The sequence below is a fragment of the Haliotis rufescens genome, unplaced genomic scaffold, assembly GCF_023055435.1.
Source record: "Haliotis rufescens isolate VD_foot unplaced genomic scaffold, xgHalRufe1.0.p SCAF_16, whole genome shotgun sequence".
Classification (NCBI taxonomy): Eukaryota; Metazoa; Mollusca; class Gastropoda; order Lepetellida; family Haliotidae; genus Haliotis; species Haliotis rufescens.
Window position 1 is genome coordinate 32,988,502 of NW_025963846.1, and position 245,008 is coordinate 33,233,509.

The following is a 245,008-nucleotide window of genomic DNA, read 5'->3' on the forward strand; positions in this document are numbered from 1 at the left end:
TTGGTACATTTCAGAGTGTTCTGACAACCTCATGGAAATGTCTAATTGTATTGTCAGTTATAGGCTAACACTGCTTTGTCTTGGTACATTTCAGAGTGTTCTGACAACCTCATGGAAATGTCTAATTGTATTGTCAGTTATAGGATAACACTGCTTTGTCTTGGTACATTTCAGAGTGTTCTGACAACCTCATGCAAATGTCTAATTGTATTGTCAGTTATAGGATAACACTGCTTTGTCTTGGTACATTTCAGAGTGTTCTGACAACCTCATACCGGAGGAAGCCAGACGTGTGTCAGGCCCCCCAAGCTGGTTTCATGTGAGGGACAATCAACCACAAGGCCCCCCGGGCTTGTTCCATGCGAGGGACATTCAACCACAAGGCCCCCCGGGCAGATACCATGCAAGAGACATTCAACCACAAGGCCCCCCGGACAGATACCATGCTGAAGACATTCAACCACAACGCCCTCCGGGCAGATACCATGCTGGAGACATTCAACCACAAGGCCCTCCGGGCAGATACCATGCTGGAGACATTCAACCACAAGGCCCTCCGGGCAGATACCATGCTGGAGACATTCAACCACAAGGCCCTCCAAACTGGTTTCATGCGACGGACAATCAACCACAAGGCCCCCCGGGCTGGTTCCATGCAAGGGACATTCAACCACAAGGCCCCCCGGGCAGATACAATGCTAAAGACATTCAACCACAAGGCCCTCCGGGCAGATACCATGCAAGAGACATTCAAACACAAGGCCCCCCGGGCAGATACCATGCAAGAGACATTCAACCACAAGGCCCCCGGGCAGATACCATGCAAGAGACATTCAAACACAAGGTCTCCCGGGCAGATACCATGCAAGAGACATTCAAACACAAGGCCCTCCAAGCTGGTTCCATGCAAGGGACATTCAACCACAAGGCCCCCCGGGCAGATACCATGCTGGAGACATTCAACCACAAGGCTCCCCAGGCAGATACCATGCAAGAGACATTCAACCACAAGGCCCCCCAGGCAGGTACCACGCTAGAGACATTCAACCACAAGGCCCCCCGGGCAGGTACCACGCTAGAGACATTCAACCACAAGGCCCCCCATGCAGGTACAATGGTCGAGAAAACTAACCACAGTATCGTCAAGTTCAGATGAAGTGTGGAGGCAGCCAGCAACACGGCCCTCCTTGTTTGGTTCCATCGTAGAGAAAACCAATCACAGCACCCGTCCCCTAATTTCGGCCCCGCAGTAGAGTCAATTAGGAGATAAACCTACAATGTTTCGAAACTTGAAGTAGTCCAATAGCAGAGTAGCTACCTCTTGTTTTAATTTGGGACCGAGGCTTCAAATATATCAATAGGTAGGCATCTACACGCTAGGGACTGCATGTTTGTTCAGTGTTTCAATTTCAGTGTTCGTACACACTGATTCGTATTGCATGTAGATATGCCACAACATTTCTTCTCCCGTTTGACACAGACTTTAAAAGAAGATTTAAGAGCAAAATATCTAAATAACTATTTCTACCGCAACCCAAACGGTAACAAATTTTGTAAATTAATGACTTGTGATTGTACAGAAACTATTAGAAATCTATCAATGATCATTTATCATGCCATGAAACTAAGAAAATGTATGAATTTGTAACACGCCCCAGACAGTGTACTATAGGCCTTTGGCCTCATAAGTACCATGAATAAAGATTGATTGATTGATTCGTATTGATTCACACCTATAACTCTCAATGTACAGGTGTTGAGTGTTCTTCTTCGAATTCTGCTGTTTGATCCCGTTATGTCGCACAAAACATATATACCCGATTCACGCCTTCACAACAGATTACGTGTGCAATAACTGCATCTATTGCCTCTCTGGTATAGACTTCTCCACACTGGATATTGTTGTCCTTTTCATGTTACATGTGCGGTAGCATTAAATAGCAGTACACACTGCACACGTAGTTGTATATACTATAGATTGTGCTGTTGTATAAACTATACATGGTGCTGTTGTATATACTATAGATTGTGCTGTTGTATATACTAAAGATGGTCCTGTTGTATATACTATAGATTGTGTTGTTGTATAAACTATAGATGGTGCTGTTGTATATACAATAGATGGTGCTGTTGTATATACTATAGATTGTGCTGTTGTATATACTATAGATTGTGCTGTTGTATATACTATAGATTGTGCTGTTGTATATACTATGGATTTTGCTGTTGTATATTTTATAGATGGTGTTGTTGTATATACTGTAGATGGTGCTGTTGTATACACTTTAGATTGTGCTGTTGTATATACTATAGATGGTGTTGTTGTATATACTATATATTGTGTTGTTGTATATACTATAGATTGTGCTGTTGTATATACTATAGATTGTGCTGTTGTATATACTATAGATGGTGCTGTTGTATATACTAAAGATGGTGCTGTTGTATATACTATAAATGGTGCTGTTGTATATACTAAAGATGGTCCTGTTGTATATACTATAGATTGTGCTGTTGTATATACTATAGATTGTGCTGTTGTATATACTATGGATTGTGCTGTTGTATATACTATAGATGGTGATGTTGTATATACTATAGATTGTGCTGTTGTATATACTATAGATTGTGCTATTGTATTAACTATAGATGGTGCTGTTGGAGCACACCCCGTATGTTGTATACACAATACGCCCTATGCTATATATCGTACACACTGTCCTGTACTTTGCACATCGTGTGTTGTATACACAATACACCCTATGCTATATACAGTACACACTGTCCTGTACTTTGCACATCGTGTGTTGTATACACAATACGCCCTATGCTATATATAGTACACACTGTCCTGTACTTTGCACATCGTGTGTTGTATACACAATACGCCCTATGCTATATATAGTACACACTGTCTTGTACTTTGCACATCGTGTGTTGTATACACAATACGCCCTATGCTATATATAGTACACACTGTCTTGTACTTTGCACATCGTGTGTTGTTATCATTATATCATTCAGTTATATACCGCAGGGATGAAGTATCCGCCCAAATGCGGTTTTATTTGTTCCCCGCAAGGGAGTCCGTGTGCATTCCAGTTATCATTCTCAACGCCCTTGGGAGTATACAACCACAGTTGCCAAGGAACGCTAGAAGGTTTTTACATCCACCTCACATATCGGGTACCCATTCCATGCTGGGTGAACAGAGGCACATTTGAACTCACCTGCCCAGGGAGACATCACACGTTTTGACACTTGTGTTTCGGGTGTACATATATATATGTTCGTGTTTCCACCATCTGGGCCATCTGCCATCGGACGTGTTGGGTCTTTTGAGTGCACAGGGTGTATGTACACTAGGGGTAGTGCCGACACTGTAAAGACCTGTAAACACTAGGGGTAGTGACAACACTGTAAACACCTGAAAACATTGTTAGTCCCATTGTTGGTATATTTAGTACACCCTCCGTTGCAGATAACACACTCCCCGCTCCACACAGTACATTCCTGGTTGTAACACAACCATGTTTTGTGTGTAGTACACCCTGTAATTGTGAAGATGGAATAGTGTTGATTCTTTAATCTATTACTTTGTCACTTGTTAACAACTCTGTTTCACAACAAATTTTGATTAAAACTGTAAATCACACACGACGATATGTAAATAAAGATTGCCGTATACTTTATCCGTCATTTATGATGATTATTAAATCACGTGCCATACAATGACATACAAGGATCCACACCATCTGGTACAATGACATACAATGATCCACACCATCTGGCACATTGACATACAATGATCCACACAATCTGGGTACGATGCCAAACAATGATCCACTCCGTCTTGGTACGACGGCATACAATGATCCACGCCATCTGGGTACGATGGCATACAATGATCAAGGCAATATGGATACGATGACATACAATGATCCACATCATCTGGGTACGATGACATACAATGGTCCATGCCAACTGGGTACGACGGCATACAATGATCGACGCCATCTGGGTACGGTGGCATACAATGATCAAGGCAATATGGATACGATGACATACAATGATCCACATCATCTGGGTACGATGGCAAACAATGATCCACGACATCTGGATACGATGACATACAATGATCCACATCATCTGGGTACGATGGCATACAATGATCCACACAATATGGATACGATGACAAACAATGATCCACGACATCTGGTTACGATGACATACAATGATCCACATCATCTGGGTACGATGGCATACAATGATCCACGCAATATGGATACGATGACAAAGAATGATCCACGACATCTGGGTATGATAACATACAATGATCCACATCATCTGGGTACGATGGCATACAATGATCCACGCAATATGGATACGATGACAAACAATGATCCACGACATCTGGGTACGATGACAAACAATGATCCACGACATCTGGGTACAATGACTTACAATGATCCACATCATCTGGGTACGATGGCATACAATGATCCACACAATATGGATACGATGACAAACAATGATCCACGACATCTGGGTACGATGACATACAATGATCCACATCATCTGGGTACGATGGCATACAATCATCCACGCAATATGGATACGATTACAAACAATGATCCACACAATCTTGGTACGATGACAAACAATGATCAACGACATCTGGGTACGATGACATACAATGATCCACATCATCTGAGTACGATGGCATACAATCATCCACGCAATATGGATACGATGACATACAATGATCCACGACATCTGGGTACGATGACATACAATGATCCACATCATCTGGGTACGATGGCTTACAATGATCCACGCAATATGGATACGATGACATACAATGATCCACGACATGTGGGTACGATGACATACAATGATCCACATCATCTGGGTACGATGGCATACAATGATCCACACAATATGGATACGATGACAAACAATGATCCACGACATCTGGGTACCATGACATACAATGATCCACATCATCTGGGTAGGATGGCATACAATGATCCACACAATATGGATACGATGACAAACAATGATCCACGACATCTGGGTACGATGACAAACAATGATTCACGACATCTGGGTACAATGACTTACAATGATCCACATCATCTGGGTACGATGTCATACAATGATCCACACAATATGGATACGATGACAAACAATGATCCACGACATCTGGGTACGATGACATACAATGATCCACATCATCTGGGTACGATGGCATACAATCATCCACGCAATATGGATACGATGACAAACAATGATCCACACAATCTTGGTACGATGACAAACAATGATCAACGACATCTGGGTACGATGACATACAATGATCAACGACATCTGGGTACGATGACATACAATGATCCACATCATCTGGGTATGATAACATACAATGATCCACATCATCTGGGTACGATGGCATACAATGATCCACGCAATATGGATACGATGACAAACAATGATCCACGACATCTGGGTACGATGACAAACAATGATCCACGACATCTGGGTACGATGACTTACAATGATCCACATCATCTGGGTACGATGGCATACAATGATCCACACAATATGGATACGATGACAAACAATGATCCACGACATCTGGGTACGATGACATACAATGATCCACATCATCTGGGTACGATGGCATACAATCATCCACGCAATATGGATACGATGACAAACAATGATCCACACAATCTTGGTACGATGACAAACAATGATCAACGACATCTGGGTACGATGACATACAATGATCCACATCATCTGGGTACGATGGCTTACAATGATCCACGCAATATGGATACGATGACATACAATGATCCACGACATGTGGGTACCATGACATACAATGATCCACATCATCTGGGTACGATGGCATACAATGATCCACACAATATGGATACGATGACAAACAATGATCCACGACATCTGGGTACCATGACATACAATGATCCACATCATCTGGGTACGATGGCATACAATGATCCACGCAATATGGATACGATGACAAACAATGATCCACGACATCTGGGTACGATGACAAACAATGATCCACGACATCTGGGTACAATGACTTACAATGATCCACATCATCTGGGTACGATGGCATACAATGATCCACACAATATGGATACGATGACAAACAATGATCCACGACATCTGGGTACGATGACATACAATGATCCACATCATCTGGGTACGATGGCATACAATCATCCACGCAATATGGATACGATGACAAACAATGATCCACACAATCTTGGTACGATGACAAACAATGATCAACGACATCTGGGTACGATGACATACAATGATCCACATCATCTGGGTACGATGGCATACAATCATCCACGCAATATGGATACGATGACATACAATGATCCACATCATCTGGGTACGATGGCATACAATCATCCACGCAATATGGATACGATGACAAACAATGATCCACACAATCTTGGTACGATGACAAACAATGATCAACGACATCTGGGTACGATGACATACAATGATCCACATCATCTGGGTACGATGGCATACAATCATCCACGCAATATGGATACGATGACATACAATGATCCACGACATCTGGGTACGATGACATACAATGATCCACATCATCTGGGTACGATGGCTTACAATGATCCACGCAATATGGATACGATGACATACAATGATCCACGACATGTGGGTACCATGACATACAATGATCCACATCATCTGGGTACGATGGCATACAATGATCCACACAATATGGATACGATGACAAACAATGATCCACGACATCTGGGTACCATGACATACAATGATCCACATCATCTGGGTACGATGGCATACAATGATCCACGCAATATGGATACGATGACAAACAATGATCCACGACATCTGGGTACGATGACAAACAATGATCCACGACATCTGGGTACAATGACTTACAATGATCCACATCATCTGGGTACGATGGCATACAATGATCCACACAATATGGATACGATGACAAACAATGATCCACGACATCTGGGTACGATGACATACAATGATCCACATCATCTGGGTACGATGGCATACAATCATCCACGCAATATGGATACGATGACAAACAATGATCCACACAATCTTGGTACGATGACAAACAATGATCAACGACATCTGGGTACGATGACATACAATGATCCACATCATCTGGGTACGATGGCATACAATCATCCACGCAATATGGATACGATGACATACAATGATCCACATCATCTGGGTACGATGGCATACAATCATCCACGCAATATGGATACGATGACAAACAATGATCCACACAATCTTGGTACGATGACAAACAATGATCAACGACATCTGGGTACGATGACATACAATGATCCACATCATCTGGGTACGATGGCATACAATCATCCACGCAATATGGATACGATGACATACAATGACCCACGACATCTGGGTACGATGACATACAATGATCCACATCATCTGGGTACGATGGCTTACAATGATCCACGCAATATGGATACGATGACATACAATGATCCACGACATGTGGGTACGATGACATACAATGATCCACATCATCTGGGTACGATGGCATACAATGATCCACACAATATGGATACGATGACAAACAATGATCCACGACATCTGGGTACCATGACATACAATGATCCACATCATCTGGGTAGGATGGCATACAATGATCCACACAATATGGATACGATGACAAACAATGATCCACGACATCTGGGTACGATGACAAACAATGATTCACGACATCTGGGTACAATGACTTACAATGATCCACATCATCTGGGTACGATGGCATACAATGATCCACACAATATGGATACGATGACAAACAATGATCCACGACATCTGGGTACGATGACATACAATGATCCACATCATCTGGGTACGATGGCATACAATCATCCACGCAATATGGATACGATGACAAACAATGATCCACACAATCTTGGTACGATGACAAACAATGATCAACGACATCTGGGTACGATGACATACAATGATCAACGACATCTGGGTACGATGACATACAATGATCCACATCATCTGGGTATGATAACATACAATGATCCACATCATCTGGGTACGATGGCATACAATGATCCACGCAATATGGATACGATGACAAACAATGATCCACGACATCTGGGTACGATGACAAACAATGATCCACGACATCTGGGTACGATGACTTACAATGATCCACATCATCTGGGTACGATGGCATACAATGATCCACACAATATGGATACGATGACAAACAATGATCCACGACATCTGGGTACGATGACATACAATGATCCACATCATCTGGGTACGATGGCATACAATCATCCACGCAATATGGATACGATGACAAACAATGATCCACACAATCTTGGTACGATGACAAACAATGATCAACGACATCTCGGTACGATGACATACAATGATCCACATCATCTGGGTACGATGGCATACAATCATCCACGCAATATGGATACGATGACATACAATGATCCACGACATCTGGGTACGATGACATACAATGATCCACATCATCTGGGTACGATGGCTTACAATGATCCACGCAATATGGATACGATGACATACAATGATCCACGACATGTGGGTACCATGACATACAATGATCCACATCATCTGGGGACGATGGCATACAATGATCCACACAATATGGATACGATGACAAACAATGATCCACGACATCTGGGTACCATGACATACAATGATCCACATCATCTGGGTAGGATGGCATACAATGATCCACACAATATGGATACGATGACAAACAATGATCCACGACATCTGGGTACGATGACATACAATGATCCACATCATCTGGGTAGGATGGCATACAATGATCCACACAATATGGATACGATGACAAACAATGATCCACGACATCTGGGTACGATGACATACAATGATCCACATCATCTGGGTACTATGACATACAATGATCCACGCAATATGGATACGATGACAAACAATGATCCACGATATCTGGGTACGATGACATACAATGATCCACATCATCTGGGTACGATGGCATACAATGATCCACGCAATATGGATACGATGACAAACAATGATCAACGACATCTGGGTACGATGACATACAATGATCCACATCATCTGGGTACGATGACATACAATGATCCACATCATCTGGGTACGATGACATACAATGTTCCACGCCATCTGGGTACGATGGCATACAATGATCCACATCATCTGGGTACGATGGCATACAATGATTCACATCATTTTGTTACGATGGCATACATTATCCAAACTATCTGGGTACGATGACATACATGTACAATAGTCCACGCCAACTGGGTACGATGGCATACAATGATCCACGCCATCTGGGTACGATGGCATACAATGATCCACGTAATATGGATACGATGACAAACAATGATCCACGACATCTGGGTACGATGACATACAATGATCCACATCATCTGGGTACGATGGCATACAATGATCCACGCAATATGGATACGATGACAAAGAATGATCCACGACATCTGGGTACGATGACATACAATGATCGACACCATCTGGGTACGATGGCATACAATGGTCGACACCGTCTGGGTACGATGGCATACAATGATCAACGCAATATGGATACGATGGCATACAATGATCCACGCCATCTGGGTACGATGGCACAATGACCAACGCGATATGGATACGATGACAAACAATGATTGACACCATCTGGGTACCATGGCATACAATGATCCACACCATCTGGCTACGATGCCAAACAATGATCAACGCCATCTTGGTACGATGACATACAATGATCCACGCCATCTGGGTACGATCCCATACAATGATCCACATCATCTGGGTACGATGGCATACAATGATCCATATCATCTGGGTACGATGGTATACAATGATCCACATCGTTTTGTTACGATGACATACATTATCCACACCATCGGGGGTCCGATGGCATACAATGATCCACACCATCTGGGTACGATGGCATACAATGATCCACGCAATATGGATACGATGACAAACAATGATCCACACAATCTGGGTACGATGACAAACAATGATCCACGACATCTGGGTACGATGACATACAATGATCCACATCATCTGGGTACGATGGCATACAATCATCCACGCAATATGGATACGATGACATACAATGATCCACGACATCTGGGTACGATGACATAAAATGATCCACATCATCTGGGTACGATGGCATACAATGATCCACACAATATGGATACGATGACATACAATGATCCACGACATCTGGGTATGATGACATACAATGATCCACATCATCTGGGTACGATGGCATACAATGATCCACACAATATGGATACGATGACATACAATGATCCACGACATCTGGGTCCGATGACATACAATGATCCACATCATCTGGGTAGGATGGCATACAATGATCCACACAATATGGATACGATGACAAACAATGATCCACGACATCTTGGTACGATGACATACAATGATCCACATCATCTGGGTACGATGGCATACAATGATCCACACAATATGGATACGATGACAAACAATGATCCACGACATCTGGGTACGATGACATACAATGATCCACATCATCTGGGTACGATGACATACAATAATCCACTCAATATGGATACGATGACAAACAATGATCCACGATATCTGGGTACGATGACATACAATGATCCACGACATCTGGGTACGATGACATACAATGATCCACATAATCTGGGTACGATGGCATACAATCATCCACGCAATATGGATACGATGACAAACAATGATCAACGACATCTGGGTACGATGACATACAATGATCCACATCATCTGGGTACGATGACATACAATGATCCACATCATCTGGGTACGATGACATACAATGATCCACGCCATCTGGGTACGATGGCATACAATGATCCACATCATCTGGGTACGATGGCATACATTATCCACACCATCTGGGTACGATGACATACATGTACAATGGTCCACGCCAACTGGGTACGATGGCATACAATGATCCAAGCCATCTGGGTAGGATGGCATACAAAGATCAACGCAATATGGATACGATAACAAACAATGATCCACGACATCTGGGTACGATGACATACAATGATCCACATCATCTAGGTACGATGGCATACAATGATCCACGCAATATGGAAACGATGACAAACAATGATCCACATCATCTGGGTACCATGACATACAATGATCCACATCATCTGGGTACGATGGCATACAATGATCCACGCAATATGGATACGATGACAAACAATGATCCATGACATCTGGGTACGATGACATACAATGATCCACATGATCTGGGTACGATGACATACAATGATCCACGCAATATGGATACGATGACAAACAATGATCCACGACATCTGGATACGATGACAAACAATGATCTACGACATCTGGGTGCGATGACATACAATGATCGACACCATCTGAGTAAGATGGCATACAATGATCCACACCATCTGGCTACGATGGCATACAATGATCAACGCCATCTTGGTACGATGACATACAATGATCCACGCCATCTGGGTACGATGCCATACACTGATCAACGCCATCTAGGTACGATGGCATACAATGATCCACATCATCTGGGTACGATGGCATACAATGATCCACGCAAAATGGATACGATGACAAACAATGATCCACGACATCTGGGTACCATGACATACAATGATCCACATCATCTGGGTACGATGGCATACAATGATCCACGCAATATGGATACGATGACAAACAATGATCCACGACATCTGGGTATGATGACATACAATGATCCACATCATCTGGGTACGATGGCATACAATGATCCACGCAATATGGATACGATGACAAACAATGATCCACACAATCTGGGTACGACGACAAACAATGATCCACGACATCTGGGTACGATGACATACAATGATCCACATCACCTGGGTACGATGGCATACAATCATCCACGCAATATGGATACGATGACATACAATGATCCACGACATCTGGGTACGATGACATACAATGATCCACGCAATATGGATACGATGACAAACAATGATCCACATCATCTGGGTACGATGGCATACAATGATCCACGCAATATGGATACGATGACAAACAATGATCCACGACATGTGGGTATGATGACATACAATGATCCACATCATCTGGGTACGATGGCATACAATGATCCACGCAATACGGATACGATGACAAACAATGATCCACAACATCTGGGTACGATGACATACAATGATCCACATCATCTGGGTAGGATGGCATACAATCATCCACGCAATATGGATTCGATGACATACAATCATCCACGACATCTGGGTACGATGACATACAATGATCCACGCAATATGGATACGATGACATACAATCATCCACATCATCTGGGTACGATGGCATACAATGATCCACGCAATATGGATACGATGACAAACAATGATCCACGACATCTGGGTACGATGACATACAATGATCCACATCATCTTGGTACGATGGCATACAATGATCCACATCATCTGGGTACGATGACAAACAATGATCCACGACATGTGGGTACGATGACATACAATGATCCACATCATCTGAGTAGGATGGCATACAATGATCCACGACAATATGGATACGATGACAAACAATGATCCACATCATCTGGGTACGATGGCATACAATGTTCCACACAATATGGATACGATGACAAACAATGATCCACGACATCTTGGTACGATGACATACAATGATCCACATCATCTGGGCACTATGACATACAATGATCCACACAATATGGATACGATGACAAACAATGATCCACGATATCTGGGTACGATGACATACAATGATCCACATGATCTGGGTACGATGACATACAATGATCCACATCATCTGGGTACTATGGCATACAATGATCCACGCAATATGGATACGATGACAAACAATGATCAACGACATGTGGGTACGATGACATACAATGATCCACATCATCTGGGTAGGATGGCATACAATGATCCACACAATATGGATACGATGACATACAATGATCAACGACATCTGGGTACGATGACATACAATGATCCACATCATCTGGGTACGATGACATACAATGATCCACATCATCTGGGTACAATGACATACAATGATCCACGCCATCTGGGTACGATGGCATACAATGATCCACATCATCTGGGTACGATGGCATACAATGATTCACATCATTTTGTTACGATGACATACATTATCCACACCATCTGGGTACGATGACATACAATGATCCACGCAATATGGATACGATGACAAACAATGATCCACGATATCTGGGTACGATGACATACAATGATCCACATCATCAGGGTACGATGACATACAATGATCCACATCATCTGGGTACGATGGCATACAATGATCCACGCAATATGGATACGATGACAAACAATGATCAACCACATGTGGGTACGATGACATACAATGATCCACATCATCTGGGTAGGATGGTATACAATGATCCACACAATATGGATACGATGACAAACAATGATCAACGACATCTGGGTACGATGACATACAATGATCCACATCATCTGGGTACGATGACATACAATGATCCACATCATCTGGGTACGATGACATACAATGATCCACATCATCTGGGTACGATGACATACAATGATCCACGCCATCTGGGTACGATGGCATACAATGATCCACATCATCTGGGTACGATGGCATACAATGATTCATATCATTTTGTTACGATGGCATACATTATCCACACCATCTGGGTACGATGACATACAATGATCCACGCAATACGGATACGATGACAAACAATGATCCACGATATCTGGATACGATGACAAACAATGATCAACGACATCTGGGTACGATCACATACAATGATCCACATCATCTGGGTACGATGACATACAATGATCCACATCATCTGGGTACGATGGCATACAATGATCCACGCAATATGGATACGATGACAAACAATGATCCACATCATCTGGGTACGATGACATACAATGATCCACGCAATATGGATACGATGACATACAATGATCCACGACATCTCGTACAATGATGTACAATGAATACGATGAACACATTTTTTCTGTTCCATGCATTGAGATACAGTTGTGCCAGAATACACTAGATTATAGTTACAATTCCTTAGGCGTCGAAATATTCAACGAAATATGCAACAGTTTATATTGTTTCTAACAGGTACACTGTGTCCATGATTGATCGCTCAATTCGACCGCGCGACAGTTGTGCAGGGTATGTAACACTGAGCCTGAGTCATGAACGAATAGAGTATCGTTGTGCATGACTTGTTATGCAAACACTTCATGCAGTCGGCGTTATAGGAAGTAGGTAATCAGATCAATATATGGTGGGCGTGTCAAAAACAGTTTCTAAGAAGTCTGTTTCAGGGAATGCGGGAAAAAATCATTAAGGTGACTGCCGGCGTTGTATCTGCATTAGGGTATAAAGTATGCCTGTTCAGCAATACGTTGACAGGAACACAAGTCTACGAAGTATTTCAATGAGTCAACATTATAAGTTGTGCAATGGTAAACGACGTCTAATTCTTGTGACAAGCATGTGATTAACATGACTCATTGACATTTGGGTGGGTGGGTCCCCCAGCGATGCCAGCTGTATATCAACGTTAGTTGGTGCTCGGGTCTGGTGAGTGTGTCTGAAAGGCATGACGCTGTTCTTCCAACTCTCACATGTTTTATTAACTCCATTTTAACATTGACTGTCACAGTAAGAGGAAACAAAAGTTGTAGCAATGTATGCGTAATATCTATTTATATCTGTATGTTTCCACGAACTGTGATGTCAATTCAATGATAAATCAGGGATTCCATTTAACGTGTCAGTCTGGATACAGTATCTCAGCATGAACCGTCAACAGTGAACCACTGGCTATCCTGTCCCTGTAAGTAACAAGCTAGTTTATTGTGTATTGTTATTTAAAATAAGGTATATTGCTTGTTTCTTGGATGAAGACACTGTCGCCATTATGCAAGTTATTATCATAGGGACCTCTATCTATGGTGACAACATTTTATACGTCACACAGTCAGTCACAGTCAGATAGTTGATTATGAATTAACAAATATCCTGGGCCGATTCCCCACCATCATTTTACATTTTGGAATTGATTTCAGCAAAAACTGAATTCAGAAAGAAGTGTAAAACTAAGCAAAATGAGTATAAAATACATATGAGTCAGAAATTAACCGAGGCTACAAATATGAATGATTTTAAAGAGTTCTGGAAGACTTTAAAGCACTATTTGAGAAGTAAAGCACGACAAGGTGATATAACCCCTGACACTTGGTTTAGATATTTTAAAGATTTATTAAATCCAGCTTTTATCAGAGATTCGACCGCGCGACAGTTGTGCAGGGTATGTAACACTGAGCCTGAGTCATGAACGAATATAGTATCGTTGTGAATGATCTGGCAATAGTTCAGACTTGTTATGCAAACACTTCATGCAGTCGGCGTTATAGGAAGTAGGTAATCAGATCAATATATGGTGGGCGTGTCAAAAACAGTTTCTAAGAAGTCTGTTTCAGGGAATGCGGGAAAAAATCATTAAGGTGACTGCCGGCGTTGTATCTGCATTAGGGTATAAAGTATGACTGTTCAGCAATACGTTGACAGGAACACAAGTCTACGAAGTATTTCAATGAGTCAACATTATAAGTTGTGCAATGGTAAACGACGTCTGATTCTTGTGACAAGCATGTGATTAACATGACTCATTGACATTTGGGTGGGTGGGTCCCCCAGCGATGCCAGCTGTATATCAACGTTAGTTGGTGCTCGGGTCTGGTGAGTGTGTCTGAAAGGCATGACGCTGTTCTTCCAACTCTCACATGTTTTATTAACTCCATTTTAACATTGACTGTCACAGTAAGAGGAAACAAAAGTTGTAGCAATGTATGCGTAATATCTATTTATATCTGTATGTTTCCACGAACTGTGATGTCAATTCAATGATAAATCAGGGATTCCATTTAACGTGTCAGTCTGGATACAGTATCTCAGCATGAACCGTCAACAGTAAACCACTGACTATCGTGTCCCTGTAAGTAACAAGCTAGTTTATTGTGTATTGTTATTTAAAATAAGGTATATTGCTTGTTTCTTGGATGAAGACACTGTCGACAGTATGCAAGTTATTATCATAGGGACCTCTATCTATGGTGACAACATTTTATACGTCACACAGTCAGTCAGTCAGATAATTGATTATGAATTAACAAATATCCTGGGCCGATTCCCCACCATCATTTTACATTTTGGAATTGATTTCAGCAAAAACTGAATTCAGAAAGAAGTGTAAAACTAAGCAAAATGAGTATAAAATACATATGAGTCAGAAATTAACCGAGGCTACAAATATGAATGATTTTAAAGAGTTCTGGAAGACTTTAAATTACTATTTGAGAAGTAACGCACGACAAGGTGATATAACCCCTGACACTTGGTTTAGATATTTAAAAGATTTATTAAATCCAGCTTTTATCAGAGATTCGACCGCGCGACAGTTGTGCAGGGTATGTAACACTGAGCCTGAGTCATGAACGAATATAGTATCGTTGTGAATGATCTGGCAATAGTTCAGACTTGTTATGCAAACACTTCATGCAGTCGGCGTTATAGGAAGTAGGTAATCAGATCAATATATGGTGGGCGTGTCAAAAACAGTTTCTAAGAAGTCTGTTTCAGGGAATGCGGGAAAAAATCATTAAGGTGACTGCCGGCGTTGTATCTGCATTAGGGTATAAAGTATGACTGTTCAGCAATACGTTGACAGGAACACAAGTCTACGAAGTATTTCAATGAGTCAACATTATAAGTTGTGCAATGGTAAACGACGTCTGATTCTTGTGACAAGCATGTGATTAACATGACTCATTGACATTTGGGTGGGTGGGTCCCCCAGCGATGCCAGCTGTATATCAACGTTAGTTGGTGCTCGGGTCTGGTGAGTGTGTCTGAAAGGCATGACGCTGTTCTTCCAACTCTCACATGTTTTATTAACTCCATTTTAACATTGACTGTCACAGTAAGAGGAAACAAAAGTTGTAGCAATGTATGCGTAATATCTATTTATATCTGTATGTTTCCACGAACTGTGATGTCAATTCAATGATAAATCAGGGATTCCATTTAACGTGTCAGTCTGGATACAGTATCTCAGCATGAACCGTCAACAGTAAACCACTGACTATCGTGTCCCTGTAAGTAACAAGCTAGTTTATTGTGTATTGTTATTTAAAATAAGGTATATTGCTTGTTTCTTGGATGAAGACACTGTCGACAGTATGCAAGTTATTATCATAGGGACCTCTATCTATGGTGACAACATTTTATACGTCACACAGTCAGTCACAGTCAGATAATTGATTATGAATTAACAAATATCCTGGGCCGATTCCCCACCATCATTTTACATTTTGGAATTGATTTCAGCAAAAACTGAATTCAGAAAGAAGTGTAAAACTAAGCAAAATGAGTATAAAATACATATGAGTCAGAAATTAACCGAGGCTACAAATATGAATGATTTTAAAGAGTTCTGGAAGACTTTAAATTACTATTTGAGAAGTAACGCACGACAAGGTGATATAACCCCTGACACTTGGTTTAGATATTTAAAAGATTTATTAAATCCAGCTTTTATCAGAGATTCGACCGCGCGACAGTTGTGCAGGGTATGTAACACTGAGCCTGAGTCATGAACGAATATAGTATCGTTGTGAATGATCTGGCAATAGTTCAGACTTGTTATGCAAACACTTCATGCAGTCGGCGTTATAGGAAGTAGGTAATCAGATCAATATATGGTGGGCGTGTCAAAAACAGTTTCTAAGAAGTCTGTTTCAGGGAATGCGGGAAAAAATCATTAAGGTGACTGCCGGCGTTGTATCTGCATTAGGGTATAAAGTATGCCTGTTCAGCAATACGTTGACAGGAACACGAGTCTACGAAGTATTTCAATGAGTCAACATTATAAGTTGTGCAATGGTAAACGACGTCTGATTCTTGTGACAAGCATGTGATTAACATGACTCATTGACATTTGGGTGGGTGGGTCCCCCAGCGATGCCAGCTGTATATCAACGTTAGTTGGTGCTCGGGTCTGGTGAGTGTGTCTGAAAGGCATGACGCTGTTCTTCCAACTCTCACATGTTTTATTAACTCCATTTTAACATTGACTGTCACAGTAAGAGGAAACAAAAGTTGTAGCAATGTATGCGTAATATCTATTTATATCTGTATGTTTCCACGAACTGTGATGTCAATTCAATGATAAATCAGGGATTCCATTTAACGTGTCAGTCTGGATACAGTATCTCAGCATGAACCGTCAACAGTAAACCACTGACTATCGTGTCCCTGTAAGTAACAAGCTAGTTTATTGTGTATTGTTATTTAAAATAAGGTATATTGCTTGTTTCTTGGATGAAGACACTGTCGACAGTATGCAAGTTATTATCATAGGGACCTCTATCTATGGTGACAACATTTTATACGTCACACAGTCAGTCACAGTCAGATAATTGATTATGAATTAACAAATATCCTGGGCCGATTCCCCACCATCATTTTACATTTTGGAATTGATTTCAGCAAAAACTGAATTCAGAAAGAAGTGTAAAACTAAGCAAAATGAGTATAAAATACATATGAGTCAGAAATTAACCGAGGCTACAAATATGAATGATTTTAAAGAGTTCTGGAAGACTTTAAATTACTATTTGAGAAGTAACGCACGACAAGGTGATATAACCCCTGACACTTGGTTTAGATATTTAAAAGATTTATTAAATCCAGCTTTTATCAGAGATTCGACCGCGCGAAAGTTGTGCAGGGTATGTAACACTGAGCCTGAGTCATGAACGAATATAGTATCGTTGTGAATGATCTGGCAATAGTTCAGACTTGTTATGCAAACACTTCATGCAGTCGGCGTTATAGGAAGTAGGTAATCAGATCAATATATGGTGGGCGTGTCAAAAACAGTTTCTAAGAAGTCTGTTTCAGGGAATGCGGGAAAAAATCATTAAGGTGACTGCCGGCGTTGTATCTGCATTAGGGTATAAAGTATGCCTGTTCAGCAATACGTTGACAGGAACACAAGTCTACGAAGTATTTCAATGAGTCAACATTATAAGTTGTGCAATGGTAAACGACGTCTGATTCTTGTGACAAGCATGTGATTAACATGACTCATTGACATTTGGGTGGGTGGGTCCCCCAGCGATGCCAGCTGTATATCAACGTTAGTTGGTGCTCGGGTCTGGTGAGTGTGTCTGAAAGGCATGACGCTGTTCTTCCAACTCTCACATGTTTTATTAACTCCATTTTAACATTGACTGTCACAGTAAGAGGAAACAAAAGTTGTAGCAATGTATGCGTAATATCTATTTATATCTGTATGTTTCCACGAACTGTGATGTCAATTCAATGATAAATCAGGGATTCCATTTAACGTGTCAGTCTGGATACAGTATCTCAGCATGAACCGTCAACAGTAAACCACTGACTATCGTGTCCCTGTAAGTAACAAGCTAGTTTATTGTGTATTGTTATTTAAAATAAGGTATATTGCTTGTTTCTTGGATGAAGACACTGTCGACAGTATGCAAGTTATTATCATAGGGACCTCTATCTATGGTGACAACATTTTATACGTCACACAGTCAGTCACAGTCAGATAATTGATTATGAATTAACAAATATCCTGGGCCGATTCCCCACCATCATTTTACATTTTGGAATTGATTTCAGCAAAAACTGAATTCAGAAAGAAGTGTAAAACTAAGCAAAATGAGTATAAAATACATATGAGTCAGAAATTAACCGAGGCTACAAATATGAATGATTTTAAAGAGTTCTGGAAGACTTTAAATTACTATTTGAGAAGTAACGCACGACAAGGTGATATAACCCCTGACACTTGGTTTAGATATTTAAAAGATTTATTAAATCCAGCTTTTATCAGAGATTCGACCGCGCGACAGTTGTGCAGGGTATGTAACACTGAGCCTGAGTCATGAACGAATATAGTATCGTTGTGAATGATCTGGCAATAGTTCAGACTTGTTATGCAAACACTTCATGCAGTCGGCGTTATAGGAAGTAGGTAATCAGATCAATATATGGTGGGCGTGTCAAAAACAGTTTCTAAGAAGTCTGTTTCAGGGAATGCGGGAAAAAATCATTAAGGTGACTGCCGGCGTTGTATCTGCATTAGGGTATAAAGTATGCCTGTTCAGCAATACGTTGACAGGAACACAAGTCTACGAAGTATTTCAATGAGTCAACATTATAAGTTGTGCAATGGTAAACGACGTCTGATTCTTGTGACAAGCATGTGATTAACATGACTCATTGACATTTGGGTGGGTGGGTCCCCCAGCGATGCCAGCTGTATATCAACGTTAGTTGGTGCTCGGGTCTGGTGAGTGTGTCTGAAAGGCATGACGCTGTTCTTCCAACTCTCACATGTTTTATTAACTCCATTTTAACATTGACTGTCACAGTAAGAGGAAACAAAAGTTGTAGCAATGTATGCGTAATATCTATTTATATCTGTATGTTTCCACGAACTGTGATGTCAATTCAATGATAAATCAGGGATTCCATTTAACGTGTCAGTCTGGATACAGTATCTCAGCATGAACCGTCAACAGTAAACCACTGACTATCGTGTCCCTGTAAGTAACAAGCTAGTTTATTGTGTATTGTTATTTAAAATAAGGTATATTGCTTGTTTCTTGGATGAAGACACTGTCGACAGTATGCAAGTTATTATCATAGGGACCTCTATCTATGGTGACAACATTTTATACGTCACACAGTCAGTCACAGTCAGATAATTGATTATGAATTAACAAATATCCTGGGCCGATTCCCCACCATCATTTTACATTTTGGAATTGATTTCAGCAAAAACTGAATTCAGAAAGAAGTGTAAAACTAAGCAAAATGAGTATAAAATACATATGAGTCAGAAATTAACCGAGGCTACAAATATGAATGATTTTAAAGAGTTCTGGAAGACTTTAAATTACTATTTGAGAAGTAACGCACGACAAGGTGATATAACCCCTGACACTTGGTTTAGATATTTAAAAGATTTATTAAATCCAGCTTTTATCAGAGATTCGACCGCGCGACAGTTGTGCAGGGTATGTAACACTGAGCCTGAGTCATGAACGAATATAGTATCGTTGTGAATGATCTGGCAATAGTTCAGACTTGTTATGCAAACACTTCATGCAGTCGGCGTTATAGGAAGTAGGTAATCAGATCAATATATGGTGGGCGTGTCAAAAACAGTTTCTAAGAAGTCTGTTTCAGGGAATGCGGGAAAAAATCATTAAGGTGACTGCCGGCGTTGTATCTGCATTAGGGTATAAAGTATGCCTGTTCAGCAATACGTTGACAGGAACACAAGTCTACGAAGTATTTCAATGAGTCAACATTATAAGTTGTGCAATGGTAAACGACGTCTGATTCTTGTGACAAGCATGTGATTAACATGACTCATTGACATTTGGGTGGGTGGGTCCCCCAGCGATGCCAGCTGTATATCAACGTTAGTTGGTGCTCGGGTCTGGTGAGTGTGTCTGAAAGGCATGACGCTGTTCTTCCAACTCTCACATGTTTTATTAACTCCATTTTAACATTGACTGTCACAGTAAGAGGAAACAAAAGTTGTAGCAATGTATGCGTAATATCTATTTATATCTGTATGTTTCCACGAACTGTGATGTCAATTCAATGATAAATCAGGGATTCCATTTAACGTGTCAGTCTGGATACAGTATCTCAGCATGAACCGTCAACAGTAAACCACTGACTATCGTGTCCCTGTAAGTAACAAGCTAGTTTATTGTGTATTGTTATTTAAAATAAGGTATATTGCTTGTTTCTTGGATGAAGACACTGTCGACAGTATGCAAGTTATTATCATAGGGACCTCTATCTATGGTGACAACATTTTATACGTCACACAGTCAGTCACAGTCAGATAATTGATTATGAATTAACAAATATCCTGGGCCGATTCCCCACCATCATTTTACATTTTGGAATTGATTTCAGCAAAAACTGAATTCAGAAAGAAGTGTAAAACTAAGCAAAATGAGTATAAAATACATATGAGTCAGAAATTAACCGAGGCTACAAATATGAATGATTTTAAAGAGTTCTGGAAGACTTTAAAGCACTATTTGAGAAGTAACGCACGACAAGGTGATATAACCCCTGACACTTGGTTTAGATATTTAAAAGATTTATTAAATCCAGCTTTTATCAGAGATTCGACCGCGCGACAGTTGTGCAGGGTATGTAACACTGAGCCTGAGTCATGAACGAATATAGTATCGTTGTGAATGATCTGGCAATAGTTCAGACTTGTTATGCAAACACTTCATGCAGTCGGCGTTATAGGAAGTAGGTAATCAGATCAATATATGGTGGGCGTGTCAAAAACAGTTTCTAAGAAGTCTGTTTCAGGGAATGCGGGAAAAAATCATTAAGGTGACTGCCGGCGTTGTATCTGCATTAGGGTATAAAGTATGCCTGTTCAGCAATACGTTGACAGGAACACAAGTCTACGAAGTATTTCAATGAGTCAACATTATAAGTTGTGCAATGGTAAACGACGTCTGATTCTTGTGACAAGCATGTGATTAACATGACTCATTGACATTTGGGTGGGTGGGTCCCCCAGCGATGCCAGCTGTATATCAACGTTAGTTGGTGCTCGGGTCTGGTGAGTGTGTCTGAAAGGCATGACGCTGTTCTTCCAACTCTCACATGTTTTATTAACTCCATTTTAACATTGACTGTCACAGTAAGAGGAAACAAAAGTTGTAGCAATGTATGCGTAATATCTATTTATATCTGTATGTTTCCACGAACTGTGATGTCAATTCAATGATAAATCAGGGATTCCATTTAACGTGTCAGTCTGGATACAGTATCTCAGCATGAACCGTCAACAGTAAACCACTGACTATCGTGTCCCTGTAAGTAACAAGCTAGTTTATTGTGTATTGTTATTTAAAATAAGGTATATTGCTTGTTTCTTGGATGAAGACACTGTCGACAGTATGCAAGTTATTATCATAGGGACCTCTATCTATGGTGACAACATTTTATACGTCACACAGTCAGTCACAGTCAGATAATTGATTATGAATTAACAAATATCCTGGGCCGATTCCCCACCATCATTTTACATTTTGGAATTGATTTCAGCAAAAACTGAATTCAGAAAGAAGTGTAAAACTAAGCAAAATGAGTATAAAATACATATGAGTCAGAAATTAACCGAGGCTACAAATATGAATGATTTTAAAGAGTTCTGGAAGACTTTAAAGCACTATTTGAGAAGTAACGCACGACAAGGTGATATAACCCCTGACACTTGGTTTAGATATTTAAAAGATTTATTAAATCCAGCTTTTATCAGAGATTCGACCGCGCGACAGTTGTGCAGGGTATGTAACACTGAGCCTGAGTCATGAACGAATATAGTATCGTTGTGAATGATCTGGCAATAGTTCAGACTTGTTATGCAAACACTTCATGCAGTCGGCGTTATAGGAAGTAGGTAATCAGATCAATATATGGTGGGCGTGTCAAAAACAGTTTCTAAGAAGTCTGTTTCAGGGAATGCGGGAAAAAATCATTAAGGTGACTGCCGGCGTTGTATCTGCATTAGGGTATAAAGTATGCCTGTTCAGCAATACGTTGACAGGAACACAAGTCTACGAAGTATTTCAATGAGTCAACATTATAAGTTGTGCAATGGTAAACGACGTCTGATTCTTGTGACAAGCATGTGATTAACATGACTCATTGACATTTGGGTGGGTGGGTCCCCCAGCGATGCCAGCTGTATATCAACGTTAGTTGGTGCTCGGGTCTGGTGAGTGTGTCTGAAAGGCATGACGCTGTTCTTCCAACTCTCACATGTTTTATTAACTCCATTTTAACATTGACTGTCACAGTAAGAGGAAACAAAAGTTGTAGCAATGTATGCGTAATATCTATTTATATCTGTATGTTTCCACGAACTGTGATGTCAATTCAATGATAAATCAGGGATTCCATTTAACGTGTCAGTCTGGATACAGTATCTCAGCATGAACCGTCAACAGTAAACCACTGACTATCGTGTCCCTGTAAGTAACAAGCTAGTTTATTGTGTATTGTTATTTAAAATAAGGTATATTGCTTGTTTCTTGGATGAAGACACTGTCGACAGTATGCAAGTTATTATCATAGGGACCTCTATCTATGGTGACAACATTTTATACGTCACACAGTCAGTCACAGTCAGATAATTGATTATGAATTAACAAATATCCTGGGCCGATTCCCCACCATCATTTTACATTTTGGAATTGATTTCAGCAAAAACTGAATTCAGAAAGAAGTGTAAAACTAAGCAAAATGAGTATAAAATACATATGAGTCAGAAATTAACCGAGGCTACAAATATGAATGATTTTAAAGAGTTCTGGAAGACTTTAAATTACTATTTGAGAAATAACGCACGACAAGGTGATATAACCCCTGACACTTGGTTCAGATATTTAAAAGATTTATTAAATCCAGCTTTTATCAGAGATTCGACCGCGCGACAGTTGTGCAGGGTATGTAACACTGAGCCTGAGTCATGAACGAATATAGTATCGTTGTGAATGATCTGGCAATAGTTCAGACTTGTTATGCAAACACTTCATGCAGTCGGCGTTATAGGAAGTAGCTAATCAGATCAATATATGGTGGGCGTGTCAAAAACAGTTTCTAAGAAGTCTGTTTCAGGGAATGCGGGAAAAAATCATTAAGGTGACTGCCGGCGTTGTATCTGCATTAGGGTATAAAGTATGCCTGTTCAGCAATACGTTGACAGGAACACAAGTCTACGAAGTATTTCAATGAGTCAACATTATAAGTTGTGCAATGGTAAACGACGTCTGATTCTTGTGACAAGCATGTGATTAACATGACTCATTGACATTTGGGTGGGTGGGTCCCCCAGCGATGCCAGCTGTATATCAACGTTAGTTGGTGCTCGGGTCTGGTGAGTGTGTCTGAAAGGCATGACGCTGTTCTTCCAACTCTCACATGTTTTATTAACTCCATTTTAACATTGACTGTCACAGTAAGAGGAAACAAAAGTTGTAGCAATGTATGCGTAATATCTATTTATATCTGTATGTTTCCACGAACTGTGATGTCAATTCAATGATAAATCAGGGATTCCATTTAACGTGTCAGTCTGGATACAGTATCTCAGCATGAACCGTCAACAGTAAACCACTGACTATCGTGTCCCTGTAAGTAACAAGCTAGTTTATTGTGTATTGTTATTTAAAATAAGGTATATTGCTTGTTTCTTGGATGAAGACACTGTCGACAGTATGCAAGTTATTATCATAGGGACCTCTATCTATGGTGACAACATTTTATACGTCACACAGTCAGTCACAGTCAGATAATTGATTATGAATTAACAAATATCCTGGGCCGATTCCCCACCATCATTTTACATTTTGGAATTGATTTCAGCAAAAACTGAATTCAGAAAGAAGTGTAAAACTAAGCAAAATGAGTATAAAATACATATGAGTCAGAAATTAACCGAGGCTACAAATATGAATGATTTTAAAGAGTTCTGGAAGACTTTAAAGCACTATTTGAGAAGTAACGCACGACAAGGTGATATAACCCCTGACACTTGGTTTAGATATTTAAAAGATTTATTAAATCCAGCTTTTATCAGAGATTCGACCGCGCGACAGTTGTGCAGGGTATGTAACACTGAGCCTGAGTCATGAACGAATATAGTATCGTTGTGAATGATCTGGCAATAGTTCAGACTTGTTATGCAAACACTTCATGCAGTCGGCGTTATAGGAAGTAGGTAATCAGATCAATATATGGTGGGCGTGTCAAAAACAGTTTCTAAGAAGTCTGTTTCAGGGAATGCGGGAAAAAATCATTAAGGTGACTGCCGGCGTTGTATCTGCATTAGGGTATAAAGTATGCCTGTTCAGCAATACGTTGACAGGAACACAAGTCTACGAAGTATTTCAATGAGTCAACATTATAAGTTGTGCAATGGTAAACGACGTCTGATTCTTGTGACAAGCATGTGATTAACATGACTCATTGACATTTGGGTGGGTGGGTCCCCCAGCGATGCCAGCTGTATATCAACGTTAGTTGGTGCTCGGGTCTGGTGAGTGTGTCTGAAAGGCATGACGCTGTTCTTCCAACTCTCACATGTTTTATTAACTCCATTTTAACATTGACTGTCACAGTAAGAGGAAACAAAAGTTGTAGCAATGTATGCGTAATATCTATTTATATCTGTATGTTTCCACGAACTGTGATGTCAATTCAATGATAAATCAGGGATTCCATTTAACGTGTCAGTCTGGATACAGTATCTCAGCATGAACCGTCAACAGTAAACCACTGACTATCGTGTCCCTGTAAGTAACAAGCTAGTTTATTGTGTATTGTTATTTAAAATAAGGTATATTGCTTGTTTCTTGGATGAAGACACTGTCGACAGTATGCAAGTTATTATCATAGGGACCTCTATCTATGGTGACAACATTTTATACGTCACACAGTCAGTCACAGTCAGATAATTGATTATGAATTAACAAATATCCTGGGCCGATTCCCCACCATCATTTTACATTTTGGAATTGATTTCAGCAAAAACTGAATTCAGAAAGAAGTGTAAAACTAAGCAAAATGAGTATAAAATACATATGAGTCAGAAATTAACCGAGGCTACAAATATGAATGATTTTAAAGAGTTCTGGAAGACTTTAAATTACTATTTGAGAAATAACGCACGACAAGGTGATATAACCCCTGACACTTGGTTTAGATATTTAAAAGATTTATTAAATCCAGCTTTTATCAGAGATTCGACCGCGCGACAGTTGTGCAGGGTATGTAACACTGAGCCTGAGTCATGAACGAATATAGTATCGTTGTGAATGATCTGGCAATAGTTCAGACTTGTTATGCAAACACTTCATGCAGTCGGCGTTATAGGAAGTAGCTAATCAGATCAATATATGGTGGGCGTGTCAAAAACAGTTTCTAAGAAGTCTGTTTCAGGGAATGCGGGAAAAAATCATTAAGGTGACTGCCGGCGTTGTATCTGCATTAGGGTATAAAGTATGCCTGTTCAGCAATACGTTGACAGGAACACAAGTCTACGAAGTATTTCAATGAGTCAACATTATAAGTTGTGCAATGGTAAACGACGTCTGATTCTTGTGACAAGCATGTGATTAACATGACTCATTGACATTTGGGTGGGTGGGTCCCCCAGCGATGCCAGCTGTATATCAACGTTAGTTGGTGCTCGGGTCTGGTGAGTGTGTCTGAAAGGCATGACGCTGTTCTTCCAACTCTCACATGTTTTATTAACTCCATTTTAACATTGACTGTCACAGTAAGAGGAAACAAAAGTTGTAGCAATGTATGCGTAATATCTATTTATATCTGTATGTTTCCACGAACTGTGATGTCAATTCAATGATAAATCAGGGATTCCATTTAACGTGTCAGTCTGGATACAGTATCTCAGCATGAACCGTCAACAGTAAACCACTGACTATCGTGTCCCTGTAAGTAACAAGCTAGTTTATTGTGTATTGTTATTTAAAATAAGGTATATTGCTTGTTTCTTGGATGAAGACACTGTCGACAGTATGCAAGTTATTATCATAGGGACCTCTATCTATGGTGACAACATTTTATACGTCACACAGTCAGTCACAGTCAGATAATTGATTATGAATTAACAAATATCCTGGGCCGATTCCCCACCATCATTTTACATTTTGGAATTGATTTCAGCAAAAACTGAATTCAGAAAGAAGTGTAAAACTAAGCAAAATGAGTATAAAATACATATGAGTCAGAAATTAACCGAGGCTACAAATATGAATGATTTTAAAGAGTTCTGGAAGACTTTAAAGCACTATTTGAGAAGTAACGCACGACAAGGTGATATAACCCCTGACACTTGGTTTAGATATTTAAAAGATTTATTAAATCCAGCTTTTATCAGAGATTCGACCGCGCGACAGTTGTGCAGGGTATGTAACACTGAGCCTGAGTCATGAACGAATATAGTATCGTTGTGAATGATCTGGCAATAGTTCAGACTTGTTATGCAAACACTTCATGCAGTCGGCGTTATAGGAAGTAGGTAATCAGATCAATATATGGTGGGCGTGTCAAAAACAGTTTCTAAGAAGTCTGTTTCAGGGAATGCGGGAAAAAATCATTAAGGTGACTGCCGGCGTTGTATCTGCATTAGGGTATAAAGTATGCCTGTTCAGCAATACGTTGACAGGAACACAAGTCTACGAAGTATTTCAATGAGTCAACATTATAAGTTGTGCAATGGTAAACGACGTCTGATTCTTGTGACAAGCATGTGATTAACATGACTCATTGACATTTGGGTGGGTGGGTCCCCCAGCGATGCCAGCTGTATATCAACGTTAGTTGGTGCTCGGGTCTGGTGAGTGTGTCTGAAAGGCATGACGCTGTTCTTCCAACTCTCACATGTTTTATTAACTCCATTTTAACATTGACTGTCACAGTAAGAGGAAACAAAAGTTGTAGCAATGTATGCGTAATATCTATTTATATCTGTATGTTTCCACGAACTGTGATGTCAATTCAATGATAAATCAGGGATTCCATTTAACGTGTCAGTCTGGATACAGTATCTCAGCATGAACCGTCAACAGTAAACCACTGACTATCGTGTCCCTGTAAGTAACAAGCTAGTTTATTGTGTATTGTTATTTAAAATAAGGTATATTGCTTGTTTCTTGGATGAAGACACTGTCGACAGTATGCAAGTTATTATCATAGGGACCTCTATCTATGGTGACAACATTTTATACGTCACACAGTCAGTCACAGTCAGATAATTGATTATGAATTAACAAATATCCTGGGCCGATTCCCCACCATCATTTTACATTTTGGAAATGATTTCAGCAAAAACTGAATTCAGACAGAAGTGTAAAACTAAGCAAAATGAGTATAAAATACATATGAGTCAGAAATTAACCGAGGCTACAAATATGAATGATTTTAAAGAGTTCTGGAAGACTTTAAATTACTATTTGAGAAGTAACGCACGACAAGGTGATATAACCCCTGACACTTGGTTTAGATATTTAAAAGATTTATTAAATCCAGCTTTTATCAGAGATTCGACCGCGCGACAGTTGTGCAGGGTATGTAACACTGAGCCTGAGTCATGAACGAATATAGTATCGTTGTGAATGATCTGGCAATAGTTCAGACTTGTTATGCAAACACTTCATGCAGTCGGCGTTATAGGAAGTAGCTAATCAGATCAATATATGGTGGGCGTGTCAAAAACAGTTTCTAAGAAGTCTGTTTCAGGGAATGCGGGAAAAAATCATTAAGGTGACTGCCGGCGTTGTATCTGCATTAGGGTATAAAGTATGCCTGTTCAGCAATACGTTGACAGGAACACAAGTCTACGAAGTATTTCAATGAGTCAACATTATAAGTTGTGCAATGGTAAACGACGTCTGATTCTTGTGACAAGCATGTGATTAACATGACTCATTGACATTTGGGTGGGTGGGTCCCCCAGCGATGCCAGCTGTATATCAACGTTAGTTGGTGCTCGGGTCTGGTGAGTGTGTCTGAAAGGCATGACGCTGTTCTTCCAACTCTCACATGTTTTATTAACTCCATTTTAACATTGACTGTCACAGTAAGAGGAAACAAAAGTTGTAGCAATGTATGCGTAATATCTATTTATATCTGTATGTTTCCACGAACTGTGATGTCAATTCAATGATAAATCAGGGATTCCATTTAACGTGTCAGTCTGGATACAGTATCTCAGCATGAACCGTCAACAGTGAACCACTGACTATCGTGTCCCTGTAAGTAACAAGCTAGTTTATTGTGTATTGTTATTTAAAATAAGGTATATTGCTTGTTTCTTGGATGAAGACACTGTCGACAGTATGCAAGTTATTATCATAGGGACCTCTATCTATGGTGACAACATTTTATACGTCACACAGTCAGTCACAGTCAGATAATTGATTATGAATTAACAAATATCCTGGGCCGATTCCCCACCATCATTTTACATTTTGGAATTGATTTCTCCAAAAACTGAATTCAGAAAGAAGTGTAAAACTAAGCAAAATGAGTATAAAATACATATGAGTCAGAAATTAACCGAGGCTACAAATATGAATGATTTTAAAGAGTTCTGGAAGACTTTAAAGCACTATTTGAGAAGTAAAGCACGACAAGGTGATATAACCCCTGACACTTGGTTTAGATATTTTAAAGATTTATTAAATCCAGCTTTTATCAGAGATGTGAATGAATTTGATAAATCAGTTCAGGAATTTTTAGATTCCCATTCATGTAATGATGTACCTTTTACTGACTAGCTCTTATCAGGTGAAATTACTGAAAATGAAATTAAACAAGCTTTAAATGATTTAAAAGTGGGTAAAGCAGCCGGTGATCGATGAGGATGGTATACCCCCCAAATATCTGAAAAGTATAAAAACAAATCATAAACCCTTATCTTAAGCAGCTTTTTAATAAAATTCTAGATACTGGTGTTTTTCCAGATTCCTGGAATATTGGAATGATTATTTCCCTACATAAATCTGGAAGCACAGCTGATCCAAGCAACCATTGAGGTATTTCTCTCTTAAATGGCTCTGCAAGCACCTAAAGCCTTGATTCCTGTCTCTAGAGATTTTAAAGAAAACAAACTTATATCTTTCCGAGTTGTTTCGGACATTTTTGACAGAAAAAAGCACCAATTCTTCTGTATGGTCCAAAAATATGGGGATGCCAATATAATGATTCATGCCATGTACTTTAAACGTTTTTTAGATGTCGGTAAATATGCCTCTGACAAAGCCATTCTAGGAGAAACTGGTCGTACCAGTCTTTATGTTTCATCCCAGCTACGGGCAGTTAAATATTGAATAAATCTACTTCGTATGAATTCAAATAGATTTCCTCTTCATTGTTATAATATGTTAAAAGCCTTGGAGGAAAAGGGTAAATATTGTTTATGGGTGTCTGATATCAGGAAGATTCTTTTTATGTCTGGTTTTTCTCTTGCATGGATATCTCAAGATGTTTGAAATGATAAATTATTTATCTTCATGCTTAAGCAAAGATTAATTGATATATCGGCACTGTCAAATATCATCCTCAAGGTTTTTATGCCATTATACAAATATAAAATCATTACTTGTTCCTGAAAAATATATATCTGAACTTCAGGATAGAACTTTGAGAAGATCTTTGTGTAAATTACGTATATCATTACATAATTTTAATGTTAATAATCTCAGAAAGAAAAATGTACAAGATGAAGAAAGTAGTTTATGCCGTTATTGTAATGAAGGCTATGTTAAGGATGAGTTTCATGTACTTCTCATTTGTAAATAATATCAGTTTCTTAGAAATAGATACCTCCCTATGATTTCAACTATGCACAAAGATGAACAACTGATGAAAAATTTGTTGAACTCCCGCAATGCTAATACAATATCATCTCTGTCAATATTCCTGAAGAAGATTTTTGAAATTAGACGTTAATATTTTATGTAAACTTATTATTACCTACACGTGACTGTACAATGTTGATACAAAAAAAACTTCTGTCTGTCCGCTTGTCTGTCTGTTATTACAGCTCAGTTTGAACCCAGAGACTATGTAGAACAAAATGGGTCATTTCAGTTGACTTAAGAAAGCGTTTGCTGAATTTGAAGAACATTGGGAGAATAAGGGAAGGAATGTTGTTCTACGCATCCATCAGCAATTGGCAAGGTCTCTGTGAATGATGAAGTAAATAGTGTGGACCCCGGGATCTCGAAGGGATGCCACTGTAATTTATGGGCAGGCATCAAGGTCTATCCATCATCCAAGTCACGTAAATAAAGCGACAAAACCCTTTCCATATCCAATAGAAATCTGTGCATGAAGCAGAGTGGATTGTCTGATTCCGACTACGTCATGAGCATATGTTTATGAACCACTATCAAATAGAAATGATACCAGGTGTTCACTAGAAGGTGATCGTTACCATCCCCCACCGGTGCCACACGTCACAAACACATGCAAAGGCAATTCAACTGTTCACCTGAAAAAGCACGGGAACATATGGTATAAGATCAAAATAGGGAATTGCATCGGACATCATTTTTGTCAATGATGCGTCAAATTTGAATGTCCTCCATATGCCTGCCATCAAACATTTTTTAAAGCTTTACTGAGGCCTTGAAAGAGTATGCTCGATTGTATCTCAAAAGTTGTGAAATGTAAACACCAAAGGTTGGTACTGATGGAATATATGGAATAAAGTGATACCTTCACATTCATTATTAAGTATGTACTGGCTGTGGGTAGTGGAGGCAGGATGCAATATAGATTTGCGTGTACATGATAATGTATGTGATGATAAAAACCGTTTGGGATGCTCACCATAGCTAAGGTAGCAAAACGCCTTTATCTTGTATTAATCTTTTCAAGTCTAAAAGGGGCGGTATGGTAGCCTAGTGGTTAATGCGTTCGATCGTCACGCCGAATACCCGGGTTCGATTCCCGACAATGGGTACAATGTGTAAAGCCCATATCTGGTGTCCCCCGCCGTGATAATCCTGGAATATTGCTAAAAGCGGCGTAAAACCTCACTCACTTACTTTAAAACTCATTCTGTTCAACTAGCTACAGCCAAGGGGCTCAAAGTGCAACGCCACAACCGGTTTCCTGGAAGCACAAACGTTGCTGATTTCCTGGAACGCTAAAGCAGAACACCACACGCCATTTCATTTATTTACTATGACAGGGACGTCTTTGTGACAGGACTAAATATCGATTCTATTCAAGCTCTATTCATGGGACTGAGAAGGCAAAAAGCCTACAGTACATTGTCTGGGGCGTGTAACAAAATCATACAAATGCTTAGTTTCATGGCATTATAAATGAACATAGATTAATGTCTCATAGTTTCCGTACAATCACATGTCAATAATTTACAAAACAATTGTTACCATTTGGGTTGTGGTAGGTCTAAACTGAATTAAATTTGATTTAAATATCATAGGTTTCAGTATCATAGTAGTCTTAAATGTAATGTAGTAATCTGCGTTTCTAGAACTGGACAAGGAATCATGTCATTTTTGGATGAGCATATCTTTTAAGGCCTGTGTCAAACGGGTGAAGAAATGCTGTGGCATATCTATATATAGCTACATGTTGCTGTAACCAAATATAACCATATCCGTATTGGTATGACAAATTTTTAACTTGGGATGCCCAACTTAGTTTCCCATGTCTGTGACAGTGAAGACCATATGCCCTTGCGTTTTCTGTGCCAGATTTTACACCCAAGAGGTTTTTACATGCATATAAATTTATCAATATCATTCAAATGTTATAGGCCCCAAATTTCTGATCCATACTGTAGCGTGGGTCTTATTTTTGTATCTAATATTTTAAAGTAAACATCATATGTAATATTGTCCCAAAATCTAAAAATAAAAAAACAACCACGAAATATTTCTTGACTTGCAGTGAAATGTTATGTGCATTCTTTGACGTCATCACAATTTTTTAAAACTACAAGTTTGTTTTGATCCAAGTTTACAGTAAGTTGTGACCCGCCACAATCAACTCTCTGATACAAGTATGTCCTTTTGCAAGTCAGTTCTTGTGCTCGAGTAGTAGACTATATCATCAACGAAAAGCAGCAAAAAAATGTAATAGTTTCGGGATGAAGTTGTAATTAGTGCAATTATTTTGGATTTGATATGCTAATTCATTTATGAAAAAAGAAAATATAGAAAGGGATTTAATATACACCCTTTCCTGACATCCATGCTACGTATCCGATATGATACGAACACACAATTGTTCCGAACAAACACTTTCACATTTGCATATAAAGAACACAATAACCCTCAAGTTCTGCTACTTAGCCCATGTTAACCACAAGTTAACCCTTTTCACCAAGTCAAAAGCCTTTGAAAAATCTACAAATAAAGCACATAACTTCCCTCCGTTTACTGATAGATATATCAATCTTTGGTGGAGTATCCCTTTCTAAAACCTGCTTGTGACTCACTTATTTTATTGTAAGAATCCACGAAGAAAACGATTGAGGTAAATATTTGACTTAATGTACTGAGGAGAGTTATGCCTCTATAACTGTTAGCATGGCTGGTTGCGCCCTGTTTGTGACGAGGAACAATAATGTCAACTGTTCAGTTATCTAGAAAATGGAATATCTCAAAAATGATATGAAAAGATAAGTCCCAAATAGGGAATAAAAACATCTGAGGAATGTTTGAAAAACTCTGCTATCATATTATATAATATTGTATATGATTATATCATTTCCAGATGCTTTATTATCTTTAAGGTGAGAAATTCCGTCAAATAAGTTCCGTTCTAGATACTGGACATTCAAGAATATCAGCTGTTGCACTGTCAACTTCATCTTTATGTTATCATCATGGCCTAATGTAACTGAAACCAACTTCTGCTCAAACCAAACGTAATCGTGGAACAAAATGTTTATGATCATTGATCTAGTTTCTGACTCTATTATAGTCCGTCAGTCATACAGTCAGTCCTTATTCTTTCTAAAGTAAAGTAAACGTCAACAATCGTTCCACTTGAAGTACCTGTCATTTGCTATCAAACCAGTGTTGGTCTTATGTACAGCCCTTATAATTTTCTTCATAATAGATGCAGCAATAATAACAGCTTCTGTAATATACCAAATACTTTCTTCAATGTTAACAAATGCTACATCTGCAGCCTTCTCCAGTAAATTATGCGCAGTCTCAGAAGCAAGGTTTGTTCTCAACTGATCATCCTTCTCTTCAACCCAAAGCTATGGCAAACAACTCGAACGAGACAATAACATAATCCACCACACTCGCACCCTGGTTTCCTATAAAAGTAAAATCTCCCATACTGGCGTCTGACCCGCACCTTCTATTCATCATATGTATATTCAGTATTCTACATCTGGAAAGCTCTTACCAAAATTATTCAAAAGTAAATCCACCGAAAATCTTTTTAGGCTGAAATTATCTGACAGAAATCCCCATACACTGTTATCATGTCCTCGAGGTATTCAAGGACATCATCTTCTACTAAATCAGATTCAGAGCTCGTTCTGGCATCCAAATCTCCCTCAATCATCATATAGACATCAACACAATATGTCACTGCAACAAGCAAGTCATTTTGTAACATGCATATGCCACGTCACCATGCCACGCCACGCCACGCCACGCCACGCCACGCCACGCCACGCCACGACACACCACGCTACGCCACGTCACGTCACGCCACGCCACGCCACGCCACAGCACCACGCCACGCCACGCCACGCCACAACACAACACATCATCCCACGCCACGCCACGCCACGCCACGCCACGCCACGCCATGACACGCCACGACACGCCGTCCCACAACACCACGCCTCGCCACGCCACAACAAAACACAACATATCATCCCACGCCACGCCACGCCACGCCATATAAAATAGCTACGCGATAAATCACAAGAACAATACAGAACAAAGTGTGGTTATTTCACGAAGTAGTTCTAGTTCTATCATGACGTCATTTCTGGAATGTCGAACATGCACCCCAAAACAATCACATGAGTTGGCCACTAAAAATTGATTAATGATGACACTGAAAAGGGTAAGCATGTTCTACCCTATCGGTAGCATCCGCCAGTTACACAATGTGCATAAAAAGTTATACGTGTTGGTTGGTCACCTATGGCTGAATGCCATGACATAAGAGTTGGATGTTTTAGAACCCGTTCATACACTACGTCCAACACACTGTTATATAGTTATACAGAAATGTAATTCATTGCTGAATGTTTTGATTGTATTACATTGTTTCTGTTGAGATTCTGTGGACGTTCATAGCATTGTATTTTGACAATGGTTAGTTGTCAGTAATGTAATACTATCTAATGTAAGCAGTGGTGAGGATGTTACTGTCATTAGATGTTTTTGGAGCCAAGTTTAATCTGGTTTCTTCTATAACGGCTGGACTAATTCAGCACTGTACAGAACCTTCTAGAAGGGATTTCCACTATTTAAGGAGTGCCTCATCACCATGCCTCTCTCATCTCACACTACATCAAAATAAGCAATTGTGTGAACATCACTTTTCATCTTGGATATCTAGCAAAGGCCTTTTTAGGAAGCTTGACCACTGTTGCTGCTAGTTGAATGTTATAACCACTGACTTTTTGCTATCACCACTGCTATTGTCTTTTATACTGCCATGGTAATTGTACCAATAATTAAACTAATATAACTCATTTTGAGAAACTTCGCTAAAAGATCAAAGGCGCCGACTGCATTTTATCCTGCGATAAAGTGTATTCTTGAGTTTCGTCACAATGGGCTGACGTCATAGCGCTGAGATCTGAGACTCACTCGGTAAGCACTGTATTTCATGGCTTGCAGGTGTTGCAGTCTGCCATTAGTGGAGAAATCGAAGTTGCAACTGTTAAGACAAAAAACACCTCAACTCACAAAGCCAGCGAACTGTGGCTGTGTTTGCATGGGTCAGCTAGCTCCCACAATGCACTTGTGGGATGTTTCGAGTCACGTGATTAAACTGAAGCAAATTATTATAAAAACTTAAAATTCCATCCTTAAACGGGGTTATGGATAATCACACACTGAACAGGTAATAAAATGTGACTTAGTCAAACCATAAACCATCCATTGGCGTGGTGTTATGTTATGTTTAAAACGTACTTGTATATTTTAACGTAAGGGTACAGGCAATTAAATGTAACAGTCCGTCAATTAGCCCTGCTATAGGATTTTCAATTTGAGGCACCGCTTATTTCAGATTTCATTTTATAACCATATCCAATAAAACACACGGAAAAGTGCATCTATCTCCCATGCTGTTAAAGTTTGCTCTATCCCCAGTGTAGTGTAATAAAGTATTGTTTTGCCGCAACTGTCCTCGTGCTTTAACTATACTAGTTCAGGGCAAAACTGTACTTTATTACACTACACATGAGTGTAGAGCAAACGTTATTGCTTAAATGGCATGGGGGCTTCGATATAACGCCTGACTCAGTAATGCTATAGGTTGTGTTCATGGGATGGGTACATGTACATCTGCAGCGTGCTGGAAACCTACCGTGGAGCAGGACAGCGATGTTCTATGTGTATACAACAAGGAAGGGGGCATGCATAGTTTTCACTTGCAGATAAATGTGCTGTGGACAGAACATACACCTGGGATCAATAGGTGCACAACAAACTTGGCAAGCACTGGTTCGAAACATCGCATTATGTTATTACTGATGTCCATGTCAATATTATCATACAGCGTATGATCCATTCTCCATGGCAACGTGGTCCAGATATTGCCAAACTCGACAACCTGGTCCAGGTGACAATCGGTGGATGCACCACAAACTTGGTAAGATGTGGCTCAGTCCAACACATCTTACCAGTCAATAATGATGACCAAGTAATATTAGTACATGTATATATATTATCATCGACTTATTGATGTTAACAAAACATGGTCCAAGTGGTAACCGTTCTATGCAACAGGTTTTAGCCTTCCGGTGGAACAAAAATGTTATGCTGCTGACGATATAGATGAAACTGACGTTTGTTCATCTTGAGATAAAAGAGGCTGGTCCAGATTAACTGACGTATGTCCATCTGAAGATGTATGGATGGTCCAGATTAACTGGCGTATCTCCATCTGAAGATGTAGGGATAGTCCAGATGAACTGATGTATGTCCATCTGAAGATGTAGGGATGGTCCAGATTAACTAATGTATGTCCATCTGAAGATGTGGGGTTGTCCAGATCAACTGACGTTATGTCCATCTGAAGATGTAGGGTTGGTCCAGATTAACTGACGTATGTCGATCTGAAGATGTAGTGATGGTCCAGATTAACTGATGTATGTCCATCTGAAGATGTAGGGATGGTCCAGAGTAACTTACGTTTGTCCATCTGAAGATGTAGGGATAATCCAGAGTAACTTACGTTTATCCATCTGAAGATGTAGGATGGTCCAGATTAACACACGTTTGTCCACTGAAGATGCAGGGGTGATCCAGAGTAACTGACGTTTGTCCATCTGAAGATGTAGGAATGGTCCCGATTAACTTACGTTTGCCCATCTGAAGATGTAGGGATGGTCCAGAGTAACTTACGTTCGTCCACCTGAAGATGTAAGGATGGTCAAGATTAACTGGCGTATCTCCATCTGAAGATGTAGGGATGGTCCAGATGAACTGATGTATGTCCATCTGAAGATGTAAGGATGTGCCAGATTAACTGACGTATCTCTATCTGAAGATGTAGGGATGTTCCATATTAACTGACGTATGTCCATCTGAAGATGTAGGGATGTTCCATATTAACTGACGTTTGTCCATCTGAAGATGTAAGGTGGTCCATATTAACTGACGTATGTCCATCTGAAGATGCAGGGATGGACCATATTAATTGACGTTTGTCAATCTGAAGATGTAGGGATGGTCCAGAGTAACTTACGTTTGTCCATCTGAAGATGTAGGGATGGTCCAGATTAAATGACGTATGTCCATCTGAAGATGTAGGGTTGTCCAGATTAACTGACGTATGTTCATCTGAAGATGTAGGGTTGGTTCAGATTAACTGACGTATGTCCATCTGAAGATGTAGGGTTATCCAGATTAACTGACGTATGTCCACCTGAAGATGTAGGGCTGGTCCAGATTAACTGACGTATGTCCATCTGAAGATGTAGGGCTGGTCCAGATTAACTGACGTATGTTCATCTGAAGATGTATTAATGTCCAGATTAACTGACGTATCTCCATCTGAAGATGTAGGGTTGGTCCAGATTAACTGACGTATGTCCATCTGAAGATGAAGGGTTAGTCCATTTTGTTTATCAGTAATACTCTGACTACAACTCGGAGAAGTCGAATTATCTTTTCCCGAAATCCACAACGACGACACTATCAAACAGAATACTTACATGTATTTACATTCACTAAACTGTTTTTAATATCAACAGATATGAAATCTCAAGTGAACGAATCTATGTTATTTGCTTCTCATAAGATCTTCACAGCTCAAATATTGCCCTCCTGTTGCGTTCAAGTTTATGACTAAAATCATTTACTCCATTTCCACCAGGTAAATAGTTGTCCTGGAGTGACACGAAGTATAGGATGGCCACGGATACGTAATCTGACAATCTGTTTCTACCGCGACTGCAAAACAACATGTACAAATAGGAGAGTAAACGAATAATAACGGTACAGTGTTTGCAATATATGAGAAGATGAAACAACACCTCCTTAACATTATTGAAGAAAACTGTTCGGGCAGCAGGAAGACAAAGTGTTGCTAAAAAACAGGTCGCATTAAAAAACTGGGATTGGACGCTTATTAAAGGATATACGGTCATAATTCCCCCGCACAGACTATTATGCACCCACTCCTATAAACATACTGTATCCTATGCTGAGACGTATTTTATAAATAATACGAGCGCGAACAACAGAGGCGAGTACAAAGTACAAGACTCGTTATCTACTACAATCTTCACTTCCAGGAAGACAGACTGAAAGTAGGATTTTCTAATTCTATCACGAACATCAATAGACACATTCACTATCACCCTCACCAGGGCTCCCAGTATCTGGACCTGGACACTTCTAGACAGGTATAGCTCACCACATGACTCCCTGTGTCTGAACCTGAACACTTCTAGACAGGTATAGATCACCACATGACTCCCTGTGTCTGGACCTGGACACTTCTAGACAGGTATAGCTCACCAAAAGACTCCCTGTGTCTGAACCTGAACACTTCTAGACAGGTATAGATCACCACATGACTCCCTGTGTCTGGACCTGGACACTTCTAGACAGGTATAGATCACCGCATGACTCCCTGTGTCTGGACCTGGGCACTTCTAGACAGGTATAGATCACCACATGACTCCCTGTGTCTGGACCAGGACACTTCTAGACAGGTATAGATCACCACATGACTCCTTGTGTCTTGACTAAGACACTTCTAGACAGGTATAGATCACCACATGACTCCCTGTGTCTGAACCTGAACACTTCTAGACAGGTATAGATCACCACATGACTCCCTGTGTCTGGACCTGGACACTTCTAGACAGGTATAGCTCACCACATGACTCCCTGTGTCTGAACCTGAACACTTCTAGACAGGTATAGATCACCACATGACTCCTTGTGTCTGGACCTGGACACGTGTAGACAGCTATAGCTCACCACATAACTCCCTGTGTCTGGACTTGGACACTTCTAGGCAGGTATAGATCACAACATGACTCCCTGTGTCTGGACCTGGACACTTCTAGACAGGTATAGATCAACGCATGACTCCCTGTGTCTGGACCTGGGCACTTCTAGGCAGGTATAGATCACCACATGACTCCCTTTGTCTGGACCTGGACACTTCTAGACAGGTATAGATCACCGCATGACTCCCTGTGCCTGGACCTGGGCACTTCTAGACAGGTATAGATCACCACATGACTCCCTGTGTCTGGACCAGGACACTTCTAGACAGGTATAGATCACCACATGACTCCCTGTGTCTGGACCTTGACAATTCTAGACAGGTATAGGTCACCGCATGACTCCCTGTGTGTGGACCTGGACACATCTAGACAGGTATAGATCACCACATGACTCCCTGTGTCTGAACGTGGACACTTCTAGACAGGTATAGATCACCTGCTATCTCCCTGTGTCTGGACTTGGACACTTCTAGACAGGTATAGATAACCACATGACTCCCTGTGCCTGGACCTACACACTTCTAGACAGGTATAGATCACCACATGACTCTCTGTGTCTGGACCTGGACACGTGTAGACAGGTATAGCTCACCACATGACTCCCTGTGTCTGGACTTGGATACTTCTAGACAAGTATAGATCACCAGATGACTCCCTGTGTCTGGACCTGGACACTTCTAGACAGGTATAGATCACCACATGACTCCTTGTGTCTTGACTTAGACACTTCAAGTCAGGTATAGATCACCACTTGACTCCCTGTGCCTGGACTTGGACACTTCTAGACAGGTATAGATCACCTGCTATCTCCCTGTGCCTGGACCTGGACACTTCTACACAGATATAGATCACCTGGTGACTCCCTGTGCCTGGACCTGGAAACGTCATGACGGGTATAGATCACCCCGTGACTCCCCGTGTCTGGACCTGGACACTTCCAGACAGGTATAGATCACCACTAGACTCCCTGTGTCTGGACTTGGACACTTCTAAACAGGTATAGATCACCACATGACTCCCTGTGTCTTGACTTGGACACTTCTAGACAGGTATAGATCACCACATGACTCCCTGTGCCTGGACAGGGACACTTCTAGACAGGTATAGATCACCACATGACTCCCTGTGCCTGAACATGGACACTTCTAGACAGATATAGATCACCACATGACTCCCTGTGTCTGGACTTGGACACTTCTAGACAGGTATAGATCACCACATGACTCCCTGTGTCTTGACTTGGACACTTCTACACAGGTATAGATCACCACATGACTCCCTGTGTCTGGACTTGGACACTTCTAGACAGGTATAGATCACCACATCACTCCCTGTGCCTGAACATGGACACTTCTAGACAGGTTAGATCACTACATGACTCCCTGTGTCTTGACTTGGACACTTCTACACAGGTATAGATCACCACATGACTCCCTGTGTCTTGACTTGGACACTTCTAGGCAGGTATAGATCACCACATGACTCCCTGTGCCTGCACCTGGACACTTCTAGACAGGTATAGATCACCACATGACTCCCTGTGCCTGAACATGGACACTTCTAGACAGGTACAGATCACCACATGACTCCCTGTGTCTGGACTTGGTCACTTCTAGACAGGTATAGATCACCACATCACTCCCTGTGCCTGAACATGGACACTTCTACACAGGTATAGATCACCACATGACTCCCTGTGTCTGGACCTGGACACTTCTAAACAGGTATGGATCACCACATGACTCCCTGTGTCTGGACTTGGACACTTCAAGACAGGTATAGATCACCTGGTGACTCCCTGTGCCTGGACCTGGACACTTCTAGACAGGTATAGATCACAACATGACTCCCTGTGTCTGGACTTGGACACTTCTAGACAGGTATAGATCACCTGGTGACTCCCTGTGTCTGGTCCTGGACACTTCTAGACAGGTATGGATCACCTGGTGACTCCCTGTGTCTGGACCTCGACACTTCTAGACAGGTATAGATCACCACATGACTCCCTGTGTCTCGACCTCGACACTTCTAGAAAGGTATAGATCACCACTTGACTCCCTGTGTCTGAACCTGAACACTTCTAGACAGGTATAGATCACCACATGACTCCTTGTGTCTGGACCTGGACACGTGTAGACAGCTATATCTCACCACATAACTCCCTGTGTCTGGACTTGGACACTTCTAGGCAGGTATAGATCACAACATGACTCCCTGTGTCTGGACCTGGACACTTCTAGACAGTTATAGATCACCGCATGACTCCCTGTGTCTGGACCTGGGCACTTCTAGGCAGGTATAGATCCCAACATGACTCCCTTTGTCTGGACCTGGACACTTCTAGACAGGTATAGATCACCGCATGACTCCCTGTGTCTGGACCTGGGCACTTCTAGACAGGTATAGATCACCACATGACTCCCTGTGTCTGGACCAGGACACTTCTAGACAGGTATTGATCACCACATGACTCCTTGTGTCTTGACTAAGACACTTCTAGACAGGTATAGATCACCACATGACTCCCTGTGTCTGGACCTGGACACTTCTAGACAGGTATAGATCACCGCATGACTCCCTGTGTCTGGAACTGGACACATCTAGACAGGTATAGATCACCACATGACTCCCTGTGTCTGGACTTGGAAACTTCTAGACAGGTATAGATCACCACATGACTCCCTGTGTCTTGACTTGGACACTTCTAGACAGGTATAGATCACCACATGACTCCCTGTGTCTGGACCTGGACACTTCTAGACAGGTATAGATCACCACATGACTCCCTGTGTCTGGACCTGGACACTTCTAGACAGGTATAGATCACCGCATGACTCCCTGTGTCTGGACTTGGACACTTCTAGACAGGTATAGATCACCACATGACTCCCTGTGTCTTGACTTGGACACTTCTAGACAGGTATAGATCACCACATGACTCCCTGTGTCTTGACTTGGACACTTCTAGACAGGTATAGATCACCACATGACTCCCTGTGCCTGGACAGGGACACTTCTAGACAGGTATAGATCACCACATGACTCCCTGTGCCTGCACCTGGACACTTCTAGACAGGTAAAGATCACCACATGACTCCCTTTGTCTGGACCTGGACACTTCTAGACAGGTATAGATCACCACATGACTCCCTGTGTCTGGACCTGGACACTTCTAGACAGGTATGGATCACCACATGACTCCCTGTGTCTGGACTTGGACACTTCAAGACAGGTATAGATCACCTGGTGACTCCCTGTGCCTGGACCTGGACACTTCTAGACAGGTATAGATCACCACATGACTCCCTGTGTCTGGACTTGGACACTTCTAGACAGGTATAGATCACCCGGTGACTCCCTGTGTCTGGTCCTGGACACTTCTAGACAGGTATAGATCATCAGGTGACTCCCTGTGTCTGGTCCTGGACACTTCTAGACAGGTATAGATCTCCACATGACTCCTTCTGTCCTTACTTAGACACTTCCCTACAGGTATAGATCACCACATGACTCCCTGTGTCTGGACCTGGACACTTCTAGAGTGATATAGATCACCACATGACTCCCTGTGTCTGGACCTGGACACTTCTAGACACGTATAGATCACCACATGACTCCCCGTGTCTTGACCGGGACACTTCTGGAGTGATATAGATCACCACATGACTCCCTGTGTCTGGACCTGGGCACTTCTAGACAGGTATAGATCACCACATGACTCCCTGTGTCTGGACCAGGACACTTCTAGACAGGTATAGATCACCACATGACTCCCTGTGTCTTGACTAAGACACTTCTAGACAGGTATAGATCACCACATGACTCCCTGTGTCTGGACCTGGACACTTCTAGACAGGTATAGATCACCGCATGACTCCCTGTGTCTGGACTTGGACACTTCTAGACAGGTATAGATCACCACATGACTCCCTGTGTCTGGACCTGGACACTTCTAGACAGGTATAGATCACCGCATGACTCCCTGTGTCTGGACCTGGACACATCTAGACAGGTATAGATTACCACATGACTCCCTGTGTCTGGACCTGGACACTTCTAGACAGGTATAGATCACCACATGACTCCCTGTGTCTGGACCTGGACACTTCTAGACAGGTATAGATCACCACATGACTCCCTGTGTCTGGACCTGGACACTTCTAGACAGGTATAGATCACCACATGACTCCCTGTGTCTGGACCTGGACACTTCTAGACAGGTATAGATTACCACATGACTCCCTGTGTCTGGACCTGGACACTTCTATACAGGTATAGATCACCTGCTATCTCCCTGTGTCTGGACTTTGACACTTCTAGACAGGTATAGATCATCAGGTGACTCCCTGTGTCTGGACCTGGACACTTCTAGACAGGTATAGATCACCACATGACTCTTTCTGTCCTTACTTAGACACTTCCCTACAGGTATAGATCACCACATGACTCCCTGTGTCTGGACCTGGACACTTCTAGAGTGATATAGATCACCACATGACTCCCTGTGTCTGGACCTGGACACTTCTAGAGTGATATAGATCACCACATGATTCTCTGTGTCTGGACCTGGACACGTGTAGACAGGTATAGCTCTCCACATGACTCCCTGTGTCTGGACTTGGACACTTCTAGACAGGTATAGATCACCACATGACTCCCTGTGCCTGGACCTGCACACTTCTAGACAGGTATAGATCACCACATGACTCTCTGTGTCTGGACCTGGACACGTGTAGACAGGTATAGCTCTCCGCATGACTCCCTGTGTCTGGACTTGGACACTTCTAGACAAGTATAGATCACCACATGACTCCCTGTGTCTGGACCTGGACACTTCTAGAGTGATATAGATCACCACATGACTCCCTGTGTCTGGACCTGGGCACTTCTAGACAGGTATAGATCACCACATGACTCCCTGTGTCTGGACCTGGACACTTCTAGATAGGTATAGATCACCACATGACTCCTTGTGTCTTGACTAAGACACTTCTAGACAGGTATAGATCACCACATGACTCCCTGTGTCTGGACCTGGACACTTCTAGACAGGTATAGATCACCACATGAGTCCCTGTGTCTGGACCTGGACACATCTAGACAGGTATAGATCACAACATGACTCCCTGTGTCTGGACCTGGACACTTCTAGACAGGTATAGATCACCTGCTATCTCCCTGTGTCTGGACTTGGACACTTCTAGACAGGTATAGATCACCACATGACTCCCTGTGCCTGGACCTGCACACTTCTAGACAAGTATAGATCACCACATGACTCCCTGTGTCATGACCTGGACACTTCTAGACAGGTATAGATCACCTGCTATCTCCCTGTGTCTGGACTTTGACACTTCTAGACAGGTATAGATCATCAGGTGACTCCCTGTGTCTGGACCTGGACACTTCTAGACAGGTATAGATCACCACATGACTCCTTCTGTCCTTACTTAGACACTTCCCTACAGGTATAGATCACCAAATGACTCTCTGTGTCTGGACCTGGACACTTCTAGAGTGATATAGATCACCACATGACTCCCTGTGTCTGGACCTGGACACTTCTAGAGTGATATAGATCACCACATGATTCTCTGTGTCTGGACCTGGACACGTGTAGACAGGTATAGCTCTCCACATGACTCCCTGTGTCTGGACTTGGACACTTCTAGACAGGTATAGATCACCACATGACTCCCTGTGCCTGGACCTGCACACTTCTAGACAGGTATAGATCACCACATGACTCTCTGTGTCTGGACCTGGACACGTGTAGACAGGTATAGCTCTCCGCATGACTCCCTGTGTCTGGACTTGGACACTTCTAGACAAGTATAGATCACCACATGACTCCCTGTGTCTGGACCTGGACACTTCTAGAGTGATATAGATCACCACATGACTCCCTGTGTCTGGACCTGGGCACTTCTAGACAGGTATAGATCACCACATGACTCCCTGTGTCTGGACCTGGACACTTCTAGATAGGTATAGATCACCACATGACTCCTTGTGTCTTGACTAAGACACTTCTAGACAGGTATAGATCACCACATGACTCCCTGTGTCTGGACCTGGACACTTCTAGACAGGTATAGATCACCACATGAGTCCCTGTGTCTGGACCTGGACACATCTAGACAGGTATAGATCACAACATGACTCCCTGTGTCTGGACCTGGACACTTCTAGACAGGTATAGATCACCTGCTATCTCCCTGTGTCTGGACTTGGACACTTCTAGACAGGTATAGATCACCACATGACTCCCTGTGCCTGGACCTGCACACTTCTAGACAAGTATAGATCACCACATGACTCCCTGTGTCATGACCTGGACACTTCTAGACAGGTATAGATCACCTGCTATCTCCCTGTGTCTGGACCTGGACACTTCTAGACAGGTATAGATCACCACATGACTCCCTGTGCCTGGACCTGCACACTTCTAGACAAGTATAGATCACCACATGACTCCCTGTGTCTGGACCTGGACACTTCTAGACAGGTATAGATCACCACATGACTCCCTGTGTCTTGACTTGGACACTTCTAGACAGGTATAGATCACCACATGACTCCCTGTGCCTGCACCTGGACACTTCTAGACAGGTATAGATCACCACATGACTCCCTGTGTCTGGACTTCGACACTTCTAGACAGGTATAGATCACCTGGTGACTCCCTGTGCCTGGACCTGGACATTTCTAGACAGGTATAGATCACCACATGACTCCCTGTGTCTGGACTTGGACACTTCTAGACAGGTATAGATCACCTGGTGACTCCCTGTGTCTGGTCCTGGACACTTCTAGATAGGTATGGATCACCTGGTGACTCCCTGTGTCTGGACCTCGACACTTCTAGACAGGTATAGATCACCACATGACTCCCTGTGTCCTGACTTGGACACTTCTAGACAGGTATAGATGACCACATGACTCCCTGTGTCTGAACCTGGACACTTCTAGACAGATATAGATCACCTGATGACTCCCTGTGTCTGGTCCTGGACACTTCTAGACAGGTATAGATCACCACATGACTCCCTGTGTCTTGACTTGGACACTTCTAGACAGGTATTCATTACCACATGACTCCCTGTGCCTGGACCTCGACACTTCTAGAGAGGTATAGATCACCACATGACTCCCTGTGTCTAGACTTGGACACTTCTAGACAGGTATAGATCACCACATGACTCCCTGTGTCTGGACCTGGACACTTCTAGACAGGTATAGATCACCACATGACTCCCTGTGTCTGGACCTGGACACTTCTAGACAGGTATTGATCACCACATGACTCCCTGTGTCTTGACCTGGACACTTCTAGACAGGTAAAGATCACCACATGACTCCATGCGTCTGGACCTGGGCACTTCTAGACAGGTATAGATCACCACATGACTCCTTCTGTCCTTACTTAGACACTTCCCTACAGGTATAGATTACCACATGACTCCCTGTGTCTGGACCTGGACACTTCTAGAGTGATATAGATCACCACATGACTCCCTGTGTCTGGACCTGGAAACTTCTAGACAGGTATAGATCACCACATGACTCCCTGTGTCTGGACCTGGACACTTCATGACGGATATAGATCACCACATGACTCCCTGTGTCTGGACCTTGACACTTCTAGACAGGTATAGATCACGACATGACTCCCTGTGTCTGGACCTGGACACATCTAGACAGGTATAGATCACCTGGTGACTCCCTGTGTCTGGTCCTGGACACATCTAGACATGTATAGATCACCAGGTGACTCCCTGTGTCTGGACCTGGACACTTCTAGACAGGTATAGATCACCTGGTGACTCCCTGTGTCTGGACCTGGACACATCTAGACATGTAAAGATCACCTGGTGACTCCCTGTGTCTGGTCCTGGACACATCTAGACAGGTATAGATCACCTGGTGACTCCCTGTGTCTGGTTCTGGACACTTCTAGACAGGTATAGATCACCTGGTGACTCCCTGTGTCTGGTACTGGACACTTCTAGACAGGTATAGATCACCACATGACTCCCTGTGTCTGGTCCTGGACACTTCTAGACAGGTATAGATCACCTGGTGACTCCCTGTGTCTGGACCTGGACACTTCTAGACAGGTATAGATCACCTGGTGACTCCCTGTGTCTGGTCCTGGACACTTCTAGACAGGTATAGATCACCACATGACTCCCTGTGTCTGGACCTGGACACTTCTAGACAGGTATAGATCACCACATGACTCCCTGTGTCTGGACCTGGACACTTCTAGACAGGTATAGATCACCACATGACTCCCTGTGTCTGGACCTGGACACTTCTAGACAGGTATAGATCACCACATGACTCCCTGTGTCTGGTCCTGGACACTTCTAGACAGGTAAAGATCACCTGGTGACTCCCTGTGTCTGGACCTGGACACTTCTAGACAGGTATAGATCACCACATGACTCCCTGTGTCTGGATCTTATGATACGAGAACGGGGAAAATCCCGACTGGCTCTAAGTAGGCTGTGTTTCCATGGCATTGAGACCACCAGAGTTTACTCCTCAAATTCTCTGTTGTAGGTGTGTTTTCCAAGTCATAGATAAAAGAAAGGTGAAAATCCTGCCAGACGTTAAATGAGCTGTGTTTAGATGGCATTAAGACAATGAAACAGAGTCAGTGTCGGAGCCCTGCTTTATTTAGATACACGTGTATTTACGTGTCTCATACACGTAGTATATGATAAGAAAACGAGAATGATGACGACAAGAAGTCGTCTGGTATGCTCTAATATGTCATAAAATAATGGTATTCAGGCCGCAAAACACTGCTGACATTGTGTACTCTGAGTCCTCAGTTGCCAGTGTGTTGTCTTGGGATGCGCCAAGGTCCTCAGTTGCTAGTATTATGTCCCGTATGATAAATGCATTGCCCAGCTATTCCTTTTTAGAAATATGAAAAAAAAATATGGAGAAATTGCTTTAAGAAAGTTAAGTCCCCATTTGGCATGGTTTTGTCTCAGGTCCTCAGTTGGCAGTTCTTACAAGTATGTTTGTGTGTGTGTGTGTGTGTGTGTGTGTGTGTGTGTGTGTGTGTGTGTGTGTGTGTGTGTGTGTGTGTGTGTGTGTGTGTGTGTGTGTGTGTGTGTGTGTGTGTGTGTTTGTTTGTGTGTCTGTGTATGGGTGTGTGTGGGTTTGTGTTTGGATGTGTGTGTTTGTGTGTCTGTGTATGGGTGTGTGTGTGTGTGGGGGTGGGGATGTGGGGGGGGGGGGGGGGGGGATAGGTGGGTGTGTGTGTGGGGGGGGTGGGTGGGTGCGGGTTGTCATTGTTGTAAGTATTATCTTAATTATTATCTTAATTGATTAAAATAATGGTAAGTTAAAATTTTCAATTTATACATAAAACAACAGGAGTAATGGGAACACCACGACCTGTGTATCCCACTGTAAACTTGGTTTATGCATGTCATGGTATCCCAAATGTATGGATCGATGCTCATGATGTCCATTACTGGATTGTCTGATCCAGGCTCGATTTTTACAGACCGCTATCATACAGTTGGAATATTGCTGAGTTGGCGTTGAACAACAAACAAACACAAAACAACGTGGAAAAGTGAGATCAGTATAATTTTATTATCCCTAAACATGTAAGACTCGTGACGTAATTCCTACTTATCTCTCCTACAGCGCGTCACTCTGCTGAATACCATGGATGCTTCGCGGACTTTTAAGAAAGGATTTTTGGACTTCTATTGGACAACAAGACTACCAAATAATTTGCGACCATGTTGTTGTGTGGCACTTCTTTGTGTTGGTGTAAACAGAATTAAGATCAGACGAGTATTTAGAAGTACAAGCAAACACACACATGCTGAGCATCACCTTATTGACTATATATACAACCTGCCAGAAATACAAGATGATGTGACAATGGAAATATTTCAGAACTACAGTCCATGTGAAAAATGTGCCGAACGATATGTTTGGCTTGTGAAGGAATATGAAGCAGGGGGCATCACGCTCCGGCTGCATGTACATTTTGTATCTTTGTACAGAATATGTGACGATGTTGAGCACCCGTCAAATATAAATCGTTTTTTGACTAAGGAAACGCACTGGAAAAACGTTTACGGTCTGAAACGAATGGCGTCTGTTGGGATTAAATTGAAGGGCTTCACCAAGAATACGTGGGTGGAGCTTATCGGTCGCATCAACGTTCCTCTGAATGAAGACTTTGACAAACAATACAAGCTGCAAAGGGAAAGTGTTGATGCTCTCTGTGTAGAAACACTTCGCAAAGTTCTGGGTAAGAGGCCATTTTGACATATTGAAGTGTCCCTGCTTGTGCCATGGCTATCAAGTCTGGATTAACGGCATGCAAATGAAATCTATAATAGCACTGCTTTGTCTTGTTACATTTCAGAATGTCCTGACAACCTCATGGAAATGTCTAATTGTATTGTCAGTTATAGGATAACACTGCTTTGTCTTGTTACATTTCAGAATGTCCTGACAACCTCATGGAAATGTCTAATTGTATTGTCAGTTATAGGATAACACTGCTTTGTCTTGTTACATTTCAGAATGTCCTGACAACCTCATGGAAATGTCTAAATGTATTGTCAGTTATAGGATAACACTGCTTTGTCTTGGTACATTTCAGAGTGTTCTGACAACCTCATACCGGAGGAAGCCAGACGTGTGTCAGGCCCCCCAAGCTTGTTTCATGCGAGGAACAATCAACCACAAGGCCCCCCGGGCAGATACCATGCAAGAGACATTCAACCACAAGGCCCCCCGGGCAGATACCATGCAAGATACATTCAACCACAAGGCCCCCCGGGCAGATACCATGCAAGATACATTCAACCACAAGGCCCCCCGGGCAGATACCATGCAAGATACATTCAACCACAAGGCCCCCCGGGCAGATACCATGCAAGATACATTCAACCACAAGGCCCCCCGGGCAGATACCATGCAAGATACATTCAACCACAAGGCCCCCCGGGCAGATACCATGCAAGATACATTCAACCACAAGGCCCCCCGGGCAGATACCATGCAAGATACATTCAACCACAAGGCCCCCCGGGCAGATACCATGCAAGATACATTCAACCACAAGGCCCCCCGGGCAGATACCATGCAAGATACATTCAACCACAAGGCCCCCCGGGCAGATACCATGCAAGATACATTCAACCACAAGGCCCCCCGGGCAGATACCATGCAAGATACATTCAACCACAAGGCCCCCCGGGCAGATACCATGCAAGATACATTCAACCACAAGGCCCCCCGGGCAGATACCATGCAAGATACATTCAACCACAAGGCCCCCCGGGCAGATACCATGCAAGATACATTCAACCACAAGGCCCCCCGGGCAGATACCATGCAAGATACATTCAACCACAAGGCCCCCCGGGCAGATACCATGCAAGATACATTCAACCACAAGGCCCCCCGGGCAGATACCATGCAAGATACATTCAACCACAAGGCCCCCCGGGCAGATACCATGCAAGATACATTCAACCACAAGGCCCCCCGGGCAGATACCATGCAAGAGACATTCAACCACAAGGCCCCCCGGTCAGATACCATGCTAGAGACATTCAACCACAAGGCCCCCCGGGCAGGTACAATGGTAGAGCAAACTAACCACAGTACCGCCAAGTTCCGATGAAGTGTAGAGGCAGCCAGCAGCACGGCCCTCCTTGTTTGGTTCCATCGTAGAGACAACCAATCACAGCTCCCCCCCCATTTCAGCCCCGCAGTGGAGTCAATTAGGAGATAAACCTACAATGTTTCGAAACTTGAAGTAGTCCCATAGCAGAGTAGCTACCTCTTGTTTTAATTTGGGACCGAGGCTTCAAATATATCAATAAGTAGGCATCTACACGCTAGGGACTGCATGTTTGTTCAGTGTTTCAATTTCAGTATTCGTACACACTGATTCGTATTGCATGTAGATATGCCACAACATTTGTTCTCCCGTTTGACACAGACTTTAAAAGATATGTACATTCAAAAATGGCATTGTTCTTTGTCCAGTTCTAGAAAAGCAAAATACAACACTACATTTAAGACTACTGTTATACTAGAACCTTATCTATTAAGTGTAAATTTACATAAGTTTAGAACAGCTCTTTCTCGATTCCGTTGTGGCTCACATGATCTATTTATTGAAACAGGCAGATATGAAGGTATTGCAAGAGAACACAGACTTTGTAGGATTTGTAAAACTGATTGTACTGAAGATGAATATCACTTTTTATGTGTATGTCCAGTGTATGAAGATTTAAGAGCAAAATATCTAAATAACTATTTCTACCGCAACCCAAACGGTAACAAATTTTGTAAATTAATGACTTGTGATTGTACAGAAACTATTAGAAATCTATCAATGTTCATTTATCATGCCATGAAACTAAGAAAATGTATGAATTTGTAACACGCCCCACACATTGTACTATAGGCCTTTGGCCTCATAAGTACCATGAATAAAGATTGATTGATTGATTCGTATGATGTACAGGTGTTGAGTGTTCTTCTTCGAATTCTGCTGTTTGATCCCGTTATGTCGCACAAAACATATATACCCGATTCACGCCTTCACAACAGATTACGTGTGCAATAACTGCATCTATTGCCTCTCTGGTATAGACTTCTCCACACTGGATATTGTTGTCCTTTTCATGTTACATGTGCGGTAGCATTAAATAGCAGTATACACTGCACACGTAGTTGTATATACTATAGATTGTGCTGTTGTATAAACTATAGATGGTGCTGTTGTATATACTATAGATTGTGCTGTTGTATATACTAAAGATGGTCCTGTTGTATATACTATAGATTGTGTTGTTGTATAAACTATAGATGGTGCTGTTGTATATACAATAGATGGTGCTGTTGTATATACTATAGATTGTGCTGTTGTATATACTATAGATTGTGCTGTTGTATATACTATAGATTGTGCTGTTGTATATACTATGGATTTTGCTGTTGTATATTTTATAGATGGTGTTGTTGTATATACTGTAGATGGTGCTGTTGTATACACTTTAGATTGTGCTGTTGTATATACTATAGATGGTGTTGTTGTATATACTATATATTGTGTTGTTGTATATACTATAGATTGTGCTGTTGTATATACTATAGATTGTGCTGTTGTATATACTATAGATGGTGCTGTTGTATATACTAAAGATGGTCCTGTTGTATATACAATAGATTGTGTTGTTGTATAAACTATAGATGGTGCTGTTGTATGTACAGTAGATGGTGCTGTTGTATATACTATAGATTGTGCTGTTGTATATACTATAGATTGTGCTGTTGTATATACTATAGATTGTGCTGTTGTATATACTATAGATTGTGCTGTTGTATATACTAAAGATGGTCCTGTTGTATATACAATAGATTGTGTTGTTGTATAAACTATAGATGGTGCTGTTGTATGTACAGTAGATGGTGGTGTTGTATATACTATAGATTGTGCTGTTGTATATACTATAGATTGTGCTGTTGTATATACTAAAGATGGTCCTGTTGTATATACTATAGATTGTGTTGTTGTATAAACTATAGATGGTGCTGTTGTATATACAGTAGATGGTGCTGTTGTATATACTAAAGATGGTCCTGTTGTATATACTATAGATTGTGCTGTTGTATATACTATAGATGGTGCTGTTGTATATATTATAGATTGTGTTGTTGTATATACTATAGATTGTGCTGTTGTATATACTATAGATTGTGCTGTTGTATATACTATGGATTTTGCTGTTGTATATACTATAGATTGTGCTGTTGTATATACTATGGATTGTGCTGTTGGAGCAGACCCCGTATGTTGTATACACAATACGCCCTTTGCTATATATAGTACACACGGTCCTGTACTTTGCACATCGTGTTTTATTATCATTATATCATTCCTGTATATACCGCAGGGATCAAGGTACTGGGGATCAAGGTACTAGTATCCGCCCAAATGCGGTTTTATTTGTTCCCCGCAAGGGAGTCCGTGTGCATTCCAGTTATCATTCTCAACGCCCTTGGGAGTATACAACCACAGTTGCCAAGGAACGCTAGAAGGTTTTTACATCCACCTCACATATCGGGTACCCATTCCATGCTGGGTGAACAGAGGCACATTTGAACTCACCTGCCCAGGGAGACATCACACGTTTTGACACTTGTGTTTCGGGTGTACATATATATATGTTCGTGTTTCCACCATCTGGGCCATCTGCCATCGGACGTGTTGGGTCTTTTGAGTGCACAGGGTGTATGTACACTAGGGGTAGTGCCGACACTGTAAAGACCTGTAAACACTAGGGGTAGTGACAACACTGTAAAGACCTGTAAACACTAGGGTTAGTGACAACACTGTAAAGACCTGTAAACACTAGGGGTAGTGACGACACTGTAAACACCTGTAAACACTAGGGGTAGTGACGACACTGTAAAGACCTGTAAACACTAGGGGTAGTGACGACACTGTAAAGACCTGTAAACACTAGGGGTAGTGACGACACTGTAAACACCTGTAAACACTAGGGGTAGTGACGACACTGTACAGACCTGTAAACACTAGGGGTAGTGACAACACTGTAAAGACCTGTAAAAACACTAGGGTTAGTGACAACACTGTAAAGACCTGTAAACACTAGGGGTAGTGACGACACTGTAAACACCTGTAAACACTATGGGTAGTGACAACACTGTAAAGACCTGTAAACACTAGGGGTAGTGACGACACTGTAAACACCTGTAAACAGTAGGGGTAGTGACAACACTGTAAAGACCTGTAAACACTAGGGGTAGTGACAACACTGTAACGACCTGTAAACACTAGGGGTAGTGACGACACTGTAAACACCTGTAAACAGTAGGGGTAGTGACAACACTGTAAAGACCTGTAAACACTAGGGGTAGTGACAACACTGTAAAGACCTGTAAACACTAGGGGTAGTGACGACACTGTAAAGACCTGTAAACACTAGGGGTAGTGACGACACTGTAAACACCTGTAAACACTAGGGGTAGTGACAACACTGTAAAGACCTGTAAACACTAGGGGTAGTGACAACACTGTAAAGACCTGTAAACACTAGGGGTAGTGACAACACTGTAAAGACCTGTAAACACTAGGGGTAGTGACAACACTGTAAAGACCTGTAAACACTAGGGGTAGTGACGACACTGTAAAGACCTGTAAACACTAGGGGTGGTGACGACACTGTAAACACCTGTAAACACTAGGGGTAGTGACAACACTGTAAAGACCTGTAAACACTAAGGGTAGTGACGACACTGTAAACACCTGTAAACACTAGGGGTAGTGATAACACTCTAAAGACCTGTAAACACTAGGGGTAGTGACAACACTGTAAAGACCTGTAAACACTAGGGGTAGTGACAACACTGTAAAGACCTGTAAACATTGTTGGTCCCATTGTTGGTATATTTAGTACACCCTCCGTTGCAGATAACACACTCCCCGCTCCACACAGTACACTCTTGGTTGTAACACAACCATTTGTTGTGTGTAGTGCACCCTGTAATTGTGAAGATGGAATAGTGTACGATGCCATACAATGATCCACGCAATCTGGGTACGATGGCATACAATGATCCACACCATCTAGTGTATGATGGTATACAATGATCCACGCCATCTGGTGTATGGTGGCATACAATGATCCACACCATCTGGGTACGATGGCATACAATGATCCACGCCATCTGGTGTATGATGGCATACAGTGATCCACACCATCTGGGTACGATGGCATACAATGATCCACACCATCTGGTGTATGATGGGATACAATGATCCACACCATCTGGAGTATGATGGCATACAATGATTCACGCCATCTGGTGTATGGTGGCATACAATGATCCACACCATCTGGGTACGATGGCATACAATGATCCACACCATCTGGTGTATGATGGCATACAATGATCCACGCCATCTGGTGTATGATGGCATACAGTGATCCACACCATCTGGGTACGATGGCATACAATGATCCACACCATCTGGTGTATGATGGCATACAATGATCCACACCATCTGGAGTATGATGGCATACAATGATTCACGCCATCTGGTGTATGGTGGCATACAACGATCCACACCATCTGGGTACGATGGCATACAATGATCCACACCATCTGGTGTATGATGGCATACAATGATCCACGCCATCTGGTGTATGATGGCATACAGTGATCCACACCATCTGGGTACGATGGCATACAATGATCCACACCATCTGATGTATGATGGCATACAATGATCCACACCATCTGGAGTATGATGGCATATAATGATCCACGCCATCTGGGTACATTGACATACAATAATCCACACCATCTGGTGTATGATGGCATACAATGATCCACGCAATCTGGATACGATGGCATACAATAATCCAAACCATCTGGTGTATGATGGCATACAATGATCCACGCAATCTGGGTACGATGACATACAATGATCCACGCCATCTGGGTACGATGACATACAATAAATACGATGAACACATACGATTGTCAAGAGCATTTGCTACAGGGTGGTACTGCTTAACTTCAAAGAGTCAACACAATTAAGAAATGTTTGAAAAAGAGACCGTAACAATGGTCAGCTCAGGTACACTGTGTCCATGATTGATCGCTCAATTCGACCACGCAACAGAGTTGTGCAGGGTGTGTAACACTGAGCCCTATGTTAATATTGTATGCAGACACGGATCCATTTGACATGACATCAATGTCCTTAACAAATACAGTATCGTTAACAGTTATATGATCTGGCAATAAATCAGATACAACTCTGACGAGTTATGCAAACACTACATGCAGACGGCGCTCAGTGATCAGATCAATGTATGGTGGGCGTGTCAAAATCAGTTTCTAAGAAGTCTGTTTCAGGGAAAGGGGGACAACAATAATAAAGTGACTGCCGGCGTTGTATCTGCATTAGGGTATAAAGTATGACTGTTCAGCAATAGGTTGACACGAACACAAGTTTACGAAGTATTTCAATGAGTCAACATTATAAGTTGTGCAATGGTAAACGACGTCTGATTCTTGTGACATGCATGTGATTAACATGACTCATTGACATTTGGGTGTGTGGGCGGGGTGGGTCCCCCAGCGATGCCAGGTGTATATCAACGTTAGTTGGAGCTCCGGGTCTGGTGAGTGTGTCTGAAAGGCATAACGCTGTTCTTCCAACTCTCACATGTTTTATTAACTCCATTTTAACACTGATTGTCACAGTAAGATGAAACAAAAGTTGTAGCAATGTATGCGTAATGTCTATTTATATCTGTATGTTTCTGTATGAACTGTGATGTCAATTTAATGATAAATCAGGGATTCCATTTAACGTGTCAGTCTGGATACAGTATCTCAGCATGAACCGTCAACAGTGAACTACTGGCTATCGTGTCCCTGTAAGTAACAAGCTAGTTTATTGTGTATTGTTATTTAAAATAAGGTATATTGCTTGTTTCTTGGATGAAGACACTGTCGACAGTGTGCAAGTTATTATCATAGGGACCTCTATCTATAGTGACAACATTTTATACGTCACACAGTCAGTCACAGTCAGATAATTGATTATGAAGTAACAAATATCCTGGGCCGATTCCCCACCATCCTTTTACATTTTGGAATTTATTTCTCTACCTTCCTCAGATCTATCTCTAACTTTTCAAAGAATATTTCTCTCTCGTGTTTGCTCGTTTGTTGGTTGTGTAACGGCAATGTTTCGTGTTCTGCCGTCCTACGTATACCTATTAACACGAGGGTGTGGTAGCGACTGGGTGCAGGGTATTTTACATGCTAGAATTGACATTTAATACACCGTATCAGCTAGGAAGACACAAACAGGTGCAAACATTCAGGGAACATCCTGAACATCAGTAGGTGGAATAGCGTTGTTTTCTTTTCTTTTGTGTGACAAGGGCCGTGCTCAGAAACAAACGTTTAACGAGATCACAGTTTACTTACAGGTGGAGTCAATGAAACAATGAATGGACAACCTGATGCTTGGATATTTGGGATATTTTGGAGGAGCGGATGTCCTATATTTCCACGTCCAAGAAGGGGTGTCGCCGTGTGTGTCGTGGGAAGTGAGCTGTATGGCGTATTTAAATCAAGCAGAAGAAAAGGACGGTGTCGCCATGCAGAAAAAAAGCTGACGCAGAAAGTAATTAACGACCTGGAAAGAAGAGAGTTCAGAGCCAAGATAGAGAAAGAAGAATCTGCTAAAATTGAGATATTTCAGAATTACAGCCCATGTGGAGAATGTGCGGAAATCTTTAGCATGGTTCTAAAACAATTACATACTTTTAACCCAAATGTCACCCTACACGTTCATTTCGTGTGCTTGTACAAGATATTTTGGAACATGGAAGGTTCAAGGCCACACTTTATCACACCAGAGGATCACAACAAGAACCTTAAAGGATTGTTGGATCTCAAAACGATGGGAATACAAATGAAATCATTCACTTCTCAAACATGGGCACATCTATGGAACATATGTATGTCTGACACAAATAGGCCAGTTCCTGCAGTTGAAGGTTATCCAGAATTGTTCGGACGACACAGACGAGAAATAGCTGATAAAAAAACAGCTGAAACATTTCAAAAGATTATTCGAGAACCACAGTTTTGCCTGAAATAGATTCTAGCCTTAGAACACTATTCATATTCACGTAATCATCTTGACAAGTATTGTTATTGTCAACTTAAATCTTAGAAATATATGCTACTAAATCGTTTCAGATCATTCAACAGTGACTCAAACTTAAAAGATTATTTATGTGCAAAAACTGAATTCAGAAAGAAGTGTAAAACTAAGCAAAATGAGTATAAAATACATATGAGTCAGAAATTAACCGAGGCTATAAATATGAATGATTTTAAAGAGTTCTGGAAGACTATAAAGCACTATTTGAGAAGTAACGCACGACAAGGTGATATAACCCCTGACACTTGGTTTAGATATTTTAAGGATTTATTAAATCCAGCTTTTATCAGAGATGTGAATGAATTTGATAAATCAGTTCAGGAATTTTTAGATTCCCATTCATGTCAACATTGTAATGATGTGCCTTTTACTGACTAGCTCTTATCAGGTGAAATTACTGAAAATGAAATTAAACAAGCTTTAAATGATTTAAAAGTGGGTAAAGCAGCCGGTGAGGATGGTATACCCCCCGAATATATTAAAAGTATAACAAATTTCATAAACCCTTATCTTAGGCAGCTTTTTCATAAAATTCTAGATACTGGTGTTTTTCCAGATTCCTGGAATATTGGAATGATTATTTCTCTACATAAATCTGGAAGCACAGCTGATCCAAGCAACCATTGAGGTATTTCTCTCTTAAATGTGACTGGCAAATTGTTTTCTGTTGTGATTGAAAAACGTATTAGAACATGGTTAGATGTGAATGACCTGTTATCAGAATCCCAAGCTGGATTTAGACCCAACTATTCTCCATCAGATAATATATTTATTCTTCAATCTTTGTGTACAAAATATCTTAGTAAACAAAAGGGCCATTTTTATTGTGCCTTTATCGATTTCAAAAAGGCTTTTGACTATATGGATAGAAAGAAAATGATGTTTTTATTAATTACTAAAGGATAAATTATAACAGGCAAATTGTCAAATGTTCTACAGAGCATGTACTTAGTTAAGGCATGTATCAAGACAGATAAAGGAATCACTGAATGTTTCAGAACTTCAGCTGGTGTAAGACAGGGCTGTGTACTCAGCCCTGTCCTATTTATATTTTTCATAAATATACTTGTAACTGAAATGTATCATGAATGTGATTACGGAGTCTTTGTGTCACCAGATATAATTGATATAATGCTGTTACTATTTGCTGATGATGTTGCTTTATTTTCATTTTCAGTTAGGGGCCTCCAGAAACAGTTAAATGTTCTCCAGCTATATTGTGAGAAATGGGGCCTTAAAGTAAATTTGAAAAAGTCAAATGTTATTGTTTTCAGAAAAGGTGGTATTTTAAATAAATGTGAAAAATTGACGTATAATAAGACAGTCAATGTTGTTTTATATTATAAATGTTTAGGATTGACTGTATCTTCTCGATTATCATGGGCAACAGCATGTACGCAGTTGGCTCTGCAAGCACGTAAAGCCTTGATTCCTGTCTATAGAGTTTTTAAAGAAAACAAACTTATATCTTTCCGAGTTGTTTCGGACATTTTTGACAGAACAAAAGCACCAATTCTTCTGTATGGTCCAGAAATATGGGGATGCCAATATAATGATTCATGCCATGTACTTTAAACGTTTTTTAGATGTCGGTAAATATGCCTCTGACAAAGCCATTCTAGGAGGAACTGGTCGTACCAGTCTTTATGTTTCATCCCAGCTACGGGCAGTTAAATATTGAATAAATCTACTTCGTATGAATTCAAATAGATTTCCTCTTCATTGTTATAATATGTTAAAAGCCTTTGATGAAAAGGGTAAATATTGTTTATGGGTGTCTGATATCAGGAATATTCTTTGTATGTCTGGTTTTTCTCTTGCATGGATATCTCAAGATGTTGGAAATGATAAAGTATTTATCTTCATGCTTAAGCAAAGATTAATTGATATATTGGCACTGTCAAATATCATCCTCAAGGTTTTTATGCCATTATACAAATATAAAATCATTACTTGTTCCTGAAAAATATGTATATGAACTTCAGGATAGAACTTTGAGAAGATCTTTGTGTAAATTACGTATATCATTGCATAATTTTATTGTTAATAACCTCAGAAAGAAAAATGTACAAGATAAAGAAAGTAGTTTATGCCGTTATTGTAATGAAAGCTATGATAAGGATGAGTTTCATGTTCTTCTCATTTGTAAATATTATCAGTTTCTTAGAAATAGATACCACCCTATGATTTCAACTATGCACAAAGATGAACAACCGCTGAAAAATTTGTTGAACTCCTGCAATGCTAATACAATATCATCTCTGTCAATATTCCTGAAGAAGATTTTTTAAATTAGACGTTAATATTATATGTAAACTTATTATTACCTACACGTGACACTACAACGTTGATACAAAAAAACACTTCTGTACTATAGGTCATATGGCCTAAAATATTGAATAAACTTCTGTCTGTCTGACTGTATGTCTGTCCGTCTGTCTGTCTGTCTGTCTTTCTGTCTGTCTGTCTGTCTGTCTGTTATTACAGCTCAGTCTGAACCCAGGGATTATCTAGAACAAAATGTGTCATTTCATTTGACTTAAGAAAGTGTTTGCTGAATTGGATGAACATTGGGAGAGTAAGGGAAGGAATGTTGTTCAACGCATCCATCAGCAATTGGCAAGGTCTCTGTGAATGATGAAGTAAATAGTGTGGACCCCGGGATCTCGAAGGGATGCCACTGTAATTTATGGGCAGGCATCAAGGTCTATCCATCATCCAAGTCACGTAAATAAAGCGACAAAACCCTTTCCATATCCAATAGAAATCTGTGCATGAAGCAGAGTGGATTGTCTGATTCCGACTACGTCATGAGCATATGTTTATGAACCACTATCAAATAGAAATGATACCAGGTGTTCACTAAAAGGTGATCGTTACCATCCCTCACCGGTGCCACACGTCACAAACACATGCAAAGGCAAGTCAATTGTTAACCTGAAAAAGCACGGGAACATATGGCATAAGATCAAAATAGGGAATTGCATCGGACATCATTTTTGTCAATGATGCGTCAAATTTGAATTGCCTCCATATGTCTACCATCAAACATTTTTTAAAGCTTTACTGAGGCCTTGAAAGAGCATGCTCGATTGTATCTCAAAAATTGTGAAATGTAAACACCAAAGGTTGGTGCTGCTGGAATATATGGAATAAAGTGATACCCTCACATTCATTATTAAGTATGTACTGGCTGTGGGCAGTGGAGGCAGGATGTAATATAGATTTGCGTGTACATGATAATGTATGTGATGATAAAAACCGTTTGGGATGCTCACCATAGCTAAGGTAGCAAAACGCCTTTATCTTGTATTAATCTTTTCAAGTCTAAAAGGGGCGGTCTGGTAGTCTAGTGGTAAATGCGTTCGATCGTCACGCCGAATACCCGGGTTCGATTCCCGACAATGGGTACAATGTGTGAAGCCCATATCTGGTGTCCCCCGCCGTGATAATCCTGGAATATTGCTAAAAGTGGCGTAAAACCAAACTCACTCACTCACTCACTCAATCTGTTCAACTAGCTACAGCCAAGGGGCTCAAAGTGCAACGCCACAACCGGTTTCCTGGAAGCACAAACGTTGCTGATTTCCTGGAACGCTAAAGCAGAACACCACACGCCATTTCATTTATTTACTATGACAGGGACGTCTTTGTGACAGGACTAAATATCGATTCTATTCAAGCTCTATTCATGGGACTGAGAAGGCAAAAAGCCTACAGTAATTGTCTGGGGCGTGTAACAAAATCATACAATTTCTTAGTTTCATGGCATTATAAATGAACATAGATTAATGTCTCATGTTTCCGTACAATCACATGTCAATAATTTACAAAACAATTGTTACCATTTGGGTTGTGGTAGGTCTAAAATGAATTAAATTTAATTTAAATATCATAGGTTTCAGTATCATAGCAGTCTTAAATGTAATGTAATAATTTGCGTTTCTAGAACTGGACAAGGAATCATGTCATTTTTGGATGAACATATCTTTTAAGGCCTGTGTCTAACGGGTGAAGAAATGCTGTGGCATATCTATATATAGCTACATGTTGCTGTAACCAAATATAACCATATCCGTATTGGTATGACAAATTTTTAACTTTGGATGCCCAACTTAGTTTCCCATGTCTGTGACAGTGAAGCATCATATTATAAAATCTTATTGAAGATGGCATATTTAATAACTTGACCCAGTATTTAATAACCTTTAAATAAGTTTTGATATACATGGGAAACCCTCAACCTTAACCATATACCCTTGCGTTTTTGTGCCAGATTTTACACCCAAGAGGTTTTTACATGCATATAAATTTATCAATATCATTCAAATGTTAGAGGCCCCAAATATCTGATCCATACTGTAGCGTGGGGCTTATTTTTGTATCTAATATTTTAAAGTAAACATCATATGTAATATTGTCCCAAAATTTAAAAATAAAAAAACAACAACCACGAAATATTTTTTGACATGCAGTGAAATGTTATGTGCATTCTTTGATGTCATCACAATTTTTTAAAACTACAAGTTTGGTTTTATCCAAGTTTACAGTAAGTTGTGACCCGTCATAATAAACTCTCTGATACATGTATGTGCTTTTGCAAGTCAGTTCTTGTGCTCGAGTAGTAGACTATATCATCAACGAAAAGCAGCACACACAAAATGTAATAGTTTCGGGATGAAGTTGTAATTAGTGCAATTATTTTGGATTTGATATGCTAATTCATTTATGAAAAAAGAAAATAGAAAGGGATTTAATATACACCCTTGTCTGACATCCATGCTACGTATCTGAAATGATACAATTGTTCCGAACACACACTTTCACATTTTCATATAAAGAACACAATAACCCTCAAGTTCTGCTACTTAGCCCATGTTAACCACAAGTTAACCCTTTTCACCAAGTAAAAAGCCTTTGAAAAATCTACGAATAAGGCACATAACTTCCCTCTGTTTACTGATAGATATGTCTAAATTTGGTGGAGTATCCCTTTCTAAAACCTGCTTGTGACTCACTTATTTTATTGTAAGAATCCACCAAGAAAACGATTGAAGTAAATATTTTACTAACTGTACTGAGGAGAGTTATGCCTCTATAACTGTTAGCATCGCTGGTTGCGCCCTGTTTGTGACGGGAACAATAATGTCAACTGTTCAGTTATCTAGAAAATGGAATATCTCAAAAAAGATATAAAAAGATAAGTCCCAAATAGGAAATAAAAACATCTGAGGAATGTTTGAAAAACTCTGCTATCATATTATATAATATTGTATATGATTATATCATTTCCAGATGCTTTATTATCTTTAAGGTGAGAAATTCCATCAAATAAGTTCCGTTCTAGATACTGGACTTTCAAGAATATCAGATGTTACACTGTGTACTTTATCTTTATGTTATCATCATGGCCTAATGTAACTGAAATCAATTTCTGCTCAAACCAAACGTAAACGTGGAACAAAATGTTTATGATCATTGATCTAGTTTCTGACTCTATTATAGTCCGTCAGTCATACAGTCAGTCCTTATTCTTTCTAAAGTAAATTAAACGTCAACAATCGTTCCACTTGAAGTACCTGTCATTCGCTATCAAACCAGTGTTGGTCTTATGTACAGCCCTTATAATTTTCTTCATAATAGATGCAGCAATAATAACAGCTTCTGTAATATACCCAATACTTTCTTCAATGTTAACAAATGCTACATCTGCAGCCTTCTCCAGTAAATTATGCGCAGTCCCAGAAGCAAGGTTTGTTCTCAACTGATCATCCTTCTCTTCAACCCAAAGCTATGGCAAACAACTCGAACGAGACAATAACATAATCCACCACACTCGCACCCTGGTTTCCTATAAAAGTAAAATCTCCCATACTGGCGTCTGACCCGTACCTTCTATTCATCATATGTATATTCAGTATTCTACATCTGGAAAGCTCTTACCAAAATTATTCAAAAGTAACTCCACAGAAAATCTTTTTAGGTTGAAATTATCTGACAGAAATCCCCATACACTGTTATCATGTCCTCGAGGTATTCAAGGACATCATCTTCAACTAAATCAGATTCAGAGCTCGTTCTGGCATCCAAATCTCCCTCAATCATCATATAGACATCAACACAATATGTCAATGCAACAAGCAAGTCATTTTGTAACAAGCATATGCCACGTCACCACGCCACGCCACGCCACGCCACACCACGTCACGTCACGTCACGTCACGCCACGCCACGCCACGCCACAGCACCACGCCTCGCCACGCCACAACACAACACATCATCCCACGCCACGCCACGCCACGCCACGCCATGCCATATAAAATAGCTACGCGATAAATCACAAGAACAATACAGAACAAAGTGTGGTTATTTCAAGACGTAGTTCTAGTTCTATCATGACGTCATTTCTGGAATGTCGAACATGCACCCCAAAACAATCACATGAGTTGGCCACTAAAAATTGATTAATGATGACACTGAAAAGGGTAAGCATGTTCTACCCTATCGGTAGCATCCGCCAGTTACACAATGTGCATAAAAAGTTATACGTGTTTGTTGGTCACCTATGGCTGAATGCCATGACATAAGAGTTGGATGTTTTAGAACCCGTTCATACACTATGTCCAACACACTGTTATATAGTTATACAAATTTATTGCTGAATGTTTTGATTGTATTACATTGTTTCTGTTGAGATTCTGTGGACCTTCATAGCATTTGGTTTTGACAATGGTTAGTTGTCAGTAATGTAGTACTATCTAATGTAAGCAGTGGTGAGGATGTTACTGTAATAAGATGTTTTTGGAGCCAAGTTTAATCTGGTTTCTTATATAACGGCTGGACTAATTCAGCACTGTACAGAACCTTCTAGAAGGGATTTCCACTATTTAAGGTGTGCCTCAACACCATGCCTCTCTCGTCTCACATTACATCAAAATCAGCAATTGTGTGAACATCACTTTTCATCTTGGATATCTAGCAAAGGCCTTTTTAGGAAGCTTGACCACTGTTGCTGCTAGTTGAATGTTATAACCACTGACTTTTTGCTATCACCACTGCTATTGTCTTTTATACTGCCATGGTAATTGTACCAATAATTAAACTAATATAACTCATTTTGAGAAACTTCGCTAAAAGATCAAAGGCGCCGACTGCATTTTATCCTGCGATAAAGTGTATTCTTGAGTTTCGTCACAATGGGCTGACGTCATAGCGCTGAGATCTGAGCGCTAATTGGATCTGACAAAGTGCGCCCGGAGAAGTGCACTACTCCCTGGAATGATGTTGTACAACTCACTCGGTAAGCATTGTATTTCATGGCTTGCAGGTGTTGCAGTCTGCCATTAGTGGAGAAATCGAAGTTGCAGCTGTTACGACAAAAAACACAACTCACAAAACAGCGACCTGTGGCTGTGTTTGCATGGGTCAGCTAGCCCCCACAATGCACTTGTGGGATGTGTCGAGTCACGTGATTAAACTGAAGCAAATTATTATAAAAACTTAAAATTCCATCCTTAAACGGGGTTATGGATAATCACACACTGAACAGGTAATAAAATGTGACTTAGTCAAACCATAAACCATCCATTGGCGTGGTGTTATGTTATGTTTAAAACGTACTTGTATATTTTAACGTAAGGGTACAGGCAATTAGATGTAACAGTCCGTCAATTAGCCCTGCTATAGGATTTTCAATTTGAGGCACCGCTTATTTCAGATTTCATTTTATAACCATATCCAATAAAACACACGGAAAAGTGCATCTATCTCCCATGCTGTTAAAGTTTGCTCTATCCCCAGTGTAGTGTAATAAAGTATTGTTTTGCCGCAAGTGTCCTCGTGCTTTAACTATACTAGTTCAGGGCAAAACTGTACTTTATTACACTACACATGAGTGTAGAGCAAACGTTATTGCTTAAATGGCATGGGGGCTTCGATATAACGCCTGACTCAGTAATGCTATAGGTTGTGTTCATGGGTTGGGTACATGTACATATGCAGCGTGCTGGAAACCTACCGTGGAGCAGGACAACGATGTTCTATGTGTATACAACAAGGAAGGGGGCATGCATAGTTTTCACTTGACGATGAAACTGACGTTTGTTCATCTTGAGATAAAAGAGGCTGGTCCAGAGTAACTTACGTATGTCCATCTGAAGATGTAGGGATGGTCCATATTAATTGACGTATGTCCATCTGAAGATGTAGGGATGGTCCCGATTAACTAACGTTTGCCCATCTGAAGATGTAGGGATGGTCCAGAGTAACTTACGTTTGTCCATCTGAAGATGTAAGGATGGTCCAGAGTAACTGAGGAATGTCCATCTGAAGATGTAGGGATGGTCCAGATTAACTGACGAATGTCCATCTGAAGATGTAGGGATGGTCCATATTAATTGACGTATGTCCCTCTGAAGATGTAGGGATGGTCCATATTAACTGACGTATGTCCATCTGAAGATGTAGTGATGTTCCATATTAACTGACGTATGTCCATCTGAAGATGTAAGGTGGTCCAGATTAACTGACGTATGTCCATCTGAAGATGTAGGGATGGTCCATATTAATTGACGTATGTCCATCTGAAGATGTAGGGATGGTCCAAATAAACTAACGTTTGTCCACCTGTCCAGATTAACTGACGTATGTCCACCTGAAGATGTAGGGCTGGTCCAGATTAACTGACGTATGTCCATCTGAAGATGTAGGGCTGGTCCAGATTAACTGACGTATCTCCATCTGAAGATGTAGGGTTGGTCCAGATTAACTGACGTATCTCCATCTGAAGATGAAAGGTTAGTCCATTTTGTTTGTCAGTAATACTCTCACTACAACTCGGAGAAGTCGAATTATCTTTTCCCGAAATCCACAACGACGACACTATCAAACAGAATACTTACATTTATCATATAATGGGTAGGTTTCTCGGCAGGATAAAGCCAACGGATAAAAACGATATCCGTTGGGGTCATATGCGGATAGAGATGCAAATATCAAAGGTCAAGTAGGGACTACTTTCACTGTTTATAAACAAACATGGCGCCGCCCTTGTCATTCGGCGATCGAGTCAGAATTAACCATCGGGAATCTGGATAAACTACAGGGATAGTTGCTATCATTATCAAAAGAACAGTCTAATATACTGAAAATCTGTGTCTAACTGTGACGTAGCTAAGGCATTTTATAAGTTTTGTCAACTTTGGAGATATAAATTTCGAAACAATTTGGCGAGGGCACGAGGCCTAGCCAAGCGGGATCAGTAGCCATATCTGTGCTTGTAGACCTCTGCGGCTTGAAACCTCCTCCACAAATTAAAATAGTTGGATTTGGCGGAAATATGTTTGAATTGTTACCTTGTTTCGTTTTGTCGCTGTGTGTACATCTGACTACACTTCTTATTGTAATGACAGGACAGACCGACTGTCAACAACGTCTGACCGTGGCCGTGACGTCTCATAGACTAGGGTTAGAGTAGCTTCCCTTTGACAAAGGGCAGTTACTCTAGCGGACAGACCTATATAATTGCCGCGAAAGGCAATTAAAAACAATTGTTGTTTTGCGTATATGTTGCTTCGCCACTGTATAAGAAACAGATTTCAGTTGGAACTATATTGGCTACTGTCACTGTCCGACTGACACATCACTTACTCTGTGACGTAATAAATATTAATGCGCGCATTCCAGGAAAACTCGCAATGTTTCGGTAATGTTTGCGAGAGAGGGAAAGCGATTTTGAAGCACAGAATTAAAGAATGACATTATATGATAAAGAGGTTATCACGCTTGTGTGTTTGGGGATCGTAAATATCCTGTATTAGGAATAAACACTATGTATTTAGCTCGCCAAGGCTCGCTAAATACAATGTTTATTCCTAATGCAGGATATTTACCATCCCCAAACACACTCGCGTGATAACCTCTATGTATTTACATTCATTATACTGTTTTTAATATCAACAGATATGAAATCTCAAGTGAACGAATCTATGTTTTTTGCTTCTCATAAGATCCTCACAGCTCAAATATTGCCCTCCTGTTGCATTCAAGTTTATGACTAAAATCATTCACGCCATTTCCACCAGGTAAATAGTTGTCCTGGAGTGACACGAAGTATAGGATGGCCACGGATACGTAATCTGACAATCTGTTTCTACCGCGACTGCAAAACAACATGTACAAATAGGAGAGTAAACGAATAATAACGGTAACAGTGTTTGCAATATATGAGAAGATGAAACAACACCTCCTTAACATTATTGAAGAAAACTGTTCGGGCAGCAGGAAGACAAAGTGTTGCTAAAAAAACAGGTCGCATTAAAAAACTGGGATTGGACGCTTATTACAGGATATACGGTCATAATTCCCCCGCACAGACTATTATGCACCCACTCCTATAAACATACTGTATCCTATGCTGAGACGTATTTTATAAATAATACGAGCGCGAACAACAGAGGCGAGTACAAAGTACAAGACTCGTTATCTACTACAATCTTCACTTCCAGGAAGACAGACTGAAAGAAGGATTTTCTAATGCTATCACGAACATCAACTGACACATTCACTATCACCTTCACTAGGACTCCCAGTATCTGGACCTGGACACTTCTAGACAGGTATAGATAAACACATGACTCTCTGTGTCTGGACCTGGACACTTCTAGACAGGTATAGATCACCACATGACTCCCTGTGTCTGGACCTGGACACTTCCAGACAGGTAAAGATCACCACATGACTCCCTGTGCCTGGACCTGGACACTTCTAGACAGGTATAGATCACCAGGTGAATCCCTGTGTCTGGACCTGGACACTTCTAGACAGGTATAGATCACCACATGACTCCCTTTGTCTGGACCTGGACACTTCTAGACAGGTATAGATCACCACATGACTCCCTTTGTCTGGACCTGGACACTTCTAGACAGGTATAGATCACCACATGACCCCCTGTGTCTGGATCTGGACACTACAGACAAGTAAAGATCACCACGTGACTCCCTGTGCCTGGACCTCGACACTTCTAGACTGATATAGATGACCACATGACTCCCTGTGTCTGGACTTGGACACTTCTAGACAGGTATAGATGACCACATGTCTCCCTGTGTCTGGACCTGGATGCTTCTAGACAGGTTTAGATCACCACATGACCCCCTGTGCCTGGACCTGGACACTTCTAGACAGGTATAGATCACGACATGCCTCCCTGTGCCTGGACCTGGACACTTCTAGACTGATATATCTCACCACATGACTCCCTGTGTCTGGACTTGGACACTTCTAGACATGTATACATCACGACATGACTCCCTGTGTCTAAACCTGGACACTTCTAGACAGGTATAGATCACCACATGACTCCCTGTGTCTGGACCTGGACACTTCTAGACAGGTATAGATCACCACATGACTCCCTGTGCCTGGACCTGGACACTTCTAGACAGGTATAGATCACCACATGACTCCCTGTGTCTGGACCTGGCACTTCTAGACAGGTATGGATCACCAGGTGACTCCCTGTGTCTGGACCTGGACACTTCTAGACAGGTATAGATCACCAGATGACTCCCTGTGTCTGGACCTGGACACTTCTAGAGAGGTATAGATCACGACATGACTCCCTGTGTCTAGACGTGGACACTTCTAGACAGGTAAAGATCACCACATGACTCCCTGTGTCTGGACTCGGAAACCTCTAGACAGGTATAGATCACCACATGACTCCCTGTGTCTGGACTTGGACACTTCTAGACAGGTACAGATCACCTGGTGACTCTCTGTGTCTGGCCCTGGACACTTCCAGACAGGTATGGATCACCAGGTGACTCCCTGTGTCTGGACCTGGACACTTCTAGACAGGTATAGATCACCACATGACTCCCTGTGCCTGGACCTGGACACTTCTAGACAGGTACAGATCACCACATGACTCCCTGTGCCTAGACCTGGACACTTCTAGAGAGGTATAGATCACCACATGACTCCCTGTGTCTCGACCTGGACACTTCTAGACAGGTATAGATCACCACATGACTCCCTGTGTCTGGACTTGGACACTTCTAGACAGGTATAGATCACCACATGACTCCCTGTGCCTGGACCTGGACACTTCTAGACAGGTATACATCACCACATGACTCCCAGTCTCTGGGCTTGGACACTTCTAGACAGGTATAGATCACCACATGACTCCCTGTGCCTGGACCTGGACACTTCTAGACAGGTACAGATCACCACATGACTCCCTGTGCCTGGACCTGGACACTTCTAGACAGGTATAGATCACCACATGACTCCCTGTGCCTGGACCTGGACACTTCTAGACAGGTACAGACCACCACATGACTCCCTGTGTCTGGACCTGGACACTTCTAGAGAGGTATAGATCACCACATAACTCCCTGTGTCTGGACCTGGACACTTCTAGACAGGTATAGATCACCACATGACTCCCTGTGTCTGGACTTGGACACTTCTAGACAGGTATAGATCACCACATGACTCCCTGTGCCTGGACCTGGACACTTCTAGACAGGTATAGATCACCACATGACTCCCTGTGCCTCGACCTTGACACTTCTAAACAGGTATAGATCACCACATGACTCCCTGTGTCTGGACTTGGACACTTCCAGACAGGTATAGATCACCACATGACTCCCTGTGTCTGGACCTGGACACTTCTAGACAGGTAAAGATCACCACATGACTCCCTGTGTCTGGACTCAGAAACCTCTAGACAGGTATAGATCACCACATGACTCCCTATGTCTGGACTTGGACACTTCTAGACAGGTACAGATCACCTGGTGACTCCCTGTGTCTGGACCTGGACACTTCTAGACAGGTATAGATCACCACATGACTCCCTGTGTCTGGGCCTGGACACTTCTAGACAGGTATAGATCACCAGGTGACTCCCTGTGTCTGGAACGTGACACTTCCAGACAGGCATAGATCAGCAGATGTCTCCCTTTGTCTGGAGCGTGACACTTCTAGACAGGTTATAGATCACCAGGTGACTCCCTGTGTCTGGACCTGGACACTTCCAGACAGGTATAGATCACCAGGTGACTCCCTGTGTCTGGACCTTGACACTTCTAGACAGTTTTAGATCACCTGGTGACTCCCTGTGTCTGGACCTGGACACTTCTAGACAGGTATATAGATCACCAGGTGACTCCCTGTGTCTGAACCTGGACCTTTCTAGACAGGTATAGATCTACACATGACTCCCTGTGTCTGGACCTGGACACTTCTAGACAGATATAGATCACCAGGTGACTCCCTGTGTCTGGACCTGGACACTTCTAGACATGTATAGATCACCAGGTGACTCCCTGTGTCTGGACCTGGACACTTCTAGACAGGTATAAATCAACAGGTGACTTGGACACTGCACGGACAATACACGCACGTACACCGCACCGCACCGCACCGCACCGCACCGCAACGCACCGCACCGCACCATACCGCTCTGCACAGCACTGCACCACACCGTTCTGCACCGCACCGCACCGCACCGCACCGCACCGCACCGCACCGCACCGCACCATACCGCTCCACTCCGCACCGCACTGCACCACACCGCTCCGCACCACACCGCTCCGCACCGCACCACACCGCTCTGCACCGTATTACAGCGCTCCACTCCGCACCGCACCGCACCGCACCGCACCGCACCGCACCACACCGCTCCGCACCGCACTGCACCACACCGCTCCGCACCGCACCGCACCGCACCGCACCGCACCGCACCGCACCGCACCGCACCTCACCACACGCACGCGCGCACGAACAGACACACGCAAGTTTACACACATTCACACAAACACGTCGCTATATGTATGCAATAGTGGTGATCGTTGAACCCATTTCCCCTTACCTACAAAGTAGATGCGATGTCAGGTGTGCTACGATAGTGTGATATGACACATTGGCATGCATTGCGAAACACTTTGGATACCTCAGCTATCAGTATCAGTCTGGATTACAGCTCACTTACATGTACTGCATATGATATTGATAGCACTCATACCAGTCATTGTTTGATGCCCTTATGGGAAACAATATCTGATTAGCCGTTGTGACTTGCAAAATTTAGGTGTGGTATTGCACCTTTAAAAACCGAAAGCGGCAGACATATTAATTTAAAGGTTGAAGACAGAGTGTGGTTAATCTGTAATGATCATAATGAGGATGAACGACATGTTTTATTCCAGTGTCCACTACACGATGATCTAGGATCTGCGTTATTTACGAGTATAAGGGCTAAAATGTCCAACTTTTTAAATTCGTCAAAAATGAGAAATTGTGTCCCTTTTAAGCATGCGGTGTATTTCACTGCCAGAACCTGCTTTTTTAATATTACAACGCAGAAAGCTATTGCTATATGGATAAAGCATTTCTATCTGTATATATCATCCATGGGCCAGTTATGTGCTCCGTCTCTCATTACTTCATATGAGTGGCGCTGTATTATTATTTTTATGTATAAACTCAGCGGTGAGACGAGAATAAAATATCTATTTGTCTGTTATCACTCTGTCCACAATCTTCCTGTCCCATTGGTTATTCCGTAACAATATATTTCAGTGTAAGCCCCAAAATCACGTGACTGACACTGACCTCGAGCTCGACTAGTGACCCTTCGCATTATCAACATTCATGTTTTACAGACTGTATGTACGTCTTGTGTTACAGGTGGGAACGGATTGATAACCGTTAAGATATGAATGGATACCTGCGAGATAATGAAATACTCAGTGTATTTTGGGTGACGGGACATCCAACGTGTGACCGCCCCAGACTTGGCGTGGCTGTGTGTGTGGTTGAGGATACCCCATGGGCAGTATTCTACTCTGAAAGGACATCCGACACATCTTGTGTTCACGCGGAGGAAAACTTGATCCGCGATTTAGACCGCTATTTTACCAAAACCAAACTTTTCCTTGTTGGTATGGGAGATACTTTGAAAATTAAGGTTTTCTAGAACTACAGCCCATGCTGGAACTGTGCCCGTTTGTATTGTGGTATTCTAGACACCCTCAGAAGGCGTCGACTCCATGTGACATTAAGCATTCATTTTGTGTGCCTGTACAACATCAGCTGGGACGAAGCTGATTTCACATCTGCATCCTCCTACCTGGACCGGGATACTCAGGAACAAAACGTCGAGGGATTACTGAGGTTGAGGAAGCAGGGCGTGAGTCTGAACACTTTCACACCCAACACATGGACAGACCTACGCCTCGTCCTGGGAATACTTGGGCCGTACGTCCATCCACGTTATCTTATGAGATTTTCGGGGATTCTCGTAAATCCTCAGGGGAGAGAATCAGCTGATAACAAAACAGCGGCTAGCCTTAAAAAAATATTAAGTCATTCATATTGACTGTTTAGCATGTATGTCTTAGAGTTGAAATCTACTGAGTGTAGGCCGTGCAAATGGTCAATTGGTCGCGTCATGTCATTGTGTGAGTTGATGAAGAAGAAAAGAGATTTCTGCGTCATTTATAAATAGAGTTTTCTGGTGAAAGTGTTCTGATTGGCCAATGACATTCGCGTTTGTGATGACGTGATGTCAAAAATAGGGAAATGCGTGGTGCAATGACGGAGAATCCAGTATTTGAATGAAACCAGTCACTTGACAAGAACGTACGTTTTGCCCTCGGATGGTTCGGCAGACTGGAAACGGAACACAAAACTCAGAGATGAAGTTTAGACCAGCATCCGTGGTTATTGTTGATGGGGCATAGCGGTCGAAAAGATACAAGTAATGACTGTCATGTGATGGAACCCACACCGGTACCTAGAGGCCTATATGTTCCCGGTGCCGAGACCCGCTCTGTCACTTGCGCATAGGCAAGATGGCGGTTCTTCCGTTCGTCCGCTTCTGTCGATGATGTTGGCCCGTCACCTTGGTTGGTTGTTGTAGCTTTAAGTGTTTGAGAGGTCGACTTCTGCCTCAGCAAATTTCGGCTCACCTGTGTGAGTCGGGTGCACCTATCTATTTTGAGGTTTAGTATTGATGAAAGTTCTGTTTTTGTATTCATCAGATTTCTATTTTCATATATTGATATGTTTGCATTTTTTATCTTTGACTGCTCTGTTTATATACGTTCAAGTAGCTGTCCTTCTCTCAGAAATAGAGTTAGTTTGGCCTTCGCTGTTACATCTCTTGGCTTTGGGAGATCTCTTCCAGAGAGCAGATCTAACAGCAATTCTTGTTTTAACCGAGCCCTGATCTTGACATTCCAGTAACACGTCAGCAAGATGGGCATACCTTGTTTTGGTGTGGCAGACACAAGTGTTGACATACTGTTTTGTTGTACACATGTTTTATCTATTTGAGGTCCTTTAATTCTGAAATATTATTTTAAGTTCACAGAAAAAACGATCGTTTAGCGATTAAACGGTAAACTAAACGTCAAAATGTCTCCACTTTTAAAACGCGTTTAGCGTTTTGTTTCTGAACACTACTTGTTAGTTTCTAAACACCAACGTTTAGGTTTCTAAATATGCATGTTTAGTTACTAAACACCTTGTATTAAACACTATGCGTTTAGAAGACTAAACGCTGAAATGTCTCCACTTTTAAAACGCGTTTAGCGTTTAGGCCCGCTTAGTGCCTAAACAGTCGCCTGTTTAACTGAATTAAGCTAGAATCAATATCATATGATGTCTTCATACCTATAAAAAGTACATAACTGGGATACACACATTTTTAACCAAAGAAATGTAGAATAAAACATTTTATTTTGCCATTAGGAAACATGTCAATCTAGTCAAGTCGATTATGCATGCTTCAACTTTCTTCAAGAAGTGAACACAAATTTTGGTTTCCTTGAAAAAGAGTTCTTGCATAACGCCTAACAACTTTGCATACTGCCTCGGGTAATCCAGCCAAGCTACATAGTATATGGCGAGCAGCTGGACCACTCCCCTCCTGAAGTTCCTTATGACAGGAAGGTTTACCCCGTCGGCGTGTATGATTGCCTCAGTTATCTGGTTGTCCTTTACAAAGATCTGAAGAATTGGCCCTACTGGCAACTTTGTTTTCTCGGCTTCCTCGTCAATTTGTTTAGGAGACAACTCCTGAAACCAACATATATGCGTGATAAATAAAAATAATGATAATAATAATAATAATATCATACTTATTATTTCTATTATTTTTGTCATGACATTTATAAATCAGTATAATAAAGAAAAGAATAACCTTAATCAATACACGCACTGATCTAAAAAACATACTACCGCCCCCAGCAATAACCTTTAAGCAAGTCTTACAAATAACTCCTTACATGCCGAAAATGTCTAATCTTTGTAAAATGAAATAGAATACACAAAAGACGGTGAAAGAGTAAAAGACACCTTTGAATTTTCCAATATTGAGGTGCTTTTCGCGCCTCGGCCCCTGTCATATCCTGTTTCCCTCACCATATAGCGAAAAGTCTCAATATCTTCCATTAGTTCCTGCAAAAGTCAAAGCATGAAATTATTTTCTAAATGGACGTTTAATACGCCAGTTCAATAATTAAAATGAATAGTGATCATTTCCAAGTTTTAGTTATTTTGCTAATCTAAAATAATGTGTTTTAGTCTTACATCAGCTTCGTCAGTTGGGGCATGACTTCCTTAACGGCGTTGAATAAATCATTTGTTGATTTTTCCTCTGACCTCCAAATTCCCCCACCTTTCATTAATTTTTGAAAATCTGCAATATATGAAATAATAGATGTAGAATACGGGCAAAATGCTGCAGTGCATGTCACAACAAAGTTTCTGTCATGTTTGTGATATCGGACAAGGTGTTGTTCATAGTTTAAGGATTACCTGTGGCGTAGAAACACATTGAACAAGTACAATTATCCATTCTTTCCATAGCATAAGAATTAGGACAGGCAAAAACAAGTTTTTCTGTGATAGACCTACGAGACCATGTACCCCACCAGAGAAGAATAAATTCAACAAGTAGCAACACCGCTGCTTTCTTAATCAACGTCAAATGCATTGTATTTACAAAATATGTGTATGTAAATCTTCATTCTACATATCCCTACATAGTACTGATTCAATTTATTGCCTTAGATGTTGACCAAATATATGTTTCAACTGCCAAAATAGAAAATAGAAAAAATCACCTGGAAGATCCTCACTGTGGTGTAAGATGGCGTCTCTTAATCTACACATTAGTCGTTTAGAAACTAAACAGGTGATGAGCCTTTAAATCATACATGACGAATGTGTCCAAAACTATTTATTCACATTAGTTTTTGTTAAAATAGATACAGTACCACTTGTTTCTTTAATAAAATAACTTCTGGGATATTTTGTAAATATAAACGATATGTGTTTAGAAACTAAACCACTATGTTCATATACATATAGAAACTAAACTATGACGCTTAGAAACTAAACATGCATGTTAAATCAAACTAAATACACTTGGTTTAGAATGGTGGCGTTAAATATTCAAACTAATTTTATAACAGCTACACTATAGAAAATGCAGTTGTAGAAGTCCACAGTATGTTAAGATATGTGTTGGGTTATTTGTATGGTCACTGAGCGTATTTTTTTATTCTGGGATCTATCTGTTACTTAAATCACCCAAGAAAGAGTAAAATCGTAAAGATTTCAGTGAAGAGGTTATATTTCCGACAACTTTATCCGTAGTATTTCCTCTATTATTATTTTTTTGTTAATTTGAAATAAGTTCTTTCAGGCTTCCTTTTAATATTTGCTTTATATGTGTATTAAACAGTAAATGTTTAATATCTAAACGGTACCGGGTAAGGCGACTAAATGGAAATTGTTTAGATATTAAACGTAAACGATTTGTTTCTTAACAAAATCCGTTTAGTTACCTAAACGATCTAAACACCCATTTTTTACAGTGTTGTTACTAAAGTAGGTTATTAGTTCAATATCTATTCACACTCTGGCGCAGTGGTGACTCAGCATAACACCACTGCCACAGGCTAATTTGCATATAACGTGACCGGACTTTTCTCTTGTTTGTAAAGGGGCGGTCGGGTAGCCTAGTGGTTAAAGCGTTCGCTCGTCACCCGGGTTCGATTCCCGACATGGGTACAATGTGTGAAGCCCATTTCTGGTGTCCCCCTCCGTGATATTGCTGGAATATTGCTAAAAGCGGCGTAAAACCATACTCACTCACTCACTCTTGTTTGTAAACAAACGTGCTTTTTCAGAAATCAGTATAGAACGGACTAATACAAGTCTTTGGGGGCGCTTTACATATTGTTTTGCATAATTATATATATATATGCTACTACAACTGTGACAGTGAGTTACATGACATATATATTTATACATCAAAGTGACCGTATCGCTAATTCACCTTTGGGCTTCGATGACAGCACGTGGAGCCGTACAACCAATGTAAACAAAGGATAACTACGCAAAAACAGTTACTGTAGATGTTCACGTATTAGCGCACTTTCTAAATGAACCGTAACCATTCTTTGACATTTGTTTATGAAAATGTGTAGACTTGTCAAACATGAAACGGATGAAAAGCATATGCAATATCTTGAATGGACTGTGAAAGATGTGACGAATCGTCACATGGCGCTGGCCTGTAGCAGAGGTACTATGCTGGCTGGCTGCCGGCCGCATGGAACTTACTTACTTACTTACTTTGGAGATTTAACGTGCACTTTCCGACTGATGCGTATTTCGCACATGGGCCCGGCCAGGCCATTTAATGTGTTTCCGAAAGGGGCGAAAGTGGTGTGTGCAACCCAAGAGGGGGGTTTAGGGGTTGCTTATATAGAATTTGGGAATTTTGAGATTTGGAATAGATGCCGATGGGGTTGGGGAGGAGAACTAAGGGAGCTGGGTATGGTGGATTTTTGTTTGTTTATGTGATTTTGATTTGGTAGATTATAGTGTTTTTAGATGCGTTTTATTAGTTCCGTTTTGATTAAGAATACGCCTAAGGCCTTGAAGTTTTCTAGTTTATTTTGTGGTTTAGTATTGCTTCTAGAGTGAGAGCCTTGTTTAGATTGAGGGTGGTTTGTAATGCGGTTCGATGTGTTAGGTAGTGTGTGCAGTGGATGAGTGCGTGTTCTGGAGTTTCTAGTTGTTTGCAGTGTGGGCAGTTACCTGTAGTGTGTTTTTTGTTTTTGTTTGTTAGGTGTTTATTTAGGTTGGTGTGTCCTGTTTGGAGTTTAGTGATTACTCTGTCGATTTTTTTTATGGATGGAGAATTTTTGGTTTGGTTAGTGGTTTGCTGAGTACTTTTTTGATTTGGCTATTTGAGTTTAGATATAGGTTATGCCATTTTTTGGTGATATTTTGCTTGTTTACGCTTTTAATTTCTGATTTTGAGATGGGTAAGTTTAAGCTTATTTCTGGGATTTTGAGGGATAGTTTAGCTGCCTTATCGGCGTTTTCATTACCTTATTTTCCTACGTGGGCGGGGATCCACAAGAAGGTTATTTGTTTGCCTGCCTTAGTTAGGTCGTTGGAGCTTATAAGTATTTGATTTATTAATTTAGGTCGGTTTTTGGTATTTTTGTTTTGGAGGGCTTGCAGTCCACTTAGGGAGTCGGTAAGTATTAGGATTTTTTTGTGGTTTTTGGATTCTTGATTATGGAGGGCTGAGGTCTTGCCCATTAGTTCTGCCGTGTATATTGATTGGTTGTTTGGGAGTCGGAAGGATTGTGTGGTTTTAGTTGGTTGTGAGGTATGGACTCCGAAACCTGTGTGTTTGGAGGTCGGATCTGAAGATCCGTCCGTGTAAATGTGACACAAATTTGGCCAATTTTAGTGTATGTATGCTGGTGTGGTGGTTTTAGCTATGTTTGGGTCGGTTTGTATATTTGTTTGGCTAGCTAGTGTTGTGTCTATTTTGGATATTTTAAGTTTAGGGGTGAAGATATTTGATTGTTTGCAGTTTTGTTTAAGATTTTTAATTTGGTGTTCATTTAGGTAGTTTGTTATTCTTTGGGATATTGGGGTAAGTAAGGGTCGGAACTCTGGGTAGGAGAGTGATATCTATTGTGGGCTTCTGGATTAGTTTACTTATAATGTAGAGGGTGGTTGGGTTAGTCCATGTTTGTGTCATTGCTTCTTCTCTTGTTTTCATTGGCTTGTTCAAACTGTGCACTTTTCATCTATCTTGCACTAGGCACAACACCACTTTAGAAGTCAGTCAACAATTTGGACTGGGACAGATCTTTGAATAAATAATTCGATTGTTAAGGTTAGTAATTGCCTGTTAATATCATTGTATGTATTTGTATAATAATATAACTTAGGTTTTCTAGGTTATATGGAATGTAATTTTAGTATCATTAACATGCTTATCTCTGGTATGGTGATTGTGTCACCATATTGCTAAGTTAATAATTAAATAAGGCTAAGTAAACACAAGTACTATAAATGCTTCTCGTCCTTCTTCTTTCTGTATGTGAATATTTGAGTGAATGCGTTGACTTTAATAATTGTGTAAATACTGCATTTGTATGCAATGTCAAGCATTCTATGATAGTGTGTAGTTAGTTACATTTCCTACAATTCTTCTACCACGCACGGCGGCTGCCTGGAGAGGACAAACACCCCGGTGTCACCCACAGGGTACGGATAATTTACATGTTTGTCGTGTCTCGAAATATATTTTATAAATAGTGTATCATACAAAATGTATGATCAGTTAATGAATTAGTATAGTAGTTTCAACAAAGTGGTAATTGTATTTGTAATGTTCATTGTATTTTAGAACCATGGACCATCTATATATTGTAATCTTATCAGTAATGTCGGAATCGAGTTATCGCCCTTGATGAATTGTTTGTTTACTTTAGGGTTAAGATAATGATTATATATATCATTGATTATTAAGTTCATGCTCATGTACAGAATATAGACGTATGTTTATATCAAATGAAAGATCGCTTTGTATTGTATTATTATATGTGTCTATGAAACTTGTGTACTACTGATTTTATAATGTTATTTGTTAATGTTTTATACATTACAGGTTGTCATTATCTACTAAGGCAATAAAGACTCACACCCGTAGCCTGTGTTGGACCTTGTATTTGCCATCACAAACCCCGGTTACAAAATTACTTTGACTGAAGAGGGGAGGGAAGAAGAAGAGCCAACTGATGATACTGTTCACCAGAACGAGAATCCAGAATGGCAAATTATTATTACAGATTTAAAGGACCTCAAATAAATAAAACATATGTTCAACAAAACAGTATGTCAACATTTGTGTCTGCCACATACTCCCCCCTGGCTGCAAATTGGGTTGTTCTTCTCTGTCATCCTCACTACCTATGGCTCCAGTCTCAGATCTGTCTTCATCTTGCTCGTTCTGGTGAACAGTATTATCAGTTGGCTCTTCTTCTTCCCTCCCTTCTTCAGTAGGAGTCTCATCTCCTTCTAAAGCTTCTGCTGACTCTCCTTCAGTTGGCCTTTCCACTGTGATCTCAGTAGGAACTGAAGGTTCTGAAGAACGGGTATAGCCAATTGCTGATTCCTCATCAGACAGATCTTCACTCGTTTCGACAGCCGTGTTCTTCCTCGGCTTAGGCACAGGTATTGGTACTTGTCGTCGTCTGGGTTTAATGCCTGGTAGCATTTGGACTGGCAAAGAACTAACTGGCAGCAAGAGGTTACGATGTAGCACTCTATTCCTTCCCTCTCCATTCTCCTTTCCAACCTCAGGGACAGGTATCGATGGATTGGGATTATACCCCGGTTACATTCGTGCTTTTTGTGACCTAGTCTGAGGCGTGAGATGGCTATTTGAACTTTCCTTTCATTTGAGTATGAGTTTGGCTTTGGTGGATCTTGGGTTGAATGTTTTATAGCCATCTGCCGATCTTACTTTCTTACACCAAACCGGACCTTGGATGATACACTGCGGTTACATCCGGGTAGTCCAGCTGACACGCAGACCACACCACGGTGGGTGATTTTCACAGAAGTTAAGTGCGGAGATTTCCTGTGTTATCTGACGGCCACTCAAGTCACGTGTTTCCAGAGTATCTATAACTGCTCTTGTTGTTGAAAGTTGAACTTTATCTTGTGAACATAGATTTCAATTGTTCTCGGAGAAACGATGGAATTCCAGCTTTTGCAGCGGTGAGATGAAAGGTTGCCTTACCACGTGAAACTCTTCTTGCTTAGTCTCTGGCGAGTTTTTACAGCGTGACGTCATCACCAACGTCACTGAACAATCAGTACACACTCACTTCTGGAAAGACTCACTCAGACACTTCTTCATCACTTACACATTTGCTTTACGTCCAAGTAAATAGATACAGTATATTTACATTTCATTTTCAGGAAGATCTGATCATGTGCAACAGTACGTCATGGGGGGGCTCTTAACAGCCGGTGAAACAGTTGATAGAACTCATCTCTCTGCTTGGCGCTATCAGCTGTCAACCTTACAGTGTGATGTCCTGAACGGAATCACCCATCCCCGAGCGTGATGTACTGAACGGTGTCCTCCGTCTCCCTCCTTGACGTACTGAACGATGTCCTCCATCTCCCTCCTTGACGTACTGAACGGTGTCCTCCGTCTCCTTCCTTGATATACTGAACGGTGTCCTCCATCTCCCTCCTTGATAAACTGAACGGTGTCCTCCGTCTCCCTCCTTGATGTACTGAACGATGTCCTCCATCTCCCTCCTTGACGTACTGAACGGTGTCCTCCGTCTCCCTCCTTGATGTACTGAACGTTGTCCTCCGTCTCCCTCCTTGATGTACTGAACGTTGTCCTCCGTCTACCTCCTTGATGTACTGAACGATGTCCTCCGTCTCCCTCCTTGATGTACTGAACGATGTCCTCCGTCTCCCTCCTTGACGTACTGAACGATGTCCTCCATCTCCCTCCTTGACGTACTGAACGGTGTCCTCCGTCTCCTTCCTTGATGTACTGAACGGTGTCCTCCATCTCCCTCCTTGATGAACTGAACGGTGTCCTCCGTCTCCCTCCTTGATGTACTGAACGGTGTCCTCCGTCTCCTTCCTTGATGTACTGAACGGTGTCCTCCGTCTCCTTCCTTGATGTACTGAACGGTGTCCTCCGTCTCCTTCCTTGATGTACTGAACGGTGTCCTCCATCTCCCTCCTTGATGTGCTGAACGGTGTCCTCCGTCTCCCTCCTTGATGTACTGAACGGTGTCCTCCATCTCCCTCCTTGATGTACTGAACGGTGTCCTCCATCTCCCTCCTTGATGTACTGAACGATGTCCTCCGTCTCCCTCCTTGATGTACTGAACGGTGTCCTCCGTCTCCTTCCTCGATGTACTGAACGGTGTCCTCCGTCTCCCTCCTTGATGTACTGAACGGTGTCCTCCGTCTCCCTCCTTGATGTACTGAACGAAGTCCTCCGTCTCCCTCTTGGATGTACTGAACGATGTCCTCCGTCTCCCTCCTTGACGTACTGAACGATGTCCTCCGTCTGCCTCCTTGATGTACTGAACGGTGTCCTCCGTCTCCTAGTTTGATGTACTGAACGATGTCCTCCGTCTCCCTCCTTGACGTACTGAACGATGTCCTCCGTCTCCCTCCTCGATGTACTGAACGGTGTCCGCCGTCTCCTAGTTTGATGTACTGAACGATGTCCTCCGTCTCCCTCCTCGATGTACTGAACGATGTCCTCCATCTCCTTCCTTGATGTACTGAACGATGTCCTCCGTCTCCCTCCTCGATGTACTGAACGATGTCCTCAATCTCCTTCCTTGATGTACTGAACGATGTCCTCCATCTCCTTCCTTGATGTACTAAACGATGTCCTCCATCTCCCTCCTCGATGTACTGAACGATGTCCTCCATCTCCCTCCTTGATGTACTTAACGGTGTCCTCCGTCTCCCTCCTTGATGTACTGAACGGTGTCCTCCATCTCCTTCCTCGATGTACTGAACGGTGTCCTCCGTCTCCCTCCTTGATGTACTGAACGGTGTCCTCCGTCTCCCTCCTTGATGTACTGAACGGTGTCCTCCGTCTCCCTCCTTGATGTACTGAACGGTGTCCTCCGTCTACCTCCTTGATGTACTGAACGGTGTCCTCCGTCTCCCTCCTTGATGTACTGAACGGTGTCCTCCATCTCCCTCCTTGATGTACTGAACGGTGTCCTCCGTCTCCCTCCTCGATGTACTGAACGATGTCCTCCGTCTCCCTCCTTGACGTACTGAACGATGTCCTCCGTCTCCCTCCTTGATGTACTGAACGGTGTCCTCCGTCTCCCTCCTTCATGTACTGAACGGTGTCCTCCGTCTCCTAGTTTGATGTACTGAACGATGTCCTCCGTCTCCTTCCTTGATGTACTGAACGATGTCCTCCGTCTCCCTCCTCGATGTACTGAACGATGTCCTCCATCTCCTTCCTTGATGTACTGAACGATGTCCTCCATCTCCTTCCTTGATGTACTGAACGATGTCCTCCATCTCCCTCCTCGATGTACTGAACGATGTCCTCCATCTCCCTCCTCGATGTACTGAACGATGTCCTCCATCTCCCTCCTTGATGTACTTAACGGTGTCCTCCGTCTCCCTCCTGGATGTACTGAACGGTGTCCTCCGTCTCCCTCCTTGATGTACTGAACGGTGTCCTCCGTCTCCCTCCTCGATGTACTGAACGATGTCCTCCGTCTCCCTCCTTGACGTACTGAACGATGTCCTCCGTCTCCCTCCTTGATGTACTGAACGGTGTCCTCCGTCTCCCTCCTTCATGTACTGAACGGTGTCCTCCGTCTCCCTCCTTGATGTACTGAACGATGTCCTCCGTCTCCCTCCTCGATGTACTGAACGATGTCCTCCGTCTCCCTCCTTGACGTACTGAACGATGTCCTCCGTCTCCCTCCTTGATGTACTGAACGGTGTCCTCCGTCTCCTAGTTTGATGTACTGAACGATGTCCTCCATCTCCTTCCTTGATGTACTGAACGATGTCCTCCATCTCCTTCCTTGAAGTACTGAACGGTGTCCTCCGTCTCCCTCCTTGTTGTACTGAACGGTGTCCTCCGTCTCCCTCCTTGATGTACTGAACGATGTCCTCCATCTCCCAGATGGATGTACTGAACGATGTCCTCCGTCTCCCTCCTTGATGTACTGAACGGTGTCCTCCGTCTCTCTCCTTGATGTACTGAACGGTGTCCTCCGTCTCCCTCCTTGATGTACTGAACGGTGTCCTCCGTCTCCCTCCTTGATGTACTGAACGATGTCCTCCGTCTCCCTCCTCGATGTACTGAACGATGTCCTCCGTCTCCCTCCTCGATGTACTGAACGATGTCCTCCGTCTCCCTCCTTGACGTACTGAACGGTCTCCTCCGTCTCCTAGTTTAATGTACTGAACGATGTCCTCCCTCTCCCTCCTTGACGTACTGAACGATGTCCTCCGTCTCCCTCCTCGATGTACTGAACGGTGTCCTCCGTCTCCTAGTTTGATGTACTGAACGATGTCCTCCGTCTCCCTCCTCGATGTACTGAACGATGTCCTCCATCTCCTTCCTTGATGTACTGAACGATGTCCTCCATCTCCTTCCTTGAAGTACTGAACGGTGTCCTCCGTCTCCCTCCTTGTTGTACTGAACGGTGTCCTCCGTCTCCCTCCTTGATGTACTGAACGATGTCCTCAATCTCCCAGATGGATGTACTGAACGATGTCCTCCGTCTCCCTCCTTGATGTACTGAACGGTGTCCTCCGTCTCTCTCCTTGATGTACTGAACGGTGTCCTCCGTCTCCCTCCTTGATGTACTGAACGGTGTCCTCCATCTCCCTCTTTGATGTACTGAACGATGTCCTCCGTCTCCCTCCTCGATGTACTGAACGATGTCCTCCGTCTCCCTCCTTGACGTACTGAACGATGTCCTCCGTCTCCATCCTTGATGTACTGAACGGTGTCCTCCGTCTCCTAGTTTGATGTACTGAACGATGTCCTCCGTCTCCCGCCTTGACGTACTGAACGATGTCCTCCGTCTCCCTCCTCGATGTACTGAACGGTGTCCTCCGTCTACCTCCTTGATGTACTGAACGGTGTCCTCCGTCTCCCTCCTTGATGTACTGAACGGTGTCCTCCGTCTCCCTCCTTGATGTACTGAACGGTGTCCTCCATCTCCTTCCTCGATGTACTGAACGGTGTCCTCCGTCTCCCTCCTTGACGTACTGAACGATGTCCTCCGTCTCCCTCCTTGATGTACTGAACGGTGTCCTCCGTCTCCCTCCTTGATGTACTGAACGGTGTCCTCCGTCTCCCTCCTTGATGTACTGAACGGTGTCCTCCATCTCCTTCCTCGATGTACTGAACGATGTCCTCCGTCTCCCTCCTTGACGTACTGAACGATGTCCTCCGTCTCCCTCCTTGATGTACTGAACGGTGTCCTCCGTCTCCCTCCTTGATGTACTGAACGCAGTCCTCCGTCTCCCTCCTTGATGTACTGAACGATGTCCTCCGTCTCCCTTCTCGATGTACTGAACGATGTCCTCCGTCTCCCTCCTTGACGTACTGAACGGTGTCCTCCGTCTCCCTCCTTGATGTACTGAACGGTGTCCTCCGTCTCCTAGTTTGATGTATTGAACGGTGTCCTCCGTCTCCCTCCTTGACGAACTGAACGATGTCCTCCGTCTACCTCCTTGATGTACTGAACGGTGTCCTCCGTCTCTCTCCTTGATGTACTGAACGGTGTCCTCCGTCTCCTTCCTTGATGTACTGAACGGTGTCCTCCATCTCCTTCCTCGATGTACTGAACGATGTCCTCCGTCTCCCTCCTCGATGTACTGAACGATGTCCTCCGTCTCCCTCCTTGACGTACTGAACGCAGTCCTCCGTCTCCTAGTTTGATGTACTGAACGATGTCCTCCGTCTCCCTCCTTGATGTACTGAACGCAGTCCTCCGTCTCCCTCCTTGATGTACTGAACGATGTCCTCCGTCTCCCTTCTCGATGTACTGAACGATGTCCTCCGTCTCCCTCCTTGACGTACTGAACGGTTTCCTCCGTCTCCCTCCTTGATGTACTGAACGGTGTCCTCCGTCTCCTAGTTTGATGTACTGCACGATGTCCTCCGTCTCCCTCCTTGACGTACTGAACGATGTCCTCCGTCTCCCTCCTCGATGTATTGAACGGTGTCCTCCGTCTCCCTCCTTGACGTACTGAACGATGTCCTCCGTCTACCTTCTTGATGTACTGAACGGTGTCCTCCGTCTCTCTCCTTCATGTACTGAACGGTGTCCTCCGTCTCCCTCCTTGATGTACTGAACGATGTCCTCCGTCTCCCTCCTTGACGTACTGAACGGTGTCCTCCGTCTCCCTCCTTGATGTACTGAACGATGTCCTCCATCTCCCAGATGGATGTACTGAACGATGTCCTCCGTCTCCCTCCTTGATGTACTGAACGGTGTCCTCCGTCTCCTAGTTTGATGTACTGAACGATGTCCTCCGTCTCCCTCCTTGATGTACTGAACGGTGTCCTCCGTCTCCCTCCTTGATGTACTGAACGCAGTCCTCCGTCTCCCTCTTTGATGTACTGAACGATGTCCTCCGTCTCCCTTCTCGATGTACTGAACGATGTCCTCCGTCTCCCTCCTTGACGTACTGAACGGTGTCCTCCGTCTCCCTCCTTGATGTACTGAACGGTGTCCTCCGTCTCCTAGTTTGATGTATTGAACGGTGTCCTCCGTCTCCCTCCTTGACGAACTGAACGATGTCCTCCGTCTACCTCCTTGATGTACTGAACGGTGTCCTCCGTCTCTCTCCTTGATGTACTGAACGGTGTCCTCCGTCTCCTTCCTTGATGTACTGAACGGTGTCCTCCATCTCCTTCCTCGATGTACTGAACGATGTCCTCCGTCTCCCTCCTCGATGTACTGAACGATGTCCTCCGTCTCCCTCCTTGATGTACTGAACGCAGTCCTCCGTCTCCTAGTTTGATGTACTGAACGATGTCCTCCGTCTCCCTCCTTGATGTACTGAACGCAGTCCTCCGTCTCCCTCCTTGATGTACTGAACGATGTCCTCCGTCTCCCTTCTCGATGTACTGAACGATGTCCTCCGTCTCCCTCCTTGACGTACTGAACGGTTTCCTCCGTCTCCCTCCTTGATGTACTGAACGGTGTCCTCCGTCTCCTAGTTTGATGTACTGCACGATGTCCTCCGTCTCCCTCCTTGACGTACTGAACGATGTCCTCCGTCTCCCTCCTCGATGTATTGAACGGTGTCCTCCGTCTCCCTCCTTGACGTACTGAACGATGTCCTCCGTCTACCTTCTTGATGTACTGAACGGTGTCCTCCGTCTCTCTCCTTCATGTACTGAACGGTGTCCTCCGTCTCCCTCCTTGATGTACTGAACGATGTCCTCCGTCTCCCTCCTTGACGTACTGAACGGTGTCCGTCTCCCTCCTTGATGTACTGAACGATGTCCTCCATCTCCCAGATGGATGTACTGAACGATGTCCTCCGTCTCCCTCCTTGATGTACTGAACGGTGTCCTCCGTCTCCTAGTTTGATGTACTGAACGATGTCCTCCGTCTCCCTCCTTGACGTACTGAACGATGTCCTCCGTCTCCCGCTCGATGTACTGAACGATGTCCTCCGTCTCCCTCCTTGTTGTACTGAACGGTGTCCTCCGTCTCCTTCCTTGATGTACTGAACGGTGTCCTCCGTCTGCCTCCTCGATGTACTGAACGATGTCCTCCGTCTCCCTCCTTGACGTACTGAACGATGTCCTCCGTCTCCCTCCTTGATGTACTGAACGGTGTCCTCCGTCTCCCTCCTTGATGTACTGAACGCAGTCCTCCGTCTCCCTCCTTGATGTACTGAATGATGTCCTCCGTCTCCCTTCTCGATGTACTGAACGATGTCCTCCGTCTCCCTCCTTGACGTACTGAACGGTTTCCTCCGTCTCCCTCCTTGATGTACTGAACGGTGTCCTCCGTCTCCTAGTTTGATGTACTGAACGATGTCCTCCGTCTCCCTCCTTGACGTACTGAACGATGTCCTCCGTCTCCCTCCTCGATGTATTGAACGGTGTCCTCCGTCTCCCTCCTTGACGTACTGAACGATGTCCTCCGTCTACCTCCTTGATGTACTGAACGGTGTCCTTCGTCTCTCTCCTTGATGTACTGAACGGTGTCCTCCGTCTCCCTCCTTGATGTACTGAACGGTGTCCTCCATCTCCTTCCTCGATGTACTGAACGATGTCCTCCGTCTCCCTCCTCGATGTACTGAACGATGTCCTCCGTCTCCCTCCTTGACGTACTGAACGGTCTCCTCCGTCTGCTAGTTTGATGTACTGAACGATGTCCTCCGTCTCCCTCCTTGACGTACTGAACGATGTCCTCCGTCTCCCTCCTCGATGTACTGAACGATGTCCTCCATCTCCTTCCTTGATGTACTGAACGATGTCCTCCATCTCCTTCCTTGAAGTACTGAACGGTGTCCTCCGTCTCCCTCCTTGTTGTACTGAACAGTGTCCTCCGTCTCCCTCCTTGATGTACTGAACGGTGTCCTCCGTCTCCTAGTTTGATGTACTGAACGATGTCCTCCGTCTCCGTCCTTGACGTACTGAACGATGTCCTCCGTCTCCCGCTCGATGTACTGAACGATATCCTCCGTCTCCCTCCTTGTTGTACTGAACGGTGTCCTCCGTCTCCTTCCTTGATGTACTGAACGGTGTCCTCCGTCTGCCTCCTTGATGTACTGAACGATGTCCTCCGTCTCCCTCCTCGATGTACTGAACGATGTCCTCCGTCTCACTCCTCGATGTACTGAACGATGTCCTCCGTCTCCTAGTTTAATGTACTGAACGATGTCCTCCGTCTCCCTCCTTGATGTACTGAACGATGTCCTCCGTCTCCTAGTTTGATGGACTGAACGATGTCCTCCGTCTCCCTCCTCGATGTACTGAACGATGACCTCCGTCTCCCTCCTCGATGTACTGAACGATGTCCTCCGTCTCCTAGTTTGATATACTGAATGATGTCCTCCGTCTCCCTCCTTGTTGTACTGAACGGTGTCCTCCGTCTCCCTCCTTGATGTATTGAACGGTGTCCTCCGTCTCCCTCCTTGATGTACTGAACGATTTCCTCCGTCTCCCTCCTCGATGTACTGAACGATGTCCTCCGTCTCCTTCCTTCATGTAGTGAACGATGTCCTCCATCTCCCTCCTTGTTGTACTGAACGGTGTCCTCCGTCTCCCTCCTTGATGTACTGAACGGTGTCCTCCGTCTCCCTCCTTGACGTACTGAACGATGTCCTCCGTCTCCCTCCTCGATGTACTGAACGATGTCCTCCATCTCCTTCCTTGATGTACTGAACGATGTCCTCCATCACCCAGATGGATGTACTGAACGATGTCCTCCGTCTCCCTCCTTGATGTACTGAACGGTGTCCTCCGTCTCCCTCCTTGCTGTACTGAACGATGTCCTCCGTCTCCCTCCTCGATGTGCTGAACGATGTCCTCCATCTCCTTCCTTGATGTACTGAACGATGTCCTCCATCTCCCAGATGGATGTACTGAACGATGTCCTCCATCTCCCTCCTTGATGTACTGAACGATGTCCTCCGTCTCCCTCCTTGACGTACTGAACGATGTCCTCCGTCTCCCTCCTTGATGTAGTGAACGGTTCCTCCGTCTCCTAGTTTGATGTACTGAACGATGTCCTCCGTCTCCCTCCTTGACGTACTGAACGATGTCCTCCGTCTCCCTCCTCGATGTACTGAACGGTGTCCTCCGTCTCCTAGTTTGATGTACTGAACGATGTCCTCCGTCTCCCTCCTAGATGTACTGAACGATGTCCTCCATCTCCTTCCTTGATGTACTGAACGATGTCCTCCATCTCCTTCCTTGAAGTACTGAACGGTGTCCTCTGTCTCCCTCCTTGTTGTACTGAACGGTGTCCTCCGTCTCCCTCCTTGATGTACTGAACGGTGTCCTCCGTCTCCCTCCTTGATGTACTGAACGGTGTCCTCCGTCTCCCTCCTTGATGTACTGAACGGTGTCCTCCATCTCCTTCCTCGATGTACTGAACGGTGTCCTCCGTCTCCCTCCTTGATGTACTGAACGGTGTCCTCTATCTCCCTCCTTGATGTACTGAACGATGTCCTCCGTCTCCCTCCTCGATGTACTGAACGATGTCCTCCGTCTCCCTCCTTGACGTACTGAACGATGTCCTCCGTCTCCCTCCTTGATGTACTGAACGGTGTCCTCCGTCTCCTAGTTTGATGTACTGAACGATGACCTCCGTCTCCCTCCTTGACGTACTGAACGATGTCCTCCGTCTCGCTCCTCGATGTTCTGAACGGTGTCCTCCGTCTCCCTCCTTGACGTACTGAACGATGTCCTCCGTCTACCTCCTTGATGTACTGAACGGTGTCCTCCGTCTCCCTCCTTGATGTACTGAACGGTGTCCTCCGTCTCCCTCCTTGATGTACTGAACGGTGTCCTCCATCTCCTTCCTCGATGTACTGAACGGTGTCCTCCGTCTCCCTCCTTGACGTACTGAACGATGTCCTCCGTCTCCCTCCTTTATGTACTGAACGGTGTCCTCCGTCTCCCTCCTTGATGTACTGAACGGTGTCCTCTGTCGCCCTCCTTGATGTACTGAACGGTGTCCTCCATCTCCTTCCTCGATGTACTGAACGATGTCCTCCGTCTCCCTCCTTGACGTACTGAACGATGTTCTCCGTCTCCCTCCTTGATGTACTGAACGGTGTCCTCCGTCTCCCTCCTTGATGTACTGAACGCAGTCCTCCGCCTCCCTCCTTGATGTACTGAACGATGTCCTCCGTCTCCCTTCTCGATGTACTGAACGATGTCCTCCGTCTCCCTCCTTGACGTACTGAACGGTGTCCTCCGTCTCCCTCCTTGATGTACTGAACGGTGTCCCCCGTCTCCTAGTTTGATGTACTGAACGATGTCCTCCGTCTCCCTCCTTGACGTACTGAACGATGTCCTCCGTCTCCCTCCTCGATGTATTGAACGGTGTCCTCCGTCTCCCTCCTTGACGTACTGAACGATGTCCTCCGTCTACCTCCTTGATGTACTGAACGGTGTCCTCCGTCTCTCTCCTTGATGTACTGAACGGTTTCCTCCGTCTCCCTCCTTGATGTACTGAACGGTGTCCTCCATCTCCTTCCTCGATGTACTGAACGATGTCCTCCGTCTCCCTCCTCGATGTACTGAACGATGTCCTCCGTCTCCCTCCTTGACGTACTGAACAGTCTCCTCCGTCTCCTAGTTTGATGTACTGAACGATGTCCTGCGTCTCCCTCTTTGACGTACTGAACGATGTCCTCCGTCTCCCTCCTCGATGTACTGAACGATGTCCTCCATCTCCCAGATTGATGTACTGAACGATGTCCTCCATCTCCCTCCTCGATGTACTGAACGATGTCCTCCGTCTCCCTCCTTGACGTACTGAACGATGTCCTCCGTCTCCCTCCTTGATGTAGTGAACGGTTCCTCCGTCTCCTAGTTTGATGTACTGAACGATGTCCTCCGTCTCCCTCCTTGACGTACTGAACGATGTCCTCCGTCTCCCTCCTCGATGTACTGAACGGTGTCCTCCGTCTCCTAGTTTGATGTACTGAACGATGTCCTCCGTCTCCCTCCTCGATGTACTGAACGATGTCCTCCATCTCCTTCCTTGATGTACTGAACGATGTCCTCCATCTCCTTCCTTGAAGTACTGAACGGTGTCCTCTGTCTCCCTCCTTGTTGTACTGAACGGTGTCCTCCGTCTCCCTCCTTGATGTACTGAACGATGTCCTCCATATCCCAGATGGATGTACTGAACGATGTCCTCCGTCTCCCTCCTTGATGTACTGAACGGTGTCCTCCGTCTCCTAGTTTGATGTACTGAACGATGTCCTCCGTCTCCCTCCTTGACGTACTGAACGATGTCCTCCGTCTCCCTCCTCGATGTACTGAACGATGTCCTCCGTCTCCCTCCTTGTTGTACTGAACGGTGTCCTCCGTCTCCCTCCTTGATGTACTGAACGGTGTCCTCCGTCTCCCTCCTTGATGTACTCAACGGTGTCCTCCGTCTCCCTCCTTGATGTACTGAACGGTGTCCTCCATCTCCTTCCTCGATGTACTGAACGGTGTCCTCCGTCTCCCTCCTTGATGTACTGAACGGTGTCCTCCGTCTCCCTCCTTGATGTACTGAACGGTGTCCTCTATCTCCCTCCTTGATGTACTGAACGATGTCCTCCGTCTCCCTCCTCGATGTACTGAACGATGTCCTCCGTCTCCCTCCTTGACGTACTGAACGATGTCCTCCGTCTCCCTCCTTGATGTACTGAACGGTGTCCGCCGTCTCCTAGTTTGATGTACTGAACGATGTCCTCCGTCTCCCTCCTTGACGTACTGAACGATGTCCTCCCTCTCCCTCCTCGATGTACTGAACGGTGTCCTCCGTCTCCCTCCTTGACGTACTGAACGATGTCCTCCGTCTACCTCCTTGATGTACTGAACGGTGTCCTCCGTCTCCCTCCTTGATGTACTGAACGGTGTTCTCCGTCTCCCTCCTTGATGTACTGAACGGTGTCCTCCATCTCCTTCCTCGATGTACTGAACGGTGTCCTCCGTCTCCCTCCTTGACGTACTGAACGATGTCCTCCGTCTCCCTCCTTTATGTACTGAACGGTGTCCTCCGTCTCCCTCCTTGATGTACTGAACGGTGTCCTCCGTCTCCCTCCTTGATGTACTGAACGGTGTCCTCCATCTCCTTCCTCGATGTACTGAACGATGTCCTCCGTCTCCCTCCTTGACGTACTGAACGATGTCCTCCGTCTCCCTCCTTGATGTACTGAACGGTGTCCTCCGTCTCCCTCCTTGATGTACTGAACGCAGTCCTCCGCCTCCCTCCTTGATGTACTGAACGATGTCCTCCGTCTCCCTTCTCGATGTACTGAACGATGTCCTCCGTCTCCCTCCTTGACGTACTGAACGGTGTCCTCCGTCTCCCTCCTTGATGTACTGAACGGTGTCCTCCGTCTCCTAGTTTGATGTACTGAACGATGTCCTCCGTCTCCCTCCTTGACGTACTGAACGATGTCCTCCGTCTCCCTCCTCGATGTATTGAACGGTGTCCTCCGTCTCCCTCCTTGACGTACTGAACGATGTCCTCCGTCTACCTCCTTGATGTACTGAACGGTGTCCTTCGTCTCTCTCCTTGATGTACTGAACGGTTTCCTCCGTCTCCCTCCTTGATGTACTGAACGGTGTCCTCCATCTCCTTCCTCGATGTACTGAACGATGTCCTCCGTCTCCCTCCTCGATGTACTGAACGATGTCCTCCGTCTCCCTCCTTGACGTACTGAACAGTCTCCTCCGTCTCCTAGTTTGATGTACTGAACGATGTCCTGCGTCTCCCTCTTTGACGTACTGAACGATGTCCTCCGTCTCCCTCCTCGATGTACTGAACGGTGTCCTCCATCTCCTAGTTTGATTTACTGAACGATGTCCTCCGTCTCCCTCCTCGATGTACTGAACGATGTCCTCCATCTCCTTCCTTGATGTACTGAACGATGTCCTCCATCTCCTTCCTTGAAGTACTGAACGGTGTCCTCCGTCTCCCTCCTTGTTGTACTGAACAATGTCCTCCGTCTCCCTCCTTGATGTACTGAACGATGTCCTCCATCTCCCAGATGGATGTACTGAACGATGTCCTCCGTCTCCCTCCTTGATGTACTGAACGGTGTCCTCCGTCTCCTAGTTTGAAGTACTGAACGATGTCCTCCGTCTCCCTCCTTGACGTACTGAACGATGTCCTCCGTCTCCCGCTCGATGTACTGAACGATGTCCTCCGTCTCCCTCCTTGTTGTACTGAACGGTGTCCTCCGTCTCCCTCCTTGATGTACTGAACGGTGTCCTCCGTCTGCCTCCTTGATGTACTGAACGATGTCCTCCGTCTCCCTCCTCGATGTACTGAACGATGTCCTCCGTCTCCCTCCTCGATGTACTGAACGATGTCCTCCGTCTCCTAGTTTGATGTACTGAACGATGTCCTCCGTCTCCCTCCTTGATGTACTGAACGATGTCCTCCGTCTCCTAGTTTGATGTACTGAACGATGTCCTCCGTCTCCCTCCTCGATGTACTGAACGATGTCCTCCGTCTCCCTCCTCGATGTACTGAACGATGTCCTCCGTCTCCTAGTTTGATGTACTGAACGATGTCCTCCGTCTCCCTCGTTGTTGTACTGAACGGTGTCCTCCGTCTCCCTCCTTGTTGTACTGAACGGTGTCCTCCGTCTCCCTCCTTGATGTACTGAACGATTTCCTCCGTCTCCCTCCTCGATGTACTGAACGATGTCCTCCGTCTCCTTCCTTGATGTACTGAACGATGTCCTCCATCTCCCTCCTTGTTGTACTGAACGGTGTCCTCCGTCTCCCTCCTTGATGTACTGAACGGTGTCCTCCGTCTCCCTCCTTGACGTACTGAACGATGTCCTCCGTCTCCCTCCTCGATGTACTGAACGATGTCCTCCATCTCCTGCCTTGATGTACTGAACGATGTCCTCCATCACCCAGATGGATGTACTGAACGATGTCCTCCGTCTCCCTCCTTGATGTACTGAACGGTGTCCTCCGTCTCCCTCCTTGATGTACTGAACGATGTCCTCCGTTTCCCTCCTCGATGTACTGAACGATGTCCTCCATCTCCTTCCTTGATGTACTGAACGATGTCCTCCGTCTCCCTCCTCGATGTACTGAACGGTGTCCTCCGTCTCCTAGTTTGATGTACTGAACGATGTCCTCCGTTACCCTCCTCGATGTACTGAACGATGTCCTCCATCTCCTTCCTTGATGTACTGAACGATGTCCTCCATCTCCTTCCTTGAAGTACTGAACCGTGTCCTCCGTCTCACTCCTTGTTGTACTGAACGGTGTCCTCCGTCTCCCTCCTTGATGTACTGAACGATGTCCTCCATATCCCAGATGGATGTACTGAACGATGTCCTCCGTCTCCCTCCTTGATGTACTGAACGGTGTCCTCCGTCTCCTAGTTTGATGTACTGAACGATGTCCTCCGTCTCCCTCCTTGATGTACTGAACGATGTCCTCCGTCTCCCTCCTCGATGTACTGAACGATGTCCTCCGTCTCCTTCCTTGTTGTACTGAACGGTGTCCTCCGTCTCCCTCCTTGATGTACTGAACGATGTCCTCCGTCTCCTAGTTTGATGTACTGAACGATGTCCTCCGTCTCCCTCCTTGATGTACTGAACGATGTCCTCCGTCTCCTAGTTTGATGTACTGAACGATGTCCTCCGTCTCCCTCCTCGATGTACTGAACGATGTCCTCCGTGTCCCTCCTCGATGTACTGAACGATGTCCTCCGTCTCCTAGTTTGATGTACTGAACGATGTCCTCCGTCTCCCTCCTTGTACTGAACGGTGTCCTCCGTCTCCCTCCTTGATGTACTGAACGGTGTCCTCCGTCTCCCTCCTTGATGTACTGAACGATGTCCTCCGTCTCCCTCCTCGATGTACTGAACGATGTCCTCCGTCTCCTTCCTTGATGTAATGAACGATGTCCTCCATCTCCCTCCTTGATGTACTGAACGATGTCCTCCGTCTCCCTCCTTGATGTACTGAACGGTGTCCTCCATCTCCCTCCTTGATGTACTGAACGATGTCCTCCGTCTCCCTCCTCGATGTACTGAACGATGTCCTCTGTCTCCCTCCTCGATGTACTGAACGATGTCCTCCATCTCCTTCCTTGATGTACTGAACGATGTCCTCCATCTCCCAGATGGATGTACTGAACGATGTCCTCCGTCTCCCTCCTTGATGTACTGAACGGTGTCCTCCGTCTCCTAGTTTGATGTACTGAACGATGTCCTCCGTCTCCCTCCTTGACGTACTGAACGATGTCCTCCGTCTCCCTCCTCGATGTACTGAACGATGTCCTCCGTCTCCCTCCTTGTTGTACTGAACGGTGTCCTCCGTCTCCCTCCTTGATGTACTGAACGGTGTCCTCCGTCTCCCTCCTTGATGTACTGAGCGATGTCCTCCGTCTCCCTCCTCGATGTACTGAACGATGTCCTCCGTCTCCTTCCTTGATGTACTGAACGATGTCCTCCATCTCCCTCCTTGTTGTACTGAACGGTGTCCTCCGTCTCCCTCCTTGATGTACTGAACGGTGTCCTCCGTCTCCCTCCTTGATGTACTGAACGATGTCCTCCGTCTCCCTCCTCGATGTACTGAACGATGTCCTCCATCTCCTTCCTTGATGTACTGAACAATGTCCTCCATCTCCCAGATGGATGTACTGAACGATGTCCTTCATCTCCTTCCTTGATGTACTGAACGATGTCCTCCGTCTCCCTCCTTGATGTACTGAACGATGTCCTCCATCTCCTTCCTTGATGTACTGAACGATGTCCTCCGTCTCCCTCCTTGATGTACTGAACGATGTCCTCCGTCTCCTTCCTTGATGTACTGAACCGTGTCCTCCGTCTCACTCCTTGTTGTACTGAACGGTGTCCTCCGTCTCCCTCCTTGATGTACTGAACGATGTCCTCCATATCCCAGATGGATGTACTGAACGGTGTCCTCCGTCTCCTAGTTTGATGTACTGAACGATGTCCTCTGTCTCCCTCCTTGATGTACTGAACGGTGTCCTCCGTCTCCCTCCTTGATGTACTGATCGTTGTCCTCCGTCTCCCAACGTGATGTTATCAGCATTATCATCCATAGTATCATGGCGGTCGAAGAGACAGGCAAACTGACTTTGGTGCAGAACCTCTCTGCTTGCGCACAGAGAAGTAGACATTCGTTTGATGTGACTCCCACACCTGCAGCAAGGTGCTGTGGGGCATCTGATGGAATTCATCTCCCCTCTCGCGATGTGTATGTTTGTGTAAACATCAGTGTTTAAATCAAGTGGCTAGAATTGCTCAAATTGGCAGATTTCTCATTGTCGTGATTGGCCATGTAACATAATATTAACCTGAAGAAAGCCAAACCTTTGGTCACACGTTGACCACCCTGCATGCGTGCAGCACCCACTGGTCACACGTTGACCACCCTGCATGCGTGCAGCACCCACTGGTCACACGTTGACCACCCTGCATGCGTGCAGCACCCACTGGTCACACGTTGACCACCCTGCATGCGTGCAGCACCCACTGGTCACACGTTGACCACCCTGCATGTCCGAGAGCAGCCCGTGGAGCTCCCGTGTCACGTGTTTACTGTGCGCTCTCAACGCGTGTCATGGGAATGAACTGTATGTATGACGGCGGTCTGGGTCAATACCAATAATGTGTGCCAAGTTTGAACAATCGATGACAATCTGCTCATTTTTATGATATATCAAATATATATCTAAATAACTTTTGAGTTTCCTTTTTGGCAGAGTACATATCTGAAACAGGTTGAATATTTTGGCCACGTGTTCAGGCTCGGCATTAACTTTCATTACAGTGCTGTGGCGTAGCCAGCCGGGGGATTCTTTTTATAGAAAACAGTTTTATTTTAATTAAAATGGGGACATATGATAATGTATGGTCCCAAACCAGATAACTGACCCAACATTTCTCTTAGCCCATGTCAAAATAGCTGCATTGGAAATTCTAAAATAAACATTTCTAAAACTCCTTAATATCAAAAGGCACCAGTTCAGTATGTGCTTTATATATAGACATGCAATGTTTGGCAATTGAATATTTAACAGTATATTTGTTATACTCCATAAGTGAACCCACCCTATATTAAAACTTAAATCCAACTTGTTGCCATGGAAACGTAAAAAATAAAAAACTATGAAATTCCTATATAGCAAAAGGCACTAGTTCAGTATGTGCCTGGTAGACATGCAAAGTTTTGTAAGAAAGTATTTAATTGGTTTTGAGTTACGCTCCGGAAACGAACACCACCCTTATAGAACCTAAGTCCAACTTGTTGCCATGTAAACGTAAAAAATAAATAATTCTAAAGTTCCTAAATAGCAAAAGGCACAACTTCACCACCAGTGATATAAATGCAAAGTTTGATGAAGAAATATTTAACGGTTTTCGGGTGCTGCTCCGGAAACGATTCAGACAGACAGGCAGACGGACAGACGGGACGGACATGCCCATAGCTATATCCCCCCGCATTATTTGCCGGGAGGGGGGGGGATAAAATAGTTAACTACGGCCTTGCAGTGATAGTGGTGGGTCAAAGAGAAACATTCTGGTCTCAGTCCCTGCGATACCAGGGGCAAATCTTACACGGGCACTTGGCAACTTGTTGTGCAAGCGAACATGGCAACACGTTACACGTGATATAGTTCTAAGACGTTCACCACCCAAGAGCACGGGCATGCTGCTGACAAATCTAGGAAGATTCGAGCCCAACATCATAAATAGGTTTCTGGGAGACCTAAGGGACGCAACTCTGCACAGCGAAATGCGGAGCCTTCAGACGACAACGCCCCATCACAGAGAAGAGGCGTGACTGACCTCAGCGTAGAGGTGGAGATGACCTTGAAACAACGCTAGCCGTCATATTGCTGGAATATTGATGAGTGCGGCGTTAAACATCGAGTTTTGTCCCTGACTTGTTAGTGATGTAGATATTACGTTTTGGTATAATTGGAGACATGTATATGTTTTCGATACTTGTGTCAAAACGTACGGTTTCAAAATATTAAGTGAAGGAGTTTTACATGTACTGATGACTTAAAAAACATACCAAAACAATTGACAAACAACGATATTCCAAATGTGGTGTTTGTAAACATGAAATATGATACAATGATACAGCGTTATGACAAACGGGTAGTAAAACTTCAGGACTCAAGTGTACAAGGACGTGGAGGTACATTGTTAGAGTGGACACAGAAGAGGTGGCCCACAAAGACGTTTGACGTCATCTTACTTCAGCAGAAATCGCCATGTGTACGGACTGTAAAAACATATCTCAGTTTTCTCTAGTTAATTCGTAAAGTGATAAAAACATTATTTCAAAACCTTTCAGCATACATGTCTACTTTCAATTAATCAGACACTATATCTAAAAACTGCAATTATTACATAAACAGTTATTAGTCGGAAAATGAGTCCACATGTTTGATGCCATTTACCTCTGTAATAAATATGAATTGATCGATGCTTGTGAATGTTTGCGTTGCTAAGATACTCTGTTAAAATATATTGAGAAGTAAAACTAAAACTGTGACAAAACACCCATAAGGTCTGTTAGCTCATTGTCGGTCACGTGTTTCGAGGTTAAACTCACTCTACAAAGACCTACACTACTCAGGCCGGAGAGCAGATGTTAAAATAGTGTAAGCAGAACTGTTGATTATTGGTCATATATCAAAGGACTTTATGCTCTTAAATATGAACGACAAAACACTTTTCATATTTAGATTCCATTGTACGACTAGTTCATAAACATGTATATAATTTTATTACACATATGCTCAATACACTTACTGATTATGTACGCTATGCCAGGTGTTAACTCCTTGCTTTCTATGGAATATTTTCATCCGTTACCTATTCTGATATATGTCCAGTAGCCACCCTCCCCTTCTGTCCAGCAGCCACCCTCCCCTTCTGTCCAGCAGTATTCCTGCACCTCCGCCACCTGGTGGTCAGTGTGAGGTACAATTGCTCTTTCTACGAAGATTTGAAAGAGCGTCATACAACTCTTGCTCAAAGGGTATTTAATGAGGGATAAATCATTCAAGGCCTTCGTAAGTGTTTCAGAAAGTTGTGGAAAATATGTGTGGGCATTTCCAAATTTGACGCGTCAGTGACAAATATGATGTCCGATGCAATTTCCGTGTTTGTTTTGAGGTGACCATTTGACTTGGCTGTGCATGTGTTTTTGACGGGTGTCACGCTCACCTTTACGCGAAATCCTGGTAGCATCACTATTTGATAGTGAGTCCCCTTATTCGGAATCGTACAATGACCTCTGCTTTATGCAAATGAAAAGAGTTCTGTCGCTTCTATCCGCGTGTAACATAAACACCACACATTATGACCTAGGTCCTGTGAGAAGAGTAGGTGGGATGTCGACAACAGTGACGACATAGTGACACCCCTTACACATAGTGCCATACTTTTTCCCCGCAAACATACATGTGTCTGAAAAAGTTCATAAATCAGACCTCTTATTTTGTCCAGTATTTTGACTGCCTCTCTCCAGTGCAACATATACTTCCAGTGGCCTCACACATCGCCAGATTGGCACAAGACTGAACTCATACCATGCTATGGCCGTGTCGGGAGATATATACCCAGGCATCGCTGATCTATGGATCTCATCTCAGATAAAGCATCAATCGCGAATATCTGACCGAACAAGTTTATTGGGCGTAAAGAGCGTAAAAGACAAAAAAGGTGAACATGATATGCGTGTATTCTTGAAAGTCCTTGATGACACCAGGTGTCGGAGAGGTGGCAAGTATGCCCTGCTCTACCCATGGCACCCGGCACGTGATGTTAAAGAAGTAGACAGTGTTTTTTAGCTGTGACATTTGAATAAAGGTACCTGTTCAGAAGTCTCGGCACCCTAGAAATGCAGACGTCATAATATGTAGCTGCTGTGTCTGTCTTGTCGTAAGTTGACCGCAACAAACACTTGTCAGTCCAACATACAGTGTCTATCTATGACAGAGAATGTTAATGTACTTTTAGGTTGGTATTTATGTAGTGAACTTCATAGCATTGTGTGCGTACAACGGGAAACAAAGACGACTTAATTTGGCATACAGGATTTTTGTGAACATAAAATTTCCTGAATCCCAAATCATGTACATCCTTTAGCACCTTCAGCATCGGTATGCACGCGTCTCGATCCGTGCACTTCCCATGGTATTCTACAAGCAACTGTCGGACAGAGGAGAGATTCCGCGAGGCCACCATTTCCGGCAGGGATCTCCATTCAGAGCGTTCGACGTCCATTTTAAGAACATCGATGACTTTCTGAAAAAGAAATAATGCTTTCAGTATTGAGTGAGGTACATGTATAAGGCCGCTTTGAATGTGTTTCAGTTCATAGGTGGGTGAAATTGAGTTTAACGTCGCGTCCAAGTTTATTGCACTGATATAGCGACGTGCATGCACGTGTTTGTGTGTGTGCGTGTGTATGTCTGCTTGTACTAGTCCGGACTGATGCCGATTTATAGTGCTAGCTCACTGAGATACCATGCCGCAGTTTAACATGAATACCCCACTCAGACACAGTATACTGACTCAGAGCCGACCAATCCTTGTTTTAGCCCCTTAATGCCGAGCGCCAGACAGGGTAACAAAAGTACCATCTTTAACCGTCTTTTGGTATGACGCGGCCGGGGATCGAACCCCAGACGCACTACCACTAGACCACGGAGGCTGTTGTTTCAGTTTATAACGTTTGTCATGTAGCCTGACGTCTCACTGATCTTCTGCTACAGTGAGTGAGTGGGTGGGTGAGTGAGTGAGTGAGTGAGGTGTTACGCCACTTTTAGCAATATTCCAGCAAAATCACGGCGGGGGACACCAGAAATTAGCTTCACACATATGGGGAACCGAACACGGGTCTTCGGCATGACGAGCGAACGCTTTAACCACTAGGCTACCCCGCCGTCCACCAGAGGAATTAGACAAATGAGGGTGTGGGTTGTACACACAGTTCAAAACCTTGTTAATTAAAGAGAATGATTGTTATTAAACGCCACAGTAAGTCCGTCTCATACCGTCCGGGTTTGATACCCCCAAATCCACAAAAACATCGACTGACCACCCAATCCATTCAAGTCGACTCTTACGACACGCATAGGCTGAGTGGTTGTAACCAGGAATCATCACGATATGGAGTGGAATTCCTGGCGACCAATGCTTCGAGTAAGGCGAGCTTGTAGTTTGGTACTGCTATTGGTACGGAGCTCCGTATTGACTGGCCGTCTAAAGTCGCTGTAATGTCCCACGCAGATTTGCGCCGCTTAGACAAACCAGAAACCTGTGATTGTGGGTTCGAATCCAGGTTCGCCTTGATTATGTTTTTAGGTTTGTCAGCTACATACCCATGCTCGTGGGTTCCCCCAAGTAATAATCATCTGAGACACATGATTTCGGACTTTCTTCCCACATCCAACTTATGCGCCGTGGTATGACTGAAATAGTGGTCCTACCTCCTGGTGATTGAGCATGGCCTTCACTCGGCCCAAGGTGTGCATTTCCCAGTGTTGTCCGTTCACCGTGTTCTCCCGGTCTATGCCTACGTTCAAGAAACGAACACGCGCTGATCTCTGGTAGCTGTTTTTTTTCATGCTGAAACGATACCATATTGAAACTCATGTAAAACGACGTGTCCACTTTATGATACAGATTACTAGAGTTCAAGACATGTGTTACATCAATATGGAATGTGGTCCAGACGACTTGGGAGTTTTGTCAAGTAGGAGTGCAAGAAAAAGCCCTGATTTTGATCCTTTGTTTGTTGAAACTAACCTTCCACGTTTAGCGGACTCCAAGATTCCAAGATGCGCCCTAACTATATACCATTATATGGGGTTCACCAACGAAGTGAACGAAGGCGTGTATGTAGATGTAATACCTTTAATTTTGTAAAGATGACAGTAGCGGAAGGGTATGGCTTGAATGTCGATGCAATATCTTTGGGCGTAGTGACAGTTGCTGTTTGTTTGTTTGTCATTTAACGCCGCACTCAGCAATATTCCAGCTACATGACGGCGGTCTGTAAATAATCGACAATCCAATGATTCACATCTTGAGCATCGATCCAAGGAACTGGGATACGATGACATGTATCAACCAAGTCAGCGGGCTTCGGGGTGACAGTGCTATCGTTAGAGTATGGCTTGCATTGGGATGCCATAGGTGTTGATAACACTAGCAGTTCGGCTCGACATTCCAGATGCTTGTAGTCTGTGCCTACTGTTGTGGGGGTGTCGCGAGGAGTACTCACAGAGGCACCTGTAGTCTTTACAACAGAACATGTAATCATTACGTAACTGTGCCGAGGGATGTATTTTATTATTTGAGGCTTATTTGTAAATGTCTGTGTCACAATGTAATCCTCAACTGAATTGTTTTATGCTGTGAGGCAACGACTTAATGGGTCAGTTGGGTCAGAGGCCAACACCAGTGCCGCCCGACGGCGCCCCATGCAGTCAGCGGATGCCGGCAGGGCCACTCGGTTGCCAGCTGGGAAGTACATGGAGGTACGTATGTATCATTTCTTATTTGCTGGAAAGGAAAATCATACGGCACTGCAGATCGTCATGGTTGTATGTCTCCTCTGTATTATCAAGAAACTAGTTTCCAAAACTAAAATTACACGGAAAGTCCTCCCGTTGCTGTTAAGGAAGTGAGTAAATTAAGGCGGTCGCCGTAAAACTCTGTATCCTGGTGTCGGCCTGATCCCAGACACACCTGCATGTATCCCACGTGCAGTCCTTGGTGGTGTGACACCAATCTCCGTGAAAGGGGGATTCGAACCAGTGACCAGCGGATCCTGCAACTCCTGACTAGCATCGTGATATTAGGATTATAAAATGGTACAAACCTTGGGTCAAACGAAAATACGCCACACTCGTAGTTTTTCGCCGTATCATCGTCGAAAGTAAAGTCAAAGTTGATGCTGCAACAACAAAAAAAAACGACTTATGGAGACACACGTTTTCGGCTTGGAGATTCATGTTATCCAAGGAAGTAATTAATTCCCGACGACCTACACTGATCGAATTTGGATAAAAAAACGTGGGTTGACAGGACGAGCAGTGGACAGTGGGGACGCTCACTTATAAACATTGTGCCATTTGACCCCAATTCAATCGGGCAGGTCACATACCCGTGAAGATCCGCGGTAGAATAGGTCAGCAGCAACCCATGCTTGCCATAAAATGCGACTATGCTTGTGTAAGAGGCGACTAGCGGGATCGGGTGGTCAGGCTCTCTGACTTGGTTGATGGATGTCATCGTATCCCAATTGCGTGGATCGATGCTCACGATATCAATCACTGGATTGTTTGGTCCAGACTCGATTATTTACAGACCGCCGTCATATAGCTGGATAATTGCTGAGTGCGGTGTTAAACAACAAACAAACAAACTACATCAGTCACAGACTCACCCAAAGGAGTACACAATACAAGGCTTTACGGGACGATATTCTCTGTCATCACATATTTCCCAGCCTCCGTCTCCCAGATTTCCCATCCGCAGCTTCCGGGAGCACAATATGTCTACGTTGTCAAGGTAACTATGTGAAAAACAGAGTGATGAATGTTATATGCGTGTCCACGATTGCATATACAAAAACAATTTTGTTAGATCTATTACAATATCACGTGACGTGACGTCGTCACCTAACTCTTGTACAACAATGTATAATACTTAAAGCCGCAGCATTCGCTTCTTACACTTGCGTTATTATAGAGATATTCTTGAAAACATAATGAAAAAACTGTCGAAACTCGTTAGTCTGACCCCGCTACTCCGGATGCCTCGCTTTCAGGAGGCCATACAGTTTAGGATTGACTCTAATATATATACATGTATTTAAGAAATAAACAATTCGTGGTCGTTGTTTATCGTACAATAAAACACTGCAGGGAGAATACATATTGTACGATAAACAACGACCACGAGTCGTTTATCTTTTACATGAGACATCAAAATTATGTACAGCCTCTTTGAGGATGTTGATAAAATGTACAAGCTTTAAACATATTAACCCAAATTTTTTTATAATGATGACCTCCCGAATATATGCGTTGCCCAGCTACATCTGTGTGGAAGATCTCACCAGACACTCCCCTCTCAAAAGTAACGTCGTCCAATATACGACGTAATAATGCGAGCGCATGTTCGAATCTCCAGAACTTACGGCATGATAGAACAATGTTTTATTGTGAAATAAACCATACTTCGTTCTTCATTGCTCTGCGATTTTGCGCGCAGCTATCTGATACATGTATATTTATTTCAACAGGAACACACGCCCTTCCACTGGAAGTTATTTATCTGCACGAATTCACCTGAAACGGTACCGTCCGGTCTAACCAGGTGTCCCGTCTAACCAGGTGTCGCTGTACACAGACACATACCTGTGGTAGGTCCGAAACACCGCGGCGGCTGACAACTTGTCTATAGCAGCTTTGTCCGGCAGGATAATCTAGAATCAATGTCATCAGTATCAGGTGTCGTCATTCAGGTAAAGTGTGGGAAGAATTATCGAAATACATTGTAACCCCGGGAGGCCGGACACCCTATTATCTGGACATAAACCAAATCGTCAGGATGGGTGAGGTGAGGTGAAATGTGGTTTAACGTCGCGTTCAAGATTATTACATTTATATAGTGAAGTACATGTGTGTGTGTGTGGTTGCTTGTACTAGTCCGGGCTGATGCCGACTTTATAATGTTAGCCCACTGCGATACCATGCCGCAGTTTAGCATGAATATCAGTATACTGACTCAGAGCCGACCAGTCCTTGTTTTAGCCCCTTTATGACGAGAACCAGACAGGGTAACAACAAGTACCATTTGTTTATGTCTTTTGGTATGACGCGGCCGGAGATGAAACCCCGACCTTCCGCTCTCCGGCAGGCGTCTATCACTAGACTAGGCAGGCGGTCGACCTTTAGGATGGATCTGTTATGTATTGGTTGAACTATATTACATATGGACCATCTAAGGTTACAATACCATATTACTGAAACGAACTAACGCTATTCTGAAATAACAGAGAGCTATGCTATTTCACGGAAAGCGCCTTCTGGTGTTTGGCTGTGGGTACCCAGACACTTACCTGGCCTTGTCGTCGAATGTCTCCGAGGGGCGTTTTGTCGTTGAGGTCATTTTCCGTCACCGCAACACTATCTGCTTTCTTGTTCACCTGAAATACAAAGTGCCTTTCTCTTCAGCAATCATTCTACAGCCATCATTCGTAATAAGCGTCACCTATGTAAAAAAATTGAATGCAGATTCAATTTCCGAGTGGTCTTGTGAGATGCAACGTAAATACCAGTGGACGCGATGGGTTTTATTTCCCCCTTCCGACCGCTCGTGAGTTTCTTGGACATGCCTCAGTTCTGTACTTCTTCTCACACCAGGGAAGTAAGTCTGATCCCCCACGCCAGAAACCTATGATTGTGGGTTCGAATCCCAGTTCGCGCCGATACCGTTTCTAGGTTTGTCAGCACCATGATATAACTTGAATACTGTTAAAAGCGGCGTTAAACCCAACACACTCACTCACTCACGTGAAAGCAATCTAATTCTTTCCAAAATCCAGATTGGGCATAAAAAGCCGTGCTTACATAAACAGTATTCATCTTGATACAAATGGGCTGTTCACTTGATACAAATGGGCTGTTCACTTGATACAAATGGGCCGTTCACTTGATACAAATGGGCTGTTCACTTGATACAAATGGGCTGTTCAGTATGGTTGGGCCTCAAGGCTGGGTACACCTGAGCTGATGGTCTCATCAGCAAAGATTGCAGTCATCGGCTCACTGAGTCTGTTTCGACGATTGTACAGTCCTGATTATCAACCACTGACCCGAGCCCCGCGACAACGTCTAATGTTAAAGCGTTCCTTCGAAAGTCATTCAACTCATCATCCTTTAGAAAATCCGATTACCTCTCTGATGAAAGATGTGCCCTGTGTCGGTGCTGCTACAATCATGCGTCAGTAATGCCAAGCTAATGCATGAGTGAGTAAGTTCTGGTTTCTAGCGCACATCAAGTTGGCATCATTCCGCCATGCTTGAGAAACAGATCTGTAGGTCTGATGCTGTGTATGACTTTGTATGCCTGAAGGCAAATTGTGATCATATTCCAATAACAATATCCTATCTGTTGTCAGTCTTTGATGACACTGATGTACTTTCAGTGTCACACAGGTGTACAGGATGACTGTTATCTGCATCCCTAAACAATCCAGCGCCTTCAGGTGTAGATGACCAAGCACTCACCTGGTCGTGTGAGCGCCTTCAGGTGTCGATGACCAAGCACTCACCTGGTCGTGTCAGCGCCTTCAGATGTAGATGACCAAGCACTTACCTGGTCGTGTGAGCGCCTTCAGGTGTAGATGACCAAGCACTTACCTGGTCGTGTCAGCGCCTTCAGGTGTAGATGACCAAGCACTTACCTGGTCGTGTTAGCGCCTTCAGGTGTAGATGACCAAGCACTCACCTGGTCGTGTCAGCGCCTTCAGGTGTAGATGACCAAGCACTTACCTGGTCGTGTGAGCGCCTTCAGGTGTAGATGACCAAGCACTCACCTGGTCGTGTGAGCGCCTTCAGGTGTAGACGACCAAACACTTACCTGGTCGTGTGAGCGCCTTCAGGTGTAGATGACCAAGCACTTACCTGGTCGTGTGAGCGCCTTCAGGTGTAGACGACCAAGCACTTACCTGGTCGTGTGAGAGCCTTCAGGTGTAGATGACCAAGCACTCACCTGGTCGTGTTAGCGCCTTCAGGTGTAGATGACCAAGCACTCACCTGGTCGTGTCAGCGCCTTCAGGTGTCGATGACCAAGCACTTACCTGGTTGTGTTAGCGCCTTCAGGTGTAGATGACCAAGCACTCACCTGGTCGTGTCAGCGCCTTCAGGTGTAGATGACCAAGCACTCACCTGGTCGTGTGAGCGCCTCCAGGTGTAGATGACCAAGCACTCACCTGGTCGTGTCAGCGCCTTCAGGTGTAGATGACCAAGCACTTACCTGGTCGTGTCAGCGCCTTCAGGTGTAGATGACCAAGCACTCACCTGGTCGTTTCAGCGCCTTCAGGTGTAGATGACCAAGCACTCACCTGGTCGTGTGAGCGCCTTCAGGTGTAGATGACCAAGCACTCACCTGGTCGTGTCAGCGCCTTCAGGTGTAGATCACCAAGCACTTACCTGGTCGTGTCAGCGCCTTCAGGTGTAGATGACCAAGCACTCACCTGGTCGTGTCAGCGCCTTCAGGTGTAGATGACCAAGCACTTACCTGGTCGTGTCAGCGCCTTCAGGTGTAGATGACCAAGCACTTACCTGGTCGTGTCAGCGCCTTCAGGTGTCGATGACCAAGCACTTACCTGGTCGTGTTAGCGCCTTCAGGTGTAGATGACCAAGCACTCACCTGGTCGTGTGAGCGCCTTCAGGTGTAGATGACCAAGCACTTACCTGGTCGTGTCAGCGCCTTCAGGTGTAGATGACCAAGCACTTACCTGGTCGTGTTAGCGCCTTCAGGTGTAGATGACCAAGCACTTACCTGGTCGTGTTAGCGCCTTCAGGTGTAGATGACCAAGCACTTACCTGGTCGTGTCAGCGCCTTCAGGTGTCGATGACCAAGCACTTACCTGGTCGTGTCAGCGCCTTCAGGTGTCGATGACCAAGCACTTACCTGGTCATGTTAGCGCCTTCAGGTGTAGATGACCAAGCACTCACCTGGTCGTGTCAGCGCCTTCAGGTGTAGATGACCAAGCACTTACCTGGTCGTGTCAGCGCCTTCAGGTGTCGATGACCAAGCACTCACCTGGTCGTGTTTGCGCCTTCAGGTGTAGATGACCAATCACTCACCTGGTCGTGTCAGCGCCTTCAGGTGTAGATGACCAAGCACTCACCTGGTCGTGTCGCCGGGGTTCTTCCAGCGGCGTGTTGTGGTTGAGGTCATTTTCCACCACTCTGACACCTGATTTCATGTTGACCTGAATAAAAAAGAGTCTTTCTACACTGCAATCATTCTACAGCCATTGTACTTACAAGACATCGCCTTTTGAAAGTTGAAATCCACTTTCCTATGTGTACAGGTGTTGCTGTGACGTGGACTGTCCAACTAATGAATGTGTGAGCTGGTAGTGATTTTCGCCGCATGAGCAATTTGGAAGACTTTCCGCAAAGGTAGAGAAACAGAATTATAGGAGTAATCTTGTTTATTATTTATGATGACTGAACATCAATGGTAGCCATGTTTTAAAAAGACAATAGCCTATGTGGTGTGTGTCTTTGATGCCCCTAATTGTGCTTTCATCGTTACACGTGTGTTTGTTTGTTTGTGTGTTGTTTAACGCCGCACTTAGCAATATTCCACATATATATGACGGCAGTCTGTACATAATCGAGTCTGGACCAGACAATCCATGGGTTAATATCATGAACATCGATCCACGCAATCGGGATGACATGTATCAACCAAGTCAGCAAGCCTGGCCACACATGTGTACAGTACACTATATCTGTACTGTACTGTTCTGTACTGCACACCATCAACAAGCCATCACCGGCTCCCTGCACGCACCTGTAAGTGTTGACTCATGATCAGTGCCCCCAGCACCACACCGGCCAGCATCACCACCACCACTAGTCTCCCCTTCATTGCATCCGCTACGTCTTCAGTCTGCAAGAACAAGTGACGGGACACTTTCCATTCCAGAGACCTTTTTAAATAATTGTCAAAATTTGTGAGGGTGCATTTTGTTCAATTAAGGATTGATTTTTTCCCGGTTCATTGAGGTATGAATTGAGGAACGATGTGCAAACTTTTGTACATGAAACACGAAGACATGAAAGTTGAACGGAGGCGAGCGGGGAAAAAACCAGGCGAGCGAGTCTGCACGTTTGCTGGTTCATTCATTCTGGGCCTTCGGTTTTAAAGGTTAGGTTGGACAATGAATATGCATCAAAGTCGCTAAGTGTCCTGTGCATGACGATACACGTGAGCAGAAAGGGAATTCCCTCGACTGTAATATTGGGATTCCCCGACATTCCGCAGTAATAAAAGTAGTGCGCCTCGGTAGGCGTGGCTTAATGTTTTACATTCATTGGGAAATGAATGCAATAACACGTGACCAATTCAGCTGATCAGAATGCAGGAATTTCAATGAACACAACGAAAATGTAATTATTCAGCTGTGAAAGATAGAAAATGTTTGAAAATTAACAAGATAACTGAAGATTGCTGAAAGTATCAGGAATGTTTCTGGATGCAAGTTTCCTTCATGTGTTGTTTCTAGTAAATAATGTTAGCCTGAGCATATCAGTTACCTGTTGTAATATTCTGTCACTTTCATTCTAAATATCCTCTGAACGCTGAGATTTCTGGACATGTACTTTATGACAATATTTATTAATTATTATCTTTCAGATGTTGAGCCTATTAATGAACAAATGTCAATTCTTATGTGATGTTATTTATAAATTTCATGTTTACACTTCCAATTGAAAGTAATCGAATAAAGGCTCACTTGTACCTTCGGTCTTTGTGAATTATTATAAGATTATTTTGGAACCGTCCCAGTGAGTATGATTTTACGCCGCTTTTAGCAATATTACAGCAATATCACGACGGGGGACACCAGAAATGGGCTTCTCACAATGTCCCCACGTGCGGTACCTACCCAACCGCCCCTGTTAGATCTAGATATACCAGTTTCATTGGGAGTTTGAAACACATTGCACCACCCAAAAGGGTGACATGTGCCGTAGGTAGAATTCTATATTACAATGATAATATGGCATATGCTACTCATTGAAGGTAGGTCACACAGACTTGTCATCACTGCTTATTTATATCCATCCAAATATTATAACACCTACATGCATGAGACTCCACACACAAGTACAGAAATAGGCCCGGTAGTGATAATGGAAAACATACGACATGGATGATCTTCACTCATACCTTAGCCTTACACTTAGGTCACTCGGGGTCTTTTCCAGTCGGGGTCCTGTCCTAAAGATGTCACTAACCAAGTTTTATTGACCTACAGAAAACCATTCACGAGTTATCACTTTTGAGTGTTTGGTCGTGTGAGTGAATTTATCATTCTGTATAAGTGATTGCCCGGCATATAAGCCATGAATTAGTACTCAGATGATATAACCACTAATATAACCACTATTATAACCACTAATATAACCACTAATATAGCCACTAAAATAACCACTTATATAGCCACTAATATAGCCACTAATATAACCACTAATATAGCCACTAATATAGCCACTAATATAGCCACTAATAAAACCACTAATATAGCCACTAATATAACCACTAATTAAGCCACTATTATAATCACAAATATAATCACTAATATAGCCACTAATATAACCACTAATATAACCACTATTATAACCACTAATATAACCACTAATATAGCCACTATCATAACCACTACAAGCACAAGAGTCAAAAAGACTTCTGCTGAAACTGTGGTGTCTCTACATCACCCACGACCATTTCGACCTCGCCCAACCAAAGCGGTTTTTTTCTGGAAACTTTTCGTCTGACTATGACCTTACATAACAGATCAATGTGTGATCAAACTTTATTCGGGATTAAGGAAATATATCTTATACCAGAGATTTCAAAAATGCATGGCTTCAAAAGATAGTCGGCCATCAGACAGAGTCCAAACCCTGTACGAACGCCATTTACACCGCTGTCCAATGAAACACAGACAAAAAACAAATAATACAATTTATCATATAATGGGTAGGTTTCTCGGCAGGATAAAGCCAACGGATAAAAACGATATCCGTTGGGGTCATATGCGGATAAAGATGCAAATATCAAAGGTCAAGTAGGGACTACTTTCAGTGTTTACAAACAAACATGGCGTCGCTCTTGGCAATCGGAGATCGAGTCAGAATTGATAATCGCGGATGTGGAGTCGTTACTGGAATTATAGATCGAAGTTCAATTGAGAAGTCCTTCTTTGTTTTGATCGATGGGACTGATTACGAAGGACGACTTGATCGACATCGTTTAAGTAAGATTCCATGTCCAGTCACACGTCCGATAATGCCGGTATCCGAGCAGACGAATACAAGGTTTAGTTTAGTTGTAGATGAGGATATCGATGAAATCATTGAGACAAACGAAAACAAAAACACCGCAAAAAAGACTTTGTACACAATGAACCTTGTGGGCGAATTTCTTTCCTCTCAAAATGAACATAGGCCTATTGAGACCATCCCCCCATGTGAACTTTCACCTTACATATGCAAATTTCTCGTTGGCATAACGAAGAAAGACGGCTCTGACCCCGAACCTTTAACCCTTCGGTCATCGAGCATTGACAGATATTTGAAGCGAAAAGAATATGGGTGCACACTTTCCCACTCCCCAGAGTTTGGCAAAGTACGGGAAGTTCTGAAATGTCGACAAATAGCTCTCAAAAAGAAAGGGAAAGGCAACTTACCCAACAGATCAGATCCGTTATCCGACGAAGAAGTGAATAAACTTTGGGAAACGGGTCAGTTTGGCGCACACTCTCCCCATGCAATCATAAACACATTGTGGTTTCACAACACAGTCCACTTTGGCCTCAGGGGTGGGGACGAGCATCGATCCATGTGTTGGGGAGATGTGTTGTTGAAACGTGATTCAAACGGGTTGGAGTTTCTCACTTTCAATGAAAAACAAACCAAGACACGTCCAGGTACAAATCCAAAGGATATCCGGGATGTTACTCCCAAAATGTGGGAAAATCTTGAGGATCCTGATAGGTGTGTTGTTAAAATCTACAAGGTGTATGCAGCAAAACGTCCGCTTGATTATAATGAACCAAATGATCCTTTTTACATTTCGACAAACACTCTTGGTCCAAACGCACAATATGTTGGCAGCACTCGAAACATCCAAACGCCTTACAAACCACAGCGCAAGGAAATATCTGATTCAAAAACTGTCAGACTGCAACGTCCCTGCCAATCAAATAATGCAGCTTTCGGGGCACAAAAACATGCAATCAATAAACAATTACAGTAAACTAAATGAACAGCAACATCGTGACATCTCCCGAGTTCTGTCAGATACAACTAGACCCAGTTTCAGTTCCTTCAATCCTGCCTTGTGTTATCCTGTCCCACCGATCGGCACCTTTGGCTTGGCCGCGCCATGTGCGACTTCCACAACTCGGTCACAAAACGAAATGACTGTGAATGTGTCAGGCGGTGTCAACACTTTGTTCGCAGGTCCTGTCATGGGGGGAAACATCACTGTGAATGTTGTTCCTGAGCAGAAACCCTCACCACCGCGAAAATACCGGCGTCTGGCAATAATTGACTCAGACAGTAGCCAGGAAACTCTTGACTGATGTCGTTGTTTCGCCTCCTAACTTGATGACCCGTTACACTGCCCACGTGCAGAAATTTGAACCAAAACAAACCTTTGTTATTTTCAAACGTTCATTGAAGCACATTCTCCCTTCATAACGCGTTTTTGTTTTCATTATCAAATAATTAGTCTATGCCAATAATCAGTGTCTAAAAATACAAGTTTCTGTTGGAACTATATTGTCTGTTGTCTATGTCCGGTTGAACGAACGGGAACCAGTCTAAGTGACTTATCACTTACTGTGTGACGTAATACATTAATGCGCACATTTCAGGAAAACTTGCAATGTTTGTGGGAGATGAGAATACTTTTTTCAACGGTAAAAGTTAAGAATGACATTATATGATAAAGAGGTTATCACGCTCGTGTGTTTGGGGATGGTAAATATCCTGCATTAGGAATAAACACTATGTATTTAGCTCGCCAAGGCTCGCTAAATACAATGTTTATTCCTAATGCAGGATATTTACCATCCCCAAACACACGAGCGTGATAACCTCTATGTTATTTATACATAAATGCATATGGCACACATTGAACAGTGTTCACATGATGGTTCCTGATGCAGTATGCATTTCCTTCTATGCTTCAATACCCATAGCGTGTAGAGTGTGGAGACTGTTCGCTTGACAGCACCTTCCATTGTTCGCTTGACAGCACTTTCCATTGTTCGCTTGACAGCACCTTCCATTGTTCGCTTGACAGCACCTTCCATTGTTCGCTTGAGAGCACCTTCCATTGTTCGCTTGACAGCACCTTCCATTGTTCGCTTGAGAGCACCTTCCATTGTTCGCTTGAGAGCACCTTCCATTGTTCGCTTGACAGCACCTTCCATTGTTCGCTTGAGAGCACCTTCCATTGTTCGCTTGACAGCACCTTCCATGGTCACCAGTTCGGAGTTACTTGCAGCAATCCAGCAACCAGGATGAGGGGAGGCCGGGGGGGCTCTGTCCCTGTTGTATTGTGTTTGTAGAATTGTGAATTTTCATCATATTTTCCATTTGGTGTTTGTGTCCACATTCAAAGACAATAAGTCCCATTTACCATCCCTGCATGGGCTTCTCGCGCGTCCTTAAAGGGTTCCACTCCATCTTGGCGTCGGTCTGCCTTCTCATAGTAGCAGATCAACCTTTGTGAGTGTGTCCCAGTACTCTTGATATACAATTTCTCAGACAGCTACCATTGAAATAACAGGATCCTCATAGCTGTCTGCTAATCACCGCTGACACCATAACGGGAGGACTGTCTGTTGACTCCCTCGTTTGGTTCTTCAAGACTGTTGACCTGGAGTTTTCATCCAGGGATCTCGACCGGGACATCAGTTTCTGCAGAATTATGTAGAAAGATTTTAGCGATCAAAAGAATTGTTGCCACATGAACTTACAGAAAGAAGGTAGAAAATTCACATAAGTTATAACATATGAGTCTCGTTATTACCAAACATTTAAGATAAATATTGTTCCATTTGGAGTTGAAACATTCATTAATTGACATCTCTTAAAACGGTCCCCAGAACCCTATGCTTGTAATCAATGTCAATAACTGGAATGTCTGGTCCAGACTCTATTATTTACAGACCGCCGTCATAAAGCTGGAATATTGCTGAGTGTGGCGTTAAACAACGAACAAAACAAAAAAATACTAAAATGTCCACACTGTGCATGTAGGACATTTGATTCAAGTGAAAAGCGCCAGGTGACATTCCGACTTAAAATTGCTCTGATGAAAATAATTCATGGAATTCATTCAGACTTAACATTCATCCCCCATTAAACAACTGTCAAACTACTTTTCGACAATAAAGTCTCGGTATTGGAACACGTTATATAGGGAGTCACTTGTTCGACAACTGTTCCACACTGCAAACACATCCTTGCCAAGGTGAAGGTCATGATTGAACTATTGCTTAATTATCTTAACTCTCTCCCATATGCCCCATGTGTAGGAAGTTGACATATTGTTTCCCTATATCAGTGCAATACAGTATTTACTTTTCTTTCCAGTCATGACATCGGTTTGGCTTGTCATGGCGCTGTTGTGACACAGAACTAATCTTTACATAACACTTTGTTCAGGTAACCCAAGAATAAGACAACATCTGACTGAGGTGAACCTTGAGATCACTAGTGTAAACCTACAGACATGCACTTTCGATTAGCAATAATACAAAAGCAAACCTCACTTTAAGATGAAGACAACATCCGTTTACACGTTGAAAACCAGCTTTCAACTCAGATGTTTAATTCCTGCAGTATATGTGACAGATTCTGCAGCATATAAATGCAAAATTTCTGTGATTTTTTTGCAAAATAGGTACATTTCAGCACCGAGTACGCATTTCTGCAAAAACTTCGTATAGAGGTTTCATAAAACAAGGAAATTATTTTCGGATCAATGTGAAATGTCTTAAGCGAAACAGAAAATAAAACCTTTGCTGGCCATTTTTGCAAACAAAATATGCCTTTTAATTTACTTCATGGGACAAATTGATAGCAGTAATTGTCGCATACAAAGCGATTCCTTTCGATGTATATTGTACCTTATTATTTTCAACAACAAAACTAACAGTATAACTGTCACATATTAAATCATTGAGTCATGTATGTTATTATTCACTTAGGAAATAAACATACCGTGTTTTCAATGTAGAGCAAGGTAACCTGTTGACCGTACATGTAACTTTGTTCTACATTGAAAACACAGTGTGTTTATCTCCACTACTATAAAACGCGAACTCTTTGGTGTCAGCTAATACACTGAGTGAAGCGGCAGGGGTTGAGTCCTGTGGTTTGAGTGGGTTGTGAAGCAGTTTGTTTTACACGGTAACACTTCACACGAATTTATGACAGGCACTGAAAGCATCTAGCAGGGCTACTTCGTTAGCTAACATGAGGTGGGCACGCCTAAAGAAAACAAGCAAGCCTTGCAAAGCCTTCTTTCTACTCTACAGGTCGCCATTATGAAAAGTGATTGCATGAATTTCATAATTAGTTGCCACACACAACTGGGTGACAATTTACAAATATCGGTGTTACTGAAACTGTGCTGGTGTTGTACTGGTATTGTACTGGTGTTGTACTGGTGTTGTACTTTGTGTCCTTGCATTGTTTGCTGAATACTTAAACTTGACTTGTTTTAAATAATGTAAGGGGTAAGTTCATGGCTCTTTGGAGTGATTATTCTATACTTCGTTTATGACACGCTCCCTTGCAACAGTGACCAAGTGGCTGTTAAAACTGAAATGCCACATTACAATTAAATTTGAGTGAAACAAAAACCATCAACTGTAGATGTAAATAGAAAATTGATGCCATTATTTAATTTGATATACATTTACTGATATATCAGTGTACAAACTCTAACTCATTTGTGAGCTCCACCTCGTTTTGTTCAATGTCTTGTACAAATATGCATTGAAAAAATACATGATGAAAAGTTTGAAATTATCACACAAAAATTCTCACCAAAGGCGTGTCCTTATCCTCCCTGAGGGCGTCAGTGAATCTCCCACGATGATGAACATGCTGAAACAGAAAACAGCTAACTTTTCTTAATCCCTTCAAAGTTTAAGTGTGAACGTGTTAAAGATTAGTAGGCTATTGTCATTCTTTGTAATCTACATCTGGCTTTCTTGAAACAATGTGGTTCAGGTTGGAACACATGACTGGAATATACATGGCACTTTGTGTGTGACATTCGCTTTGCCACTTTCATACCCTTGGTAACTAACCCTTATTATCAAATCTGACAGTCATTATGAAAATAGAGACATGCCCTTTTAACGCCCTACACTTGTACTATACAGTTCCTATGCACTGACATATTGACAACAAACAATTGATCAAAATAGAAATATATTTTTCACACACACCAAAAGGCCCTTAGTAAAGTAACATTTATAGAACAAGATGGAGATAAGGAAAATATATTAATCAATCTATTCCGTAACATCTGTAGAAATTATGGAAGCGGTGAACATCAGGAAACGAAGCCCTGCTGTGTAGGCCTACCTGACTTCCGCAAACTTCTCTTCGTTCACCGCTGTTAGGGAGCTCTCGTCTTTCCGCATATTGATGTCAGTCGAGTTTGCAAAATAGCGTTGACGCCCGCGTGGTTGATTGCTCAGAGGGACTTCCGTACGTGGCGGTAATAATTGAGAACAACGAAACTGACGATCGGGAGCCGCCATAGAATATGTTCACCACTAATTTCATTCAGGTATCGATGGGCTTGGGATAGCGTTGGGTGTAAGAGGCTCACGTAAATATGTATTTTCCGATACGAAAGTTGGTTGGTTGGTTTGTTGTTTAACGCCACACTCAGCAATGTTCCAGCTATATGACAGCGGTCTGTAAGTAATCGAGCCTGGACCAGACAATCCTGTGATTGATATCATGATCATCGATCATCGCAATTGAGATACGATGGCATGCATCAACCAAGTCAGCGAGTCTGACCACCCGATCCCGTTAGTCGCCTCTTACGACAAGCATAGTCGCCTTTTACAGCAAGCATTCGTTGCTGAAGACCTATTCTACCCCGGATCTCCGAAGAAGGTAGATTTATATCTATATATTATAATCAGGTTTTATGATACTATTGTTTATTATTCTGTAATCGCAACAGTTTACTTTATCTTTATCCAAGGTGGTGGCGTTCTTTGCCATGGATATTTTCAAACAAACAATATGTTCTGCACTCTAAAACATTGAATTTCATTTTATGAACATCGATTCAAATTGACCCTTTCGAAAACACGAAGAACCCCTTATAGATTTCACGTCATAAATGTTATTATCGCGATAGCAATCCACATAACTATCAAGTCGATAGCCTAAAATATATTTCTTTCCGGGTGCAGTCTAAAACAAGTTGAAACAACATACCTTTCAGATAATTTCGCAAGATGTCGGCAGGCTGACCTTGACTCAGTAATGTCCTTGACTCAGGGGCAGCTAATCTTAGTTCATAATCTAGTTGGGAGTGGTTTCCCTTTGTTCTTATTATGGAATTTCACTTAAAGGATTATTAAAAAGGCTACGAACACAGCATTTTTCGTACAGAATACCATTCAAACATGAATTTATACCAAATCTGCATAGTCGATTTTTGAAAATAATTCGTAATTGTTATAATTATGCTCCAAAACCTAGAACACTTTGGCTCCGCCCACTCGTATGCATAGTTTTTTATTTAGCGGTCAGCCTCCTGTGGCTGTGACGTCATACCAGACAGTCCGCTATGTGTTGATCGTTCGTGTTTACGCTTGGCTGTCGACTGAAAAGTGACGCAAAGCGCTATATTTTGAATGAAGTTGTAGTGACAATATGCCGTATTGTCTCGCATTCGGGTGCACTTCCAGTGCTACGAATACTTCAGGCCTTCATTTCCATGGATTTCCCCGCGATCTACCAAGAAGAAAGCTGTGGCTGGCGTATTGTCGACGTGCTGATGTCAAACTCAAAGACATAAGCAAACACAGCACGTTGTGCTCCTTGCATTTCTCGAAGAAGAATTATGAACGGGATCCCGAGTTCATGGCACAGTATGGCTACACGAAAGCTAAACCCAAGCTTTTTAAGCATGCCGCACAGGACATTCCCCTGGCTATCGACGGCACGAGCAAGAATATCACCAAAAGTGCCACGTTCACCGAGAGGGGGCTTTTCAGAAGCGACGACGGTTAGAACAAATAGAAGTGAGTGAAGTAGATATGAACTTGATTCACAATATTGAGTCGTATGATATGACATGCTCGTTTGTATCTCTCACAGTTTTCATTTACCAGAGTTGTTGGGTGTAGATCGATTTGACTACTTTGTTTTTAGCTGTAATTATGTCACAGTTTTCGCGCATCTCGTAGGTTTTGGCAGTGTGCCTTGTCACCCATGAGGGATTGGGCATTCCTCCTACATACACTAGTCGCAAGGTTACTTAGTTTAAGAAAAAAATCAGAATTGTCATAATTGTCTACGATTTATATTATCTATATTTTGTAAAATTAATTAGATCTAGAATGTGAAATTAAATCTATATTAATTATTTTCCCGTTTTAGGATCTGAAAGAAGCATATGATAGTTTCAAAGCAACTTAAGATTGTTGACAGTCCGGAGGTACAGATATTCAACATATGTCAACATTCGAGCCTGTTCAAACTTGTGTTGAGTCTGGCAGTGGAAAACACCATTTCGAGTGTCAGGTGTCATGTAAGTGATTTATTCTAACATTTCATATATTGATTCTGCTCAGAATCAAATTTGATTAATTAATTCCGTAATTGTAACTATTTGAGCTTTCATTGTGATATTTGGATAATCATTTTAGAGAAATGTGACAGAAAATACTATAGATTGATTGAGGGATACCTTCTTCCAATAATTCAGGCCATTCTGTTATGATAAATACTCATGTATACATATCTGGAGACAAATCAAGGTTGGCGAAAGAAACCACATGCTATACTTTTAATTGGACAAAACCCTGCTGACATAATCCTGTTAATCAAAGCCATCATGTCCAGTTGGTCCAGGGAAATTATCGCAATGGAATGGACATGTAATAGCCTGAATAGTGGAAGGGATACAATGAGATTTATGATTAAGGATATCTAATATAGTAATAAGTAACATCGAGAGATCATGTCCATAGGTCTGACCTGGTTTATCCTAGTATATTTATGTTATATGATTTTGATATTTGTTTTATTTACAGTGGCAGTTCCCAAGGCAAAAATACATCTTCGCACAAGACGGATTCAGACATTACCCGTCCGAAGACTCACAAGATGCATTCAGGCAAGACCACTGACCAAGACCGTGGCTGTACAGTGTGACCTGTACAAGAGGAGCGAGATTGTGTTTGAAGAGGACATGGACATAGAGGAAGATAAGGCTGAGGAGACAATCCAGATTACTTCCCCAACACCAATCCTGGTGAACGAACTGAAATCATATGTGTCTGATGTATTAAGAAGGTCTATAGTACTTGAACCCTGCCACTTCTTCAGATGGAATGTATTCCCTTGATGAAAGAACATTGGGCGTTCTGCCCCAGGCTCGCACCCACTGACCCCAAGCACGGAGGCATGACAATCTAAATGACGTCACGCTATAGACAGATCAACGGTTACACATTCAAACATCGATCTTATAAGTATCAAAATCTGTAGAATAGTATGTATGAAATTCCTTTGAAATAGTGAGGAAGCAATGTTGTCAGTTATTTTATGTTTACATTAGTCGCATAGGTAAAGGAGAATTGTTTTGTTACTGGAAACAGTGATGGACTAGGTCACGTCGCCAGACGGTATGCAATGGAGGCAGTCAGCTGTATACACGGGTTAACATAAAAACACAAGTACGTTTGGCATTGAATGTAGCCCAGGCCCGTCTCTGTAGTTTTGATAGGCTATGTAGTGGATAAATATATAAGCTCTATTTACATCGTGTAGGCTTCATTTCACGTGTAACCATACCTGCTGACGGATGGAAAGCATATTTGTCTAGTATTTATTTGAATCCCAAACACCCAGCCTCCTTTTCTGGCCCTGCTAAGTTGTATCACATTGCGAAAAAGGAGGGGAAATTTGATATTAGTTTGCATCACATAAAGAAGTGGTTGACATACCGAGATGCCTATTCGCTTCAGCGACCTTTAAGATACAAGCTCAAGTGGAACAGAGTGGTGGCTTCAGGCCTCAATGCTCGATGGGATATTGACTTTGCTGATATAGCCTCGGACAATGACGTTGTGAAATACTTACTCATAGCTATAAATGTATTTACACGCCCCTTAAAAATAAAACACTGGATGCGGTCATAAAGGCCTTGATCTCGTCCGGGATTATAACCACAGACCTCACAGATCATTGATGAAAGATCACCCTCAGATATTAATCTGACTAATGAAGCTTTAGTATGGAAGGAACAATACATTGACACTTTGATAAAGCCAGTCAAATCGAAAGCTGAAATCAAACAGAAGTCAATGAAGAAACCCTTTAAATTTAAAGTGGGCGATCAAGTGAGACTCTCTCATTTGAGACATCAATTTCAAAGAGACTATCAAGAAAAATGGACTGAGGAAATCTTTATTATCAGAAGAAGGTTCTATCGTGATGGTATGCCTATCTATATGTTGAAAGATATGGCTGATGATCTAGTTCAAGGTAGTTTCTATGCAAATGAGAGTAGAGAGTAGACAAGCCCGCAGACACAGCTGACTTGGTTGATGCATGTCATCGTATCCCAACTGCATGGATCGATTCTCATGTCAATCACTGAATTGACTGGTGCAGACTCGATTATCTACTGACTGCCGTTATATATCTGGAATATTGCTGAGTGTCGTTAAACAGACAAACATAATTTATTGCTACTTCACTTCTGTTATTAATCCAACATGTCTTTGTGGTGTTAGTCTAGATATTGTTTTAATTGATAAATTTTTTAACATTATGTAAAAAATAGTATGCAAATAAATTATTTACACCTTCAGTTTTGTTCTAGTTGTTCCTTAATTTGATTGCAGGTCTTTCTTTGGAACTGATCACACTTTATTCATGTTATATATTACCATGATTACTGTAAGGCATTGAAGAATATTTCTTTTTCACTTGCTGACAGTTTAGGAGAATATTTGATGGATTACAATGATAAGGATATGTCAATTTTAATCGATGCAGCTACATTTACTATAGTAATTATCAGCGGTTAAGAAGGAACATACTTATGAATTGGTTCGTTATCGTCTAGTAGGCCAGCCAAGCTCACAAATTCAAGGAGAGCCAACTGTAGGACGTGTATGTTGGTGAAATTTACTGAGAATCCTTCATGTTGAGTGATGCAATCCAAAGGTTTCTCTCTCACCCCAGCATAAAAGTGGCAACATTTCGACTCAGGTCGGGATGACATAGGCATACAGTTGCCACAGTCACACCTATCAACAAAATTATGATATAGCTAATAATACATAAATAAATGCAAACCTATCAATTTCTTTATGGTACAGTTCCCTAAAAATAAAAGTATTTCACGTATTTCTTATTTATGGCACACTTTTAAAATTCACACTAAAACAATTCATAATTATTTAACATGTCATGTGTTCCATTTTTGAAAATTTATATTCCACAATAACTATCACAACAGCTTACCAATAGCTATGGAAATTGAATGTGTTATAAAATTGAACTTCGATGCACCGGCAACATTGATAATGTTACACTAACGAATTTAGGGTACTGTGCTAGTACGTGTATTGACTGACGTACGTAATGGTATTTCACAGAAAGGTTGATCCCCATATTCGATCCTTCTGTTGGGTATATTTAGCCAGAAGTTTTATAACACATTTAATAATTAAGGTGAAAAGTCTGACGTATTATTTTGAACCGATTAACTTGTAACTCGCGATTTGAGCATTTACTGTCACATAGGGGGGGGGGGGGGGGGCTATATATAGGCGTGGCTTCGCATATTATTATTGGCCTAACATTGCGGTAATTGTGACTACACATTTTACCGTGACAGCTGAAAGATTGATTCCATATATAATCTGTTTTCCTGAATATATGGCACGCTAATTACTAGCATACCAGTCTGTGTGAGGCCTATTCAAAACATCGTCGAGATCGGGATCGTCACTGTTTTCTTGTGAACTGCTGGAATCGTCGTCAGTATTCTGGTCGTTCTTGCTGCCAGAAATAGGTTCAAATTGAAAAGGTTGTACTTCTATGTCAGTACTGTATGGGGTAGACTTTCCAAATCCATTTTTGACCTTGTGGGTCGAATCATGGGTGAAGATAAATGAAGATTTCCGAGAGCGATTCGGCGCGGCACCGTTGCGCAACTTGTGTGTTTTGATGCTACAACTGTCCGGTATGACGTCACACGATCACGTGACTGGCTACCTCATTATCTTACGTAATCGCCAAATGCTTTCGATGATCGTCCGTTTTAGATTGCAAATTCAAGCTATATAACGAAGTGTTACTGTTTCAAACTGCCTTGAGTGTGTAACATATATACCTAAGTATTCATTAATAGTGAATATAAAGCATGTGTAAAAACCTTTTTAAAGAATCCTTTAACGAGTGTATTTTCCGAGAGAATGCGAGTGTAATACATGAATTCTTACACGAGTGTCGTAATACAGATGTATGCCTTCGCCCGACAGGCACCTTGCTAAATGCACAGGCGGCTTCGTCAGCGAGATTGTTAGCATAAAATATTAGTTACATGGTTGTGTGCTCAATGTTACAGTCATTAAGCACAGAGTTCCGCCGGTCTATATATACCTCCTGGCTGACGTTTGTGTCAATGCTTTGGTCATATTTTCAAGTAATCTACATACAATAAATCAAACAAAGTGTAAAGCAATCTCATTATTTTTTACATGTAAACTCGTGTGAGACGAGTAGTTTTAATAATTAAATCTTGAATATATATATAATTAATCATTTAATAGGGAAATGCAAATAATACAATATTACAAATCTTACATTACATGTCTTATTCCTTTCTAGCAATAGTACTTCTTTTTTTTTCTTTTTCTTTTTCTTTTTTAAAACTATATTATCTAAGTCATTATACAAGACAAATATTTGACACGAAGTGATTTACACTTTCTTTCTGTTAAATACAGGTGACAACTGAGAATGCAGCATGGGGTCATTCCTTTCAGACCAATTTATGCAAATGTCGCCAGCAAAACTTGAGGACAGATCCTATGCCAGTTTAAATATTAAGTTTAGTCCAGTTTTTATTTCAAAAATTGAATGTTATTTTTTAGGTAACTATTCACTTTATGTGAGCAGGAAGGATGATCATCTATATTAGGGCGAAGTAAAAACGATTACGTTGTGCAGTAGGAAACGTTGCGTAGGATATGTTGCTGTGACAGGAGAAGGAATAGAAGGCGTAGTGGTTCATCCACTGGCATATATACATGAAGCCTCTAGTTGCTCATTCGCTGGAATTATCGGCAGAAATGTTGAACTGTGAGATGGCAATACCAGGCCACGTTGTATCTCCGACGAGGGCCTACCTTAAAGTGGGCGGTTAAAGCGAAAATTGTGCATTTTGTGTTAAAAGCACGGGTATACATTGATCCATTCCAAACATATCTGGATACGGAATCTGGTGCCAGAAAATCCAAGATTGTCACCAACATGGCTGAAGTCTCTAACGGTGTCAATTTATACTCAATATATCACAGTCATATTGTCCATTTATACTCAATATATCACAGTCATATTGTCCATTTATACTCAATATATCACAGTCAAAATGTCCATTTATACTCAATATATCACAGTCATATTGTCCATTTATACTCAATATATCACAGTCATATTGTCCATTTATACTCAGTATATCACAGTCATATTGTCCATTTATAAACATAATCAAAGTAATTTAATCAGGATTAATTGCAACAATGCTTAATAATATTTAGATCTAGTGTGCAGCGAATTCTAAAATTCTCTGAATTCTACCAGTTTTGAAACATGGAAATAGCCATTGGCCGTTCACCGTGTTTTAGACCACTCATTCCCAACCTGATCACACTTTCTGCGCTAAAGCAAGAGCAGAGAGCATACATGTTACTGTGGATAATGAAAATCAACAATAAGGGCTCAAAGCGATTTGACCTTTCACTGAAGTGTTAAAATCAAAATGACCCCTCTACCATGGTGCAAGGAGGAATTGCATAATCCATGCGTAATGTTTCGGGTGTGTTGGGGCGTTAGGTTTTGGTTCCGAAACCTTTCTATCTCAGGAATATATGTACAAACGTAATAGTGACATTATTGCCACGAACACGAACGTGAGTTAGTGAGTGATCGAGTGAGAGAGAGAGTGAGTATTGTTTTGACCGCTTTTAGCTTTATTCCAGCAATATCACGGCGAGGGGGGGGGGGGGACACCAGAAATTGGCTTCACACATTGTACCAATGTCCGAAATCGAACCCGGGTCTTCGGCGTGACGAGCGAACGCTTTAACCACTAGGCTACCCTACCTACTTCTATTAAGATGGCCAGGAACATCAGTTCAATGCATAATTCAGTTGCTTGGAACACTTTCCTTCACACTGGCCCTGAGCAGTGTACCTGAGACCATCTTTGTAACATTGACGAAGGCTGTGCAAGGCTCCTAACAGGTTCAGTATTTCAGTTTGTAAAAACAAAACTCAACGCCAGAGAAGATCCGCCGAAACAGATTCCGCGAAAAGGTGGCCATGTCCTGACCTACCAGTAGCACCGGCCAATCACACAATATCCATACAAGATTGTGGTTGTTTGTTGCCCAACGGTGTCTGGTGGTTGAGCGTCCGCCCGGAGAGCGAAAGGTTAGGGGTTCGATCCCCGCCTGCGTCATACGAAAAGTTGCTTTTATTCTTCTCACAAAAACATCGAGTGATCAGGAGGAAGGGGTTTCACACTGGTCACAGGAAACTGTCATGGAACTTCCACCGAAACCACTTTCACTTACTATACTTCGTCAGTGAGTCATAATCCGACTTACCCTCGTGGCGCCAGTAGCTATGCCTTCCTGATTAAATTACTATGGTCTACGCTATCTTACCCTCGTGGCGTCAGTAGCTATGCCTTCCTTATTAAATTACTAAGCCGACTTACCCTCGTGGCGTCAGTAGCTATGCCTTCCATATTAAATTACTAAGCCGACTTACCCTCGTGGCGTCAGTAGCTATGCCTTCCTTATTAAATTACTAAGCCGACTTACCCTCGTGGCGTCAGTAGCTATGCCTTCCATATTAAATTACTAAGCCGACTTACCCTCGTGGCGTCAGTAGCCATGCCTTCCTTAGTAAGTTACTGTGGTCTACGCTATCTTTATTGTGTTCCCTCACACACTTTTTGTGACAAAATCACCTAACGAATTATTAAACACCATGCGTACCCGTGAATCCAAAGTCTGACGCCTGGAACCGTTTTAGATTACGGAATGGGACGAGTGTGCCAAATGTCATCGGGATTACTCGTGAGTGTCTGTAAATTCACGAGACACCATGCCTACCTGTAAGATTCGTGATCTATTCCGTTTCCATTTCCATTTCCGTTTAGTTCTGTTACGTCTTAGGCGTGATTTGGTAAATTTGCACTAAGCTTAACAGTGTGGACGTAGCGCAGTCGCTTAGCTGTGGGGCTAGCATTCCGAAGGTTGCGAGTTCGCGCCCGCCGGATTGTCACAAAAACGGGTTGCCTGTCTTCCAGACACGTGACCTGTGGTACATATCGTCTTCACAAGAAGTAGTGGTGCTGTATTCTGGAGGTGGTCCGACGGTAGCTGCATGACACCTTGAAGGCATACTGCTGATTAACCTGCGTAAGGTTGCGCTTGGTATTGCCCGCCTTGCCGCCTGAAGACCTGGGCCACTCGCCCCCCGGGAACATCCCCCTCCATGGGGCCACTCGCCCCCCGGGAACATCCCCCTCCATGGGGCCACTCGCCCCCCGGGAACATCCCCCTCCATGGGGCCACTCGCCCCCCGGGAACATCCCCCTCCATGGGGCCACTCGCCCCCCGGGAACATCCCCCTCCATGGGGTCACGGCCTCCACTGATTCTTTTTCTTCCAAATGATTTCTCTTTTCATCGCACACATGCTAATCACGTGACAATGTATAATTAAGTCTTTATATCGAAACATATAAGTCTAGCTTAAGACTCGTTATCTCGTGAAGCGTCGTCTTATTGAGTAACGCCCGTCATGTGTACTGAAGAGTCCGGACAGATACGGGTGTGACAACGATTCTCTTTGAACACGATCAGCCATATCTGCTGCGGTTACGGAAACGGGCGATGTTTACCGATCACAGTTCTTTGGCGGACATATTGGAAGCAGCGGGGAATTTGACTATGTATTAAATGGGCACTGATCTCTGTGAATTCTCAAGGATGGGATGTTGCAGTTGTTATTTTCTTCCATTTTTCACAATATGATTTTAGAGTATTCAAACGATTCTGAAGTTCAAAACAGTATCTGAGAAAAGTACAAGATCATTTGCAAATAGCAATATCAACAGCTCTATAAGATCTGGATATAGATGCATTCCTCTATCACCCTTTGTTTTAATTCAATTACTGATTCCTTAATTTAAATGGAGAATAACAACGGACTGAGGATACATCTCGGTCTAAATCAGCTGTACAATCAAACAGTTCAGAAAATATATGATCTACTTTAACTTTACATTTTAGAGCTCGAGCGTATTGCAGTAAGTATAATACCAGGAAGGCCAATTTTATCAAGGACGACAACGAGGCGCTTTCTATCAACTGAATCAAAAGTCCTTTGCGTTCAGATAAATATTTTAGGATCAAAGCAATTACCACAAATATGTTGTCTGTTGTCGAGTAACCTAATCCACATCCAGGTTGCTCCTCAGATAATTTGTCCATATTCTCGGACCCATGTTGATAATCTATCATATAAAACCGAAGGTGAAGCTTACAACACTCATCAGTGTCAGGCCGCTATAATCATCAGGATTATTTCTTTCTCCACTTTTATACTGTTAAGGTAGGACACCAAGTGTACATTGCTGTGGGAATACCCCATCTGAAAATTGTACATATATTCTAGTAAATACGGTTTTCCTTCCTTAAACAATTCACTTATAAGTTTGCCATTGCCGGGTGCCTTTCCTACTTTCAGTTTATCGAATGCCTAATTTCCTCAATAGCAATATCAGAATTAATTCCCGCAGTGGCATAAAGTGTTTCCTCGTGTACTATCGAAGATGTTTCCTTAACATCCTCATGAGCTTTACTTCCTGAGTAAAGAGCAATGAAATGAGTGAAACTGAACAAGAACCGTGACTGGATTCCCAGACGTTGTTAAATCTCCACAGAGATGTTCACCTCGCTATGTAGTTGTTTTTGTTTTATAATCTACTTGACTGTTTCTTCTTATTTCCCGTGTATCTACTTCTATTTCCCTGTGTAGATTCCACATTCTTTTAATGATTTGTTACTTCTAAGCCAGCGTCTCCCTCAAGCTAATCTGCAGTCATTATCGAACTATTTAACCGGGTACTGTAAAACAGGAAATTAATGCGAGCAGAATATTAATGCGAAAAAGGCGAGTGACGGAAGGTCGTATTAATTTAATGCGCATTAATTTTGTACCATCAAAATAAGGAAACAATCAACAAACGAAATAAATCACTTCAGTATTATTTACTAGTATTACATCAAAAACAATGATATCAGATCATTACAAGTTGATAGCAGCCACTGATAACAATCAGTCACAAAGGTAATACATAAATAAATTAAATTCCTGTTTTACAGTATTTACAGTATTTACGTGTCTTGTTACTGAAATCAAAATGGTTTCGAAAACAACCCCTGTCTCTATAACTGTATTGCAAACATATTTACGGATTAATGATATGTTTACTAATCATATCTGTCGCAAGTTCTTGTTTTCCCGAAGTCTCCATAGAAACACGATTGGACTTAAAGTAATCGCTCTTTTCCATATCCTAAACTAATTTATCAAAAGAAAAACTGTTTGTAATGAAGCTGTTGATATCAAGCAATAATCAATAAGGGTGGATCCCATATTTTCACAAAATGTTACACATCCAATCAACGCATCCGACTCTAACCAACCAGTCACAATATAGAGGCCACTGCACATGTCTATAAGTGAGCTACCAAATACATTTATCTAATTGTTTTGAGATCGTCTATCAAGTACAATATCATATCTGTTTTCATTGTTATGATGACAGTTGAAATGACACAATTCATAATCTTCCTGTAAGTCCCCAGTTCTTGCATTAAAATCACCCCCAATCAAAATCAACAATGTTTTATTCCATACTGATGATGCCATAAGCAATACCATTTATTACATAATAGGCTGAGCATAAATGAGGAATTTTAAGTACAAACTCAAAGCACGTCTTAAAAATGATGGAACAGTTCATGCATGACAAGAAAGAAGATAACGACCTCTACCAAGCACTGTGACAGCACCTGAGTGAAGTCCCATTGGATCTCAAAGTCATTACTAATGCAGCTGGCGCTATCTAGGTCATGTATCCCTGTTTCTGTTTATCTTATAACGTCAAATGAATTGATTTTACATCAGTATCGCCGATGTTATTGAGGAATCCGTCTATATTCCAAAAATCATACGTTATTTTACGACTCTGCACGGAGGCCTGATCGTGTCCAACCTCTAGACCGTCCAGTGATCGATATTGAGCATCGATTTACCTGATTGGCATGCGATGGCATGCACCAACCAAGTCAGCGACCACCCGATCCCGTTTGTCGCCTCTTACGACAAGCATTGGTTGCTGAAGATCAGCCCTAACCGGATCTCCACGGGGTCCCAGCACTGGACACGAGAACCTATACTGTCTCCGACTCCAACACGAAGAGAATCCAAGCAGAAAAAGAAGGAAAACCACTTTCACTTGTCTGAATCAACAAAACATTAATAATACTAACCTCAACAGCGAGAGAAAAGTGGACTGTTGTTTATAGTAGATCTGTCCGTGCCTTTGCCGCGCTATCATTCAAGTAGTGACCTGGCTGTCAGTGTCATACTGCTGTTTGTGGGAAGGTATCCTCATGAAAATCACATCACTATAATTTCTACTTGAATACCTGCCTTGTGCAGCTGTCTTTAAAGACTGTGTCGGACATGCTGCCGCAGGTTCAGTTATAGGCGTCTGTATGCGCAGGTTCAGTTACAGGCGTCTGTATGCGGAAGCGGACATCAGCTGTAGCTCACCTAGACGCGTCCACGGGGGGCGGCAAACAACTCCTGGTTTTAGTCAGTAAACATTTACACGAGGACACAGAAACTGTACTTAGTATTCGCTTTGCGTATTGGTTGGTATTATCTAAAAAACTACAACAGCGATTATTATACAAGTATGTGTGTCATACTAATTTTACGAGACGAGTGTCATAATTCTTGTATTCCCCGAGCAAGAGCGAGTTTAATACCTGCATTCTTACGCTGGTTTCGTAAAATCAGTATGACACACACGCGAGTGTAATAATTTATTATTCTTAATCTTAATCCTTTGACGCTTCCCTTTAGAAAATATACACTGATCACCCCCGCCGTCCTAGAAAACCACAATTTCTCGAATATCGTCATATTAACCTTAACCCTCTGGATGCCGAGGTTTTTTTCTGACGCACACTTTCTTAAGTTCGGAAAAGTGAAGGTTGTGCGAGAATTGAGCTCACGCGGCACTGGATCTACCTCTGGTTATAAAATTACGCAGAGGAGGAGAATATTAAATTTCCTATTTGATGTTGTAAATGTAACTGCAAATATTAAACCAGTTTGAAAAAAAAAACACTTCTAAGTGTTGTCCGAGAATATATTGTATATCAAACGACGTAAAAAACAGTTCCGAGACCAAGACCAAGACCATTCTTTCAGAGATGTGTGCATATAGTTTAACGAAAAATATTATCCATTTTGTTAAAATAATATATTCAGTTTTACTTATAAAATAAAATGAAACGGCTATTCATGGACATTGGTTATTTGAACTTATGATATTGACTATTACACATGAAAGAATAATCTTAGCTGCTTGGTATTAGGAAACTATTGTGTATATACATTAAGTACACTTTTATAGATATTTGCCATTTGAATAAACTACAAACAAAAGAGTTAGAAATGGTATTAAACTATTAGGCTGTCATATGATATTGTGGGACGTGATATTACAAATGGTTCAGTATAGTTACATGTATATGAAATGATATGATGTGACATGACATGATGTGATATGATATGATAAGTGTTGTGGTATGATATGATACATGAGGGGATATGATGCAATATGGTATGTGTATTATAGAAATTGGGTAAATACTGTTTTTTAGTGTACATATTATACGGCTTGCGGTCGTCCAGTGTTGAATAAATATTGATTGATTGATATGATATAAATTGGCATGGAATGACATGGCATTATATGGTATGATATGATAAGATATGATGGGACAAGCTATGAAATTGCTAATGTGTTGTGTGATATGACATGTTGAAATGTGATATAATGTAGGTGTGATATATGGTACGATGGTATGTATGGTATGTTATGATATGATAATGGTATATGAAATAATACTATATAGTATGATCTTATAATAATGATACAATATTATATGATGTTATAGAATATGTTGTATGATATAACAAGTTGTGATATGGTAAAGTAGAAATTATGAAATTACAGGGTATGGTATTGTACTGTATGTGTGGAATTATGTGACTGCGTCGAGATGCGATGTGGAATGACGTGAGGTGATTTGGTGAGATATGTAAACTAGTGTCCAAAAGAAACGATACCAACTTATTTTCAAAATTGTTTTCTACTAAGTGAATTGTCAAGTATGAAAACATGCCAATTCGTATTGCATATCCCAAACACAGCATAGTCGATAAAAAATACCGGGGACACGTGATCACTTCCGGGAAAACACGTAAATTTCGTGAAAGTGACATTTCCCTCTCTAGCATGTTCTGCACGTGCAGAAAAACTGTATAAAACGGCTGATCAGACACATTGATATCACAGCAACAAAAAGAACACAAGATATGCCACGTTTGACAGCCATCGAGAGAGAGAGAGCCGTTGGAATGGTCCAACAAGGAGCGTCACACGTCGACGTCGCCAGAAGGTTGGGCTGCGCACGCATCACTATCACCAGGTTGATGCAGCGGTTACGTCAGACAGGTCAGACGTCAGACAGGCCCAGGAGTGGAAGACCACGAGTAACCACGCCCCGTGAAGATCGTTACATCCGGGTATTACACCTGAGGAACCGCACCGTAACAGCGACGTCCACGGCGGCTACAGCACTGGGACACAGGATCAGTCGACAGACCGTCTACAGGAGACTACGGCAGTATGGTATCCGGCCACGTCATCCCTACCGCGGACCGATCCTGACGCCTCGACACCGGAACAACAGACTGATCTGGGCCAGGCGAGTTCGACGTTGGCAACGGCGGGACTGGGCACGTGTTATGTTCTCTGATGAGAGCAGATTCCTCATCTTCAGAAACGATGGACGGCAGCTTGTATACCGACGATTTGGTGAACGTTTGGCGCCTAACTGTTTCCAACAGGTCCGGCCGTTTGGAGGTGGAGGGTTAATGGTTTGGGGTGGCATATGTGGTTACGTCAAAACGATGCTTGTCGTAATTCGTGGAAACCTGAATGCACAGCGTTATCTTGATGACATCCTACGGCCTGTTGTGGTGCCCTTTATTCAGCAACAGCCTCGTGTACTCCTTTTCCAACATGACAATGCAAGGCCACACACAGCAAGATTGACACAGAACTTCCTTGCCAACGCCAACGTAAAGGTTTTGCCATGGCCCGCATGTTCACCGGACATGAATCCCATCGAGCACTTATGGGACCACCTCGATCGGCAAATCCGACGTCGCCGTGTGCCTCCAGTCAACGTCCAGGACTTGGAACGAGGTCTCCTCGAGGAATGGCAACGCATCACTCCCAACGTCATCAGACGTTTGACGTCATCAGTCCGTAGGCGTGTTCTGGCATGTTTTGATGCTCACGGTGGACATACCCGCTACTGACTTGACTTTGAGACGTGTGGTGTGACATTTCCCGTTGTTTCTGTGATCAGTGCTCTAACGAAATGTTCATTTTTCGACCCCACCCATCTTTAAAGGCTTGTCATATCGGTTGTACAGATTTTATTGAAATGAATTTTTTTTTTGCACGGATGTTGTGAAAGGATTTCTCAAAAGCATAACACCAATCCTAAACTTCTGCATTGTTTAGTTTTTCTTTTATGTCGTTGCAAACAGGTGGTATCGTTTCTTTTGGACACTAGTTAACATAAATTGTATAAAATTGTATATTCTTCAAATTGTACTATAGGCCTGTGGCCTCTTCAGTACGTGAAATAAAGATTGAGACTATTACATATCCCAAGAAATACGTACATGCTGCAGTTACATTTACACTTCATCTTGTAACACTTGTCCAAAGGAAAAAATATCGTATTTGACACTATAAAATTTTCAATTTTTATGTAAAAAATGTTAAGACAAACAGGAGATTATCAAAGGTTCGTTCATACATGTTGTGGCCTATATTTACGTATGATAACATTGACAAATATCCAAAGTGAAATTATTTGTGTGAAAAATGTATAAAAGATATGCAAAATCTACAGGCTTGCTCACATGGCTGATGACATTACCCCTGTGTGACCGGGTGGTCAGGCTTGCTGACATGGCTGATGACATTACTCCTATGTGCCCGGGTGGTCAGGCTTGCTGACATGGCTGATGACATTAGTCCTGTGTGACCAGGTGGTCAGGCTTGCTGACATGGCTGATGACATTACCCCTGTGTGACCAGGTGGTCAGGCTTGCTGACATGGCTGATGACATAACCCCTGTGTGACCGGGTGGTCAGTCTTGCTGACATGGCTGATGACATTACCCCTGTGTGCCCGGGTGGTCAGTCTTGCTGACATGGCTGATGACATTAGTCCTGTGTGACCGGGTGGTCAGGCTTGCTGACATGGCTGATGACATTACCCCTGTGTGACCGGGTGTTCAGTCTTGCTGACATGGCTGATGACATTAGTCCTGTGTGACCGGGTGGTCAGTCTTGCTGACATGGCTGATGACATAACCCCTGTGTGACCGGGTGGTCAGTCTTGCTGACATGGCTGATGACATTACCCCTGTGTGACCGGGTGGTCAGTCTTGCTGACATGGCTGATGACATTACCACTGTGTGACCGGGTGTTCAGTCTTGCTGACATGGCTGATGACATTAGTCCTGTGTGACCGGGTGGTCAGTCTTGCTGACATGGCTGATGACATTACCCCTGTGTGACCGGGTGATCAGTCTTGCTGACATGGCTGATGACATTACCCCTGTGTGACCGGGTGGTCAGTCTTGCTGACATGGCTGATGACATTACCCCTGTGTGCCCGGGTGTTCAGTCTTGCTGACATGGCTGATGACATTACCCCTGTGTGACCGGGTGGTCAGTCTTGCTGACATGGCTGATGACATTAGTCCTGTGTGACCGGGTGGTCAGGCTTGCTGACATGGCTGATGACATTACCCCTGTGTGCCCGGGTGGTCAGTCTTGCTGACATGGCTGATGACATTACCCCTGTGTGACCGGGTGATCAGTCTTGCTCACATGGCTGATGACATTACCCCTGTGTGCCCGGGTGGTCAGTCTTGCTGACATGGCTGATGACATTACCCCTGTGTGACCGGGTGTTCAGTCTTGCTGACATGGCTGATGACATTACTCCTGTGTGACCGGGTGATCAGTCTTGCTGACATGGCTGATGACATTACCCCTGTGTGACCGGGTGGTCAGGCTTGCTGACATGGCTGATGACATTACTCCTATGTGCCCGGGTGGTCAGGCTTGCTGACATGGCTGATGACATTACCCCTGTGTGCCCGGGTGGTCAGGCTTGCTGACATGGCTGATGACATTAGTCCCGTGTGACCGGGTGTTCAGTCTTGCTGACATGGCTGATGACATTAGTCCTATGTGCCCGGGTGTTCAGTCTTGCTGACATGGCTGATGACATTACCCCTGTGTGACCGGGTGTTCAGGCTTGCTGACATGGCTGATGACATTACCCCTGTGTGACCGGGTGGTCAGTCTTGCTGACATGGCTGATGACATTAGTCCTGTGTGACCGGGTGGTCAGGCTTGCTGACATGGCTGATGACATTACTCCTGTGTGACCGGGTGATCAGTCTTGCTGACATGGCTGATGACATTACCCCTGTGTGACCGGGTGTTCAGGCTTGCTGACATGGCTGATGACATTACCCCTGTGTGACCGGGTGTTCAGTCTTGCTGACATGGCTGATGACATTACCCCTGTGTGACCAGGTGGTCAGGCTTGCTGACATGGCTGATGACATTACCCCTGTGTGACCGGGTGGTCAGTCTTGCTGACATGGCTGATGACATAACCCCTGTGTGACCGGGTGGTCAGTCTTGCTGACATGGCTGATGACATTACCCCTGTGTGACCGGGTGTTCAGTCTTGCTGACATGGCTGATGACATTACCCCTGTGTGACCAGGTGGTCAGGCTTGCTGACATGGCTGATGACATTACCCCTGTGTGACCGGGTGGTCAGTCTTGCTGACATGGCTGATGACATAACCCCTGTGTGACCGGGTGGTCAGTCTTGCTGACATGGCTGATGACATTACCCCTGTGTGACCGGGTGGTCAGTCTTGCTGACATGGCTGATGACATTACCACTGTGTGACCGGGTGTTCAGTCTTGCTGACATGGCTGATGACATTACCCCTGTGTGACCGGGTGGTCAGTCTTGCTGACATGGCTGATGACATTACCCCTGTGTGACGAGGTGGTCAGGCTTGCTGACATGGCTGATGACATTACCCCTGTGTGACCGGGTGGTCAGTCTTGCTGACATGGCTGATGACATTACCCCTGTGTGACCGGGTGTTCAGTCTTGCTGACATGGCTGATGACATTACCCCTGTGTGACCAGGTGGTCAGGCTTGCTGACATGGCTGATGACATTACCCCTGTGTGACCGGGTGGTCAGTCTTGCTGACATGGCTGATGACATAACCCCTGTGTGACCGGGTGGTCAGTCTTGCTGACATGGCTGATGACATTACCCCTGTGTGACCGGGTGTTCAGTCTTGCTGACATGGCTGATGACATTACCCCTGTGTGACCAGGTGGTCAGGCTTGCTGACATGGCTGATGACATTACCCCTGTGTGACCGGGTGGTCAGTCTTGCTGACATGGCTGATGACATAACCCCTGTGTGACCGGGTGGTCAGTCTTGCTGACATGGCTGATGACATTACCCCTGTGTGACCGGGTGGTCAGTCTTGCTGACATGGCTGATGACATTACCACTGTGTGACCGGGTGTTCAGTCTTGCTGACATGGCTGATGACATTACCCCTGTGTGACCGGGTGGTCAGTCTTGCTGACATGGCTGATGACATTACCCCTGTGTGACGAGGTGGTCAGGCTTGCTGACATGGCTGATGACATTACCCCTGTGTGACCGGGTGGTCAGTCTTGCTGACATGGCTGATGACATTACCCCTGTGTGACCGGGTGTTCAGTCTTGCTGACATGGCTGATGACATTACCCCTGTGTGACCGGGTGGTCAGGCTTGCTGACATGGCTGATAACATTAGTCCTATGTGATCGGGTGGTCAGGCTTGCTGACATGGCTGATGACATTACCCCTGTGTGACCAGGTGGTCAGTCTTGCTGACATGGCTGATGACATTACCCCTGTGTGACCGGGTGGTCAGTCTTGTTGACATGGCTGATGACATTACCCCTGTGTGACCGGGTGGTCAGTCTTGCTGACATGGCTGATGACATTACTCCTGTGTGACCGGGTGATCAGTCTTGCTGACATGGCTGATGACATTACCCCTGTGTGACCGGGTGGTCAGTCTTGCTGACATGGCTGATGACATTACCCCTGTGTGCCCGGGTGGTCAGTCTTGCTGACATGGCTGATGACATTACCCCTGTGTGACCGGGTGGTCAGTCTTGCTGACATGGCTGATGACATTACCCCTGTGTGACCAGGTGGTCAGTCTTGCTGACATGGCTGATGACATTAGTCCTGTGTGACCGGGTGGTCAGTCTTGCTGACATGGCTGATGACATTACCCCTGTGTGACCGGGTGGTCAGGCTTGCTGACATGGCTGATGACATTACTCCTGTGTGCCCGGGTGGTCTTATTTCTATCGTTATTTCATGTACCCGACGTGGTTCAGATATCTCAACTGCATGTACTTACATCGCGCCGTCATATAATCTGTTTTGTCATATAATCTGTTTTGTCATATAATCTGTTTTGTCATATAATCTGTTTTGTCATATAATCTGTTTTGCTGACTGTAACAATCATTGACACTAGGTTTTGTAAATCAGTTCTGATACACCTGAAGACGGGCGCGGGTGGTAGTCACCGTCAGCAGCAACGACAATACAGCCATTAGGACAACATGAATCATCGCTGCACTGGCAGCCAGTACCCCAACGAGTCAGCTTATAACTCAAGTATGCCATTTACTCAAAATCCCCATAAAATCAATGCTGTACATGTTAAATATCCCCCATCGCGTGTATTACATCTGCTTCTGCTTCTGCTTCTGAACAACTGACTTGTCTGTGCGTGTGTTTGTGACGGCTGCCGACGGTGGGGCAGGATACGCTCACCTTTTCGCGAAAACCTGGTACCATCATTATTCAATAGTGTTTGTTTGCTTGTTTTTCTGTGTTTTTGTTGTTGTTTTTTTAACGCCACACTCAGCATTATTCCAACTATATGACGCCTGTCTGTAAATAATCGAGTCTGGACCAGACAATCCAGTGATTGATATCATGATAGTTGATCGACGCAATTGGTATACGATAACATGGATCAACCAAGTCAGCGAGCTTGACCACCCGATCCCGTTAGTCGCCTCTTACGACAAGCATGGGTTGCTGAAGACCAACTCTAACCTAGATATTAACTGGTCTATTTAACAGTAATTCATAAACACCTGCTCATGAAATTGAATCGTACAATGAACTGTTTTAAGCAGAGATTTCACATGATTTTGGTTAGGTTTTGTCGCTTTTATTTCAATCGGGTCATAGCTTTTCTATCGGGATAGGTGTAAAATGTACATAACGTTAAAAGAAAACATTATAAACAGCAGTACTTCTATATTCAAAATCAAATATGAAACATTGATACACAATTCATAATCAAACCATATATGGTGCTGTGTACATATGCAGCAGGACAACCCCACAGTTCAGTACACAGAAACACGAAATGTATGTTTGATAGGACAGCCTCTCTCCTCTCTAACGCTAGGCGTCAAACCTACAATATAGTTACTTCAATAAAATTACATGAGTAAAGAGTTTAACACTCACATGTTTGCGTGGAAATTTCGTTCTATCCTACAAACAAAACTTGCGTAACTTCCGCGTGTCACATTGGGTAATACAGACGTGTGCTACATGCCATGTCGTCTTGCCAAACAACGCAGCGTTAAGACGCTATATCGTGCACTGCTTTGTCGATCTGCAGCCACGGTCTGGCGTGTGATAAATAATACCTTGTCTGATCATGTCGAAACAGTTTGGAAACTGTTCTCATTTCAAGGACCTTCTGTGCCTAATTATCATTGTGCGCGCGTGTGTGCGCGCGTGTGTGCGTGTGTGTGTGCGTGCGTGCGTGCGTGTGTGTGTGTTTTACGTCGCTCTCAGCAATATTTTAGCTATATGAAGGAGGTCTGTACATAATCACGTCTGAACCAGATAATCCAGTGATTGATACCATGATGCGCAACGACCACGCCGTCGAGGTACTTTGACACGCCATCAACAGAGTGAGAAAGCCTGACCATATCCTATCAACTGAGTTGCCGAGTGCGACCATCCCTACGGGGATGATGCCAATCGTCAATGTCATAGTGGCAACAGTTTCATGTATTGTATCGACATAGATGTGGCAGGTGTATTTCCCACTGATGACGTGTGTCAAAGAGGAGTGACAATAATTTAAACTTCCACTTGCTGACGTTCATTCTTATATTGTAGACAGTTTGTTTTGCTGTGACACTCGGGAAGTGAAGTTACAACTTACAAATGCTATTTTACCTGTGCAGTTAAAGTAGCATATGTCCGGCGTCTGTTTATGCATGTATGAACCCGGACGTAATCAAGATCACGACTGACTTAATTTATTCTTTACCGCCCGTGTGGTCTAGTGGATATAGCGTCTGCGTGGCCTGGAAGGTCGGCGGTTCGATCTCTGGCCGCGCCCTACCAAAAGACGTGAATAGATGGTACTTGTTGCTACCCTGCCTGGCGCTCGGAGTCAGTAAACTCTGGCTGAGTGGGGTATTCATGTTAAACTGTGGCATGGTATCTCAGAGAGATTAGTCAGTACGGACTACTACAACAACAAAACACACAAAAACGCACACGCGCGCGCGCGCACACACACACACACACACACACACATATATATATATACACCTATATAAGTGCAATTAACTTGGACGCGAGGTTAAACCCTTGGAAATCCTAAAATATTTGGCTTTAACTTAGACTGTGGCACAGGGTTCTGTCATATTATCCATGTGTGTCTTCCTTACACCTGCATCAATCAAATAGTTATTTGTATGTGTGACATGCTGGTATGTCGAGGTATATTTGTACACGCATATTTGTTTGTTTGTTTGTTGTTTTACCCTCTGGATGCCGAGGGTTTTTTCTGACGCACACTTTCTTAAGATCGGAAAAGTGAAGGTTGTGCGAGAACTGCGCTCACGCGGCACTGGATCTACCTCTGGCTATAAAATTACGCAGAGGAGGAGAATATTAAATTTCCTTTTTGATGGTGTAAATGTAACTGCAATTATTAAACCGGTTTAAAAAAGACACTTCTAAGTGTTGTCCGAGAATATATTTTGCGTTGAAAAACCGGTAAATTTCTCCGCCTTTTATCGTACACCGATAAAAGTACTGCGCGGTGATTTTATTAATTTGGAAACTTTACGGAAACTGTGGGCGAACAAAATACTGCCTGATATCTGAACGACATAACTACATACCAAATGGAGTTATATAAGGCCGTGGGCTAGGTATGACCCACGAGCACCCCCCACCCCCCATATCCAAACCCCACTTAATTTTTTTAAAGCCCATAAACATACTTAACATGATTTTGAATGTTAACAAGAAAAAATATGGGACGAACCTGTTGTTACAGCCTTTCAAAGTATGGTACCCCATATCGCGTTTTCGCCCGGTTTTGCCGTATATCACTTGGGGGTATGATTACGTTTTGGGTTGTCATCTTACTAGTGATCCACTGATCTTCAAGTGTGATATACCACTGGAAGCCATATATAAGTACCTCTCCAATGAGATATCAATAGTTGGAATTGAGTGAATATGGACCAACCCATGGCAAATCGAACGTCATATATCCCGACAAAACCAAATTCTTCTCGCAGAAACCTTTAATCCGGTATATGTTCTAGGTACGTGTGCCTGATTCCACCATAATCTTCTAACACGTGTTCCAGTACATCTCTTGAAGTACTTACTTAACATGTGATGTTACCAGGTGAAAATATTTTGCACAATTTGGAACAAATTTACTCTTATAATGTCAGAGTAGGATACCTAATATTGCATTCTCGGCTTAGCTACATCGGAACAACGCTTGGATGTATGCTCAGGATTTGGCTTGTCATCTTGTGTGTTATTCACCGACCTCGATGTGTTATATACCATAGGAAACCATATATAAACATCATTATTTGATGTAGGCTGATTATTGATCTACTTGTGGACAATCATACAGAATACTTCTTGACAACTCTGATATCACTCACTTTTGTATGCATATAAGAGGTTCACAGTATAATGCTCGAGTCGATTGTAGAATGAAATGGACATATGTGTAACATATTCAAGATGGCAACCATAAAGCTGTGCAAAAAGAACTGATCATAATGTTAATGTAATTCCAGCAAATATACAAATCAATTTCTTGGACGCAGGCTTGATATTTTGACAAATTTTGCCATTTCAAGTTGAGTTTCCGATTCTTTAGTATAGGTACTAGTTAAGGTGAATTTGCAGGGGGGCACCACCGAAGGTAAAAGACGAATTCACTTACTAACATTTAATTCATACATAACTTAGCTACTTAAGTTTCCAATGTACAGAAAATTTCCAAATGCGAATCGTCCAAATCGTATATGAATGGCTTGAAATGAACAGGGACCATGCATTCACAGAAATAAATTATATTCCAATTACATACTTAAGATTCTCTTACAGAATACCCAAGTTAATATATATGGAAATGTCCCACCTTGTAACAATGTCATCACCGTGATTATGTGTCTTTTGAGGTTGAACTGTTGTGACTGAGACCAACATCTTATACAACCGGGAACAACTCGAAGACAGCTTTGACATCTCAACCTAAACGGAAACGTATCGCCAGTGATCCAGAGCCAGGGTGCTTCATATATGTACCTGGCTTGAAGTATGGCCCACTACAACGTCTGAGCCAAGCAAAAGATCCTGATAAGAAGATCGAAAAGCTGAAGGAGAGATCAAGCGTAGAAGGATGGCAGAACCTCCAGAAATGCCAAATCAAATGGACGTGTCACGTACAAGCCTGCCGGCAGTTCTGGAAAAAAACAATGGCTATCACAGAGAATATTATCAGCGTTTTACAATGAACCTTGACCGTTTGAAACAACGTGGAATTGAATCTTTAGGAAGGCTTTGGGAAAACTTTTGTAAGAATCCGCTACGCGGATTCATACAGTTTGCCCATCGGTTTTTCGATTCATACCTCAATGAACCGAAAAAAATAAACAGTCAATCCTTAAACAACTTTCGATCGTTGACAGACCAAACTGAAACCAGTTGCAAAATCTGGTTGCGCATGAATATTGATATATGCCCAAATATGGGCATTGTTGACATTTCTATGCATACGCAATAACAACATGCGCCTGCAGTTGTGTTTGCAAACATAACAGCACCGACGCTCTAGATCCCTTTGGAAAACTTTATTCAACTTATGGTAATTCAAGCGCCATGTTGTTAGTACGCAGGATGGTTCGGTTTCCTTGATCTGTCAGCTGAATTGATATCATGTGAATGAACTGTAATCGGCCAAACTCGTCCCTTTCCGTAACTGCTGCAGACATGACCGCTCTTCATTCGTGACCGACTCGTGTTATTCCGGGTCAAGCAGGTCTACCCATAATTCCCTGTATGGCCGAGGGCGCCATTTTGGAACACAAATGTAAACAAACACTCAAACCTCGTGTAATCGATGGTAACGCTTGAAAAGGTAAGAATTCATGGCTAACCCTTGCCCAAAGCCAGCTGACCCTAATGACCGAAAAACGGGTGTTGGATCGTAAAGACGTGTAGAAGTGTCCCTAAGACCGAGAACGGGTGTTTCATTGTAAAGATGTGTAAGTTTCCCTAAGACCGAGAACGGGTGTTTCATTGTAAAGATGTGTAAGTTTCCCTAAGACCGAGAACGGGTGTTTCATTGTTAAGATGTGTAAGTTTCCCTAAGACCGAGAACGGGTGTTTCATTGTAAAGATGTGTAAGTTTCCCTAAGACCGAGAACGGGTGTTTCATTGTAAAGATGTGTAAGTTTCCCTAAGACCGAGAACGGGTGTTTCATTGTAAAGATGTGTAAGTTTCCCTAAGACCGAGAACGGGTGTTTCATTGTAAAGATGTGTAAGTTTCCCTAAGACCGAAAACGGGTGTTGGATCGTGAAGCGAGAGTCACCAGAGCGTGAGGCACGGTAACGGTATAACGAGACAGCGGTGGCACTATAGCGCGGTAATTGAGCGGATGGTAGAGCTCGGGCTGCGCCCGGTAAACTGCATTGTTGCCCACGGAAATCCCGGTCGAAATCCACCTGAGCCATCCACAACGAGGACGTCAAGTATTTCGAAAACTCGATTGACAGCCGAAGGAAGGAAGAGCAGCTTGTGGATGCCAGGTACGTAGCAGTAAAAACCGGCTACACTCATCAGACCGTCAATCACTCGATAAACTTTAAAGATCCAAAGACCGGGGCACACACGAACACAATAGAGTCAATGTGGCGTGCAGTGAAGAATTGTGCCATTCCAAGTTCCGGGACACAGAAATCACTGTATGATTCCTACTTCGTAGAGTACATTTTTCGCAAGAAGTACCTGAGCGGCGCCCCTGATAAGTTCCTGGCCCTTCCTGGATGCAGTAAAGCGCGTCTACACGCCCACGTTGGACAGTGTCGCAGCTCGTCTCGAGGAACGTAAAGCTCTCCGTTCCATCGAGAACGTAGTTGCGGCAACCGAAAGCGCCACTGCCTAAGCCACGCCTTGACGTGTTTCGGCCCAAAGTGACAGTTCCCAAACAAACAGACAGCCAACCGAAACACGTCTGCAGTTTCCCTCCGGGAAACCAAGCTGCACTGATGAGTCCTGGTGGGACGAAACGTGTCTAAAGGGATTACTCTAATCGGATTAAACGGATTCTAATCGGATTAAACGGATTAACGCTTAAATGTCCTTGGGCGTAATAAAGTATTATCTTATTCATAACATTTCTGAACAAAGTGTCATATCAAGGTTAGATCTCTGTCAAAACAGTGCCATGGAAAAGCCAAACAAATAGCCTAGAAATAAAAGTAAATACTGCATTGCATTAATCTGCATTTCAAGAAAATTTAGCAATAATTCATGGAATGATATTGACCTCGGTGAGGATCTTTCTGCATTGTCGAACAAGTTATTCCCTATGTAATGTATGTGTTGAATGACCCTGACTTTGTTGTCAAAATATTGTTTTGACATTTGTTAAATATGGGGATAAATGTCATCTCTGAATGTTTGACATGAATTATTATAATTAGGGCAGTTCTAAGTTGGAATCACAACTGGGGTCTTTTCATTTGAATCAAATGTACAACATGTACAGTTTGGACATTTCTATGATGTGAATGCTACTTATGTTTGTAGAGTGTCCGGATGAATAAAAGAGACATTCATCTGTGCAGCATCAATGCAAAGAAAGACCATAGAAGAGCAACAGTGAGTGATAAATATTTTGAAATTATTCTGTTTGGTTCATATATATAAATATATATTTTTCCATGTTGATGAGTTGAAACAATCACTAAATGGCATCTCTTCAGTCCCAGCAGTCTATGCTTGCCATACAAGCCTAATTAATAGATCGGGTAGTGATCGAGTGGGCTCATTGATCGCATGTTACGTAATCATACCACAATGATGTGGGATATTGTCCATAACAGTTATCATCGGTTTGTCTGGGCCGAGTTCATAACATTAATCTCTGGTTTGTCTGGTTGAGATTTGAGATGTGATTATCTTAAATGTTTGGCATATAACAAGACTCACATATGATAACTTATGTGATTTTGCTGCCTTCTATCTGTAAGTACATGTGGCAACAATTCTTTTTGATTGCTTAAATCTTTGTACATAATGCTGCAGAAACTGAAGTCCTGCTTGAGATCCCTGGATGAGTACTCCAGGCTGACAGTCAGGAAGGACCAGACAAGGGAGTCATTAACAGAGAGTGCACCCCTTCAGATATCAGAGGTTATTTGCAGACAGCGATGACGAGGGTCCTGTTATTTCAATGGAGGCCGACCGAGAAGTTGTATGCTAAATGGTACTGGGACACACAAAGGCTGGTCTGGCTAATGTGAGAAGACCAACCAATGCCAAGCTGGAGTGGAATCCTTCCAGGACATTCAAGACATTCTTGTCTTGAGCCATGTGGTAAACACTTGAAAGGAATGATAAATGGGACTTATTGTCTTTAAATGTGGACCCAAACACCAAATGGAAAGTTCACAATTCTACTAACACAATGCAGCAGAGATAGAGTCCAACTGGTATCCCCTCATCCTGGTTCCTGTTCATCCATGGCAATATAGAAAGAAAAGGAGGATTGAGGGAAAGTAAGTTCTCTGAACTGGTGAACATAATCCGTAGGTACTGTCAAGCGAACAGTTATCACACTCTGTTATGAGTATTGAAGAATAGGATGAAATTGCATACTGCATCAGGAACCATCATGTGAACACTGTTCAATGTGCGATATACTATAGGCATATGAATAAAAGAAATTGATAATTTGATTGTTGCTTATGTTTCATTTGCCAGCTGTGTAAATGGGGATGTTTCATGATTTTGCCTCAGTTTAATAGCCACACTTATCTTATGAAACCATGCATTGCTTGGGCATCTCAGGAATAGATAACACATGTTTCCTTAGCTCTGAGAACGTCTGATGACACATTGATCTGTTATGTCAAAGGTCAAAGTCACAACCAGCCAAAAAAGTTTGTTTGTGATCTAAATTTGGGCAGGGGTCGAAGTTGGAAAGAGGTCGTGCGTGACCTATATATACTACATTTTGCCCTAAATTGCCTTTTCTGCAGAAGCCTTAGTCACTCTTATACATATACTGGTTATATTATTTTCATATTTTGGTCAATGATATGTTGAATTCTACCAAAGGACTGCATATTTGGTTTTTGTGCTGGATAGCACTTTGAAATGTTTTTGAAATATTTATCACTGATATTGAAGGTCAAATTCACACTCAAAAGTGATAACTCATGAAGGGGTCATTCATTAAGTATTTCTGCAATTATGACTCAAATGCCTATTTCTGGAGATATTTGTGAAGTATTAAGCACGTAGTTGTTATATTATTTGAATACACATATACATGTATGAGCAGTGGTTACAACTCCAGTGTCAAATTAACTCTCTTTCTCTTTTAATAAAAGAATTCACAGTAACTGAGGAAGATCTCACTGTAGTACCATAAAACTAGGGTGAGGCAAATTTCAATGAAGTTAGCATTTTGGATATAACAAGTACATGTACCGTTACAAATAGTCTTATTATCATAAGGCCCAAGTGAGCACATTGTCAATGACTTTTTCTTTTTCTCAGTACAAACTGGAAGTCTGGACATGAAATTTAAGGATATCATTATACGAGAACTGATGTTTGTTCATTAAATACCATTAGCATCTGAAAAGGACAATATATGAAATTGAACAATTGTCTTCTCCAAAAATGTTTTAGGAGGATATGTACCATTAAAGTAACACAGAATATTACAACAGCTATCTGTAATGCACAGGCTAACATTATTTACCAGAATCAAGACATGAAGAAAATTTGCATCCGGATACCTTCCGGAAACCTTCCAGATGCCTTCAGCAACCCTCAAATTTCTTGGTATTTTCAAGATAATTTTTTATGTGTTTTTTGTTAACTTTCACACTTAAGTTAACAAACACCAAATATTTATCACTGATATTGAAGGTCAAATTCACACTCAAAAGTGATAACTCATGAAGGGGTCATTCATTAAGTATTTCTGCAATTATGACTCAAATGCCTATTTCTGGAGATATTTGTGAAGTATTAAGCACGTAGTTGTTATATTATTTGAATACACATATACATGTATGAGCAGTGGTTACAACTCCAGTGTCAAATTAACTCTCTTTCTCTTTTAATAAAAGAATTCACAGTAACTGAGGAAGATCTCACTGTAGTACCATAAAACTAGGGTGAGGCAAATTTCAATGAAGTTAGCATTTTGGATATAACAAGTACATGTACCGTTACAAATAGTCTTATTATCATAAGGCCCAAGTGAGCACATTGTCAATGACTTTTTCTTTTTCTCAGTACAAACTGGAAGTCTGGACATGAAATTTAAGGATATCATTATACGAGAACTGATGTTTGTTCATTAAATACCATTAGCATCTGAAAAGGACAATATATGAAATTGAACAATTGTCTTCTCCAAAAATGTTTTAGGAGGATATGTACCATTAAAGTAACACAGAATATTACAACAGCTATCTGTAATGCACAGGCTAACATTATTTACCAGAATCAAGACATGAAGAAAATTTGCATCCGGATACCTTCCGGAAACCTTCCAGATGCCTTCAGCAACCCTCAAATTTCTTGGTATTTTCAAGATAATTTTTTATGTGTTTCACACTTAAGTTAACAAAATGCACCCCCCAAATTTTGACATTTTTTTTGGAAAGTTTCCGGAAGGTATCCGGGCCGGATCCAAAATGGGAAGGTATCCGGAAGGTTTCCGGAAGACGGAAACCTACACTTTTTTTGCTGTGATATTGTTTCCACATCATAATAATACACTTATTTTAAAATAAACTTGTTATAATGTGCCTTCTCTCTATGTTGATTGTACTTATGTGTTGTGCACTTATTGTGCATATATTTTGTAGTTTGTGATAGTGTAATATTGCCACTGTTTCTTCATGGAATTTTACGCAATACATATCTCATCTTCCACATCTTTGTTGAATGATAGTTTGTTACAGTTGTGTACGGGGGCACGGTTGGCCAAAGTCGCCTTATGCGTTGCAATTCGATATGCAGGGTGGTGTCCCTTGGGCACGCCAGAAACCTATGACAGTGTGTTCGAATCCCGGTTCGCCCCGATTATGTTGTCAGCACTATACCCGTGCTCATGGGTTTCACCAAAGTGGTGAACGTCTAATACCTGCATCACTTCGGGCTTTCCTTCCACATCAAGCCGACACGCCGTGATATAACTGGAATTATACTATTCAAAGCGGCGTTAAACCCAACTCACTCACTCACTACTCTTGTGTACGGTTCCGTTTGGTTAACTGGGTTTGTGTTGTGATTACTTCCGGCTTAAATTTGAAGTATGTTCAGAAGAATGTTACTATGTTCAAGCCAAACATCGTGAATATATCATGCAACCGAATTATGTTTCAGGAGAATAATTGCAAACTAAGGGTCATCATGTTTATTTCCAATGTATCCAGAAGCAAAGATCTTAAGCGGGTGTATAATCTCTGCAGATAGTTAAAACAACTGTCAATACAATAAACCATGCAGAAACATAAACCGCCGTATGAAACGGTATGAATCATATTTTACATACAGTGAACTACTTGAAACTGTGCTCAAATCTTCACAGCAAGCACCATACATGTGATTGTGAAGACAACTTATTACAAATAGCTGATATCAAACCCGTTGTTTTGCATGTGTTGTTTATTGAAGTCATGCTTCATAGAAGCCTGGTATTTAATCGTGTCGAACAATAATTTGCAATAGCAATGTGAAGGGAGAACGACTGAGTACGCGTTACATGCTTGACCTTAATTCCTCCCTGGAACCATTCTCGCTGGCTGCCGGAATAACATACGATACATTGCAAAGGTAGTGCGCAAACAAGAGCTATTCGGGTAAGGGAGATAATCACTCACTCTCTATATTGAAACAGCTTGAATAAGATACGATGTACAGCATTGCAAGGTCACGCGTGATAAAGCTCTATACTACGCATACAGCTAAAGGAGATAATCGCTCGATGCGTAATAGGTCGATTTGTTAGTAAATTTATTGAACCTAATAAAGTCGATATATTTAATTTAATATCATAGATACAAATATGAAATTTTGGAGCTCGATAGGCACATGTTGTCGTTGTACAAAGGCATTGAAAACTGTTCATTGTCACGTCACATAAGACCACAAGGGTGCAATCACGGCTCAATCACCAGCTGAATACAAAACAGAATAATACATCAAGATGACAGTTTTCATGTAAAGATTAAGTATTTCTAAGCAAATTAAAGATACATATATCTAGATGTTGTACATATCTTTAAGTTCCTTAGAAATACTTAACCGCTTTACCAGCTGGGGTAGCAGACCACACACTTTCAAACAATGGGGAACAGGGTAAAAATATGAGAAGGCTGGTTATCATCGAGCAGACGACTCACCAGTCTAAGATGTATTGACAAAAACACACACTTAATTCTCAACCTTATCGTATGTTAATTCAACAATTTATAATATAAACTAACGCCCAAAAGAAACTTTACCAACTGAAAATATAAATTTCAGACAAAGTATAAATATTTTTTTGATGAAGTCTATCTAAAACACATAACCTAAATACAACAATTGTGTATGCAGAAAATGTTAATAGTCTGTTACATGTTTGCGAGATAAAACGCGAAAAAGTGAAAAACACGTGCACCACGGACAACTGCAAATGCACGTGCGGGTCAGGGTATAAAACGATTGCAACGGCAAGTCAGACATCCATAGTGATAAAAAAAACACAAAAGAAATGCCACGACTCAAAGTCGAACAACGTGAACGAGCCTTGGGTATGGTACAGATGGGAGCCACCCACGCCCATACTGCACGAGCCTTCGGTTGCTCCCGTGTTGCCGATGCAACGTTACAGACAGACAGGGCGGACCGCTGACAGGCCAAGAACAGGCAGACCCAAGGTGACCACGCCCCATGATGACCGGTACTTACGTTCCTTGCACCTCCGAAATCGCTTCCTGACAGTGACGTCATCGGCGACAAATGCCTTAGGTCACAGGGCTAGTCGACAGACAGTGGCCAGGAGACTCAGGGCTCATTGACAGCGCAACATCGTCGTTTGCGATTGAGATGGACCCGGACTGTACGACGTTGGCAGAGGGTTGTCTTCACTGACGAAAGTCGATTCTGTATGTTTAGGGCTGATGGAAGACAACGTGTTTACCTCCGAAGGGGTGAACGAACGGCGGCGTGTTGCGTGCAAGAGGTCGTACCATATTGTGGAGGGAGTGTCATGGTGTGGGGAGGGATCTGTGGGCAGGAGTGGACACCGCTTGTCATCGTTGACGGAAACATGGCAGCTCAGCGGTACATGGATAACATTCTTCGTCCAGTTGTCCTAGCATTTCTCCAACAGCAGCCACGTGGTGCCATTTATCAGCATGACAACGCCAGAGCCCATACAGCCAGAATTGTCACTAACTTCCTCGCAGCCAACAACGTCAACGTCCTGCCGTGGCCTGCACGCTCACCCGACATGTCCCCCCATAGAACACCCCTGGGACTTAATGGATCATCGTGTTCGACAACGACCACACTCTCCAGCCAACCGGCAAGAACTGATCTTGGCCCTCCAAGACGAATGGCGTCAAATCCCACGTGACCTCATCAGACGACTGACTTTTTCTGTGCGTCGAAGAGTTTTTGCGTGTATTGAGGCATTTGGTGGTCACACACGCTACTAATGACTTGTTATTGAACGTGAGCGATTGTTTATGTACTCTGCCTATTGTCCATGATTCTGAAAGCACGAGTTTTGTACCACACCCAACTTTGGGGGGCTCTGACGTCATTCTCGGTCACGGTATGATTGTCATTTTCAGTGTTGATTACGTTGATATATTGATCTTCTCAATACACTTTACTTCATGCATGTATGTTTTGTTGTTTTTGAGCAAGAGTGATTTCAAACTCTGGTAAAGTTTCTTTTGGACGTCAGTTTACTTAGCAGTGGGATATTCTGTTAATAATCTCTCATAATTCTATTGAATGGTTCTGTACATTCTATCAATGTTTATTTGTACAAAGCTGTTTTATGTATGTACAGAAGTGGGACATTAATAAATTATTGTCTGTCTGTCTACAATGTATACCGTACAATTAAACCGATTACACACAGGAGATTCACTTTGAGCTTCTTGTTTTCTTTAAATACCACGATCTGAGACACTATAAAGTGGTATTTAGGTAGACATACACAGCAAAAAAAGTGTAGGTTTCCGGTTTCCGGAAACCTTCCGGAAACCTTCCGGATACCTTCCCATTTTGGATCCGGCCCGGATACCTTCCGGAAACCTTCCGGAAACCTTCCAAAAAAAATGTCAAAATTTGGGGGGTGCATTTTGTTCACTTAAGTGTGAAACACATAAAAAAGTTATCTTGAAAATACCAAGAGATTTGAAGGTTGCTGAAGGCATCTGGAAGGTTTCCGGAAGGTTTCCGGAAGGTTTCCGGAAGGTATCCGGATGCAAATTTTCTTCATGGTTTGGGCATATCATACAACTGCAGTAATTTTCAGCACATGCTATCTCCTCATGTTATAGAAATCTTTGGGCATGCTGTCTTTTTGAAGTTTTTCACAACTTTCTTTTGTTATGATCTTTATATGTTGACATAATTGCAATAGGCAATGCGAGTTCTATTATGGAGCTTAACAGTATTCTTAACTTTTATGTTCATACATACAATTTGTACTTAGGAAGAACATTGACAGCCATCATACCACCATATGCTCACTTTGGCCTTTGGTCCTAGTGAGATCATAAAACAGAATTCATCAGTGATTATTTTCCCATATAGGTGCATAACAGTCATGGCATAAATAGTGTATAAACTAAATAAACTTCATCACAGAGACAAAAGCTGTTATTTTCGACAGACACAGCAATAAAAACTGTTCAAAGTGCAGTATTAGTTGCAGAAAACATTAAGAGCATTGACATATTGAATATATGCCCAGCAGCTTTATTCTGGCGTATCAGGTAATCTGAATCTCAACATCTATGACTGATGCTAATGAAACAAAACAAAAAAATTCTAAGATAAAAAATACATTTATTGATCGACAACAAATAAGCATAATGTTTCATATTTACATATCACAGACCACAAGAAGAGGCACATAGAGTAATTACTCAACATCATTCTCTAACAGATATACATGTGTCAGTGTCCATGTAAATCACCCAGACATTGTCACACTTCTGTGGCATAAGTCATTCAGATACATATCAAAGATCACAAGAAGATGCGCAAACACATCAAGTAATTAATCATCTTCTCTCACTGACTTACACGCTGACATTTCTGTGAACTCATCGATCCTGTTATTTCGAAAAGTCTTCTCAAATAATATATCAATGAACACTGCTGGCCTCACAAGAAACAGGTTTCAGTTTGTTCAAAATTGGCTTCAATACAATAATTAGACAATGCTACCATGAAAGGTTTTATCCACAGATACACTAAAATTAATAATATTTGTGTTTATCTCAAGTCGACATCACTCAATGTTATGTCACAGTAACATGACACTATTCTTTTAGAATTCATCAATTGTGGGTTTATATTCCACCCAGACTAGTCACACTGATGTGGCATTATTCATTCAGATTTGTACAGTGTCGGTGTAAACCACCCAGACTAGTCACACTGATGTGGCATTATTCATTCAGATTTGTACAGTGTCGGTGTAAACCACCCAGACTAGTCACACTGCTGTGGCATTATTCATTCAGATTTGTACAGTGTCGGTGTAAACCACCCAGACTAGTCACACTGCTGTGGCATTATTCATTCAGATTTGTACAGTGTCGGTGTAAACCACCCAGACTAGTCACACTGCTGTGGCATTATTCATTCAGGTTTGTACAGTGTCGGTGTAAACCACCCAGACTAGTCACACTGCTGTGGCATTATTCATTCAGGTTTGTACAGTGTCGGTGTAAACCACCCAGACTAGTCACACTGACATGGCATTTTTTATTCAGATTTGTAGAGTGTCGGTGTAAACCACCAAGACTAGTCACACTGATGTGGATATTTGGGAGGCATGCATCTACAAGTAGAATGATTTGGGCACTGGACAAGTAACAATGAATCTCTGACAATTCTGCACTTCCATATGCCAAGCACATTTACCCTGAATGCGTTGCACAGGCAGGCCCATCGTTCTGACATTTGGCTGACCAAACAGTGACTGGGTTTAGATAGCCTAAGTCATTTGCAGAAACTTTGAACCATTCAACAAATGCAAACACATGTTGAACTGTCTGACCTGGATGTAATTCAAGGTTGTGAAGTATGAAGTACTTCACCCTTGCTGGGCGAGGAGACAATACATTTGACAAACATGAGTGACTGTCTGCCTATGACGCATAGATGAGGCTGTTCCGAAGAGAACGGTTGTTCGTCTCACAGCCAAGAGATTCATTGTTCCAAGACAATGATGTGCGTCTGCTGTACATACATGACAGCATGCCCAAATGAACGGATTTGCTGTACATGAAAGAATACACCTTGCATAAATTGTCAAGATGCTCTTTGCCAAGATTATGGAATGAAGTGTTTCGATCTTTGAGAGTGATAAGTGACATGTCACTCCAAACACTGGAGGAAACTTCACGTACTGACATTGTTGATGCTAATGTAACCTCTGGTGATGAGACTAAGACTTCAGCTTTTGATGAAACATCCAAAAGTTTCTCTAACAGGGGTGAAAATTCTGGATCAACATCAACATGTGAGACAGAATACATGAGAAACTTTCTCATCAGCTGGTCCTCTACACACCTTTTGTTTGTTGAGAAGTCAGATAGTATTCCATTGTATCGCTCAAAGCTAAATAGCCAGAAACCATAAATACTACCAAAGCTACGAACAGACTCTTCCAAATGGCAGTGTAAATGCATGTTGGGTGTCAGAAAATGAGCACCATACAGCTCTGACACTTGGTTGCAGAATTTTACCATAAGCCTTCCAGCAATACCTATATTGATATTGCTAATGCAAGGTTGACAGTAGTGTCTGCATGCCAGAACAAATGTCTGCCATGCGCGAAGATGGTTCACTGGCAAGAGGCCCTTCAGACAAATGAGGGAATATACAAGTACCCAATTCTTCCATTCCTTTGCAGTCATTTGTCCATAGTTTGTAGCTATGTTAGTGGGAATACGACCGACCTCTGAGGTTACATTGATTGACTGAATTTTGGAGCTTATCTCTGAGAGATTCCCTGAAGATAAGATCTCTTTCTCGACCCAGTGACCAAACAATTTCTTGGCTGTCCCAAGAAAGAGATTGTGCATTGGGTCAATTGCGCTCATTCTGGAGGGTTCAAAGTAAGGCAACTCCAGAAGGGCTGTGTAACGATAGCCAGAAAACTTCTCAACCTGCTTCTTCTTTGTGAGACAAGTAGCAGCACTGGCCTTACTTGCACACCGAAGATGATCTTCCCTGTTGCGGCTTGGCCACTGGACAAGATTTGGGAGCCCACAGTCACGAATGCCATTTGACCAAAGAGGCTTTGTACAGTGAGAACAGCCTTGAGTGGCACCATGACCCATGAAACCACAAAGTTTCCTGGCAGCTGGAATATCAGCTGATGCACACATCAAAGCCATTTTCACTGACACAGATGCTGACGAGCCTTGAACTTCCATCAACACGCCATTCCACAGTGCTTTTAACTCTGTGACTAATGGTGTAAGGAAGGAGTTTAAACTCTCTGGTTCCTTCGAGAGAGCTGGGATAATACCAACAAGCAAGCAGTTCTCTCGTTTAAACCTTTCATCACGTGGGAGGTTCATGAGGACCATGTACAGTGCACCTACTGATATGTCGCTCCGACGATCAAAAGGTTGAAACCAATCAACATTTAACATTCCCCCAAAGTGATGTGGTTGAGAGAGAAAGTCAGTGCCACCATGCTCATAAAAGCTCTTCCAAATTTCCCCATCATACACATCACCAAATAAATTGGAAGGAACATTCCTGTGACGCCACATGTTACACTTGTCCAAAAACTTGGGCCGCAAGAGAAAACGCTGCAAAGTTTCAATGATGCCACTGTAGCAGAAGACCTTTAAAGGGGAAAAATGTATTTTCCCACCCTTAAGACATACTTCCTTAACAAGGGTAGCATTGCAATGAACTTTGCCTTGTTTTCTACCCGATTTGCCAGCTGCACGACAACTATACACCATGTTTGTGCACTTCATAGCAACCTCAGTGCCATCAACAACATGAATGACACTGGTATATGCATAAAGTGCACAACAGTTAGGGCAGACGATATACTTTGTGAAATTATCACATTGTATGTTGAGAAGCTTTTTGGCCATGTACAGACTAGTTGGGAATATCTTTGCAACTGACGACAATAATTTAGGAATCGTTGCCATCAGAGCCAAAATTTGCCCAATCAGGATCAGAACCTTAACAATGCCAGCATTGCTAATATTGTGTGTCAACTGAATTGAAAAAACTGATGTCACAATCCATTTAACAATGTCTTGTGCCTTCTGTGGAATGCTCTGCTCTGTTGGGTGGTCCCTTGTATGGTCTTCATTTTGAAATCCGCATTCCTGAAACAATTTATTACATATTGTAAAACTGGTGATTCACAAATGATTCAACACGACAATAATTTAATGGGCAAGAACTTTCCTACTGAAGACAAAATGCTGTAGTGTCGAGGGTAGAACTGTTTAAAGAACCCATAAAGTACTGTTTCTATTTTCTTTCTAAAGCTCATATGAACATGATAGATTGTACAACCGATAGAATTTATTGCCCAGGATAAATTACCATGAAGCATTTCCAAGAAATAAATATGAATACATAATCAATATCTCTTAGTGACTCATTATTGAACAATATCCATAGCTTTGATATTGTTGAAATAACTTGCATGATTTATTTTGTGAACACACCCCACCTCTAACACACCCCACCTCTAACACATTACTTGTTGCACAACATTTATTAGAGCATTCTGACCAAATTATAGAGACACCTAGTATATTGTAGGGAGTCATAACACACTAAAAGTATAAAACTCTTGATAAATGAATTGGACAGGTTCTTTGCACCAATATCCTTGACACTTCAGGCTGTTTTCTCAAAAAGTAACGTTATTAAAATTAAAACAAAACACTTGTGGGTTGGTCTAATTGATTTCAGAAACAAAAAGTCACACAGGCCATCTGAAACCATGTGTTACACTAGCTACGTGAACAAACTTTGGTTGCAGCTTGTGATGCTGGATAGGAACAATGTTCTTTTGACAATCTGCTATATGGGAATGTTATTATCATTATCATTCCTCGAGTTGACATGCTTAAATACATTTTGCGATTCAACAAAGATATCAAACATTGAATCAACTAGGAAAGTGTTTACTAGTACTTGTGAAAACAGAGGCAGTCCTCTCATCAATATTTATAGATGAACCCCGAAATCCTTTCCATTCCGCTTAACATTAGTGTGATACCATTTGGTTTGGTGAAAAGTATGAGAACTACACCCTCATACCAGTTTTTAAGTACCTGCCCTCTATGCAACATAAAGGGGAACAATGATAATTCAACTGTAATGACATCACTTCATGTACATGTTCTACAAATGGCAGAGACAAACAAGCAGAAAATACAACAAAATTGTTTACTTACAAAGCTTTCATTGTCTCCAGTGTGGACAAAACTTTCATCAACTGGCAACGGTATGGCCTCTGCAAAGAAAATTCCATTCTAGTTCAGTACAAACATACATTACGAAAAATTACATAATCAAGAATATTGTCTATTTTGAAATATTTATCCTACATTTCATTTTGCACATTGCTCTTACTAACGAAGACGTAACTGGAAATGAATGACAATCTAGTAGTGTCTTCAGTACTCTTTTGCCCTACATGAAACCATGACCTTATTTGTTAATTTCTTCAATAGCCACAGATCAAAGGGAGCAAGTAGACACCCTTAACAAATAATGCAAAGGGTATGAGGGGCTGTTGTAGAGTACTGTTTTATGTCCCTTTCAGCAAACAGTTATATACGTGTCATGGCGGGAGGACACCCCAAATGGGCTTTACACATTGTACCCATGTGAACAGCAGCGAATGAGTATGGTTTTACACAGCTTTAAGCAATATTCCAGCAACATCACGACAGGGGACAACAAAGATGGGCTTCAGGGAATGGAACCTTGGTCTTCGGTGTTACAAGAGAACTCTTTAACCATTTGAATACCCTACTGCCCCCATGTGAAAAGAAAAATACCTTAACCACTAGGTGCCCCAAAGCAAGTTGAGATAATTCAATGATGTCGTATGTAAGTACATGAATATCAATACACATCAAAACAAACATAATACATCTAAAAGACTTAGTAATGAGCAAATATAATCCCTGTTATAGTTGTGAGTGAGTATGGTTTTACGCCACATTTAGCAATACCCCAGCAATTTCACGGCTTGGGACACCAGAAATGGGCTTCACATCGTACCCATGTCGGGAATTGAACCCGAGTCTTCGGCGTGACGAGCAAACATTTTAACCACCAAGCTACCCGACCGCCCCGAGCTTAGAGGAAGCAAGGCCAGCCTCACAGTTTACATGAAACTATCTCTTTCATCACAATTCAATTTTCTCAATCATCAAGATGTACAATCATCAAGTCATATGAAACGTATCAATATACACACAATAAAATAGCAATGTTTAAGATTTCAAACATCATCAATATTCAGTTTATCACAAGTCATTACAATGTTGATGACTGATGCCATATTTAAAGTCAGATATACATTTGATAAACATTCAACTCATTGTTGTTATTAAAAGGTCTCCCATTTACAAATGTAGTTCAAAATAGTTCATAGTATAGACTGATGTGCATTGAGAAAATCAACTGTTTACTGCAGCCCGAAAAAAGGGAAGGATGCAAAAAAAACACAAACAAAAATGATGTTTAGAAGAACAGTATAACAAACATAACAAACATAAACATACCAGTAAATGATAAGTCTCTGTCACTTTGGCCCATTGTTGCTTCACTTGTTTTCCCTTCCTTGTCGCTGAATCCCTCCTTTTGAACAAAGAAAAACACATGATTACAGAAGTATTTGAAATGACAGACTGTGGGATTTGGTTCTTTTTTATTTTTCTTTAATGCTGCACATATTAATATTCCAACTATGTATATGGATGGCGTTGGGATGTAAATGATCAAGTCTGGGCCAGACAATACAGTGATTGATAGGTACGATAGCAGGCTATGACCTGTGTCTGACCAATCCATTTGATTGCCTCTTAAGACCAGCATAGTTTGCTGGGAGCCAATTCTAACCCATGAGGTTAGCATGGGTTAGACCTAACAATCAAAACTCAATACATTACTGATTACTTGTATATATAAAATAGTATTCATTTTTCCTGGGTACTACATATGTCATATTATACTTTAAAATGGTGTAAAAATTTGGCTGCATAATTGGCAAGTATGCCATGTTTATTATAAATTTTACAACGTGAGATATTTGAGATTTATCATAAAATGGGTAGGTTTCTATTAAAGCCAATGGATAAAAATGATATCCGTTGGGGTCATATGCTGATAGAGATACAAATATCAAAGGTCAAGAAAGGATTATCTTTATCATGATACATCATCCAAACTGCGTTTACAAAACTTGCATAAAACAGAATTCTGAAATCAGTTTGGCAAGCATCAGCAAAATGCATTGAATGTTTAGTAGTTTGTGGTATCTTTTTTGTTGTATGTGGCTTTGCAATTGAAACATGTAAATATAAAACGTTAATGCCAGAAAATACCAGTCTCGATTATCAAACGAAACAGACACAACTTATCTAAAACAGCAATGAAAATTCTGTGAACAGATCACTGAAAATCAGTGATTACACCAAGTATTCAGGAAAGGGCTAAGCATACCCTGTAAACAAACCAGACCATCAAGTCATGGACCAGAAAATCTTATGAAATGATAACACATTTACTGATTTTGTTAAAACTAAAAATGATATATTTTGAATTAGGTCAGCATAAATATCTATTAAATAAGTTTTACATATTTTACCTTGCTATCGATGTTGATTGTGTCTGCAAAGGCATCAGCGTTGCAAGGTTTTTCTGTCAAGGGAATCCAGGGGCTGTCTGGTGGAAGTTCTGAAAATCAAGAAATAATTTCCTTATAAGCAGTTCGTGCAACAAATCTTATGAGACACGTATTACACAAAAAACTGGCCCATATAAATTTTAACTTAAAAAGTATGTATTGTATTATATCAGTATTATTATACTTTTTTAAGTATCTTACATAATGATATCACTAAAAAGATCAGTGACTTACAAGTTCATGCACTTCATAAATGTATCATAACTGTCATACTTTTAAGGCAAATCAATAACCTGAATTGGATGTGAAAAAAGCTGACAAAAAATCAGTAACTAATAATAAGAAGGAAATAAGCATCTATGTAATACTAGGTGAAAATGTACAAGCATCACCTCATTTGGGCAATAAAAATCAATCAGGTGTAACTAATGAACAATAACATGGAATTTAGCCAGGTGTCTTTATGACTGCTCATGACTGCTTTATGACTGATCTCGTTAGAGCAGAGCCTACCAAGCAAACAAGCAAACTTGGACAATAAACACATCTTAACAGACAACTTTATCAGCTTATATACAGTTAATCATTATATTTAATTGATGTCGTTAAGAGTGGAGCCAGACAGATGAAACGAGCAGACTTAGACAATACACACGTCACTGTTGAATGTGCAGTACCCACCAAAAATGAAATAACCCATAGTTAGTAAAGCTCAAGGATGTCTATTTTGTAAACTTAGTAAAATGCATTTGGCCCTAAATGACACATTCAATTCCACTTTGAAACAAATGTGTATTTTCTATTATTCAAGTAAGAGATATATAGTTACATTAAAAACTATAGGGGTAAGGACTTAAGGACATGCACATAAACCTGATACAATTAATCATGAAATGTAAACATTGATCCATTATCTGCCAAATTCCCTTACCAAAGGGAACAGAGGCTGACACCAAATTAAAACAGATTGGTTCAAACATTTTTATTTCAAAAGAAATCTGGATTGGTAAACAAGCAAAACTTATCTTCCACTTAGCAGCTATAAATCCCTACACTTCTAATTGCATTTTAGTATTGAACATTTTCTCTAAATGCCTGATTTATTCATGAGTTTGAACACGAAAAAGACCTCAAGTACTTCTCACAAACAGCCTGTCTTAAACAACCTTTCACATGACAGCATGTGACATAAACGTATTTGTGAAAATACAGTCGAGGTTATTAAAACACTGAGCTCATCCAACTCTACAACCAGAAAAAAATAATCTGAAAAGCATTATTTTCACCAAATGTAAACTTATATATTCACAACACATTGTGTGATAGACACTGATTCATTGAGTAAGCCTAATATATCTATCTGAAAACCGGTGAAATAAACAGATGAACTTCCTTAACTTAAACTAACTTAGAGGGGCAATGGGTAGTCTAGGGGTTAAAAAATTTGCTCGTCACCCCAAAGACGAGGCTCCACATGAATCCAATGTCTAAAACCATCCTCAATCACCAACCCACTCATTAGTCTCGCCAAGTGTAGTTATGTGTAATCTTACTGTACTGGTTACATGCAACATGTTCATTTATAACCTATATATAAGTATATTTATTATGTATTTAGTGATAAAATATTTATCTGAAAATCTAAAATAGGTATTAACATGTAATTTCATTCAATGAAATAATACCTGCTCTCAGAACTACTTTTAGTACGCCTCACTATGGCGTTCTGGCTATAAACCATCAAAATTACTAATGAAGAACAAAATAAATAGAACATTTGTCTTTTCTTGTCAAATATTGTGCATCTCATCTTGTGACCTTAACATTTGATGTGTTCTCAAGTGGCGCAAATCAGGTCAGTTGAAGAGATGACTATCAATAAACATTGATTGATATTAAAATATGAAAAGCGAAATATGCTCTACATAGAATCTTTCCTCTTGTAACCAGGTCACAGTATCTGATTTTGTTTGATTGTTATTTAACATCGCACTCAGCAATATTTCAGCTATATGTAGACAGGCTGCAAGTGTAAATAAGCAAGTCTGGGCCAGACAATTCATTCATAGACATCATGACCATGGCTCTACGCAGTTGGGATAGAATGGCGCGCATCAACCAAGTCGGCAAGCCTGCCCATTTGATCCCTTTAGTCACCTCCAGCATGGGTTGGTGAAGATAAATTCTAATTTGAATCTTCACTGATTAACCTCGGTGTTGTAGCAAAATTAAACGAAATACTAATAGGGAATGGGACATTAAGGCCTCAAAGACAAACCGATCTAGTGCAAACAAAAAATACTTTCACAGTATAGTGTGAACAACTACAATACTTTTTCTAGTAGTTTTTAGAAGATTGACATGGTATTTAAAATGATGATTCTAAAACTGTTTATTTTTAAGGATAATAACTAGGTCTAATAGATGAAGTGTCACGTGAGGATTTCTGGTTAGAATTGCTTGTTCGTAAGAGGTGACTAACTGGATCAGGTGGTCAGGCCTGATGACTTGGTTTGACATCCTTAGAAAAGTGGAGTAAATATAAGAAAAGCTTACCATCATTTACTGTATCCTTCCGGATATCTAGTCTTGAACACGCTGTCCCGGATGGTTGCTGTTGGCGAAGAAGAAAAGATTCATGATAAGATATGAACTAAAAAAAAATAAAATTCAAGCACACATGAAACTCTCTTTCAAAAGAATAGGGCAAGAATGTAATGAAAAGACAGTGTGACCATAGCTAAGCGGATATAGCAAATGTGTAAAGTTGTTACACTTGAAGGCAAAATATAATACCTTGTGTGTCTCTTTTTCCTGTTCGACGCTGTCATTAGCCTTCCTTTTCTTGGAAATATCATCTTTCTCCACATCTGAAAAATTGAGCATAGGTTAGAAAGCATGAAATTGTGCATGTACATAAACATAGATCTATATGTAAGTGAAGTAGATCTAGTTGAGACATTTAAGGTGAAGTTGTCATTAATTCAAAGGTGAAAACAATCCCAGCCAGGTGATGGTTGTTAAGATGGTGTTAACCAAGTTAAACTAAGCATTACCAAAATAACATATCATTTACCTGATGCAAGAATCCGTCGCTTCCGCGCCTCATAGTCTGGTAACTTGCTTTGCCAATCTAGCCTGCTGTGGGAATATTTCGTACGACGGGAGACAAATGTATCACAATGTGTACATAAAACTTTATCAACAGACATTACTGCAGAATTGATGCCTCAAAAACACAACGATCTGTACCAATAAGCAAAACAAGCTTCGAAATACGTGTTGTTCTCAATACAGCCGGATGTGCAATGAGTGTTTACGTTTTTTCCGGAAGTACTCGGATACTAAAAAACCGATATATTCTATAAGAACAATACACTAAAACGCATGTGTATTAACCTTATACATTTTATAATGTTTAAACACCGTACTGTTTAAGTATTTAAAAAAATAAATGCTTTATTGTAAGGTGTTCGGTGTGTTCCGTAACATCGTTGTTACACTCGTGTGTTTCCGGACATAATCGGAAAATGATTTCAATTGAATGATTACGAGTTATTTGTAAACTTTAGAATGTAATATCTTGTAATAAAGTCAACATATGTATTGCAATGGTATATCTCGTATACGAAGCAAAACATAGTTGAAATAAATAAATAAAATAAGTGGAACACATTTTACCCATAATCCATCACGATGGCGCCATTTTGAAACATGGATGTAAATAAAACGGACTCAGCTGTCATCATGGCTTATCATTCAATTTCAATCGTCAGCCAAGTATTAATCACGTCATCTTCGATAATCGCCAACATGGATACACCTCCTTCTACACCGTCATCGTCGCAAACTTCATATCCAACTGTCATGGGACGACTTGACGGAATTCAGAGAAGTTTAGATTCCCTCGAAAGACGATTTCCGAAAGACCCGGCCAGCTTTTCTTCAACGCCAGTGGGCAGAAAGACCAATTTGCGGAAATGTCAGGTAAAATATCTGTTCAGTTGTTCAATTTCCTAATCGTGCAAAGGCTTCTGTAACATCTGTCTAAGAAAACTATTAAGAAATTGATTATGGCCTAACTATCTGACTAGGTTTTATGCAATGTTTACAAACACAAGGATTACTTAATCTGTTATATCTCTCCAATTTCGACAGCTATAAATTGTCCTGGCAGAACACATAATGCATCAGCAATGTTTTATTAATGTTATCTAAGATGCATGTTCTTCCTTCTAATTACCAATCTTTACTTTTTAGCTACATTGTGAAGGTTTATTTATAAAAAGTAATAATGTTATTGTAAACTGGTATAGTCAAAATTGTGATTTCGAAATTACATTTGATTTATTTGATTTGATGGACAGGATCATGTGGTCAGGTTCACTGGCTTGGTTAATCATATCACAATTGATGCGCATGATGTCAGTCACTGGATTGTCTGATCAAGACTTGATTATTTACAAACTCTCATACAACCGGTAATGTAATGATATGAGAATATCACTATTGTTATCTTTGTTTCAGAGTGTGATACGGAGGGTTATGAAGATCCTCCAGACTGAGAAGGACTCACCTCTTGTAGTTGAGTATCTTGAGTGAGTATATTCTGTATATGCAATAATTTGAATTTATTGAAACTGAATTTTCTACAAAAATATCACACACAATTATCAGAGTTTATAACAGTGGGGCTCACAAATGAGTTCTTTATCATTAGTCAGTTGCAAATCAGTACATGTCTACCAAATTGATTGTTTAGAAATGATGTTTATGGTTGTTTTATGAATAATGTCTTACGTAAATTATGGATATGTACAAGTTCTCTGGAATGTATCTTCAAAGTAAACGAAAACACTGGATCCTATATGTAACTGTGATGTGATTTCAGCTACAACAGTGATTCGGTCACTGTTGCGAGAGATCGGGTGATTGGAGAGGTCCTGAAAAATCACTCAGAGAAGGAATGGGCCAACATGGACACTTTGCGAGGTATGGTATTGGGAGTACACTATATCAAAAGCACATACACTAATCAGAATCCTGTGAATGTTAAGTACTAAGGAAACAGGCCATGGGTCTGATACCAATAGACAAGATTTTTTTGTTTGTTTGTTGTTTAACGCTGCACTCAGCAATATGCCAGCTATATGACGGCAGTCTGTAAATAATCAAGTCTGGACCAGACAATCCAGTGATTAATATAATGAGCATCGATCCACGCAATTGGGATCCATGACATGCATCAACCAAGTCAGCGAGCCTGACCAACCGTCCCCGTTAGTCGCCTTTTATGACAGGCAATAGACACAATTTATTAATACATACATGTCCATATTACTTGTACTTAAACAAGAACTTAAGACATACATAATCTGCAAAACAAGACCTGCAGTAAAAATGTTCAGTCACACATTTGAAAGTGTTCATTCAGATGTGTATACTAATTATCAAATTCATTAAATAATCTTGTGGAAATTACTGCAATGTGAATGTTACTTATACTTGTAGCAGCCTTCAAGAACATATGGATCAACAAGAAAGACGACTACACCCGCAGCATCACCGGAAAGAAAGCAGACCACAGACGAGCAGCCAGGAGGAACAAGAGAAGAACAGCAGTAAGTGATAATTTGCCATGTAAATATCAGTAGGTTTCTTTTGCTATTTGTAATGCAGGATAAGTATACAAATGTAAACAAATAGTTAGATTTTACTAAGTTTCTTTGTTGGAACATAAATCATTCTTCCCTATTAAGATTAGATAAGAATCTAAGAATGTTTCGTATAAATTATTGATAACTGCAACTGCAAGCAGAAAGAACATAAATCAATACTGGCTGATTTACCTTACAGCTGTTTACCTTACATTACAGAAACAGTAATTCATAAGTGAAATAATTAAGTCGTTGCATACCAATGGCAACAATCAATTTTCATTAATTCTGCAGAAACTGAAGTCCCGCCAGAACTCACTGGACCAGTGCCCCAAGCCAGCAGCCTGGAAGGAACGCGTACAAGAAGTCCTCACCCGGGAGTGTACCTCTCCAGATGTAAGCGACGATGACCAGCCTGGGATGAGATGGGTTCACGAAATACAGTGGGAGTCCACACAGATGGTGGACATAAAGAAGTATTTAGACGAACGGACCGAGGCTGCTCTGAAGCATGTGAGGAGACCACCCAAGGCCAAGCTGGAGTACGACCCGACGAGGAGCTGTGAGGAGCCCATGCCGAAGAAGTTGCCGTCATGGGCCATTCGATCCACGCATGTGAGAGATGGTAAATGTCAAATGCTCTTTTTTAGACTTGTCTGTAGTTTATGAATGTGGGACAAAAACGTAAATTTTAAAATTCACATTTGGATTAACAAAACGGTGACCTTTCATTTTGTGACCAGCCATTTTGATATTCTTGGGGTGGAGCTGGGATTTTGTGTGATAACCAGTTATTTTTTAATTAACACTATAAGCCTGCATATCTCTTTTAGAAAATCTGTCAGCAACAATGTAAATTGTGTTGCAGAACATTCCCCTTTTTTAACAGTCTGTAGCTTAATTAGTTTTTCCATAAAATCCGACACCCCTAACATGCGTTTGATCGATAGTTTTCTTGGTAAATGAAAGCCCATATGTAATTATGCATCTGTTGATGATTGAGACCATGGGTTGAAATGTGGCTTTTACTCAGATTTCGGCAGTATTGCAGATATCTTGAGAGGGGTACATCAGTAACAGATCTCTTGCATTGTACTTATGTGAGCAAAGCTTAATCACATTAGACATGGTTCTGTCTTCTTTGCCTCGGAGTATCAAAATGAGCATTCAATGTGGAGGTTTTGTTATTTCCAGCCTTGCTTGAGTCCAGCCCCAGTCAGCCTACACCAAACAGGACAAGCGAACAGTAGGTTGTCAGTATAGAGATCAGGTAATTAGTATTTTCAGGGTTTTATCTTGGTTTGAGGTGGGTCTTTGTTAAGGGTATACATGGCAAAAGTACGGATATATTCCGAAAATTGAATCAAAATATTATTAATTCAAATTGTTGTACACGTTAGTCTTGCTCGGAATGTTACAAATATTTAACACCAAAATGCAATCATTTTGTTCTTGCAAAAAGTTGCCAGCCACAGGCACTTACTTGTTAGTTCCTGAGATAAACCCTGATTATATTTATTTAGCACTATTTGCATTATCATTTGTGGACTAACACACCTTTTTAGCATCATTTGTTCTCACATCTCAATTGTCATGTTGATAATGTATTGCCAACTGCAGTCTACAGTAAGAACACTAATGGGGATTCCGTGTAAGAATATAGATCCCCTGCAAGTTGGCAGCACCCCATGGTTGCTGTAGGAGGTAATTAATTGGGTGGTCTTTGGTGTCGGTGACTTAATTACATGTCATTACATGTGCCATGGATTGATGCTCATGATGTCAATCATTTGATTGTCTGGTCTAGACTTGATTTCTTTACAAAACGCCATCATGTTTTGTAATTGAATGTTGCTAACACCCAGCTAACACCCAGCTAACGCCACACCCAGCATGATGTCATCATGAGCATTGATCTACGCAATTGGTATACAACATGCATCAACCAAGTCAGCTTGTCTGACCACCCCATCCCTTAAGTCGCCTCTTGCGACAAGCATAGTCGCCTAAACTACAGCAAAAACATGTTTATTCATCATTAGAAACTAGTTACGAGTAACCATGACACAGATTGAGATATGTTAAGGTGGGGCTTCACTGTATTGGGCTAGATGTAAACTTGTAATATTATGAAGCAAATGAAATAACACTGCATTGTTGAGATCATTTCATATTTCCTCCTACTTTGAGTGAGTATGGTTTTAGGGCGCCTTTAGCAGTATTTCATCATCGGAAAATGCACTTCACACTTTGAACCCATGTGGGGAATCGTACCCATGGCTTTGGTGCGACAGGCCAACGCATTAACTGCTTTGCTCTTTCATTGACAACTTATGTAGCCGTTACAAGACAGGAAAGTTTCTATTGAGTAAACAGAAAGAAATTGTTACCTTCAAATAAAATTATTTGTGCTACAAATTCAGATTTTCTGTCTGAGAAATTGTTGAAATGCCTCCATTAAATGGTTTTCAAGATTTAATCAGACAAAAAATCAGAAAGATTGTCATTTATTGTATCATTATGTTTGTTATCATTGATTATGATAATACATAATGATATTTCAAATGTCATCCTACCCGATTCCATATTGGATTTCAGTCAAGTGTAGGCCCTCATTATCACAGTGGGGTGTGAGCCCCAACATGAGATAAGGGTGTGTGACGAGGCCACACATTAACCACTAGACTACCCCACCGCCAAATCTTACTTTGACAACTTGTCAACTGATGTAGTTTCAAAACAGGAACAGTTTCTATTGAGTATACTCAGAGAAATCCTTACCTCAGATGAGATTACTTTGTGATACAAATTAAGACTAAAGATTTTTTGTCTGTTGAAATACCTTTTTCAAGTTTGAATCACAGACAAAAAATCTGATACATTTATTGTATCATTGTTCATTTATGTTTGTTATCAATGATTTTGCTAATACATAATGATATTTGGTAGGATTGTGGGTTCGAATCCTGGTTCTAGGTTTGTCAGCACCATACCCGTGCTCGTGGGTTTCACCGAAGTGGTAAACGTCTGAGACCTGCATCACTTCGAGCTTTCCTCCCACATAAGCTGATACGTCACGATATTACTGGAATACTATTAAAAGCGGCATTAAACCCAACTCACTCCCAGTATTTGTCTGATCAAGGATAAGTTATTTTCAGGTCACTGTAATGTAACTGGTATATTGCTTAGTGTTTTTTTCTTATTTTGCATTCTCTCTCTCTCTCTCACTCTCACACTATTTTGTTTGATACTAACTAGTATTCTTCATAATGCACATTAGAATAGCATTTGATTTGCATTTTAATTTATTTATCCAATTTTATCAATTAAGTCTCAGGGATTCAAGGTTTGCATAGGTCTTCAGTACCTTATGTTTGCCTATAATGCTTCTAAATGGATTGGGTGGTCAATAGCAATGATTTTGTAGATGGTGTGACAATGTACCATGGTGGTGTACGACATTACATCTATCACTGGTTTCTCTGGTTTAGACTCACTACTGTACAGGTCACTGCCATGTAGCTGGAATATTGCTGAGTGTCATTGAGCATTCACTCACTCATTTTCCTTTCGTACTCATAAGTATTTCTCACATTGCACACTAGAATAGCATTTGCATTATTTGTTGAGTTGTTTAATTTTAATGTGTCCTTGCACATTATATCACTGGATTGTCTGGCTTTGCTTCGATTATTTACATACCAACATAATTTAGCTGGAATATTGCTGAGCTGATTTACAAAAACTGACAAATCAAACCTTCATGAGAACACAATTTGTCATCTTCCTAGAGAAGCCATTGTGTATAGTTGATTATGAATAGTACTTATTTATTTATTATCCTATTTATTTCATGCATATAACCAACCAATTTCTTTTCAGTACATTAGTGCAATAACTGTCTATGTGGATGTCTTTTTCTTGTGAAGTGTGAGTGAATGTGCTTGAGTGCTCTTTATGTTGTGAACATGATAACTATGATCAACTACTGTGTTTATATAGTATGGCATTATTTATTCAATTTCACCCAGACCAATCTAATAACTTTTAACATTGTCGTAAGAGGCGACTAACAAGATCAGGTGGTCAGGCTCGCTGACCTGGTTGATGCCAATTGCATTGATCGATGCTCATGATGTCAATCACTGGATTGTCTGGTCCAGACTCGGTTATTTACAGACCGCCGTGCTATAGCTGGAATAGTGCTGGGTGCGGGGTAAGAAATTACAAATAGGTTGTGAGTATGTGAACTTGTGCGTGCTTGTTATTTATTGTGTCAGTTAATGGAAGTCATAGTTCACCATGGCTATTTGTCACTATCATGTGAATACTGTTAAATCTGTGATATGTACATACAAAATATAATTACTAATAAATGAAATATATATCTTAAGCATTGTTTGTTTGTTGTCCCTTTTTATCATGTAGTATATTTTGTTTTCTACCATCATTACTGAATGTTCAAGTGAGTTAAGGTATGACATGTGGTTTGTCAACTTGTAAAATTGATAAAAGTTGTATTAAACACATTGTATTCAAAGAACCACAAGAACTGATACGTTGGAAGGCACAGCAGTACAAACTTGTGAATGAATACTCAGGTGTCGTTTTAGTTTCATGATTATTTTTCATGAAATCATTCACACTGGCTCAATACATTAATGCCATACTAAGTCAAACAAATCATTTTACTGCCTTTTGGTATAAAAATAATATCTCACAACCACACTTACCTTGGATGATGATTAATATTCCTTTACTTCCTGGCTGTACTCTATCTATGTGTATTTCATATATTTGATACAGTCATTTCTGCATCTAGCACTGCTTTGCCAACTTAACTGGCACTAGACTACCCTGGGTACACAGATGTTAGAATGTTGTAATAAGCATCAACCTCAATGGAAATAAGTGCTTACTTAAACTACATAAATATTACATACAATCCAGCAGTTCTCCCAGATAAATATGTTAAGCAGCTTAAGTCTATTGAGGTTGTGTAAACATCACACTTCCGGAGAATGTTTTTGGAGAACATGTTAGTATTGCTGTCAAAACAATTACCTGTTGCAAGCTTGGCATCAACGGTTTGGGTGATATTTAAGTGACTGTCATCTTTGAGACCAGTCAGTTCCACAATATTCTACTTTCTTCCAGATATATTCACCATTTTCCCACTAACTTTGAAATATGAATAAGATAAATGTGTACGTCATGGGACACAGTTTTGTCAAGAGGCTAAGCACTCATGCTCATGGGGATTTAGATCTCAATGGGGTCACAGCACATTTTCGAGGGATAGGTGGTGCTGATGTAGCCAGGATGATGGAAGAGGTGAGGCAACTCCCTCAAGGATTCTGTGGGATAATTTTCATGCAGATCGGTAAGTAAAATATGTATTGGCTTTTGTAAGTGATTTTGTTATTAGATTTAGCTTAAGACCCCTAGTCATAATACCGGCCATTCACCCATGGTCAGAAAACTAATATTGGACTTAATTAAATTTAATCATAAATATCAAATTATTTAGGGTAACTGTTTGCTTATTTTGTTTATTTTGAAGGCTTATAACACCCAACTCCATTGTCCAATCTTTTACAACTATTGTATTTTTCAGGCGAGAATGACATCAGTTCTGCAAGAGGCGCTGGGGAAATTGTAAACGCGATGGAAAGACTTGCTTCCCATGTCAGTGCTGCAATGCCAACATCACATCTGATTCTTGGATCTCTATTTGACAGACTCAAGCCAAGGGGCATGAGCAGAAATGCTTATAGTAAGAAAATGAGGTCAATTAACAAGACTCTCCAGGAACAGTTGGGTGACAACCCTCATGTCACCATATGGGACCACAGCCGCCAGTTTAACATGCGGGATTCCTTGTTTCTGCCTGATGGTGTCCACTTAGTGAATAAAGGGAACTCTAAATTTTACCATTCAATAAGGAAGGCAATTGTATGCAACATGCCCCATTGATTGACAGAAGATTGACTTAAGGCTGTAAAAATAAATAAAAGATTTGAATGTAAGCACATGAAATTTTGAGCATCATTTTTGTCTTTATTTACCAGGATGACCAGTTATCTATGGGGTGAAAAAAGGATCACTGAACAACAAATTTGGTTATAAATACCAGTTCTTTTGGGTCAGTCCAATGACAATAAGTGAATGGCAGTTGATTCTGGTTGAAATCTTTATAATTATTCAGGTTGTAACATTTTGTGTTACAGTGACAATGACACGGTTAAGAAGTTCCTGGTGCCTGAAGGGCACTTGATTTTTGTAGTTATGCCTTTGTATTTATCTAATCCATGTCAGATTCCAATTTATCTTCTAATTGAGGCTTTAGTAGGTTCAACCAATATCCTTATTAAACAGTCAACTTAGCTGAAGTAATGATTCATTACATACAAGCAGGATCCCTTCGAGTTGGGGTCACTCAAACCATTAAGTCTCCTATTGCAAGTACTTTCCCGAGGACTTGTTTATGTCCATAAAATTCACAGTTTATATCATTAAACAATAATGCCCACTGAGTTTAAGCTATCTAAAAGGCAGAGGGGGGAAGTTTTTTTGTTTTAGTGTTTACTCCTTATGAAGTTACACTATATGTACTGATTTAATCTCAAACATTACTGAGGATATTGAGGAATGTGATGACTCAGAAAATCACTGCAGTTGAATGATATCCCACACTGACACATTTATTGTTAAAAAATACATGAAGAAAATTTGCATCCGGATACCTTCCGGAAACCTTCCGGAAACCTTCCGGAAACCTTCCAAATGCCTTCAGCAACCTTCAAATCTCTTGGTATTTTCAAGATAACTTTTTTATATGTTTCACACTTAAGTGAACAAAATGCACCCCCCAAATTTTGACATTATTTTTGGAAGGTTTCCGGAAGGTATCCGGGCCGGATCCAAAATGGGAAGGTATCCGGAAGGTTTCCGGAAGGTTTCCGGAATCCGGAAACCTACACTTTTTTTGCTGTGATAATACTTGTCTATAGATGTAAACACATTTGATGTTACATCTGTGATGTTTAAGTTGATTTTGACAGCCCGGGCCAAGTCGGACCCAACACAAGCAAAACACTTCTGATAGAGACTATGTTGAGAATGTAGGGGGAAATGGACTTCACTTTGATCACCTTGTTTTCTGTAAATATCTGAGACACTATGAAGTGGTATATAGTTAGATATAATACTAATCTATAGATCTCAATCCATGGCATGATACATATATGAGGTTTAAGTTGATTTTGACAGCCCGGGCCGAGTCGGGGCAAACACATGTGACAGATTTTCTTAAGAAAATACAGTAAAAGTGCTTGACTTTAACGGATCCGTTTTCTTTAAATACGATGTACTGTGACATTATAAAGTGGTATATAGGTAGATAAAATACTAAGCTACAGATGTAAAGACATTTGATGATAGATATGTGTGTTTAAAGTTGATTTTGACAGCCCGGACCAAGTCGGACCCAACACAAGCCAAACACTTCTGATAGAGACTATGTTGAGAATGTAGAGGGAAAAGGGCTTCACTTTGAGCACTGTGTTTTCTTTAACTACCGCAGTATGAGACAATAAAGTGGTATAGAATTAGATATAATACTAGTCTTTAGATATAAAGAAAGTTAGGAACTTTAGAAGTGCTAGGACAGTTCTTAACACGTGTCGTGTCAGCCCTATGACATTCGCGAATATCCACTTCCAGAAAACATCCTGTGTTGGTTTAACATGAATTAGTAAAGGTTAATTAGGGATGACCAACACGTTAATTAATGAAAGAAGAGTAGTCAAAACACTGTCGTTTCCTGCCCTGGACATCACACCCCTACACGCTAAGGTCGGTGAGAAACTTTCTCATCAAAGAAAACACACAGTGAAAACACACAGACACTGACTTTTCTACGCGGACTCACGGTATGTAGTCATAATTATCAGTTTATTACATTGTTGAAGATGCATTTTGATTCAAACTCAATTAAATGAGCAAAACTATACGTTTGTGGACATTTGCGATCTGCCTAGATATGCACGTTTCGTTTTATTATTCTGCAATCCATTTTTAGTATTACCCGCTGGCCCGGTCCGGCCCGACTTTTAGGCAATCCCCTTGTAAACACATGCAGTCACAGGAGGCCTGCAGATTAGTCAAGGCCTTGCGTGTCACCAACTTTCTGGACGTCAACATATTTATCTCCTGTCCTGGTTCCTCCCTTCATGTAAATTGAGGATGGTAGCTGTGATGGTAATGCCAAGTCAATAATATGGACATACTTATTGTATCAGACACAATCACAACTGCAGTAAAGCCAGAATCAGTACAGCGCTTCGCATGAAGGAGGAGTCTGGTGTCTGCCTCTTCTTGGCTACATCTTAGGGCTTTAACATTGTTGACTGGCTCCACCGTTAGTCTTATGCAAGCCTGCTTCTCCGTTCATCTTCACTCCAGCCAGTAACAAGTACTTAAATCAGGTGTGCCTTGTTCTCTAGGTTCAGGAGGACATTCACTGTATGACCCAATGTTCGGGTGCAAGGGTCCTGAATGGTATGCCATGCTGGGGTCCTCTGTTGGCTCTCTCTGCATTTTTGATTGATTCTTCCTGATAAACATCAAACACCATGTCAGTATACCCACAGGATATTCCTTGTCGCAAGGTTTTGGGAACTTCAGTATACGACATATTTGCAGTAAGGTAATGTCTGCTTATGGCTCCAGGCTTCAGAGTGAAACCTTTGGTGCCTCGTTGTGCCTTCTAGGTACAAGATATCGACAATATCAAAGTGTGACATCCAACATTGGTGATGAAGATCATTTTGATCCTGGTAGAAATACTCTGCCAAAGATATAAACTCTGGAGTGCTAAGTGCTTCATAGAAGGTCTCCTGGCATATGTCTTGTGAAAACGCATTGATCATCTCTGTTATCTGTTTTGAGGCTTTCCATCAGTTAAACCCATTACAACCAAGCCGTTGTGGAATCTAACAGAACGGTTGTATCTTCAACCGTCAAGTACACCTTCAACAGAACCTTCAGCGATCACTCCAGTTTCTATGCAGAGGTCTCTTAACCCAGTTGTTCTACCACACCTAACAGTGTGTACACTGTGTGAAACACGCTTAACCTAGGAACGATTCAATGAATAGCTTCTTCTGTTTCAAAATGTTTTCAGTGGCCTTTGCATACAATGCTTGATCGCAAACCAAAACAATGCTCCCGAGGGCTAGTGATGTTCTGATCTTCTGGGACTGACAAAAAAACCATGGACAGTGAGTGGAAAGCCAGTCACAACTTTAACATGGACATGAATATTGAACCCTTTCAAGCTGCTCGCAGTCTGGTTTGCTGATCATTGCAACCGAGTTATCATCCATAGTAGGGTTTTCTTTTTCACCTCCTGTTTCAGTTCCATGTCGTCAACTTGAATGTTATCACGAGGTTGCGGCCCAGCTCATACACAAGCATTGTAGATAGGAAGCTGCGACTTGACAACCTTGATAGTTCCATGCTTCTGTGTTGGTTCATTCAGGACATCCTTCAAATGCTGTGGACCACTCATCTTTTGCTGCACGTTGATTCCATTCACTTAGTGTGATGTCCCTCCGCAACTTAGTGTCTCTTCCAGTCAGTCGATGTTATCAAACGCCAATGTTACTTGGACATTTGGTTGTATGCATTCTGGTAGTGTAACACTTTCTTCGCTCAGTGACAATTTATGAAGACAGAGTGCTGTGTCAATCTCTTCAATTTGGGAGTATGAAACGCCATGTCCAATTCGGTTCAGAATGCAAATTAGTTCCACACACCCAGTGACTAATTTCGCAACATATGGCAGCAGGATTTGTTTTTAGAGATTCACCTTGACACATGTTTTGCCATCACAATGTCCTACCCTATAGAGTCTGTGAATATGGTCTGATACAAGAATTAATGGGTTAGTGTCTCAAGTTAAAAGCATTTTCAAGAAGAGGTTTAATGATGCAGGAATGTAGGCAGATGCATTTTTCATTTCTGTTGATACAGTTGGCCAAGACATTGTAACATCTTATCCCTTGACTTCATTTCTAAGCATAACAAATACATTCATCATCATTTTATCAAAATGAGAAGTGTCTTGCTTGGCAGCTAGGAGCTGTTCCTTCAACTTCTGGTTTTCATTGACTAGCTAAGTCAATGTTTGTCAGGATAATCCGAAGGTTTGCTTTTCTTATCAAGTATCATATGGATACTCTTCAATTTGAGTATATGTTTGGTCAAGGTCGCACGAAACAGAGTCTGTGGAAGCTGCAGCAGCACTAGATTTGGCTTGTGGTGTCTTTCCAAGCTTAGTGTATAGCCAGAGCGATGGAAATCTCCTTCAGCAGCGACTTCAAAAACATTAACTGCTCCCCTTTGAAAAACGATAGATGAGAGTTATCTCTCTTGAAAAGCAGACAACACTGTTTGGATTCCTTTTTAAGAATGTTTAGTACCGTAATGTGACTTGGAAAATGTGTATTTGATCATTTAAACTTTCCTATATGTTAAGTAGAGTTAAATATTAGCAACTGTTTTCCAATAGAAAAAAAGATTCTATGCTCACATAATGCTTCTGGCTCACATCCCTGTTCTTGTTCTTATAAGGAGGCAATTGAAAGCGAGCAGTCATTGTCTCTAAATTCAACTTTAGTACAAAACATTAAGTTTGTCTTTTCTTTTGCAGAATAAAGGTCCCTTCTTATTGTAACTCAAAGGGTTTGTAATATTGTGTAATATATTTAGGTTGAAACCGAGTTCATATATGGTACTAGATGGCATTCTTCTTGGATTAGTGGTAACCAAATTACATCAAAATGTAACTTAACCATCATCTGAATACATGTAGGGCATGACTATGAGCAATAGGAGTAGTTTTTTATCAAAACATAATGACATATTTCAGGAAGTCCAACTTCATACAAATCTTGTATGCTTTTAACGCAAATCGACAATTGTCTTAAAATGCATCAAAAACCGTTCTTTACCACAACAAAAAAGATAATAAATTTCACTTTTTTCAGACTTTTAACGGACTTGGGTACTTCTTGGCTTCAATCATAGCCCATTTGGGTTTCGAAAGTCCCATTGCAGTGGTATGTGCAGTTTATTTTCTGACAGGTGGTAATATTTTAAGCAGAGGTCAAATGTTGTGACCTTGTGACCTCTGGTGAACTACATTTGTACTGTATTAGTCCTATGTTACATACCAACATATAGAGCATCAGGTTACCAACATTTTGAGTGGTCATACTTCACCATATGACTATTGCGTGTAAAGTTATTCCACTTTCTGGTTTCCCCTACCCCGAAATCTAGTCCCGTGGATTCGACTCTGGATTGTACAACTTTATCAATTGTTGGGGTCTGGCTCATGGACTAACAGCAGCACCACATACAGCAAGGCCACACACAGCATCACCACATACAGCAACACCACATACGGCAGCACCACATACAGCAACACCACACACTGCAACACCACATACAACAACACCACATACAACAACACCACATACAACAACACCACATACAACAACACCACATACAACAACACCACATACAACAACACCACATACAACAACACCACGTACAGCAACACCACATACAGCAACACCACATACAACAACACCACATACAACAACACCACATACAACAACACCACATACAACAACACCACGTACAGCAACACCACATACAGCAGCACCACATACAACAACACCACGTACAACAACACCACATACAACAACACCACATACAACAACACCACATACAGCAACACCACATACAACAACACCACATACAACAACACCACATACAACAACACCACATACAACAACACCACATACAACAACACCACATACAACAACACCACATACAACAACACCACATACAACAACACCACATACAACAACACCACATACAACAACACCACATACAACAACACCACATACAACAACACCACATACAACAACACCACGTACAACAACACCACATACAACAACACCACGTACAGCAACACCACATACAGCAACACCACATACAACAACACCACATACAACAACACCACATACAACAACACCACGTACAGCAACACCACATACAACAACACCACATACAACAACACCACATACAACAACACCACGTACAGCAACACCACATACAGCAGCACCACATACAACAACACCACGTACAACAACACCACATACAACAACACCACGTACAGCAACACCACATACAACAACACCACATACAACAACACCACATACAACAACACCACATACAACAACACCACGTACAGCAACACCACATACAGCAGCACCACATACAACAACACCACGTACAACAACACCACGTACAGTATCACCACATACAGCAGCACCACATACAACAACACCACGTACAGTATCACCACATACAGCAGCACCATATACAGAAACACCACATACAGCAGCACAACGTACATACTGTTAACAAACTATACATCGATGTACTAGGGTCACATAGTGTTAACACACAATACATCGATGTACTAGGGTCACATAGTGTTAACAAACAATACATCGATGTACTAGGGTCACATAGTGTTAACACACAATACATCGATGTTCCAGGGTAACAAAGTGTTAACAAACTATACATCCATGTTCTAGGATACAGCAGCACCATATACAGAAACACCACATACAGCAGCACAACGTACATACTGTTAACAAACTATAAATCCATGTACTAGGGTCACATACTGTTAACAAACTATACATCGATGTACTAGGGTCACATAGTGTTAACAACCTATACATAGATGTACTAGGGTCACATAGCGTTAACAAACTATAAATCCATGTACTAGGGTCACATAGTGTTAACAAACTATACATCGATGTACTAGGGTCACATAGCGTTAACACACAATACATCGATGTACTAGGGTCACATAGTGTTAACAAACTATACATCGATGTACTAGGGTCACATAGCGTTAACACACAATACATCGATGTACTAGGGTCACATAGTGTTAACAAACTATACATCGATGTACTAGGGTCACATAACGTTAACACACAATACATCGATGTACTAGGGTCACATTGTGTTAATAAACAATACATAGATGTACTAGGGTCACATAGTGTTAACAAACTATAAATCCATGCAATAGGGTCACATAGTGTTAACAAACTATACATCGATGTACTAGGGTCACATACTGTTAACAAACTATACATCGATGTACTAGGGTCACATAGTGTTAACAACCTATACATAGATGTACTAGGGTCACATAGCGTTAACAAACTATAAATCCATGTACTAGGGTCACATAGTGTTAACAAACTATACATAGATGTACTAGGGTTACATTGTGTTATTCGCCCAGATTATGTTTCTAGGTTTGTCAGCACCATACCCGTGCTCGTGGGTTTCACCGAAGTGGTAAACGTCTGAGACCTGCATCACTTCGGACTTTCCTCCCCCATAAAGCTGACACGCCGTGATATAACTGGAATACTGTTAAAAGCGGCATTAAACCCAACTCACTCACTACATTGTGTTAACAAACAATACATAGATGTACTAGGGTCACATAGTGTTAACAAACTATAAATCCATGTACTAGGGTCACATAGTGTTAACAAACTATACATCAATGTACTAGGGTTACATAGTGTTAACAAACTATACATCGATGTTCTAGGGTTACATAGCGTTAACAAACTATACATCGATGTACTAGGGTCACATAGTGTTAACAAACTATACATCGATGTACTAGGGTCACATAGTGTTAACAAACTATAAATCCATGTACTAGGGTCACATAGTGTTAACAAACTATAAATCCATGTCCTAGGTTCACATAGTGTTAACAAACTATAAATCCATGTACTAGGGTCACATAGTGTTAACAAACTATACATCGATGTACTAGGGTTACATAGTGTTAACAAACTATACATCGATGTACTAGGGTCACACAGTGTTAACAAACTATAAATCGATGTACTAGGGTCACACAGTGTTAACAAACCATACATCGATGTACTAGGGTCACATAGTGTTAACAAACCATACATCGATGTACTAGGGTCACATAGTGTTAACAACCAATACATCGATGTACTAGGGTAACATAGTGTTAACAACCAATACATCGATGTACTAGGGTTACATAGCGTTAACAAACTATACATCGATGTACTAGGGTTACATAGCGTTAACAAACTATACATCGATGTACTAGGGTCACATAGTGTTAACAAACTATACATCGATGTACTAGGGTCACATAGTGTTAACAAACTATACATCGATGTACTAGGGTTACATAGTGTTAACAAACAATACATCGATGTATTAGCGCTACACAGTGTTAACAAACAATACATCGAAGTACTAGGATTACATAGTGTTAACAAACCATACATCGATGTACTAGGGTTACATAGTGTTAACAAACCATACATCGATGTACTAGGGTTACATAGTGTTAACAAACTATACATCGATGTACTAGCGTTACATAGTGTTAACAAACTATACATCGATGTACTAGGGTCACATAGTGTTAACAAACTATACATCGATGTACTAGGGTCACATAGTGTTAACAAACTATACATCGATGTACTGGGGTTACATAGTGTTAACAAACTATACATCGATGTACTAGGGTTACATAGCGTTAACAAACTATACATCGATGTACTAGCGTTACTTAGTGTTAACAAACAATACATCGATGTACTAGCGTTACATAGCGTTAACAAACCATACATCGATGTACTAGCGTTACTTAGTGTTAACAACCAATACATCGATGTACTAGGGTTACATAGTGTTAACAAACCATACATCGATGTACTAGCGTTACTTAGTGTTAACAAACTATACATCGATGTACTAGGGTTACATAGTGTTAACAAACAATACATCGATGTATTAGCGCTACACAGTGTTAACAAACAATACATCGAAGTACTAGGGTAACATAGTGTTAACAAACCATACATCCATGTACTAGGGTCACATAGTGTTAACAAACTATACATAGATGTACTAGGGTTACATTGTGTTATTCGCCCAGATTATGTTTCTAGGTTTGTCAGCACCATACCCGTGCTCGTGGGTTTCACCGAAGTGGTAAACGTCTGAGACCTGCATCACTTCGGACTTTCCTCCCCCATAAAGCTGACACGCCGTGATATAACTGGAATACTGTTAAAAGCGGCATTAAACCCAACTCACTCACTACATTGTGTTAACAAACAATACATAGATGTACTAGGGTCACATAGTGTTAACAAACTATAAATCCATGTACTAGGGTCACATAGTGTTAACAAACTATACATCAATGTACTAGGGTTACATAGTGTTAACAAACTATACATCGATGTTCTAGGGTTACATAGCGTTAACAAACTATACATCGATGTACTAGGGTCACATAGTGTTAACAAACTATACATCGATGTACTAGGGTCACATAGTGTTAACAAACTATAAATCCATGTACTAGGGTCACATAGTGTTAACAAACTATAAATCCATGTCCTAGGTTCACATAGTGTTAACAAACTATAAATCCATGTACTAGGGTCACATAGTGTTAACAAACTATACATCGATGTACTAGGGTTACATAGTGTTAACAAACTATACATCGATGTACTAGGGTCACACAGTGTTAACAAACTATAAATCGATGTACTAGGGTCACACAGTGTTAACAAACCATACATCGATGTACTAGGGTCACATAGTGTTAACAAACCATACATCGATGTACTAGGGTCACATAGTGTTAACAACCAATACATCGATGTACTAGGGTAACATAGTGTTAACAACCAATACATCGATGTACTAGGGTTACATAGCGTTAACAAACTATACATCGATGTACTAGGGTTACATAGCGTTAACAAACTATACATCGATGTACTAGGGTCACATAGTGTTAACAAACTATACATCGATGTACTAGGGTCACATAGTGTTAACAAACTATACATCGATGTACTAGGGTTACATAGTGTTAACAAACAATACATCGATGTATTAGCGCTACACAGTGTTAACAAACAATACATCGAAGTACTAGGATTACATAGTGTTAACAAACCATACATCGATGTACTAGGGTTACATAGTGTTAACAAACCATACATCGATGTACTAGGGTTACATAGTGTTAACAAACTATACATCGATGTACTAGCGTTACATAGTGTTAACAAACTATACATCGATGTACTAGGGTCACATAGTGTTAACAAACTATACATCGATGTACTAGGGTCACATAGTGTTAACAAACTATACATCGATGTACTGGGGTTACATAGTGTTAACAAACTATACATCGATGTACTAGGGTTACATAGCGTTAACAAACTATACATCGATGTACTAGCGTTACTTAGTGTTAACAAACAATACATCGATGTACTAGCGTTACATAGCGTTAACAAACCATACATCGATGTACTAGCGTTACTTAGTGTTAACAACCAATACATCGATGTACTAGGGTTACATAGTGTTAACAAACCATACATCGATGTACTAGCGTTACTTAGTGTTAACAAACTATACATCGATGTACTAGGGTTACATAGTGTTAACAAACAATACATCGATGTATTAGCGCTACACAGTGTTAACAAACAATACATCGAAGTACTAGGGTAACATAGTGTTAACAAACCATACATCCATGTACTAGGGTCACATAGTGTTAACAAACTATACATCCATGTACTAGGGTCACATAGTGTTAACAAACTATACATCGATGTACCAGGGTAACATAGTGTTAACAAACTATACATCGATGTACTAGGGTAACGTAGTGTTAACAACCAATACATCGATGTACTAGGGTTACATAGCGTTAACAAACTATACATCGATGTACTAGCGTTACTTAGTGTTAACAACCAATACATCGATGTACTAGGGTTACATAGTGTTAACAAACCATACATCGATGTACTAGCGTTACTTAGTGTTAACAACCAATACATCGATGTACTAGGGTTACATAGCGTTAACAAACTATACATAGATGTACTAGGGTCACATAGTGTTAACAAACTATAAATCCATGTACTAGTGTCACATAGCGTTAACCAACTATACATCGATGTACTAGGGTCACATAGCGTTAACACACAATACATCGATGTACTAGGGTCACATAGTGTTAACAAACTATAAATCGATGTACTAGGGTCACATAGTGTTAACAAACTATACATCGATGTACTAGGGTAACATAGTGTTAACAAACTATACATCGATGTGCTAGGGTTACATAGCGTTAACAAACTATACATCGATGTACTAGCGTTACTTAGTGTTAACAAACCATACATCGATGTACTAGGGTTACATAGCGTTAACAAACTATACATCGATGTACTAGCGTTACTTAGTGCTAACAACCAATACATCGATGTACTAGGGTTACATAGTGTTAACAAACCATACATCGATGTACTAGCGTTACTTAGTGTTAACAACCAATACGTCGATGTACTAGGGTTACATAGTGTTAACAAACTATACATAGATGTACTAGGGTCCCATAGTGTTAACAAACTATAAATCCATTTACTAGGGTCACATAGTGTTAACAAACTATACATCGATGTACTAGGGTCACATAGTGTTAACAAACTATACATCGATGTTCTAGGGTTACATAGCGTTAACAAACTGTACATCGATGTACTAGGGTCACACAGTGTTAACAAACCATACATCGATGTACTAGGGTTACATAGTGTTAACAAACCATACATCCATGTACTAGGGTCACATAGTGTTAACAAACTATACATCGATGTACTAGGGTTACATAGTGTTAACAAACAATACATCGATGTATTAGCGCTACATAGTGTTAACAAACAAGACATCGAAGTACTAGGATTACATAGCGTTAACAAACTATACATCGATGTACTAGCGTTACTTAGTGTTAACAACCAATACATCGATGTACTAGGGTAACATAGCGTTAACAAACTATACATCGATGTACTAGCGTTACTTAGTGTTAACAACCAATACATCGATGTACTAGGGTTACATAGCGTTAACAAACCATACATCGATGTACTAGCGTTACTTAGTGTTAACAACCAATACATCGATGTACTAGGGTTACATAGCGTTAACAAACTATACATCGATGTACTAGCGTTACTTAGTGTTAACAACCAATACATCGATGTACTAGGGTTACATAGCGTTAACAAACTATACATCGATGTACTAGCGTTACTTAGTGTTAACAACCAATACATCGATGTACTAGGGTTACATAGTGTTAACAAACCATACATCGATGTACTAGGGTTACATAGTGTTGACAAACTATACATCGATGTACTAGCGTTACATAGTGTTAACAAACTATACATCGATGTACTAGCGTTACATAGTGTTAACAAACTATACATCGATGTACTAGCGTTACATAGTGTTAACAAACTATACATCGATGTACTAGCGTTACTTAGTGTTAACAAGCTATACATCGATGTACTAGGGTTACATAGCGTTAACAAACTATACATCGATGTACTAGCGTTACTTAGTGTTAACAAACTATAAATCGATGTACTAGCGTTACATAGCGTTAACAAACTATACATCGATGTACTAGCGTTACTTAGTGTTAACAAACTATACATCGATGTACTAGGGTTACATAGCGTTAACAAACTATACATCGATGTACTAGCGTTACTTAGTGTTAACAAACTATAAATCGATGTACTAGCGTTACATAGCGTTAACAAACTATACATCGATGTACTAGCGTTACTTAGTGTTAACAAACTATACATCGATGTACTAGGGTTACATAGCGTTAACAAACTATACATCGATGTACTAGGGTTACTTAGTGTTAACAACCAATACATCGATGTACTAGGGTTACATAGTGTTAACAAACCATACATCGATGTACTAGGGTTACATAGTGTTAACAAACTATACATTGATGTACTAGCGTTACTTAGTGTTAACAAACTATACATCGATGTACTAGCGTTACATAGCGTTAACAAACTATACATCGATGTACTAGCGTTGCTTAGTGTTAACAAGCTATACATCGATGTACTAGGGTTACATAGTGTTAACAAACTATACATTGATGTACTAGCGTTACTTAGTGTTAACAACCAATACGTCGATGTACTAGGGTTACATAGCGTTAACAAACTATACATCGATGTACTAGGGTCACATAGCGTTAACAACCAATACATCGATGTACTAGCGTTACTTAGTGTTAACAACCAATACATCGATGTACTAGGGTTACATAGTGTTAACAAACCATACATCGATGTACTAGCGTTACTTAGTGTTAAGAAACTATACATCGATGTACTAGGGTTACATAGCGTTAACAAACTATACATCGATGTACTAGGGTTACATAGTGTTAACAAACTATACATCGATGTACTAGCGTTACTTAGTGTTAACAAACTATACATCGATGTACTAGGGTTACATAGCGTTAACAAACTATACATCGATGTACTAGCGTTACTTAGTGTTAACAAACTATAAATCGATGTACTAGCGTTACATAGCGTTAACAAACTATACATCGATGTACTAGCGTTACTTAGTGTTAACAAACTATACATCGATGTACTAGGGTTACATAGCGTTAACAAACTATACATCGATGTACTAGCGTTACTTAGTGTTAACAACCAATACATCGATGTACTAGGGTTACATAGTGTTAACAAACCATACATCGATGTACTAGGGTTACATAGTGTTAACAAACTATACATTGATGTACTAGCGTTACTTAGTGTTAACAAACTATACATCGATGTACTAGCGTTACGTAGCGTTAACAAACTATACATCGATGTACTAGCGTTACTTAGTGTTAACAAACTATACATCGATGTACTAGCGTTACTTAGTGTTAACAAGCTATACATCGATGTACTAGGGTTACATAGTGTTAACAAACTATACATTGATGTACTAGCGTTACTTAGTGTTAACAAACTATACATCGATGTACTAGCGTTACTTAGTGTTAACAAACTATACATCGATGTACTAGCGTTACTTAGTGTTAACAAGCTATACATCGATGTACTAGCGTTACTTAGTGTTAACAAACCATACATCGATGTACTAGCGTTACTTAGTGTTAACAAACTATACATCGATGTACTAGCGTTACTTAGTGTTAACAAGCTATACATCGATGTACTAGCGTTACTTAGTGTTAACAAACCATACATCGATGTACTAGCGTTACTTAGTGTTAACAAACCATACATCGATGTACTAGCGTTACATAGTGTTAACAAACCATACATCGATGTTCTAGGGTTACATAGCGTTAACAAACTATACATCGATGTACTAGCGTTACTTAGTGTTAACAACCAATACATCGATGTATTAGCGTTACTTAGTGTTAACAACCAATACATCGATGTACTAGCGTTACTAAGTGTTAACAAACTATACATCGATGTACTAGCGTTACTTAGTGTTAACAAGCTATACATCGATGTACTAGCGTTACTTAGTGTTAACAAACCATACATCGATGTACTAGCGTTACTTAGTGTTAACAAACCATACATCGATGTACTAGCGTTACATAGTGTTAACAAACTATACATCGATGTACTAGGGTTACATAGCGTTAACAAACTATACATCGATGTACTAGCGTTACTTAGTGTTAACAACCAATACATCGATGTACTAGCGTTACTTAGTGTTAACAACCAATACATCGATGTACTAGCGTTACTTAGTGTTAACAACCAATACATCGATGTACTAGCGTTACTTAGTGTTAACAACCAATACATCGATGTACTAGCGTTACTTAGTGTTAACAACCAATACATCGATGTACTAGCGTTACTTAGTGTTAACAACCAATACATCGATGTACTAGCGTTACTTAGTGTTAACAACCAATACATCGATGTACTAGCGTTACATAGTGTTAACAAACTATACATCGATGTACTAGCGTTACTTAGTGTTAACAACCAATACATCGATGTACTAGCGTTACTTAGTGTTAACAAACTATACATCGATGTACTAGCGTTACATAGTGTTAACAACCAATACATCGATGTACTAGGGTAACATAGCGTTAACAAACTATACATCGATGTACTAGCGTTACTTAGTGTTAACAACCAATACATCGATGTACTAGCGTTACATAGCGTTAACAAACTATACATCGATGTACTAGCGTTACATAGTGTTAACAAACTATACATCGATGTACTAGCGTTACTTAGTGTTAACAACCAATACATCGATGTACTAGAGTAACTTAATGTTATTTATTCCCAAGTTGACAGGCGAAGGTTAACCCAGAAATCGCCGCGTAAAGAATAACTAACAATCAATATTAACACGCAGGATGAGGAGTTGGTGGATGTTATAGATAAGAGTTGGTGGATGAATGGTGGCAGTTGTGGCAAATACTACCATGATTATGTTTCAATATGGTAAATGAAAGATATATGTTAATGTGGCCGTTTTGCATTTTACAAAAATAGCAAATATTTCAGACACAGAAGTCGCTATATATTAGTTGAAATATACTAATTGTCGATCTCCATAGTTAAGACTGTATGAACATTGCAGTGTCTACATCAAGCTTGCCTTGACAATCATCAAATGTAATACAGATAATGCTCATTCTTCATTTTTTTAGGCCTAGCTTTTTGTTTGCTTATTCTTGACTGTTTCAAATTTTAAGATAAACAATTTTTTAATGCTATTTCGTTCTCTTTAAACCGACAGATATCTGCATTGCACAATGACTGTTATTAGTTTATTTGATACCTTGGTATACTTGTACATGTGTGCTCGTATTAGCTTACACATGCAATGCTTTTCATTATCTGTTACTGCATGTTTTGACAATGAAGATAACTAACAGAAAAAAGGACTTTAGTATACTTACATGTTTGAAGAACCAATCAATTCATTGTCGAAACATTTTTTAATTCCTTACATGAATTTCTTAGATCTTCGTAAGATCAAAATATATCCAAATTAAAATGAGGAAATTAAATTAAGGAGTCAAATTCATTTCATTGCTTGAATGCTTTGGAACTAACACAATGGCTGATAAAATAAAATGAGTTTGCATTATGTCATGGATGCGATATATTAGGCCGGACTGACGGAATGCCATGCCGTTTTCTGATGTTGAAAATACCGTGGCAATATACCGTCCTTTAGTTGAATTCTCAACAAATGTTGATATCCTTAACTTATAATCACTACAAAATACGTGCTAGTTTAAAGTATCCAGTTGTAAACGACCGTTTTTGAATGAAATTGCAACAGGGTAACGCTTTAGCTTGGCTCCGTCTCTACATGTCACTAGAGGTCGCAGCGCGCATTGATGCGAGAACCAGACCAGAAGCGACAGGTTGGACCGTCGCTTCAATAGGACAGTTATTGCCCCTTGGAACAAAACGGTCGCCAAAGCAACATTACCTAACATGGCGAATGTGTTTCTCAAGTAAACAGGAGCGCTATAACTATCGGGTTAATAATCCTGCACATGCCATTGCTTGGAGAAAGTATTATAGCAGCGTTCCAGTCTAGGACAGCTGGTATCTTGTAATCTCAGCTCAGCAAAGCGTTCACATTTGACGCATCAGTGGCGAAAATGCCTGATGCAATTCCCTATTTTGACTTGTACCATATATTCATATTTTCTTTCAATTGAACAACTGACTTAACCTTGGGTGTGTTTGTGACGGGTGCCACCGGTGGGGCAGGATACGCTCACATCTACGCGAACACCTGGTATCATCACTATTTGATTGTGATTCATAAACACGTGCTCATGATACAGTCGGAATCCTACAATCGACTCTGCTATTAGCTGAGATTTCCCATGGTTATGGAAATGTTTTGTGTCACTTTTGTCTCTCAAAAAGCAAACTGGCTCCTGGGACACTTTGGCGTGAATGAATGAATGAATGAATGAATGAATGAATGAATGCCTTCTTCATGGGCAGCACCGTGTCACGATATGGCTTAATTATTGCCGATGTGACGCTGACTATTAACTCACTCACTGTTAAATCACTGGTCACGATATGGCTGAACTATTGCTGATGTGACGTTGAATATTAACTCACTCACGCACTGTTTACTCACATTTTATGACGTAGAAAAGAACACAGGCCTGACGTGAAATCAACTCGGCGGTCCGGGATTGTTAGTAAAGAGATTACCGCATTACCCAAGCACAAATCGCATTGGAATCTCTGATTGACCAATTTCCAGTTATTGGTAGAATTGTTGTTAGCAAAAAGTTTGCTTTTTGAATTTTCAACAAATCATTGGAACTACAATGTCAACGTCTGCCAGTATAACTCATTTTAATCTTAGGTATTTTGTATTATCGTAAGTGTACGCGTGTCTACGCAACCAGAGATCCAGGCAACCAGACATCCAGGCAACCAGACATCCAGGCAACCAGAGATCCAGGCAACCAGAGATCCAGACAACGAGAGATCCAGGCAACTAGAGATCCAGGCAACTAGAGATCCAGGCAACCAGAGATCCAGGCAACCAGACATCCAGGCAACCAGACATCCAGGCAACCAGAGATCCAGGCAACCAGAGATCCAGACAACGATAGATCCAGGCAACTAGAGATCCAGGCAACCAGAGATCCAGGCAACTAGAGATCCAGGCTACTAGAGATCCAGGCAACTAGAGATCCAGGCAACCAGACATCCAGGCAACCAGAGATCCAGGCAACCAGAGATCCAGGCAACTAGAGATCCAGGCAACTAGAGATTCAGGCAACCAGAGATCCAGGCAACTAGAGATCCAGGCAACTAGAGATTTAGGCAACCAGAGATCCAGGCAACTAGAGATCCAGGCAACTAGAGATCCAGGCAACTAGAGATCAAGGCAACCAGAGATCCAGGCAACTAGAGATTAAGGCAACGAGAGATCCAGGCAACTAGAGATTCAGACAACCAGAGATCCAGGCAACTAGAGATTTAGGCAACCAGAGATCCAGGCAACTAGAGATCCAGGCAACTAGAGATCCAGGCAACTAGAGATCAAGGCAACCAGAGATCCAGGCAACTAGAGATTAAGGCAACGAGAGATCCAGGCAACTAGAGATTCAGACAACCAGAGATCCAGGCAACCAGAGATCCAGGCAACTAGAGATCCAGGCAACCAGAGATCCAGGGAACCAGAGATCCAGGCAACTAGAGATCCAGGCAACCAGAGATCCAGGCAACTAGAGATCCAGGCAACCAGAGATCCAGGCAACCAGAGATCCAGGCAACTAGAGATCAAGGCAACCAGAGAACCAGAGATCATTCTAACGTAACCGTTTGCGAAAAGTCGAGTGATCACAGTTTAGGGCATGTGCATTGTCCAACATACAGGATATTAAGGCCAGTATTCAATCACGTATTTGATATTCCTAATTACTTCATGCGAAGTATGTCAGTTTTTTTAAAGTTCATGATATCTTCTTGAATATATTTTGAACACTGGTGGATATGTTCTGTGTGTATGCCAGCGTAGACCCTTTAATAGGATACAAATACGCTGATAAATAAATCCTTTAATGTCCTTTAGCGAAAAGCACATTCACGAAAAATTAAAGTAGTAAAACTAGACATTAAAATGACACCTTTTATAAAAAGGGGTTGGGTTTTATTATTTTAACAAATAGCTAACTACCTGTGATATAACGTACCTTCGAAGCTGCCGCCACGACACCAGAGACTCAATGCAAAAATAGACAAAAACACTGACAGCGACGTCACACCAAGCAATCAATACAGCGACGTCACACCAAGCAATCAATACATCAATACATATTTGCATGGAGGGCCATACGTCCACATACACAATATCTATTTACAAGTATGATGGTGGCAATATGTAGAAGTTTAAACATTGTTTAAAACATTCAAATAAAGGACAGTTCCTCATACATACATCGAGTTTGTTGCCTCCTCCCCTCCTTTATTCCTCAACCGCAATAGTTCCACTCTAAGCGTCACTAAATTGTTTTGATGCTAGACTTCATTGTTCCTCAACCGTAATATTTCCCCTCTGAGCGTCACCAAATGGTTTTGATGCTAGACTTCATTAATTGCATAACGAAACTTTTCTGGTTCTAGGAACCTTTTAAATTTTTAAAGGTTATATCTTCAACTGTTGTTAATTTGTTTTGTTTTTGCTGTGGTTGTTGTTGATTTTAAATAGATTTTCAGGGAAAAGATATTTTATGAACGCTTCGTGGCTAAAGAGAGAGAGTAGAAGTCGCTTGCATCTTGCATCTGCTTAACTATTATTCTAACAAATCTTACTGTTCTTTTTGTTTGCAATATATTTTTCAATTTGACATATATCACTAAATCCTTTATTGAATACTTCAAAGTATTGTTTATTAATACTTGATAAATAAATGAATCTCATTGCTGATAGCAGAATATGGTTAACTACATTGTCATATGTACAAAATTCAAACATGATAGTATATTTTCAAGTTCAATATTAAGATTACAGTTGATAAATATTTCAGAATGTGACCAGAAGTCCTTGACGTGTTCAAATTCTTAATAAGTATGTGATAAATCTTCTCTACAGCATTTACAAATGTACAAATATCATCATCAACCAAATTATAAAACTAAATCTGATATCTACTCTACTGTATAAACACTGCCTCCTAACCTGTATATATACTTGTCAACCATACTCTGTACATCACTTGCTTGATAACCTACACCGAAACGTCGTTCCTAATTGTAATTAAGAAGTTGTTCATCCATAAATCTTATCCTTACTTGGTACTCCAGCTTCTAAATGCCCCTCAAAGAAGTTAGGTAACACATGGTAAAAATTATCGATATTTGTGACTGAACTGAAAGAGACATTTAATGCTTCAGACTTTTTGGAATCTGAAAATGCGGTTGGCATACTTGAAACATCAGTGACCAAAGGGGGTATAATTGTCGAGTAGGAATCCTTCACAATAAATCTATGTAATTTCCAATACTTGTTGTTATTTCCTTTGGATAATTAATTAGTTAATAAAAACTCATCTGAGTTACAATGGAATGCCTCTTTTGCTTGTTTTAGAAGACTATTAACATCATTTCTTTGTTTTTTTGTTTTTTTTACCTTAAAACGTCATTTGGTTTGCAGGATAATTTTGCCATATTCTTGAGTCTTTCTCTGATACGGATTGCTCGTCGATGTTGAACCAAGGTTTACTCTTTTTAATCATGACTCAGTGTCAATGTTAGGGCGTCACAAGCTTCGCTGACCGAATTGCAGGAGTCAAACTTTTTTTTCCCAGGCGTTTTTTACATAAGAATGTTAAGTTTCTACAACTGGATAGAGTGACACAAAAGAAAAATTGTGGTCACTGATGTCGACTGATATGGGGTAAGTGGGACTGCATTCGCTTTGAAACAAACCAATCGAAGCTCTGTGTAACATATATCGGTCATGATTTGAGTTTGGCAACATCAAAGACAAGTTTTAAGAGCGACGATAGGTTGACTGGGGCGGCGGTTTCGCTGCATTGTAGAAAACAGTGACATATGTTCACACATTTTGAGACAAATGCTGAGTGCAGTGGATACTATGTACAATGAGACACAGCTCGTGTCACGGTAGACTACCTTCATAATGCCAACATCAACGACTTGCCCTGGCCGTCGAGAACTCCAGATCTCAACCCAATCGAACACCTCTGGGATGAACTCGATCGACGTGTGCGTCACCGTCATGACACGCCGCAGACACTCCCACAACTGGCCAACGCGTTACAAGCAGAATGGCGCAGAATTCCGCAGGACAGAATACGTACACTTATCCAGTCAGTGCCGAGGAGATGCAGAGCCGTGATTGCTGCTCAGGTCAGCGCCGCCTTGCGGCCTTATTTGACATGACAATGAACAGTTTTCAATGCTTTTGTACAACGACATATTTGTATCTATGATATTAAATTAAATATATCGACTTTATTAGGTACAATATATTTACTAAAAATCTACCTGTGCGGTTTTTTTCGGAGAGTGTATGTCGAAAGAAGAATGGGATATATGTCATGGACATATTTGTTGTGATCACATACTTGTCTAATAAGGACAGGCATATTCGAAATCAAAACTTTAAATAAAATACACATCAGTCAGAAGTACCTATTCTGCATGTACCAACAATCTCTAGGCACGTTGCTAATCCAACAGAATAAATTATTAAAGTTACCAGAAATGGGAATCTATCTTATGCATGTGCCAATAGATTCTAAGTGCACAGACAGTACATACATGAAAGTAATGTGCAAAATCATAAGATTGCAATCAACCAACAGTTTCAAAGCGCATTCATATTTGTCAATACCACATGATTAAATAATTAACAAAAATGATTTAGGAATGCATACTATGCATGTGATCAGTCAGGTGCACTAGATCAATCACCACATGATTTATCTTACAGGGTCCTTGGAATGAGGTACAGGTACATGTACCAACAGTCTATAGTAACATTGATAACCAGTACATGTACCAACAGTCTTTAGTAACATTGATTACCAGTACATGTTCATTTATATGATCCTGAAATGTGAACACTTTGTGAGCACAAAGTCAGTCATCACATGCTATTTGTTTTACACACTCTTAGGAATAAAAATGTGCAGTTCATATGCACATTGTCAATCATCAACTAGGTACTTATGTGTTGGGGTTTGGCCAAGCTGTCTACGCTAAGCTATAGTGTTAGGTACGTATGTGTTGGGGTTTGGCCTGGCTGTAGACGCTAAGCTATAGTGTTAGGTACGGATGTGTTGGGGTTTGGCCTAGCTGTAGACGCTAAGCTGTAGTGTTAGGTACGTATGTGTTGGGGTTTGGCCTAGCTGTATACGCTAAGCTATAGTGTTATGTACGTATGTGTTGGGGTTTGGCCTAGCTGTATACGCTAAGCTATAGTGTTAGGTACGTATGTGTTGGGGTTTGGCCTAGCTGTATACGCTAAGCTATAGTGTTAGGTACGTATGTGTTGGGGTTTGGCCTAGCTGTAGACGCTAAGCTATAGTGTTAGGTACGTATGTGTTGGGGTTTGGCCTAGCTGTAGACGCTAAGCTGTAGTGTTAGGTACGTATGTGTTGGGGTTTGGCCTAGCTGTCTTCGCTAAGCTATAGTGTTATGTACGTATGTGTTGGGGTTTGGCCTAGCTGTCTACGCTAAGCTATAGTGTTAGGTACGTATGTGTTGGGGTGTGGCCTAGCTGTAGACGCTAAGCTGTAGTGTTAGGTACGTATGTGTTGGGGTTTGGCCTAGCTGTCTACGCTAAGCTAGAGTGTTAGGTACGTATGTGTTGGGGTTTGGCCTAGCTGTATACGCTAAGCTATAGTGTTAGGTACGTATGTGTTGGGGTTTGGCCTAGCTGTCTACGCTAAGCTATAGTGTTAGGTGCGTATGTGTTGGGGTTTGGCCTAGCTGTAGACGCTAAGCTATAGTGTTAGGTACGTATGTGTTGGGGTTTGGCCTAGCTGTATACGCTAAGCTATAGTGTTAGGTACGTATGTGTTGGGGTTTGGCCTAGCTGTATACGCTAAGCTATAGTGTTAGGTACGTATGTGTTGGGGTTTGGCCTAGCTGTAGACGCTAAGCTGTAGTGTTAGGTACGTATGTGTTGGGGTTTGGCCTAGCTGTCTTCGCTAAGCTATAGTGTTATGTACGTATGTGTTGGGGTTTGGCCTAGCTGTCTACGCTAAGCTATAGTGTTAGGTACGTATGTGTTGGGGTGTGGCCTAGCTGTAGACGCTAAGCTGTAGTGTTAGGTACGTATGTGTTGGGGTTTGGCCTAGCTGTCTACGCTAAGCTAGAGTGTTAGGTGCGTATGTGTTGGGGTTTGGCCTAGCTGTATACGCTAAGCTATAGTGTTAGGTACGTATGTGTTGGGGTTTGGCCTAGCTGTCTACGCTAAGCTATAGTGTTAGGTGCGTATGTGTTGGGGTTTGGCCTAGCTGTAGACGCTAAGCTATAGTGTTAGGTACGTATGTGTTGGGGTTTGGCCTAGCTGTATACGCTAAGCTATAGTGTTAGGTACGTATGTGTTGGGGTTTGGCCTAGCTGTCTACGCTAAGCTATAGTGTTAGGTGCGTATGTGTTGGGGTTTGGCCTAGCTGTAGACGCTAAGCTATAGTGTTAGGTACGTATGTGTTGGGGTTTGGCCTAGCTGTCTACGCTAAGCTAGAGTGTTAGGTACGTATGTGTTGGGGTTTGGCCTAGCTGTCTACGCTAAGATATAGTGTTAGGTACGTATGTGTTGGGGTTTGGCCTAGCTGTATACGCTAAGCTATAGTGTTAGGTACGTATGTGTTGGGGTTTGGCCTAGCTGTAGACGCTAAGCTATAGTGTTAGGTACGTATGTGTTGGGGTTTGGCCTAGCTGTAGACGCTAAGCTATAGTGTTAGGTACGTATGTGTTGGGGTTTGGCCTAGCTGTAGACGCTAAGCTGAGTTAGGTACGTATGTGTTGGGGTTTGGCCTAGCTGTATACGCTAAGCTATAGTGTTAGGTACGTATGTGTTGGGGTTTGGCCTAGCTGTAGACGCTAAGCTAGAGTGTTAGGTACGTTTGTGTTGGGGTTTGGCCTAGCTGTAGACGCTAAGCTATAGTGTTAGGAGTCGGTTCAATAGGTTCAAATGTCTCAAGAGACGCAGCAAACCATGGTAACATCAGTTTGATGAAGTCCATAGCTGTCTGTAGTTGTCTGTAGCTGTCTGTAGCTGTCTGTAGCTGTCTGTAGTTGTCTGTAGTTGTCTGTAGCTGTCTGTAGTTGTCTGTAGTTGTGGTTGTTCAGACGTCCACTGCTCTCAACCGTCCTCAAGTGAGTATCAATGAAGACACAATATCCACACACGTCTCTTAACCTTATGTTCTGTACACAGTAATAGTGTGATTAGGAGATTCGAGTATCACCATGTACAGACGGGACCCGAGTAACTAGATGTCCTCGGACTTCTCCTAACTCAGTCCAAGGTGTCCATCAGCCCCAAGAGCTCCACTCCCATTGTGAGAAGACCTGGGTTACGAGATGACGGCTTTCCATTGCAATCAACTTGAACCATACGATATGCATCCCCGTTTGGTAATATATACACTAAATGAGCTCCCGTGTAATACCAATTTTATGAAACTCGTGAATTAGCATTTCAGAAGTTGGACTCTGCTTTATGCAGAGATTTCTATTGGGTATGAAAAGGGTTGTGTTGCTTTATTTGTCATCTCTCAACAAATCAGTAGACTACAGAAGCACCAAACAGGCATCGACACCAACTTCAAAGGCTCCACAAAACTTAGATCCATCCTCCAAGCTAAAGGCCGCAAAGACCCCTCCAACAAGTAACCCCACCAAGGAGTAATCTGTAAGATTAACTGTGCCTTTGGTGACTCGTACATCGGGGAAATCAGCCGCCCAGTTCACACAGCATCTAAGAACATAAGACTTCCACAGCACACAGCAAATCAGCCCTCTCAGACCAACAGCAAAACTTCCACAGCCATCATTTTAGTTTGACAAAGTCTAAATCCTCTCAACCAAACATCAGGACTTCACCAAGAAAAAACTTTCAGAGGCTATAGAAATCCGCCGTCACAAACCTTTCATCAACAGAGATCAAGGGTATGACTTCTCGTCTGCCTATGAAGGCTTAATCAAGCAGTAGAGATAAATTAATTAGGATCCAATTAGCTTGTCACAACCGTTTAATCATTTCAATCCTTATCCTTACTGTACAGTAAACCCGTGTGCTTCATTACCTGTGTGCTATTTGTTATTCTTACTGTACATGTGGCTTTATCCAATTAAGGCAGACAGACAGACAGACAGACAAATTTATTCGGTACTTCAGGCCACCGGCCCATAATACAATGGAAATATACTGTATATATATTTGCATGCTGAGTAGATTTAATTATGATTTACCGTTCCACACTGTGTTTCCTTTCGATGTTCATGACTTGGTAGAGGATTGACCTAAGCCTTTTATAATTTGTTCGTTTTCAGCTGACATAAGTCTTATAAAATTCTCAATAGAGGGAGGGGTAACGAGACGCTTGGGAAAAGAGTTTCTTCTTGCTCTGGAATACTGGTCACAAATCATAAGAACATGGAATTCATCTTCTATATGGTTATGTCCCTTTGAGAAACAGAAAGTGCAGACACGTTCATTATATCATCCAATTAACCTATATGTTAATCTGCTGCTTATCACAACTTATCATGCATCTATATATATAAACCTCTCATCACTGGGTTGTAGTCACCCCAGCTTGACAACGGTGTAAGAATCTACATCAACACGTCGCTTTATACAATAAACCAGAAGTTGTTATCCATAAAATTGTGCGTTTGTTCAGCGCTTTGGTATTAAACACTGTGCAATACCAGCTTATTGTTATCAAACGGGTGATCTCTTCACGGGCGAGTAATAAGAATCTTATCTTACTATGTAGGGGATATGCTACAATAATGAAACAGAGAACTTTACCCGGTCTGCTGTGTAGCAAAGGTGATTGTTGGAGTATATGTGCACAGTGTGTATCCCAGGTAAGGGTGATCTTGGGTCAAGTAGATCTAGAAATATCAGTGTTAGCGGTACACAGCTTGTGCATACGACACACACCCAAACTATTTCAGAACCCTTTATTCAGACGGTTAAGACCTACCCTTGTAAGGTTTTTACCAAATCATATCCTGTGTTTCATGGATTAGCTCAAAGTATCAAAAAAGAACAAAGAGGTCCATATATGCATGAATGACGTTGATAAAGTAATAAAATACGACCAAAACATGTATCTGTTCTTTGTACTGACTGAAACTGATTTATTTTGGCCAGTGTACACGGGTAAATTCATGATCATTGATCTCATTTGTAAAATATGTTGAAGTGTATTCAGTATGTTCCCGTACACTAAAATCTTGTTCATAAAAATATGGTATAAATTAGGCCGTTGTCATTAGAACGCTTTTATCAGAGAAGAGGAAATATTACTCAGTATCGAAATGTTAAATTTGAATCATAGCATTTGCTCGAAAAAGTTACATTTTATATATAATTTACGATCGCTGATTGTGGAATAGTAATATTTCTACATGAGACGCACGCATATAAATTACTGTAGCTAACTTGTGTCAGTAAAACTTGAATAATATGCAGCTTAGAGTAGAACGGCATTTCGAATACATAGAGTATAAGTTCATTGTTCAAGCAAGATATTCATACAAAATTAAAGACAATTTTAAGCAAAGTTCAACCTAAATGGCAAAGTAACAAGTAAAAGTGACTTACCTTCAAAGACAAACAGAGAGAGGTTCTCAGGCAAAGCAGGAATGACTAACAGTCGATTTCCCCCTATATTTATACCTGAGACCTCCTTTGTTAATCTGAAGGCAAGTCTACACGTGCATGTCCAGTTTAAAATTTGAGACTTTGGACTAATAAAGACTGGACCTGTTATACAATTTTGTATGATGGGTTTGGTCTGTTAATAGTCAAAGCAGACGGTCAGTTTGGAAAGTTGAGTAATAGAAGATTATAAATGCCGATAGAATCACTGTTTAGTTTCGCGTTTTCAATTTTATAGTTTGTCAGTTGCCGCTAAATAGCTGATAACGGTACACTGGTAAGTGTACCAGTTGTTATTCAACATGTAATTAAAGTTTCGCCCACCGACCTGTTTCAGGCGGCGTCAATCTGAAGTGCCAGGTGTTGTTATACAATTTCTTATCGCTAGTATGCACCGACAGGTCTTAAATGGTTAACCGACAACTTATGAATTGAAGGCGAATTTGACAAAAAGTTGAATAAAATTTAGCAATTTTAGCACTGTTACATTACAAATAGAGGTGTCGTTTTAGCCCGACAAATAGCAACCGTTTTCGTCCGATAAATCGGTGGCGTTCGGCTGATGTGCCGTTTTAGCCTGCCTATTTTATCTGTAGGTGGGAAGAATCGGTAATTGTCACTCACTGATGCCATTGCTTCACTTTGAGCAACGTTTACAATGTTTCTTTCCTGCTGAATTGTTGAATGGGTAGTCACCCGATCTGTATTTGGAGTACACACACCTGTGAACGCACAGAAAAGTTGTCACGGTGTGAAATTGATCGTGTGAACTTTCCCGGAACTACTTCCCCGGGTTTCCCCCAACTCGCCGTGTTTACGATCATCTTGTTTCCATGTTCTTTATCTTCTTTTAATGCCTGCATTTATCAGCATTAAACTTAATTTAGTATTTTTGCCTGGACCTGTATCATTATTAATCTGACAAATGCTTTGGTTCTGGTGTTTGTTGTCCTTACGATGATTTAGACATGGAATGGCTCTCTATGAATACTAGTGACGCAAGGGAAGAACTTTAAATCTGCAAAATTAGTGTGTTGAATGAAACTGATTTATTGAGCGATATTGACTGATGCTTTGTTTTCGGAAATGACTCCGGAATCTAGCACCAAGACAAGGATGTCGAACCCTGCTGAGATGTGGCCGCCGACACAGATATGACAGTGACTGCTCCTGATTAACCCCAACCCATACCTGATTCACTATTGTATCAGGAAACACAGCAAATCTACAATCACAAACACCTAAATGTTCCTTGAAAATGTTTAATGGTAAGCCAAAAAAATTAATCTAGTTTTTATATAAATAAGGCATTAAAAAAGTAAGGAAAGATACTTAAATTAAAAACAAACAAACAAACTTGCCTGCCTGTCTACAGATTGGTCATCGGAGACGAGAAAAATATCCGTAGCAAAGTCCATTTCACATCGTCCGAAACAACACCTTCACAAATCAGTCATTTTCCCAATTTGCTAGTGCCTTGGGAGGATGCAAGCCTTGGGATGTGTTCCATAACTGTTCCAAAAATTCACTTTAAAGATGCATATACACCCACCGCAAACATTCAATCCTTTCACACGGTGGCGTACTAACATGAACTCACTGTTCTCTCATTCAAAATCTTTAATAACCACTTTTAGGAAATCTGAAAATAAAACCCCTATAAACAAAATAACCAAAACCAAAACAAACTCCAATTTCCAACCTTAAAGTCCCCTCCCCAATGGAAGGACAACATATACTACAGTGGAATGTCAACAGGCTGTAGTGGACGGAAATGGGACTACGATGAACTCTATTCGGGTGGGTTAGGGTTAGCTCAACAGTGGACGGATAAACATAATGCTAACGGGAACAAAATCAGAACTTACAGGCTGTTCCATAAGGCCTGCAGTCCAGAACCCCGTCTTTGACACATCATTTCCAGAAATAAAAGAATAAATCCGACTACGATGTGGTAATCTACAACTTCGCATTGCGATAGGTAGATACGACAAGCCCCAACCTCTGTGTGTGAGACTTTGCCCTTTCTGGAATTGTGTAGAAGCTGTAGCCCATTTCCTCTTAGATTGTACATCTTACAATGACATCATATGTTTTTTTCTTTTATCTATCTTAGATATAAAATCACATTACAGCCTAACAACATTTACTAAATTCATCTCATCGTCCGAATCTAGCATCGTTAACTTACTTGCTTGCACTGTAAATGAAATGGTTACCAGACGCCTGTACTTTTCATAAGTATTATTTTATCCTTATATCTAATGCCAATTAATATTTTAATTTCAGTTTTAGCATGTATATATAGATGCCTATGTACATTATGTGTTTTATCGTCAGTGTCTCATAAGCCTCTTCAGGCTTGATGATAGGTCACTTTGTATGTAAATGTCTTATTATTGTCGCCTATCATGTGACACTTATATAAACTAATTCTGTCTGTCTGTCTGTCTGCCAGTTATAGGAAAACACGACACACATGAACATGTTTACAATTCCCTTGGCATATGGGGTTCAGTTAACCCCTGATAAGAAGTTTTGATGATTACGATGCAATCTCACCCGGCTCAGTATTATGAAATCTGTTAACTGTATAAATAAATATTGCCAATTCAGACAGTACTGTGCATAAATAAACATCGCAATAAGTCATGTATTTTAACAACAACAAAAAGTATATAATATTACTAACCCGTACATGGCATGTACACACCTAGTTCTTCTCTTCCCTGCCCTTAATGAGCCACCGACCTGTTTCCCAGCACGCTTCTACCCAACATCTTCCATGGACATTCCTGGTAGAAACCTGAAGCGCCGCGGCAAGAACCACACGCAACCTGATAATTGGAACATCTCCTTAGGGTGACACTCGAGAAGTGTCTTTTGGAGCGCCCCAAATCAGGTTAGATAATCTCTTGATCTTGATTGTACGTTGTGTAGGCTTGGCGTTCTTTCCCTGAGATCATTTCGTGCAGATAGGCTTGACGACCTGTTGCTAGTAGACCAGCCAATATATGATATTTCGTGTCAGATAAAGTTTTTACATAATCACTTCTACAAAAGGCTACTCGCAGATAGTTGGCCAGGGAACCAACTCCCGTGTCATGTTACCTGTACGGAGGACAGGTAGAAGTATCAACTTGGGGCACTTTGTACTCTAATATGCTCACACTAAACAGTCAATATTAATTTACTTTAGTTACAGCTGTTTTGTTTCAGTACAAATTCAACATCCTCTGCAAAGACGTGCGGTTTGGTGTGTGATGTTACTAGTACTAAGTAGTCCGCAATAAGGCAGCCATGTGCTGCACGGAGCAGTGTAGCGTGTCCCCTCAGCCGTGTTTGGCCGCGCTATAGTATGCTGTGCAGAGTGCTCGCCCCTGAGCAGTGTCAGGATCCGCAGCGTTTCGCTGTGTAGCGTTTCGTTACCCCCCTTAATGTATAAGACGCCTTTAAGAATTATATCTGGAAAATTATTTCGGTATAAACTGCATCTCACAATGATATTTGTCAAAATATGAAATTTTGTCAAATTGTATGTTCGACTCTTGAAAGATAAATTAGTGCAATTTGAAACAATACCAAAGACATAAAGTACTATTGTTGTAGTCAATAATGAAGGAGACAATGGCGCATGTTAACATGAATACCCCACTCGGAGACAGCATATATAGTCTCTGTCACAGGTGTTAAAACCCTTAATGTGAAAATTACTCTTATTGTAAAAATATTTTCATTTAGGGTTACGTGTTAACTCTTAATGTAAAAAAAATACATTGAGAGTAACAACCCGCAACTCTTAATGTAAAAAAATATTCTTACAAACAAAGTTTAATTGGAAATACAGGATACTTTTTTTGGTTATTTTCACGTTTTATATTGTTTGTGCTAAGGTTTCTTGCAATTATTCGTCATAAGCGACAGCGTGAGAAACTGACTTTGCTCAGGCCTGAGAACAAGAGGGGCTATTATAAGAATGGCAGGCTCGTCATTGTGGACAAGCCACCTACTACTCTGGAAGGTGATGAGCATCAGTTGTCGGCTCCAGTCGCAGATCGCGACTCAAGAGGAACATCGTCAACTGTGGATCAGGAGCGGGTGCTGCCGTCAAGGTCAACAAACTGTCCGACATGGGCTGTGTTTCTTGTGTATCTGAACATGACATTGTTGCTTTATATGAAACATAGTCGATAGAAAATTACTTTAGTGACATTTGTCCAGAATATAGACTTATTTGTTTACCAACCACAAATGTCCCAGTTCGGGAGGTATTCAGGAGGGATACTTTTGATAAAATATTCACTAGCAAGATATGTTATTGATGTTCGATACAGAGAACATGCTATTACTATTCTGTTGGATAAAAGTATGTTTGGTTTCAGTACAGCTACATTATGTGTGTTTACATATATCCAGCCGGAGAGATCGACCTGGTGTGACAACAAAGATAGACAAATTGGGGTAGAGATTTTGCTGGATGAGTACCCAGTTGTTTCTTTCACTGTACTTGGATTTGTTTGTTTGTTTGTTTGTTTGTTTGTTGTTTAACGCCGCGCTCAGCAATATTCCAGATATATGACAGCGGTCTAAATAATCGACAATCCAGTGGTCGACATCATAAGCAACTATCCACGCATTTGCGATATGATGACATGCATCAACCAAGTCAGCGAGTCTGACCACCCGATCCCGTTAGTCGCCTCTTACGAGGCATAGTCGCCTTTTGCGGCAAGAATGGGTTGCTGAAGACCTATTCTACTCGGATCTTCACGGGTCCATTGTACATGAACAATAGAACCGGTGTGTCGCGGGACTATGTGGAGAACGATGTTATTCACCATGTTGAAAGAAATAATTAGTTGTTTTTTTTACACAATTTGAGATGAAAAGATATTCATGTGATAAATTACTAAATAACTTTGGAAAAAAACTCTTTTGGAAATGTGTTCAATTCTGAACATACATATTGTGAATGAAGGATTTGGAACTGAGTATCAAATCGGCGACTGTACAATTATTGGGCATTAAGTTAGTGAGTGAGTTAAGTTGGGTTAAACGCCGCTTTTAACATTATTCCAGTTATATCACGGCGTGTCAGCTTAATGTGGGAGGAAAACCCGAAGTGATGCAGGCCTCAGACGTTTACCACTTCGGTGAAACCCACGAGCACGGGTATGGTGCTGACAAACCTAGAAACATAATCGGGGCGAACCTGGATTCGAACCCACAATCATAGGTTTCTGGCGTGCCCAAGGGACGCAACTCTGCAATTGGGCTTTTAGGGTGTAGTATGATAGATTAGGTTTAGCATCGAGTGACATGTTCCCCGTTGATGATGAACGTCTCTGTAAAAAAACTAAGAACGGTGCCATTATTGAAAGAAGCTAAAGAACACTCATACCTTATTAAGTATAACAAAATTTGCAATGAATACAGATAACTGTATGGAATCATGAAGTACCAGTTTCCACAATGTAATAGGAGTGACCTAGAAAATGCAGCAGCGGTAGACTCTAAACGTTTTGGGGACATCATATATAGAGCGTGTGTCTGGACGATCGCAACGGCCCAACCCTACTGATATACAAGACTGGGGGGACTATGTCTCGTCACTGAATTGTGAACCAATGGGTATTCAGGATAATGTTGGTGAGGTGGAGGACATAGTGACATGTCAAGGTTATGTGCAAGAACTGACAATTGACATATTATAATCCCAAATCACCAGATTTTTTGAAAGCATCAGTGCCAAGAAACATAATAAATAAAATGGCCATTGTACAAACATGGTTTGAGTGCTAAAATGGGTAAAATGTTACAATCCATGTACAGTAATGTAAAGGTCTGTGTTCCTTCAAACAACAGAGTGGGTGTGAGATAAGGGTGAATGCTTTGTCCCTTTTTGTTTCAGTTTTTTGGTTACTGAAATGGAACCAACTTTACTTGTTTGCAAAATACACTAAAATATTGGTGTCACATGAACTTTTGTTGTTGAGTATATAAGCGGCAAAGCTACACAACTGTATTACAATAAAAGTAGTTGCTGTGACAACACTTTGACAAGCTACCGACCAGATGCGTAGACAGCCAATAAAGTCGGCTGCGACCAATTAACACCTGAGTCAATTGACTCAACACTAAATAAAAAGTCAACACAGAGGGCCTATCCTTAAATAAGTCACGTAGACTATAAAGTACGTCTGAATATCAAATAGTCTTAATTGACTAAAGGTTCAGTCACTTTTACTGGCTGAACTGAACTTTATTTACGCTCAGGCCGCTATCAGCGGCATCAGAGGTACACAATTATTTCAACAACATAATACATGTACATATAAATATAGAATATATACACAAACATCTTGGCCGAGCATGCATGCATACTTATACAGATTTACTAGGGTAGCAATATATGTGCAATTCAAAAGGAGTGAGAGTTAGTTACTTGATAGGTTTAAACAATGACATGATGATTTTACAGAATTTTGACAGTTTTCTCAATGTTCCTAGTTTTGAATTATTGAAAAGTAAATTCAATTTATGCATATTGGGTTTAATGTAGTAGAATCTGTGTAAAAAATGTTTTCTTTCGTTTTCTAAAGATGGACAAATATACAAATAATGAAATTCATCACCTATGTCAGATAATTTGCAAAGTTGACATCTCCTTTCGGTTAAAGGAATTTTTCTCCATCTCCCAGTTTCAATAGGTAGATTATGATTACAAGTTTTAAACTTAAGTAAGACTCGCCAAGTGTTTTCCTGCAGTACGTTTAAATAATATTAAAAATGTAGGCAATCATGTTTTATGATACTATGCATTGTGCCTTTGGAAGACTTATCCCTTGCACTGGCCCAACACTGTAGGTTAATGTCATTTTTTTTCAGGGAATAGATGTTTTACGTATGAGGGATTTTTGAAACCTTGTGAAAACCAAATGTAGCTAAGTCCAAGTTCATCAAAAGTTCGTTTGATATATGTAATCCATTTATGTTTATATTTTCCAAATAGGTCATCATTAAATAACAACTTGTATACAAGAAAGGATAATTTAGATGATTTCCCAGAAAGTAATTTTTTCCCAAAAGCTTATCATGAGTCTAACATATGTTTTAGATCATAGGCTTTTGTGGCCAGTAGCACTGCATCATCTGCGTAAAGACAATATTTTCTATTCGATCATAGAATTCATCTGGTTTCAATTGGACACCTTTACATAAATCAAAACAGGCGACAGGTTTTTTCCTTGTCTTACTCCAGATTTACATGAAAAGAAACCTGTTAAATTACCATTACAGGAAGTGGTGACAAGGGTGGTGATGACAATCATCGGTGAAATCGACCGCCTCCGTGGTCTAGAGGTAGAGCGTCCGCCCGGAGAGCGGATGGTCCGGGGTTCGATCCCCGGCCGCGTCATACCAAAAGACGTTAAAAGATGGTACTTGTTGTTACCCTGTCTGGCGCTCGGCATTAAGGGGCTAAAACAAGGACTGGTCGGCTCGGAGTCAGTATACTGTGTCTGAGTGGGGTATTCATGTTAAACTGCGGCATGGTATCTCAGTGGGCTAGCACTATAAATCGGCATCAGTCCGGACTAGTACAAGCAGCCACACAAATACACGTGCATGCACGTCGCTATATAAGTGCAATAATCTTGGACGCTACGTTAAACCCAATTTCACCTCACCTCACCTCACCATCGGTGAAATCAGTGACATAAACAACGGGATTATGGCTGATTGGGGTCTTTGATGAGTTGATGGTACGCCGGGGGGTGGGGGTGGGGGGTGGGGGGGGGGGGGGGGGGGGGGTGGGGGGGGGGGGCTAATAGCCTTGGTCACGGTCGATTGACGCCTGGAATCTTTTTATGTTGATGGCTTCTTGTAGTTTCCTGATCTTGAAGTCTTTGAGGTTGGTGGTGAGGGCTGTGACTCTCCCCCACTGAATGCTGTGGCTTGGGTTGTCACGGATGTGGTCTGATAGAGCTGATTTAGAGTCATCTTTGGAGACTGAGCTTTGATGTTCTTTTATTCGGGTTTTGAGGGGCCTAGATGTTTCTTCTATGTAAGCTTGTCCACGATTGCATGGAATGTGGTACACTGCTCCTGATTGTTCTAACTTGTGGCTTGATGGTGGTTTCCCTGTGGCTTTAATTGTGTTCTGAATGGTATGACTTCATCAATGTTGGCCTGTTTCTCTGGATTCTGTGGCTGACTGTTCCAAAGTAGGGGAGGCTGATCACAAAGGGTGCAGACTGTTGACGTGGGGTTTCTGAGATTTCTTGGTGATGTTCTTTAACGTCTGTTGTACCAGTTGCTCAGGATAGAGGTTATGCTGTGTAAATACTTGTCTGAAGTGGCTTAGTTCAGTAGTTAGATGTTGCTTCATGGAACAGATGTTGTGAGCTCGTCTTGCTAGGGTTGAAACAATTCCTTTCTTGACTTGAGGTGGATGGTTGGAGGCATAGGGTATGTATTGATCTGTATGGGTAGGTTTTCGATAAACAGTGGTCTGGAGTTTGTTTTGAGAAACGTCGCTCTTAATTGTAATAAAGAAGTTGTTCATCCATAAATCCTTATCCTTACTTAGAACTCCAACCTCTAAATGCCTATCGAAGAAGTCACTATACAATTGTCCTATTCCACTTGCACAAACCGATCTTAGCGTGATTGTAGACGGCTTGGATTTAAGATTGCTAAGATCGATCTCAGTTAAGAACGGAATCTTCAAAGGTTGAGGTACGAATATCTAAAGCTCTATTTGGGGGAGAGCTTTTCGTAAAATCCTAAATATAATCTTCATGTTTTCATTTCGCTGCTGTAACAAAGGATGTTATGACTTAATTTTCAAAACACAGAAAGACGGGGGATAAATTGCAAATGACTCATCATGTGTATTTGTATTTGTGAATACGTGTATTTGTTTCTTTTAAATTCAAATTTTTAATCCACTCGTCCCCGTCCAACTCGATTTTTTATTTAAACACGTATGCTTTTGCACTTCGACTTTATTTGTACATTAATTTAATGATAAACAAAAGACAAAATAATTGACACAAATGTGACCCAAACGAAATACAGGGGAGCCCAGCGATTCTACAACATAAATGCACTGAGCAGCATAGATTAAACTCTATGGGCTAAGTTCAAAGGGAAACACTCCCATCTAGAATATAAACTAAGATTAGCTGCCCTTAAGTTATCCAAAACGTCACGGACGTTACTAATCGCTTGCAGGACGTTACTAATTGCTTGCAGACAACTTAGCTCTAATCCTTCCCTTGATTAGTGAAAAGATTTCACACTTCTTTCAGCATTGAGTCGGGCGGGAATAGTACTTTTAGCTTTCGACTCGATAGTTATGTAGTTCACTATCGCAATTAACAATATTTCTGACGTTACTTCTGTGGTGCGCCGCGATTCGCTGTGCAGAGTTGGGTCCCTTTGGCACGCCAGAAACCTATGATTGTGGGTTCGAATCCCGGTTCACCCCGATTATGTTTCTAGGTTTGTCACCGAAGTGGTAAACGTCTGAGACCTGCATCACTTCGGGCTTTCCTCCCACATTAAGCTGACATGCCTTGATATAACTCGAATACTGTTAAAAGCGGCGTTAAACACAACTCACTCACTGTGGTGCGAGCAGCAAATAGCAAACTACTGACTATATCCATTCTGAAGATGTAAGTATCAAAGAAAGCGCTGGACATAAGCTACCCAACGGTATCATTCAGGGTATAGAACAAGCTACGTACATTTATGGATTGGGCAAAAAGTACATGAGAAATATCTTAGTTTATCATATAATGGGTAGGTTTCTCGGCAGGATAAAGCCAACGGATAAAAACGATATCCGCTGGGGTCATATGCGGATAGAGATGCAAATATCAAAGGTCAAGTAGGGACTACTTTCAGTATTTATAAACAAACATGGCGTCGCCCTTGTCATTCGGCGATCGAGTCAGAATTAACCATCGGGAATCTGGATAAACTAAAGGGATAATTCGATCATTATCAAAAGAACAGTCTAATAAACTGAAAATCAGTGTCTAACTGAACGTGGCCGTGACGTCTCATAGACTAGGGTTAGAGTAGCTTCCCTTTGACAAAGGGCAGCTACTCTAGCGGACAGACCGATGGATTGCCACGAAAGGCAATTAAAAACAATTGTTGTTTTGCGTATATGTTGCTTCGCCACTGTATAAGAAACATATTTTAGTTGGAACTATATTGGCTACTGTCATTGTCCGACTGACACATCACTCACCCTGTGACGTAATAAATATTAATGCGTGCATTCCAAGAAAACTCGCAATGTTTAGGTAATGTTTGTGAGTGAGGGGAAGCGATTTTCAAGCACAGAATTGAAGAATGACATTATATGATAAAGAGGTTATAAGGCTTGTGTGTTTAGGGATGGTAAATATCCTGTATTAGGAATAAACACTATGTATTTAGCTCGCCAAGGCTCGCTAAATACAATGTTTATTCCTAATGCAGGATATTTACCATCCCCAAACACACTTGCGTCATAACCTCTATGTACATGTAAATTCCCCTGATATTGGAAATGATAATTTCAAAATCTTTTCCATATCAGAATAAGGTAGCGAACATATAAGAGATAACATACATTGAGTCAATACATGGTTTGAGAGTGCCATTAAATCACAAGAGAATGAAATAGTCGGGCCACTAAATCTATAACAGAATGTTCTCACACTTTACAATGAAAATCGCCGGACTTTGCCGAACGATGTCGGAAATAAACCCTGGGAGCAGAGCGCTCACTGGACCGTGACATGAGAAAATCGGAGCACCGTGACACAAGTTAGTGAGCATAGGTTGGTTACCCCAAATTTTCATAGACGACTACACTCACATTGTAGAGAAGTAGTTATTTTGATTTCATACCTTTTATAGTGATGTATATTTATATATAACAAACAGGCATTTTATGGAATTATGAGCGACAGCTCACTGAAGTTTTAGTTATAGTCTGTCTGACTGAGGTAGACAATTGCAGTGAACTCTTTGTGGGATGAACACTGTTCAGTGAGTGTCTGGTTATGCGGGTACCTGGAAGATGAACACTGTTCAGTAAGTGTCTGGTTATGCAGATACCTGGAAGATGAACACTGTTCAGTTAGTGTCTGGTCATGCGGGTACCTGGAAGATGAACACTGTTCAGTTAGTGTCTGGTCATGCGGGTACCTGGAAGATGAACACTGTTCAGTTAGTGTCTGGTTATGCGGGTACCTGGAAGATGAACACTGTTCAGTTAGTGTCTGGTTATGCAGATACCTGGAAGATGAACACTGTTCAGTTAGTGTCTGGTCATGCGGGTACCTGGAAGATGAACACTGTTCAGTAAGTGTCTGGTTATGCGGGTACCTGGAAGATGAACACTGTTCAGTTAGTGTCTGGTCATGCGGATACCAGGAAGATGAACACTGTTCAGTTAGTGTCTGGTCGTGCGGATACGTGGAAGATGAACACTGTTCAGTTAGTGCCTGGTCATGCGGGTACGTGGAAGATGAACACTGTTCAGTTAGTGTCTGGTTATGCGGATACCTGGAAGATGAACACTGTTCAGTTAGTGTCTGGTCATGCGGGGACCTGGAAGATGAACACTGTTCAGTAAGTGTCTGGTTATGCGGGTACCTGGAAGATGAACACTGTTCAGTTAGTGTCTGGTTATGCGGATACCTGGAAGATGAACACTGTTCAGTTAGTGTCTGGTCATGCGGGTACCTGGAAGATGAACACTGTTCAGTTAGTGTCTGGTCATGCGGATACCTGGAAGATGAACACTGTTCAGTTAGTGCCTGGTCATGCGGGTACCTGGAAGATGAACACTGTTCAGTTAGTGTCTGGTCATGCGGGTACCTGGAAGATGAACACTGTTCAGTTAGTGTCTGGTCATGCGGATACCTGGAAGATGAACACTGTTCAGTTAGTGCCTGGTCATGCGGGTACCTGGAAGATGAACACTGTTCAGTTAGTGTCTGGTCATGCGGGTACCTGGAAGATGAACACTGTTCAGTTAGTGTCTGGTCATGCGGGTACCTGGAAGATGAACACTGTTCAGTTAGTGTCTGGTCATGCGGATACCTGGAATATGAACACTGTTCAGTTAGTGTCTGGTCATGCGGATACCTGGAAGATGAACACTGTTCAGTAAGTGTCTGGTTATGCGGATACCTGGAAGATGAACACTTTTAAGATGATTATGAACTTCATAAAGGAAATTCATATGTTTATTAGCAAGTATGCCATGTGTATAGATTGTTTGTACCGATCACGCAATCATTGGCAAATGATCGTGCAGATGTTCGGTTTAGTTTAAACAATATATATTTCACCAAAAAGGAATGAGGTGGGTCAACAGGCAGATCGTATTTCAACACCTCTCTATACAAAGGACATTCAGCAATTAATGAAAGTAAACTGTGCATAAATGATAAATTTAGATTGACTGTAATTACCTTAAAAAATATCATTATGCGAATATACAAGTCACACCCAAATACACACATAAACATAGTATCGGTATATAACCAAACCGTTGCATCCATACACATATATGTAGAGGCATATATGCTTGTACACCTATACCTCTACATACCAGCATATCACACATACATAGAGGTTATCATGCTTATGGATGGTAGATACCCATGTATTAGAAATAAACATTGTATTTAGTGAGCCTTGGCAAAACATTTTCTCCCATCTCTCAGAAAGATTTCTAAACGTTTCAAATTTTCCTGGAATGTGCAGATTAATATTATCAATAGTTCAGAAGGTAAGTGATGTGTCAGTCGGACAGTGACAACAGCCAATATAGTTCCAACTGAAATATGTTTCTTATACAATGGCGTAACTACTTGTAGGCAAAACAACAATTTCCAACACCAAATAATTTTCTACTTGCCTTTCGCGGCAATTCATCGGTCTGTCCGCTAGTGTAACTGGCCTTTATCGAAGCGAAGCTAGTCTGTGGGACGTCACGTTTGTTCACAGAGTATGTCATAACGTTACGAAGTGCAGTCAGATGTACATACAGCGAAGTGCAGTCAGATGTACACACAGCGAACAAATGAAACAAGGTATATTCGGACATATTTCGGCCACATCCAGCTGTTATATTATGGTGAAAGGATTCCGAGCCGCAGAGGTCTACAAGCACAGAAATGGAAACTGACCCCGCTTGGCTCTTGTCCTGCTAAATTGTCTTGCAATTAATATCTCCAAAGTTGCCCAAACTTAAAATGCCTTAGTTACGTCACAGGTAGACACTGATGTTCAGTAAATTAGACTATTATTTTGAAATTGATAGCAATTATCCTTGTAGTTTCTCCAGAATCCCGATAGTTAATTCTGACTCGATCACCAATGACAAGGGCGACGCCATGTTTGCTTGTAAACAAACAAATTATCTGTAGTTCATTACATTTGATGATAAGACCAGTACTAGATTAATAATTGGGTAACAGGAGTCAAATTACAATTCACAATTAGATCAATGTGGGAACCTAAGGACTAATTTAAGTCTTAGACAGGGTCATCTATGTATCTATTACTGTATATATTTATGTGCTACGATTTCATCAGATCTTAGAATTTGGAATGATAACAGAAAGTGTATGGTTTCCGTATCGATATCTGTGTTCGAACCAATTGGTTACATGTGAACAAAAGAATACGAAAATATACCGTGACACACGGTAAATTCTCACCGGGGCATCCACGTGTTTAGCATAGCATGAAATGCTATACATTAGCTTACAAACCCATTGTAAATATCATTATGTAGTTTGGATATCAGCATTTTTGATCTGTTGTGGTTCACTTGTTTTACACCAATATAACAATGTAATGTTGTGTATAGCGATACAAGGGTTGTACATCGGTGTTTGGCATTATGGGACTCGTATCGAGACACAATACTGTATCGCCGTACCGTTACACCAATACTTAGCATGTCCGCATGCTGATAAGCATCCCATGTTTCATAAACATTGAGCATCATCCACAATGATATGAGAGACCATCTCACCAAGGAACGGCTTTTGTAATAACAGGGTGATCCTGGTACTGACCATTGGTATATGGCAGTGTAAGTTTGTTGTTGAACACTGACTGTGACTGTGTTACATTGTTTGTTATGATTCAGAAAAAGTCCATAACATTGTATTTGGATTAGTTGTCAGGAATATAGTACTCCTTTATGTAAGCAGAGGTGAGGAAATTATTTTATTTCGATGCTCGAATTATCTGCGAATTTCCAGAATAGCATGGACGGATGTCAAGCGTTTCAGAAACAATTTAAATATTCTGTAATGTTCTAGTGATACTGGACTGGTCTAGTACTGTGTTGAAAGTAATGGAAGCCAGTTTGACGCGGGCACGTGCCTGTATCACTTCACATTTCTTCTGACATTACATCAAGACCAACCTTTTTGTGTGAAGATCACCCTGGAGTCCATGCCTGGGACTATCTCGGAAGCCTGAATACTGTTGCAGTGAGGTGAATATTTTTCTTGTCATTGTCGTTTCCACTGCTCACACTCTATTGTGTGACGCCATTGTAGTTAAGGTGCAGAAATCTGTACTGATTTGTAAACCTCGTTAATTGTGCAATGCACTTGGTTGATTGTATACCAATTGTTGATTGTTTGTTGGTTTCACACTAAGATCTTTTACGTACAGATTGGTGGGTTAACACATTGTTTCAATTTAGGAGTCGCCACCTAACACCATATTGCTGCTAATGTTTGCATTAAAAGCCTCTCTTTGCTGATTAAGAAATAAACACGAGAGTTTTGTGAAGAACTCAGCCGACTGGTAAACTAAACAGACGAAGATTCGTGATCTAAAATAGCAACCAATAGAAACGCACGTGACAGACCTATAACTGTCTCTCGTTGACAGCCATTGTATCAATGGCCTGTACTCTTGTATTCATACTCCGGCACAGTGCTGACTTAGCAAACCACCACTGCCACAGGCTAATTTGCATATCATGTGACCAGACTTTTCCCTTTTTTTTTGTAGCAGAACAGACTGACCTAATGCAAGCCTTTCGGTGCGCTTTACATATTGCTGACATTATCATGTTGATATGCAGCTACACCTGCGACGGTGAGGGACACGACAATGCATATTTATACATCAAAGTGACCGTATCGCTAGCTCTCCGTTGTGCTTCGACGACAGCACGAGGAGCCGTACAACCAACAAAAACAAGGGATAGCTACACAAATGGAAATAGTTTTTCACTTTTAAGATATTTTCTCAATGCAATTTAACCCTTATATATTTGTATGGATCTATAGACTCGTAAAAAGTGAAACAGATGAAAACTGCATGCAGTATCTTGAATGGACTGTAAGATGCAACGAATCATGACATGTGGCGCTGACCTGTGGCAGAGGCACTATGCTGGCCGCATGGAACTCTGGGTAAGAGAGTGTCTTGTATTGTGATCTCAGACGGGGCCAAGCTGCGAAGATCTGTACGGATGGCATGACGTCAAAACGTTTGGCGTGACGCCACCTGCTTGTGACGTCATAGTTAATCATGAATGCACACTCTCCAGCTTCGGTCTCGTATTTTAGAAGCCCATCCTGTACACCACTTCAGTGGCACATCGAACTTATACTGTGACGGTTGTATTGTTTGTACTCGTGATCGTTTGTAAACTACGGTCGGTAGGGACTCGCTGACACGTCGCACAAAACTGACCTACTTGCATGCCTCCGCTCTGACATATGACCTATATATAGCTTCCCGGAAGCAGTCGACTGCTTGCCGACATTGACGAGAGAAGTAGCGAGGAGACACATTGCAAACATCTCCGCTTCCGGGTTGGAACCTGTGAGTGCCAGCTTCATCAACCCTCACATTATGTGTGGAAACTATGTCCTGTTCCGGACCAAACTATGGATCCACATATCGCCATATGTAAGTACACGCTAATACCTTACCTAGCACCTACCATCTCGGAGCTCCACTTCTCAGTGTTCGTGTTTGTTGTTGAGCTCGCATCAGTGTTCAGTGACAGGTGTGATGTACTAGGGAGAAATGAATCGTGACACATGGCCCCCTGACAGCTGTTATGTTTCAATTGTGTCAGTAATATTTGCGGATTGTGAAGGCACCTCTACATGTATTTGTAACAGCGACGTGGTAGAACGATCCACTACTTGTCACTCGGTCGATATCTCCACTTGACGAGCTTGCAGTAAACCTGTGTATGAACGTGTCGGTTAAATATATGTCCCTGACAGAGTATGACAAGCTACCGACAGAGTTTATAACGGTACAGAAGTAACTGGAGATTCTGAGATTCTCACAGGGGCCTCGTCTGAGGCTAATGCTGTGAATGAATTTTTGCGCTTGAGTGAGTTACAATGTCAAACATCGGGACCAGTCAGTTTAGTGTTTACCATTGAGGCGAGTGTTGGTATACAGGTGTCGTATTGGCGGAGGGGCCATAGATAGGTTATGTGGGTCCTACAAGCATTCCAGAGCTGGTGCCGCCACTATATACAAGGTCGATTCGGGGATTGCGGTGCAGGCTCCTCACAGCGATAGACCGTCAGCGACGCTCGCTTTACAATCTCCCCTGCTAGTCACAGCTCCCCACTACACAACTTTAGGCGGTGTGCAAGCTAGTATGAAGTTGACCTCTCAACCGACTTATCGTTGTTTATAAATAAGTGAATATTCCCCCAGCTGAGAGGTGATTTTCCTTCAGCCTGCGATATCGAACTAATCTGATAAAACAATCAGATGTAAGTTAACTCATATGAGAAATAGTAAGTCACTCCCAATTCACTAGAATAGCATTCCCAAAGACATACACAACATTAAAATGTCTCTATATTGAGGGTCAGAGGGAAAATGGTCAAGATAAATGCCGCTTCCACACTGGTGCCAGCGTTGATACGGGGAGGCTAACGAAGCCGCTTTTAGAAATATTCCATTAATATCACGGAGGGAGATACCAGAAATGGGCTTGTAACATTGTACCCATGTCGGGAATCGAACCTGGGTCTTCGGCGTGACGAGCGAACGCTTTAACCACTAGGCTACCCGACCACCACCCCTATCTCGACATGACACTTCTACCTAGGTGTTAAGTACAGGACTATATCGACATGACACTTCTACCTAGGTGTTAAGTACAGGACTATATCGACATGACACTTTTACCTAGGTGTTAAGTACAGGACTATATCGACATGACACTTCTACCTAGGTGTTAAGTACAGGACCATCTCGACATGACACTTTTACCTGGGTGTTAAGTACAGGACTATATCGACATGACACTTTTACCTAGGTGTTAAGTACAGGACTATATCGACATGACACTTCTACCTAGGTGTTAAGTACAGGACCATCTCGACATGACACTTTTACCTGGGTGTTAAGTACAGGACTATATCGACATGACACTTTTACCTAGGTGTTAAGTACAGGACTATATCGACATGACACTTCTACCTAGGTGTTAAGTACAGGACTATATCGACATGACACTTTTACCTAGGTGTTAAGTACAGGACTATATCGACATGACACTTCTACCTCGGTGTTAAGTACAGGACCATCTCGACATGACACTTTTACCTGGGTGTTAAGTACAGGACTATATCGACATGACACTTTTACCTAGGTGTTAAGTACAGGACTATATCGACATGACACTTCTACCTCGGTGTTAAGTACAGGACTATATCGACATGACACTTTTACCTAGGTGTTAAGTACAGGACTACATCGACATGACACTTCTACCTAGGTGTTAAGTACAGGACTATATCGACATGACACTTCTACCTAGGTGTTAAGTACAGGACTATATCGACATGACACTTCTACCTAGGTGTTAAGTACATGACTATCTCGACATGACACTTCTACCTAGGTGTTGAGTACATGACTATATCGACATGACACTTCTACCTAGGTGTCAAGTACAGGACTATATCGACATGACACTTCTACCTAGGTGTTAAGTACAGGACTATATCGACATGACACTTCTACCTCGGTGTTAAGTACAGGACTATATCGACATGACACTTCTACCTGGGTGTTAAGTACAGGACTATATCGACATGACACTTCTACCTGGGTGTTAAGTACAGGACTATATCGACATGACACTTTTACCTCGGTGTTAAGTACAGGACTATATCGACATGACACTTCTACCTCGGTGTTAAGTACAGGACTATCTCGACATGACACTTCTACCTCGGTGTTAAGTACAGGACTATATCGACATGACACTTCTACCTCGGTGTTAAGTACAGGACTATATCGACATGACACTTCTACCTCGGTGTTAAGTACAGGACTATATCGACATGACACTTTTACCTAGGTGTTAAGTACAGGACTATATCGACATGACACTTCTACCTCGGTGTTAAGTACAGGACTATCTCGACATGACACTTCTACCTCGGTGTTAAGTACAGGACTATATCGACATGACACTTCTACCTCGGTGTTAAGTACAGGACTATATCGACATGACACTTCTACCTCGGTGTTAAGTACAGGACTATATCGACATGACACTTTTACCTAGGTGTTAAGTACAGGACTATATCGACATGACACTTCTACCTCGGTGTTAAGTACAGGACTATATCGACATGACACTTCTACCTCGGTGTTAAGTACAGGACTATATCGACATGACACTTTTACCTAGGTGTTAAGTACAGGACTATATCGACATGACACTTCTACCTCGGTGTTAAGTACAGGACTATCTCGACATGACACTTCTACCTCGGTGTTAAGTACAGGACTATATCGACATGACACTTCTACCTCGGTGTTAAGTACAGGACTATATCGACATGACACTTCTACCTCGGTGTTAAGTACAGGACTATATCGACATGACACTTTTACCTAGGTGTTAAGTACAGGACTATATCGACATGACACTCTTACCTCGGTGTTAAGTACAGGACTATATCGACATGACACTTCTACCTCGGTGTTAAGTACAGGACTATATCGACATGACACTTCTACCTAGGTGTTAAGTACAGGACTATATCGACATAACACTTCTACCTAGGTGTTAAGTACAGGACTATCTCGACATGACACTTCTACCTAGGTGTTAAGTACATGACTATATCGACATGACACTTCTACCTCGGTGTTAAGTACAGGACTATATCGACATGACACTTTTATCTAGGTGTTAAGTACAGGACTATATCGACATGACACTTCTACCTAGGTGTTAAGTACAGGACTATATCGACATGACACTTCTACCTAGGTGTTAAGTACAGGACTATATCGACATGACACTTCTACCTGGGTGTTAAGTACAGGACTATATCGACATGACACTTTTACCTAGGTGTTAAGTACAGGACTATATCGACATGACACTTCTACCTAGGTGTTAAGTACAGGACTATATCGACATGACACTTCTACCTCGGTGTTAAGTACAGGACTATATCGACATGACACTTCTACCTAGGTGTTAAGTACAGGACTATATCGACATGACACTTCTACCTCGGTGTTAAGTACAGGACTATATCGACATGACACTTCTACCTAGGTGTTAAGTACAGGGCTATATCGACATGACACTTCTACCTCGGTGTTAAGTACAGGACTATATCGACATGACACTTCTACCTAGGTGTTAAGTACATGACTATATCGACATGACACTTCTACCTAGGTGTTAAGTACAGGACTTTATCGACATGACACTTCTACCTAGGTGTTAAGTACAGGACTATATCGACATGACACTTCTACCTAGGTGTTAAGTACAGGACTATATCGACATGACACTTCTACCTCGGTGTTAAGTACAGGACTATATCGACATGACACTTCTACCTCGGTGTTAAGTACAGGACTATATCGACATGACACTTCTACCTAGGTTTTGTACACAAGACTAGTTTGCTTGCATCTCCGGAGAGAATGATATTACAGAAACAAATCAAATCCGAGGGACAGAGAAAAATATTTCACGAGTATATATACTATTTATTTTCAACGATGACATTTGTCAACAAAATTACGCAAAGTCTTCCGTATGATAATACAAGTTTATATACTATTTATTATCAACGATGATTTTAATACAGTTGTCATCAAATTTTGCATGTGTATATGTCCATATGACAGTGCGTAGTTTGGCAGTTGTATTCGCAAGGCATAGAGCCGCATCACTTCCGCCTTCTTACAATAACATCCCTTCGAAATAAACATAGAGACCGTCGATGTTTTGTAAAAGCAAGCGATTGCCCAACATTATGATCTCCCTAAGCCTCACACAGATGAAACCACACGTTTTATGTGGAAATGGCTGAAACAAAGTGGTTGCTGTGGCGACTTCAGACATCATGGCGAGCTGCTGCTGGTATGTCAGGCATGTTGTCAGAGCGCTAGGGAATATTAATAAATGAGTTGTATGTATAAAAAGCAAATTCAAGTCATGACCGCTGCCTTTAAAACGAATAACGCATAGTTTTGAAAATATATCCAATCTCGAAACAAAATCTCAGCCCCCTCCCCGCTTCACTCCCCCCCCCCCCCCCCCCCCCCCCCCCCCTCTCTCACACACACACACACACACACACACACACACACACACACACACACACACACACACACACACACACACACACACACCACACCACCCCATCCAACCCCACACATCCCGACTCATCGGTCGTGGTGTGGTTTACAATATAGTCATGAAATCTCAGCACACCATGATACAGGACAGTATCCGAGCGGACCCAAATGAACTCACACCATGCGTTGAACAGGCGATTTTATGAGCGCTTTTACCTTCGTCATAGAGACAAGGGAAGTAATTACTAGTGTTTCCTAAAAACAACATATAATTTGTGTTCATTTTGTTGACTGGCTTTAAGAAAGTTCAAAGGAAATAAAAAAATTGAACCAACTCAAGTAACATTTTTCGTCGACACGGGCACCGAGAGGCTCGTTCGGCCTGGTTGCTGGACAGATCAAACTCAGATGATTGTACGACCCTTTGACGTCGTGTCAAGAGAATAAGGATCGACAACAACTCGCCTCCAGCTCGTGCTGAGGTTGCCAAGTATGCCACCGAACACGGTAACACTCGAGCTGCAAGACATGTTAGTCAACTTTTAGATGTTTTTTTTTTGTTTTTTGTTGTTTTTTTCTGGGTGAAAGTGTTGTCTGTGTAATATAGAAGGCTTGTGCTAATGCTAAATAGGCAGACAAAGTAACTGAGGTGACCAAAACGTGATCGACCATTTGTTGGGCGAGTTAGACAAACCTGGGTACGAACATTTGGCTGAAGTTAAGCGCGGCTGGGGGAATTACGATCCGGCATATTGTACTGCACGTGCCATTGTGCCAGTGTCCCAAGTTGGTATTTCCGCTTACCAAAAGTGAGGCCGTCTTATTGTTGATAGGCATTTTGAGATATAAATGTTTCATCAATGCGAGCAAAGACCACTGCATTTTTCGCAGATATTTTACGCTCGCATTAGTTTCAAGATTCAAGACACTGTGGGTACAAAAGGGAAATACTGTTAATGTGGGCCACAGCACAACATGGCGGCACTTCTCCTGGGCCTCATGTCGCTCACAGGAAGCCACTTCATCTCCGACATCGTTTATGATCATACATATTAGTTGGAGTATGGATATATCGTTGTAATGAATTGTGGTATATCGTTGTACTGTATTGTGGTATAGCGCTGTACTGTATTGTGGTTTAGTGATGTACTGTATTGTGGTATAGCGCTGTACTGTATTGTGGTTTAGTGCTGTACTGTATTGTGGTATAGTGATGTACTGTATTGTGGTATAGTGCTGTACTGTATTGTGGTTTAGTGCTGTACTGTATGGTGGTATAGTGATGTACTGTATTGTGGTATAGCGCTGTACTGTATTGTGGTTTAGTGCTGTACTGTATGGTGGTATAGTGATGTACTGTATTGTGGTATAGTGCTGTACTGTATTGTGGTATAGTGCTGTACTGTATTGTGGTATAGCGCTGTACTGTATTGTGGTTTAGTGCTGTACTGTATGGTGGTATAGTGATGTACTGTATTGTGGTATAGTGCTGTACTGTATTGTGGTATAGTGCTGTACTGTATTGTGGTTTAGTGCTGTACTGTATGGTGGTATAGTGCTGTACTGTATTGTGGTTTAGTGCTGTACTGTATTGTGGTATAGTGATGTACTGTATTGTGGTTTAGTGCTGTACTGTATGGTGGTATAGTGATGTACTGTATTGTGGTATAGTGCTGTACTGTATTGTGGTATAGCGCTGTACTGTATTGTGGTTTAGTGCTGTACTGTATGGTGGTATAGTGATGTACTGTATTGTGGTATAGTGCTGTACTGTATTGTGGTATAGTGCTGTACTGTATTGTGGTATAGCGCTGTACCGTATTGTGGTTTAGTGCTGTACTGTATTGTGGTATAGTGCTGTGCTGTATTGTGGTATAGCGCTGTACTGTATTGTGGTATATCGTTGTACTGTACTGTGGTATAGCGCTGTACTGTATTTTGGTATAGCGCTGTACTGTACTGTGGTATATCGTTGTACTGTATTGTGGCATAGCGCTGTACTGTATTGTGGTATAGCGCTGTACTGTATTGTGGTATAGCGCTGTACTGTATTGTGGTATAGCGTTGTATTGTATTGTGGTAAAGCGTTGTATTGTATTGTGGTATAGTGCTGTACGTTATTGTGGTATAGCGATGTCCTATATTGTGGTATAGTGTTGTACTGTATTGTGGTATAGCGTTGTATTGTATTGTGGTATTGCTCTGTGCCGTATTGAGATATTCGTTGTACCGTATTGTGGTATAGCGCTGTACTGTATTGTGGTATTGCGATGTACCGTATTGAGGTATTCGTTGTACATTATTGAGGTATTCGTTGTACAGTATTGGGGTATTGCTATGTGTCGTATTGAGATGTATTCGTTGTACCGTATTGAGGTATTCGGTGTACAATATTGTGGTATAGCGCTGTACTGTATTGTGGTATTGCAATGTACCGTACATCTTCCCGAGGTAAGAGAGTTAACTGACTATAAAATTCCAGTTTCCACCCTTGCCGAACTAGGCTGATATTATGGAGTTACATTTTGGCTGGACTAACGAGTCTATGCATAGTCCAATCAAAATCGCGCAACGAAATCGAAATTCGGTTCGTAAACTGTCGTGCAGATTTCGGTCGATTACAGGATTCCCAAAGCTTGTGAACCGCCAACTCGTTATCAACAGATACGTTCCAGATCTTTTCATGTTTTTGATCAAGTTGCTCGCGTGATTTGATACACTTCGCGACGTAATATAGATCTTGATTATCGATCAGATCGTCTTGACTGGGCGCCGCCATTTTGTTTTTGAAACAAATGCAAATGATACGAGAGGTGGAATCTGATTGGTCCATAGGAGAGGCTTGAAGGGACATAACTCGTAAGATCCACTTGTAGCGTTACGATCGAGCCCAGGAATATCAGCCTTGTTCGGCAAGGTTGGAAACTGGACTTTTAAAGTCAGCTAACTCTCTTGCTTCGGGAAGATATTATACCGTATTGAGTTATTCTTTGTACAGTGTTGTGATAGCGCGTTATTCGTTGTGCCGCATTGAGGTATTCGTTGTTCCGTGTTGATTTATTCGCTGTACAAAATGGTATAGCGCTGTACCGTATTGCGGTATAGCGTTCTCCCGTATTGTGATATTGCGTTATACAGTATTAAAATATTCGTTGTTCAGTATTGAGGTATTCGTTGTGCCGTATTGAGGTATGCGTTGTTCCGTATTGTGGTATAGCGCTGTCCCGAATTGAGGTATATTCTTTGTACCATATTGACGTATAGCGTTGAACGTTATTGTGGTATTGCAATGTTCCGTATTGAGCTATTGGTTGTGGTAAAGCGTTGTACCGTATTGTGGTAAAGCGTTGTACCGTATTGAGGTATTCGTTGTACAATATTGTGGTATAGCGTAGTACCGTATTGAGGTATTGCAATGTACCGTATTGAGGTATTCGTTGTACGGTATCGAGGTATTCGTTGTACAGTATTGTGGTATTGCGCTGTACCGTATGGTGGTATTGCAATGTACAGTATTGAGCTATTCGTTGTACACTATTGAGGTATTCATTGTGCATTTTTCAGGTATTCGTTGTACAGTATTATGGTATAGCATTGTACAGTATTGAGGTATTGCAATTTACAGTATTGAGCTATTCGTTGTACACTATTGAGGTTTTCATTGTACATTTTTTAGGTATTCGTTGTACAGTATTGAAGTATTCGTTGTACAGTATTGAGGTATTGCATTTTTTGTACCGTATTGAGGTATTTGTTGTACCGTATTGAGGTATTCGTTGTACCGTATTGAGGTATTCGTTGTACAGTATTGAGGTATTCGTTGTACAGTATTGAGGTATTCGTTGTACAGTATTGAGCTATTCGTTGTACAGTATTGAGGTATTCGTTGTACCGTATTGAGGTATTGCATTTTTTGTACCGTATTGAGGTATTTGTTGTACCGTATTGAGGTATTTGTTGTACCGTATTGAGGTATTCGTTGTACAGTATTGAGGTATTCGTTGTACAGTATTGAGGTATTCGTTGTACAGTATTGAGGTATTCGTTGTACAGTATTGAGGTATTCGTTGTACAGTATTGAGGTATTTCCTTTTTTTGTACCGTATTGAGGTATTTGTTGTACAGTATTGAGGTATTTGTTGTACCGTATTGAGGTATTCGTTGTACAGTATTGAGGTATTCGTTGTACAGTATTGAGCTATTCGTTGTACAGTATTGAGGTATTGCATTTTTTGTACCGTATTGAGGTATTTGTTGTACAGTATTGAGGTATTTGTTGTACCGTATTGAGGTATTTGTTGTACAGTATTGAAGTATTCGTTGTACAGTATTGAGCTATTCGTTGTACAGTATTGAGGTATTCGTTGTACAGTATTGAGGTATTCGTTGTACAGTATTGAGGTATTCGTTGTACAGTATTGAGGTATTCGTTGTACAGTATTGAGGTATTGCTTTTTTTGTACCGTATTGCCGTATTGCGTCCCCTTGGATTGGTGAAGAGGATAGATGTCGAAAATACATCTAAGGCAACTTTTCATCTTTAAAGAGTTTGCAGATTTTCCCAAGCGACTAGCTTGAGATTTACCGACAAGGAGTCGTTCGTGTAGGTCAGTTGAGAAAAAAGATCATGCTTGAAGTGTCTTGTGTTGCCTGGTAAAACATGTAGAAGGCTTTATTCCCTGATGAAATCAGCCAATGAACGTCGAGGCATCGAAATCCCCAGAACGGGTAGGGGAAGCGTTCAGAGCTGATTTTTGTGTGTCGAAAACGATCGCAAACAACAAGTTTCGAATGTAGATAAATAAAGTCCGCCCTTACATTGTTATGCTCCCCAGCATCACGGCATCTTCAGCTAAAGCAATTTCGGGTGTGGGTTTTCACTTTCACAAATCGAACTTTCGAAAGGAAGTGGTGACGGAATGAAGGCAGGAAACCATTGACAGTTCGTTCGTCCTGATAATGGTTCTGGGTTTAACACCGTTACCTTCCTCGTGGTTTCCACAAAATTAGTAAAAGTCTTGGACCAGCCCACATCCGTGAAGATCCGGATTAGAACAGGTCTTCAGCACCCCATGCTTACCGTAACAGGCGACTATGCTTGTTGTAAGAGGCGACTATGCTTGTTGTAAGAGGCGACTATGCTTGTTGTAAGAGGCGACTATGCTTGTTGTAAGAGGCGACTATGCTTGTTGTAAGAGGCGACTATGCTTGTTGTGAGAGGCGACTATGCTTGTTGTAAGAGGCGACTATGCTTGTTGTAAGAGGCGACTATGCTTGTTGTGAGAGGCGACTATGCTTGTTGTAAGAGGCGACTATGCTTGTTGTAAGAGGCGACTATGCTTGTTGTAAGAGGCGACTATGCTTGTTGTAAGAGGCGACTATGCTTGTTGTAAGAGGCGACTATGCTTGTTGTAAGAGGCGACTATGCTTGTTGTGAGAGGCGACTATGCTTGTTGTAAGAGGCGACTATGCTTGTTGTAAGAGGCGACTATGCTTGTTGTAAGAGGCGACTATGCTTGTTGTAAGAGGCGACTATGCTTGTTGTAAGAGGCGACTATGCTTGTTGTAAGAGGCGACTATGCTTGTTGTAAGAGGCGACTATGCTTGTTGTGAGAGGCGACTATGCTTGTTGTAAGAGGCGACTATGCTTGTTGTAAGGGGCGACTAACGGGTTTTGATGGTCAGGCTCGCTGACTTTTTTTTACTTTTTTTCTTTTGTTTTTTATTGTTCCCAGAGTTGGAGATTAATACAGTTTTCCGTCAAAAACATATTTCGGATAGCATAGAATGGTACAATACACTCATTAAAAAATTAGAGGGTTGGAAATAAACATTGTCCTATTTCAAACCAAAACACACAATCAGACACAAACATGGCCTGTATCAACAGAGAGTTATTTTTGTCATCCTTTTTAATAGAAATAAATTTTTCGATTGAGTATATGTTTTTAAAAAAATTTAAAAGTATATCTAATTTCGGTTTGGTTCCCTTAATTCCACTTACATGAATATGCCTTTTCCCAATAAAACTATATGATTGATTAAAGTATTAGAGTAGTTACAACCATACCAAATAAGATATTTTGTCAATTTAATTTTTTGTGGAAGACAATTACTAAACCAAAGTTCAAGATCATTCCAAAATTGTTTAGTTTCATTACATTCCCAAAAGACATGGCTGACGTCCTCATTGACAGCATTACAAAAGCTACACACACTGTTGTCCACAAGATTCATTGTTAATAGTTCCTTCTTTGTGTAGATAATTCCATGTAGAAATCTGTATTGAAAATCTAAAAGTTTTACATCCTTCAGTTTACATCTATAAACCGTAAATATCGTTTTCCTATTAAAATCACAGTGAAAATTTGATTGCCATTTATCACAAACTTTAAGATTTCTTTCATTTGATATTAATTTATCATAAAAGTTTCTAACGCCTTTAACAGGCTTCATCAGATCACTTAAGCAACTGTTTACATACAAATTCTGTAAAATTATTTTTCTAGTTTTCTCGATTGTTGTTTTCCAGGATTCTTGTATATTGAAGATTACGTATCTATAGTCTAATATTGTACCTTTTATCGGATATTTTAGTTTTCAGCTCTTCAAATGACATCAATCCGTTTTCATTGCATATATCTTTAATTGAGTAAATTCCACTATTAGCCCATTGCTTTATGTAGTATAAGGCTTGTTTAAAGTTGTGGTTGAGCCATAATGGTTGGGACAGAATTTCTTCTATATTATAAACATTAATTATACTATTTTTACAAAAGTCGTTCCAAGCTTTTCCAATACATTTTTCCAGTAGGGAATTTTAGCAAAAGATGGCTTGTCAACATTAGCACCCAAAGAGAGTATGTCTTTAATCGGAATATTACAAGGGTTACTATATGTTGTTGTTTTACAATATAATCTGAGCGAAGAGTTTTAGTGCGTCAATAAAGGCTCTAATGTGAACCATGCGTAATCCACCTTCCTCGTGTTTTCTTGTCAAAGTGGCCCTTTTGATTTTGTCTTTTTTATTATTCCAAATAAAATTGTAAAGTATTTTGTCAAGTGATAAGACAAAGTCCTCAGGAGGGTTAGGTAGTGCCGAAAATATATGAACTAGTATTGAACAGGCTGAACAGGCTCGCTGACTTGGTTGATGCATGTCATCGTATCCAAATTGTGTGAATCGATGTTCATGATGTCAATCACTGGATTGTCTGGTCCAGACCCGATTATTTACAGACCGCCGTCATATAGCGGGACTATTGCTGAGTGCGGCGTTAAACAACAAACAAACAAATGGACCCGCCCACATTGAGCTGACACGCCGTGACCTATCTGACCTATAGACGCGGCGGGTACAGCCCGGCTCCCTCACAACCTACAAGATGATGACGTTTTCTGAATGTGGCATTTAAATGAGAAATTTCCGTTTTGAAATTAGACCTTCACGCATTGGCTTTCCAAGATGAGGTGGTGAGGTGAAATGGGGTTTAACGTCGCTTCCAAGATTATTGCACTTATATAGCGACGTGTATGTACGTGTGTGTGTTTGTGTGGCTGCTTGTACTAGTCCGGGCTGGTGCCGAATTATAGTGCTAGCCCACTTAGATACCATGCCGCAGTTTAACATGAATACCACACTCAGACACAGTATACTGACTCCGAGCCGACCAATCCTTGTTTTAGCGCAAGACAGGGTAACAACAAGTACCATCTTTTAACGTCTTTTGGTATGACGCGGGCCGCGATCGAATCCCGGACGCTCTACCACTAGACCACGGAGGCGGTCGACTTTCCAAGGAATAACAGGACCAAGGAATACCAATCTCACTGACAAGAGAGTGTCATCACACAGGTTGTAAGTCATATCATCAATACACTACAACGATCTTACCTTGCTGGAGATTGATTAACATTAATTACTGGAATAGCGTGTAAACCGGTACATGACACTGTTGTTTTGTATGTGTATGTGTACTTCAATATGTTTTTTGTCACCTGTGAAGGGTGGTATTCTTCTTAGTAATATTGTCATGTAATCTTTATTGTTTCAGCTAAACCCGTAACGGAAGAAGGGCAACTTGTGCACACTTAGACAAATAAAACAAAGCTACCGAGATTCGAAAGATCGAACCTTATCGCCATGCCGTATTCCAACGAGGAAAAGGATAAATTACTGACAGATATTTTAAATGTTCTTGTTGAAAAGGAAACAAAGGAAAAGGCCGAGGTGGTAAGAACGCTGAACGCCCTGGCGGATGATTTGGACAAACACACGCGGAACACCAAGATTGCGGATTTGACGTTTGCGTCAACTGGGATAGTTGCAAGTGGACTGACCATAGCAGGGGTCGCCACAGCCCCCTTCACCTTCGGAACCTCCCTGGGGCTGACCATAGGGGGTTTGGCCTTGGGCGTGTCCAGCGGTGTCGGAACAATCGGCAACACCATCGTTGGAAAACTGATTAGAAGCAAGACTTTCAAGCAAGCCCAGGAAGCAAAGGACAGGTATTTTGACACATCAAACCAACTGATTAAATTTGCTAAAGTCCTCAATGAAAGCGGTAATAATGAACTTTTGTTTGTGGACTTGACACACGAAACTTTTGGCCTCTCTCAGTCTACCTATGTCGAAAATGCATCTTTAGGTTTGCGAACGACAGTAGGGCCAGTAGGCCAAGGGCTGAGATTTGCTGCAGTTGCCTCCGCCATAGCGACAAGAGAAGCGTTAGAAGCCACAAGCAGGACACTCGCTGGTGTTTTAAAGACTGGCCTGATGGCTGCAAAAGTTGCCGGTGCAGTGATATCCACTTTGAGTGTCCCCCTGGATATCTACACTATAATTGTCAACAGTAAGGACATCCACCACAAGACGCCAGCGGAAGGTGCACAAGAGATCCGAATGGCAATGCATAATATTGCGCATTTGAAAGTCATCAGTGGTAAGTAAACAGACCCTATCCGTTCTCTTTACGGCTGATGATATTTAAATATATATTTAAAAAATACATCAAATTCCAGGGTTCATTATCTTCGTTATCGCTACACTAGGCTGTGTGTAAACAGGGATGACTTTAACTTTCCAGTAGTCAGCCTAGCCTTTGTGTCAAGGAATATTCCAACAGCCCCGACCTTTCTATATTTCTCAACGTTTGAGGAACGATGTCAGATGCAATTCTATAATTGTGACTTCCCGGGTTTGTTCAGGTGAACAATTGACTTGCCTTGGCATGTGTTTGTGACTGGCGCCATCGGTGGGGCATGAAACGCTCACCCTTTCGTGAATACCTGGTATCATCACTATTTAATAGTGATTCATAAACACATGCTCATGAAATAGTCGGAATCGTGCAATGGACTCTGTTTTAGAGATCTTTTACGAAATGGAACATATTTTATCGCTTGTATTATTATTATTGATATGTACAGATTAAAATTAAAAATGCAGCAAAGAGGGTTTGGGTGATCCTGGCACAGTCAGGCTGGTTAGGCTAATCATAAGCTCAGGGCTCTTGTCTCCTCTACACGCAGCCGTTACAGCGTATGGGACTTCTCCCAGGAAGCGCTGCCTAAAGTACTGTCGGCAATGCTAGAAAACTGCTTTTCTGGCTTCATTTAATAAATACGAGTCATAGGACTATAAAAAGAGCATATATCAAAATAACGCGAATTGCCCTAATCTAGCCTGTCCTAACTGACACTGTGATTACTCTTAAAATGTACTTTTACAGGTAAAATGATGATCAACTTAGAAAATATTCGTGTGTTGTCATGCATGTATGAAATGACCTATAACCTGAGGTAATTACCTAACACCTGTCCCGAGGTGATGACCTCACACCGTCCCGTGCATTCTCCCAGGTGCAAATGTCACCGAGTTGGGATGGTCTCAAAAAATTGCTGTTTTTGTACTTAATTGACATGCGTGGATGAGGTAGCAATTTTGGACATGTACTGCATTAACTTTGCTTGGAAACACGATGGACTAGTTAAGAGCTATGAAACGGGATAAGTATTGGAAGGTTGTCGTTTTGGAATCCAGAAGTATTTGTTGTTCTACAGATGGTTTGTTGAGGTAGCATTTATCTCCGCTGATGACGTATATGAATCTGTACTTTTGAATGTTGTGTTATGTCTTGCCACGAACCCTGTACATTTAGCCAAGATAGACACAACAGGGTTGAGCTCACAATGTCCGACTGCCGTACGTAAGACAACGTAACCGTGTTGTGCCGCCAGCACATATGTCTTGTACTTTACTGGTTTCTTATTCCATGAGTTGAACTTTCGTTTCATATGGTTTGAAGTCAACCAATGTCATATATTCCTGTATGGTCGCCTTCAGACTACTCATGGTTTGGGCGACAGTATCTGATTCCCGGACGTTATATTAACTGGCGTTATCCATGACAATCACACTGACGTTGTTTAAAATGGGCAATAGCTGAAGTTCCAACCAGCCTATGAACACATCACCTCCTATTATTTCCTTATGAAAATCACCAGTTTTCTTTTTCGCCTCGAAAACATCCATCAATAAGCCCCATATCATGGGTTGCAGCGTGCAAAACAATGACACGATTACCTTTACCTGATGGTACCATGGGTGCCTTTTTGTCCATCTGCCAATAGCCACATGAAGTCAGTGGAATGATTTATCAAGGTAAATTATCTAGACGTCCTGACTGTGATAGTTATGAATGGTTCCGGGATAATGTGACCTCAGACAGGATGGAATATTTTCCCCTGAAAAGTGCTCGGTCATCGCCACGCGCGGTGTATCGAAATCCCATCTCTTGGAGAGCAATAGTTAGTGCAGTCCGGGAAACATTAATTGTATCTTTAATTCCTCCCAAATTTTACTACAAGTCAGTGTTACCTTCTGCCCATAAAGCTTGTACACTATACGCCTAATCACCCTGTATCAAAGCTGTCTAATATCCATTTACGCCCCAGTTTTGTTTTTGAGACCACCCCTATACCTGTTTTGTTTTCTTATCATAACGTAGACTTGATGGTATGAATTGAAAACACCATAGCTTGGGCAGGTCGGTAATTGACCCTATCTGAATTAATAAATGGTTTCCCTCTATCTCTCTAAAGTAAAGAACTTCTATGCATTTCCAAGTACAGACTCCATATCGTGTACCTTGGTTATGGCTATGCAAGTGTAATGTAACATTTCCCAGTACAGATTCCATATCGTGTACCTTGGTTATGGCTATGCAAGTATAATGTAACATGCATCATGGGAGCAATGTTGACAAAAAAAACGCAGCTTCATTTTGTCATTTTAGAAGATGCACATCTAGAATTTTTCACAAAATGATTTTTGTGTGTGGAGTAGATGTCTTATGAAGACTACATTATTATCATTGTAACGGAATCACGTGCGCATATTTCTTTAGTCCGTTTCAGACTGCCATTATTGGACTTAGAATAAATGTGAACTTCCTGTTTCGTTCGAAATTGTCTCCTGTAAACTTGTCGATAGGACTCCTTGTGACTGAAATACTTTAAACCACAGGTAGGGCGATCGGTAGTTATTCGATATTTCAATAACAACACTCTGTGAAAAATTATATCCCTTTTTAACAGGCAAAAAGCAGTTTTCTAGCATTTCCGACAGTACTTTAGTCAAACCCACCCAGAACTTGTGAAGACTCCCCAACACTGCAGCCTTCTGCATTACCAAGATTATCAGAAGGGCTGTATTCCTGGTAGCAAACCCGGGTACCCGGTTTTTTATTATTATTATTATTATTATTATTATTATTAAAATCATTATTATTGTTGTTGTTATTGTAATAATGGAAAGGGTTTTGTCGGGTTTTCAAAATTTAGTCCTTGTGTTGATAGTATCCATTCACGTGTTAGTGTCATTCCTAAACTCCGTTTTCTCCAGATGATCCTTCAAGAATGCAGATTAGTTCTGACAGAAAGAACATAGACTACTCAAATGATGGTAAGTAGAACAGTTTATTTGTGGCGAAAGATGGTAATGTCGTGGAAGTTTAACAACTTTAGCGAAAGATGCCACCATGGCGCCGCTCAAGGTGATACTAGGGGCGAATGTGGGGTTTAGACACTGCGCCACAGGACAACATATCGGTGCGTTGCTGTCATGAACGCAGTGAGTTCCCGGCGCGACCCGCAACCAGTATTTGCTGTGTGATGAAATGGAAACGGATTGATAACCTTAAAGTCAACGCAAACTATGTGTAGAGTATTGCTGTGTGATGAAATGGAAACGGATTGATAACCTTAAAGTCAACGCAAACTATGTGTAGAGTATTGCTGTGTGATGAAATGGAAACGGATTGATAACCTTAAAGTCAACGCAAACTATGTGTAGAGTATTGCTGTGTGATGAAATGGAAACGGATTGATAACCTTAAAGTCAACGCAAACTATGTGTAGAGTATTGCTGTGTGATGAAATGGAAACGGATTGATAACCTTAAAGTCAACGCAAACTATGTGTAGAGTATTGCTGTGTGATGAAATGGAAACGGATTGATAACCTTAAAGTCAACGCAAACTATGTGTTGAGTATTGCTGTGTGATGAAATGGAAACGGATTGATAACCTTAAAGTCAACGCAAACTATGTGTAGAGTATTGCTGTGTGATGAAATGGAAACGGATTGATAACCTTAAAGTCAACGCAAACTATGTGTAGAGTATTGCTGTGTGATGAAATGGAAACGGATTGATAACCTTAAAGTCAACGCAAACTATGTGTAGAGTATTGCTGTGTTCCCTTGTTGTTTATATATCAGTATATCAACATCAGTAGAGTCGTGAAGATCAGGGTAGAGTTAATAGTTCTTCAGCAATTAATGCTTGCCGTAAAAGGCGACTATGATTGTTGTAAGAGGCGACTAACGGGATCGGGTGGTCAGGCTCGCTGACTTGGTTGATGCATGTCATCGATCCCAATTGCGTGGTTCGATGCTCATGGTGTCAATCACTGGATTGTCTGGTCCAGACTCGATTATTTACAGACCCCCGCCACATAGCTGAAATATTGCTGCGTGCGGCGTTAAACAACAAACCAACCAACCAACACTCTCGTACATGCCATGTTGTGTTTCTACAGCCTTACAGTCCATGCTATCAGGGAATGAAGACTTGAAACGACTTTTGTTCTGCACAAACTGCTTTACCAGAGAAACAGACATCATCTGTTTGCCGTGTGGTCACGTTACCTGCTGCTCGCACTGTATCCGACACTTCAGCACGTGTGGCACGTGCAAGGAACGTGTTAGGGGCGTGTCTGGAAATCTGACAGGTATCAACCGAACAGAATGAACATAATATTATTGATTATTTTTCGTTAAAGGTGAGCTATTTCTGGACTTGCCATGTGCAACAGAATGGTCACCACTGAATAATAGTATCTATATTTCTGTTCGCAGTTCCCTATTTGCATATTGTGTATTTAGTCTACTGCCTTGAGATAGATGTCCGTGTGTCCAGGACATGGATGAAAATGACATTTCTCTCGGCTCACACAGAGTACATTTATGTGGTAGTTTCATGGATCTGGAGACATCGCTTCCATTGTAATTACGCTATCATGTCACAGGAGTTTCTGATCACTTGACTTTCTACAGGCCCAGTCCCATGTGACGTCACGCAACAAACAAACACGAACCTTTCCGTGCAAGTTGTGTGAGCGGCGGAGGCTACCGGTGTGCGAACACCTGGTGTCATCACTCATTTTGAAATTCGGTGATCCATTCCTATAATTGTCACCGCTATTTTACGAAATCGCGGGTAATTGAGACTGGCGGTGACGTTTTGAATAGAAACCATTAAACCACTCGGACCCGCTCCGCGCCTGCTCATTCCAATGATATCGGATCCGCTTGGTCGAACTTATACCTAATCTGAGATAAGATCTGTTCTTTTTTATTTACAGACAGCGTCAGGGAGGCACTATGTTTGATGTTTGAGAAACGGGACACAGTATCCGTTCCAGGTACGTAATGCTCTCACAGCTCGCCAAGGGCGCCAAGTCACAGGTACGTCATGCTCTCACAGCTCGCCCAGGGCGCCAGGTCACAGGCACGTCATGCTCTCACAGCTCGCCAAGGGCGCCAGGTCACAGGTACGTCATGCTCTCACAGCTCGCCCAGGGCGCCAGGTCACAGGTACGTCATGCTCTCACAGCTCGCCCAGGGCGCCAGGTCCCAAGTACGTAATGCTCTCACAGCTCGCCCAGGGCGCCATGTCCCAGGTACGTAATGCTCTCACAGCTCGCCCAGGGCGCGCTCGTCACGATATGGCTGAAATACTGCCGATGTGACGTTAAATCTTAACTCACTCACTCACTCGCCCAGGGCGCCAGGTCCCAGGTACGTCATGCTCTCACAGCTCGCCCAGGGCGCCAGGTCCCAGGTACGTAATGCTCTAACAGCTCGCCCAGGGCGCCAGGTCCCAGGTACGTAATGCTGTCACAGGTACGTCATGCTCTCACAGCTCGCCAAGGGCGCCCAGGTCACAGGTACGTAATGCTGTCACAGGTACGTCATGCTCTCACAGGGCGCCAGGTCACAGGTACGACATGCTCTCACAGCTCGCCCAGGGCACCAGGTCACAGGTACGTAATGCTCTCACAGCTCGCCCAGGGCGCCAGGTCACAGGTACGTCATGCTCTCACAGCTCGCCAGGTCCCAGGTACGTAATGCTCTCACAGCTCGCCCAGGGCGCCAGGTCCCAGGTACGTAATGCTGTCACAGGTACGTCATGCTCTCACAGCTCGCCCAGGGCGCCAGGTCACAGGTACGTAATGCTGTCACAGGTACGTCATGCTCTCACAGCTCGCCAAGGGCGCCAGGTCACAGGTACGTTATGCTCTAACAGCTCGCCCAGGGCGCCAGGTCACAGGTACGTCATGCTCTCACAGCTCGCCCAGGGCGCCAGGTCACAGGTACATCATGCTCTCACAGCTCACCCAGGGCGCCAGGTCACAGGTACGTCATGCTCTCACAGCTCGCCCAGGGCGCCAGGTCACAGGTACATCATGCTCTCACAGCTCGCCCAGGGCGCCAGGTCACAGGTACGTCATGCTCTAACAGCTCGCCCAGGGCGCCAGGTCTCAGGTACGTCATGCTCTCACAGCTCGCCCAGGGCGCCAGGTCACAGGTACTTCATGCTCTCACAGCTCGCCCAGGGCGCCAGGTCCCAGGTACGTCATGCTCTCACAGCTCGCCCAGGGCGCCAGGTCCCAGGTACGTCATGCTCTCACAGCTCGCCCAAGGCGCCAGGTCACAGGTATGCCCTCTACATGCGAGTGTACAAATTATAAATCCTTAAGGCAACGTTTATTCATAAAGGACATATATAATTCGTAATTGTGACAGGAAATGTAACATATTACCATTGTGAGGTTTTAATGACCACCATGTTCGCATGACTATAATGAATAAGTTGAGTATGGTTTTACGTCGCTTTAATGAGTAAGGGAGGAGTAATTATATACCGACCCGTGTAGATCCGGGGTAGAACAGGTCTTCAGTAACCCATGCTTGCCGTAAAAGGCGACAATACTTGTCGTAAGAGGCGACTAACCTGATCGGGTGCACTGGTCAGACTCGCTGACTTGGTTGATGCAGTCATCGTATCCCACTTGTTTGGATCGATGCTCATGATGTCAATCATTGGATTGTCTGGTCCAGACTCGATTATGTACAGACCGCCGTCATAAAGCTGGAATATTGCTGAGTGCTTCGTTAAACAATAAACAAACTAACAAACAAAAGAATATTACCCATTTGTAGATCGATATAGACAATTTATCATCTTACAGTGGGGACACGGGTTCGTAAGAGACGACTAAATGGTCGTCAGGGTCGGTGAATTGATTGATGGACGGTGCTTATAGTATCAGTCACTGGATTGTCGATTACGACAAGCCACCGTTATATAGGTCATATTTATGATTACAGAACTGGACACGGATTGGGTCATTTTGGACGAAGTAGATTGTCCAGATGACGTAGTTGTCGCTACAGAAAGAAGACACGACGAGATCCAACCGACCATCTGACCACTCGTGTGAATTATATTGTTTTATAAAACACGCATACATCCTATAGGATCCCTACCCTTCCATGGGGATCTCCCTACCCTTCCATGAGGATCTCCCCGAGAGCAGACATCCGGGCTACGGCCAGACCGATGCAGTGAACTGGAACTGCGCCAGGAAGAACTGCTTAAACTTGGAATGTGTTTCAATATATGGGGTTGTCTCAAAATCAAACTGAGGAATATTCTTTTGCGAGTCGTGAGTCCGTCTTCGACTAGGGTTGACAGTTGGTGAAATAGACCTTTACAAGTTGAACCTGGTGCATCTCCGAGTTTACTCCTGGAGTAAAGACTTGGTATGAGCAGGAATGGCGGTCAGCCCTAGGAAAATGCCAAACAACGTCAGAAAGTGCTTTTATATCCGCCGTGTCGCCTGGTAATCCAGCTTGTCGGTACTGATGTACAGATCGGTTAATAACCTGCCTGTCAAGGTAGTAATGTTTTTTCCGGGCATATTTCTATATTATCAATGACTGTTTCAAATCATGAACACACAATGCCATTTATAAAGTGTTCAAATCTAACAAATATTATGTTTGGGTTAACACTTTCTGAGTAAAGTACAGATCCTCGTAATTTTTAGGGTTGAGTCCCATAGGGGATTACAACCCACACTGCGAGAGTGAGGCACCTAATCGCCAGCACACAAAGTCAGCGGCCTAACCCCTCAGCCACCGAGGCTTCAACAAAAGTGAAAGTACGATAACTGGGATTCTAGATCACGTACCTTGAGTACCCCTCTGACAAGTGTAAATTGGCACGGCTCCCATGGCCGATATCAACGAACACACAGGGACAAACGTTGTATTTGGGATGAGACTTTCTTAGTAAATTACAAAAGCCCACAAACCCCCAAAGTACTAGAATCTGTACTTTACTAAGAAAGAGTTATTCCAAATAAAACATTTGTTATGTTTCAAATCAATGATATAATTTTCTACAGACAACTTAATATTTGCATAATGAGACTTACATATAAATATTGAACATGAAGGTTCTGAGCTTCATATACAGGATCAGTATTATCTTAATAACCATACAATAATGAATTGATTGAAAGGGGTCGTTTTGTATACTTATTAAGGAATATTTCATTATATTTCATCATTTCAGCAACATTACTGCAGCCAAAATAGTAATGGTTCATATCTTCTGTTTCACAAACATCACAATCTGGTGTTTCACTTACGTTGAGCCTAAAAAGCCTTATTTTACATAGAACTTACCCGTGAAGATCAGGGATAGAATAGGTCTACAGCAACCCATGCTTGCCGTAAAAGGCGACTATGCTTGTCGTAAGAGGCGACTAACGGGATAGGGTGGTCAGACTCGCTGACTTGGTTTTTCCATGTCATCGATTCAAATTGCGTGGATCGATGCTCATGATATATATCACTGGATTGTCTGGTCCAGACTCGATTATTTACAGACCGCTGTCATAAACTGGAATATTGCTGAGTGCATGGTTAAACAACAAACAAACAAAGAGCAATGTTATGTTTTCTCTTAAATGTCAGTTCCTTTAGCTTATTGGGAAGTGGAAGATCTTTCATAAAAGCAAATATCTTGCCCGTCTTTGATGAGTCTACAAACTTTTAAGGCACCGTGATTTTCTTTTTAATCAAATTTGAATAAAACGTTGTAAGTTCATTTATGATCTTTCCCTGCAGTTGTGAAGTGCGCCCTGTTGCGCTTTTAATAGCTCTTGTAATACTATTATAATATGTATTGGTAATATTCAGATTATATGTGTGTTGTAGTTCTTGTTTTGTCATTATCTTTCCACTATCATCCAACAAATCTCTAACAATTACAATTTTTTCCAGATTCTGTCCAACATTCATTATGTAAAGACCTTTTAATTATTTTGACCATCTTCTTGTTCCCTATGATTTGGTTGGAAATATCATTTTCTATTTCTGCAATGTCAACCCAGCAATCATCATTACATCTCAAAAGAAATGGCAGTCCACCTACTTCATCAAAACACAAATCTGGTGTCAACTTCCAACAGCCGCTGGAAGAAATGAATGGTGTTATCCATACCTAGCAGCCTGTCGGGAGTCGCCGGTGCCATGGCTACTGGTAGTAATATTGCAAAAGATACGGTATTTATTAGATTGTTGGTATGATAAATCAGACGTACTAATACTTCATTATAAACGGTAAGTTGTAATCTTATAATATTCAGTTTGTGTTAATGGTATTCCTCAACTAATTCCTTTGTACTTTGTTTTGTTTGACCATACTTTTATCAATAACCGTGTAATTGTCGCTTCAATGTGATAGAGCCTCTGATATTTGAAATATGTAACAGTTGACCAACAGAATGTCAGCAAGAAGAATTACAAACACAAATGTATGGAAGAACGAACAGTGTATACAGATGGTTTCCGACCAAACTCCTCACATGGCCTAAAATCTAGAAACTTTCCGAAACATTTTCTTAGACCAGTGTAGATTAAACAACGCATTGTATCCCCCCCGGCATATACTGCGGGGGGATATAGCTATGGGCATGTCCGTCCGTCTGTCAGTCCGTCCGTCTGTCTGAATCGTTTCAGGAGCAGAACTCGAAAACCGTTAAATTTTTCTTCATCAAACTTTGCTTTTATATCACTTAAGTGGGGAAGTTGTGCCTTTTGCTATTTTGGAATTTTTCCAATTTTTTTTATTTTCCAATTTTCATGAAAGCATGCTGGACATAGGCTAATTTTGTGAGTGATGTTTGTTTCCGGAGCAGAGCTCCGAAACTGTTAAAAATTTCTTCATCAAACTCTGCATTTATATCACTCAAGTGGTGAAGTTGTGCCTTTTGCTATTTAGGAATTTTAGAATTTTTTAATATTTTTACGTTTCCGTGGCAACAAGTTGGACTTAGGTTCTATAATGGTGGTATTCATTGCCGGAAGGGTGGTGTTCATTTCCGGAGCGTAACTAAAAAAACGTTAAATACTTTCTTACAAAACGTTGCATGTCTACCAGGCACATACTGAAACGTATTTTATTTTCTTTTTTACGTTTCAATGGCAACAAGTTGTACTTAGGTTCTATAGTGAAGAGTTCGTTTCCGGAGCATAACTCAAAACCCATTCAAAACTTTCTAACAACACTTTGCATGTCTATCAGACTCATGCAGAAGTGGTACCTTTTGCTATTTAGGAATTTTATACATTTTTATTTGTTACGTTTCCATGGCAAAAAGTTGGATTTAAGATTTAATATAAGGTGGGTTCACTTATGGAGTATATATAACAAATAAACTGTTAAATATTTCCTTGCCAAACATTACATGTCCATATATAAACCACATACTCAACTGGTGCCATTTGATATTAAGGAGTTTTAGAAATGTTTATTTTAGAATTTCCATTGCAGCTATTTTGACATGGGCTAAGAGAAATGTTGGGTCAGTTACCTGGTTTGGGGCCATAACGTGTTCAATGGGCGGGGCATATAGATTACTTTGTTGACTATACTATTGTTTAGTTATTGTTTCTTGTAATTTGTCATTTGTTTGCATAAAAAACCACAGAAACACACTTGTTTTACTTTCCATTTCATATGGATGCGACCATGGTGGATGTTTTGTGGGTAAACAATGTATGCTTCTTCAAGAACATTCAACTCTTGACTCATTACATACAGAAATGCACATTTACTTGTGGTTACTTTACAGACAGCTGCCGGAGGGATATGTCATCTTTCTGATGACTCTTGTTTTATTCGGCTTGTCCCAAATACATGGCTTCTTACAGGCTGAAACAAGATAGTGTCAGATCTTCTGCAGTTTGGGTTCCTAAATTCTTCATAATTAAGTATTCCCTCCTCTTTTTCAAAACAATGAACCAAAAAACGGGAATAAACAAAATATTCAAAAGAATAACCGATTCCAAATATAACTAAGTGAAACAATAAAAAGATATATCCTGAATAGATCTTTGCTTGAAATTCCGTTCCAAAGGGCAATCGAGGTCAAAACGTTAAAAATGAATTTGGAAAATGCTAAAATCAATTCTCAATTCCTTGAGGTAAAGATTTGGAAAGGAAGGAAAAGACCGTGGGACAAGAAAAATAATTTCCTAAAATAAAATAAGCTGTTAAAAACTGATGAAATTAAATGCAGCCAATGGTATTTATTAGGAAAGACCCGCCATGGATTCCAGTGAAAGGGTTTGGTAACAAGTTTGGTCAAAACCTGGCATCTACGGACACGAGAAACCTTGGGTAGATGATTACAATAAAATGTACATGAAAAATACGGTCACCATTGTTGTGTTTCATTACACAAGATGAGCTGGAAAAAAAGTAATTAAAAGTCAAAATATATTACGGTGTCAGGGTTTTGAAAACTCCTCTCATGTGTCCAAACACCATTACTTAAAAGTTCTCTTGTGGACAAAGGGAATGTTCCGCCTTGGTACTGCAAATACTTCTTCCAAAGTAAGGTGATCTGACTGACCATAAAAACTTCCGCCATATTACTTGTCTGAATACACGGTACACAATATGTACAGGGTGTCTAACAGATCTTGTGTTATCGTACTGCGTTTCCGAAGACATTATTTTCATGGAACTGAAAGGAGCCAGAACGGGATGTTGGGGTTGTAATAATCAATTGCTGGTTCAGAAAATGATCCTTGAAGTGGCTACAACTTACCACCGTAACCTCTCAATGTCCTGGATTGACTACACAGAAGCGGATGGTTCTATTCCGTACCTCACTGACAGGCATTGACCAACCCAAGCGACTACTTGTTTTACTCAAGTCTAGTGAATTCCTGGTCAACTCAACTGGGGCAGGTGGTGACTTCGGAACCAATTCTATAAGAAGAGGAATATTTCAGGATGATCTTTTTACTTTTCTCTTTGCCACTAAAACCTTTCAGGTTTTTGGCTGAGCAAAGAGGAAGGTGTTCACCCTGTGAACCTACTCAGAACAGCGGCCCAACACCCCTTACTCACCTCCTTTACAAGGATGACATTGCCAAGGGAGAATCCACACCAAACAAAACCCATTCTCCTTGTCAGGTTCTTTTCTAATGATACTGGCAGGTCCTTTGGACTCGACAAACGCACCATTCTTCATCCTGCAAGAGGGAGGATCAGTCAGTTTACTTGGGGGAGGAGTTACTGACCATCTCGTGGAAGGTCAGGCCTATACGTACTTAGGGACACAAAGGGACACATTTCAGAATGCCAAATAAAGGACAAACTACGGGCAGGGTACACATGTACACTTAAGACAATATGGAGTTCAGGGCTGAACGCAATAAAGTTAAAGCCACAAATACTCATGCTGTACCCGTCCTTTACAGATTAAAATAAAATTTGCAGCCTTCTGCATTACCCAGATTGTCAGAAGGGCGTGAAATTTCGAAAGCGAGGTCTGCATATTTGCCATGTTTTTTCCTGAATCTTGTCAATCACATCAGTGTCAATTGAGACAGAAAACTCAATTATGTAAAGGATTTCATTGGATTTATAAAAAAAGACAAGGTCAGGTTTGTTGGCCTGGAGAGGTCTGAGGCTTTATGCGGGCCTATTCCCATTTTGTATTTATCATTTTCCATGACGCCCTCCACATATCTGGGTCGTACCATGGGAGGACCTATGTGTCAAAACCACAAGCATGGCGAAGACGGCAATAAAACCATCCATCGTGTCGCTTTCGATTTTGTGTTTGTGCCAAAGCTGGTCATCCACTGACAGATAACTGCATTGTCTCGTTAAATTATTGCATATTCCACATTTTATATTTACATTTAAATGCAAACTTACACATTGAGGGTTTCGAGTGAGTGAGTGAGTGAGTGAGTTGGATTTAACACCGCTTTTAACACTATTCCAGTTATATCGCGGCGTGTCAGCTTAATGTGGGAGGAAAGCCCGAAGTGATGCAGGTCTCAAACGTTTACCACTTCGGTGAAACCCACGAGCACGGGTATGGTGCTGACAAACCTAGAAACATAATTGGGGCGAAACGGGATTCGAACCCACCATCATAGGTTTCTGGCATGCCCAAGGGACGCAACTCTGCACAGCGAATCGCAGCGCCTGAGACGACTGGGCCACCCGTGCCCCCTGAGGGTTTCGAGGGGGAAGTGACTGGTGCTGAGGACTCTGAAGGGTTGGTGGTCTTCTCAACACACTGCACATAAACTGCACATGCAGTGGTTGTTCGGAGAGAAATCCCCGGAGAGAAAACCGAACATGTGCAGATTTGATATGGCACTTCGCTTGGTTCACACTCATTTCTGTACCGTCCAGCAGTACAGAACCATAGTCATCGAGTTAAAATATATCACATCCGCATTATTTCAGCCACATAGCGATACAGAACCAAAAGCAAAATCAACATCGCCATTGTATTTATGTTCTACATCCTGGTATTTCCAGACAGGCTTCACAAGAGATGAATAAATGTGTGCCAAGGTGCACATTACAATTCTGTCATGAAGAGCCTCCCATTGACGATGGAGTTTGATATCATGCAGTACAGTATGAATATATGATGTTATCTGTATTACAGAAACTTGGTCACATCCTGACATTCCGCAGTCATATCTTTATTCCTGGTGATCTTTTACCGTTCAGCTTGACCTATAGGTGGTGGCGTCGCAATATTTGTCAGATGTACTTGAAGCGTTAAACGCATGGACCATTTGACTTTAGTTCGACTTCAGGCTAACTGGATGCAAGTCCTATCCTTGTCTTATCCTAAAGTTGTATTTTGTTGTATAAGGTAGAGCAATTCTTAAATACTGGGATTTTGTTGACAAAAGCCATAGACCTTTATATTGATACAATTATAACAGGAGATTTCAACATTTTCTTGGAGTAAATAAACAAAACATTGAAAATCTACAATCGACATAAGGTCTTAAACAGAAATGCTCTGAGCCAACTAGAATAACTTAGATTCTTGGACGCTACTTGATATGAACTTTGTATCGCAGTGTGGTATTGTAACGACCGCCGGTGTGCTGGAGCCTGTTGATAGCGACCATTGTCCAGTGTACGTAGGAATTAACATACCTAAGCCAAAATGTTTTGCATGTACAAGAATATATTAAATTATAATCTAATCTCAGTGTTAATAAATGAGTTTGTAATAGCAACTGCGTAGATGATTCCGTTTAAAAATTGTTGATATCTATCTCCTTCTTCCAGAGAGGACGTCGTTTAAAGCAATAACGCCAAATTACGCCTATTTCGCCCCACCCCGCAGCCCCTTGGGGTGGGGTGGGGTGTGATCAGCCGTTCCATTTGCACAATTTTGAATTCTCACCACCGGAGAATGCTTCCAACCAAATATGGTTGTTATCTATCTCTTAGTCCCAGAGAAGAAGTCGTTTAAAGCAATATAGCCAAAGAACCCTTATTTGGCCCCGCCCCTCAGCCGCTTGGGTGGTTAGACCCCACCTTTTGTACAATTTTGAATCCCCACCACCTATGGATCCTTCAAGTCAAATTTCGTTAATTTCCAATTAGCGGTTCAGAAGAAGAAATTGTTTGAATTAATTGTTGACCGACGGACGCCACGGTATGGCATAAGCCCACCTTGGTCCTTTAGACCCGGTGAAGTAGAAATCTGCTGATAATTCTCTGGAACAACGACAGTACGTAAAATGTCGTCAATATGTCGCTGGCCAGTCAATAAATGTCCATTCATAATAATCAAGTCTATCCGCCTGACAAGTGTGTCATTGAGATATTGTCTCGGACGCATCTTTAAGCGTGTGCGCACACAGAGGCTCACACTTTGGCATCACGTGCTGTTCATGTATGATGTGAAATTTCATTGTGATCACATGTTCAGTTGCAACGCCACGATACTGTAAATGTTCACCTCAACGATGGCTACATTCAAGTCATCAGTTCCCTTATATTTGTCGGCACCCGTGAAGGTCCGGGGTAGAATAGGTCTTCAGCAACCTATGCTTGCCATAAAAGGCGACTATGCTTGTCGTAAGAGGCGACTATGCTTGTCGTAAGAGGCGACTAACTGCATCGGGTGGTCAGGTTCGCTGACTTGGTGGATGCAGGTCATCATATCCCAATTACGTGGATCGAAGCTCATGATGTCAATCACTGGATTGTCTGGTCCAGGCTCCATCATTTACAGACCGCCGTCATATAGCATGAATATTGCTGAGAATTGTGAACAATCTCCAATAAGATTTTTTATCAGGCGATTCCACGAGCTATCAGTTGTTAGATTTGTATAACCGTTACGTTATTTCATAGGGTCCAAGCAATGGAAAAGAAGTAAGCACAAGGCCTTTGATGAGGTTTAGCATAAAGGATTGCCTTATAAAGCATCTTCAAGTGGAATTCTTCGAGGTAAATTGTTGAAATGGATTGATAGATTTAGGTATCAGCAAACGAAATATAAAAGTGGTACAAAACGGTAAATCACAGTAACATAATATATCTTGACATGTTCATTTGCACGCAGGCGCCTTCCTATTAATTAACAACCTATACATTGGTGGCAGTCGCCTTTCTGTGGATTGTTCCACTGTCCTTTTGATTTGATTTCGCAAGTTAAGCCTAACGTTTGGGTAGGGACGTATCAAAAGTAGACAACGGCAATTAGATTATCTTACAGATTTTATTTCATTCCCGTTATTTTATTCAATCCATACATGATATGTTACAATGAAGATATACTTCGCAGGGGTGCACTACTTTGGATCTGGTGGTGAAGGCGAGGAGAAACTTATTGCAATCGTTGTTGATCAGAAGGAATTTCTCCGCAGTCTGTTTTCTGGAAAGAGTCCTGGATGAGAAGGTTTCGTCGATGAGCTGGTCGAGCAGGGTATTGGGTGTCTGTCTTGCTGTGGAATGTTGGCATGGCGGCAACCCAAGGCCCGGAGTTTTAAGTGGAAGTTCAATGTTGTCGTTACGAACACCGAGACGCCCGGAAGTGCTACTCGCTCCGTATGTTACTCACTAAAACATGCGAAAACAATGGCGACACAACCAAGCGACTCAATCATAAATGCGGCTGTTTCTGGGCATAATTTCCTTATTTTAGGCCAGGCAGGGACAGGCAAAAGTCACGAGCTAAGGAAAATTGCATCTGTACTAGGAAACGAGGGAAAGACCATTCAACTTTGTGCATCTCAGTATTCCAGTATGTTACATGGACATTATTACCAGAAAAATTACATTGTGATATTTGTTCTTGTGAAGACAGTAAAAATTATAATTACTATCACATGTTGAACGATGCTTATACAGGTTTGAATCTTGCATGTGAATTATCTTCAGATATTTTTACCTGATCAGTATTTATCTGATTTTTTTAAATTTTATTGTTTATAATAGTGTATTCAAAGACGTATATAGAATATATAGAGTATATACGTCCGTGGTGTATTATAATTAGGCCAATGTTTTGCGTGTTTATTGGTTCATGAATCTATTTTCACTATTTGTGATGCGAGATATTATTGGATCTAGGGGTGAAATTAGTATTAGGCCTATACTGACTATAGGTATAGTGTGGCTATCCGTGGCCCTGTGAAGGTATACAAAAGTTTCAGGCATGCTATATAAATAATCTTATTGATGGATTGATAATGAGGAAAATTATTGAGAGTGAATATTTGTTTAATAATGGATTTCTGCATAATTTCTTAAAGTAATAACAGTTTACTTTTAGATTGATGCTTTTGTATCTGTGATTTACATCATCCCTAATTTACATGAATTCACATTGTGTGATGTGATATTGATGAGTTAATTGTTTTGCAGTTAATAAAATATCTCATTTATGTATCATAAATCTGTTGTGTTGTGATATGATGATGCAAGTAATAGTCAAAATATGTGAAGCTGTCATATTTACAGTCACTGGGCCATGAATAGCTTCTTGTTAGTGGCAATCTGTAGGCCTCTGTACACAGTGATCTCAATTCCATGATATAGTAATTGGGTACAACAGATGACGAGCTACTAAATTAAGAGTAGAATAGTATACTAGTGCAATTCATACACATTTAACACTTCTTGATGGCTGCATTGAACACCAAGGTGGGAAAAATTTAACTATGCAAGTAATATTTTATCTAATTTAATGAAGTGGAATATATATACACATATATGTATAAATATTTTTATTATGAATCTACAATAACCCATAACCCTATTAATTGATGTATTGCTGTATTTCCCCAACCAAAGATTAATCATGCTGAAAACAACATGACATTTGTGCCCTTATCAAGACCGGAGTTCAATAATATTTCTTCACTTATTTGGTTCAACTGACATTTAGACATAAACATTGGGCTATAATCTAACAGTAAATAATGTTTTTACCAGCTGACAATCTTGCAGAACGGAGGATTTGCCATTTTCTCAATGTAG

At 41.5% G+C, this 245,008-nt stretch overlaps 6 protein-coding genes and 3 long non-coding RNA genes across 15 annotated transcripts; 7 read left to right on the top strand and 2 right to left on the bottom strand.

The window, feature by feature from the left end:
- The first annotated feature begins 50,358 nt into the window (after window positions 1-50,358).
- LOC125380908 (putative surface protein SACOL0050) lies at window positions 50,359-52,304 on the top strand. Its single transcript, XM_048396668.1, has 3 exons — window positions 50,359-50,918; window positions 51,276-51,371; window positions 51,460-52,304. The coding sequence occupies exons 1-3, from the start codon at window positions 50,543-50,545 to the stop codon at window positions 52,302-52,304; spliced, it is 1,317 nt and encodes a 438-aa protein (XP_048252625.1). The 5' UTR covers window positions 50,359-50,542.
- A 5,695-nt stretch (window positions 52,305-57,999) lies between these two features.
- On the top strand, window positions 58,000-59,904 carry LOC124123893. Its single transcript, XR_007221659.1, has 2 exons — window positions 58,000-58,110; window positions 58,661-59,904. It is a non-coding gene; the product is annotated as an uncharacterized LOC124123893 (long non-coding RNA).
- Window positions 59,905-101,700: 41,796 nt separating this feature from the next.
- On the bottom strand, window positions 101,701-200,697 carry LOC124123889 (probable methyltransferase-like protein 24). Of its 4 annotated transcripts, none has more exons than XM_048397144.1 (9): window positions 200,570-200,697; window positions 110,639-110,737; window positions 109,965-110,048; window positions 107,166-107,252; window positions 106,462-106,529; window positions 105,486-105,614; window positions 104,919-104,993; window positions 103,522-103,660; window positions 101,701-102,334 (listed from the first exon to the last, which is right to left on the bottom strand). In XM_048397144.1, the coding sequence occupies exons 2-9, from the start codon at window positions 110,714-110,716 to the stop codon at window positions 102,032-102,034; spliced, it is 963 nt and encodes a 320-aa protein (XP_048253101.1). In that variant the 5' UTR covers window positions 110,717-110,737; window positions 200,570-200,697; the 3' UTR covers window positions 101,701-102,031. The 4 variants fall into 4 exon arrangements, with proteins under 4 accessions (XP_048253101.1, XP_048253102.1, XP_048253100.1 ...); XM_048397145.1 differs by lacking the exon at window positions 200,570-200,697 and adding an exon at window positions 130,955-131,161; XM_048397143.1 differs by lacking the exon at window positions 200,570-200,697 and adding an exon at window positions 119,347-119,416.
- On the top strand, window positions 120,122-121,281 carry LOC124123890. The gene is made up of 3 exons (XR_007221662.1): window positions 120,122-120,158; window positions 120,517-120,667; window positions 121,173-121,281. It is a non-coding gene; the product is annotated as an uncharacterized LOC124123890 (long non-coding RNA).
- On the top strand, window positions 143,310-146,239 carry LOC125381042. 2 transcript variants are annotated; one of them, XR_007221661.1, is made up of 3 exons: window positions 143,310-143,426; window positions 145,102-145,173; window positions 145,600-146,239. It is a non-coding gene; the product is annotated as an uncharacterized LOC125381042 (long non-coding RNA). The 2 variants fall into 2 exon arrangements; XR_007221660.1 differs by lacking the exon at window positions 143,310-143,426 and adding an exon at window positions 143,877-144,098.
- LOC125381040 lies at window positions 152,600-163,317 on the bottom strand. The gene is made up of 7 exons (XM_048397142.1): window positions 162,774-163,317; window positions 162,494-162,567; window positions 162,254-162,311; window positions 159,659-159,747; window positions 158,574-158,649; window positions 157,233-157,291; window positions 152,600-156,146 (listed from the first exon to the last, which is right to left on the bottom strand). The coding sequence occupies exons 1-7, from the start codon at window positions 162,907-162,909 to the stop codon at window positions 153,930-153,932; spliced, it is 2,709 nt and encodes a 902-aa protein (XP_048253099.1). The 5' UTR covers window positions 162,910-163,317; the 3' UTR covers window positions 152,600-153,929.
- LOC125381041 lies at window positions 163,402-169,750 on the top strand. Its single transcript, XM_048397147.1, has 6 exons — window positions 163,402-163,684; window positions 164,225-164,295; window positions 164,589-164,689; window positions 165,209-165,318; window positions 165,649-165,979; window positions 166,549-169,750. The coding sequence occupies exons 1-6, from the start codon at window positions 163,412-163,414 to the stop codon at window positions 166,602-166,604; spliced, it is 942 nt and encodes a 313-aa protein (XP_048253104.1). The 5' UTR covers window positions 163,402-163,411; the 3' UTR covers window positions 166,605-169,750.
- Window positions 170,572-189,820, top strand: LOC125380909 (probable serine/threonine-protein kinase clkA). The gene is made up of 6 exons (XM_048396669.1): window positions 170,572-170,740; window positions 170,975-171,178; window positions 173,865-173,919; window positions 176,774-177,847; window positions 188,877-189,051; window positions 189,596-189,820. Exons 1-6 carry the CDS (start codon window positions 170,572-170,574, stop codon window positions 189,818-189,820), a joined length of 1,902 nt encoding a protein of 633 aa, XP_048252626.1.
- A 12,964-nt stretch (window positions 200,698-213,661) lies between the features above and the next one.
- Window positions 213,662-235,970, top strand: LOC124123887 (apolipoprotein L4-like). Of its 3 annotated transcripts, none has more exons than XM_046487079.2 (6): window positions 213,662-213,846; window positions 226,745-227,477; window positions 230,441-230,500; window positions 231,636-231,827; window positions 232,461-232,520; window positions 234,490-235,970. In XM_046487079.2, the coding sequence occupies exons 1-6, from the start codon at window positions 213,790-213,792 to the stop codon at window positions 234,588-234,590; spliced, it is 1,203 nt and encodes a 400-aa protein (XP_046343035.2). In that variant the 5' UTR covers window positions 213,662-213,789; the 3' UTR covers window positions 234,591-235,970. The 3 variants fall into 3 exon arrangements, with proteins under 3 accessions (XP_046343035.2, XP_046343032.2, XP_046343033.2); XM_046487076.2 differs by having other exon boundaries at window positions 213,712-213,846; window positions 226,590-227,477; XM_046487077.2 differs by lacking the exon at window positions 213,662-213,846 and adding an exon at window positions 226,303-226,393 and having other exon boundaries at window positions 226,590-227,477.
- Window positions 235,971-245,008: the final 9,038 nt, after the last annotated feature.

What these genes read in the sequence shown, in the direction of transcription:
- LOC125380908 (XM_048396668.1), top strand. Translation starts at nt 50,543, where the DNA reads ATGGAAATATTTCAGAACTACAGTCCATGTGAAAAATGTGCCGAACGA. An exon ending in AACACTTCGCAAAGTTCTGG is followed by an intron (nt 50,919 to 51,275) that starts GTAAGAGGCCAT and finishes GGTACATTTCAG; the next exon opens with AGTGTTCTGACAACCTCATA. An exon ending in TCAACCACAAGGCCCCCCGG is followed by an intron (nt 51,372 to 51,459) that starts GCAGATACCATG and finishes CCCCCCGGGCAG; the next exon opens with ATACCATGCAAGATACATTC.
- LOC124123889 (XM_048397144.1), bottom strand. Translation starts at nt 110,716, where the DNA reads ATGAAGGGGAGACTAGTGGTGGTGGTGATGCTGGCCGGTGTGGTGCTG. An exon ending in GTGTTTCGGACCTACCACAG is followed by an intron (nt 105,615 to 106,461) that starts GTATGTGTCTGT and finishes TTTTTCACATAG; the next exon opens with TTACCTTGACAACGTAGACA. An exon ending in GTATTTTCGTTTGACCCAAG is followed by an intron (nt 103,661 to 104,918) that starts GTTTGTACCATT and finishes GTATCGTTTCAG; the next exon opens with CATGAAAAAAAACAGCTACC.
- LOC125381040 (XM_048397142.1), bottom strand. Translation starts at nt 162,909, where the DNA reads ATGTCTGTTGATAAAGTTTTATGTACACATTGTGATACATTTGTCTCC. An exon ending in GCGACGGATTCTTGCATCAG is followed by an intron (nt 162,568 to 162,773) that starts GTAAATGATATG and finishes TCAATTTTTCAG; the next exon opens with ATGTGGAGAAAGATGATATT. An exon ending in AGGAAAAAGAGACACACAAG is followed by an intron (nt 162,312 to 162,493) that starts GTATTATATTTT and finishes CTTCGCCAACAG; the next exon opens with CAACCATCCGGGACAGCGTG.
- LOC125381041 (XM_048397147.1), top strand. Translation starts at nt 163,412, where the DNA reads ATGGATGTAAATAAAACGGACTCAGCTGTCATCATGGCTTATCATTCA. An exon ending in CAACATGGACACTTTGCGAG is followed by an intron (nt 164,690 to 165,208) that starts GTATGGTATTGG and finishes TTATACTTGTAG; the next exon opens with CAGCCTTCAAGAACATATGG. An exon ending in ATCCACGCATGTGAGAGATG is followed by an intron (nt 165,980 to 166,548) that starts GTAAATGTCAAA and finishes TGTTATTTCCAG; the next exon opens with CCTTGCTTGAGTCCAGCCCC.
- LOC125380909 (XM_048396669.1), top strand. Translation starts at nt 170,572, where the DNA reads ATGGGACACAGTTTTGTCAAGAGGCTAAGCACTCATGCTCATGGGGAT. An exon ending in ACCACATACAGCAGCACAAC is followed by an intron (nt 177,848 to 188,876) that starts GTACATACTGTT and finishes TATTATCGTAAG; the next exon opens with TGTACGCGTGTCTACGCAAC. An exon ending in CCAGGCAACCAGACATCCAG is followed by an intron (nt 189,052 to 189,595) that starts GCAACCAGACAT and finishes CGAGAGATCCAG; the next exon opens with GCAACTAGAGATTCAGACAA.
- LOC124123887 (XM_046487076.2), top strand. Translation starts at nt 226,679, where the DNA reads ATGCCGTATTCCAACGAGGAAAAGGATAAATTACTGACAGATATTTTA. An exon ending in GCATTTGAAAGTCATCAGTG is followed by an intron (nt 227,478 to 230,440) that starts GTAAGTAAACAG and finishes CGTTTTCTCCAG; the next exon opens with ATGATCCTTCAAGAATGCAG. An exon ending in CGTGTCTGGAAATCTGACAG is followed by an intron (nt 231,828 to 232,460) that starts GTATCAACCGAA and finishes TTTTATTTACAG; the next exon opens with ACAGCGTCAGGGAGGCACTA.